This window comes from Conger conger, chromosome 7 (assembly GCF_963514075.1).
Source record: "Conger conger chromosome 7, fConCon1.1, whole genome shotgun sequence".
Taxonomy (NCBI): domain Eukaryota; kingdom Metazoa; phylum Chordata; class Actinopteri; order Anguilliformes; family Congridae; genus Conger; species Conger conger.
The window spans coordinates 2,601,179-2,889,536 of NC_083766.1; the positions used below are offsets into that span (position 1 = coordinate 2,601,179).

The 288,358-nt window shown below is 41.5% G+C and overlaps 4 protein-coding genes and 3 long non-coding RNA genes across 12 annotated transcripts in view; 4 read left to right on the forward strand and 3 right to left on the reverse strand.

Moving 5' to 3' along the window:
- The window catches only part of faxdc2 (fatty acid hydroxylase domain containing 2), a 13,935-nt gene extending 11,717 nt beyond the window's left edge, over positions 1 to 2,218 (reverse strand). For 2 of the 3 annotated variants that reach the window (XM_061249099.1, XM_061249098.1), the window contains exons 1-2: positions 2,085 to 2,218; positions 232 to 287 (exon numbers count right to left, since the gene is read on the reverse strand). In XM_061249099.1, coding sequence (XP_061105083.1) covers positions 232 to 285 — 54 coding nt within the window. In that variant the 5' untranslated portion in view covers positions 286 to 287; positions 2,085 to 2,218. The remainder of the gene's footprint in view (positions 1 to 231; positions 288 to 2,084) is intronic. The other variant, XM_061249100.1, reaches the window with a different exon arrangement.
- A 17,307-nt stretch (positions 2,219 to 19,525) lies between these two features.
- On the forward strand, positions 19,526 to 20,191 carry LOC133132182 (uncharacterized). Its single transcript, XR_009709086.1, has 2 exons — positions 19,526 to 19,562; positions 19,719 to 20,191. It is a non-coding gene; the product is annotated as an uncharacterized LOC133132182 (long non-coding RNA).
- Positions 20,192 to 31,318: 11,127 nt separating this feature from the next.
- LOC133134114 (uncharacterized) lies at positions 31,319 to 33,931 on the forward strand. The gene is made up of 3 exons (XR_009709249.1): positions 31,319 to 31,452; positions 32,227 to 32,331; positions 33,473 to 33,931. It is a non-coding gene; the product is annotated as an uncharacterized LOC133134114 (long non-coding RNA).
- Positions 33,932 to 57,039: 23,108 nt separating this feature from the next.
- LOC133134038 (uncharacterized) lies at positions 57,040 to 60,156 on the forward strand. The gene is made up of 4 exons (XM_061250404.1): positions 57,040 to 58,720; positions 59,009 to 59,074; positions 59,273 to 59,304; positions 59,444 to 60,156. The coding sequence occupies exons 1-2, from the start codon at positions 57,068 to 57,070 to the stop codon at positions 59,039 to 59,041; spliced, it is 1,686 nt and encodes a 561-aa protein (XP_061106388.1). The 5' UTR covers positions 57,040 to 57,067; the 3' UTR covers positions 59,042 to 59,074; positions 59,273 to 59,304; positions 59,444 to 60,156.
- Positions 60,157 to 81,534: 21,378 nt separating this feature from the next.
- On the reverse strand, positions 81,535 to 185,198 carry LOC133133853 (uncharacterized). Of its 2 annotated transcripts, none has more exons than XM_061250104.1 (2): positions 85,238 to 85,314; positions 81,535 to 83,540 (listed from the first exon to the last, which is right to left on the reverse strand). In XM_061250104.1, the coding sequence occupies exons 1-2, from the start codon at positions 85,263 to 85,265 to the stop codon at positions 82,078 to 82,080; spliced, it is 1,491 nt and encodes a 496-aa protein (XP_061106088.1). In that variant the 5' UTR covers positions 85,266 to 85,314; the 3' UTR covers positions 81,535 to 82,077. The 2 variants fall into 2 exon arrangements, with proteins under 2 accessions (XP_061106088.1, XP_061106089.1); XM_061250105.1 differs by lacking the exon at positions 85,238 to 85,314 and adding an exon at positions 185,125 to 185,198 and having other exon boundaries at positions 81,537 to 83,540.
- LOC133132145 (uncharacterized) lies at positions 114,672 to 115,203 on the forward strand. Its single transcript, XR_009709077.1, has 2 exons — positions 114,672 to 114,708; positions 114,851 to 115,203. It is a non-coding gene; the product is annotated as an uncharacterized LOC133132145 (long non-coding RNA).
- Positions 185,199 to 186,997: 1,799 nt separating the features above from the next.
- LOC133133849 (uncharacterized) lies at positions 186,998 to 191,853 on the reverse strand. 3 transcript variants are annotated; one of them, XM_061250099.1, is made up of 3 exons: positions 190,744 to 190,940; positions 189,313 to 189,412; positions 186,998 to 188,909 (listed from the first exon to the last, which is right to left on the reverse strand). In XM_061250099.1, the coding sequence occupies exons 1-3, from the start codon at positions 190,765 to 190,767 to the stop codon at positions 187,438 to 187,440; spliced, it is 1,596 nt and encodes a 531-aa protein (XP_061106083.1). In that variant the 5' UTR covers positions 190,768 to 190,940; the 3' UTR covers positions 186,998 to 187,437. The 3 variants fall into 3 exon arrangements, with proteins under 3 accessions (XP_061106083.1, XP_061106085.1, XP_061106084.1); XM_061250101.1 differs by lacking the exons at positions 189,313 to 189,412; positions 190,744 to 190,940 and adding an exon at positions 191,824 to 191,853; XM_061250100.1 differs by lacking the exon at positions 189,313 to 189,412.
- Between the last annotated feature and the right edge of the window lie 96,505 nt (positions 191,854 to 288,358).

A 288,358-nucleotide genomic window follows, 5' to 3' on the forward strand; every position in this document is an offset into this window, starting at 1 on the left:
GCAAGCAGTTGCAACGTAATGGCAACGTTCTGTCAACTTTGCAAGTCATTGCATTTAAATACATGACAGACTAACGAAACAGTGTTCTGTAGTAAACAAAATTATTTTATTTGAATGGTAAATTAAAATGACAATCCAAAGTAGTAATATGTACATTTGTGAAATATGTAAGCAGTGTACGAGCAATATGTAATGGTGCATTGAAACACTGACTGACATGAATAATCTTACCGGTTTCCTAAAGTGCGGGTCAGCTCCGGGTCTGGGTTTGACTTGTTGCTTCATGTCTTCAGACAAAAAGAAATAATACAGTTGTGTTCAAGAAAATAGCAGTACAACATCAGTAACCTGATGAACCACTGTTATTAGTAGCAGTGATATTTCTGCATGGCAAATACTTTAGATGTAGTAGTGTAACAGTAAAACAACAGAGCCAACTGTCATGACATGCACAGCAAAGAATAGTCAAATTGGCAAAGATTCAGCCATTCATCAGCCATTCATCGAAGCTAAGCTATCAGCAAGAAGCCCCCGTAAAGCACCATCGTTGAAAAAAGGGCACGTTAAAATTTGCCATCGAACACATCAATTGGCCCAAAGAGAAATGGAGTAACATTCTGTGGACTGATGAGAGTAAAATTGTTCTTTTCGGGTCTAGTGGTCGTCGACAGTACGTCAGACGACCCCCGGGTACTGAATTCAATCCACAGTACACTGTGAAGACAGTCAAGCATGGTGGTGCAAAAATCATGGTATGGGGATGTTTCAACAAGACAACAACCGCAAACGCATGAGTAAGCAAGCAACATCTTGGTTCCAGACAAAAAGGACTGAGGTAATGGAGTGGCCAGCTCAATCCCCCGACCTCAACCCCATTGAAAACTTGTGGTGACATAAAAAATGCAGTTTCTGAAGCAAAACCCAAAAATTCACAGGAACTGTGGCATGTAGTTTGTTCATCCTGGGGTGAAATACCTGTCTCTAGGTGCCAGAAGTTGGTAGACTCGATGCAATGCAGATGCGCAGCAGTTATCAAAAACAATGGTTTTGCAACTAAATATTAGTTCAGTAATTTAAAGTGTAGTTAAAGCTTGAAAAATGTCTTCAGTTTATACAGTTTGATGAGAGTTTGAAATATTGAAGTAAAAGCTATTTTAAAAAATTGCACTTTATTCACTTTTTTTTTTTTACGCACTATTTATTTGAACACAACTGTACGTATATTTGCGATGCGTTACTACTGCAGCACCACAACATGCACTACACTGTATATTAGTCAGAGAACATTAGGCTAAGGAAATGAAAAATGTAATTGTGTGTGTGTGTTTGTGTCTGAAAGAGTGATTTAAATCTGCCGTGAAGTACGTTGTGCTGTATGCTTGAAAAGTGCTATACAAATAAAGTTATGATTATTATTATTGTTATTATGATTACCGTATATTACATATACGCATGTATATATGTTTTGGTTGTTATTTAGCAGAAAAATTGTCAGTGTCTCAATACTTTTGTATTTAACTGGACAAATTTAAAAATACAAGATAAAAATACGGTAGCATTGCTGTAGTCTACATTGCGAAAGGAATGTGCAAGTAGACATTAATCTTTTGTTCAATCGCGTTTGCTTGTCTGTGCCAGGAAGAAAATCTATGCTACGTAACTCGCAAGAGAAATCGCACTCTTTACCGACTTTTGCAAGGGAACGTGACGCTAGTAATGGCCTCCAACAATCCAATCCGCACACCGATTATGTTTAGGCATATTATTCAATAGAGCAATGTACTCAATAACGAACTAATTTATCAAATGTAAGTACAAGTACGGATAATGTCAAACTTCACGAACGTTTCCCACAGAAATGCAAAATTATTTGGGACTGAAAGAACACATTTTTTACGCGGCCGTCATATCGCATTTTAGCTAGAATTTGTAACGTGCTGCAATTATCAATAAATGACAATGTTATAGACGACAGAGAACAATATGCTTCATGTAACGAAAACATAAAGAGGTACGTTCTTTAAAGCGAACGAAGTTAATCGCCACGCGAATATGTAGCCTATTACCATGCATGTATAACTTACCACTTCTCGCTGTTAACGAAGTTTCCCACCTCCAACTTTTCAAGATAGTTTTGATGTTACGGATCCGATCTCTCGCCTGTTAATCATAACATCATTACTATTGTCTGTAGAAGAAACGCCATATTCAGATTGTGATTGGTTGGGGAATGTCCAGTCGACCAATAGCAAAACGGCAACCCCTTGCTTCCCCATGGAACACGGTTTTTTTTTTTTTGGATAGTTTGAAACACTGTCAAAAGCATTACGCTCAAGAGGGATCATTTTACATTCATGATTGGTCACGTTTGGTGCTAGACATTAATTAACAAAACAATGATTAATAACATTTATATTAAAGTAAAGTATTAAGGAACCTGGTTGGATGTATATTGTGTACAACAGTCAATTTTGGTACTTGGTCAAAATCTCATTTGGTCAAAATATGGTCAAAATATTGCTAAACATCAACTTAATTTGTGGCGAAGCAGGGACATAAGTTTTTTTTTTAATTTATTTTTTTAGCAGGGACATAAGTCAAAACCTGAATGCGTGTTCTATGACGCTATATAACTGCGTCAGCAGAATGCTTTACAAATTATTGATATCATGTGTGCGAGGGCATCATCTACATTTACGATCATTTTGACATGCCATGGTTTCGGTTTTTTCATAATAGTGAAATGGTACGGAGCTGTATATGCCGACAACATTAGCTAACGTTACTGATGCACGTGACGTTATGAAATCGAGCGTTTGATTCAAGTAGGAATAGGAATCAACTGCTTAAATGTAATTAATGTTAATATTTCGATGCGTAACCTAACTGTATGGCTTTGCTTTTATGTCGTCAACGGACCGTTTACCCATCATTGAATCAAGGTTTGGGAGGCGGGGAGGAATTGCAGGGGTCCTGAACCCTCCGCCAGATCTCTCTCAAATAAACGGCAGCCTTGTTGCGCAATGTCTGTTTGGCAGTTGGCCTGTAGGTGAGAGGGCGGGGCAAAGTCCTGCCGCGCTTTTCTGACGTGGCTGCATTACATGACATTAATGACATTTGGCAGACGCTCTTATTCAGAGCGAGGTACAACAAGGTGCATACCCATAACCAGGGTTAAGTGCGCTGAAAGACCCTAGAGGGAAGTACAATTTCAACTGCTACCTGCACAACAAAGATAAGGACCAGAGCCTATTTTTTTTTTTTTTTTTTAAACAAACAAACAAACAAACAAGCAAACAAACAAACAAACAAACGCAAAAGTATGACCAAACCCCTTAACTAGCCAAACACTGCTTACCTAGCCAAACTAAAATACTGATACACAAAAAAGTAAACCACAGAAAGACAACAATTAAGGTTCACAGGGAGGTAGGGAGGGCCGGGGAGAGGTGCTGCTTCAGTTTGCGCTTGAAGGTGGGGAGAGATTCTACAGTTCTCACCTCAACGGGGAATGCATTCCACCACCGTGGAGCCAGAACAGACAGTAGTCGTGAGCGTGAGGTTCGGAAAGGGGGGAGGTGCCAAGCGGCCTGTGGAGGCTGAACGAAGAGGTCTGGCAGGGGTGTAGGGTCTGATGATTTTTTGAAGGTAAGCTGGGGAAGACCCCTTAACTGCTTGGAAGGCTAGCACCAATGTTTTGAATTTGATGCCAGCCATGACAGGCAGCCAGTGGAGGGAAGTAAGCAGGGGGGTGACATGCGAGTATTTGGGAAGGTTGAAGACCAGACGAGCTGCTGCATTCTGGCTGCTCAGTTCTTGGTCCTCTCCTCTTCTCGCTATACACCATGTCTCTTGGTTCTGTTATCTCTTCCCATGGCTTTTCTTATCACTCTTATGCCGATGACAACTCTTTATTTCCTTCCCCCCGATACCCAAGTCACCACACAAATCTCTGCCTGCTTGGCTGATATCTCCCACCACCTGGATGACTTCCCACCACCTGAAGCTCAACCTGGCCAAGCATCCGATTCAAGGCCCTAGTGTTGGCATTTCAGGCTGCTAAGGGGACTGCCCCACCTTACATACAATCCTTAATCACTCCCTACTCCCCAGCTAGACCACTCCGGTCTGCCAGCTCTGGTCGCCTTATGGTTCCCTCTCTACGAGAACCTGGCGGTCGAGCTGCACGTTCACGCCTGTTTTCCGTTCTGGTTCCTCAGTGGTGGAATGACTTGCCTACCACTGTCAGGACAGCAGAATCCCTCCCCCTATTTTGACGCAGATTAAAAACACACGTTTTCAAACTGTGCCTTAGTCCTCCCTCCTGATTTCCCCGCCCCCCCCTTTCTGATATCCCTATCCCTCTTGTCTATCCTCAAAAAAAAAAAAATGCACTTATGATGACTATATGTTTAGAACAACACTTCGTGTATTTTACTAGTTATGGATGTGATGCTTTAACTTGTGGAAGAACCAATGCACTTGAAAGTCGCTTTGGATTAAAAGCATCTGCCAAATGACTAAAATGGAAATGGAAATGTATTGTCTGTCAGCTGGGCTCTCGAGTGTAATATTGCTTTTTGACAACAGCTGTGGTAACCTATAAACTATTTGTCTATACGTTTTGATTGAGACAACGGATTATGATTTCATAATTTATTTGACTCCAACAAATAGTCACTTCAGGATTCTATTTTTACAAATATATATATAATTTATTATTTTTAATTATTATTATTATTATTATTATTATTATTATTATTATTATTATTTTGTTAGCAATTTATCAATTACAGTGTAAGAACAGTGGATGGATATGTTACAGTAAAAATGTTCCATTGATGTCGTACTGTACACTAACACCAGGGGGATGCATATATATATATTTTAATGCCTGTTAATTCCTTCCCGTTTAGGAAACCGGTGCGCATGCCCTGGTGCCAAATGTCAAAAATATTTATTTTATTTTTTATTATTATTTTTTCGCTAAACAGAAGCTGTCTCCTCTTATTCGTCTTGATGATCAGCACTCGTGGAATCCCTCTTGTCAAATCGCTCGACCGGATATAGATAATAATTTATCACCTTTACAGTCTCTCTTATACGTGCTTTATTCAGCGGATATTTTTTCCTACTTGGTTATGATTTTCTGTCCCCAATGGTCCACAGAATTTGCTGGTCCAAATTATGACAACTTAATATTTTTGTAAACACAATGTTTGTACATAACCAAGACACATATCTTAACAGATATGAAGCAAATATGGCGGGTGACCCACTTTACTTTGGAGGACCTCTTCATTGTCTTGCTGAAATGTTTAATAGCGATTTATTGATTTATTTATTGCGTTTCTGTAAATCAGTGGTTCTGAAACTGTGGGGCGAGGTAATGCTAGTGGGGCGCGGCATAACACACTGGAACAAGAGTCAACAGCATGTTGTACGGCTAGCAAGCCGGCACGATTTGTGGAGCAGAAAAAGGCCAGTGCAACGTAAGATCGATGGAAGATGGACACATTTTTGACAGGGAAAGCCAGTGAGGAGCGACGGCTCATTCAAACTCAAGTCTAGAAAGTATGACAAGGCATATCTAGCTCTCAGACTCAGTGTTAATGTGTTTTACTGTCTAAAAACTCTGGCAACGTACAGCATGAAACCCTGTAAATGAAAAAGACGCTTCGAAACATTGCATCACAATTATGTGAATAAGCCACTTCAGTTTTTTTTTTCAAGAAAACTTGACGAATATCGTGAGCAGCAAACTCGCTTTTTAAAAGCCACGTCGGTAGCTGCCAAATCGCAAATGGCCTCATACAAAGTTGTTTATCGTGTTGCGCTATGCAAAAAAACCACACACGAAAGCAGAAAGGTTGCTGCATTAGATATGGTGTGACCTGTGCTCGACGAGGCCAGTGCCGAGCTAAGGGGTATTTTTCACACTGTCAAAGCAAGAAATGTTATTTTCTAGTGTGGTTAACACCTCTTCACACCTCTGGACCATGATTCACTTGATTTCCTTTCATTGTTTACGCATAAATGTTTTTTTTTTTCCAGGAAGAGCTTAAGTTTTGTAATTGCTCTGACAGATTGTGTAAAACTTTGCAAGAGCTCGTCTTTGGTAAAAAGCAACTTTAGAAATGTGCAAAGTTGTTTTTCCAGTGTACAGAGAAATAATCTATTCTTCAGTTACACAAAGCGGGAAACCATGTAAGATGATTTAACATGTACTTGTAATTGTGAAATTATTTTTTTAATATCATAGTGTTTGTCTAATACATACAGCACACACCATAGTGTTTGTCTAATACATACAGCACACACCTTAGTGTTTGTCTGATACATACAGCACACACCATACTGTTTGTCTAATGCATACAGCACACACCATAGTATTTGTCAGAAAATAAGAAAATAGGTTTACACAACATTCATTTCTGCGTTCACACTTAAATATGTAATGGTGGAATGGCGTAATCTTTGGTAATTATACATGTACACTTCTAGCACTTGGAACTTGGAACCTCAAGAGTCTTTCAGCGCACTTGTCCCTGGTTATGAGTGTGTACTTTGCTGTACGTCGCTCTGGATAAGGCCGTATGCCAAATACCTGTAGTGCAACATGTGTTCCATTGTTTTATATACAGCCCTGTACAAGTGTTAAACACGCAATCATCCTGAATTTCTCATTATTAGCATGTCTAGTGAACAGTCTTTTTCCCAACTGCTAAGACCTGGTGCCGATTGCGTCTGTGCTTCATACAGAAAATAACTTTAACCTCACCTGAGTTTACTTGGCTGAATGTCCATTTGACATTGACCATACTCTTACAGATTACTCTTTTACACGGCTGAGAAATATTAATTCAATAACTATGGCAAATATTTTTTGTACTTTTGCTTTTGTTTCTGTGCCTTCTTCACTTCTGCGGTGGTTTTGCTTCTAATTTTAGTCTTAATCAGCCCATAGTCTGAAGTTTAAAATCAAGAATATGAATCAGCAACTGCAAACCTAAACAGAAATACAATTGCAAATACAAACTTATAAATTAAACTTTGCTGCTAAAAGTACATTTTGCTTTTGAAGTCAATGGATAACAAGCAGACTTTTTGTGACTGTATTTGAGTTTTTTTGTGTGGTTTGTCGGGTGATAAAAATAAGTGTTGCTACTGTGACGGATAAATATATAAATACATATCCCTGAGAGCGAGAAATGATTTTACTGCGCCCACCTCCTGCTGAGTGGTGTTCCGCTGCGTACTGCGCCTAACCCATAATCCGTCACACCAAGATAATTTTTTTCAGTTTGGACAATGATTCTTCGTTATACCATCGGCTGCTGGATTCTGTTGTTTTTTCCACCAGGATATTATCATGGTCTTGCCAAAGGTGAGTTATGATCCGAGAATCTTAAAGATTAACTGGATTCAGATGAGTGATCATCTCTTGTGAAAAGCTTTCAGGTTTTGAAATGCACAATATTTTCATCCGATTTCAAGAATTGGTTTGTGCGTGTGTTAAACATGTAATCGGCTGAATTATTTGCGAATGCATGACAACAATTTGAGTGTTTGTTCCACTAGTTGAAGTCGTCCGAGTAGCACGGGGATTGGACGCCACGTTACGCTGCACATCAAAGACGAATTTTAAACCAACGTGGGAATGGCATGTGAAACCGGGAAGGAACATCCAGACGTTGGTGTTGGAGAACACTGCGTATCTGCTGGTGGAAAATGTTCAGGAGATGAACGTGGGCCTGTACTACTGCGTCAATGAAACAGAGAAAAAAATCTCAGATGAAACTGGAAATACAGAAAGGTAAACACAATATGAGCTGAAAAGCGGTTAAATAACCGTAATAATTTTGAGGGAACAGCAGTAGCCTATAAAATAAGTCTAAAAATTAAGTGTAATAAATACCTGATAAAGTGCTCGCTGAGTATGTGTTACGTTTGAATGTCATTTTTGCTGTAATAATATTCAGTATTCAGACCCCATCACTTTTTGCACACAATTTGGAATGCCACAGCAATGGGTCTGAGTACTTATTTAAATGAGAAATATCAGTTTTATATTTTGAATGAATATGCAAAAGTATCCAATAAGTAAGTAAGTTTTCAATTGGCCATTTTGGGTTAATGCGTGTAGATTGATTGGCAAAAACGGCAATTTTATACATTTCAAATGAAACACAATAAAGTGTGCAAAATGTGAAGGATTCTAAATACTTTCTGAAGCCGCTGTATATTAACTGTACATATACACTGTATATGTATCAGGCTAAAGTGCGATTTTTTTCCAGGTGTAATCTATGGCACACCTGAATTGTTCAGACGCCCTAAGACAGGGCGGGAACAGACGGCTTCTGAAGGAGATTCCTGCAAACGGCGTGGCACGGATCTTGCGCTCATTGAAAATCGGTCTGAAGTAAAGAATTGGAAGGACAACAAATTTGAGCTGCGCATCTCCCCGCTGCTTTGGGAAGACCATGGACACTACCGATGCGTTCTGTGTAAAGACCGCGGAATTTACGGAACATGCAATTATGAAATAATTACAGTTGATGGTAATGTCAGGCATTGTACATTCTCCACAGTTACGCTTATTTAATAACTGCAGAAATGCATTTAAAATGTAGTAAGATGTAAAGATTAAAAAACATTCAATTTTATCTCCCAGTGAATCCCTTTTCTATTTCATGAGTGCTCGCAGGTAATGAACATGCTCATTAAGAACAAATGGCATTTAGTGGAATTTAAATGCTATTCCATGAAATGTCCAGTGTTTCATTTAGTTTTAACTTTAATTCTGTGATCCTTATTGGTCTCTGTTTATTCTCTGTAAGGGTCTATCTAAAACTAAGCAGTTTACTGTGTATTAACATGTTATACGGGTATATCTGAGTCTTTCCTTGGTGTTGTTTTTCAATAAAAAGTTCAAGACTACCTTGTTTTCCATTATTAAACATTAAGTGAAAACATTTGACAATATTATTGATTGGCATTCACAGAAAGTGGATTGGATTATGATGGGGGGATGTTCATTAAGCTTATTTTGTGGAACATGAACATTTGTTTCTAACTTGTTCTCTAAATTGTCTTTGTTCATACGTTGGGTGAGAGCAGGCTACAGTAGCCTGCACCCAGTTCTTCATGTTTGACTTATTGGCTTGATTTATTAATATCTGAAGTATGTATTCATGATCTTCGCCTGCAATTGACTCCAGCAGAATTGTTACCTTGAGCAATTTTTAGCTGTGCCTGTACGTATATTCACTGAGCTCCTCTGATGTCTTTAATTAACAAGGCGTTTCTGCCCGCAGAACTGCTGCTCACTGGATGTTTTTTGTTTTTAACACCATTGTCCGCATACTCTCGAGCAGTGTTTCTCAGCTCAAGGTTTTCTGGAACACACACAACTGATTTAACTAATCAAGTGTATTTTTGGTGGTGTGATTGGTGGTAAATGACTTTGGTCTCATTTCCCCCCCATTCTGTTGGTTGATGTGAACATTATCTGAAGCTCCTGACCTGTATCTGCATGGTTTTATGCATTGCACTGCTGCTACACAATTGGCTGATTAGATAATCACATGAATAAGTAGATGTACAGTAGTTCCTAATAAAGTGCTCACTGAGTGTCTATGTTGAATATGCTGCCCTGCTTTTGAACTAATGTTTTTAAAAAGCGGAAAGTGGGCTAAGGGGTATTTTTCACACTGTTGCAGCAGGAAATGTTATTTTCTAGTGTGGTTCACACCTCTTAAATCTATATGTGGACACTTGCAGCATGTGGTCTTGGACCATGATTCACTTGATTTCCTTTTATTGTTTACGCATAAATGTTTTTTTTTCCAGAAAGAGCTTCAGTTTTGTAATTGCTCTGACAGATTATTTAAAACTTTTGCAAGAGCTCGTCTTTGGTAAAAAGCAAGAAGTTACAATGTCCAATTGAAATGACTTGATTCTGTTTAATGTCACCTCTGTAGAAATGTGCAAAGTTGTATTTCCAGTGTACAGAGAAATAATCTATTCTTCAGTTACAGAAAGCGGGAAACCAGGTAAGATGATTTAACATGTACTTGTAATTGTGAAATAAACTTTTTAATATCATAGTGTTTGTCTAATACATAAAGCACACACTATATTGTTTGATACATAGAGCACACACCATAGTGTTTGATACAAACAGCACACACCATAGTGTTTGTCTAATACACACAGCACACACCATAGTGTCTAATACATACAGCACACACCATAGTGTCTAATACATACAGCACACACCATAGTGTTTGTCTAATACATACAGCACACACCATAGTGTTTGATACATACAGCACACACCATAGTGTCTAATACATACAGCACACACCATAGTGTTTGTCTAATATATACAGCACACACCATAGTGTTTGTCTAATACATACAGCACACGCCATAGTGTTTGATACATACAGCACACACCATAGTGTCTAATACATACAGCACACACTATAGTGTTTGTCTGATACATACAGCACACAACATAGTGTTTGATACAAACAGCACACACCATAGTTTTTGTCTAATACATACAGCACACACCATAGTGTTTGATACATACAGCACACACCATAGTGTTTGTCTAATACATACAGCACATACCATAGTGTCTAATACATACAGCACACACCATAGTGTGTAATACATACAGCACACACCATAGTGTTTGTCTAATACATACAGCACACACCATAGTGTTTGTCTAATACATACAGCACACACCATAGTGTTTGATACATACAGCACACACCATAGTGTCTAATACATACAGCACACACCATAGTGTTTGTCTAATATATACAGCACACACCATAGTGTTTGTCTAATACATACAGCACACACCATAGTGTTTGATACATACAGCACACACCATAGTGTCTAATACATACAGCACACACTATAGTGTTTGTCTAATACATACAGCACACAACATAGTGTTTGATACAAACAGCACACACCATAGTTTTTGTCTAATACATACAGCACACACCATAGTGTTTGATACATACAGCACACACCATAGTGTTTGTCTAATACATACAGCACACACCATAGTGTTTGTCTGATACAAACAGCACACACCATAGTTTTTGTCTAATACATACGGCACACACCATAGTGTTTGATACATACAGCACACACCATAGTGTTTGATACATACAGCACACACCATAGTGTTTGTCTGATACATACAGCACACACCATATGCTTGATGTAACAAGAATGTACCCCTGTCTGTCTCCCTTAGAAAATAAGTTTACATGACATTAATTTCTGGGTTCACACTTAAATATTTAACTGTGGAATGGTGTAATCTTTGGTAATTATAGATCTACACTTCTAGCACTTGGAACTTGGAACCTCAAGGGTCTTTCAGCACACTTGTCCCTGGTTCTGAGTGTGTACTTTGTTGTACGTCGCTCTGGATAAGGCCGTATGCCAAATGCCTGTAGTGTAACGTGTGTTCCATTGTTTTCTATACAGCCCTTTACAAGTGTTAAACACGCAATCATCCTGAATTTCTCATTATTATGTTAACAGTCTTTTTTCCCAACTGCTAGGTCCTGGTGCAGATTGTGCTTAATACAGAAAATAACTTTAACCTCACCTGAGTTTACTTGGGTGAATGTCCATTTGACATTGACCATACTCTTATAGATTACTCTTTTACACTGCTGAGAAATATTAATTCAATAACTAAGGCAAAAGTTTTTGTACTTCTGCTTTTGTTTCTATGCCTGGGTGGCCAATCACTTCCTCTGCAGTGGTGTTGCTTCTAATTTTAGTCTTAATCAGCCCATAGCCTGAAGTTAAAAATCAAGAATATGAATCAGCCACTGCAAACCTAAACAGAAATACAATTGCAAATACAAACTTATGAATTAAACTTTGCTGCTAAAAGTACATTTTGCTTTTGAAGTCAATGGATGACAAGCAGGCTGTTTGTGAATCTTTTTTTGTTTTATCAGGTGATGAAAGGAAGTGTTCTTACTGTGACGTATAAATACATATCCCTGAGCGCGAGAAATTATTTTACTGCGCCCACCTCCTGCTGAGTGGTGTTCCGCTGTATACTGCGCCTAACCCATAATCCATCACACCAAGAGAATTTCCTTCAGTTTTGGACAATGATTCCTCGTTATGCCATCGGCTGCTGGATTCTGTTGTTTTTTTCACCAGGATATTATCATGTTCGTCCCAAAGGTGAGTTATGACCCGAGAATCTTAAGGATTAACAGGATTCAGATTAGTGATCATCTCTTGTGAAAAGCCTTCAGGTTTTGAAATGCAATTTTTTCATCCGAATTCAAGAATTGGTTTGTGCGTGTATTGACCATGTAATTGGCTGAATTATTTGCGAATGCATGATAACAATTAGAATTTTTGTCCCCCCTAGTTCCACTCGTCCGAGTAGCACGGGGATTGGACGCCACGTTACGATGCACATCAAAGACGAGTTTTAAACCAACGTGGGAATGGAACGTGAAACGGGGAAGGAACATCCAGACGTTGGTGTTGGAGAACACTGCGTATCTGCTGGTGGAAAATGTTCAGAAGATGAACGAGGGGCTGTACTACTGTGTCAATGAAACAGATAAAAAATCTGAGGTGAAACTGGAAATACAGAATGGTAAATACAATATGAGCTGAAAAGCGGTCAAATAACCATTCAAGTAATTTTGAGGCTACAGCAGTAGCCTAACAAATAAGTCTAAAAATAAAGTGTAATAAATTCCTAATAAAGTGCTTATTTAAATTAGAAATATCACTTTTATATTTTGAATTAATTAGCAAAAGTATCTAAAAACATATTTTCAATTTGCCATTTTGGGTTCTTGCGTGTAGATTGATTTGCAAAAACGACAATTTTTATCCATTTAAAATGAAACAATATAGTGTGTAAAATGTGAAAGATTCTAAATTCTTTCTGAAGCCGCTGTATATTAACTGTACATATATACTGTATATGTAAGTGTTTGTGATTTTTTTCCAGGTGTAACAGATCTCACACATGAATTGTTCAGACGCCCTAAGACAGGCCCGTTGCAGCTCTTTTGTGAAGCTCTGTCCGGTGCGAAGCTTGAGGGGTTTTGGAGGCGGGAACAGACGGCTTCTGAAGGAGATTCCTGCAAACGGCGTGGCACGGATCTTGCGCTCATTGGAAATCGGTCTGAAGTAAAGAATTGGACTGACAACAAATCTGAGCTGCGCATCTCCCCGCTGCTTTGGCAAGACCATGGACACTACCGATGCGTTCTGTGTAAAGACCGCGGAATTGACAAAACATGCAATTATGAAATAATTACAGTTGATGGTAATGTCAGGCATTGTACATTCTCCACAGTTATGCTTATTTAAGAACTGCAGAAATGCATTTAAAATGTAGTAAGATGTAAAGATTTAAAAATGATGAAAATGAAAATTTAATTTGATCTCCCAGTAAATCCCTTTTCTATTTCATGAATGCTCGCAGGTAATGTACTTGCTCATTAAGAACAAATGCCATTTTGTGGAATTTAAATACTATTCCATGAAATGTCCAGTGTTTAATTTAGTTTTAACTTTAATTTTGTGATCCTTATTGGGCTCGATCTATTCTTTGTAAGGGTCTTTCTAAAACTAAGCAGTTTACTGTGTATTTACATGTTATACGGGTCTATCTAAGTCTAAACAGTTTACTGTGTATTGATATGTCACACGGGTCTGTCTACTTGATGAATGTAGCCAACATTACATACTTAAACTGTAAAGGAAGTTGTATTGTCCAGGTGCATCCTGCCTCTGCTACCTATGCTATGTGGCCATCTTCAATGAGATCGCTGTGCCTGTCTGCGTCCTCAGTGTACCAGGAACCTGCGGAGCTCATGGAGGGAGAAAATGGCTCCGTGGTTTGTAACGTTTCACACGCGAAAGAGGGCACCAAACTGTTGTGGATTGAGGTGGAAAGTCAGCAGAAGTTCGCCAGCGCTGACGGGTTCGGGATTGAGTTCTCGGTGAGAAACGTCACGCTGAAGCGGAGCGCTTGGGTGTGTGCCGTGTTTTACAAGGACCGTCTTCGAGCCCTGCTGCCGTTAAACCTGACGATAAAGAGACAACTCACACAAACCACGCAACCCACACAAACCACGCAACCCACACAACCCTACCAACCCACTGGGCTCTCTGCTGGAGGAAAGGGAAGGACTGTCACATACCAACCAGAAACTACAGGTGTGTGTGTACATATTGTTCAGCATGTTTGTATTTATGTACGTATGTACATTATGCATGCATGTATTGTTAATACATGTGTGTGCACCTATCCTATATTTGTGACTTATTAATCATTGTTTGTTATTTTCATAGGAATCAGTCCATTGTCTCTTTCCCTGGTCTGTCTCGCTGGTCTTCTCCTGTGCCTTGCAACTGTGCTCATAATCTATATAAAAATGAGACATCGGAGACATCAAGGTAAGGAACAGCACTACTTATTTTTAATATTTGTCATTCAATGCAAGCCTCATTAATTTTCTTTATGATGCTTTTATCTAATTTTGGCCAGCATATTTAATCAAATTTTATTAAATTTATTTATTTAGGATTTTTTCTCTTTTATTCTCCCAATTTGGTGGCCAATTGTACCCCGTCTAATTCAATTAGAGCTAGTATTAGATGCACCGCCCACACCCCGTCCCTCGGTGGCCCTACGAGAGAGACACGCCTTCAAGCCGTCTCGCCACATGCTGGTAACCATGATTCCGAGGCGCTCGAGGTGCTTTTTTGTGCGGCGATCCACTAACCCTGCCAAGTCCCTCCCTCTGGAGCAGCAAGCCAATTAGGCTGCTCCACATGAGCCGGCCAAACTTGGCTTTTGGCAGGACCGAGAATCGAACCCCGGTCCCCGGTGTGCAACTGCAGCGAACTGCAACCGCAAGTCTGCTGCGTCTTAGCCTGTTGCCCCACCGCGGCTCTTGATAGTTAATCAATTATGATCAATTATGTATTCTGTACCTGATGTATGTGCAAGGTGTATGTGTGTGTATGTATCACATCTGAGTGTGTGTCAGTGTGTGTTTGTGTATGTGTATCACATCTGTGTGTGTGTCACTGTGTGTATGTGTGTGTGTATCACATCTGTGTGTGTGTCACTGTGTGTTTGTGTATGTGTGTGTGTATCACATCTGTGTGTGTGTCAGTGTGTGTATGTGTGTATGTATCACATCTGAGTGTGTGTCACTGTGTGTATGTGTGTGTGTATCACATCTGTGTGTGTGTCAGTGTGTGTGTTTGTGTGTTTGTGTGTGTCAGTGTGTTTGTGTGTGTCAGTGTGTGTTTGTGTGTGTGTGTGTGTATGTATCACATCTGAGTGTGTCAGTGTGTGTTTGTGTGTGTCAGTGTGTTTGTGTGTGTCAGTGTCTTTGTGTGTGGCATATAAACAGGGGCCCGGGTTATGTTAAAATTATGCATTAGATTTTTTTAGTGAGGCAGTAAGTCTTTCCTGTAAAATATGATCCAATAATAGATAGTCAGCTGTGCAGTATTCACTTTGTGCCTGTGTAAAGTCAAATAAAAGAAAAAGTTTGTTAATAGGAATTTAGCCTTTTACTAGTTTATAGTATAGTGCTGTATTTACTTGACTGGGGTGGGTGGTTGGAGCCCCAGTGTAGCCGCATTAGGATCTTATTTGTTTCACACAGTGATGTGTCCAAAAGCGTTGTGGTTTCAGCCATAAAATGCATTCATTTGTGTTTCCTGTCTGTTCTTCTCTCTTCAAGGTGCTGAACAAACCCAAAACGATGATGCTGTCCACTATGCTTCCGATCGTTTTAAAAAGAACAAAGGTAGTATTTTCCCTGCACTGATAAACAGAATAGATACGATATCTGCATCACAGTAATGATAAGGATGATGGGTGTGTGGTTCTGAAGTCAATGTCCATAAAAACCAAGAAAACACTTGCACTCCAAAAAAGGAAAAATGCAAAAACCGAGATAAATCAAATAAAGTACTTCAATATTGGGTGAAAACAGAAAGGTGCCAAAACGAAAAGTGCAGTAAACATACAGTGCAGTCAGAAAACCATCTTCAGTGCTCATGTATAAAGGGCAAAATGTGCCCCGCAGAGGTAGGCTAGCCAGCAGCCAGAGACGGTTTATTTATTTATTTTATTTCTCCTTTATTTAACCAGGTGAGTCTCTTTTACAAGGGAGCCCTGGCCAAGGGAGGAGCAGGCAGAGAGTACAACATAATGTTCAGTACAATACAAAGGCACAACACAGTTACACATTAATACAATCTCAAGTAAAACAGGTTAATTCCTCAGTTAGCGGACGCACAGCACAGACACCTGAATACACGTGGAGACTGCATTTTCCCAGGAGACTTGAGCACAAATGCAGCATCCAGACAGGACCAGAACCAGCACAGTGCTGTACGCAGGAACCCACATGAGGATGTGTGTTTACACCACACGTGCAAAGGAGCAGAGGGGAGCATCTCACAGAAGGGATGTGTGAAAACCATGAGAAATAGTATTTTTACTCCGTTATGTGTTCACAAGTGTTAAAAATGCATTTATTTGTGTTTTGGAAATACAATTCAGCTCAAGCTGAGGAAAAAAGCCCTAATGAAGGAGTTGTGCTTCACGCTGCCTTGCATCTAAAAAAGAAAAACAGTAGTATTTATTCATAGTAATTAGTAGTAATCATCAGACCCTACACCCCTGCCAGACCTCTTCGTTCAGCCTCCACAGGCCGCTTGGCACCTCCCCCTCTCTGAACCTCCACCTCACGCTCACGACTACTGTCTGTTTTGGCTCCACGGTGGTGGAACAAACTCCCTGTGGAGGTCAGAACAGCAGAATCTCTTCCCACCTTCAAGCGCAAATTGAAGACGCACCTCTTCAAGCAGCACCTCTCCCCATCCCTCCCTACCTCCCTGTGAACCTTAATTGTTGTTTTTCTGTGATTTACTTTTTTGTGTATCGGTATTTTTAGTTTGGCTAGGTAAGCATTGTTTGGAAAGTTAAGTTTGGTCACTTTTGCTTTGTCGTTTGTTTATTTATTTGTAAAAAAAAAAAAATCTAATAGGCCCTGGTCCTTATCTTTGTTGTACAGGTAGCAGTTGAAATTGTACTTCCCTCTAGGGCAGGGGTCGGCAACCCTGGTCCTGGAGAGCCGCAGGGTGTGCTGGCTTTCGTCTCCACCTTAAAATAAGCAACCGATTCAGACCCAAGAAACCAGGTGAGGTGAGTTAACTGTGTAATTAACGGCTTTCATTGATCAATTAATGCCAAGTAACAACGAAAGCCAGCACACCCTGCGGCTCTCCAGGACCGGGGTTGCTGACCCCTGCTCTAGGGTCTTTCAGCGCACTTATCCCTGGTTATGGGTATGCACTTTGTTGTATATCGCTCTGGATAAGAGCGTCTGCCAAATGCCATTAATGTAATGTAATGTAAATTTCCCGCACAAATGAGCTACAGTACATATTTTTGCCGTCCAAGACAATTTTTTATGATATAAAAAAATTTTTTTTTTAATCATAATTTAGTATGAATCATATTCGTAATCATTTGTGAAAATATTTTTACACAGTTATTTGTGCACTGGCTTTAAAAATGCTTAAAAATGTATTTGTGTTTTCTGTCTATTTCAGGTGCTGAAGGAACCCCGAATGAAGATGCAGTGAACTACACAGCAGTGCATTTTAAAAAGAGAAAAGGTAGCATATCTGTCTGCCTGTCTGTCTGCATGTCTGTCTGCATGTCTTTCTGCATGTTCGTCTGCATGTCTGTCTGCATGTCTGTCTGCGTGTCTGTCTGCGTGTCTGTCTGCATGTCCGTCTGCGTGTCCGTCTGCATGTCCGTCTGCATGTCTGTCTGCATGTCTGTCTGCACGTCTGTCTGCACGTCCGTCTGCGTGTCCGTCTGCTTGTCCGTCTGCGTGTCCGTCTGCGTGTCTGTCTGCATGTCTGTCTGTCTGTCTGCATGTCAGTCTGCATGTCAGTCTGCATGTCAGTCTGCGTGTCTGCCTGCGTGTCCGTCTGCGTGTCCGTCTGCATGTCTGTCTGCATGTCTGTCTGTCTGTCTGCATGTCTGTCTGCATGTCTGTCTGTCTGTCTGCATGTCTGTCTGCATGTCCGTCTGCATGTCCGTCTGCGTGTCTGTCTGCATGTCTGTCTGCGTGTCCATCTGCGTGTCCGTCTGCGTGTCTGTCTGCATGTCTGTCTGCATGTCTGTCTGTCTGTCTGCATGTCTGTCTGCATGTCTGCCTGCATGTCCGTCTGCATGTCCGTCTGCATGTCCGTCTGCGTGTCCGTCTGCATGTCTGTCTGCATGTCCGTCTGCATGTCCGTCTGCGTGTCCGTCTGCGTGTCCGTCTGCATGTCTGTCTGCATGTCTGTCTGTCTGTCTGCATGTCTGTCTGCATGTCTGTCTGCATGTCTGTCTGCATGTCCGTCTGCATGTCTGTCTGCATGTGATGTCTGTGCTACACAGTTACACAGTTATTTGTGCACTGGCTTTAAAAATGCTAAAAAATGTATTTGTGTTTTCTGTCTATTTCAGGTGCTGAAGGAACCCCGAATGAAGATGCAGTGAACTACACAGCAGTGCATTTTAAAAAGAGAAAAGGTAGCATGTCTGTCTGCATGTCTGTCTGCATGTCTTTCTGCATGTCCGTCTGCATGTCTGTCTGCATGTCTGTCTGCGTGTCTGTCTGCGTGTCTGTCTGCATGTCCGTCTGCGTGTCCGTCTGCATGTCCGTCTGCATGTCTGTCTGCATGTCTGTCTGCACGTCTGTCTGCACGTCCGTCTGCGTGTCCGTCTGCTTGTCCGTCTGCGTGTCCGTCTGTCTGTCAGCATGTCTGTCTGCGTGTCTGTCTGCGTGTCTGTCTGCCTGTCTGTCTGCATGTCTGTCTGTCTGTCTGCATGTCAGTCTGCATGTCAGTCTGCATGTCTGCCTGCGTGTCCGTCTGCGTGTCTGTCTGCATGTCTGTCTGCATGTCTGTCTGTCTGTCTGCATGTCTGTCTGCATGTCTGTCTGCATGTCTGTCTGTCTGTCTGTCTGCATGTCTGTCTGCATGTCTGCCTGCATGTCCGTCTGCATGTCCGTCTGCGTGTCTGTCTGCATGTCTGTCTGCGTGTCCATCTGCGTGTCCGTCTGCGTGTCTGTCTGCATGTCTGTCTGCATGTCTGTCTGTCTGTCTGCATGTCTGTCTGCATGTCTGCCTGCATGTCCGTCTGCATGTCCGTCTGCGTGTCTGTCTGCATGTCTGTCTGCATGTCCGTCTGCATGTCCGTCTGCATGTCCGTCTGCGTGTCCGTCTGCATGTCCGTCTGCATGTCTGTCTGTCTGTCTGCATGTCTGTCTGCATGTCTGTCTGCATGTCTGTCTGTGCTACGCTGCCATCTGACCGCACTGGCCAGACTGCGGGGCGAAGAGGGAAATGTTGAAATGTATTTTTACACGGCATGTTCATCCACCGCTTTCTTCTATCTTTAAACAGAAACAGACGACTATAGAGCAGCCCTCTGTGCTGTAAGTACTATTCATTTCCCTCTTCATTCATTCATTCATTCATTCATTCATTCATTCATTCATTTAAAACAAAACCACAAGTTTTTTTTGCAAGTCTTGTAAATATGTAATGCCATATCTGTGGCTGCAAGCCTTTTAAAACATTCTTTCATTTAGGCTGAAGCCCTGCCTACTGAGGAAGACTCTGTGATTTATTCAGGGTTGGCCCTGACAACCAGAACTTGAAGAAAATGTATGAAGTTTCATTTTATTGCAGATGTCATTTGTTCAAATAATTACATGTTGTTTTTTAAGTTAAGGCTTTCGGGTAATTCTTCATGAAGAACTTATCTGTGGTTAATCTGCTGATGTAGAAAGGTGGCATTTTAATGAAATGGGGAAGTGGCCATTTGTCTCGATCACTTATGCAAAGGAATGACAAAGATAAACCTAAAATAATTTTGGCAGTGAAGAACCAGTCAACGTTTTTTTATTGAAGGATACAAACAGTGCCTTTCACCAGCTGAATGCAAGAAATGTATCAATGAAGCTCTTGCTTTTAATTTTTATAATGGATCATTTAATTGCTTAATTGACTTATCTTGTATGTCTGTTAAAGAGTTTTCTGTTAATAAATAAAACGAAATATACATGTTTTGTTTTCAGCTTCAAAACCTTTTTAAATAATTTCGTTTTTAATGTTATTCACAGAGTGTGATAAGTTCTTTCGAAAATATTATATGGTCTTTCGACAATGTTTTATATAATGTAGTTCTTTAGAAAATATACACTGGTCTCTTTTATAAGGTTCAAAATGGCCAAATACAGCTCTCTGGTCTTCATGTTGGTTCATGTTTTCTAGCACTAATGCAGTCTTCACTGGCAAAACTCAAGGCTAAAACCAAGAGTAGACATTCAGAAATATTTATTATTTAACCATTCAATCTAACAGGACTGGGCAACAAGAACCACCTACCCATGTTCCAGTACTTTTGCTCACCTGAAAATTGGGTGGTCTGATACAAAAGGTGATATGTTCTAAGTTGTTTCACAAATCTAGATAAAAAATACCAGAAAATAAAAGCTGAGATTCCAATCTGTTGTCTCAGGTACATCTTTTGACCTCAAACCCAACTGTCTTCAGTGTATAGTAAAAACAAAGGAATTGACCTCGCTGTTCCAATACTTTGGGAGGGGACAGTGCAAGTGGGCTAACAGCGCCGCCTAGTGTTCAATCACTCTCATGCCAACAAATGACTTCCCTGTACTGTATATACACTTAGTGAGGACACTATTAGGTATTTATTCAACTTATTTTTTAGACTTATTCAGTCTTCTGCCACTGTAGCCTATCCACTGAGAGGTTTGACTCATTGTGTGTTCAGAGATGCTCTTCTGCATACCACTGACGTTTTTTGCGTTACTGTCACCTTCCTGTCAGCTTTGACCAGTCTGGCCCTTCTCCTCTGACCTCTCTCATTAACAAGGCTTTTCTGCCCACAGAACTGCTGCTCACTGGATGTTTTTTGTTTTTTGCACAAATCTCTGCAAACTATAGAAACCTTTGTACATGAAAATACCAGGAGATCAGCAGTTTCTGAGATACTCAAACCACCCTGCCTGGCACCAACAATCATTCCTTGGTCAAAGTCACTTTTCTTACCCATTTTGACATTTGGTCTGAAAAACTGCTGAACCTCGTGATCACATCTTTTATGCATGCTTTTATGCCTTTAGTTGCTGCCACATGATTGGCTGATGAAATCTTTCCATTAACAGGATGGTGTACTGGTGTACCTAATAAAGTGCTCACTGAGTGTACAAATCCTGAATACTGAGAGAGGAAATATTTCGGAAGTAAAAAAGGAATGTACACAAGTAAACTTAATAAAATTAATAACAAATTAACCAAATGTAGAACTGATTGCACAGGGCATATCCTGTAAATGGTACATCTATTCATTTTAATGTGATAACTGACATTTTAACCTGAATTGTATTGTCTATTGTTTTCTTCAGATAGGGGTATCTATAGCTTTTATAGGTTAAAGTGCATTCCATTACTGAGTCGCTGAGACAGGACCTCTGTTTTGTTATCAGCCTGGTGATTTGCGAGCATTGTCATGTGGAGACCCAGAAACTGTGTGTGTGTGTGTGTGTGTGTGTGCATTATGTGTGTGTGTGTGTGTGTTGTATGTTTGTTGTGTGTGTGTGTGTGTGTGTGGTGTGTGTGTTGTGTGTATGGTGTGTGTGTATGTGTGTGTGTTGTGTGTGTGTGTGTGGTGTGTGTGTGCGTTGTGTGTGTGTATGGTGTGTGTGTGTTGTGTGTGTGTGTGTGTGTGGTGTGTGTGTATATGATGTGTGTGTGTTGTGTGTGTGTGTGTGTGTGTGTGTGTGTGTGGGTGTGTGTGTGTGTGTTGTGTGTGTGGTGTGTGGGTGTGTGTGTGTGGTAATTCAAAATGTGGTTGTAACTTATAAGTCTGACCTACACTACAAGGGACATTACATTACATTTAGATTAGAGACATTCAGCAGACACTCTTATCCAGAGCGACGTACAATGAAGTGAAAATTCAATCATTCAATAATAATACACATTTTCTAAAATGTAAAACTATATATATATATATTTGCTGTCCAAGACAAGTATACTATATATTAAAATACATAACATATGAAACAATTAAAAATATGTGTCATATTGACTATAATTAATATTTTTAAATACATAATATACTGTATGTACGTACAGTATGCATGCATGTATTGTTAATGTTGATCATTCCAATACCGAAAATAATCTGTTTTTGTCAAAACGACAAACTGAATGTTTGCAACAGAAGTGTGTACACTTTTACATTTACATTTACATTTTAGTCATTTGGCAGACACTTTTAGTCCAAAGCGACTTACAAGTGCATAGGTTCTACCAGGTTCTACCCTAAGTCAAAGCATCACATCCAGAAACTAGGGGGGGGGGGGGGGGGTTAGACAAGGATAGGGATATCAGAAAGGAGGGGCAGGGGAAATCAGGAGGGAGGACTAAGGTAGAGTTTGAAAAGGTGGGTTTTGAGTCTGCGTCCAAATAGGGGGAGGGATTCTGCTGTTCTGACAGTGGTAGGCAAGTCATTCCACCACTGAGGAACCAGAACGGAAAACAGGCGTGAACGTGCAGCTCGACCGCCAGGTGCATGTAGAGAGGGAACCGTAAGGCGACCAGAGCTGGCAGACCGGAGTGGTCTAGCTGGGGAGTAGGGAGTGATCAGGGATTGTGTGTAAGGTGGGGCAGTCCCCTTAGCAGCTTGAAATGCCAACACTAGGGCCTTGAAACGGATGCGTGCGGCAATAGGAAGCCAGTGGAGGCCAATGGGAAGCGGGGTGACATGAGCCGACCTGGGCTGACTGGTGATCAGGCGGGCTGCAGCATTCTGGACCAGCTGGAGGGGCTTGATGGCACACGCTGGGAGACCGGCTAGCAGGGAGTTGCAGTAATCCAGGCGGGAAATGACGAGCGCCTGGACTAGGAGCTGGGTGGCTTTCTCAGTCAGGAGATGACGGATACGGCGTATATTATACAGAAAGAACCTGCAGGTTCTGGCAGTGGAGGATACTTGCGGAGCCAGTGTGAGGCAGTTATCAAGAGTCACCCCAAGATTCTTTGCCGTACGGGAGGAGGAAACTACAAAGTCCTCAACAGTCAATGAGAGGTCGATTGACGGAGAGGACTTAGCAGGGATGTAGAGAAGCTCAGTTTTGGCAAGGTTGAGCTTCAGGTGATGGGAAGTCATCCACGCAGAGACATCAGCCAAGCAGGCAGAGATCCGTGTGGTGATTTGGGTGTCGGGGGGGGAAGGAAATGAAGAGTTGGGTGTCATCAGCGTAGGAATGATAAGAAAAGCCGTGGGAAGAGATAACAGAACCAAGAGACATGGTGTATAGCGAGAAGAGGAGAGGCCCAAGAACCGAGCCCTGCGGGAGTTCGTAGGGGTTGAGGGTCGGAGACTGAGCCCCTCCAAGTCACCTGGTAGGAGCGACCAGAGAGGTGGAAAGTTGAAAACAGTTTGCGGGGATTAGAGGCAGCCGCGTTAATTTTCGAGTGAAAGAAGGAAGATTTAGCTAGAGAGACAGAGGAATGGAAAGATAAGAGGGCATGGAAGGAAGCCATATCACTGGGGAGACAGGACCTTTTCCATTTTCTCTCTGCCGCCCGCAGTTCGGTTCGGACAGCTCGTAGAGCATCAGAAAGCCAAGGACTGGGGGGGGAGGCCCGAGCTAGTTTGGTGGTGAGGGGACACAGAGAGTCAAAGGAAGATGAGAGGGAGGACATGAGAGTTGTAGCCGCATTATCGGGAGACAGTCGAGAGAAAGACTCCGCGGATGGTAGGGAGGAGAGGATTGTAGATGAGAGGGTGGAGGAAGACAGGTGGTGTAGGTTCCGTCGACAGGTGACAGTGGATGGTGGGAGAGATGGATGGGTGTAAGAGGAGAGTGGAAGAGAGAAAGAGATGAAGGAGTGGTCAGATATATGGAGTGGTGTTACAGAGAGGTTGGTTGTTGTGCAGCTCCTTGTGAAGATGAGGTCAAGAAGGTTGCCTGCTTTGTGGGTGGGAGGGGAAAGAGTGAGGGTAAGGTCAAAAGAAGAGAGGAGGGAGAGAAAGGTAGACTGGGTGGACTCTGAGTTGAGGTTGAAGTCACCCAGGAGGATCAGGGGGGTGTCATTGACTGGTGAGGAGCTGATGTCCATCTCATCCAAAAAGTTCCCCAGAGGACCCGGGGGGCGATAAACAACAATAATAAACAGTTTGCACGGCAGAGTAACAGAAACCGCATGAAATTCAAAAGAGGAGAAGGAGAGGGATGAGGAGAAGACACTAGATCTCCATGAGGATGAGATTAGGAGACCTGTGCCACCTCCTCTGCCAGAGGATCTGGGTGTGTGGGAAAAAGAGAAGGCAGAGGAAAGGGCAGCCGGGGTGGCCGTGTTCTCTGGTGAGAGCCACGTTTCAGTTAAAGCAAGAAAGTCAAGGTTGAGGTGGGAGGCATAGGCAGATATGAAGTCTGCTTTCTGGACGGCAGACTGGCAGTTCCAGAGGCCACCAGCCACACAGAGATCAATACCAGGGGATCTGGGAGGGAAGATGAGGTTAGAGATATTCTGCCCATGTTGGCGGGAGGCGAACCTCCTACCTGACTGGGACCTGGGGAGCGGAGAGAGGACAGGGATGGGAAGGAAACACATGGAGGGAACTAGGGAGGACAAGGGGAATACTACACAGTGGAATGAGGGCAGGCAGCAAAAACAAAATCAAACATCAGGCTCTCGGACAGCCTCGATGGACACCCGTAGATAGACACCCTCGACTTTGTACACCTGCGACTTCGTATGCCGAGGCAAGTAGCTGAGGCTGCCGCACACAGCTGCCGCTGGTGCGCTACACAACTGCTTAAATAACACTGACGCTGAATACAGAAAATGCAACCAACCCACTGCAGAACACTAATGCACACAGTGTGTACTGTGTGCATGTGTGTCTGTGCACCTAGCCTATGTTTGTGACTTATTAATCCTTGTTTACTGGTTTATTTTTCATAGGAATCATTCCGTGTTATCTTTTCCCGGCCTGTTTCACTGGTCTTCTCCTGTGCCTTGCAACTGTGCTCATAATCTATACAAAAGTAAGACATCGGAGACATCAAGGTAAGGAACGGCACTATTTATTTTTAATATTTGTCATTCAATGCTAGCCTCATTTATTTAATTTATGATGCTTTTATCTAATTTTGGCCAGCATATTTGATCAATTATTATAAATTATGTATTCAGTACCTGATGTATTTGCAAGGTATGTGTGTGTTGTTGTGTTAGTGTGTCATTGTCTATGTGTGTGTGTGTATGTATCACATCTGAGTGTGTGCCAGTGTGTTTGTGTATGTGTGTGTGTGTGTGTGTGTGTGTATGCCCAGGTTAGGTTAAATTTATGCATTACATTTTTTTAGTGAGGCAGCAAGTCTTTCCTGTAAAATATGATCCAATAATAGATCAGTCATCTGTGCAGTATTCACTTTGTGCCCGGGTAATGTCAAATAAAAGATCAAGTTTGTTAATAGGAATTTTATGTTGTAATTTATAGTATTGTGCTGTATTTGCTTGACTGGGATGGGTGGTTGGAGTCCCAGTGTAGCCACATTAGGATCTTGTTTCACAGAGTGATGTGTACAAAAGCATTGTAGTTTCAGCCATAAAATGCATTAATTTCTGTTTTCTGTCTGTTCTTCTCTGCATGGGTTGGAGTGAAAATACATTAATTCTGTTGTGACCACAGTACTCTAGGATGCTATCAATGACAAAGAACACTGGCATTCAGCATGAATAAACATTTATGTAATAAACATTGGCTTAGACCACTGGATCATATGCATGTAAAATGTATGGAGTGAAGCAAACTGATACAAGAGCTTTTATTCTCTTTTTCTGTGTTTGTTGTTTAGCTTCAGGGCTTATCCAGTAGGTAGCAGTGTTGATCTCCAGTCCAACATCTCTCCTTCCATCACTCTGAAGGTGACAGTACCAAGACTCACTCTTAACCAAGATTCAGTTTTAACCAAGACTCACTCTTAACCAAGATTCAGATTTAACCAAGACTCACTCTTAACCAAGATTCAGTTTTAACAGATATGAAGCAGATATGGGGGGTGACCCACTTTACTTTGGAGGACCTCTTCATTGTCTTGCTGTAATGTTTCATTGTGATTTATTGATTTATTTATTGCGTTGCTGTTAATCAGTGGTTCTGAAACTGTGGGGCGAGGTAATGCTAGAGGGGCGCGGTATAATACACTGGAACAAGAGTCAACAGCATGTTGTACGGCTAGCAAGGCGGCACGATTTGTGGAGCAGAAAAAGGCCAGTGCAACGTCAGATCGATGGAAGATGGACAAGTTTTTGACAAGGAAGAGAAAAGCAGACGAGGTTTCAAAACAGACAAGCCAGTCAGGAGCGGCGGCTCATTCAAAACTGAAGTCTAGAAAATATGACGATGCATATCTAGTTATCGGACTCACTGTTAATGTGTTTTACTATCTAAACTCTGGCAACGTACAGCATGAAACCCTGTAAATTAAAAAGACACTTCGAAACATTGCATCACAATTATGTGAATAAGCCACTTGAGTTTTTTTTCAAGAAAACTTGACGAATATCGTGGGCGGCAAACTCGCTTTTTAAAAGCCACGTCGGTAGCTGCCAAATCGCAAATGGCCTCATACAAAGTTGTTTATCGTGTTGCGCTTTGCAAAAAACCACACTCGATAGCAGAAGAGTTGATACTTCCCGCTGCATTAGATATGGTGTGAACTGTGCTCGACGAGGCGAGTGCCGCAAAATTAAAGTTTTTGTCCGCACACTCTAGAGCAGTGTTTCTCAGCTCAGGGTTTTCTGGAACACACGCACCTGATTTAACTAATCAAGTGTATTTTTGGTGGTGTGATTGGTGGTAAATGACTTCGTTCTCATTTTCCCCCGATTCTGTTGGTTGATGTGAACATTACCTGAAGCTCCTGACCTGTATCTGCATGATTTTATGCATTGCACTGCTGCTACACAATTGGCTGATTAGATAATCACATGAATAAGTAGATAGTAGTTCCTAATAAAGTGCTCACTGAGTGTCTATGTTGAATATGCTGCCCTGCTTTTGAACTAATGTTTTTAAAAAGGGGGAAAGTGGGCTGAGGCGAATTTTTCACACTGTTGCAGCAGGAAACGTTATTTTCTCGTGTGGTTCACACCTCTTAAATCTATATGTGGACACTTGTAGCAAGTGGTCTTGGACCATGATTCATGTTTTTTTTCCAGGAAGAGCTTCAGTTTTGTAATTGCTCTGACAGATTGTTTAAAACTTTTGCAAGAGCTCGTCTTTGGTAAAAAGCAAGAAGTTACAATGTCCAATTGAAATGACTTGATTCCGTTTAATATCACCTCTGTAGAAATATACAAAGTTGTATTTCCAGTGTACAGAGAAATATTATATTCTTCAGTTACACAAAGCGGGAAACCATGTAAGATGATTTAACATGTACTTGTAATTGTGAAAGTTTGTCTAATACATACAGCACACAGCATAATCTTTATCTAATACATACAGCTCACAGCATAGTCTTTGTCTAATGCATACAGCACACACCACAGTGTTTGTCTCATACATACAGCACACACCTTAGTGTTTGTCTAATGCATACAGCACACACCACAGTGTTTGTCTCATACATACAGCACACACCATAGTGTTTGTCTAATACATACAGTACACACCATAGTGTTTGTCTCATACATACAGCACACACCATAGTGTTTGTCTAATACATACAGCACACACCATAGTGTTTGTCTCATACATACAGCACACACCATAGTGTTTGTCTGATACATACAGCTGTTACGGCAGGGAGGACAGAGGAACCAGAGGCAGACAGGGGTGTGGAAAGTTTACTCGCAGGTGATGGGGCAGACGGAGCATAGTCACAAAACAGGCCAAGGTAAAAAACCATGGGGTCAGTCCAACAATGCAAAGGTACAGAAATCCACAACAACTAAAGAATAGTCCAGGGAAGCAGACAGGGGTCAAAACCGGAAATCCAATCAACAGGGGCAAGGAAACTAAGCAAGTAATCAGTGATAGAGGTGGAGTTACAGAACAGAATTGAAACTGGAGATGCATTAGTAAGTTAGTTAAGAGATTTAAATTACAAATACCCAAAACTAGTGAATGTTAGTTGTTAGTTTGACAAACATATGAGTGTGTTAGTATAATTAGTACTGTACAAATTCTATGTTAGTTGGGATTAGTATATTAGTGCTATGTACAAACATGAAATGGAGAGAAAGCAGGAAGTAAGGAATGTAAGATTGGAAGGAAGATTGAACCCAGAACTACCGTAAACACCCGAATAGTGGGGCACGCAGACAGGGGAGTGACTGGGCTCGTAAACATTCAGACTCAGACATCACAGGGGAAGACGAGTGCAAAGGCGAATGAATATAAACAGAACACCAGACATGAATATGAAAAATAATAAATTACAAGAATAATGATAAAAAACAATGATAAACTAACACACAGAACACATTAACATAACAACAGTACACACTAGTGTTTGTCTGATACATAGTCTTAATCAGCCAATAGCCTGAAGTTAAAAATCAAGAATATGAATCAGCAACTGCAAACCTAAACAGAAATACAATTGCAAATACAAACTTATAAATTAAACTTGCTTGCTGCTAAACGTACATTTTGCTTTTGAAGTCAATGGATGACAAGCAGGCTTTTTGTGACTGTGCTCGAGTTTTTTTGTTTGGTTTTTCGGGTGATAAAAGGAAGTGTTGTTACTGTGACGTATAAATATATAAATACATATCCCTGAGCGCGAGAAATTATTTTACTGCGTCCACCTCTTGCTGAGTGGTGTTCCGCTGCATACTGCGCCTAACCCATAATCCGTCACACCAAGAGAATTTCCTTCAGTTTGGGACAATGATTCCTCGTTATACCATCGGCTGCTGGATTCTGTTGTTTTTTTCACCAGGATATTATCACGTTCTTGCCAAAGGTGAGTTATGATCCGAGAATCTAAAGGATTAACAGTATTCAGATTAGTGATAATCTCTTGTGAAAAGCTTTCAGGTTTTGAAATGCACAATATTTCCATCCGATTTCAAGAATTGGTTGGAGAGTGTATTGAACATGTAATTGAATTGAATTATTTGCGAATGCATGATAACAATTTGAATGTTTGTTCCACGAGTTGAAGTCGTCCAAGTAGCACGGGGATTGGACGCCACGTTACGATGCACATCAAAGGCGAGTTTTAAACCAACGTGGGAATGGGACGACAAACCGGGAAGTAACATCCAGACGTTGGTGTTGGAGAGCACTGCGTATCTGCTGGTGGAAAATTTTCAGAAGATGAACGAGGGCCTGTACTACTGTGTCAATGAAACAGATAAAAAATCTGGGGTGAAACTGGAAATACAGAAAGGTAAATACAATATGATCTGAAAAGCGGTCAAATAACCATTCAAGTAATTTTGAGGCTGCAGTAGCCTAAAAAATAAGTCTAAAAATTAAGTCTAATAAATACCTAATAAAGTGCTTGCTGAGTGTATGCGTTACGTTTGAATGCCATTTTTACGGTAATTATATTCAGTATTCAGACCCCATCACGTTTTGCACACAATTTGGAATGCAATATCAGTTTTCTATTTTGAATGAATTAGCAAAAATATCTAAAAACATGTTTTCTATTTGCCATTTTGGGTTATTGCGTCTAGATTGATTGGCAGAAACGGCAATTTTTTTATCCATTTAAAATGAAACGATAAAGTGTGCAAAATGTGAGGGATTCTAAATCCTTTCTGAAGCCGCTGTATATTAACTGTACATATATACTGTATATATGTGTTTGTGATTTTTTTCCAGGTGTAAAAAATCTCACACCTGAATTGTTCAGACGCCCTAAGACAGGCCCGTTGCAGCTCTTTTGTGAAGCTCTGTCCGGTGCGAAGCTTGAGGGGATTTGGATGCGGGAACAGACGGCTTCTAAAGGAGATTCCTGCAAACGGCGTGGCACGGATCTTGCGCTCTTTGAAAATCGGTCTGAAGTGAAGAATTGGACTGACAACAAATTTGAGCTGCGCATCTCCCCGCTGCTTTGGAAAGACCATGGACACTACCGATGCGTTCTGTGTAAAGACCGCGGAATTGACAAAACATGCAATTATGAAATAATTACAGTTGATGGTAATGTCAGGCATTGTACATTCTCCACAGTTATGCTTATTTAAGAACTGCAGAAATGCATTTAAAATGTAGTAAGATGTAAAGATTTTAAAATGATGAAAATGAAATCTCCCAGTGAATCTCTTTTCTATTTCATGAATTCTCGCAGGTAATGTACTTGCTCATTAAGAACAAATGCCATTTAGTGGAATTGAAATGCTATTCCATAAAATGTCCAGTGTTTAATTTAGTTTTTACTTTAATTATGTGATCCTTATTGGGCTCTATCTATTCTCTGTAAGGGTCTATCTAAGTCTAAACAGTTTACTGTGTATTGATATGTCATACGGGTCTGTCTACTTGATGAATGTAGCCAACATTACATCCTTAAACTGTAAAGGAAGTTGTATTGTCCAGATGCATCCTGCCTCTCCTATCTATGCTATGTGTCCAACTTCAGTGAGATCGCTGTGCCTGTCTGCGTCCTCAGTGCACCAGGAACCTGCGGACCTCATGGAGGGAGAAAATGGCTCCGTGGTTTGTAACGTTTCACAAGCGAAAGAGGGCACCAGACTGTTGTGGATAGAGGTGGAAAGTCAGCAGAAGTTCGCCAGCGCTGACGGGTTCGGGATTGAGTTTGCGCTCTCGGTGATAAACGTCACGCTGAAGCGGAGCGCTTGGGTGTGTGCCGTGTTTCACAAGGACTATCTTCGAGCCCTGCTGCCGTTAAACCTGACGATAAAGAGACAAGCCACACAAACCACGCAACCCACACAACCCTACCAACCCACTGGGCTCTCTGCTGGAGGTATGGGAAGGACTGTCACATACCAACCAGAAACTACAGGTGTGTGTGTGTGTGTACATATTGTTCAGCATGTATGTATGCATGTATGTATGTACAGTAAGCATGCATGTATTGTATAAAACCCCCTGTCGCTACGGTGACCAGAGACACTGATGTCATCAGCACGAGACGAGACAAGTTTAGTCAGTTCAGTTGAGACATCGTGTCAGTAACAGCTTCGTTCTGCTGGGGTTAAACTAATCATCCTAAACCAAGTCAGTTACTAGATACTTCGGTTCCCATTGTTCCTTATTTGTTGTGGATATATGTGTGTGTGCAAGAGCATGTAAGTGATGTTTTCCCTACAGTGTACTATACGAATATGTTCGACTAGGAATGTTAGCTAGCTAACTAATATGTAGCCTGGTGAATTGTTGTAGGAAACTGCGTGCCGTTTATTCCAGTATTACGTGCGTAGCGCTATTGTATAGTCTATTCTGCCATCTAGAGGGACTAGAGAGTAGTGTTATACTGTTAACTTGGTTACGTTGAATTTATGCTGTCGTGTAGGTCTACGCAGCCAACGTTATTCCAATGTTATTACTGCGATCAGTGATTCTTTATTCCTTTCTGTTATATTTCAGAGACCACACAAACACCCATGTTTATTCATGCTGTAATGTACCATAGACAAATTACAAGTGAACATCTCATCGAAACTGTGAATCAAGTTGTGGAAGTCAATCCTTTATTGTGATGTTCACCGCTTTCTGACCGAAGCAAGGAATATCAGGCTGTTAGCACGCCAGTCTATTCTCTGCACACCTGAGTCAGCTACATGTATTGTTAATGTTGATCATTCCAATACCAAAAATAATCTGTTTTTGTCAAAACGACAAACTGAATGTATGCAACAGAAGACTTTTCAAATGGGTTTCATGTTGTGTGTACACTTGTACTGTGTGCATGTGCGTGTGTGCGTGTGCGTGCGCATGTGCGTGTGCGTGTGCGCGTGCGCGTGTGTGTGTGTGTGCGTGTGCACGTGCACATGCGAGTGTGTGCTCTACCTATCCTTTGTTTGTGACTTATTAATCCTTGTTTACTGGTTTATTTTTCATAGGAATCATTCCGTGTTATCTTTTCCCGGCCTGTTTCACTGGTCTTCTCCTGTGCCTTGCAACCGTGCTCATAATCTATACAAAAGTAAAACATCGGAGACATCAAGGTAAGGAACAGCACTATTTATTTTTAAGATTTGTCATTCAATGCAAGCCTCATTTATTTACTTTATGATGCTTTTATCTAATTTTGGCAAGCATATTTGATCAATTATTATCAATTATGTATTCTGTACCTGATGGATTTGCAAGGTATATGTTTGTAGGTGTGTTAGTGTGTCGGTGTCTACGTGTGTGTGTGTATATATGTATCACATCTGAGTGTGCGCCAGTGTGTTTGTGTATGTGTGGTATGTATCAAGGGCGGCACGGATGGTGCAGTGGGTAGCACTGCCGCCTCACAGCAAGGAGGTCCTGGGTTTGAATCCCCGTCGGCCGGGGCCTCTCTGTGCGGAGTTTGCATGTTCTCCCCGTGTCTGCGTGGGTTTCCTCCGGGTACTCCGGTTTCCTCCCACAGTCCAAAGACATGCAGGTTAGGCTGATTGGAGAGTCTAAATTGCCCGTAGGTATGAGTGTGTGAGTGAATGGTGTCTGTGCCCTGCGATGGACTGGCGACCTGTCCAGGGTGTATTCCTGCCTTTCGCCCAATGTATGCTGGGATAGGCTCCACCCCCCCTGCGACCCTGATCAGGATAAGCGGGTTCAGATAATGGATGGATGGTATGTATCACATCTGTGTGTTTGCGTGTGTGTTTGTGTGTGTGTGTGTGTTGTGCATTTTTTAGTGAGGCAGTAAGTCTTTCCTGTAAAATATAATCCAATAATAGATCAGTCATCTGTGCAGTATTCACTTTGTGCCTGGGTGAAGTCAAATAAAAGATAACTTTTGTTAATAGGAATTTTGCTTTGTAGTTTACAGTATAGTGCTGTATTTGCTTGACTGGGATGGGTGGTTGGAGCCCCAGTGTAGCCGCATTAGGATCTTACTTGTTTCACACAGTGATGTGTACAAAAGCATTGTGGTTTCAACCATTAAATGCATTAGTTTCTGTTTTCTGTCTGTTCTTCTCTACATGGGTTCGAGTGAAAGTACATTAATGACAAAGAACACTGGCATTCAGCCTGAATAAACATTTATGTAATAAACTTTGGGTTAGACCACTGGATCATATGCATGTAAAATGTATGGAGTGAAGCAAACTGATACAAGTGCTTTTATTATCTTTTTCTGTGTTTGTTGTTGTTTAGTTTCAGGGCATATCCAGTAGGTGGCGCTGTTGATCTCCAGTCCGACATCTGTAAATGGTAAATGGTAAAAGGCAGGCATTTATATAGCGCCTTTATCCAAAGCGCTGTACAATTTATGCTTCTCCATTCACCCATTCATACACACACTCACACACCGACGGCGATTGGCTGCCATGCAAGGCCCCGACCAGCTCGTCAGGAGCATTTGGGGGTTAGGTGTCTTGCTCAGGGACACTTTGACACAGCCCGGGCGGGGGATCGAACCGGCAACCCTCCGACTGCCAGACGACTGCTCTTACTGCCTGAGCCATGTCACCCACCCTGTACTTCCATCACTGTGATGTTCTCCCCTACTGTGTCGCTCAGGATCAGTGAGTTTGTGAAATGGCTGCTGTCCTGTAATGTTCATTAAGTAACCTACTCCCTAATGTTGTAATAAATCTCTATTGTAGCAGACAAGAGTGGTCCTGACTGAACTGTGTGATTGTATGCATTGCACTGCTGCCACACGATTGGCTGATTAGATAATCGCATGAAAAAGTAGGCGCACATATAGCACACACCATAGTGTTTGTCTAATACATACAGCACACACCATAGTGTTTGTCTGATACATACAGCACACACCATAGTGTTTGTCTGATACATACAGCACACACCATAGTGTTTGTCTAATACATACAGCACACACCATAGTGTTTGTCTAATACATACAGCACACACCATAGTGTTTGTCTAATACAGACAGCACACACCATAGTGTTTGTCTAATACATACAGCACACACCATAGTGTTTGTCTAATACATACAGCACACACCATAGTGTTTGTCTAATACATACAGCACACACCATAGTGTTTGTCTAATACATACAGCACACACCATAGTGTTTGTCTAATACAAACAGCACACACCATAGTGTTTGTCTCATACATACAGCACACACCATAGTGTTTGTCTCATACATACAGCACACACCATAGTGTTTGTCTAATACATACAGCACACACCATAGTGTTTGTCTGATACATACAGCACACACCATAGTGTTTGATACATACAGCACACACCATAGTGTTTGTCTAATACATACAGCACACACCATAGTGTTTGATACATACAGCACACACCATAGTGTTTGTCTAATACATACAGCACACACCATAGTGTTTGTCTCATACATACAGCACACACCATAGTGTTTGTTTGATGTATACAGCACACACCATAGTGTTTGTCTGATCCATACAGCACACACCATAGTGTTTGTCTCATACATACAGCACACACCATAGTGTTTGTCTCATACATACAGCACACACCATAGTGTTTGTCTCATACATACAGCACACACCATAGTGTTTGTTTGATGTATACAGCACACACCATAGTGTTTGATACATACAGCACACACCATAGTGTTTTTCTAATACATACAGCACACACCATAGTGTTTGTCTCATACATACAGCACACACCATAGTGTTTGTCTCATACATACAGCACACACCATAGTGTTTGTTTGATGTATACAGCACACACCATAGTTTTTGTTTGATACATACAGCACACACCATAGTGTTTGTTTGATGTATACAGCACACACCATAGTGTTTGTCTCATACATACAGCACACACCATAGTGTTTGTTTGATACAGCACACACCATAGTTTTTGTTTGATGTATACAGCACACACCATAGTGTTTGTCTAATACATACAGCACACACCATAGTGTTTGTCTGATCCATACAGCACACAGCAGAGTGTTTGTTTGATACATACAGCACACACCATAGTGTTTGTTTGTTTGTTCCTTTGCCACCACTGTCACCGCCTCACTCCTCCCTCTCGAATCCTTCTCCAAACTCCCCACTGACTCTGCATCTGCCACCCTCCTTTCATCTCTCTCCTCCGCCTTTGACTCTCTCTGTCCCCCTGTCTCAAAGCCACCTCGCACATCCCCCCCAGTCCTTGGATATCTGACACCCTCTGTAACTCCAGGGCCAGCCTCTGCGCTGCGGAGAGGAAGTGGGGAAAATCCAGAGACCCTTCAGACCTCACAATTTACCAGTCTCTCCTGGCGGCATTCTCTTCCGCTGTCACTGCCGCCAAAGCAAAATACTATCAGACACAAATTCAGAACTCCGCTTCTAACCCCCGGAAACTGTTCTCCATTTTCTCCTCTCTCCTCAACGCACCGCCTCCTCCACCTCAGTCCTCTTTCACTGCTGATGACTTTGCAGACTTTTTCGATGAGAAGGTCACAGTCATCCGCAGATCCTTTACAACCACCGCCCCCCTTACTGTGCCCTTCCCCCCCCTCTAGGCCCATCCCTTCCTTTTCCACTTTCTCCCCCCTTACAGAGATGTTTCTCAACTCCTGCTCTCCCACCGCCCTACAACCTGTGCCCTTGACCTTATCCCCTCTTCTCTTCTCCAGACTATCACACCTGACATTCTCCCATTTGTCACCTCCCTTGTCAACTCCTCCCTATCTTCCGGCTGTTTTCCAGCATCCTCCAAGAGGGCCCACATCACTCCACTGCTAAGAAAGCCTACCCTGGATCCCTCCATCATCCAGAACTACTGCCCGGTATCTCTTCTTCCTTTTCTTTCTAAAACCATAGAACGAGCTGCTTCGACTCAACTTTCTTCTTTCTTTTCTAACAACAACCTGCTAGACCCCCATCAGTCTGGCTTCAGATCGGGCCACTCGACAGAGACCGCGCTCCTCTCCGTCAGTGAGTCGCTCCATGCCGCACAAGCAGCCTCCCTCTCCTCTGTCCTCATTCTTCTAGATCTCTCTGCTGCCTTCGACACTGTGGATCACTCCATCCTCCTGTCCGCCCTGTCAGCAACGGGCATCTGTGGCACAGCCCTGGACTCGATTGAGTCCTACCTCTCTGGTCGCTCCTTCCAGGTTGCCTGGGCAGGTACGGTATCGACACCTCAGCCCCTTGCCACAGGAGTTCCCCAGGGCTCAGTCCTAGGCCCGCTTCTTTTTTCTCTTTACACTCGTTCCCTTGGCCCTGTGATCACTGCACATGGGCTATCCTACCACTGCTATGCGGACGATACCCAACTCTTCATCTCATTCCCACCATCTGATACACAGGTTTCAGCTCGTATCTCTGCTTGCATGAGTGACATCCAGAGCTGGATGGACAACCACCATCTAAAGCTCAACCCAGGTAAGACTGAAATGATCTTCATCCCTGCTAATATCAGCCTGGTGGCTGGGCTGGATTTGCCAGAGTTGGGTGGGGCTCGGTGTGCACATGGATCCACGCATGTGGCGTGCCGGCTGACGGGTTTGGGGGCGACGCAGCTGTTTCCTGTTTGACTAATAAGTCAGGTTTAAAAGAAGCAGGTAAGGGGCAGACGCGAGAGAGACACCAGGGTTGAATGTTGGGTTCCGCAAACGGAATTTTAACTGAGTATATTTCAGTTCATTGTGTTTGGTTTTCTTTTTCTTTTTCTGTTTTCTGTTTTGGTTTCTTTTTTTTTGTTTAGGCTGTCTCCCGCATTGGCGGTGGTTAGCTGGCTTACAGCCCCGGGAAATTGTGGACGCTGGCCTCCCAGCGTCCGCCATCAGACCCCTCCAACTTATCCAGAATGCAGCAGCTCGTCTGGTTTTCAACCTTCCCAAATACTCACACATCACCCCCCTGCTTACTTCCCTCCACTGGCTGCCTGTCATGGCTCGCATCAAATTCAAAACATTGGTGCTAGCCTTCCAAGCAGTTAAGGGGTCTTCCCCAGCTTACCTACAAAAAATCTCCGAACCTCCACCTCACGCTCATGACTACTGTCTGTTCTGGCTCCACGGTGGTGGAATGAACTCCCCGTTGAGGTCAGAACTGTAGAATATCTCCCCACCTCTGCCTCCTGTCTGACAGGAAGTGCAAGTGAAGCTGGGAAAACATGTCTCTAACTCCCGGACCATCAGCACCGGTTCCCCCCAAGGCTGCGTTCTTTCCCCTCTGCTCTTCTCCCTGTACACCAACAGCTGCACTTCCAGTCACCAATCTGTCAAGCTCCTGAAGTTTGCGGATGACACCACCCTGATTGGACTCATCTCTGGAGATTGGAGACTCCCCTGTCAACATTGTGGAGTCCTGCCGCTTTCTGGGAACCATCATCTCCCGGACCTCAAGTGGGAGCTGAACATCTGCTCCCTCATCAAAAAAGCCCAGCAGAGGATGTTCTTCCTGCAGCAGTTGAAGAAGTTCAACCTGCCAAAGACAACAATGGTGCACTTCTACACCGCCATTATTGAGTCCATCCTCACCTCATCACCATCTGGTATGCTGCTGCCACTGCCAAGGACAAGGGTAGACTGCAGCGTATCATCTGCTCTGCAGAGAAGGTGATTGGCTGCAATCTGCCATCTCTTCAGGACCTGTACACCTCCAGAACCCTGAGGTGTGCAGGAAGGATTGTGGGCGACCCCTCTCACCCCGGACACAGACTATTGGAAACACTCCCCTCTGGCAGGAGGCTGCGGTCCATCAGGACCAAAACCTCTCGCCACAGAAACAGCTTCTTCCCATCGGCAGCTGGCCTCATCAACAAGGCCCAAGGGTCCCCATTGTCACAGACTTTTATCCCTCCCCCATAAACTTCATAAACTTCTATTTTATATTTTGCACTTTAACAATACTTCATATACCCCGCTTCAGCATTATGTTGTATTCTATATATTTACTTATTTTTACCTAGATCACATTCCACCTTATTATATATCTATGTTCCTATTTTTTTGGTATCATTCTTTATGTTGTTTGCATGCACCCACAAACCACAGCAAATTCCTTGTACGTAAAACTACTTGGCGAATAAAGAGATTCTGATTCTGATTCTGACCTTCAAGCGCAAACTGAAGACACACCTCTTCAAGCAGCACCTCTCCCCATCCCTCCCTACCTCCCTGTGAACCTTCATTGTTGTCTTTGTGATTTATGTTGTGTTTCGGTATTTTTAGCTGGCTAGGTAAGCTGTATTTGGAGAGTTAAGTTTGGTCACTTTTGCTTTGTTGTTTGTTTATTTGTTGTTTAAAAAGGCCCTGGTCCTCATCTTTGTTGTACGGGTAGCAATTGAAATTGTACTTCCCTCTAGGGTCTTTCAGCGCACTTATCCCTGGTTATGGGTTTGCACTTTATTGTACGTCACTCTGGATAAGAGCGTCTGCCAAATGCCAATAATGTAATGTAATGTAATGGAGAAGCATTTGGATAAAGCCTTTGGATAAAGGCGCTATATAAATGCCTGCCATTTTGTTTGATACATACAGCACACACTATAGTGTTTGTCTGATACATACAGCACACACCATAGTGTTTATTTAATACATACAGCACACACCATAGTGTCTGATACATACAATACACACCATAGTGTTTGTCTAATACATACGGCACACACCATATGTGAGACGGGTGCGTGGGGGGTTGGACCCAAAATGCACGACTCATACAAAAGGGTTGTAAAAAAGTCCCATCAGGGCCAAAACCAAAGTGCAGTACCGAGGGAGAAGGCAGTCTCATAATCCGTACCCCATGCAAAAAGTCCAGTAACCAGGAAAGCTGTCAGCGGGGCAGAAGTACAGACGGACGGTAGGCAGGCTTGGGGTCGATTGGCAGGGCAAATTTTGCAAAGACTTGATATGAAACTGAGCTTATATGCAGGTGTAGACAAGTGCAAACAATTAGCTTGAGAGCAACATGAGAATGGAAATCAGGTGTGGAGGATTGACAAGTTAACAAGATAATTAGTAATCGTTAGTAATAAACCGATCCTGCCCTAGCGTTAAATTAGTAAATGACATGCACAAGAAATGTAAGGTAAAAATGAACACGTGGTTAGAATGTTAGTATTATCCAATCCTGATCTAAAGATAGTAGATTAGTAAGAAGACAAGGGAAATTGAAACAATTAGGGAAGCGTGAGTGACAGAAAGGGAGAGAGAGAAAGCATGAATGCAACGTTTGCAGAATGACACAAAATCGTAACATAACAAGTTTGCGAATTGTGACATTAATAAACTACATAAGGTGGCAAGACAACTACTAACAATTAAATCATAACTAAACATGAAACGTAACATGACATGAAAGTGAAATGTAACAAGAAATAAAATATAAAAACGTGGTTAGACTAGACTAACATAATACGTGACATGACAATAACGTAACTAAGACAATAACTAAACATTTACATTTTACAATTACATTTTAATCATTTGGCAGACGCTTTTATTCCAAAGCGACTTACAAGTGCTTAGGTTCTACCATAAGTCAGAGCATCACATCCAGAAACTAGCAAAATACACAGGAAATGCTGTTGTCATCAGAATTCCTTTTTTTTTTTTTTTTGGGGGGGGGGGGGGGGGGGTTAGACAAGGATAGGGATATCAGAAAGGAGGGGCAGGGGAAATCAGGAGGGAGGACTAAGGTAGAGTTTGAAAAGGTGGGTTTTGAGTCTGCGTCGAAATAGGGGGAGGGATTCTGCTGTTCTGACAGTGGTAGGCAAGTCATTCCACCACTGAGGAACCAGAACGGAAAACAGGCGTGAACGTGCAGCTCGACCGCCAGGTACACGTAGAGAGGGAACCGTAAGGCGACCAGAGCTGGCAGACCGGAGTGGTCTAGCTGGGGAGTAGGGAGTGATCAGGGATTGTATGTAAGGTGGGGCAGTCCCCTTAGCAGCCTGAAATGCCAACACTAGGGCCTTGAAACGGATGCGTGCGGCAATAGGAAGCCAGTGGAGGCCAATGAGAAGCGGGGTGACATGAGCCGACCTGGGCTGACTGGTGATCAGGCGGGCTGCAGCATTCTGGACCAGCTGGAGGGGCTTGATGGCACATGCTGGGAGACCGGCTAGGAGGGAGTTGCAGTAATCCAGGCGGGAAATGACGAGCGCCTGGACTAGGAGCTGGGTGGCTTTCTCAGTCAGGAGATGACGGATACGGCGTATATTATACAGAAAGAACCTGCAGGTTCTGGCAGTGGAGGATACTTGTGGAGCCAGGGTGAGGCAGTTATCAAGAGTCACCCCAAGATTCTTTGCCGTACGGGAGGAGGAAACTACAAAGTCCTCAACAGTCAATGAGAGGTCGATTGACGGAGAGGACTTAGCAGGGATGTAGAGAAGCTCAGTTTTGGCAAGGTTGAGCTTCAGGTGATGGGAAGTCATCCACGCAGAGATATCAGCCAAGCAGGCAGATATCCGTGTGGTGATTTGGGTGTCGGGGGGGAAGGAAATGAAGAGTTGGGTGTCATCAGCGTAGGAATGATAAGAAAAGCCGTGGGAAGAGATAACAGAACCAAGAGACATGGTGTATAGCGAGAAGAGGAGAGGCCCAAGAACCGAGCCCTGCGGGACTCCAGTTCGTAGGGGGTGAGGGTCGGAGACTGCGCCCCTCCAAGTCACCTGGTAGGAGCGACCAGAGAGGTAGGAGGAAAACCAAGCGAGTGCAGAACCTGTGACACCCATCCCAGACAGCGATGAGAGCAGAATCTCATGGTTGACTGTATCGAAGGCGGCTGACAGGTCGAGGAAGTTGAGGACAGAGGAGAGGGATTTTGCTTTAGCAGAGTGGAGTCCCTCAGTGACCGCGAGCAGGGCGGTTTCAGTGGAGTGGCCACTCTTGAAGCCAGACTGGTTGGGGTCATGGAGATTGTTCTGGAGAAGATAAGTGGACAGTTGGGAGCAGACCGCCCGTTACAGAGTTTTAGCGAGAAAGGGAAGAAGAGAGACAGGCCGGTAGTTGTTCAGGGCAGAGGGGTCAAGAGTAGGTTTTTTGAGCAGGGGAGTGACTCTGGCCCTCTTCAGGGAAGAGGGCATGGTGCCGGAAGAGAGGGAGGTGTTGATTAGAGAGGAGAGAAAAGGGAGAATGTCATCATATATAGATTGTAGGAGGGGAGAGGGGAAGGGGTCAAGAGGACAGGTGGTTGGGCGGTGGGAAGTAAGGAGTTTCAGTGTGTCGGCGTCAGAGAGGGGAGAAAAGGAGGTTAGGAGTTGGGGAGGGTAGGAGGGTCAGCAGGGGTGGAGGGTTGGGAGAAGGAATTGCGAATAGCATCGACCTTCTTTTCAAAGAAGGAGACAAAGTCATCAGGTGTGAGTGATGAGGGGGGTGGGGGGGGAGGGGGGGCCAGAAGAGAGGAGAAAGTTGAAAACAGTTTGCGGGGATTAGAGGCGGCCGCGTTGATTTTCGAGTGAAAGAAGGAAGATTTAGCTAGAGAGACAGAGGAATGGAAAGATGATAAGAGGGCATGGAAGGAAGCCATATCACTGGGGAGACAGGACCTTTTCCATTTTCTCTCCGCCGCCCGCAGTTCGGTTCGGACAGCTCGTAGAGCATCAGAAAGCCAAGGACTGGGGGGGGAGGCCCGAGCTAGTTTGGTGGTGAGGGGACACAGAGAATCAAAGGAAGATGAGAGGGAGGACATGAGAGTTGTAGCCGCATCATCGGGAGACAGTCGAGAGAAAGACTCCGCAGATGGCAGGGAGGAGAGGATTGTAGATGAGAGGGTGGAGGAAGACAGGTGGCGTAGGTTCCGTCGACAGGTGACAGTGGATGGTGGGAGAGATGGATGGGTGTTAGAGGAGAGTGGAAGAGAGAAAGAGATGAAGGAGTGGTCAGATATATGGAGTGGTGTTACAGAGAGGTTGGTTGTTGTGCAGCTCCTTGTGAAGATGAGGTCAAGAAGGTTGCCTGCTTTGTGGGTGGGAGGGGAAAGAGTGAGGGTAAGGTCAAAAGAAGAGAGGAGGGAGAGAAAGGTAGACTGGGTGGACTCTGAGTTGAGGTTGAAGTCACCCAGGAGGATCAGGGGGGTGTCATTGACAGGTGAGGAGCTGAGGAGGATGTCCATCTCATCCAAAAAGTTCCCCAGAGGACCCGGGGGGCGATAAACAACAATAATAAACAGTTTGCACGGCAGAGTAACAGAAACTGCATGAAATTCAAAAGAGGAGAAGGAGAGGGATGAGGAGAAGACACTAGATCTCCATGAGGATGAGATTAGGAGACCTGTGCCACCTCCTCTGCCAGAGGATCTGGGTGTGTGGGAAAAAGAGAAGGCAGAGGAAAGGGCAGCCGGGGTGGCCGTGTTCTCTGGTGAGAGCCACGTTTCAGTTAAAGCAAGAAAGTCAAGGTTGAGGTGGGAGGCATAGGCAGATATGAAGTCTGCTTTCTGGACGGCAGACTGGCAGTTCCAGAGGCCACCAGCCACACAGAGATCAATACCAGGGGATCTGGGAGGAAAGACGAGGTTAGAGATATTCTGCCCATGTTGGCGGGAGGCGAACCTCCTACCTGACTGGGACCTGGGGAGCGGAGAGAGGACAGGGATGGGAAGGAAACACATGGAGGGAACTAGGGAGGACAAGGGGAATACTACACAGTGGAATGAGGGCAGGCAGCAAAAACAAAATCAAACATCAGGCTCTCGGACAGCCTGGATGGACACCCGTAGATAGACACCCTCGACTTTGTACACCTGCGACTTCGTACGCCGAGGCAAGTAGCCGAGGCTGCCGCACACAGCTGCCGCTGGTGCGCTACACAACTGCTTAAATAACACTGACGCTGAATACAGAAAATGCAACCAACCCACTGCAGAACAATAATGCACACTGAAGTGAGTTCAGGTGTGCCAGTAATAATAGCCTGAGCAGGGTGCAAAGTATTGGCTCCTCCTACAACAAAAGCTGTGGCCTGCCAGCCAGTAAAACAATAGCCTAACTTAATAGCCTAGCTTACCTGAGAGAAACAAACACCTAACCCAGTTTCACTGAATCTAAATAAACACCACTTGTAATAGCTAACAAACAAACAAGTACACAACAGAACACTATAATGACAACTAAACTGAATTTAGAATCAGCAAGCAAACAAATAATACTTAACTAATCCAGGAGAAAATGCAACCAACCCACTGCAGAACAATAATGCACACATTAACATAAACATGAAACATGACGTGACAAACATGAAACATGACAATATGCTTGGTGCAACAAGAATGTACCCCTGTCTGTCTCCCTCAGAGAATAAGTTTACACAACATTAATTTCTGTGTTCACACTTAAATATGTAACTGTGGAATGGCGTAATCTTTGCAAATTATACAAATTGTACACTTCTAGCACTTGGAATTTGGAACCTCAAGGGTCTTTCAGCGCACTTGTCCCTGGTTATGAGTGTGTGCTTTGTTGAACGTCGCTCTGGATAAGGCTGTATGCCAAATGCCTGTAGTGCAACGTGTGTTCTATTGTTTTCTATACAGCCCTTTCCAAGTGTTAAACACGCAATCATCCTGAATTTCTCATTATTAGCATGTCTAGTTTCCAGTCTTTTTTCCCAACTGCTAAGACCTGGTGCCGATTGCGTCTGTGCTTAATTGTTACCGGCTCAAAGTAACAAAGAAAACCGCAGGAGAGACTTTGCAACTGTTTCACGTTTAGGGTTTTAATTACGTGAAAACATATGTATTTCAAACTGATCTGACCTGAGTTTACTTGGGTGAATGTCCATTTGACATTGACCATACCCTATAGATTACTCTTTTACACCGCTGAGAAATATGAATTCAATAACTATGGCAAATATTTTTGTACTTCTGCTTTTGTTTCTGTGGCTGGGTGGCCAATCACTTCCTCTGCAGTGGTTTTGCTTCTAATTTTAGTCTTAATCAGTCCATAGCCTGAAGTTAAAAATCAAGAATATGAATCAGCAACTGCAAACGTAGACAGACATACAATTGAAAATACAACATGGAAAAACTTATAAATTAAAGTTACATTTTGCTTTTGAAGTCAATGGATGACAAGCAGGCTTTTTGAGACTGTATTTGAGTTTTTTTTGTTTGGTTTGTCGGGTGATAAAAGGAAGTGTTGTTACTGTGACGTATAAATATATAAATACATATCCCTGAGAGCGATAAATTATTTTACTGCGCCCACCACCTGCTGAGTGGGTTTCCGCTGCATACTGCGCCTAACCCATAATCCATCACACCAAGAGAATTTCCTTCAGTTTGGACAATGATTCTTCGTTATACCATCGGCTGCTGGATTCTGTTGTTTTTTTCACCAGGATATTATCACGTTCTTGCCAAAGGTGAGTTACTATCCGAGAATCTAAAGGATTAACAGGATTCAGATTATTGATCATCTCTTGTGAAAAGCTATCAGGTTTTGAAATGCACAATATTGTCATCCGATTTCAAGAATTGGTTTGTGCGTGTATTGAACATGTAATCGGCTGAATTATTTGCGAATGCATGAAAACAATTTAAATGTTTGTTCCACTAGTTGAAGTCGTCCGAGTAGCACGGGGATTGGACGCCACGTTACGCTGCACATCAAAGACGAGTTTTAAACCAACGTGGGAATGGCACGTGAAACGGGGAAGGAACATCCAGACGTTGGTGTTGGAGAGCACTGCGTATCTGCTGGTGGAAAAGTTTCAGAAGATGAACGTGGGCCAGTACTACTGTGTCAATGAAACAGATAAAAAATCTAAGATGAAACTGGAAATACAGAAAGGTAAATACAATATGAGCTGAAAAGCGGTTAAATAACCGTTCGAGTAATTTTGAGGCTACAGCCGTAGCCTAACAATTAAGTATAAAAATTAACTCTAATAAATACCAAATAAAGTGTTCGCTGAGTGTATGAGTTACGTTTGAATGTCATTTTTACTGTAATTATATTCAGTTTTCAGACCCCATCACTTCTTGCACACAATTTGGAATGCCACAGCAATGGGTCTGAGTACTTATTTCAATGAGAAATATCAGTTTTATATTTTGAATGAATTAGCAAAAATATCTAAAAACATGTTTTCTATTTGCCATTTTGGGTTATTGCGTGTAGATTGATTTGCAAAAACGGCAATTTTATCCATTTAAAATGTATATACTGTATTTGTATCATATTGTGATTTATTTTCCAGGTGTAAAAAATCACACACCTGAATTGTTCAGACGCCCTAAGACAGGCCCGTTGCAGCTCTTTTGTGAAGCTCTGTCCGGTGCGAAGCTTAAGAGGATTTGGAGGCGGGAACAGACGGCTTCTGAAGGAGATTCCTGCAAACGGCGTGGCACAGATCTTGCGCTCTTTGGAAATCGATCTGAAGTAAAGAATTGGCGTGACAATAAATTTGAGCTGCGCATCTCCCCGCTGCTTTGGGAAGACCATGGACACTACCGATGCGTTCTGTGTAAAGACCGCGGAATTTACGGAACATGCAATTATGAAATAATTACAGTTGATGGTAATGTCAGGCATTGTACATTCTCCACAGTTATGCTTATTTAAGGACTGCAGAAATGCATTTAAAATGTACTAAGATGTAAAGATTTAAAAAGATTTAAATTTTATCTCCCAGTAAATCCCTTTACTATTTCATGAGTGCTCGCAGGTGATGTACTTGCTTATTGAGAACAAATGCCATTTTGTGGAATTTAAATGCAATTCCGTAAAATGTCCAATGTTTAATTAAGTTTTAACTTTAATTATGTGATCCTTATTGGGCTCTATCTATTCTCTGTGAGGGTCTGTCTAAAACTAAGCAGTTTACTGTCATACGATATGTCATACGGGTCTATCTACTTGATGAATGTCGCCAACATTACATCCTTAAACTGTAAAGGAAGTTGTATTGTCCAGATGCATCCTGCCTCTGCTACCTATGCTATGTGGCCATCTTCAGTGAGATCGCTGTGCCTGTCTGCGTCCTCAGTGTACCAGGAACCTGCGGAGCTCATGGAGGGAGAAAATGGCTCCGTGGTTTGTGCCGTTTCACACGCGAGAGAGGGCACCAGACTGTTGTGGATAGAGGTGGAAAGTCAGCAGAAGTTCGCCAGCGCTGACGGGTTCGGGATTGAGTTTGCGCTCTCGGTGAGAAACGTCACGCTGAAGCGGAGCGCTTGGGTGTGTGCCGTGTTTTACAAGGACTATCTTCGAGCCCTGCTGCCGTTAAACCTGACGATAAAGAGACAACCCACACAACCCGACCAACCCAACCTATCCACTGAGCTCTCTGCTGGAGGTGAGGGAGGGACTGTCACATACCAACCAGAAACTACAGGTGTGTGTGTGTGTACATATTGTTCAGCATGTATGTATGCATGTATGTATGTACAGTATGCTTGCATGTATTGTTAATGTTGTTCATTCCAATACTGAAAATTATCTCTTCTTGTCAAAACAACACACTGAATGTATGCAACAGAAGACAGATAAATTGTCAAATGGGTTTCATGTTGTGTGTACACTTGTACTGTATGCATTTGTGTGTGTGCACCTAGCCTGTGTTTGTGACTTATTAATCATTGTTTTTTCTATATAGGAATCAGTCCAATTTATCTTTCCCTGGTCTGTCTCGCTGGTCTTCTCCTGTGCCTTGCAACTGTGCTCATAATCTATATAAAACTGAAACATCAGAGACATGAAGGTAAGGAACAGCACTATTTATTTTTAATATTAATCAAGCAATGCAAGCCTCATTTATTTACTTCACGATGCTTTTATCTAATTTTGACCAGCATATTTAATCAATTATGATCAATTATGTATTCTGTACCTGATGTATATGCAAGGTGTACGTGTGTGTTTGTATCACATCTGAGTGTGTGTTAGTGTGTGTGTGTGTGTATGTGTGTGTATGTATAACATCTGAGTGTGTGTCAGTGTATGTGTGTGTGTGTGTGTATCACATCTGAGTGTGTCTAAGTGTGTTTTTGTGTATGTGTGTGTATGCCTATGTCTCACATCTGAGTGTGTGTCAGTCTGTGTGTGTGTATGTGTGTATATGTATCTCAGCTTCTGCGTGTGTGTCAGTGTGTTTGTGTTTGGCATATAAACAGGGCCCCGGGTTATGTAAAAATGATGCATTAGATTTTTTTTTAGTGAGGCAGTAAGTCTTTCGTGTAAAATATGATCCAATAATAGATCAGTCATCTGTGCAGTATTCACTTTGTGCCTGGGTAAAGTCAAATAAAAGATAACGTTTGTTAATAGGAATTTAGCCTTGTAGTTTACAGTATAGTGCTGTATTTGCTTGACTGGGGTGGGTGGTTGGAGCCCCAGCGTAGCCGCATTAGGATCTTATTTGTTTCACACAGTGATGTGTACAAAAGCATTGTGGTTTCAGCTATCAACTAGGTCAACTAAACGAGCTTCCGTTCGTTTGAAAAAGAACAAAGATAGTATTTTCCCTGCACTGATAAACAGAATAGATGCGATATCTGCATCACAGTAATGCTAAGGATGATGGGTGTGTGGTTCTGAAGTCAATGTCCATAAAAACCAAGAAAACACTTGCACTCCAAAAAAGGAAAAATGCAAAAACTGAGAGAAATCAAATAAAGCACAGTTAACATACAGTGCAGTCAGAAAACCATCTTTAGTGCTCACGTATAAAGGGCAAAATGTACCCCGCAGAGGTAGGCTAGCCAGCAGCCAGAGACGGTTTATTTATTTATTTTATTTCTCCTTTATTTAACCAGGTGAGTCTCTTTTACAAGGGAGCCCTGGCCAAGGGAGGAGCAGGCAAAGAGTACAACATAATGTTCAGTACAATACAAAGGCACAACACAGTTACACATTAATACAATCTCAAGTAAAACAGGTTCATTCCTCAGTTAGTGGACGCACAGCACTGACACCTGAATACACGTGGAGACTGCATTTTACCAGGAGACATGAGCACAAATGCAGCATCTAGACGGGACCAGAACAAGCACAGTGCTGTACGCAGGAACCCACATGAGGATGTGTGTTTACACCACACGAGCAAAGGAGCAGAGGGGAGCATCTCACAGAAGGGATGTGTGAAAACCATGAGAAATAGTATTTTTACACAGTGATGTGTTCACAAGTGTTAAAAATGCATTTATTTGTGTTTTGGAAATACAATTCAGCTCAAGCTGAGGAACAAAGCCCTAATGAAGGAGTTGTGCTTCACGCTGCCTTGCATCTAAAAAAGAAAAACCGCAGTATTTCCCACACAAATGAGCTACAGTACATTTTTTTGCCATTGCAGCAAATTTTTTATGATATAAAAAATAAAAATATCAGCTACTATTGAAAATAATTAATAATTAAAATCATAATTTATAATGAATCATATTACTAATAATTTGTGAAATATTATGTATATTCTTTGGAGAGGGTGAAATTGTATTTTTACCATTCTAATTAATAAAATTCTAATAAAATTAAAACGAAATTGTATTTTTACACAGTTATTTGTGCACTGGCTTTAAAAATGCTTTAAAAATGTATTTGTCTATTTCAGGTGCTGAAGGAACCCCAAATGAAGATGCAGTGAACTATGCAGCACTGCATTTTAAAAAGAGAAAAGGTAGTATGTCTGTCTGCATGTCTGTCTGTCTGTCTGCATGTCTGTCTGCGTGTCTGTCTGCGTGTCCGTCTGCATGTCTGTCTGCTTGTCTGTCTGCGTGTCTGTCTGCATGTCTGTCTGCATGTCTGTCTGCGTGTCTGTCTGCATGTCTGTCAGCATGTCTGTCAGCATGTCTGTTTGCATGTCTGTCTGTCTGCATGTCTGTCTGTCTGTCTGTCTGCATGTCTGTCTGCATGTCCCTCTGTCTGCGTGTCCGTCTGTCTGCGTGTCCGTCTGTCTGCGTGTCTGTCTGCGTGTCCGTCTGCATGTCTGTCTGCATGTCTATCTGCGTGTCTGTCTGTCTGCGTGTCTGTCTGTATGTCTGTCAGCATGTCTGTCTGCGTGTCTGTCTGCATATCTGTCTGCATGTCCGTCTGCATGTCCGTCTGCGCTTTTGTACACAGTGTTGTGTACAAAAGCGTTCTGCTTTCAGCCATAAAATGCATTAATTTGTGTTTCCTGTCTTTCTTCTCTTTTCAAGGTGCTGAACAAACCCAAAACGATGATGCTGTCCAGTATGCTTCTGTTCGTTTTAAAAAGAACAAAGGTAGTATTTTCCCTACACTGATAAACAGAATAGATGCAATATCTGCATCACAGTAATGCTAAGGATGATGGGTGTGTGGTTCTGAAGTCAATGTCCATGAAAACCAAGAAAACACTTGCTCTCCAAAAATCGAAAAATGCAAAAACCGAGAGAAATCAAATAAAGTACTTCAATATTGGCTGAAAACAGAAAGGTGCCAAAATGAAAAGTGCAGTAAACATACAATGCAGTCAGAAAACCATCTTCAGTGCTCACCTATAAAGGGCAAAATGTGACCCGCAGAGGTAGGCCAGCCAGCAGCCAGAGACGGTTTATTTATTTATTTTATTTCTCCTTTATTTAACCAGGTGAGTCTCTTTTACAAGGGAGCCCTGGCCAAGGGAGGAGCAGGCAGAGAGTACAACATAATGTTCAGTACAATACAAAGGCACAACACAGTTACACATGAATACAATCTCAAGTAAAACAGGTTCATTCCTCAGTTAGCGGACGCACAGCACTGACACCTGAATACACGTGGAGACTGCATTTTACCAGGAGACATGAGCAGAAATGCAGCATCTAGACGGGACCAGAACAAGCACAGTGCTGTACGCAGGAACCCACATGAGGATGTGTGTTTACACCACACGTGCAAAGGAGCAGAGGGGAGCATCTCACAGAAGGGATGTGTGAAAACCATGAGAAATAGTATTTTTACACAGTGATGTGTTCACAAGTGTTAAAAATGCATTTATTTGTGTTTTGGAAATACAATTCAGCTCAAGCTGAGGAACAAAGCCCTAATGAAGGAGTTGTGCTTCACGCTGCCTTGCATCTAAAAAAGAAAAACAGCAGTATTTCCCACACAAATGAGCTACAGTACATTTTCTTGCCATTGAAGCCAATTTTTTATGATATAAAAAATAAAAATATCAGCTACTATTGAAAATAATTAATAATTAAAATCATAATTTATAATGAATCATATTACTAATAATTTGTGAAATATTATGTATATTCTTTGGAGAGGGTGAAATTGCATTTTTACCATTCTAATTATATTTCATTATAAAATTATAACGAAATTGTATTTTTACACAGTTATTTGTGCACTGGCTTTAAAAATGCTTAAAAAATGTATTTGTGTTTTCTGTCTATTTCAGGTGCTGAAGGAACCCCGAATGAAGATGCAGTGAACTATGCAGCACTGCATTTTAAAAAGAGAAAAGGTAGCATGTCTGTCTGCATGTCTGTCTGTCTGTCTGCATGTCTGTCTGCATGTCTGTCTGCACTGTCTGTCTGCATGTCTGTCTGCGTGTCCGTCTGTCTGCGTGTCTGTCTGTCTGCGTGTCTGTCTGTCTGCATGTCTGTCTGCGTGTCCGTCTGCATGTCTGTCTGCATGTCTGTCTGCGTGTCTGTCTGTCTGCATGTCTGTCTACGTGTCTGTCTCCATGTCCGTCTGCATGTCCGTCTGCGCTTTTGTACACAGTGATGTGTACAAAAGCGTTGTGGTTTCAGCCATAAAATGCATTCATTTGTGTTTCCTGTCTTTCTTCTCTTTTCAAGGTGCTGGACAAACCCAAAACGATGATGCTGTCCAGTATGCTTCTGTTCGTTTTAAAAAGAACAAAGGTAGTATTTTCCCTACACTGATAAACAGAATAGATGCAATATCTGCATCACAGTAATGCTAAGGATGATGGGTGTGTGGTTCTGAAGTCAATGTCCATGAAAACCAAAAAAACACTTGCTCTCCAAAAATCGAAAAATGCAAAAACCGAGAGAAATCAAATAAAGTACTTCAATATTGGGTGAAAACAGAAAGGTGCCAAAACGAAAAGTGCAGTAAACATACAGTGCAGTCAGAAAACCATATTCAGTGCTCACGTATAAAGGGCAAAATGTGACCGGCAGAGGTAGGCTAGCCAGCAGCCAGAGACGGTTTATTTATTTATTTTATTTCTCCTTTATTTAACCAGGTGAGTCTCTTTTACAAGGGAGCCCTGGCCAAGGGAGGAGCAGACAGAGAGTACAACATAATGTTCAGTACAATACAAAGGCACAACACAGTTACACATTAATACAATCTCAAGTAAAACAGGTTCATTCCTCAGTTAGCGGACGCACAGCACTGACACCTGAATACACGTGGAGACTGCATTTTACCAGGAGACATGAGCACAAATGCAGCATCTAGACGGGACCAGAACCAGCACAGTGCTGTACGCAGGAACCCACATGAGGATGTGTGTTTACACCACACGAGCAAAGGAGCAGAGGGGAGCATCTCACAGAAGGGATGTGTGAAAACCATGAGAAATAGTATTTTCACACAGTGTTGTGTTCACAAGTGTTAAAAATGCATTTATATGTGTTTTGGAAATACAATTCAGCTCAAGCTGAGGAACAAAGCCCTAATGAAGGAGTTGTGCTTCACGCTGCCTTGCATCTAAAAAAGAAAAACAGCAGTATTTCCCTCACAAATGAGCTACAGTACATTTTTTTGCCATTGAAGCCAATTGTTTATGATATAAAAAATAAAAATATCAGCTACTATTGAAAATAATTAATAATTAAAATCATAATTTTTAATGAATCATATTACTAATAATTTGTGAAATATTATGTATATTCTTTGGAGAGGGTGAAATTGTATTTTTACCATTGTAATGAATAAAATTCTAATAAAATTATAACGAAATTGTATTTTTACACAGTTATTTGTGCACTGGCTTTAAAAATGCTTTAAAAATGTATTTGTCTATTTCAGGTGCTGAAGGAACCCCAAATGAAAATGCAGTGAACTATGCAGCACTTCATTTTAAAAAGAGAAAAGGTAGCATGTCTGTCTGCATGTCTGTCTGCATGTCTGTCTGTCTGTCTGTCTGCATGTCTGTCTGCATGTCTGTCTGCATGTCCGTCTGTCTGCGTGTCCGTCTATCTGCGTGTCTGTCTGTCTGCGTGTCTGTCTGCGTGTCCGTCTGCATGTCCGTCTGCGTGTCTGTCTGCATGTCTGTCTGCGTGTCTGTCTGCATGTCTGTCAGCATGTCTGTCTCCGTGTCTGTCTGCATGTCTGTCTGCCTGTCCGTCTGCATGTCTCTCTGCATGTCTGTCTGCATGTCTGTCTGCATGTCCGTCTGCATGTCCGTCTGCGCTTTTGTACACAGTGATGTGTACAAATGCGTTGTGGTTTCAGCCATAAAATGCATTAATTTATGTTTCCTGTCTTTCTTCTCTCTTCTAGGTGCTGAACAAAAAAGAATTAAAAATATCAGCTACTATTGAAAATAATTAAAATCATAATTTTTTATGAATCATATTACTAATAATTTTTGAAATATTATGTATATTCTTTGGAGAGGGTGAAATTGTATTTTTACCATTCTAATTAATAAAATTCTAATAAAATTATAACGAAATTGTATTTTTACACAGTTATTTGTGCACTGGCTTTAAAAATGCTTAAAAAATGTATTTGTCTATTTCAGGTGCTGAAGGAACCCCGAATGAAGATGCAGTGAACTATGCAGCACTGCATTTTAAAAAGAGAAAAGGTAGCATGTCTGTCTGCATGTCTGTCTGTCTGTCTGTCTGCATGTCTGTCTGTCTGTCTGCATGTCTGTCTGTCTGTCTGCATGTCTGTCTGCATGTCCGTCTGTCTGCGTGTCCGTCTGTCTGCGTGTCCGTCTGTCTGCGTGTCTGTCTGCGTGTCCGTCTGCATGTCTGTCTGCATGTCTGTCTGCGTGTCTGTCTGTCTGCATGTCTGTCTGTCTGCATGTCTGTCTGCGTGTCTGTCTGCATGTCTGTCAGCATGTCTGTCTGCGTGTCTGTCTGCATGTCTGTCTGCATGTCCGTCTGCATGTCCGTCTGCGCTTTTGTACACAGTGATGTGTACAAAAGCGTTGTGGTTTCAGCTATAAAATGCATTCATTTGTGTTTCCTGTCTTTCTTCTCTTTTCAAGGTGCTGGACAAACCCAAAACGATGATGCTGTCCAGTATGCTTCTGTTCGTTTTAAAAAGAACAAAGGTAGTATTTTCCCTGCACTGATAAACAGAATAGATGCAATATCTGCATCACAGTAATGCTAAGGATGATGGGTGTGTGGTTCTGAAGTCAATGTCCATGAAAACCAAGAAAACATTTGCACTCCAAAAATCGAAAAATGCAAAAACCGAGATGAATCAAATAAAGTACTTCAATATTGGCTGAAAACAGAAAGGTGCCAAAACGAAAAGTGCAGTAAACATACAGTGCAGTCAGAAAACCATCTTCAGTGCTCACGTATAAAGGGCAAAATGTGACCGGCAGAGGTAGGCTAGCCAGCAGCCAGAGACGGTTTATTTATTTATTTTATTTCTCCTTTATTTAACCAGGTGAGTCTCTTTTACAAGGGAGCCCTGGCCAAGGGAGGAGCAGGCAGAGAGTACAACATAATGTTCAGTACAATACAAAGGCACAACACAGTTACACATTAATACAATCTCAAGTAAAACAGGTTCATTCCTCAGTTAGCGGACGCACAGCACTGACACCTGAATACACGTGGAGACTGCATTTTACCAGGAGACATGAGCAGAAATGCAGCATCTAGACGGGACCAGAACAAGCACAGTGCTGTACGCAGGAACCCACATGAGGATGTGTGTTTACACCACACGAGCAAAGGAGCAGAGGGGAGCATCTCACAGAAGGGATGTGTGAAAACCATGAGAAATAGTATTTTCACACAGTGTTGTGTTCACAAGTGTTAAAAATGCATTTATATGTGTTTTGGAAATACAATTCAGCTCAAGCTGAGGAACAAAGCCCTAATGAAGGAGTTGTGCTTCACGCTGCCTTGCATCTAAAAAAGAAAAACAGCAGTGTTTCCCGCACAAATGAGCTACAGTACATTTTCTTGCCATTGAAGCCATTTTTTTATGATATAAAAATAAAAATATCAGCTACTATTGAAAATAATTAATAATTAAAATCATAATTTTTAATGAATCATATTACTAATAATTTGTGAAATATTATGTATATTCTTTGGAGAGGGTGAAATTGTATTTTTACCATTCTACTTAATAAAATTCTAATAAAATTATAATGAAATTGTATTTTTACACAGTTATTTGTGCACTGGCTTTAAAAATGCTTTAAAAATGTATTTGTGTTTTCTGTCTATTTCAGGTGCTGAAGGAACCCCGAATGAAGATGCAGTGAACTATGCAGCACTGCATTTTAAAAAGAGAAAAGGTAGCATGTCTGTCTGCATGTCTGTCTGTCTGTCTGCATGTCTGTCTGTCTGTCTGTCTGTCTGCATGTCCGTCTGTCTGCGTGTCCGTCTGTCTGCGTGTCTGTCTGTCTGCGTGTCTGTCTGCGTGTCCGTCTGCATGTCGGTCTGCATGTCTGTCTGCGTGTCTGTATGTCTGCATGTCTGTCTGCATGTCTGTCTGCGTGTCTGTCTGCATGTCTGTCAGCATGTCTGTTTGCATGTCTGTCTGCATGTCTGTCTGCATGTCCGTCTGCATGTCCGTCTGCGCTTTTGTACACAGTGATGTGTACAAAAGCGTTGTGGTTTCAGCCATAAAATGCATTAATTTGTGTTTCCTGTCTTTCTTCTCTTTTCAAGGTGCTGGACAAACCCAAAACGATGATGCTGTCCAGTATGCTTCCGTTCGTTTTAAAAAGAACAAAGGTAGTATTTTCCCTGCACTGATAAACAGAATAGATGCAATATCTGCATCACAGTAATGATAAGGATGATGGGTGTGTGGTTCTGAAGTCAATGTCCATGAAAACCAAGAAAACACTTGCTCTCCAAAAATCGAAAAATGCAAAAACCGAGAGAAATCAAATAAAGTACTTCAATATTGGGTGAAAACAGAAAGGTGCCAAAACGAAAAGTGCAGTAAACATACAGTGCAGTCAGAAAACATCTTCAGTGCTCACGTATAAAGGGCAAAATGTGACCGGCAGAGGTAGGCTAGCCAGCAGCCAGAGACGGTTTATTTATTTATTTTATTTCTCCTTTATTTAACCAGGTGAGTCTCTTTTACAAGGGAGCCCTGGCCAAGGGAGGAGCAGGCAGAGAGTACAACATAATGTTCAGTACAATACAAAGGCACAACACAGTTACACATGAATACAATCTCAAGTAAAACAGGTTCATTCCTCAGTTAGCGGATGCATAGCACTGACACCTGAATACACGTGTAGACTGCATTTTACCAGGAGACATGAGCAGAAATGCAGCATCTAGACGGGACCAGAACCAGCACAGTGCTGTATGCAGGAACCCACATGAGGATGTGTGTTTACACCACACGTGCAAAGGAGCAGAGGGGAGCATCTCACAGAAGGGATGTGTGAAAACCATGAGAAATAGTATTTTCACACAGTGTTATGTTCACAAGTGTTAAAAATGCATTTATATGTGTTTTGGAAATACAATTCAGCTCAAGCTGAGGAACAAAGCCCTAATGAAGGAGTTGTGCTTCACGCTGCCTTGCATCTAAAAAAGAAAAACAGCAGTATTTCCCGCACAAATGAGCTACAGTACATTTTTTTGCCATTGAAGCCAATTTTTTATGATATAAAAAATAAAAATATCAGCTACTATTGAAAATAATTAATAATTAAAATCATAATTTTTAATGAATCATATTACTAATTGTAGGAGCCATTTTCCATTTAAATGAGTTCAATGCGTGCTACAGGAGCACAGAGAACTTGGTTTCAATTTAGGATCTTTTATTTTGAAAGAACTCTTATTTTTGTTATTATGAGAAGGCCTTGAGCTTTAAGATGGCCGACACTCACTTTTGATTTTTAGAACACTGAGAACAAAGGAATTAGGAAGACGTAAGAGCACACAGTTCTTTACGGCTATTGAAGACCTTTTGACCATTTTTGAATACTTAAATGTCACATTTTCATTATTTGAATCTACTGATTTAACCACTTTCTACTAACCATTTGTTTGAATCATTGGAATCTATTGGAGTTTCCTTTGTTTGCTCTCATCCACCTGCCAACTCACCTGCCTTGCCTGTCTGCCCTGCTTCCCTCTCTACCCCCAACCATCGCATCTTCATCCATAAAGGTACAATTCAATCATTGTAAAGCCAGTCAAAGAAGCTCCATATTACGTCTAAACTTGTGGCTATTTTATGGACAAATTTGAAAATATGCCCTTACATAAGGTAAAGAACTATGCCATCGCTTCTGCTGTTTGAGAACCGAATGCTTTGAATTGTTTGGAAAGCATGGAATCTTTGTTTGACTGCATCTGAAGTGTGAAGCTTTTGGATATTTTGGAATTGAAGATGTTTTTTGATCTTTTGAGCGTTGATTTTTGGAATGGATTCACTATTGGAGTGGCTTATTGTTTGAAACTGGATTTGGAGTGGCCTATAGTTTGAAACTGGATTTGGAGTGGCCTATAGTTTGAAACTGAATTTGAAGTGGCCTATTGTTTGATTCTGGATTTGAAGTTGACCATCATATTTTGGACACTGCTATTGGAGCGGATTTTGATTTTTTTGTTCATGTTTATGAAGAGAATGAATGTGAAGACACAAATTTTGCTTTAAACATGGCTGATGAGAGTGTTAAAGAGCTTTGTGCAACACGCAGAGGAAAACTTGGCGTGTGTACACGTAAAATGAATGAATTAAAGGAAATTGTTGAAGATATTGAAGCAAGCATTGAACAATTTCATCAGGCATTAAATGAATTCAAAGAATGTCATCAGTCTGTGCAAGAGCTGCTTGAGGGAGAAGAAAAAACAGCTGATAATGAGGACTGGTACCAACCAAGAATGCAAACCTTTGAAACATTTTATGTTACTGACGTAGGAGCATGGAGAGCCAATCAATTCATGCAAGCACAAGCTGCACAAGCTGCAGTGTCTCATCTTGACGGCATATCTAATTCTGGTAAAGCAGAGCAATCACAGACTGTTGTAAGCCGTGTCTCCAGATCATCATCAGTGTCTTCGGCACGGCTAAAGGCTGAAGCTGAGAAGGCAGCCCTACTGCAACGTACAGCTGCTCTGCAGAAAAAGCATGCTTTGGAAAGGGAAAGAATTGAGGTGCAAAATGCAATAGAAAGAGTCGAACTTGAAACAGAGCTGGCTGCAGCTCAGGCCAAAGTGCAAGTGTTTGAGTGCATTGATGTTGAGGCCACTAATTCTAAATTCACCTCAACAGAACTTTCAGAACTACCAGGCGATGGTATGAATGCTTATCTGGAGAGTCATTATGCAAGAATTCATCCAGAACTCTCACCAGTGCAATATGCCAAGATCTCTGTAGTTCCCAAAACACCGCTGCAAAGAGTTCTGACACAAGATGCAAGGCCAAAGAGGCCTCTACAGCCTGCTCACTCAATCCCATTGAATCCGGCCAATCATAATGCTGCAGGCTCTTCCAGACCACCCATGCCTTCAAGCTCCATTAATAACAACCTGGGTGCGATCGCTGATCTCATTGTGCAGCAACAAAAGTTGACTTCTCTTCCTACTAGAAATGTGACTGTGTTCAACGGTGAACCGCTTAATTTCAAGCCATTCATGCTGGCATTTCAACACTGCATAGAAAATAATACTAACAGTAGCCAAGATCGGCTATATTATCTCGAACAGTACACGTCCGGGCAGCCTAAGGAGCTGGTCAGAAGTTGCCTTCATATGGATGCAGACAGAGGGTATGCAGAGGCAAAAAGGCTACTGGAACATCATTTTGGGGATGAATTTAAAATCACTAATGCGTACTTGGATAAAGCGTTGAATTGGAGCAACATTCCAACAGACAATGGAGAAGCTTTGCAAAGCTATACTCTTTTCCTGCGTGGATGTTGCAATGTAATGCGTACCTTGTGGTACATGGATGAACTTAACCTTCCATCAAATTTGAGGCTTCCTATCTCTAAGGTGCCATACAAGCTAAGAGAAAAATGGAGAGCATGTGCTTTTGACATTAGGGAACGAACTGGAGCCAGGGACACATTTGATAATCTTGTCCACTTCCTGGAAAGGCAGGCCAGGATTCTACAAGACCCCATCTTTGGCAATCTCCAAGATGCCACCGCAACCAAACGACCACCCAAAGCAACCATCAGCGTCACCAAGCCCATTCTAAGTCCTAAACAGAAGACCAGAGGGAGCAGTTTTGCAACGACAGTGGCAGCAGTGCCACACGACAATGCAGCGCGTTCTACTGCAGAGAGCACAGTGCAAGTGTCAAGGGTGTCCATCATGCCAAAACTCTGTCCTGTCTGTAATGGTGAACATGATATTGCAGACTGCCAAGAGCTGGTGAGCAAGCCTCATAATGCAATAGTTGATCTTTTTAAGACTAAAGGTATCTGCTTTGGCTGTCTGGTTAAAGGGCACATGAGTCGAAATTGCAAAAACAGACAAACCTGTTCAGTGTGCACAAAATATTATATGAAATATTATGTATATTCTTTGGAGAGGGTGAAATTGTATTTTTACCATTCTAATTAATAAAATTCTAATAAAATTATAACGAAATTGTATTTTTACACAGTTATTTGTGCACATGCTTTAAAAATGCTTAAAAAATGTATTTGTCTATTTCAGGTGCTGAAGGAACCCCAAATGACGATGCAGTGAACTATGCAGCACTGCATTTTAAAAAGAGAAAAGGTAGCATGTCTGTCTGCATGTCTGTCTGCATGTCTGTCTGTCTGCATGTCTGTCTGCATGTGATGTCGGTCTGCATGTCTGTCTGCGTGTGATGTCTGTGCTACGCTGCCATCTGACCGCACTGGCCAGACTGCAGGGCGAAGAGGGAAATGTTGAAATGTATTTTTTCATCCACCGCTTTCTTCTATCTTTCAACAGAAACTGATGACTGTAGAGCAGCCCTCTGTGCTGTAAGTACTATTCATTTCCCTCTTCATTCATTCATTAATTCATTCATTTAAAACAAAACCACATTTTTTTTTGCACGTCTTGTAAGTATGTAATGCCATATCTGTGGCTGCAAGCCTTTTAAAACGTTCTTTCATTTAGACTGAAGCCCTGCCTACTGAGGAAGACTCTGTGATTTATTCAGGGTTGGCCCTGACAACCAGAACTTGAAGAAAATGTATGAATTTCCATTTTATTACAGATGTCATTTGTTCAAGTAATTCCATGTTCAGTTAAGCCTTTCGGGTAACTCTTCATGAAGAACTTATCTGTGGTTAATCTGCATGTATGTAATGTAGAAATGTGGTATTTTAATAAGATAAGATAAGATAAGATAACATATACTTTATTGAACTGTGTGGGTTAATTTGTCCTCTGCATTTGACCCATCCTAGTTACCTAGGAGCAGTGGGCAGCCATAGTGCAGCGCCCGGGGAGCAATGTGGGGTTAAGGGCCTTGCTCAAGGGCCCAACGACTGTGCGGATCATTTTATTGTGGCTCGACCGGGATTCGAACCACTGACGTTGTGGCTCCCAGTCATGTACTGAAATGGGGAAGTGGCCACTTATGCATAATAATGACATAAAGATAAACCTCAAATAATTTTTGCAGTGAAGGACCTGTGATCGTTTTTTTATTGAGGGATACAATCAGTGCTTTTCACCAGCTGCATGCAAGAAATGTATCAATAAAGCTCTTGCTTTTAGATTTCATAACGGACCATTTAATTGCTTAATTGATTCATCTTTTATGAGTTTTTTTCTAAAATGTCTGTTAAAGAGTTTTCTGTTAATAAATAAAACGAAATAAACATGTTTTGTTTTCAGCTTCAAGACCTTTTTAACTAATTTAGTTTTTAAAGTTAATTTTGAATGTTATTCACAGAGTGTGATAAGTTCTTTAGAAAATATTATATGGTCTTTCGACAATGTTTTATATAATGTAGTTCTTTAGAAAATATACAATGGTCTCTATTATAAGGTTCAAAATGGCCAAATACAGCTCTCTGGTCTTCATGTTGGTTCATGTTTTCTAGCACTAAAGCAGTCTTCACAGGCAAAACCCAAGGCTAAAACCAAGAGTAGACATTCAGAACTATTTATTATTTAACCCATCCATCTAACAGGACACATCTGGGCAACAAGAAACACCTGCCCATGTTCCAGTACTTTTGCTCACCTGAAAATTGGGTGGTCTGACACAAAAGGTGATATGTTCTGAGTTGTTTAACAAATCTAGATAGAAATACCAGAAAATAAAAGCTGAGATTCTAATCTGTTGTCTCAGGTACATCTTTTAATCTCAAACCCAATTGTCTTCAGTGTGTAGTAAAAACAAAGGATTTGACCTCGCTGTTCCAATACTTTTGGAGGGGACAGTGGGTCCACAGGAGCAAGTGGGCTAACAGCGCCGCCTAGTGTTCAATCACTCTCATGACAACATGACTTCCATGTCCTGTGTATACACTTAGTGAGCACATTATTAGGTATTTATTCAACTTGTTTTTTAGACTTATTAAGTCTTCTGCCGCTGTTGCCTATCCACTTAGAGGTTTGACTCATTGTGTGTTCAGAGATGCTCTTCTGCATACCACTGATGTAATGTGTGGTTATTTGCGTTACTGTCACCTTCCTGTCAGCTTTGACCAGTCTGGCCCGTCTCCTCTGATCTCATTAACAAGGCGTTTCTGTCTGCAGAACTGCTGCTCACTGGATGTTTTTTTTTTTTTTTTTCACAATTCTCTGCAAACTCTAGAAACTATTGTACATGAAAATCCCAGGAGATCAGCAGTTTCTGAGATACTCAAACCACCCTGCCTGGCACCAACAATCATTCCTTGGTCAAAGTCACTTTTCTTACCCATTCTGACATTTGGTCTGAAAAACTGCAGAACCTCTTGATCACATCTGCATGCTTTTATGTCTTTAGTTGCTGCCACATGATTGGCTGATGAAATATTTCCATTAACAGGATGGTGTACAGGTGTACCTAATAAAGTGCTCACTGAGTGTACAAATCTGGAATACTGAGAGGAAATAGAAAAAAGGGAACATACACAAGTAAACTGCACCCAGGATTAATAAAATTAATAAATTAACCAAATCCACATTCCTCATTCAGAACTGATTGCACAGGGCATATCCTGTAAATGGTACATCTATGCATTTTAATGTGATAACTGACATTTTAACCTGAATTGTATTGTCTATTGTTTTCTTCAGATAGGGGTATCTATAGCTTTTATAGGTTAAAGTGCATCTAGAACATTCCATTACTGAGGAGCTGAGACAGGACCTCTGTTTTGTTATCAGCCTGGTTATTGGCTAGCATTGTCATGTGGAGACCCAGAAGCGGAGAAACTGTTTGTGTGTGTGTGTGTGTGGTGTGCGCGTTGTATCTTTGTTGTGTGTGCATTGTGTGTGTGTTCGCGTTGTATGTTTGTTGTGTGTGTTTGTGTTGTGTGTGTGTGTGTGTGCGCTGTATGTGTAATGTGTGTGTGTGTGGTGTGTGTGTGCGTTGTGTGTGTGTGTTGTGTGTATGGTGTGTGTGTGTGTGTGTTTGTGGTGTGTGTGTATATGATGTGTGTGTGTTGTGTGTGTGTGTGTGGTGTGTGTGTATATGATGTGTGTGTGCATTGTGTGTGTGTGTGTGTGGGTGTGTGGTGTTTGTGTTGTGTGTGTGTGTGTTGTGTGTGTGTGTGTGTGTATGATGTGTGTGTGTGTGTTGTGTGTGTGTGCATTATGTGTGTGTGTTGTGTGTGTGGTGTGTGGGTGTGTGTTTGTGGTGTGTGGTAATTCATAATGTGGTTGTAACTAATAAGTCTGACCCACACTCCAAGGGACATTACATTACATTTAGATTACAGACATTCAGCAGACACTCTTATCCAGAGCGACGTACAATGAAGTGCAAATTCAATCATTCAAAAATAATACACATTTTCTAAAATTAAAAAATATATATATATATATTTGCTGTCCAAGACAAGTATACTATATATTAAAATACATAACATACGAAACAATTAAAAATATCTGTCATATGAACGATAATTCATATTTTTAAATACGTAATATACTGCATGTATGTACAGTATGCATGCATGTATTGTTAATGTTGATCATTCCAATAATCTGTTTTTGTCAAAACGACAAACTGAATGTATGCAACAGAAGACAGATAAATTGTCAAATGAGTTTCATGTTGTATTGTACTGTACGCATGTGTGTGTGTGCACCTAGCCTATGTTTGTGACTTATTAATCCTTGTTTACTGGTTTATTTTTCATAGGAATCATTCTGTGTTATCTTTTTTCTGCCTGATTCAGTGGTCTTCTCCTGTGCCTTGCAACTGTGCTCATAATCTATACAAAAGTAAGACATCGGAGACATCAAGGTAAGGAACAGTACTATTTATTTTTAATATTTGTCATTCAAGTTCAAGTTACTTTATTTGTACCCGTTGGTAAATTCTTTTGCAGAGAGAGTCACACAATACTTAAAAACACATGAAATACAACAAGCGTATAAAGTGCAGGGTGCAAAAAGTGCTCAGGGGTTCCAATCCTCCAGTGAATCGGTAAATACAACGCAGAATAGACGCATCAGACAGCGGACAGCTTATCAGCGCTCTGACTTGTTCCACTCAATAATGGCTGCTGGAACAAAGCTATTTCTATAGCGCTTAGTTCTGCACTTTGGGACGGCAAGTCTACACCCAGAAGGGAGAAGCCGGAATTCACTGTGCAGAGGGTGGAACTCATCGTTTATGATTGAGCTGGATATTCGCTGTAGCTGCCTGATGTATAGAAACTCAGGATTAAGCTGTTGCTCCCCCCCAATCAATTTACTAGACCATTTCACAATCTGGTTCAAAGAGTTTCTGTTCTTCAAAGAAAGATTACCAAACCATGACACCAAAGAAAAAGACATGACGGACTCAATAAAAGCACGATAAAATAGGGTCGTCATGGTTCTGTCAATATGAAACCGGGACAGGTCCATGGCTCTTGTTTATTCTTACAGAGAGGAAGGCCTGTTGTACATCATCATTAGGTCTATGGCAAAGTGTTGGTTCTCCTCCAGTTTGTGACTCAGTTCTTGAATTTCCCTGCTAAAATCAAAAGTATCAAAACGATTATAAAAACAGTTAAGAGCATTAGCAAATTCAATATCAGAATTGAAACCGTCTAGTGTGGCCTGACGGCCGCTCTTTGAATCTCCAAGGCCTGCTTTTCATGCTTGACCAAGCTGAACCAAGGTTATTTGCGGCCATCTTATTTTCTAGTTCAGATTTATAATTTTGTTTCGCTCTTAAAATGTCCAATTTCTGTTCCTTGGTCACTATGTGCAGGTCAGCGGCTACTCCCTGTTTAAAAGCAAGTCTCTTTTTCTGTAAATTGGACTTAACAGATTTGGTCACCCAAGGTTTGTTATTGGGGTAAATCTTGACTCGTTTACAGGGAATAATCATTTCCCTACAGAAGGCAGCATATGAGCATGTTACATCCACAAATTCATCTAAGTCATCACATGACTCCTTAAACAAGTCCTCGTCAGTGCACTCATAGCATTCCTGCAGGCGGAGGACAGCTTCATCAGTCCAAACCTTTATCTCCTTTGTTTGCACTTTCTCCCTTTTTAAAACAGTTGTATATGTGGGCAGTAGATGCACGCAGTTGTAATCAGACGATCCCAGTTGAGGAAGTGGGAATGATTTGTAGGCATCTTTTACTGACCCATAACAGAGATCTAATGTCTTATCCCGCCTGGTTGAACAGGAGACATATTGGTAAAAGTTCCTTAGTGTCTTTTTAAGGGAGACATGATTAAAATCACCCATTATGAAGTTTGGTGCCTCGGGTGAAATTGACTGCAACTTTTGCACTATGTCAAAGATAGTGCTAGAGGCAGAGGTGACATTTGCTTTAGGATGGATGTACACAATTGTGATGAAAAGCTGTGGAAACTCACGGGGCAGATAGAAAGGACGCAATGATAGTGATAAAAGTTCGACGTCTGGCGTAAAGATACGCTCTCTGACAGTCACAGAACAAGCGTTACAGTATCGTTTGTTGATATATATACATACTCCGCCTCCTTGAGTCTTCCTCCTCACCTCTGCCTGTCGGTCCAGACGAAACGGCGCTCCAAAACCGTCAATGGACAAGTTAGCGTCCAGGTCGAGCTCAGTGAGCCATGTCTCACTGAATGCCATGATGCAGCAGTTTTTATAGTCCTTCTGGAAACGGACATTTCCCTGGAGTTCGTCCACTTTGTTCCTCAGGGACTGGACATTTCCCAGGATCACCGATGGCAGGGGAATCCGGGCGAGCCTCTGTTTCCTCAGGCGTAGTCTGACGCCTCCTCGCTTTCCCCGCTTCCTCCTCTTTGTTGCTCCAAGACCAGTACCATACCTTGCGGGTTTTCTCAAAATAAAGTCCGGTAGCCGCAGCGTGTTGTCTGTCACGCGAGCTAAACTCGCACAGTTCAATTGGAGCAACATATCCCTGGTGTATTGTGTCCTCTCACCGCTGTACACAGCTGCGTTAACATCGCAGGCGAACCGTAGCAAGTGGAACAAAAACCACAAAGCGGCTGAATAAAACAAATCCATTTTCGGCTTAGAACTATGAGCACTTCACACGGTCACTTATAAAGTTTTTAAACACATAAAACAAGTGTAAAACACCACACGGAAAACGCCAGACTCTCTCTGCTGGTCGCAGCGCCATAGCGTGCTAGCCTCATTTATTTACTTTATGATGCTTTTATCTCATTTTGGCCAGCATATTTGATCAATTGTTATAAATTGTTTGTGTATGTGTGGTATGTATCACATCTGTACGTTTGCGTGTGTGTTTGTGTGTGTGTGTGTGTGTGTGTGTGTGTGTGCGTGTTTGTTTGTGTGTGTGTGTGTGTGTGTGTGTGTATGTGTATGCCCGGGTTATGTTAAATTTATGCATTACATTTTTTTAGTGAGGCAGTAAGTCTTTCCTGTAAAATATGATCCAATAATAGATCAGTCATCTGTGCAGTATTCACTTTGTGCCCGGGTAAAGTCAAATAAAAGATAAAGTTTGTTAATAGGAATTTTACGTTGTAATTTATTGTATAGTGCTGTATTTGCTTGACTGGGATGGGTGGTTGGAGTCCCAGTGTAACCACATTAGGATCTTGTTTCACACAGTGATGTGTACAATAGCATTGTAGTTTCAGCCATGAAATGCATTCATTCATGCATTCTGTTTTTTGTCTGTTCTTCTCTACATGGGTTGGAGTGAAAATACATTAATTCTGTTGTGACCACAGTACTCTAGGATGCTATCAATGACAAAGAACACTGGCATTCAGCATGAATAAACATTTATGTAATAAACATTGGGTTAGACCACTGGATCATATGCATGTAAAATGTATGGAGTGAAGCAAACTGATACAAGAGCTTTTATTCTCTTTTTCTGTGTTTGTTGTTGTTTAGTTTCAGGGCGTATCTAGTAGGTGGCAGTGTTGATCTCCAGTCCTACATCTGTACTTCCATCACTGTGATGTTCTCCCCTACTGAGTCGTTCAGGATCAGTGAGTTTGTGAAATGGCTGCTGTCATGTAATGGAATGTTCATGAAGCTGTAGAATCTGTAGAATTTCTCCCCACCTTCAAGCGCAAGCTGAAGACGCACCTCTTCAAGCAGCACCTCTCCCCATCCCTCCCTACCTCCCTGTGAACCTTAATTGTTGTCTCTGTGACTTGCTTTGTGTATCGGTATTTTTAGCTAGGTAAGCAGTGTTTGGATAGTTAACTTTGGTCACTTTTGCTCTGTTTGTTTCTTTGTTCTCAAAAAAAAGAAAAAAAAAAAAAGGCCCTCGTCCTTATCTTTGTTGTACAGGTAGCAGTTGAAATTGTACTTCCCTCTAGGGTCTTTTCAGCGAACTTATCCCTGGTTATGGGTATGCACTTTGTTGTACGTCGCTCTGGATAAGAGCGTCTGCCAAATGCCAATAATGTAATGTAATGAAGCTTATTTTTTAGAACATGAACATTTCTTTCTAACTTTCTGTAAAATATCTTTGTTCATCCATGGGTGAGAGTTGGCTACAGTTGCCTGCACCCACTTCCTCTTACACCTAATTTGCTCCCATGTTATTGCTGTAAAAACTGTCATGTCTGCTGCTGGCCTTTTCGGGGGGGGGGGGGGGGGGGGTTTAAAGATTGCCGTTTGATATACTAATATTACCAGTCGAGACATAGCCCCCCGAACTAAGCCATTCCGTCAAAGATAATTGTTAAGTAACCTACTCCTTAATGTTGTAATAAATCTCTATTGTAGCAGACAAGAGTGGTCCTGACTGAACTGCATGATTGTATGCATTGCACTGCTGCCACACGATTGGCTGATTAGATAATCGCATGAAAAATTAAATGAGACGGGTGCATGGGGGTTGGACCCAAAATGCACGACTCAGAAACAATGGTTAAATAAAGTCCCGTTAGGGCTTTATTCGGGACGAATCCCAGGAGCGTAGTCAAAACAAGCAAAGGCCATACACGAAGATCCAGCCAAACAAATAACAAACAAACAAAAAGCACGGTGCCAAGGGAAGAGGCAAGCTCGTAGTCGGTAGACGTGCAGGAAGGTCCGGTAGCAGGAGAGCTGTCAGCGGGGCAGATGAACAGGCGGACGGCAGGCAGAGGCGTAATCGTGGGCGAAGCGGGAGTCGAAACCATGAAACAATCAGCGAAGCAAAAGTACAAAACGGTAGGCGAGGACGTGGTCAAAAACAAACAGTGGTCAACAAAACAGAAATCAACGGACAATGGTCGGTAACAGGCTTGGATCGTAACGTGTAATCAAACAGTAAATAATGCTCAAAAGTTGCGTGGTAAACAGAGGCAGACAATTTCACAGTGAACAGTTGCGCGACTGGGATATAAATGCGGGTGTAGACAGGTGTAGACAATTAGTTAGAGCATAGCAAGGAAATGGAAAACAGGTGCGATGGATGACAAGTTAAACAAGGTGATTAGTAATCGTTAGTAATAAACCTATCCTGCCCTAGCATTAGTAAATTAGTAAATGACATGCACGAGAAACGTAAGGTAACATGAACACGATTAGTTTGTTAGTTTCTACCCAATCCTGATCTAGCGTTAGTAGTTTTAGTAAATAGACAAATAGAAACAATTAGGGAGTGAATGACAGAAAGAGAGAGAGAGAAAAGGCGGAATGCAAGGTTTGCGGAAAGACATATGTATGTTGAAACAGTACCAGTTAACGTAACAATAAACATAAATCAAAACATAACACAAAGCGAAACTACGACGATAACCACGCAACATAACCAGGTAATATAATCGTACGAAACATAACTAGACATGACAAGAAAATAAATCGTAACGAAACATAACTAAAGAACATGACGAACCTAGACTAACATAATACATGATAAGACACTACGTGACTAAGACAACATGAATAAACATAAAACATGGCAAGACAGACCTGAAACGTGACATTAAACGTACATATAGCACACACCATCGTGTTTGTCTCATACATACAGCAAGCAGCATAGTGTTTGTCTGATACATACAGCACAGACCATAGTGTTTGATACATACGGCACACACCCTAGTGTTTGTCTGATACATACGGCACACACCATAGTGTTTGTCTGATACATACAGCACACATCATAGTGTTTGTCTGATAAATACGGCACACACCATAGTGTTTGATACAAACAGCACACAACATATTGTTTGATACACACAGCACACACCATAGTGTCTGATACATACAGTACACACCATAGTGTTTGATACAAACAGCACACACCACAGTGTTTGTCGAATACATACAGCACACACCGTAGTGTTTGTCTAATACATACAGCACACACCATAGTGTTTGTCTGATACATACAGCACACAACATAGTGTTTGATACATACAGCACACACCACAGTGTTTGATACATACATCACACACCACAGTGTCTGATACAAACAGCACACACCATATTTGAGACGGGTGCGTGGGGGGTTGGACCGAAAATGCACGACTCAGACAAAAGGGATCTAATAAAGTCCCGTCAGGGCCAAAACCAAAGTACAGTACTGAGGGAGAAGGCAGTCTCATAATCTGTACACCATGCAAAAAGTCCAGTAACCAGGAAAGCTGTCAGCGGGGCAGACGTACAGGCAGACGGTAGGCAGGCTCGGGGTCAATAGGCAGGGCAACAATTTTGCAAAGACTTGATATGAAACTGAGCTTATGTGCAGGTGTAGACAGGTGCAGACAATTAGCTTGAGAGCAGCATGAGAATGGAAATCAGGTGTGGAGGATTGACAAGTTAATGAGATAATTAGTAATCTTTAGTAATAAAGCTATCCTCCCCTAGCGTTAGTAAATTAGTAAATGACATGCACAAGAAACTTAAGGTAAAAATGAACACGTGGTTAGAATGTTAGTATTACCCAATCCTGATCCAAAGTTAGTAGATTAGTAAGAAGACAAGGGAAATTGAAACAATTAGGGAAGCGTGAGTGACAGAAAGGGAGAGAGATAGAGAGAGAGAAAGCATGAATGCAAGTTTTGCGGAAAGACACAAAAAAGTGTATGCTAAACAATGAATGGAACATAAAATGAAACAACATAAATCGTGACATAAGTTTGCGAAATGTGACATGAATAAACTATATTACGTGGCAAGACAAGACTAACAATTAAGTCATAACAACTAAACAACAAGAAATAACAAGAAATAAAACATAAAAACGTGGTTAGACTAGACCAGGGGTGGGCAATTCCGGTCCTGGAGGGCCGGTGTGTATGTAGGTTTTTGTTTCCCCCAATTACCCTGGCTAAATGAGCTAATTGGCTGCATGCAACAACACTGGTTCACTCAAAGATTAGAGCACAGTAAAACCGGGGGACACAAGAGCAGTCTTCGGCTGTCATTCATCAAGAAATGTACTGTAGCTAAAATGTCAGATGGCATAAAAGGCTAATTATGTAATTAAGGCCAGAAGTTGGTATGAAATCCAGAAATGGATACGGCCCTCTTTGCCCACCTCTGGACTAGACTAACATAATACGTGACATGACAATAACGTAACTAAGACAATGACTAAACATAAAACATGACGTGACAAACATGAAACATGACAATATGCTTGGTGCAACAAGAATGTACCCCTGTCTGTCTCCCTCAGAAAATAAGTTTACATGACTTTAATTTATGTGTTCACACTTAAATATTTAACTGTGGAATGGCGTAATCTTTGGTAATTATACATGTACACTTCTAGCACTTGGAACGTGGAACCTCAAGGGTCTTTCAGCGCACTTGTCCCTGGTTATGAGTGTGTACTTTGTTGTACGTCGCTCTGGATAAGGCCGTATGCCAAATGCCTGTAGTGCAACGTGTGTTCCATTGTTTTATATACAGCCCTGTACAAGTGTTAAACACGCAATCATCCTGAATTTCTCATTATTAACATGTCTAGTTAACAGTCTTTTTCCCCAACTGCTAAGACCTGGTGCCAATTGCATCTGTGCTTAATTGTTACCGGCTCAAAGTAACAAAGAAAACCGCAGGAGAGACTTTGCAACTGTTTCACGTTTAGGGTTTTAATTACGTGAAAACATATGTATTTCAAACTGATCTCACCTGAGTTTACTTGGGTGAATGTCCATTTGACATTGACCATACCCTATAGATTACTCTTTTACACCGCTGAGAAATATTAATTCAATAACTATGGCAAATATTTTTGTACTTCTGCTTTTGTTTCTGTGGCTGGGTGGCCAATCACTTCCTCTGCAGTGGTTTTGCTTCTAATTTTAGTCTTAATCAGTCCATAGCCTGAAGTTAAAAATCAAGAATATGAATCAGCAACTGCAAACCTAGACAGACATATAATTGCAAATACAACATGGAAAAACTTATAAATTAAACTTACATTTTGCTTTTGAAGTCAATGGATGACTGTGACTGTATTTGAGTTTTTTTGTTTGGTTTGTCGGGTGATAAAAGGAAGTGTTGTTACTGTGACGTATAAATATATAAATACATATCCCTGAGAGCGAGAAATTATTTTACTGCGCCCACCACCTGCTGAGTGGTTTTCCGCTGCATACTGCGCCTAACCCATAATCCATCACACCAAGAGAATTTCCTTCAGTTTGGACAATGATTCTTCGTTATACCATCGGCTGCTGGATTCTGTTGTTTTTTTCACCAGGATATTATCACGTTCTTGCCAAAGGTGAGTTACTACCCGATAATCTAAAGGATTAACAGTATTCAGATTATTGATCATCTCTTGTGAAAAGCTATCAGGTTTTGAAATGCACAATATTTTCATCCGATTTCAAGATTTGGTTTGTGCGTGTATTGAACATGTAATCGGCGGAATTATTTGCGAATGCATGATAACAGTTTGAATGTTTGTTCCACGAGTTGAAGTCGTCCAGGTAGCACGGGGATTGGACGCCACGTTACGATGCACATCAAAGACGAGTTTTAAACCAACGTGGGAATGGAACGTGAAACTGGGAAGGAACATCCAGACGTTGGTGTTGAAGAGCACTGCGTATCTGCTGGTGGAAAGGTTTCAGAAGATGAACGAGGGGCTATACTACTGTGTCAATGAAACACATAAAAAATCTAAGATGAAACTGGAAATACAGAAAGGTAAATACAATATGAGCTGAAAAGCGGTTAAATAACCGTTCGAGTAATTTTGAGGCTACAGCAGTAGCCTAACAATTAAGTATAAAAATTAACTCTAATAAATACCTAATAAAGTGCTCGCTGAGTGTATGCGTTACGTTTGAATGTCATTTTTACTATAATAATATTCAGTATTCAGACCCCATCACCTTTTGCACACAATTTGGAATGCCACAGCAATGGGTCTGAGTTCTTATTTAAATGAGAAATATCAGTTTTATATTTTGAATTAATTAGCAAAAATATCTAAAAACATGTTTTCTATTTGCCATTTTGGGTTATTGCGTGTAGATTGATTTGCAAAAACGGCAATTTTATCCATTTAAAATGTATAAACTGTATTTATATGATATTGTGATTCATTTTCCAGGTGTAAAAAATCTCACACCTGAATTGTTCAGACGCCCTAAGACGGGCCCGTTGCAGCTCTTTTGTGAAGCTCTGTCCGGTGCGAAGCTTGAGGGGTTTTGGAGGCGGGAACAGACGGCTTCTGAAGGAGATTCCTGCAAACGGAGTGGCACGGATCTTGCGCTCATTGAAAATCGGTCTGAAATAAAGAATCGGACTGACAACAAATTTGAGCTGCGCATCTCCCCGCTGCTTTGGGAAGACCATGGACACTACCGATGCGTTCTGTGTAAAGACCGCGGAATTTACGGAACATGCAATTATGAAATAATTACAGTTGATGGTAATGTCAGGCATTGTACATTCTCCACAGTTATGCTTATTTAAGAACTGCAGAAATGCATTTAAAATGTAGTAAGATGTAAAGATTTAAAAATGAACATTCAAATTTTATCTCCCAGTAAATCCTTTTCTATTTCATGAATGCTCGCAGGTAATGTACTTGCTCATTAAGAACTAATGCCGTTTTGTGGAATTTAAATGCTATTCCGTAAAATGTCCAATGTTTAATTAAGTTTTAACTTTAATTATGTGATCCTTATTGGGCTCTATCTATTCTCTGTGAGGGTCTGTCTAAAACTAAGCAGTTTACTGTCATACGATATGTCACACGGGTCTGTCTACTTGATGAATGTCGCCAACATTACATCCTTAAACTGTAAAGGAAGTTGTATTGTCCAGATGCATCCTGCCTCTGCTATCTATGTTATGTGGCCATCTTCAGTGAGATCGCTGTGCCTGTCTGCGTCCTCAGTGTACCAGGAACCTGCGGAGCTCATGGAGGGAGAAAATGGCTCCGTGGTTTGTGCCGTTTCACAAGCGAAAGAGGGCACCAGACTGTTGGGGATAGAGGTGGAAAGTTAGCAGAAGTTCGCCAGCGCTGACGGGTTCGGGATTCAGTTTGCGCTCTCGGTGAGAAACGTCACGCTGAAGCGGAGCGCTTGGGTGTGTGCCGTGTTTTACAAGGACCGTCTTCGAGCCCTGCTGCCGTTAAACCTGACGATAAAGAGACAACCCACACAACCCGACCAACCCAACCTATCCACTGAGCTCTCTGCTGGAGGTGAGGGAGGGACTGTCACATACCAACCAGAAACTACACGTGTGTGTGTGTACATATTGTTCAGCATGTATGTATGCATGTATGTATGTACAGTATGCATGCATGTATTGTTAATGTTGTTCATTCCAAAACTGAAAATTATCTGTTCTTGTCAAAACAACACACTGAATGTATGCAACAGAAGACAGATAAATTGTCAAATGGGTTTCATGTTGTGTGTACACTTGTACTGTATGCATTTGTGTGTGTGCACCTAGCCTATGTTTGTGACTTATTAATCATAGTTTTTTCTATATAGGAATCAGTCCAATTTATCTTTCCCTGGTCTGTCTCGCTGGTCTTCTCCTGTGCCTTGCAACTGTGCTCATAATCTATATAAAACTGAAACATCGGAGACATGAAGGTAAGGAACAGCACTATTTATTTTCAATATTTATCATGCATTGCAAGCCTCATTTATTTACTTCACGATGCTTTTATCTAATTTTGGCCAGCATATTTAATCAATTATGATCATTTATGTATTCTGTACCTGATGTATATGCAAGGTGTATGTGTGTGTTTGTATCACATCTGAGTGTGTGTCAGTGTGTGTGTGTGTGTGTGTGTATCACATCTGAGTGTGTCTAAGTGTGTTTTTGTGTATGTGTGTGTATGCCTATGTCTCACATCTGTGTGTGTGTCAGTCTGTGTATGTGTATGTGTGTATATGTATCTCAGCTTCTGCGTGTGTGTCAGTGTGTTTGTGTTTGGACCAGAACCAGCACAGTGCTGTACGCAGGAACCCACATGAGGATGTGTGTTTACACCACACGAGCAAAGGAGCAGAGGGGAGCATCTCACAGAAGGGATGTGTGAAAACCATGAGAAATAGTATTTTTACACAGTGATGTGTTCACAAGTGTTAAAAATGCATTTATTTGTGTTTTGGAAATACAATTCAGCTCAAGCTGAGGAACAAAGCCCTAATGAAGGAGTTGTGCTTCATGCTGCCTTGCATCTAAAAAAGAAAAACAGGAGTATTTCCCGCACAAATGAGCTACAGTACATTTTTTTGCCATCCAAGACAATTTTTTATGATATAAAAAATCAAAAAATACATCAGCTACTATGCAAAATAATTAAGAATGAATCATATTTGTAATAATTTGTGAAATATTAGGTATACTCTTTGGTGAGGGTGAAATTGTATTTTTACCATTCTAATTATATTTAAGTATAAAATTATAACAAAATTGCATTTTTACAGAGTTATTTGTGCACTGGCTTTAAAAATGCTTAAAAAATGTATTTGTGTTTTCTGTCTATTTCAGGTGCTGAAGGAACCCCGGATGAAGATGCAGTGAACTACGCAGCACTGCATTTTAAAAAGAGAAAAGGTAGCATGTCTGTCTGCATGTCTGTCTGCATGTCTGTCTGCGTGTCCGTCTGCGTGTCTGTCTGCATGTCTTTCTGCATGTCTGTCTGCATGTCTGTCTGCATGTCTGTCCGTCTGCGTGTCTGTCTGTCTGCGTGTCTGTCTGTCTGCATGTCTGTCTGCGTGTCCGTCTGCATGTCTGTCTGCGTGTCTGTCTGCGTGTCTGTCTGTCTGCATGTCTGTCTGCGTGTCTGTCTGTCTGCATGTCCGTCTGCGTGTCTGTCTGCATGTCTGTCTGCATGTCCGTCTGCATGTCCGTCTGCACTTTTGTACACAGTGATGTGTACAAAAGCGTTGTGGTTTCAGCCATAAAATGCATTCATTTGTGTTTCCTGTCTGTTCTTCTCTCTTCAAGGTGCTGAACAAACCCAAAACGATGATGCTGTCCACTATGCTTCCGTTCGTTTTAAAAAGAACAAAGGTCGTATTTTCCCTGCACTAATAAACAGAATAGATACGATATCTGCATCACAGTAATGATAAGGATGATGGGTGTGTGGTTCTGAAGTCAATGTCCATAAAAACCAAAAAAATACTTGCACTCCAAAAGAGGAAAAATGCAAAAACTGAGATAAATCAAATAAAGTACTTTAATGTTGGGTGAAAACAGAAAGGTGCCAAAACGAAAAGTGCAGTAAACATACAGTACAGTCAGAAAACCATCTTCAGTGCTCATGTATAAAGGGCAAAATGTGACCCGCAGAGGTAGGTTAGCCAGCAGCCAGAGACGGTTTATTTATTTATTTTATTTCTCCTTTATTTAACCAGGTGAGTCTCTTTTACAAGGGAGCCCTGGCCAAGGGAGGAGCAGGCAGAGAGTACAACATAATGTTCAGTACAATACAAAGGCACAACACAGTTACACATTAATACAATCTCAAGTAAAACAGGTTCATTCCTCGGTTAGCGGACGCACAGCACAGACACCTGAATACACGTGGAGACTGCATTTTACCCTGAGACATGAGCAGAAATGCAGCATCTAGACGGGACCAGAACCAGCACAGTGCTGTACGCAGGAACCCACATGAGGATGTGTGTTTACACCACACGAGCAAAGGAGCAGAGGGGAGCATCTCACAGAAGGGATGTGTGAAAACCATGAGAAATAGTATTTTTACTCCGTTATGTGTTCACAAGTGTTAAAAATGCATTTATTTGTGTTTTGGAAATACAATTCAGCTCAAGCTGAGGAACAAAGCCCTAATGAAGGAGTTGTGCTTCACGCTGCCTTGCATCTAAAAAATAAAAACAGTAGTATTTCCCGTACAAATGAGCTACAGTATATTTTTTGGCCATCGAAGACAATTTTTTATGATATAAAAAATAAAAATATCAGCTACTATGCAAAATAATTAAAAATTAAAATCATAATTTATAATAAATCATATTAGTAATAATTTGTGAAATATTACGTATACTCTTTGGAGAGGGTGAAATTGTATTTTTACCGTTCTAATTATATTTAATTTTAAAAATTATAACAAAATAGTATTTTTACAGAATTATTTGTGCACTGGCTTTAAAAATGCTTAAAAAATGTATTTGTGTTTTCTGTCTATTTCAGGTGCTGAAGGAACCCCGAATGAAGATGCAGTGAACTACGCAGCACTGCATTTTAAAAAGAGAAAAGGTAGCATGTCTGTCTGCATGTCTGTCTGCATGTCTGCATGTCTGTCTGTCTGTCTGTCTGCATGTCTGTCTGCATGTCTGTCTGTCTGTCTGCATGTCTGTCTGCGTGTCCGTCTGCGTGTCTTTCTGCATGTCCATCTGCGTGTCTGTCTGCATGTCTGCCTGCATGTCTGTCTGCATGTCTGTCTGCGTGTCTGTCTGCGTGTCCGTCTGCGTGTCCGTCTGCATGTCTGTCTGCGTGTCTGTCTGCGCTACGCTGCCATCTGATCGCACTGGCCAGACTGCGGGGCTAAGAGGGAAATGTTGAAATGTATTTTTACACGGCATGTTCTTCCACTGCTTTCTTCTATCTTTCAACAGAAACTGACGACTGTAGAGCAGCCCTCTGTGCTGTAAGTACTATTCATTTTCCTCTTCATTCATTCATTCATTCATTCATTCATTCATTTAAAACAAAACCACATTTTTTTTGCACGTCTTGTAAGTATGTAATGCCATATCTGTGGCTGCAAGCCTTTTAAAATGTTCTTTCATTTAGACTGAAGCCCTGCCTACTGAGGAAGACTCTGTGATTTATTCAGGGTTGGCCCTGACAACCAGAACTTGAAGAAAATGTATGAATTTTCATTTTATTGCAGATGTCATTTGTTCAAGTAATTACATGTTGTTTTTTAAGTTAAGCCTTTCGGGTAACTCTTCATGAGGAACTTATCTGTGGTTAATCTGCTGATGTAGAAATGTGGTATTTTAATGAAATGGGGAAGTGGCCACTTATGCAAAGGAATGACATAAAGATAAACCTAAAATAATTTCGCCAGTGAAGGAGCAGTGATTGTTTTTTTATTGAGGGACACAAACAGTGCCTTTCACCAGCTGAATGCAAGGAATGTATCAATAAAGCTCTTGCCTTTAGATTTCATAAATAATTGCTTAATTGACTTATCTTTTATGAGTTTTTTTCTATTATGTCTGTTAAAGAGTTTTCTGTTCATAAATAAAACGAAATATACATATAATATTTTCAGCTTCAAAACCTTTTAAAATATTTTAGTTTTTAAAGTTAATTTTGAATGTTATTCAGAGAGTGCGATAAGTTCTTCAGAAAATATTATATGGTCTTTTGACAATGTTTTGTATAATGTAGTTCTTTAGAAAATATACAATGGTCTCTTTCATAAGGTTCAAAATGGCCAAATACAGCTCTCTGGTCTTCATGTTGGTTCATGTTTTCTAGCACTATTGCACTCTTCACAGGCAAAACCCAAGGCTAAAACCAAGAGTAGACATTCAGAACTATTTATTATTTAACCCATCAATCGAACAGGACACATCTGGGCAACAAGAACCATCTGCCCATGTTCCAGTACTTTTGCTCACCTGAAAATTTGGTGGTCTGATACAAAAGGTGATATGTTCTAAGTTGTTTCACAAATCTAGATTAAAAATACCAGAAAATAAAGGGTGGATTCCAATCTGTTGTCTCTGACTTCCATGTCCTGTATATACACTTAGTGAGCACATTATTAGGTATTTATTCGACTTATTTTTTAGACTTATTAAGTCTTCTGCCACTGTAGCCTATCCACTTAGAGGTTTGACGCATTGTGTGTTCAGAGATGCTCTTCTGCATACCACTGATGTAATGTGTGGTTATTTGCGTTACTGTCACCTTCCTGTCAGCTTTGACCAGTCTGGCCCTTCTCCTCTGACGTCTCTCATTAACAAGGCGTTTCTGTCTGCAGAACTGCTGCTCACTGGATGTTCTTTGTTTTTTGCACAATTCTCTGCAAACTCTAGAAACTGCTGTACATGAAAATCCCAGGAGATCAGCAGTTTCTGAGATACTCAAACCACCCTGCCTGGCACCAACAATCATTCCTTGGTCAAAGTCACTTTTCTTACCCATTCTGACATTTGGTCTGAAAAACTGCTGAACTGCTGATGCCTTTATTTGCTGCCAAATGATTGGCTAATGAAATATTCCCCTGAACAGGATGGTGTACTGGTGTACCTAATAAAGTGCTCACTGAGTGTACAAATCTGGAATACTGAGAGGAAATATTTCGGAAGAAAAAAGGGAACATACACAAGTAAACTGCACCCAAGATTAATAAAATTAATAACAAATTAACCAAATGTAATCCACATTCCTCATTCAGAGCTGATTCCACAGGGCATATCCTGTAAATGGTACATCTATGCATTTTAATGTGATAACTGACATTTTAACCTGAATTGTATTGTCTATTGTTTTCTTCAGATAGGGGTAGCTATAGCTTTTATAGGTTAAAGTGCATCTAGAACATTCCATTACTGAGGAGCTGAGACAGGACCTCTGTTTTGTTATCAGTCTGGTGATTGGCTAGCATTGTCATGTGGAGACCCAGAAGCGGAGAAACTGTGTGTGTGTGTGTGTGTGTGTGTGTGTGTGTGTGTGTGTGTGTGTGTGTGTGTGTGTGTGTGTGTGTGTGTGTGTGTGTGTGTGTGTGTGTGTGTGTGTGTGTGTGTGTGTGTGTGGTGTGTGTATGTGTTGTGTGTGTGTGTGTGTGTGTGTGTGTGTGTTGTATGTGTGGTGTGTGGTGGTAACTTATAAGTCTGACCTACACTACAAGGGACATTACATTACATTTAGATTACAGACATTCAGCAGACACTCTTATCCAGAGCGACGTACAATGAAGTGCAAATTCAATCATTCAAAAATAATACAAATTTTCTAAAATGTAAAAAATATATTTATATTTGTTGTCCAAGACAAGTATACTATATATAAAAATACATAACATACGAAACAATTAATAATATGTGTCATATTAAATATAATTCATATATTTAAATACTTAATATACTGACCTAAGTCAAAACCTGAATGCGTGTTCTATGACGCTATATAACTGCGTCAGCAGAATGCTTTACAAATTATTGATATCATGTGCGTGAGGGCATCATCTATATTTACGATCATTTTGACATGCCATGGTTTCGGTTTTTTCATAATCGTGAAATGGTACGGAGCTGTATATGCCGACAACATTAGCTAACGTTACTGATGCACGTGACGTTATGAAATCGAGCGTTTGATTCAACTACGGTCGTCTAGTAGAATAGGAATCAACTGCTTAAGTGTAATTAATGTAAATATTTACATTGCAAATAAAGCATGTTTATATTTCGATGCGTGATGCGTGCTTTTATGTCGTCAACTGACCGTTTACCCACCATTGAATCAAGGTTTGGGAGGCGGGGAGGAGTAGCAGGTGTCCTGAACCTTTCCATATGAACCCTCCGCCAGACCTCTCAAATAAACGGCAGCCTTGTTCCGCAATGTTTGTTTGTCAGTTGGCCTGTAGATAGGTGTATAGATTATATAGATAGATAGATAGATAGATAGATAGATAGATAGATAGATAGATAGTGCTTCATTCATCCCAAGGGAAATTTTAGAGAGTAGGTGAGAGGGTGGGCAAAGTCCTGCCGCGCTTTTTTGACGTGGCTGCATTATATTAATGACATATGGCAGACGCTCTTATCCAGAGCGACGTACAACAAAGTGCATACCCATAACCAGTATCACTCCCCTCCAGGAAAAACGCAAGGCCAAAGTTCTTATATTACTGATTGATTTATTTTCTTTCTTTAATTCATCTTTAATCTCGCAGTAATATAAGAACTTTGGCCTTGCGTGTTTCCTGGAGGGGAGTGATAGTCGAACTCGCTGGCTGCATACCAACTGAGAGGGAAATGAGTCCAGGATATATAAGGACCTTTTAAGAGTAATGATCACAAATATAAAACTTCGGACTCAGCGGTGTACCGGCAGAACCACAAGTCTCAAGTGTCTCCCTCAGGTGACGTGTGCAACAATAAATGTGTCCGTGTGAAACCTGACCCACATGACGTCACTTCCAATTATCCAATCAGCACTTATAAGACTTATAAGACATAGAATGCAATTCATATGCAGCAAATGTAAAATAAACAAATATGTATCAGCAAGAGAAAATAAACAAAACAAAAAAAAACATGGAATTTAAACAACAGCTAAACTCCCACCAAATCATACACTGATTTCACTCAAGAATACATTAATGCTTCTGACCACATTGTGACCTTAAAATTGTACATGTGCAAAGTACAGCATTATTGAGCGTCAAGCAGCAGTACAATCTTTTGAACAGGTCTGTCGAGATACACAGGCTTGGAAGTGCGCCTTCCTAAATGGTCCAAGGTTGAATCACTCATCAATAGCTTAACCTTTCGAACCCTTCCATCAGAGCTGGGATAAACTTCAGCCACCCTTGCCAATCTCCATTGATTTCGAGGTGAATCATCTTCTTGGAGGATGACTATGTCATTGACTCTTGTATTCCGCTTATCCTTTTGCCACCTTCGTCTTTGTTGAAGATTGAGAAGATATTCCCTTTTCCATCTAGCCCAAAATTAATTTGCCAAAAACTGTACCTTTCACCATCTCTTGCGCAGGTACAGATCCTGACTCACAAACTGGCCAGGGGGAGGCGACACAATGCTAGATTTCATCATCAAGATGTGATTTGGCGTGAGTGGTTCAAAGGTTGTTGGATCATTTAAGTGCTCAGTTGTCAACGGTCTGCTATTTATAATAATGAAAACGTCTAGCATCATTATTTATATATCCAAGGACTACTCTTGAGTCCGTCCAGAAATATTCTTGCAGGCCATCTAGTTCAAGTTCATTCCTGAGCATAACACTTGTCCTAGCTGCCACTACAGCTGCAGTTAGCTCAAGGCGGGGTATTGTTGTGACCTTGGTAGGGGCGACACGTGCCTTCCCCATAACAAACGAGCAATGGACATCTCCACTGGTGTTCGGCAAGTGGAAGTTGTTCCCGGGATTGAAGCAAGTTTCTCGGATTAAAGCTACGTTTTTGCTGAAGAAGCAAGCGATTTGGACTCGTTGTCGAGGGTGACTTCGTGCATGGACTGAATTTGGATCTATGAACGATGAAGTTGGGCGGCACGGATGATGCAGTAGCACTGCCGCTTCACAGCAAGGAGGTCCTGGGTTCGAATCCCCATCGGCCGGGGCCTCTCTGTGCGGAGTTTGCATGTTCTCCCCGTGTCTGCGTGGGTTTCCTCCGGGTACTCCGGTTTCCTCCCACAGTCCAAAGACATGCACGTTAGGCTGATTGGAGAGTCTAAATTGCCTGTAGGTATGAGTGTATGAGTGAATGGTGTGTGTGCCCTGCGATGGACTGGCGACCTGTCCAGGGTGTATTCCTGCCTTTCGCCCAATGTATGCTGGGATAGGCTCCAGCCCCCCTGCGACCCTGATCAGGATAAGCGGGTTCAGATAATGGATGGATGGATGGAAGTCCCTGGTTATGGGTATGCACTTTGTTGTACGTCGCTCTGGATAAGAGCGTCTGCCAAATGCCATTAATGTAAGAGTCCTTTCATGAAGAAGACCTGCAGGAAGGCTGTACTCTAACTTCTGCTGTCTCTACTCTCTGCTTTTCTAGTTCACCCTGTCCTTCTGGCCTTTGTGTTCACAACATTGCTTCCTTCATTACATTCATCTTTCAACTTCCCATGGGCACTGCTTCATTGCGTTTTTTAGGCCGCACCCCACATCCTGCCAGCGGAGTGCAATAGTGACTAATAAAAGTGTCTTGGCCAGCTTCTATCCAACAAACAAACATTTTCTTTTTGTGTGGGAGGGTAAAACTAAAAGGTTATTTAGTTATGAGAAACAGTTCTTGTTTTGATCCAGATGTCAGGGTAGATATTGAAAGACATTAGAAATGACACCTCTTGTGCTTTGCCTGTTGTCTTCGCAGATGTCTCAAAAACACAGACTTTCCAGTATTAGGTTTCCAATATCATAAATCATAGTTATAAGAGTTAACCTTTGTATTTCATCATTTTAATGTATTATTTTTTGGGTTTATAGCTTCAAAAATATCAAACGCAATACAGAACAGCATAGAGCAATGTGATATCGACACATAGTTTAAAAAAAGTAAATAATGGAAAGGTCACATATTTAAAAATTAATTGCAGGGCATATAATTGAAGAAGGTAGTTTGACATTCTCAAAATTAGTTAACATTCTGTCGTAACATGAGATATGAATGCTTTCATCAGCCACAAGATAGGAATTCTTTCTGCATAAAAGTGTGGGCTGATGGACAATCGATACATTCGTGCAAGTGGAACACTCAAAAGAATAAGCACATCGATAAATTCAGAATGGACTGCTCCACAAAAACATATCAATCAGCAGAAGAATGTGCTAAAATCATTAATCTCCCAATTTTTGTGTAAATAGAAGTGGAAACACTCAGAGTCCACTCCAGACAAATAAATAAATATGAGTTCATGTTTCATTCCTTCCCCTTCACCCAAATGCTACAGGAACCATCTTGGCACTCGCTTGGCACTCACTCATTAAAAGCGCAGAGAACTCAAACTTCACAGAAACTTTACAGAAAAGAAAACTATAAGATCCCACATTTCTTCAATACATTATCAACATTTGGCAGGAGGGCCTTTTCAAATTCCCAAAGCTTTTTGTCCACAAACAGTTGTTCCTTGGTGAGGCTCCCTTGTAGGGGTCCTCTGACGTGCACAATTCTGCACACATCTGGTGGTACCCTGTAAGTACCTCCAGAAGTCTTTAGGACTGAGTGCACAGACGTCTGCACCACCTGCCTGGGATTGGCAAGTATCTTGGTAGGATTGAAAACGTGCTTCCTGTCTGGCTCTCTGTAAACATGTTCCAGGATGTTGATCCCTGGCACCTTCTTCCACTCTGTGCGGTTGAACCGGCCACTCTCATCAAACTGGCTTTTCGGGAAGATGTGGTTCTCAATGAGAAAAACGGCCACATTTGGTTGTTGGTGTTGGAGATCCTCCAGGAGCAGATGTAGGTTTGCGTGTTGGTAAGGCATAATGATCTCATCAATGTCATTCAGCAGCACATACCGGGACCTGTACATGTTTCTGTAGATGCACTCATTAAGAGTAGTCAGTTGACCATAGTATTGCATGTCCCCCCCATGCTCTTTGAAGTTCCAGCCTTTGGAGGGATTGAGGAATTGGTCTATTGGCCATTGTACAATTTCCAGCATGCCCTCCTCACTGTAGTAATGCAGCACCTTCTCAAGGTCTGGACCACAGCTGGTGTTGTAGATAACCACTCTCTGAATACCCAGGAGTCTGTACACTTCCATAGTCTGTACAAACTGAAGGACATTGTTATAGCTTGCAAACAGGTTGGAGATGCAAATTGTAAATTCATATGGGAAGGCTTCCTCTTGCCATTTCTGGTTCTGTATTGGTAGGAAGTCTATGTGGCTGTCCACCTTGTCTGGCAGGAGAGAGACTGTGACATGTGTGGCATTGCAGTTTGGTTTATTTTTACACAGCACATCAGTGGTCACATATGAAAATCCAAAATGGTCACTGTGCACATCTATTTCTGCAGGAGTGGAATAATTGTTTCCACAACAGAAAATACAAAACAGTGGCCGCAGGTGGTCTCTGTTTAAGATGCTGATGATCCGAGTTGCTCCATTTACCCTGTGGTCTTTGAAGGCAGAAACCATTAAATGTTTTGAGTTCTTAATTGGGGTTATAGTTTTCTGTTTTGAGTTCTTAACTGGGGTTACAGTTGTCTGTTTTGCATTCTTAATTGGCGTTACAGTTGTCTGTTTTGAGTTATTAATTGGGGTTATAGTTGTCTGGTTTGAGTTATTAATTGGGGTTATAGTTGTCTGGTTTGAGTGTATTGGACTGTCATCATTATGGATAATTGTGTCATCATGTACGTAAAGGCTTGAGCTGAAATTCTTACGATTCATCCACATGGCAGTCGTTAATACAAAGATGACTGTAATGCATAATGTCCATTTCAGTAACGTTTTTTTCTCCATGTAGAACCAGCTGATGTCTTTCAAACCTGCAGCAGGAACGAAAAAAGTAATATAACATAAAACAAAGTTCTGTTATGTCAGGCATCCAATATTCCAGTCACTGATAATTTTTGAGTGGAATTTGGGGACCGATTTCATGAGATTGCACTTTTCAACCTCCAACATTTTAATCCAAGTCAAATTTGCGTGTTATTAAATAGAAATTTGTTCATTTAAATTTGCCATAATATGAGCAGCACCTACATGTATCTTGAATTTAAGTTGTACAATGTTGTAAGCAAAAGGCATTAATGTTACTTGTGATTTACCATTACATCATTTACATAACATATACTGCAGATATATTGTATGAAATAGTACATAAAAATGAATCTGTTTTAAATGTGTGTTTCATAGAATGAACCTCCTCTGTGCAATATTTGAAATATAAGTAAGCCTACAAATTACCTCAATTTACCTAGGACCCCTGAATGGGTAGGCATTGTTGAATAACGAGGCGATTCCCAGCATTAACTACTCGACAATTATATTCCGATTTACGATAATAACAATCTAATTATATTCATGTTTAAATATAAACGACCTATCATACAGCCTACTATCTAATCACAATTGATTGTTAAAGTCTTTTTATAAGCCTATAGGCGGTACAATTCCAGACCAAGGCCGCGTTTCCTGATAACGGAGTCTCTGAGCGTTTTACGAAGACTCGAAAGGTATACCTTACTAAAGTTGCTTACTATTCTAAGAGTATTCCCCGAACTATCACTTTGGGATAACTTCTACGTGCGACGTTACCAGGCCCATCGACTCGCTCTAAGATTATGCGCCACATGCAGCGACTGTTTGACCGAGTTATGAGATAAAGTAGTGTTATTTATGAATAAAACACTGCAGGAATACTTCGAAATATTGCATTTATCACGAGTGCAGGGGACGTATTAATAGAATTAAAACTTACAAACGAAATTATCCGACCGTAGATATAATTTTCGCCAAATTATATATACGGTTAGTGATACGGTTTGTGGCTACGCCATCTAGCAATAGCAATTCTTTGGCATGTCATATTTTATTTACATTATTTTAATATCTTTGTCATGGTGCCTTAAATGCCTTTGCAATCAGGGTTGATTTGCCAGAAGCACCATCACATTACTGGTGTAATTCTGTGATTAGATGACGTTTTCAATAAAAGCGCACCAACAAGCAAAGCGCACCAACACGAAAACAAATTAAAACAAAATGAGATATGGCGGGGAAAAACGGAAATAAGCGGTCCCACAGCTTCACACCAAACGAAATGGAGATGTTGTTACACGTGGCGCTCCATAAAGAAACATTATTTTCCTTGGCTACTTCCGAGAAAATTAAAATGTCAAATTGCCACGTACTAAAACAGATTCAGAAGAACAATGGGAAAATAGAATCCAATTAAAGAACAAGTAATCTTCAGGACCGTGGCTTTGTTTCTCACGGTTTGTCCAAATGCCCATGCCCGACGAAAAAGCATTTTTAAAAGTTCAAACGTAGGCTGTGACTAAACCCCACGATATGAATTAGATTAGCCTATTTCGCGTTGTTCAAATTGTAATTGATGGTTTCCTACAGCGTTTTGAACAACGCTGTTTTCATATTATTAGTCTTTTATTATTAGATGAATTTCAATACGGCAAAACACGAGTATAATGCCATTCTGCATCGACAAGCAAGTGCCACCAACCTCGTGAAGCCTGAGTATTTCCATCCATACGTAAGTCTTCTGAAGAAACCCAGAAATGTTTCACTTTTAAATGTTCAAAAAATATATATGAGGAATGAGGAAGAGGTCAGATGATCAAATCAGAAGCAGCGAAGGCTACTCGTATTTCTTTGGTGGTGACTCGGAGGCTCATTCTGTAGCTACGCAGATCATTTAGCTGTAAAGATGACTGAGATCTGAGGTGTGGCCCAATAGTGCCTTTTGTGATCTCACACACAAATCTCACACATACAACGCCCCCTATTGATTGATTGATCTGCGTCCAAACGGTAATAAATGAAGACAACTACCTGATCACAATACTAGCCTACTGGAGGTGGCAAAACAGCTAATTCGACGAAGGGGTGCAATATAACTTTTATTCTTCATGTTTTACGCATGTAACCTAGACCACACTAAAAGAGATCACTAAGGGTCTGAGTAACTAGGTCCGGGAGTAACCCGGTATTCCCCACTATCAGGTATTCAAATGAATGAATGCACGAGGAGACGGTGTACAAAAATAATGCACTTTAATTTCTGGTGTATTTTGGTTGACGTAGAATATATATCAATAAAGACTTTGTTCAAGGTGGAAAAAGTTGTATAAATAGTATCTATAAATATTACACATACTATTCCAATAGTACAATAATACAGCCACAGCCAGTAAAGTTACTGCATCACACACTTAGTAAAAGGCCCCACCAAAGACAACACTGCCTATGACCACAGCACACTAGCTGGACTGGCATGTATATTACCACCCCTCTGCATGCCCCCAGCCCCGGCTGGCAAAGGAAAGAAAAGAACAGGCCTCGCCAAACAAACAAAAAGATAATAAACAAACAAACAAACAAACTTGGAGGTGGTTTTACACACTAGTAAGGCACACAGAGTAACTTCCTACAACCTAGCTTTGACTCACTAGTTTGACATTTTTTCTGAAGTAGGGAAAAACAGTGGCTACAATTCGCTCCTTCATAAAATCCTCGATCAACATTCATACCGCTAGCCATCCTTCGTTATGTTGGGATGTGACGTGAACGAGGGAGCTGAGAGTATTGACGCACCATGCACGTACTACAGGCAAAGATGACAACCAGACGACTGATACACCGCTTCGTATTAGATCACCGCCGGCAGAATCCCTATGCAAACAGTGCTCTTACCACTGCGTTTGTCGCACCAACTACTTTCAAACAAAGAGCGGCTGCCCGGCATACTATTTTACCTGCATTACTTCTGGTCACACGAGGAGAAAGCATCAGGTGACTCATTAAACCTGATCATGTGAAATGAAATCAGGTGTATCTCTGGCTTATCCCCCTCCCACCCGTCACACGCAGACACATTATAAAGTGAAAGCAAGCCAGACAAGGTCTGGTATCGAATAAAGTGTCAGTGAATTGATAACCCTGGCGTAGAATCCAGCTATTTCAGTTACCAGCTGTTTCAAAACATAGCTTCAGATGGTCAAACTATGTTGAGTATGGAGCTGGTTCAAACTGGCTGTTTTAAAACCTTGCCAAGCTGTTTTTTTGTTGTTGTTGTTGTTTTTTTTTTGTTTTTTTTGATGTTTCATATTAGTCTTTTATTATTAGATGAATTTCAATACGGCAAAACACGAGTATAATGCCATTCTGCATCGACAAGCAAGTGCCACCAACCTCGTGAAGCCTGAGTGAGGACCTGAGTATTTCCATCCATACGTACATACGTAAATCTCACATATACAACGCCCCCTATTGATTGATTGATCTGCGTCCAAACGGTAATGAATGAAGACAACTACGTGATCACAATACTAGCCTACTGGAGGTGGCAAAACAGCTAATTCGACGAAGGGGTGCAATGTAACTTTTATTCTTCATGTTTTACGCAGACACATTATAAAGTGAAAGCAAGCCAGACAAGGTCTGGTATCGAATAAAGTGTCAGTGAATTGATAACCCTGGCGTAGAATCCAGCTATTTCAGTTACCAGCTGTCATATGCGGAGGCATTAACCGTGAAAACCGTGTAGGTTACACTCATAGAACTGCCGGTTTATTTCTCAAGCACGTAAATATGACATCACAGGTAGGGCACTACGGTGGCTCATACATTCACTTATCACTACAAAATGTAGTAAGATGTAAAGATTTAAAAATGATGAAAATGAAAATTTAATTTTATCTCCCAGTAAATCCCTTTTCTATTTCATGAATGCTCGCAGGTAATGTACGTGCTCATTAAGAACAAATGCCATTTTGTGGAATTTAAATGCTATTCCATAAAATGTCCAGTGTTTAATTTAGTTTTAACTTTAATTCTGTGATCCTTATTGGGCTCTATCTATTCCCTGTAAGGGTATATCTAAAATTAAGCAGTTTACTGTGTATTTACATGTTGTACGGGTCTATCTAAGTCTAAACAGTTTACTGTGTATTGATATGTCATACGGGTCTGTCTACTTGATGAATGTAGCCAACATTACATCCTTAAACTGTAAAGGAAGTTGTATTGTCCAGATGCATCCTGCCTCTGCTATCTATGCTATGTGGCCATCTTCAGTGAGATCGCTGTGCCTGTCTGCGTCCTCAGTGTACCAGGAACCTGCAGAGCTCATGGAGGGAGGAAATGGCTCCGTGGTTTGTGCCGTTTCACACGTGAAAGAGGGCACCAGACTGTTGTGGATAGAGGTGGAAAGTCAGCAGAAGTTCACCAGCGCTGACGGGATTGAGTTTGCGCTCTCGGTGAGAAACGCCACGCTGAAGCGGATCGCTTGGGTGTGTGCCGTGTTTTACAAGGACCGTCTTCGAGCCCTGCTGCCGTTAAACCTGACGATAAAGAGACAACCCACACAAACCACGCAACCCACACAACCCAGCCAACCCAACCTATCCACTGAGCTCTCTGCTGGAGGTGAGGGAGGGACTGTCACTTACCGACCAGAAACTACAGGTGTGTGTGTGTGTGTACATATTGTTCAGCATGTATGTACGCATGTATGTATGTACAGTATGCCTGCATGTATTGTTAATGTTGATCATTCCAATCCCAAAAATAATCTCTTTGTCAAAACAACAAACTGAATGTATGCGACAGAAGACAGATAAATTGTCAAATGAGTTTCATGTTGCGTGTACACTTGTACTGTATGCATGTGTGTGTGTGTGTGTGTGTGTGTGTGTGTGTGTGTGTGCGTGTGCACATGCGAGTGTGTGCACTACCTATCCTTTGTTTGTGACTTATTAATCCTTGTTTACTGGTTTATTTTTCATAGGAATCATTCCGTGTTATCTTTTCCCTGCCTGTTTCACTGGTCTTCTCCTGTGTCTTGCAACTGTGCTCATAATCTATACAAAAGTGAGACACCAGAGACATCAAGGTAAGGAACTTGTATCTGAATAAAACCAGACAATGGATTGTGGAAAAAGAACAAGTGGAAGCCAGTGAATCACAATCTCCAGTGACAGCCCTAAAGGAGGGGTTGGCAAACGAAACAGATACATCCAGTTATCCCATAGAATTAGGAGGGTATCGTAATCATATAGTGAATACTTTGTTTGCCTTGGGAGATAAGAAGAGGTTATTTAACACTTGCAACCTCGAATACCCCCCACTAGAGTCCTGTCTAAACTGTGAGATAACCGTGAGGTCTAGGCAGGGGGCCAGGGGCCTGTACGGTTGTCTCTAGGCAGGGGGCCAGGGGCCTGTACGGTTGTCTCTAGGCAGGGGGCCAGGGGCCTGTATGGTTGTCTCTAGGCAGGGGGCCAGGGGCCTGTATGGTTGTCTCTAGGCAGGGGGCCAGGGGCCTGTACGGTTGTCTCTGCAGCCTGTGCTTTGTCTTGAACAAGACTGAATGCGTCAATATCATCGACCTAGAAAATCACAGAGAAAATTTTGAAATCTTAGAGCATACAATAACTGTATATCCAGACATTCTAAATGACCCATTGCCAGAAGGACTAGTCACACCTCTGCCATGTATCGGCACAGTTAGGTTCTATCCTTATGATAAACAAAGAGGAAATGTTGTAAAAATGCACAGGAATGTATTTCCTTATATCTACGAAGACCTTGATGACAGATGGGAGCCCAGTTAGTACTTGGTACTCCCTACCGTTTGATCCCTGGATGTTAAAGCTGTATGGGTTAATTGAGAGGCACTTACGGGCTAAGATTGGCTTAGTGCGAGGGGTATAAGGGGGTGGCGATACGTTACCCTGGGGCTGTGGAGTTGGCACACCGCGCACTGCCGGCAGTAGTCCTCCACGGCTCTCTTGATTCCCAGCCAGTAGAATCGGGAGAGGACCCGTTCCAGCGTTTTCTCCCGTCCCAGATGTGCCCCCAACAGGTGGGTGTGGCCCAGATACAGCACCTTGGAGCTGTGGGTCTGGGGTACAAGAAGCTGCTCTACTTCTTCATCACTCAGTTTACAGACCCGATAGAGGAAGCCATTTTGCACTTTGAAATAAGGAAATGCCGGCCTACTCACCCCTCCTTGTGGGACGCCCTCAATATAGGTCGCACTTTTCCAGGCCTGGGCGAGGAGGGGATCTTGCAGCTGGACAGATCCAAAATCAGCTGGAACTCCGAAAATTCCCCGGGGGTACCGCTCTCAGCCACCAGGGGCCGCGGTGAGTTCGACCCCTCCGTGGCTGTATCCGTGGTCCCCGTGGGAGGTCTTCTCCCTGCTTAGGGTGGGGGCTCCTCTCTGTCACTCTCCCCGGAAGGGGCGACCCAAACCGGGTGTGGCTCCCGGGGGTGCTGACGGCGGGGTCAGGGGGTGACAGCGGACCTCTCCGGGGACAGTCCCGTCCCAACAGCACCGCCAGCGGGAGATCTTCCACCACGCCCACCTTCCCGGTGAACTGCCCCCGAGGGGTGGTGATGGTTACCTCAGCGGTGGGGTAGTGTCGCACAGCACCATGGACGCACGCGACGGCGATTGCTGCACCGCGTCTCTCTCCGGCCAGGGCAGGTCTCACCAGGGTGATGGCGCTCCCGGAGTCCAGTAGGGCCTCAGCGTCGTGGCCCCCGATCCGGATGGGCAGTCTTGGGGCCGCCGGGCCCTTGTGGGCCGGTCTCTGGTGCTGTGGCCATGGACTCCTCCCGGCCGGGACAGTCCCGGCTCAGATGGCCCTCCCGGCCGCAGGCAAAGCACCGTCTTGTCTCCCACCCTTGTCTCCGCAGCCCCGCTCTTTGAAGGGCGCAGCTCCCTCAGCTGTGCCTGAACCGAGGGGCGACATGGCTCAGGCAGTAAGAACAGTCGTCTCATTGGCTCAGGCAGTAAGAGCAGTCGTCTCATTGGCTCAGGCAGTAAGAACAGTCGTCTCATTGGCTCAGGCAGTAAGAGCAGTCGTCTCATTGGCTCAGGCAGTAAGAACAGTCGTCTCATTGGCTCAGGCAGTAAGAACAGTCGTCTCATTGGCTCAGGCAGTAAGAGCAGTCGTCTCATTGGCTCAGGCAGTAAGAGCAGTTGTCTGCCAGTCGGAGGGTTGCCGGTTCGATCCCCTACCCGGGCTGTGTCAAAGTGTCCCTGAGCAAGACACCTAACCCCCAAATGCTCCTGACGAGCTGGTTGGTTGGGGCCTTGCATGGCAGCTAATCGCCGTTGGTGTGTGAGTGTGTGTATGAATGGGTGAATGGAGAAGCATCAATTATACAGCGCTTTGGATAAAGGCGCTATATAAATGCCCACCATTAATTACACATTATTAGTTCTGACATTCCGCACGCGCCTCGCCCCGGTGGTGCTGGCCTTGGTGCTGACTCTCCCCGCGGCCCTCTCCAAGGTGCGGCTCTACCCAAACATGACCTAGGGAAATATTCGCCATTGATCACTTTCCCGAGTCCTGGCGCCAGCGCACTGGCGCTTGTGTGTGTGTGTGTGTGTGTGTGTATGTGTGTGTGTGTGTGTGTGTGTGTGAGTATGCCCCGGTTATGTTAAAATTATGCATTCCATTTTTTGCAGTAAGTCTTTCCTGTAAAATATGATCCAATATTAGATCAGTCATCTGTGCAGTATTCACTTTGTGCCTGGGTATTAAGTCAAATTAAATATAAGTTTGTTAATAGGAATTTTGCGTTGTAATTTATAGTATAGTGCTGTATTTGCTTGACTGGGATGGGTGGTTGGAGCCCCAGTGTAGCCGCATTAGGATCTTACTTGTTTCACACAGTGATGTGTACAAAAGCTTTGTGGTTTCAGCCATTAAATGCATTCATTTCTGTTTTCTGTCTGTTCTTCTCTTCATGGGTTATAGTGAAAATACATTAATTCTGTTGTGACCACAGTACTCTAGGATGCTATCAATGACAAAGAACACTGGCATTCAGCATGGATAAACATTTATGTAATAAACATTGGGTTAGACCACTGGATCATAGGCATGTAAAATGTTTGGAGTGAAGCAAACTGATACAAGTGCTTTTATTCTCTTTTTCTGTTTTTGTTGTTTAGTTTCAGGGCTTATCCAGTAGGTGGCAGTGTCCTACATCTGTCCTTCCATCACTCTGAAGGTGACAGTACCAAGATTCACCCTTAACCAAGACTCACTCTTAACCAAGATTCAGTTTTAACCAAGACTCGCTCTTAACCAAGATTCAAGGACCTCTTCATTGTCTTGCTGTAATGTTTAATAGTGATTTATTGATTCATTTATTGCGTTGCTGTAAATCAGTGGTTCTGAAACTGTGGGGCGAGGTAATGCTAGAGGGGCGCGGCATAATACACTGGAACAAGAGTCAACAGCATGTTGTACGGCTAGCAAGGCGGCACGATTTGTGGAGCAGAAAAAGGCCAGTGCAACGTCAGATCGATGGAAGATGGACAAGTTTTTAATAGGGAAGAGAAAAGCAGACGAGGTTTCAAAACAGACAAGCCAGTGAGGAGCGGCGGCTCATTCAAAACTCAAGTCTAAAAAATATAGCGAGGCATATCTAGCTCACTGTAATGTGTTCCACTGTCTAAAAACTCTGGCAACGTACAGCATGAAACCCTGTAAATTAGAAAGACGCTTCGAAACATTGCATCACAATTATGTGAATAAGCCACTTGTTTGTTTTTAAAGAAAACTTGACGAATATCGTGGGCAGCAAACTCGCTTTTTAAAAGCCACGTCAGTGACTGCCAAATCGCAAATGGCCTCATACAAAGTTGTTTATCGTGTTGCGCTTTGCAAAAAACCACACTCGATAGCAGAAGAGTTGATACTTCCCGCTGCATTGGATATGGTGTAAACTGTGCTCGACGAGGCGAGTGCCGCAAAATGAAAGGCTATCCCCCTGTCCAACGACACGATGTCCAGACGTATACATGGCAAATCAAATGACTTGGAAGAACAGCTCACTGACAACATAAAAGAGAAACGCTTCGCCCTGCAAGTGGATGAGGCCGCTGACAGCAACGAGGACAGCTTGTTAATTGCGTATGTGCGCTATATCAGTCACTGTGGTTTTTCATAATAAAAAGTTTAACTTCTGTTTTTTTTTCGCTATTCAACTGAAACAAAGATATAAAGCTGAAAGAAAAAAATAAATTAATGTTTTCCTTGGTGTTGTCACAGTGATGTTCTCCCCTACTGAGTCGCTCAGGATCAGTGTGTTTGTGAAATGGCTGCTGTCATGTAATGTAATGTTCATTAAGCTTATTTTGTAAAACATGAACATTTGTTTCTAACTTGTTCTATAAATTGTCTTTGTTCATCCGTTGGGTGAGAGCAGGCTTCAGTAGCCTGCACCCAGTTCTTCATGTTTGACTTATTGGCTTGATTTATTAATATCTGAAGTATGTATTCATGATCTTCGCCTGCAATTGACTCCAGCAGAATTGTTTTTTTGCTGTGCCTGTTCGTATACTCACTGAGCTCCTCTGATGTCTTTAATTAACAAGGCGTTTCTGCCCGCAGAACTGCTGCTCACTGGACGTTTTTTGTTTTTCACACCATTGTCCGCATACTCTAGAGCAGTGTTTCTCAGCTCAAGGTTTTCTGGAACACACACAACTGATTTAACTAATCAAGTGTATTTTTGGTGGTGTGATTGGTGGTAAATGACTTCGTTCTCATTTCCCCCCGATTCTGTTGGTTGATGTGAACATTACCTGAAGCTCCTGACCTGTATCTGCATGATTTTATGCATTGCACTGCTGCTACACAATTGGCTGATTAGATGATCACATGAATAAGTAGATAGTAGTTCCTAATAAAGTGCTCACTGAGTGTCTATGTTGAATACGCTGCCCTGCTTTTGAACTAATGTTTTTAAAAAGGGGGAAAGTGGGCTGAGGCGAATTTTTCACACTGTTGCAGCAGGAAATGTTATTTTCTAGTGTGGTTCACACCTCTTAAATCTATATGTGGGCACTTGTAGCATGTGGTCTTGGACCATGATTCACTTGATTTCCTTTTATTGTTTATGTATAAATGTTTTTTTTCCAGGAAGAGCTTCAGTATTGTAATTGCTCTGACAGATTGTTTAAAACTTTTGCAAGAGCTCGTCTTTGGTAAAAAGCAAGAAGTTACAATGTCCAATTGAAATGACTTGATTCTGTTTAATGTCACCTCTGTAGAAATGTGCAAAGTTTTATTTCCAGTGTACAGAGAAATAATCTATTCTTCAGTTACACAAAGCGGGAAACCATGTAATATTATTTAACATGTAATTGTGAAATTAACTTTTTAATATCATAGTGTCTAATACGTACAGCACACACCATAGTGTTTGTCCAATACATACAGCACACACCATAGTGTCTGATACATACAGCACACACCATAGTGTTTGATACAAACAGCACACACCATAGTGTTTGTCTGATACATACAGCACACACTTAAATATGTAACAATGGAATGGCGTAATCTTTGGTAATTATACATGTACACATCTAGCACTTGGAACTTGGAACCTCAAGGGTCTTTCAGCGCACTTGTCCCTGGTTATGAGTGTGTACTTTGTTGTACGTCGCTCTGGATAAGGCCGTATGCCAAATGCCTGTAGTGTAACGTGTCTTCCATTGTTTTATATACAGCCCTTTACACATGTTAAACACGCAATCATCCTGAATTTCTCATTATTAGCATATCTAGTTAACAGTCTTTTTTCCCAACTGCTAAGTCCTGGTGCAGATTGTGCTTAATACAGAAAATAACTTTAAACTCACCTGAGTTTATTTGGGTGAATGTCCATTTGACATTGACCATACTCTTATAGATTACTCTTTTACACCGCTGAGAAATATTAATTCAATGACTATGGCAAATGTTTTTGAACTTCTGCTTTTGTTTCTGTGCCTGGGTGGCCAATCACTTCCTCTGCAGTGGTTTTGCTTCTAATTTTAGTCTTAATCAGCCCATAGCCTGAAGTTAAAAATCAAGAATATGAATCAGCAACTGCAAACCTAAACAGAAATACAATTGCAAATACAAACTTATAAATTAAACTTTGCTGCTAAAAGTACATTTTGCTTTTGAAGTCAATGGATAACAAGCAGGCTTTTTGTGACTGTATTTGAGTTTTATTGTTTGGTTTGTCGGGTGATGAAAGGAAGTGTTGTTACTGTGACGTATAAATATATAAATACATATCCCTGAGCGCGAGAAATTATCTGACTGCGCCCACCTCCTGCTGAGTGGTGTTCCGCTGCATACTGCGCCTAACCCATAATCCATCACACCAAGAGAATTTCCTTCAGTTTTGGACAATGATTCCTCGTTATACCATCGGCTGCTGGATTCTGTTGTTTTTTCCACCAGGATATTATCATGTTCGTCCCAAAGGTGAGTTATGACACGAGAATCTTAAGGATTAACAGGATTCAGATTAGTGATCATCTCTTGTGAAAAGCCTTCAGGTTTTGAAATGCACAATTTTTTCATCCGAATTCAAGAACTGGTTTGTGCCTGTATTGAACATGTAATCGGCTGAATTATTTGCGAATGCATGATAACAATTAGAATGTTTGTCCCCCCTAGTTCCACTCGTCCGAGTAGCACGGGGATTGGACGCCACGTTACGCTGCACATCAAAGGCGAGTTTTAAACCAACGTGGGAATGGAACGTGAAACGGGGAAGGAACATCCAGACGTTGGTGTTGGAGAGCACTGCGTATCTGCTGGTGGAAAATGTTCAGAAGATGAACGTGGGCCTGTACTACTGTGTCAATGAAACAGATAAAAAATCTGAGGTGAAACTGGAAATACAGAAAGGTAAATACAATATGAGCTGAAAAGCGGTTAAATAACCGTTCGAGTAATTTTGAAGCTACAGCAGAAGCCTAACAAATAAGTCCAAAAATGAAGTGTAATAAATACCTAATAAAGTGCTCGCTGAATGTATGTGTTACTTTTGAATGTCATTTTTACTGTAATAATATTCAGTATTCAGACCCCATCACTTCTTACACAAAATTTGGAATGCCACAGCAATGGGTCTGAGTTCTTATTTCAATGAGAAATATCAGTTTTATATTTTGAATGAATATCTAAAAACATGTTTTCAATTTGCCATTTTGGGCTATTGCGTCTAGATTGATTGACAAAAACGGCAATTTTATCCATTTAAAATGAAACACAATAAAGTGTGCAAAATGTGAAGGTTTCTAAATACTTTCTGAAGCCGCTGTATATTAACTGCACATATATACTGTATATGTATCAGGCTAAAGTGTTTGTGATTTTTTTCCAGGTGTAAACTATGGCACACCTGAATTGTTCAGACGCCCTAAGACAGGCCCGTTGCAGCTCTTTTGTGAAGCTCTGATCGGTGCGATGCTTGAGGGGTTTTGGAGGCGGGAACAGACGGCTTCTGAAGGAGATTCCTGCAAACGGCAGGGCACGGATCTTCCGCTCATTGAAAATCGGTCTGAAGTAAAGAATTGGCCTGACAACAAATTGGAGCTGCGCATCTCCCCGCTGCTTTGGGAAGACCATGGACACTACCGATGCGTTCTGTGTAAAGACCGCGGAATTTACGGAACATGCACTTATGAATTAATTACAGTTGATGGTAATGTCAGGCATTATTCATTCTCCACACTTATGCTTATTTAAGAACTGCAGAAATGCATTTAAAATGTAGTAAGATGTAAAGATTTAAAAATATTCAATTTTATCTCCCAGTGAATCCCTTTTCTATTTCATGAGTGCTCGCAGGTAATGGACTTGCTCATTAAGAACAAATGCCATTTAGTGGAATTTAATTTCTATTCCATGAAATGTCCAGCGTTTAATTTAGTTTTAACTTTAATTTTGTGATCCTTATTGGTCTCTATCTATTCTCTGTAAAGGTCTTTCTAAAACTAAGCAGTTTACTGTGTATTAACATGTTATACGGGTCTATCTACGTCTAAACAGTTTACTGTGTATTAACATGTTATACGGGTCTATCTACGTCTAAACAGTTTACTGTGTATTAACATGTTAGACGGGCCTGTCTACTTGATGAATGTAGCCAACATTACATCCTTAAACTTTAAAGGAAGTTGTATTGTCCAGATGCATCCTGCCTCTGCTATCTATGCTATGTGGCCATCTTCAGTGAGATCGCTCTGCCTGTCTGCGTCCTCAGTGTACCAGGAACCTGCGGAGCTCATGGAGGGAGGAAATGGCTCCGTGGTTTGTAACGTTTCACACGCGGAAGAGGGCACCAGACTGTTGTGGATAGAGGTGGAAAGTCAGCAGAAGTTCGCCAGCGCTGACGGGTTCGGGATTAAGTTTGCGCTCTCGGTGAGAAACGTCACGCTGAAGCGGAGCGCTTGGGTGTGTGCCGTGTTTTACAAGGACTATCTTCGAGCCCTGCTGCCGTTAAACCTGGCGATAAAGAGACAACCCACACAAACCACGCAACCCACACAACCCAACCTATCCACTGAGCTCTCTGCTGGAGGTGAGAGAGGGACTGTCACATACCAACCAGAAACTACAGGTGTGTGTGTACATATTGTTCAGCATGTATGTATGCATGCACGTATGTACATTATGCATGCATGCATGTTTTGTTAATGTTGATCATTCCAATACCAAAAATAATCTGTTTTTGTCTAAACAACAAACTGAATGTATGCAACAGAAGACCAATAAATTGTCAAAGGGGTTTCATGATGTGTGTACACTTATACTCTATGCATGTGTGTGTGCACCTATCCTATATTTGTCACTTATTAATCATTGTTTGTTTTTTTCATAGGAATCGGTCCATTTTATGTTTCCCTGGCCTGTCTCGCTGGTCTTCTCCTGTGCCTTGCAACTGTGCTCATAATCTATATAAAAATGAGACATCACGGTAAGGAACAGCACTATTTATTTTTAATATTTGTCATGCAATGCATGTTTATAGTATTATAGTACTATAGTTTATAGTATAGTGCTGTATTTGCTTGACTGGGGTGGGTGGTTGGAGCCCCAGTGTAGCCACATTAGGATCTTATTTGTTTCACACAGTGATGTGTACAAAAGCGTTGTGGTTTCAGCCATAAAATGCATTCATTTGTGTTTCCTGTCTGTTCTTCTCTCTTCAAGGTGCTGAACAAACCCAAAACGATGATGCTGTCCACTTTGCTTCTGTTCGTTTTAAAAAGAACAAAGGTAGTATTTTCCCTGCGCTGATAAACAGAATAGATACGATATCTGCATCACAGTAATGCTAAGGATGATGGATGTGTGGTTCTGAAGTCAATGTCCATGAAAACCAAGAAAACACTTGCACTCCAAAAAAGGAAAAATGCAAAAACTGAGATAAATCAAATAAAGTACTTCAATATTGGGTGAAAACAGAAAGGTGCCAAAACGAAAAGTGCAGTAAACATACAGTGCAGTCAGAAAACCATATTCAGTGCTCACGTATAAAGGGCAAAATGTGACCCACAGAGGTAGGCTAGCCAGCAGCCAGAGACGGTTTATTTATTCATTTTATTTCTCCTTTATTTAACCAGGTGAGTCTCTTTTACAAGGGAGCCCTGGCCAAGGGAGGAGCAGTCAGAGAGTACAACATAATGTTCAGTACAATACAAAGGCACAACACAGTTACACATTAATACAATCTCAAGTAAAACAGGTTCATTCCTCAGTTAGCGGACGCACAGCACAGACACCTGAATACACGTGGAGACTGCATTTTACCAGGAGACATGAGCACAAATGCAGCATCTAGACGGGACCAGAACCAGCACAGTGCTGTATGCAGGAACCCACATGAGGATGTGTGTTTACACCACACGAGCAAAGGAGCAGAGGGGAGCATCTCACAGAAGGGATGTGTGAAAACCATGAGAAATAGTATTTTCACACAGTGTTGTATTCACAAGTGTTAAAAATGCATTCATTTGTGTTTTGGAAATACAATTCAGCTCAAGCTGAGGAACAAAGCCCTAATGAAGGAGTTGTGCTTCACGCTGCCTTGCATCTAAAAAAGAAAAACAGTAGTATTTATTCGTAGTAATTAGTAGTCATCATCAGACCCTACACCCCTGCTAGACCTCTTCGTTCAGCCTCCACAGGCCGCTTGGCACCTCCCCCTCTCTGAACCTCCACCTCACGCTCACGACTACTGTCTGTTTTGGCTCCACGGTGGTGGAACAAACTCCCTGTGGAGGTCAGAACAGCAGAATCTCTTCCCACCTTCAAGCGCAAATTGAAGATGCACCTCTTCAAGCAGCACCTCTCCCCATCCCTCCCTACCTCCCTGTGAACCGTAATTGTTGTTTTTCTGTGATTTACTTTTTTGTGTATCGGTATTTTTAGTTTGGCTAGGTAAGCAGTGTTTGGAAAGTTAAGTTTGGTCACTTTTGCTTTGTTGTTTGTTTATTTATTTGTAAAAAAAAAAAAAAAATCTAATAGGCCCTGGTCCTTATCTTTGTTGTACAGGTAGCAGTTGAAATTGTACTTCCCTCTAGGGCAGGGGTCGGCAACCCTGGTCCTGGAGAGCCGCAGGGTGTGCTGGCTTTCGTCTCCACCTTAAAATAAGCAACCGATTCAGACCCAAGAAACCAGGTGAGGTGAGTTAACTGTGTAATTAACGGCTTTCATTGATCAATTAATGCCAAGTAACAACGAAAGCCAGCACACCCTGCGGCTCTCCAGGACCAGGGTTGCCGACCCCTGCTATAGGGTCTTTCAGCGCACTTATACCTGGTTATGGGTATGCACTTTGTTGTATATCGCTCTGGATAAGAGCGTCTGCCATTAATGTAATGTAATGTAAATTTCCCGCACAAATGAGCTACAGTACATATTTTTGCCGTCCAAGACAATTTTTTATGATATGTCTGTTTTTTTTTAATCATAATTTAGAATTAATCATATTCGTAATCATTTGTGAAAATATTTTTACACAGTTATTTGTGCACTGGCTTTAAAAATGCTTAAAAATGTATTTGTGTTTTCTGTCTATTTCAGGTGCTGAAGGAACCCCGAATGAAGATGCAGTGAACTACACAGCAGTGCATTTTAAAAAGAGAAAAGGTAGCATGTCTGTCTGCACGTCCGTCTGCGTGTCCGTCTACGTGTCCGTCTGCGTGTCCGTCTGCGTGTCCGTCTGTCTGTCAGCATGTCTGTCTGCGTGTCTGTCTGCGTGTCTGTCTGCCTGTCTGTCTGCATGTCTGTCTGCCTGTCTGTCTGCATGTCTGTCTGCATGTCTGTCTGCGTGTCCGTCTGCATGTCCATCTGCACTGTCTGTCTGCCTGTCTGTCTGCATGTCCATCTGCACTGTCCGTCTGCATGTCTGTCTGCATGTCTGTCTGCGTGTCTGTCTGTGCTACGCTGCCATCTGACTGCACTGGCCAGACTGTGGGGCTAAGAGGGAAATGTTGAAATGTATTTTTACACGGCATGTTCATCCACCGCTTTCTTCTATCTTTCAACAGAAACTGAGGACTGTAGAGCAGCCGTCTGTGCTGTAAGTACTATTCATTTACCTCTTCATTCATTCATTCATTCATTCATTCATTCATTCATTCATTTAAAACAAAACCACAAGTTTTTTTTGCAAGTCTTGTAAATATGTAATGCCATATCTGTGGCTGCAAGCCTTTTAAAACGTTCTTTCATTCAGACTGAAGCCCTGCCTACTGAGGAAGACTCTGTGATTTATTCAGGGTTGGCCCTGACAACCAGAACTTGAAGAAAATGTATGAATTTCCATTTTATTGCAGATGTCATTTGTTCAAGTAATTACATGTTTTTTTTCAAGTTAAGGCTTTCGGGTAACTCTTCATGAGGAACTTATCTGTGGTTAATCTGCTGATGTAGAAAGGTGGCATTTTAATGAAATGGGGAAGTGGCCATTTGTCTTGATCACTTATGCAAAGGAATGACAAAGATAAACCTAAAATAATTTCGGCAGTGAAGAACCAGTCAACGTTTTTTTATTGAAAGATACAAACAGTGCCTTTCACCAGCTGAATGCAAGAAATGTATCAATGAAGCTCTTGCTTTTAATTTTATAATGGACCATTGAATTGCTTAATTGACTTATCTTGTATGTCTGTTAAAGAGTTTTCTGTTAATAAATAAAACGAAATATACATGTTTTGTTTTCAGCTTCAAAACCTTTTTAAATAATTTCGTTTTTAATGTTATTCAGTGAGTGTGATAAGTTCTTTCGAAAATATTATATGGTCTTTCGACAATGTTTTATGTAATGTAGTTCTTTAGAAAATATACACTGGTCTCTTTTATAAGGTTCAAAATGGCCAAATACAGCTCTCTGGTCTTCATGTTGGTTCATGTTTTCTAGCACTAATGCAGTCTTCACAGGCAAAACCCAAGGCTAAAACCAAGAGTAGACATTCAGAACTATTTATTATTTAACCATTCAATCTAACAGGACTGGGCAACAAGAAACACCTACCCATGTTCCAGTACTTTTGCTCACCTGAAAATTGGGTGGTCTGATACAAAAGGTGATATGTTCTAAGTTGTTGAACAAATCTAGATAAAAAATACCAGAAAATAAAAGCTGAGATTCCAATCTGTTGTCTCAGGTACAGCTTTTGACCTCAAACCCAACTGTCTTCAGTGTAAAGTAAAAACAAAGGAATTGACCTCGCTGTTCCAATACTTTTGGAGGGGACAGTGCAAGTGGGCTAACAGCGCCGCCTAGTGTTCAATCACTCTCATGCCAACAAATCACTTCCCTGTACTGTATATACACTTAGTGAGGACATTATTAGGTATTTATTCAACTTATTTTTTAGACTTATTCAGTCTTCTGCCACTGTAGCCTATCCACTGAGAGGTTTGACTCATTGTGTGTTCAGAGATGCTCTTCTGCATACCACTGATGTAATGTGTGGTTATTTGTGTTACTGTCACCTTCCTGTCAGCTTTGACCAGTCTGGCCCTTCTCCTCTGACCTCTCTCATTAACAAGGCGTTTCTGTCTGCAGAACTGCTGCTCACTGGATGTTTTTTGTTTTTTGCACAAATCTCTGCAAACTATAGAAACTGTTGTACATGAAAATACCAGGAGATCAGCAGTTTCTGAGATACTCAAACCACCCTGCCTGGCACCAACAATCATTCCTCGGTCAAAGTCACTTTTCTTACCCATTTTGACATTTGGTCTGAAAAACTGCTGAACCTCTTGATCACATCTGCATGCTTTTATGCCTTTAGTTGCTGCCACATGATTGGCTGATGAAATCTTTCCATTAACAGGATGGTGTACTGGTGTACCTAATAAAGTGCTCACTGAGTGTACAAATCCTGAATACTGAGAGACGAAATATTTCGGAAGTAAAAAAGGAATGTACACAAGTAAACTTAATAAAATTAATAACAAATTAACCAAATGTAATCCACATTCCTCATTCAGAGCTGATTGCACAGGGCATATCCTGTAAACGGTACATCTATTCATTTTAATGTGATAACTGACATTTTAACCTGAATTGTATTGTCTTGTTTTCTTCAGATAGGGGTATCTATAGCTTTTATAGGTTAAAGTGCATCTAGAACATTCCATTACTGAGTAGCTGAGACAGGACCTCTGTTTTGTTATCAGCCTGGTGATTTGCGAGCATTGTCATGTGGAGACCCAGAAACTGTGTGTGTGTGTGTGTGTGTGTGTGTGTGTGTGTGTGTGCATTATGTGTGTGTGTGTGTGTTGTATGTTTGTTGTGTGTGGTGTGTGTGTTGTGTTTGGTGTGTGTGTATGTGTGTGTGTTGTGTGTGTGTGTGGTGTGTGTGTGCGTTGTGTGTGTGTATGGTGTGTGTGTGTTGTGTGTGTGTGTGTGTGTGGTGTGTGTGTATATGATGTGTGTGTGTGTTGTGTGTGTGTGTGTGTGTGTTGTGTGGGTGTGTGTGCGTGGTAATTCAAAATGTGGTTGTCACTTATAAGTCTGACCTACACTACAAGGGACATTACATTACATTTAGATTAGAGACATTCAGCAGACACTCTTATCCAGAGCGACGTACAATGAAGTGAAAATTCAATCATTCAATAATAATACACATTTTCTAAAATGTAAAACTATATATATATATATTTGCTGTCCAAGACAAGTATACTATATATTAAAATACATAACATATGAAACAATTAAAAATATGTGTCATATTAACTATAATTAATATTTTTAAATACATAATATACTGTATGTACGGACAGTATGCATGCATGTATTGTTAATGTTGATCATTCCAATACCGAAAATAATCTGTTTTTGTCAAAACGACAAACTGAATGTTTGCAACAGAAGACAGATAAATTATCAAATGAGTTTCATGTTGTGTGTACACTTTTACATTTACATTTACATTTTAGTCATTTGGCAGACGCTTTTAATCCAAAGCGACTTACAAGTGCATAGGTTCTACCATAAGTCAAAGCATCACATCCAGAAACTAGCAAAATACACATGAAATGCTGTTCTAAACATAGTTGTCATCAGAAGTGCATTTTTTTTTTTTTTTTTTTGGGGGGGGGTTAGACAAGGATAGGGATATCAGAAAGGAGGGGCAGGGGAAATCAGGAGGGAGGACTAAGGTAGAGTTTGAAAAGGTGGGTTTTGAGTCTGCGTCCAAATAGGGGGAGGGATTCTGCTGTTCTGACAGTGGTAGGCAAGTCATTCCACCACTGAGGAACCAGAACGGAAAACAGGCGTGAACGTGCAGCTCGACCGCCAGGTGCATGTAGAGAGGGAACCGTAAGGCGACCAGAGCTGGCAGACCGGAGTGGTCTAGCTGGGGAGTAGGGAGTGATCAGGGATTGTGTGTAAGGTGGGGCAGTCCCCTTAGCAGCCTGAAATGCCAACACTAGGGCCTTGAAACGGATGCGTGCGGCAATAGGAAGCCAGTGGAGGCCAATGAGAAGCGGGGTGACATGAGCCGACCTGGGCTGACTGGTGATCAGGCGGGCTGCAGCATTCTGGACCAGCTGGAGGGGCTTGATGGCACACGCTGGGAGACCGGCTAGCAGGGAGTTGCAGTAATCCAGGCGGGAAATGACGAGCGCCTGGACTAGGAGCTGGGTGGCTTTCTCAGTCAGGAGATGATGGATACGGCGTATATTATACAGAAAGAACCTGCAGGTTCTGGCAGTGGAGGATACTTGCGGAGCCAGTGTGAGGCAGTTATCAAGAGTCACCCCAAGATTCTTTGCCGTACGGGAGGAGGAAACTACAAAGTCCTCAACAGTCAATGAGAGGTCGATTGACGGAGAGGACTTAGCAGGGATGTAGAGAACCTCAGTTTTGGCAAGGTTGAGCTTCAGGTGATGGGAAGTCATCCACGCAGAGATATCAGCCAAGCAGGCAGAGATCCGTGTGGTGATTTGGGTGTCGGGGGGGGAAGGAAATGAAGAGTTGGGTGTCATCAGCGTAGGAATGATAAGAAAAGCCGTGGGAAGAGATAACAGAACCAAGAGACTTGGTGTATAGCGAGAAGAGGAGAGGCCCAAGAACCGAGCCCTGCGGGAGTTCGTAGGGGTTGAGGGTCGGAGACTGAGCCCCTCCAAGTCACCTGGTAGGAGCGACCAGAGAGGTGGAAAGTTGAAAACAGTTTGCGGGGATTAGAGGCAGCCGCGTTAATTTTCGAGTGAAAGAAGGAAGATTTAGCTAGAGAGACAGAGGAATGGAAAGATAAGAGGGCATGGAAGGAAGCCATATCACTGGGGAGACAGGACCTTTTCCATTTTCTCTCCGCCGCCCGCAGTTCGGTTCGGACAGCTCGTAGAGCATCAGAAAGCCAAGGACTGGGGGGGGAGGCCCGAGCTAGTTTGGTGGTGAGGGGACACAGAGAGTCAAAGGAAGATGAGAGGGAGGACATGAGAGTTGTAGCCGCATCATCGGGAGACAGTCGAGAGAAAGACTCCGCGGATGGTAGGGAGGAGAGGATTGTAGATGAGAGGGTGGAGGAAGACAGGTGGTGTAGGTTCCGTCGACAGGTGACAGTGGATGGTGGGAGAGATGGATGGGTGTAAGAGGAGAGTGGAAGAGAGAAAGAGATGAAGGAGTGGTCAGATATATGGAGTGGTGTTACAGAGAGGTTGGTTGTTGTGCAGCTCCTTGTGAAGATGAGGTCAAGAAGGTTGCCTGCTTTGTGGGTGGGAGGGGAAAGAGTGAGGGTAAGGTCAAAAGAAGAGAGGAGGGAGAGAAAGGTAGACTGGGTGGACTCTGAGTTGAGGTTGAAGTCACCCAGGAGGATCAGGGGGGTGTCATTGACTGGTGAGGAGCTGAGGAGGATGTCCATCTCATCCAAAAAGTTCCCCAGAGGACCCGGGGGGCGATAAACAACAATAATAAACAGTTTGCACGGCAGAGTAACAGAAACCGCATGAAATTCAAAAGAGGAGAAGGAGAGGGATGAGGAGAAGACACTAGATCTCCATGAGGATGAGATTAGGAGACCTGTGCCACCTCCTCTGCCAGAGGATCTGGGTGTGTGGGAAAAAGAGAAGGCAGAGGAAAGGGCAGCCGGGGTGGCCGTGTTCTCTGGTGAGAGCCACGTTTCAGTTAAAGCAAGAAAGTCAAGGTTGAGGTGGGAGGCATAGGCAGATATGAAGTCTGCTTTCTGGAAGGCAGACTGGCAGTTCCAGAGGCCACCAGCCACACAGAGATCAATACCAGGGGATCTGGGAGGGAAGATGAGGTTAGAGATATTCTGCCCATGTTGGCGGGAGGCGAACCTCCTACCTGACTGGGACCTGGGGAGAGGAGAGAGGACAGGGATGGGAAGGAAACACATGGAGGGAACTAGGGAGGACAAGGGGAATACTACACAGTGGAATGAGGGCAGGCAGCAAAAACAAAATCAAACATCAGGCTCTCGGACAGCCTCGATGGACACCCGTAGATAGACACCCTCGATTTTGTACACCTGCGACTTCGTATGCCGAGGCAAGTAGCCGAGGCTGCCGCACACAGCTGCCGCTGGTGCGCTACACAACAGTGTGTACTGTGTGCATGTGTGTCTGTGCACCTAGCCTATGTTTGTGACTTATTAATCCTTGTTTACTGGTTTATTTGTCATAGGAATCATTCCGTGTTATCTTTTCCCGGCCTGTTTCACTGGTCTTCTCCTGTGCCTTGCAACTGTGCTCATAATCTATACAAAAGTAAGACATCGGAGACATCAAGGTAAGGAACGGCACTATTTATTTTTAATATTTGTCATTCAATGCTAGCCTCATTTATTTAATTTATGATGCTTTTATCTAATTTTGGCCAGCATATTTGATCAATTATTATAAATGATGTATTCAGTACCTGATGTATTTGCAAGGTATGTGTGTGTTGTTGTGTTAGTGTGTCATTGTCTATGTGTGTGTGTGTATGTATCACATCTGAGTGTGTGCCAGTGTGTTTGTGTATGTGTGGTATGTATCACATCTGTGTGTTTGTGTGTGTGTGTGTGTGTGTGTGTGTGTGTGTATGCCCAGGTTAGGTTAAATTTATGCATTACATTTTTTTAGTGAGGCAGCAAGTTTCCTGTAAAATATGATCCAATAATAGATCAGTCATCTGTGCAGTATTCACTTTGTGCCCGGGTAAAGTCAAATAAAAGATCAAGTTTGTTAATAGGAATTTTAAGTTGTAATTTATAGTATTGTGCTGTATTTGCTTGACTGGGATGGGAGGTTGGAGTCCCAGTGTAGCCACATTAGGATCTTGTTTCACTGAGTGATGTGTACAAAAGCATTGTAGTTTCAGCCATTAAATGCATTCATTTCTGTTTTCTGTCTGTTCTTCTCTGCATGGGTTTGAGTAAAAATACATTAATTCTGTTGTGACCACAGTACTCTAGGATGCTATCAATGACAAAGAACACTGGCATTCAGCATGAATAAACATTTATGTAATAAACATTGGCTTAGACCACTGGATCATATGTATGTAAAATGTATGGAGTGAAGCAAACAGATACAAGTGCTTTTATTCTCTTTTTCTGTTTTTGTTGTTTAGCTTCAGGGTTTATCCAGTAGGTGGCAGTGTTGATCTCCAGTCCAACATCTCTCCTTCCATCACTCTGAAGGTGACAGTACCAAGACTCACTCTTAACCAAGATTCAGTTTTAACCAAGACTCACTCTTAACCAAGATTCAAGGACCTCTTCATTGTCTTGCTGAAATGTTTAATAGTGATTTATTGATTTATTTATTGCGTTGCTGTTAATCAGTGGTTCTGAAACTGTGGGGCGAGGTAATGCTAGAGGGGCGCGGCATAACACACTGGAACAAGAGTCAACAGCATGTTGTACGGCTAGCAAGGCGGCACGATTTGTGGAGCAGAAAAAGGCCAGTGCAACGTCAGATCGATGGAAGATGGACAAGTTTTTAATAGGGAAGAGAAAAGCAGACGAGGTTTCAAAACAGACAAGCCAGTGAGGAGCGGCGGCTCATTCAAAACTGAAGTCTAGAAAATATGACGATGCATATCTAGTTCTCGGACTCACTGTTAATGTGTTTTACTATCTAAACTCTGGCAACGTACAGCAAGACACTTAAAAGACACTTCGAAACATTGCATCACAATTATGTGAATAAGCCACTTGAGTTTTTTTTCAAGAAAACTTGACGAATATCGTGGGCAGCAAACTCGCTTTTTAAAAGCCACGTCGGTAGCTGCCAAATCGCAAATGGCCTCATACAAAGTTGTTTATCGTGTTGCGCTTTGCAAAAAACCACACTCGATAGCAGAAGAGTTGATACTTCCCGCTGCATTAGATATGGTGTGAACTGTGCTCGACGAGGCGAGTGTCGCAAAATTAAAGTTTTTCACACCATTGTCCGCACACTCTAGAGCAGTGTTTCTCAGCTCAGGGTTTTCTGGAACACACGCACCTGATTTAACTAATCAAGTGTATTTTTGGTGGTGTGATTGGTGGTAAATCACTTCGTTCTCATTTTCCCCCGATTCTGTTGGTTGATGTGAACATTACCTGAAGCTCCTGACCTGTATCTGCATGATTTTATGCATTGCACTGCTGCTACACAATTGGCTGATTAGATAATCACATGAATAAGTAGATAGTAGTTCCTAATAAAGTGCTCACTGAGTGTCTATGTTGAATATGCTGCCCTGCTTTTGAACTAATGTTTTTAAAAAGGGGGAAAGTGGGCTGAGGCGAATTTTTTACACTGTTGCAGCAGGAAATGTTATTTTCTAGTGTGGTTCACACCTCTTAAATCTATATGTGGACACTTGTAGCATGTGGTCTTGGACCATGATTCACTTGATTTCCTTTTATTGTTTACGTATAAATGTTTTTTTTCCAGAAAGAGCTTCAGTTTTGTAATTGCTCTGACAGATTGTTTAAAACTTTTGCAAGAGCTCGTCTTTGGTAAAAAGCAAGAAGTTACAATGTCCAATTGAAATGACTTGATTCCGTTTAATGTCACCTCTGTAGAAATATACAAAGTTGTATTTCCAGTGTACAGAGAAATATTATATTCTTCAGTTACACAAAGCGGGAAACCATGTAAGTTGATTTAACATGTACTTGTAATTGTGAAAGTTTGTCTAATACATACAGCACACAGCATAGTGTTTGTCTGATACATACAGCACACACCATAGTGTTTGTCTGATACATACAGCACACACCATAGTGTTTGTCTGATACATACAGCACACACCATAGTGTTTGTCTGATACATACAGCACACACCATAGTGTTTGTCTGATACATACAGCACACACCATAGTGTTTGTCTGATACATACAGCACACATCATAGTGTTTGTCTAATACATACAGCACACACCATAGTGTTTGTCTGATACATACAGCACACACCATAGTGTTTGTCTGATACACACAGCACACACCATATGTGAGACGGGTGCGTGGGGGGTTGGACCCAAAATGCACGACTCAGACAAAAGGGATGTGATGAAGTCCCGTCAGGGCCAAAACCAAAGTACAGTACTGAGGGAGAAGGCGGTCTCGTAATCTGTACCCCATGCAAAAAGTCCAGTAACCAGGAAAGCTGTCAGCGGGGCAGAAGTACAGGCGGCCGGTAGGCAGACTCGGGGTGTGTGTGTCACACCAAGAGAATTTCCTTCAGTTTGGACAATGATTCCTCGTTATACCATCGGAACATGAAACAACATAAGTTTGCGAAATGTGACATGAAGAAACTTCATAACGTGGCAAGACAAGACTAACAATCAAGTCATAATAACTAAACATGAAATGTAACATGACATGAAAATGAAATGTAACAAGAAATAGAACACAAAAACGTGGTTAGACTAGACTAAAATAAGACGTGATGTGACAATAACGTAACTCAGACAATAACTAAACATAAAACATGTTGTGACAAACATGAAACGTGACAATATGCTTGGTGCAACAAGAATGTATCCCTGTCTGTCTCCCTCAGAAAATAAGTTTACACAACATTAATTTCTGTCTTGACACTTAAATATTTAACTGTGGAATGGCGTAATCTTTGGTAATTATGCATGTACACTTCTAGCACTTGGAACTTGGAACCTCAAGAGTCTTTCAGCGCACTTGTCCCTGGTTATGAGTGTGTACTTTGTTGTACGTCGCTCTGGATAAGGCCGTATGCCAAATGCTTGAAGTGCAACGTGTGTTCCATTGTTTTATATACAGCCCTTTACACGTGTTAAACACGCAATCATCCTGAATTTCTCATTATTATGTCTAGTTCACAGTCTTTTTTCCCAACTGCTAAGACCTGGTGCCGATTGCGTCTGTGCTTCATACAGAAAATAACTTCAACCTCACCTGAGTTTACTTGGGTGAATGTCCATTTGACTGGGTGGCCAATCACTTCCTCTGCAGTGGTTTTGCTTCTAATTTTAGTCTTAATCAGCCCATTGCCTGAAGTTAAAAATCAAGAATATGAATCAGCCACTGCAAAACTAAACAGAAATACAATTGCAAATACAACATGGAAAAACTTATAAATTAAACTTTGCTGCTAAAAGTACATTTTGCTTTTGAAGTCAATGGATAACAAGCAGGATGTTTGTGACTGTATTTGAGTTTTTTTTTGTTTGGTTTGTCGGGCTATAAAAGGAAGTGTTGTTACTGTGACGTATAAATATATAAATACATATCCCTGAGAGCGAGAAATTATTTTACTGCGCCCACCTCCTGCTGAGTGGTGTTCCGCTGCATACTGCGCCTATCCTATAATCCATCACACCAAGAGAATTTCCTTCAGTTTGGACAATGATTCTTCGTTATACCATCGGCTGCTGGATTCTGTTGTTTTTTTCACCAGGATATTATCACGTTCTTGCCAAAGGTGAGTTATGATCCGAGAATCTAAAGGATTAACAGTATTCAGATTATTGATCATCTCTTGTGAAAAGCTTTCAGGTTTTGAAATGCACAATATTTTCATCCGATTTCAATAATTGGTTGGAGCGTGTATTGAACATGTAATCGGCTGAATTATTTGCGAATGCATGATAACAATTTAAATGTTTGTTCCACGAGTTGAAGTCGTCCGAGTAGCACGGGGATTGGACGCCACGTTACGCTGCACATCAAAGACGAGTTTTAAACCAACGTGGGAATGGAACGTGACACTGGGAACTAACATCCAGACGTTGGTGTTGAAGAGCACTGCGTATCTGCTGGTGGAAAATTTTCAGAAGATGAACGTGGGCCTGTACTACTGTGTCAATGAAACCGATAAAAAATCTGAGGTGAAACTGGTAATACAGAAAGGTAAACACAATATGAGCTGAAAAGCGTTCAAATAACCATTCAAGTAATTTTGAGGCTACAGCCGTAGCCTAAAAAGTCAGTCTAAAAATTAAGTCTAATGAATACCTAATAAAGTGCTCGCTGAGTGTATGCGTTACGTTTGAATGTCATTTTTACTGTAATGATATTCAGTATTCAGACCCCATAACTTTTTGCAAAATGTGATTGTGATTACTTTTTTGTCCAGGTGTAAAAAATCTCACACATGAAGTGTTCAGACGCCCTAAGACAGGCCCGTTGCAGCTCTTTTGTGAAGCTCAGTCCGGTGCGAAGCTTGAGGGGTTTTGGAGGCGGGAACAGACGGCTTCTGAAGGAGATTCCTGCAAACGGCGTGGCACGGATCTTGCGCTCATTGAAAATCGGTCTGAAGTAAAGAATTGGCGTGACAACAGATTTGAGCTGCGCATCTCCCCGCTGCTTTGGGAAGACCATGGACACTACCGATTCGTTCGGTGTAAAAACCGCAAATATTCCAAAGAATGCACTTTTGAAATAATTACAGTTGATGGTAATGTCTGGCATTGTACATTCTCCACAGTTATGGCTATTTAAGAACTGCAGAAATGCATTTAAAATGTAGTAAGATGTAAAGATTAAAAAATGATGAAAATGAAAATGAAATTTTATCTCCCAGTAAATCCCTTTTTTCTTTCATGAATGCTCGCAGGTAATGTACTTGCTCATTAAGAACAAATGCCATTTTGTGGAATTTAAATGCTATTCCATAAAATGTCCAGTGTTTAATTTAGTTTTAACTTTAATTCTTTGATCCTTATTAGGCTCTATCTATTCTCTGTAAGGGTCTATCTAAAACTAAACAGTTTACTGTGTATTAACATGTTATACGGGTCTATCTACTTGATGAATGTAGCCAACATTACATCCTTAAACTGTAAAGGAAGTTGTATTGTCCAGATGCATCCTGCCTCTGCTATCTATGCTATGTGTCCATCTTCAGTGAGATCGCTCTGCCTGTCTGCGTCCTCAGTGTACCAGGAACCTGCGGAGCTCATGGAGGGAGAAAATGGCTCCGTGGTTTGTAACGTTTCACACGCGGAAGAGGGCACCAGACTGTTGTGGATAGAGGTGGAAAGTCAGCAGAAGTTCGCCAGCGCTGACGGGTTCGGGATTCAGTTTGCGCTCTCGGTGAGAAACGTCACGCTGGAGCGGAGCGCTTGGGTGTGTGCCGTGTTTTACAAGGACCGTCTTCGAGCCCTGCTGCCGTTACACCTGACGATAAAGAGACAACCCACACAAACCACGCAACCCACACAACCCTACCAACCCACTGGGCTCTCTGCTGGAGGTATGGGAAGGACTGTCACATACCAACCAGAAACTACAGGTGTGTGTGTGTGTGTACATATTGTTCAGCATGTATGTTTGCATGAATGTATGCCCAGTATGCATGCATGTATTGTTAATGTTGATCATTCCAATACCGAAAATTATCTGTTTTTGTCAAAACAACAAACTGAATGTATGCAACAGAAGACAGATCAATTGTCAAATGAGTTTCATGTTGTGTGTACACTTGTACTGTATGCATGTGTGTGTGTGCACCTAGCCTATGTTTATGACTTATTAATTATTGTTGTTTTTATTCATAGAAATCAGTCCATTTTATGTTTCCCTGGCCTGTCTCGCTGGTCTTCTCCTGTGCCTTGCACCTGTGCTCATAATCTATATAAAAATGAGACATCGGAGACATCAAGGTAAGGAACAGCACTATTTATTTTTAATATTTGTCATGCAATGCAAGCCTCATTTATTTACTTCATGCTTTTATCTAATTTTGGCCAGCATATTTAATCAATTATGTATTCTGTACCTGATGTATTTGCAAAGTATATGGGTGTTGTGTGTGTGTGTGTGTGTGTGTGTGTGTGTGTGTGTGTATGTGTGTGTATGTATCACATCTGAGTGTGTGTATGTGTATGTGTGTTTGTGTATGTGTGTATATGTATCTCAGCATCTGCGTGTGTGTCAGTGTGTTTGTGTGTGTGTGTGTGTATGTGTATGTATCACATCTGAGTGTGTGTCAGTGTGAGTCAGTGTGTGTTTGTGTATGTGTGTATGTATCTCAGCATCTGCGTGTGTATCAGTGTGTTTGTGTTTGGCATATAAACAGGGGCCCGGGTTATGTTAAAATTAGGCATTAGATTTTTTTAGTGAGGCAGTAAGTCTTTCCTGTAAAATATGATCCAATCATAGATAGTTAGCTGTGCAGTATTCACTTTGTGCCTGGGTAAAATCAAATAAAAGATAAAGTTTGTTAATAGGAATTTTGCCTTGTAGTTTATAGTATAGTGCTGCATTTGCTTGACTGGGCTGGGTGGTTGGAGCCCCAGTGTAGCCGCATTAGGATCTTATTTGTTTCACACAGTGATGTGTCCAAAAGCATTGTGGTTTCAGCCATAAAATGCATTAATTTGTGTTTCCTGTCTTTTCTTCTCTCTTCAAGGTGCTGAACAAACCCAAAACGATGATGCTGTCCACTATGCTTCTGTTCGTTTTAAAAAGAACAAAGGTAGTATTTTCCCTGCACTGATAAACAGAATAGATACGATATCTGCATCACAGTAATGCTAAGGATGATGGGCGTGTGGTTCTGAAGTCAATGTCCATAAAAAAAACCAAGAAAGGCACTCCAAAAAAGGAAAAATGCAAAAACCAAGATAAATCAAATAAAGTACTTCAATATTGGGTGAAAACAGAACGGTGCCAAAACGAAAAGTGCAGTAAACATACAGTGCAGTCAGAAAACCATCTTCAGTGCTCACGTATAAAGGGCAAAATGTGCCCCGCAGAGGTAGGCTAGCCAGCAGCCAGAGACGGTTTATTTATTTTATTTCTCCTTCATCTAACCAGGTGAGTCTCTTTTACAAGGGAGCCCTGGCCAAGGGAGGAGCAGGCAGAGAGTACAACATAATGTTCAGTACAATACAAAGGCACAACACAGTTACACATTAATACAATCTCAAGTAAAACAGGTTAATTCCTCAGTTAGCGGACGCACAGCACTGACACCTGAATACACGTGGAGACTGCATTTTACCAGGAGACATGAGCAGAAATGCAGCATCTAGACGGGACCAGAACCAGCACAGTGCTGTACGCAGGAACCCACATGAGGATGTGTGTTTACACCACTCGAGCAAAGGAGCAGAGGGGAGCATCTCACAGAAGGGATGTGTGAAAACCATGAGAAATAGTATTTTCACACAGTGATGTGTTCACAAGTGTTAAAAATGCATTTATTTGTGTTTTGGAAATACAATTCAGCTCAAGCTGAGGAACAAAGCCCTAATGAAGGAGTTGTGCTTCATGCTGCCTTGCATCTAAAAAAGAAAAACAGCAGTATTTCCCGCACAAATGAGCTACAGCACATTTTTTTCCCATCGAAGACAATGTTTTATGATATAAAAAATAAAAATATCAGCTACTATGCAAAATAATTCATCATTAAAATCATAATTTATAATGAATCGTATTAGTAATAATTTGTGAAATATTACATATACTCTTTGGAGAGGGTAAAATTGTATTTTTACCATTCTAATTATATTTAATTTAAAAATTATAACGAAATTGTATTTTTACAGTTATTCGTGCACTGGCTTTAAAAATGCGTAAAAAATGTATTTGTGTTTTCTGTCTATTTCAGGTGCTGAAGGAACCCCGAATGAAGATGCAGTGAACTACGCAGCAGTGCATTTTAAAAAGAGAAAAGGTAGCATGTCTGTCTGCGTGTCTGTCTGTCTGTCTGTCTGCATGTCTGTCTGCATGTCTGTCTGCGTGTCTGTCTGCATGTCCGTCTGCATGTCCGTCTGCATGTCTGTCTGTCTGTCTGCATGTCTGTCTGCATGTCTGTCTGCGTGTCTGCCTGCGTGTCCGTCTGCCTGCGTGTCCGTCTGCCTGCGTGTCCGTCTGCCTGCGTGTCCGTCTGCCTGCGTGTCCGTCTGTCAGCGTGTCCGTCTGCCTGCGTGTCCGTCTGCCTGCGTGTCCGTCTGCCTGCGTGTCCGTCTGCCTGCATGTCCGTCTGCCTTCGTGTCCGTCTGTCTGCGTGTCCGTCTGCATGTCCGTCTGCCTGCATGTCCGTCTGCATGTCTGTCTGCATGTCCGTCTGCGCTACACTGCCATCTGACCGCACTGGCCAGACTGCGGGGCTAAGAGGGAAATGTTGAAATGTATTTTTACACGGCATGTTCATCCACCGCTTTCTTCTATCTTTCAACAGAAACTGACAACTGTAGAGCAGCCGTCTGTGCTGTAAGTACTATTCATTTACCTCTTCATTCATTCATTCATTCATTCATTCATTTAAAACAAAACCACATTTCTTTCGCAAGTCTTGTAAGTATGTAATGCCATATCTGTGGCTGCAAGCCTTTTAAAACGTTCTTTCATTTAGACTGAAGCCCTGCCTACTGAGGAAGACTCTGTGATTTATTCAGGGTTGGCCCTGACAACCAGAACTTGAAGAAAATGTATGAATTTCCATTTTATTGCAAATGTTATTTGTTCAAGTAATTACATGTTGTTTTTTAAGAACCTGTTAAGCCCTAGCCATATTTTCAGAAAAAACGCCTAAAAAGACATACCCAAAGTAAATGAAGAATTTCTCCACAGTAGTAAGTTTCATATGCATGTTCTTGGTGTCTATGGACATCTAGGGACCTCAGAGATGTATTCCCAATGTGTGAAAAGATTGTGACTGTTACTATGCCTGAGTAAATTGGAATAAACCAAAGGAGAAATGTGAAATTTCTATCCTCGCCTGTTTTTCCCCCCTATCTGACAGAGGATAACACCATGCCAACAATGATTCCATGTAGACTGATGCCATTGTTCACCTTCAGCAAGTCCTTGACTACAAATGTACCACATTTAGATAGAATTTGAGCAAAGGGCAAAGCCTCCACAAAGGTTTTAGTAAGGATACTACCAGGCGGACACTCAATTTGGCACAATTTGGCACAATTTGGCACCAAAGTGTGCCAACTGGGTTATTTTCCACTTCCAATGGAAACTGGCTGGAAAATACAACTTATGTCCATACAGGAGTCTATTGCCATCTACTGGAGCTTTTGGATATGGCACAGCCTTGTGCACAGTATAATATCAATAAAAAAAAACAAGAAAATGTATCATTTTGTCTCCAAATGGAGTAGTTTTATTATACCAACTAAATATGATATACAATAATATAATATCCAAATATAAAGTAAAAACGAATGCCAATGTGCAATATAAAATGTCCACTCCAATAATAGAATAACCAAATATAAAGTGATCAATGTCAATGTGCAATTAGAAAACAAAAATATCACAATTAGTGTAAACAATGTACTCTTGAAAACAACTATTGCACATTCAAATAACATAAACAGGAACAGTCTTTGCGTTTGCCCACTGCACTCTGTGGCTCCCCTCCCCCTCCCCTTCCCTCCCCCTAGCTGGGCTTTCTGGGACAGCGTAGTGCTGCCCCAGGGGTCCTCCTCGTCTGAGGCGATTTCATTCGTAGTTGCCGAGTCTGACCGACTCATAATCTCCGCTAAAATCTCGGCCATGTCCTTGTCGGCGTTATACACTTTCACAGCGTCAAATAAAACTCTCTAAATCACCAAAAACTTGCGAAACGGCCGTGCGCTCCGACTTCTTCCTTTAGCTTGTTTTTTACGCACATGGAGTAGTGTCTTTACGCCTGGATGTGAGGTCAGCTGGGTATTGTAGTCTATAGAATGTTTTATCTCATTCGATTCAGTAGCTTCTCCCCTTTCAAAGGACAACAAACATGGCCGCACCGCAGCTGGCTGTTCGACGGTAAAACCATTTCTTTCTACTTGTCCGACATTTGTAAATATCGTGTATTTGCGGTTTTAAGGTTAAAAATCATTTCTAAATGCACTAAAATGCACTTTCGATCGTGTTTTGTGACGAACATTTGAACATTAGGGTCTAAACTTTGAGCAACAGTTGAAAATAAACACCATTGCCCTGTTTTATTATGTTTTCTAGTGGATGGATCAAGCCGGTATTTGAACGGGCTAAACAGGTTGGCTTTCGGTAACTCTTCATGAGGAACTTATCTGTGGTTCATCTGCGGATGTAGAAAGGTGGTATTTTAATGAAATGGGGAAGTGGCCATTTGTCTTGATCACTTCTGCAAAGGAATGACAAAGATAAACCTAAAATAATTTTGGCAGTGAAGGACCAGTAATCGTTTTTTTATTGAGGGATACAAACATTGCCTTTCACCAGCTGAATGCAAGAAATGTATCAATAAAGCTCTTGCTTTTAGATTTCATAACGGACCATTTAATTGCTTAATTGACTTATCTTTTATGAGTTTTTTTCTATAATGTCTGTTAAAGACTTTTCTGTTAATAATTAAAACAAAATATACATGTTTTGTTTTCAGCTTCAAAACCTTCTTAAATAATTTAGTTTTTAAGTTAATATTGAATGTTATTCAGAGTGTGATAAGTTCTTTAGAAAATATTATATGGTCTTTTGGCAATGTTTTATATAATGTACTTCTTTAGAAAATATACAATGGTCTCTTTTATAAGGTTCAAAATGGCCAAATACAGCTCTCTGGTCTCCTTGTTGGTTCATGTTTTCTAGCACTAATGCAGTCTTCACAGGCAAAACCCAAGGCTAAAACCAAGAGTAGACATTCAGAACTATTTATTATTTAACTGATCAATCGAACAGGACACATCTGGGCAACAAGAAACACCTGCCCATGTTCCAGTACTTTTGCTCACCTGAAAATTGGGTGGTCTGATACAAAAGGTGATATGTTCTAAGTTGTTTAACAAATCTGGATAAAAATACCAGATAAAATAAAAGCTGAGATTCCAATCTGTTGTCTCAGGTATATCTTTTGACCTCAAACCCAATTGTCTTCAGTGTATAGTAAAAACAAAGGAATTGACCTCACTGTTCCAATACTTTTGGAGGGGACAGTGGGTCCACTGGAGCAAGTGGGCTAACAGTGCCGCCTAGTGTTCAATCACTCTCATGACAACATGACTTCCATGTACTGTATATACACTTAGTGAGCACATTATTAGGTATTTATTCAACTTGTTTTTTAGACTTACTAAGTCTTCTGCCACTGTAGCCTATCCACTTAGAGGTTTGACGCATTGTGTGTTCAGAGATGCTCTTCTGCATACCACTGATGTAATGTGTGGTTATTTGCGTTACTGTCACCTTCCTGTCAGCTTTGACCAGTCTGGCCCTTCTCCTCATTAACAAGGCGTTTCTGTCTGCAGAACTGCTGCTCACTGGATGTTCTTTGTTTTTTGCAGTTGTATTTCCAGTGTACAGAGAAATAATCTATTCTTCAGTTACACAAAGTGGGAAACCATGTAAGATGATTTAACATGTAATTGTAATTGTGAAATTTAATTTTTAATATCATAGTGTTTGTCTATTAAACACAGCACACACCATAATGTTTGTCTAATGTTTGTCTAGGGGCGGCCTGTAGCGTAGTGGTTAGGGTAAATGACTGGGACACGTAAGGTAGGTGGTTCTAATCTCAGTGTAGCCCCAATAAGATCCGCACAGCCGTTGGGCCCTTGAGCAAGGCCCTTAACCCTGCATTGCTCCAGGGGAGGATTGTCTCCTGCTTAGTCTAATCAACTGTAGGTCACACTGGATAAGAGCATCTGCTAAATGCCATTAATATAATATAATGTAATACATACAGTGTTTGATACATACAGCACACTCCATAGTGTTTGTTTAATACATACAGCACACTCCATAGTATTTGATACAAACAGCACACAATATAGTGTTTGATACAAACAGGTAATGTCAGGCATTGTACATTCTCCACAGTTATGCTTATTTAAGAACTGCAGAAATGCATTTAAAATTTCTATTTCATGAATGCTCGCAGGTAATGTACTTGCTCATTAAGAACAAATGCCATTTTGTGGAATTGAAATGCTATTCCATAAAATGTCCAAGTGTTTAATTTAGTTTTAACTTTAATTCTGTGATCCGTATTTGGCTCTATCTATTCTCTGTAAGGGTCTATCTAAAACTAAGCAGTTTACTGTGTATTAACATGTTATACGGGTTTATCTACGTCTAAGCAGTTTACTGTGTATTGATATGTCATACGGGTCTGTCTACTTGATGAATGTCGCCAACATTACATCCTTAAACTGTAAAGGAAGCTGTATTGTCCAGATGCATCCTGCCTCACTGGTCTTCTCCTGTGCCTTGCAACTGTGCTCATAATCTGTACAAAAGAAAGACATCGGAGACATCAAGGTAAGGAACAGCACTATTTATTTTTAATATTTGTCATTCAATGCTACCCTCGTTTATTAACTTTATGATGCTTTAATCTAATTTAGGCCACCATATTTGATCAAATAATTATCAATTATGTATTCTGTACCTGATGTATTCGCAAGGTTTATGTGTGGTTTTGTATTAGTGTGTCGGTGTCTACGTGTGTGTGTGCATGTATCACATCTGTGTGTTTGTGTGTTTGCGTGTGTGTGCGCGTGTGTGTGTGCGTGTGCATGGCCGGGTTATGTTAAAATTATGCATTACATTTTTTTAGTGAGGCAGTAAGTCTTTCCTGTAAAATATGATCCAATAATAGATCAGTCAGCTGTGCAGTATTCAGTCCTGACTGAACTGTGTGATTGTATGCATTGCACTGCTGCCACACGATTGGCTGATTAGATAATCGCATGCAAAAGTCTAATACATACAGCACACACCATAGTGTTTGTCTAATACATACAGCACACACCATAGTGTTTGTCTAATACAAACAGCACACACCATAGTGTTTATTTGATACATACAGCACACACCATAGTGTTAGATACAAACTGCGCACAACATAGTGTCTGATACAAACCGCACACACCATAGTGTTTGATACAAACAGCACACACCATAGTGTCTGATACAAACCGCACACACCATAGTGTCTAATACATACAGCACACACCATTTGTGAGACGGGTCGGGGGTTGGACCCAAAATGCACGACTCAGACAAAAGGGATGTAATAAAATCCCATCAGGGCCAAAACCAAAGTACAGTACCATAACATAAGTAACATAAATCGTGACATAGGCTTGCGAAATGTGACATGAATAAACTACATAACGTGGCAAGACAAGACTAACAATAAAGTCATAACAACTAAACATGAAATGTAACATGACATGAAAATGAAATATAACAAGAAATAAAACCTAAAAACGTGGTTAGACTAGACCAGGGGTCGGCAACCCTGGTCCTGGAGAGCCGCAGGGTGTGCTGGCTTTCGTCTCCACCTTAAAATAAGCAACCGATTCAGACCCAAGAAACCAGGTGAGGTGAGTTAACTGTGTAATCAACGGCTTTCATTGATCAATTAATACCAAGTAACAACGAAAGCCAGCACACCCTGCGGCTCTCCAGGACCAGGGTTGCCGACCCCTGGACTAGACTAACATAATACGTGACATGACAATAACGTAACTAAGACAATGACTAAACATAAAACATGACATGACAACCATGAAACATGATAATATGCTTGATGCAACAAGAATGTACCCCTGTCTGTCTCCCTCAGAAAATAAGTTTACATAACATTAATTTCTGTGTTCACACTTAAATATGTAACTGTGGAATGATGTAATCTTTGGTAATTATACATGTACACTTCTAGCACTTGGAACTTGGAACCTCAAGGGTCTTTCAGCACACTTGTCCCTGGTTATGAGTGTGTACTTTGTTGTACGTCACTCCGTAAGTGTTAAACTCGCAATCATCCTGAATTTCTCATTATTAGCATGTCTAGTTAACAGTCTTTTTTCCCAACTGCTAACACCTGGTGCCGATTGCATCTGTGCTTAATACAGAAAATACCTTTAACCTCACCTGAGTTTACTTGGGTGAATGTCCATTTGACATTGACCATACTCTTATAGATTACTCTTTTACACCGCTGATAAATATGAATTCAATAACTATGGCAAATATTTTTGTACTTCTGCTTTTGTTTCTGTGCCTGGGTGGCCAATCACTTCCTCTGCAGTGGTTTTGCTTCTAATTTTAGTGTTAATCAGCCCATAGCCTGAATTTAAAAATCAAGAATATGAATCAGCAACTGCAAACCTAAACAGAAATACAATTGCAAATACAACTTGGAAAAACTTATAAATTAAACTTTGCTGCTAAAAGTACATTTTGATTTTGAAGTCAATGGATGACAAGCAGGCTTTTTGAGACTGTATTTGAGTTTTTTTGTTTGGTTTGTCGGGTGATAAAAGGAAGTGTTGTTACTGTGACGTATAAATATATAAATACATATCCCTGAGCGCGAGAAATTATTTTACTGCGTCCACCTCCTGCTGAGTGGTGTTCCGCTGCATACTGCGCCTAACCCATAATCCGTCACACCAAGAGAATTTCCTTCAGTTTTGGACAATGATTCTTCGTTATACCATCGGCTGCTGGATTCTGTTGTTTTTTTCACCAGGATATTATCGCGCTCTTGCAAAAGGTGAGTTATGATCGGAGAATCTAAAGGATTAACAGGATTCAGATTAGTGATCATCTCTTGAGAAAAGCTTTCAGGTTTTGAAATGCACAATATTTCCATCCGATTTCAAGAATTGGTTGGAGCGTGTATTGAACATGTAATCGGCTGAATTATTTGCGAATGCATGATAACAATTTGAATGTTTGTTCCACGAGTTGAAGTCGTCCGAGTAGCACGGGGATTGGACGCCACGTTTCGATGCACATCAAAGACGAGTTTTAAACCAACGTGGGAATGGAACGTGACACTGGGAAGTAACATCCAGACGTTGGTGTTGGAGAGCACTGCGTATCTGCTGGTGGAAAGGTTTCAGAAGATGAACGAGGGGCTGTACGACTGTGTCAATGAAACAGATAAAAAATCTCAGGTGAAACTGGAAATACAGAAAGGTAAATACAATATTAACTAAAAAGCGGTCGAATAACCGTTCAAGTAATTTTGAGGCAACAGCAGCAGCCTAACAAATAAGTCTAAAAATCAAGTGTAATAAGTACCTAATAAAGTGCTCGCTGAGTGTATGCGTTACGTTTGAATATCATTTTTACTGTAATAATATTCAGTATTCAGACCCCATCACTTTTTGCATACAATTCGGAATGCCACAGCAATGGGTCTGAGTACTTATTTAAATGAGAAATATTTTTTTGAATGAATTCGCAAAAATATCAAAAAACACGTGTAGATTGATTGGCAAAAACGGCCATTTTTATCAATTTAAAATGAAACAATAAAGTGTGCAAAATGTGAAGGATTCTAAATTCTTTATGAAGCCGCTGTATATTAACTGTACATATATACTGTATATAAAAGTGTTTATGATTTTTTTCCAGGTTTAAAAAATCTCACACCTGAAGTGTTCAGACGCCCTAAGACAGGCCCGTTGCAGCTCTTTTGTGAAGCTCTGTCCGGTGCGAAGCTTGAGGGGATTTGGAGCGGGAACAGACGGCTTCTGAAGGAGATTCCTGCAAACGGCATGGCACGGATCTTGCGCTCTTTGAAAATCGATCTGAAGTAAAGAATTGGACTGACAACAGATTTGAGCTGCGCATCTCCCCGCTGCTTTGGGAAGACCATGGACACTACCGATGCGTTCTGTGTAAAGACCGCGGAATTTACAAAACATGCACTTATGAAATAATTACAGTTGATGGTAATGTAAGGCCGACTGACTGTGCAAACCGCACCTGGGTTTCAAAACCTAGGATTCAACTCATCACTCTACTCTCCAGAACGCAGGACGGGTAATCAAGGCATTCCAAAGCAACCCCCTCTGTTATCTGATTGTTTATTCAGGCCTCGGCTGTTAAACTCATTGCGACAGTAAATGACAGAGCAACTTTGTTTACGGCACCGAGAGGTTGGGAGGGAATCCTGCCTGCCAGGCCCGACCTTCTCCTGAACCCTTTATTACTCTCCCTCTTGACTCAGACACTGAATGGGGTGTACAGCACTGGATGTTTCATGGCAAGGCCAATTATGATAAAATTCATGTTTGGTATCATTTTCCTTGGTTTAGTGTGATTGGTACAATGGTCTCATTTTCGTAGGAATGTACTAAGGATATCATAGCCATCCAGGAACCTAGGAAAAGCTATGGAAATCTGACCTAAGAAAAGTCATCTGGTTCCACCCCCCTGTCTAGATACCCATTAGTGACAATGTACAAATGATTAATCATGGACCCACTTTTTGGTCAAACATCAAAGGCCTGGTTTGCTACTTAAGGAGAAGAGACAAGGGGTCTGGGAGATCTGTTGCCAGACTCCCGCACCTGCCGTGTGTGTAGAAACCCTTGCCAGGTATGACAATGCTTTTACTTTGTACTCTGTGGAAAAATTGTATTATGTACTATGATTTGTAACTTTGTGTTTTGGTTTTAATTTGAAGACGTAACCTACCTGGCAAAATAAATTGTTAAACTTGATCTGTTTGGTTTTCCTTACTGACACTTAATGTTACACAGGGAATGCGTGGCTTACCCCCTCGAACTGGTCTAGGGAGGATGATTATTTCCACTTACTGTATCACGGCGTATAGCACCCGTAGACCTATGTTGGTAAATCCCTCGCCTCCGCATGGTAGTTCATTCATGTCGAGCACAGCCGTAGCTATGTTGGTCTGCTTGGGTCCCTAGGCTGGAAACAGATATACCCGAGAGTAGCTATTCCTGCGACCTCTGTAATGACTACAGATAGCTAGTCAGTTCGTGAGACGTGCACATAACGCGCGATGTGTCATGCGGTGGTACCAGCAGAGGATTGTTCAGCGAGTTTTTCTCAGTATAGGATTCCTGTAACAATCAAGTCCAAATTTAGATAGTGATAATATTATAAATTGGGGTTAATTATAAGAAACAGAGTCAAAGTGTATAGGAACTGTAAGATGCACCATTCCCGGAGTTCTGGGTCAGTCCATATCAGTTAAAAACGGAAGGCAGAGTGATACTGCTGTCTTTGTCCCTTGGTATTTCTCTGACTGATCTAGTTTCTCTACGGAATGGGTTCAATTAGGTAATAACATCAACCTCTTCCCAAACAGCACCTGAAGGACACACGCAGATACCTTCGCCCTACACAGCTAACTTCGTCTTTGGGTTAGTGGGGGGCTTACAGTAATGTCAGGCATTGTACATTCTCCACAGTTATGCTTATTTAAGAACTGCAGAAATGCATTTAAAATGTAGTAAGATGTAAAGATTTAAAAATGATGAAAATGAAAATGTAATTCTATCTCCCAGTAAATCCCTTTTCTATTTCATGAATGCTCGCAGGTAATGTACTTGCTCATTAAGAACAAATGCCATTTTGTGGAATTTAAATGCTATTCCATAAAATGTCCAGTGTTTAATTCAGTTTTAACTTTAATTCTGTGATCCTTTTTGGGCTCTATCTATTCTCTGTAAGGGTTTGTCTAAAATTAAGCAGTTTACTGTGTATTAACATGTTATACGGGTCTGTCTCAGTCTAAACAGTTTACTGTGTATTGATATGTCATACGGGTCTGTCTACTTGATGAATGTAGCCAACATTACATCCTTAAACTGTAAAGGAAGTTATATTGTCCAGATGCATCCTGCCTCTGCTATCTATGCTATGTGGCCATCTTCAGTGAGATCGCTGTGCCTGTCTGCGTCCTCAGTGTACCAGGATCCTGCGGAGCTCTTGGAGGGAGAAAGTGGCTCCGTGGTTTGTGCGGTTTCAAAAGCGAAAGAGGGCACCAGACTGTTGTGGATAGAGGTGGAAAGTCAGCAGAAGTTCGCCAGCGCTGACGGGTTCGGGATTAAGTTTGCGCTCTCGGTGAGAAACGTCACGCTGAAGCGGAGCGCTTGGGTGTGTGCCGTGTTTTACAAGGACCGTCTTCGAGCCCTGCTGCCGTTAAACCTGACGATAAAGAGACAAGCCACACAAACCACGCAACCCACACAAACCACGCAACCCACACAACCCGACCAACCCACACAACCCAACCAACCCAACCAAACCAACCAACCCACTGAGATCTCTCCTGAAGGTGAGGGAGGGACTGTCACAAACCAACCAGAAATTAAAGGTGTCTGTGTGTGTATATATTGTTCAGCATGTACGTATGCATGAATGTATGGACAGTATGCATGCATGTATTGTTAATGTTGATCATTCCAATACCAAAAATAATCTGTTTTTGTCTAAACAACAAACTGAATGTATGCAACAGAAGACAGATAAATTGTCAAATGGTTTTCATGATGTGTGTACACTTGTACTGTATGCATGTGTGTGTGTGCACCGAGCCTATGTTTGTGACTTATTAATCTTTTCTTTTAAATATAGGAATCAGTCTATTTTATTTTTCTCTGGTCTGTCTCACTGGTCTTCTCCTGTGCCTTGCAACTGTGCTCATAATCTATATAAAAATGAGACATCGGAGACATCAAGGTAAGGAACAGCACAATTTATTTTTAATATTTGTCATGCAATGCAAGCCTCATTTATTTACTTTATGATGCTTTTATCTCATTTTGGCCAGCATATTTAATCAATTATGATCAATTATGTATGCTGTATCTGATGTATGTGCAAGGTGTATGTGTGTGTTTGTATCACATCTGAGTGTGTGTCAGTCTGTGTATGTGTATGTGTGTATATGTATCTCAGCATCTGCGTGTGTGTCAGTGTGTTTGTGTGTGGCATATAAACAGGGGCCCGGATTTTGTAAAAATTATGCATTTGATTTTTTTAGTGAGTCTTTCCTGTAAAATATGATCCAATAATAGATCAGTCATCTGTGCAGTATTCACTTTGTGCCTGGGTAAAGTCAAATAAAAGATAGAATTTGTTCATTGGAATTTTGCTTAGTAGTTTATAGTATAGTGCTGTATTTCCTTGACTGGGCTGGGTGGTTGGAGCCCCAGTGTAGCCGCATTAGGATCTTATTTGTTTCCACAGTGATGTGTACAAAAGCGTTGTGGTTTCAGCCATAAAATGCATTAATTTGTGTTTCCTGTCTGTTCTTCTCTCTTCAAGGTGCTGAACAAACCCAAAACGATGATGCTGTCCACTATGTTCCGTTCGTTTGAAAAAGAACAAAGGTCGTATTTTCCCTGCACTGATAAACAGAATAGATACGATATCTGCATCACAGTAATGCTAAGGATGATGGGTGTGTGGTTCTGAAGTCAATGTCCATGAAAACCAAGAAAACACTTGCACTCCAAAAAAGGAAAAATTTAAAAACCGAGATAAATCAAATGAAGTACAGTTATTTGTGCACTGGCTTTAAAAATGCTTAAAAAATGTATTTCTATTTTCTGTCTTTTTCAGGTGCTGAAGGAACCCCGAATGAAGATGCAGTGAACTACCCAGCACTGCATTTTAAAAATAGAAACGGTACAATGTCTGTCTGCATGTCTGTCTGCATGTCTGTCTGCCTGCATGTCTGTCTGCCCTGTCTGTCTGCGTGTCTGTCTGCATGCATGTCTGCATGTCTGTCTGCATGTCTGTCTGCCTGTCTGCCTGCATGTCTGTCTGCCCTGTCTGTCTGCGTGTCTGTCTGCATGCATGTCTGCATGTCTGTCTGTCTGCATGTCTGCATGTCTGTCTGCATGTCCGTCTGCATGTCTGTCTGTCTGCATGTCTGCATGTCTGTCTGTTTGCAAGTCTATCTGCATGCATGTCTGCATGTCTGTCTGCATGTCTGTCTGCATGTCCGTGCGTCTGCATGTCTGTCTGCATGTCTGTCTGTCTGCATGTCTGCACTTTTGTACACAGTGATGTGTTCAAAAGCATTGTGGTTTCAGCCAAAAAAAAAAAAGCATTCATTTGTGTTTCCTGTCTGTTCTTCTCTCTTCAAGGTGCTGAACAAACCCAAAACGATGATGCTGTCCACTATGCTTCCGTTCGTTTTAGGTAGTATTTAGGTAGTATTTTCTCTGCACTGATAAACAGAATAGATACGATATCTGCATCACAGTAATGCTAAGGATGATGGGTGTGTGGTTCTGAAGTCAATGTCCATAAAAACCAAGAAAATACTTGCACTCCAAAAGAGGAAAAATGCAAAAACCGAGATAAATCAAATAAAGTACTTTAATATTGGGTGAAAACAGAAAGGTGCCAAAACGAAAAGTGCAGTAAACATACAGTGCAGTCAGAAAACCATCTTCAGCGCTCACGTATAAAGGGCAAAATGTGCCCCGCAGAGGTAGGCTAGCCAGCAGCCAGAGACGGTTTATTTATTTTATTTCTCCTTTATTTAACCAGGTGAGTCTCTTTTACAAGGGAGCCCTGGCCAAGGGAGGAGCAGGCAGAGAGTACAACATAATGTTCAGTACAATACAAAGGCACAACACAGTTACACATTAATACAATCTCAAGTAAAACAGGTTCATTCCTCAGTTAGCGGACGCACAGCACAGACACCTGAATACACGTGGAGACTGCATTTTACCAGGAGACATGAGCACAAATGCAGCATCTAGATGGGACCAGAACCAGCACAGTGCTGTACGCAGGAACCCACATGAGGATGTGTGTTTACACCACACGGGCAAAGGAGCAGAGGGGAGCATCTCACAGAAGGGATGTGTGAAAACCATGAGAAATAGTATTTTTACACAGTGATGTGTTCACAAGTGTTAAAAATGGTGGCCTGTAGGGTAGTGGGTAAGGTAAATGACTGGGACACGCAAGGTCCGTGGTTCTAATCCCAGGGTAGCCACAATAAGATCCGCACAGCCGTTGGGCCCTTGAGCAAGGCCCTTAACCCAGCATTGCTCCAGGGGAGGATTGTCTCCTGCTTAGTCTAATCAACTGTACGTCGCTCTGGATAAGAGCGTCTGCCAAATGCCAATAATGTAATGGAATGTAAAAATGCATTTATTTGTGTTTTGGAAATACAATTCAGCTGAAGCTGAGGAACAAAGCCCTAATGAAGTTGTGCTTTACGCTGCCCTGCATCTAAAAAATAAAAACAGTAATATTTCCCACACAAATGAGCTACAGTACATTTTTTTACCATCGAAGACAATTTTTTACGATAAATAAAAATATCAGCTACTATGCAAAATAATTAATAATTAAAATCATAATTTATCATGAATCATATTAGTAATAATTTGTGAAATATTACGTATACTCTTTGGAGAGGGTGAAATTGTATTTTTACCGTTCTAATTATATTTAATTATAAAATTATAACAAAATTGTATTTTTACACAGTTATTTGTGCACTGGCTTTAAAAATGCTTAAAAAATGTATTTGTGTTTTCTGTCTATTTCAGGTGCTGAAGGAACCCCGAATGAAGATGCAGTGAACTACGCAGCACTGCATTTTAAAAAGAGAAAAGGTAGCATGTCTGTCTGCATGTCCGTCTGCATGTCTGTCTGCATGTCCGTCTGCGTGTCTGTCTGCATGTCTGTCTGCATGTCTGTCTGCCTGTCTGTCTGCATGTCTGTCTGCATGTCCGTCTGCATGTCTGTCTGCATGTCTGTCTGCATGTCCGTCTGCGTGTCCGTCTGCGTGTCCGTCTGCATGTCCGTCTGCATGTCCGTCTGCATGTCCGTCTGCATGTCTGTCTGCATGTCTGTCTGCCTGTCTCTCTGCATGTCTGTCTGCAGGTCTGTCTGCATGTCTGTCTGCGCTACGCTGCCATCTGACTGCACTGGCCAGACTGCGGGGCTAAGAGGGAAATGTTGAAATGTATTTTTACACGGCATGTTCATCCACCACTTCCTGTCTATCTTTCAACAGAAACTGACGACTGTAGAGCAGCCCTCTGTGCTGTAAGTACTATTCATTTCCCTCTTCATTCATTCATTCATTCATTCATTCATTCATTTAAAACAGAACCACATGTTATTTTTGCACGTCTTATCAGTATGTAATGCCATATCTGTGGCTGAAAGCCTTTTAAAACATTCTTTCATTTAGACTGAAGCCCTGCCTACTGAGGAAGACTCTGTGATTTATTCAGGGTTGGCCCTGACAACCAGAACTTGAAGAAAATGTATGAATTCTTATTTTATTGCAGATGTCATTTGTTCAAGTAATTACAAGTTGTTTTTTAAGTTAAGGCTTTTGGGTAACTCTTCATGAGGAACTTATCTGTGGTTAATCTGCTGATGTAGAAAGGTGGTATTTTAATGAAATGGGGAAGTGGCCATTTGTCTTGATCACTTCTGCAACGGAATGACAAAGATAAAACGAAAATAATTTTGGCAGTGAAGGACCAGTGATCTTTTTTTATTGAGGGATACAAACAGTGCCTTTCACCAGCTGAATGCAAGAAATGTATCAATAAAGCTCTTGCTTTTAGATTTCATAACGGACCATTTAATTGCTTAATTGACTTATCTTTTATGAGTTTTTTTCTATCATGTCTATTAAAGAGTTTTCTGTTAATAAATAAAACAAAATATATGTGTTTTGTTTTCAGCTTCAACACCTTTTAAAATAATTTAGTTTTTAAAGTAAATTTTGAATGTTATTCACAGAGTATGATAAGTTCTTTAGAAAATATTATATGGTCTTTCGACAATGTTTTATATAATGTAGTTCTTTAGAAAGTATACAATGGTCTCTTTTCTAAGGTTCAAAATGGCCTAATTCAGCTCTCTGGTCTTCATGTTGGTTCATGTTTTCTTGCACTAATGCAGTCTTCACAGGCAAAACCCAAGGCTAAAACCAAGAGTAGACATTCAGAACTATTTATAATTTAACCCGTCATTCTCACCCATCGCAGTGTGGGTAATCGAGATGGCGACCGCAGCGTCCACTGCTCAAGCGAGTCAAACTTTTAAACGTTTTAAACGTTTTAACCGCCCTACTTTTAAACGTTTCAATTGCGGATTGCCTCCTATTTTAACTTTTCCACAAAGATGCGTGATTGTCATTGTTTTAATCTTTTGCCTGATCGCTTGCTCGTCACGCTGTCACTTCTTGTCTGACGATGGGGAGGGAAGCTACTTCCCGACTGCAGGTAGCCAACATCTGCTGTTCTCTGGGATCCTGGATATTGGCCGTGCCAGAGCCCCATCATCAGCTAGTAAGGATGGGGTCCCTACGTCGAGCTCTTCTGTTGGATTCATCTGGCTGACGCTGATACTCCTCTTGGCCGGTGACGTTGAGCTAAACCTTCCTTGCTTCGAGTCCAGCAACTGAGTTGCGGAGCAACAGCTGGCTTCCTGAATGGTCCGGTAAGGATACCGCGGCTTTGTGTGTCATCCCCACTATCAGCCCCCTCCCAGTACGTCTTCCTCGTCGTGCTTCCAGGCCAAGCAGAGCTGTGCAGGGAAACCTGGTGGTTGTTTCTACTGGTATTGCCTTGCCCGGCTCTGCTCCTTCTGCTACTCTGGGATCTAATGATTTGGGGTCATTGCAGGACCTGCGGGCCATAAATGATTTGAAGCTTCTGCACCTAAATCCGAGGAGTTTGCTGCCCAAGATGGATTTCATTAACTGTATGATTGTCGATGCCGCCCCCGACATACTTGTTATTACCGAGTCTTGGTTGTCTGGGAAAATTTCCAACTCGGATGTTTCTATTGCCGGTTTTAATTTGTTTAGCTCTGATAGGAGAGCTAAAGGAGGTGGAGTGGCTATATTTGTCAGGGAACACCTAGCCGTACGGGTCCTTGTGTCCTCCACCGTCCCAAAATGTTTTGAGTGTTTAGATTTAGATGTTTTTTTGGTTGGTGGCGTCCATATTGTGGTTGCTAGTGTTTATCACCCACCCACTGCGCCAACTTCAGCTTCAGAGTTGGGGAAGGTGTTATCTATGTATGCCTCTTCCGAATTGGTGGTGCTGGGCGATTTAAACCTGGACTGGCTCTCTGATAGCTCTACTAGTCTTAAACAGCTCTGCTTAGATTTAGATCTATCTCAACTAATTTTACACCCCACAAGACCAAATGCCAAATCTCCATCTAGATCCACCCTAATTGATATTATATTAACTAATAGGCCATTTAAATATCCTCAGTGCGGGGTGTTTGCACCAGGCATTAGCGACCACTGCCCTATAGCTTGTGTCAGATTAGTCAAAGCTAATAAATCCAATGGTCACCTCATCACAAAGCGTAATTTTAAAGATTTTATAGAACAAGGCTTCCTACATGATTTATCCCACTCTGATTTAGCTAGATTATGCTTAATCCCTGATTCCAAGTTAGCTTCTGACCACTTCTCCTATATTTTTAATTCCATCACTAATAAGCATGCTCCTCAGAGTAAAAAATCGCTCTAGTCCCTGGATCTCTGAGGAAGTCATCGAAACCCTTCAACTCAGAGACTCCGCCTGGACTACTGCCAGATCTACTGGTAATCCGACAGACTGGTTACATTTCAGGAAAATGCGGAATAAAAGTACTAGTTTAGTCAGGAAAGCCAAATCTGATTTCTATTTATCTTCATTTGCAAATGCCCAAGGAAACTCAGCTAGTTTTTGGAAAATTGTAAAATCATTTAAATCTGGATCCACCTCTACTCTCCCACCTCAAATTAGCTATGAGAATAATGTTATTTCAGACAAATCAAAAATGTGCGACGCATTTAACCAACATTTTGTAGCTTCTGGCCTTCTATTTGATAGGCTATCAGCCAATACGGTCTCGCCGGGACACGTCCATGACCCGTCATTGGCCGAAAACCTTTCGATCCCCTCCCCTCTTGCTAATAGATTCTCTTTTAGACCGGTTAGTGACTATGAAGTTTTCATGGCACTCTCCCATCTGAATATTAAAAAGTCTAAGGGTGAGGATGACATAGCCCCTTATCTTTTGCGTCTCAGTGCTCACCTGGTCGCCTCCCCGCTTGCTCACATTTTTAACCTAACTTTTATCTCCGGTGAAATCCCAACGGAGATCAGCAGTTTCCGAGATACTCAAACCACCCTGCCTGGCACCAACAATCATTCCTCGGTCAAAGTCACTTTGATCTGAAAAACTGCTGAACCTCTTGATCACATCTGCATGCTTTTATGCCTTTAGTTGCTGCCACATGATTGGCTGATGAAATATTTCCATTAACAGGATGATGTACTGGTGTACCTAATAAAGTGCTCACTGAGTGTACAAATCTGGAATACTGAGAGGAAATAGAAAAAAGGAACATACACAAGTAAACTGCACCCAGGATTAATAAAATTAATAAATTAACCAAATCCACATTCCTCATTCAGAACTGATTGCACAGGGCATATACTGTAAACGGTACATCTATGCATTTTAATGTGATAACTGACATTTTAACTTGAATTGTATTGTCTATTATTTTCTTCACTATCTATAGCTTTTATAGGTTAAAGTGCATCTAGAACATTCCATTACCGAGGAGCTGAGACAGGACCTCTGTTTTGTTATCAGTCTGGTGATTGGCTAGCATTGTCATGTGGAGACCCAGAAGCGGAGAAACTGTGTGTGTGTGTGTGTGGTGTGTGTGTGTGTGTGTGTGTGTGTGTGTGTGTGTGTGTGTGTGTGTGTGTGTGTGAATATGTGTGTGTGTGTGTGTGTGAATGTGTGTGTGTGAATATGTGTGTGAATATGTGTGTGTGTGTGTGTGTGTGTGTGTGTGTGTGTGTGTGTGAATATGTGTGTGTGTGTGTGTGTGTGTGAATGTGTGTGTGTGTGTGAATGTGTGTGTGTGTGTGTGTGTGTGTGTGTGAATGTGTGTGTGTGTGTGTGTGTGTGTGTGTGTGAATATGTGTGTGTGTGTGTGTGTGTGTGTGTGTTGTGTGTGTGTGTGTGTGTGTGTGTGTGTGTGTGTGTGAATATGTGTGTGTGTGTGTGTGTGTGTGTGTGTGTGTGTGTGTGAATGTGTGTGTGTGTTGTGTGTGTGTGTGTGTGTGTGTGAATATGTGTGTGTGTGTGTGTGTGTGTGTGTGTGGTGTTTAGTGTGTAACTTATGTGTGTAAGTCTGACCTACACTACAAGGAACATTACATTACATTTAGATTACAAACATTCAGCAGACACTCTTATCCAGAGTGACGTACAGTGCATCCGGAAAGTATTAACAGGGCTTCACTTTTCCCACATTTTGTTATGTACAGCCTTATTCCAAAATTGAATAAATTCATTTTTCCCCTCAAAATTCTACACACAACACACACCATCTGAACTTTTTACAAATTTATTAAAAATAAAAAACTAAGAAATCACATGTACATAAGTATTCACAGCCTTTGCTCAATACTTGATGCACCTTTGGCAGCAATTACAGCCTCAAGTCTTTTTGAATATGATGCCACAAGCTTGGCACACCTATCTTTGGGCAGTTTCGCCTATTCCTCTTTGCAGCACCTCTCAAGCTCCATCAGATTGGATGGGGAGTGTCGGTGCACAGCCATTTTCAGATCTCTCCAGAGATGTTCAATAGTTCCTCCAAACATGACACCTGGCATTCACGCCAAAGAGTTCAATCTTTGTCTCATCAGACCAGATTGGTGGATTGCTGCAGAGATGGTTGTCCTTCTGGAAGGTTCTCCTCTCTCCACAGAGGAATGCAGGAGCTCTGACAGAGTGACTTATTGTGGTTATTGTGTGTAGAATTTGGAGGAAAAAATGAATTTAATCAATTTTGGAATAAGGCTGTAACATAACAAAATGTGGAAAAAGTGAAGCGCTGTGAATACTTTCCGGATGCACTGTACAATGAAGTGCAAATCCAATAATTCAAAAATAATAAAAAATTTCAAAAATGTAAAAACAAATATCTATATTTGCTGTCCAAGACAAGTATACTATATATTAAAATACAGAACATACGAATCAATTAATAATATGTGTCATATTAACTATAATAAATATATTTAAATACTTAATATACTGTAGGCTTTGGTTTTAAGTATTTAGGGTGTAGGCGTATTGTGGAAATTCTCCATGTTGGCAGAAAAAGAACCAAAGAAATTATGTCATTCTCCAAATTCAGTACGCACGCATCTATGACAGCCTGTGGATAATATTACTTCTTCGTAAAAGTTGTTCTATTTAGAAATGACCATATCTCTGAGCAGAAGGCTGGAGCGCAGATACTGTACCCTGCCCGCTCAATAATTTGCCTCGCTATGGATTGTGGGAGTTACAGACAGGCTCTGCCCAGACTTGTTCCCGGGGGCTGACGGAACAGTAGACATATTGCTGCGCTCTATTCAGTTGTTACTGTAACGTATAAACATATAAATACATTTAAAACTTTTGCAAGAGCTCATCTTTGGTAAAAGCCAAGAAGTTACAATGTCCAATTGAAATGACTTGATTCCGTTTAATGTCACCTCTGTAGAAATGTACAAAGTTGTATTTCCAGTGTACAGAGAAATATAGTGTTTGTCTAATACACACAGCACACACCATCGTGTTTGTCTCATACATACAGCACACACCATAGTGTTTGTCTCATACATACAGCACACACCATAGTCTTTGTCTAATGCATACAGCACACACCATAGTGTTTGTCTCATACATACAGCACACACCATAGTGTTTGTCTGATACATACAGGACACAACATATTGTTTGTCTGATACATACAGCACACACCATAGTGTCTGATCCATACAGCACACACAATAGTGTTTGTCTAATACATACAGCACACACCATCGTGTTTGTCTCATACATACAGCTGTTACGGCAGGGAGGACAGAGGAACCAGAAGCAGACAGGGGTGTGGAAAGTTTACTCGCAGGTGATGGGGCAGATGGAGCATAGTCACAAAACAGGCCAAGGTAAAAAACCATGGGGTCAGTCCAACAATGCAAAGGTAGAGAAATCCACAACAACTAAAGAATAGTCCAGGGAAGCAGGCAGGGGTCAAAACCGGAAATCCAATCAACAGGGGCAAGGAAACTAAGCAAGTAATCAGTGATAGAGGCAGAGTTACAGAACAGAATTGAAACTGGAGATGCATTAGCAAGTTAGTTAAGAGATTTAAATTACAAATACCCAAAACAAGTGAATGTTAGTTTGTTAGTTTGACAACCATATTAGTGTGTTAGTATCATTAGTACTGTACAAATTCTATGTTAGTTGGGATTAGTATATTTGTGCTATGTACAAACATGAAATGGAGAGAAAGCAGGAAGTAAGGAATGTAAGATTGGAAGGAAGATTGAACCCCGGAACTACCGTAAACACCCGAATAGTGGGGCACGCAGACAAGGGAGTGACTGGGCTAGTAAACATTCAGACTCAGACATCACAGGGGAAGACGAGTGCAAAGGCGAATGAATATAAACAGAACACTAGACATGAATATGAAAAATAATAAATAACAAGAATAATGATAAAAAACAATGATAAACTAACACACAGAACACATTAACATAACAACAGTACACACTAGTGTTTGTCTGATACATAGTCTTAATCAGCCAATAGCCTGAAGTTAAAAATCAAGAATATGAATCAGCAACTGCAAACCTAAACAGAAATACAATTGCAAATACAAACTTATAAATTAAACTTGCCTGCTGCTAAACGTACATTTTGCTTTTGAAGTCAATGGATGACAAGCAGGCTTTTTGTGACTGTGCTCGAGTTTTTTTGTTTGGTTTTTCGGGTGATAAAAGGAAGTGTTGTTACTGTGATGTATAAATATATAAATACAGATCCCTGAGCGCGAGAAATTATTTTACTGCGTCCACCTTCTGCTGAGTGGTGTTCCGCTGCATACTGCGCCTAACCCATAATCCGTCACACCAAGGGAATTTCCTTCAGTTTTGGACAATGATTCCTCGTTATACCATCGGCTGCTGGATTCTGTTGTTTTTTTCACCAGGATATTATCACGTTCTTGCCAAAGGTGAGTTATGATCCGAGAATCTAAAGGATTAACAGTATTCAGATTAGTGATAATCTCTTGTGAAAAGCTTTCAGGTTTTGAAATGCACAATATTTCCATCCGATTTCAAGAATTGGTTGGAGAGTGTATTGAACAGGTAATTGAATTGAATTATTTGCGAATGCATGATAACAATTTGAATGTTTGTTCCACGAGTTGAAGTCGTCCAAGTAGCACGGGGATTGGACGCCACGTTACGATGCACATCAAAAACGAGTTTTAAACCAACGTGGGAATGGGACGACAAACCGGGAAGTAACATCCAGACGTTGGTGTTGGAGAGCACTGCGTATCTGCTGGTGGAAAATTTTCAGAAGATGAACGAGGGCCTGTACTACTGTGTCAATGAAACAGATAAAAAATTTGGGGTGAAACTGGAAATACAGAAAGGTAAATACAATATGACCTGAAAAGCGGTCAAATAACCATTCAAGTAATTTTGAGGCAGCAGTAGCCTAAAAAATAAGTCTGAAAATTAAGTCTAATAAATACCTAATAAAGTGCTTGCTGAGTGTATGCGTTACGTTTGAATGCCATTTTTACGGTAATTATATTCAGTATTCAGACCCCATCACGTTTTGCACACAATTTGGAATGCAATATCAGTTTTCTATTTTGAATGAATTAGCAAAAATATCTAAAAACAAGTTTTCTATTTGCCATTTTGGGTTATTGCGTGTAGATTGATTGGCAGAAACGGCAATTTTTTTATCCATTTAAAATGAAACGATAAAGTGTGCAAAATGTGAGGGATTCTAAATACTTTCTTAAGCCGCTGTATATTAACTGTATATATGTATATGTATATGTATATGTATATGTATATGTATATGTATGTGTTTGTGATTTTTTTCCAGGTGTAAAAAATCTCACACCTGAATTGTTCAGACGCCCTAAGACAGGCCCGTTGCAGCTCTTTTGTGAAGCTCTGTCCAGTGCGAAGCTTGAGGGGATTTGGAGGCGGGAACAGACGGCTTCTGAAGGAGATTCCTGCAAACGGCATGGCACGGATCTTGCGCTCTTTGAAAATCGGTCTGAAGTGAAGAATTGGACTGACAACAGATTTGAGCTGCGCATCTCCCCGCTGCTTTGGGAAGACCATGGACACTACCGATGCGTTCTGTGTAAAGACCGCGGAATTGACAAAACATGCAATTATGAAATAATTACAGTTGATGGTAATGTCAGGCATTGTACATTCTCCACAGTTATGCTTATTTAAGAACTGCAGAAATGCATTTAAAATGTAGTAAGATGTAAAGATTTTAAAATGATGAAAATGAAATCTCCCAGTGAATCTCTTTTCTATTTCATGAATGCTCGCTGGTAATGTACTTGCTCATTACGAACAAATGCCATTTAGTGGAATTTAAATGCTATTCCATAAAATGTCCAGTGTTTAATTTAGTTTTAACTTTAATTCTGTGATCCTTATTGGGCTCTATCTATTCTCTGTAAGGGTCTATCTAAGTCTAAACAGTTTACTGTGTATTGATATGTCATACGGGTCTGTCTACTTGATGAATGTAGCCAACATTACATCCTTAAACTGTAAAGGAAGTTGTATTGTCCAGATGCATCCTGCCTCTGCTATCTATGCTATGTGTCCATCTTCAGTGAGATCGCTCTGCCTGTCTGCGTCCTCAGTGTACCAGGAACCTGCGGAACTCCTGGAGGGAGAAAATGGCTCCGTCGTTTGTAACGTTTCACAAGCGAAAGAGGGCACCAGACTGTTGTGGATAGAGGTGGAAAGTCAGCAGAAGTTCGCCAGCGCTGACGGGTTCGGGATTGAGTTTGAGCTCTCGGTGATAAACGTCACCCTGAAGCGGAGCGCTTGGGTGTGTGCCGTGTTTCTCAAGGACTATCTTCGAGCCCTGCTGCCGTTACACCTGACGATAAAGAGACAAGCCACACAAACCACGCAACCCACACAACCCTACCAACCCACTGGGCTCTCTGCTGGAGGTATGGGAAGGACTGTCACATACCAACCAGAAACTACAGGTGTGTGTGTGTGTGTGTGTGTGTGTGTACATATTGTTCAGCATGTATGTATGCATGTATGTATGTACAGTAAGCATGCATGTATTGTATAAAACCCCCTGTCGCTACGGTGACCAGAGACACTGATGTCATCAGCACGAGACGAGACAAGTTTAGTCAGTTCAGTTGAGACATCGTGTCAGTAACAGCTTCGTTCTGCTGGGGTTAAACTAATCATCCTAAACCAAGTCAGTTACTAGATACTTCGGTTCCCATTGTTCCTTATTTGTTGTGGATATATGTGTGTGTGCAAGAGCATGTAAGTGATGTTTTCCCTACAGTGTACTATACGAATATGTTCGACTAGGAATGTTAGCTAGCTAACTAATATGTAGCCTGGTGAATTGTTGTATGAAACTGCGTGCCGTTTATTCCAGTATTACGTGCGTAGCGCTATTGTATAGTCTATTCTGCCATCTAGAGGGACTAGAGAGTAGTGTTATACTGTTAACTTGGTTACGTTGAATTTATGCTGTCGTGTAGGTCTACGCAGCCAACGTTATTCCAATGTTATTACTGCGATCAGTGATTCTTTATTCCTTTCTGTTATATTTCAGAGACCACACCCATGTTTATTCATGCTGTAATGTACCATAGACAAATTACAAGTAAACATCTCATCGAAACTGTGAATCAAGTTGTGGAAGTCAATCCTTTATTGTGATGTTCACCGCTTTCTGACCGAAGCAAGGAATATCAGGCTGTTAGCACGCCAGTCTATGCTCTGCACACCTGTGTCAGCTACATGTATTGTTAATGTTGATCATTCCAATACCAAAAATAATCTGTTTTTGTCAAAACGACAAACTGAATGTATGCAACAGAAGACTTTTCAAATGGGTTTCATGTTGTGTGTACACTTGTACTGTGTGCATGTGTGTGCGTGTGTGTGTGTGTGTGTGTGCGTGTGCGTGCGCGTGTGCGTGTGCGCGTGCGCGTGTGTGTGCGTGTGCACGTGCACATGCGAGTGTGTGCTCTACCTATCCTTTGTTTGTGACTTATTAATCCTTGTTTACTGGTTTATTTTTCATAGGAATCATTCCGTGTTATCTTTTCCCGGCCTGTTTCACTGGTCTTCTCCTGTGCCTTGCAACCGTGCTCATAATCTATACAAAAGTAAAACATCGGAGACATCAAGGTAAGGAACAGCACTATTAATTTTTAAGATTTGTCATTCAATGCAAGCCTCATTTATTTACTTTATGATGCTTTTATCTAATTTTGGCAAGCATATTTGATCAATTATTATCAATTATGTATTCTGTACCTGATGGATTTGCAAGGTATATGTTTGTAGGTGTGTTAGTGTGTCGGTGTCTACGTGTGTGTGTGTATATATGTATCACATCTGAGTGTGTGCCAGTGTGTTTGTGTATGTGTGGTATGTATCAAGGGCGGCACGGATGGTGCAGCGGGTAGCACTGCCGCCTCACAGCAAGGAGGTCCTGGGTTCGAATCCCTGTCGGCCGGGTCCTCTCTGTGCGGAGTTTGCATGTTCTCCCCGTGTCTGCGTGGGTTTCCTCCGGGTACTCCGGTTTCCTCCCACAGTCCAAAGACATGCAGGTTAGGCCGATTGGAGAGTCTAAATTGCCCGTAGGTATGAGTGTGTGAGTGAATGGTGTCTGTGCCCTGCGATGGACTGGCGACCTGTCCAGGGTGTATTCCTGCCTTTCGCCCAATGTATGCTGGGATAGGCTCCAGCCCCCCTGCGACCCTGATCAGGATAAGCGGGTTCAGATAATGGATGGATGGTATGTATCACATCTGTGTGTTTGCGTGTGTGTTTGTGTGTGTGTGTGTGTGTGTGTGTGTGTGTGTGTTGTGCATTTTTTAGTGAGGCAGTAAGTCTTTCCTGTAAAATATAATCCAATAATAGATCAGTCATCTGTGCAGTATTCACTTTGTGCCTGGGTGAAGTCAAATAAAAGATAACTTTTGTTAATAGGAATTTTGCTTTGTAGTTTACAGTATAGTGCTGTATTTGCTTGACTGGGATGGGTGGTTGGAGCCCCAGTGTAGCCACATTAGGATCTTACTTGTTTCACACAGTGATGTGTACAAAAGCATTGTGGTTTCAACCATTAAATGCATTAGTTTCTGTTTTCTGTCTGTTCTTCTCTACATGGGTTCGAGTGAAAGTACATTAATGACAAAGAACACTGGCATTCAGCCTGAATAAACATTTATGTAATAAACTTTGGGTTAGACCACTGGATCATATGCATGTAAAATGTATGGAGTGAAGCAAACTGATACAAGTGCTTTTATTCTCTTTTTCTGTGTTTGTTGTTGTTTAGTTTCAGGGCATATCCAGTAGGTGGCGCTGTTGATCTCCAGTCCGACATCTGTAAATGGTAAATGGTAAAAGGCAGGCATTTATATAGCGCCTTTATCCAAAGCGCTGTACAATTTATGCTTCTCCATTCACCCATTCATACACACACTCACACACCGACGGCGATTGGCTGCCATGCAAGGCCCGGACCAGCTCGTCAGGAGCATTTGGGGGTTAGGTGTCTTGCTCAGGGACATTCGACACAGCCCGGGCGGGGGATCGAACCGGCAACCCTCCGACTGCCAGACGACTGCTCTTACTGCCTGAGCCATGTCACCCACCCTGTACTTCCATCACTGTGATGTTCTCCCCTACTGTGTCGCTCAGGATCAGTGAGTTTGTGAAATGGCTGCTGTCCTGTAATGTTCATTAAGTAACCTACTCCCTAATGTTGTAATAAATCTCTATTGTAGCAGACAAGAGTGGTCCTGACTGAACTGTGTGATTGTATGCATTGCACTGCTGCCACACGATTGGCTGATTAGATAATCGCATGAAAAAGTAGGCGCACATATAGCACACACCATAGTGTTTGTCTAATACATACAGCACACACCATAGTGTTTGTCTAATACATACAGCACATACCATAGTGTTTGTCTAATACATATAGCACACACCATAGTGTTTGTCTAATACAGACAGCACACACCATAGTGTTTGTCTAATACATACAGCACACACCATAGTGTTTGTCTAATACAAACAGCACACACCATAGTGTTTGTCTCATACATACAGCACACACCATAGTGTTTGTCTCATACATACAGCACACACCATAGTGTTTGACTGATACATACAGCACACACCATTGTGTTTTTCTCATACATACAGCACACACCATAGTGTTTGTCTAATACATACAGCACACACCATAGTGTTTGTCTGATACATACAGCACACACCATAGTGTTTGATACATACAGCACACACCATAGTGTTTGTCTAATACATACAGCACACACCATAGTGTTTGATACATACAGCACACACCATAGTGTTTGTCTAATACATACAGCACACACCATAGTGTTTGTCTCATACATACAGCACACACCATAGTGTTTGTTTGATGTATACAGCACACACCATAGTGTTTGTCTCATACATACAGCACACACCATAGTGTTTGTCTCATACATACAGCACACACCATAGTGTTTGTCTCATACATACAGCACACACCATAGTGTTTGTTTGATGTATACAGCACACACCATAGTGTTTGATACATACAGCACACACCATAGTGTTTGTCTAATACATACAGCACACACCATAGTGTTTGTCTCATACATACAGCACACACCATAGTGTTTGTCTCATACATACAGCACACACCATAGTGTTTGTTTGATGTATACAGCACACACCATAGTGTTTGTTTGATACATACAGCACACACCATAGTGTTTGTTTGATGTATACAGCACACACCATAGTGTTTGTCTCATACATACAGCACACACCATAGTGTTTGTTTGATACATACAGCACACACCATAGTGTTTGTTTGATGTATACAGCACACACCATAGTGTTTGTCTAATACATACAGCACACACCATAGTGTTTGTCTGATCCATACAGCACACAGCAGAGTGTTTGTTTGATACATACAGCACACACCATAGTGTTTGTTTGTTTGTTCCTTTGCCACCACTGTCACCGCCTCACTCCTCCCTCTCGAATCCTTCTCCAAACTCCCCACTGACTCTGCATCTGCCACCCTCCTTTCATCTCTCTCCTCCGCCTTTGACTATCTCTGTCCCCCCTGTCTCAAAGCCACCTCGCACATCCCCCCCAGTCCTTGGATATCTGAAACCCTCTGTAACTCCAGGGCCAGCCTCTGCGCTGCGGAGAGGAAGTGGGGAAAATCCAGAGACCCTTCAGACCTCACGACTTACCAGTCTCTCCTGGCGGCATTCTCTTCCGCTGTCACTGCCGCCAAAGCAAAATACTATCAGACACAAATTCAGAACTCCGCTTCTAACCCCCGGAAACTGTTCTCCATTTTCTCCTCTCTCCTCAACGCACCGCCTCCTCCACCTCAGTCCTCTTTCACTGCTGATGACTTTGCAGACTTTTTCGATGAGAAGGTCACAGTCATCCGCAGATCCTTTACAACCACCGCCCCCCTTACTGTGCCCTTCCCCCCCCCTCTAGGCCCATCCCTTCCTTTTCTACTTTCTCCCCCCTTACAGAGATGTTTCTCAACTCCTGCTCTCCCACCGCCCTACAACCTGTGCCCTTGACCTTATCCCCTCTTCTCTTCTCCAGACTATCACACCTGACATTCTCCCATTTGTCACCTCCCTTGTCAACTCCTCCCTATCTTCCGGCTGTTTTCCAGCATCCTCCAAGAGGGCCCACATCACTCCACTGCTAAGAAAGCCTACCCTGGATCCCTCCATCATCCAGAACTACTGCCCGGTATCTCTTCTTCCTTTTCTTTCTAAAACCATAGAACGAGCTGCTTCGACTCAACTTTCTTCTTTCTTTTCTAACAACAACCTGCTAGATCCCCATCAGTCTGGCTTCAGATCGGGCCACTCGACAGAGACCGCGCTCCTCTCCGTCAGTGAGTCACTCCATGCCGCACAAGCAGCCTCCCTCTCCTCTGTCCTCATTCTTCTAGATCTCTCTGCTGCCTTCGACACTGTGGATCACTCCATCCTCCTGTCCGCCCTGTCAGCAACGGGCATCTGTGGCACAGCCCTGGACTCGATTGAGTCCTACCTCTCTGGTCGCTCCTTCCAGGTTGCCTGGGCAGGTACGGTATCGACACCTCAGCCCCTTGCCACAGGAGTTCCCCAGGGCTCAGTCCTAGGCCCGCTTCTTTTTTCTCTTTACACTCGTTCCCTTGGCCCTGTGATCACTGCACATGGGCTATCCTACCACTGCTATGCGGACGATACCCAACTCTTCATCTCATTCCCACCATCTGATACACAGGTTTCAACTCGTATCTCTGCTTGCATGAGTGACATCCAGAGCTGGATGGACAACCACCATCTAAAGCTCAACCCAGGTAAGACTGAAATGATCTTCATCCCTGCTAATGTCAGCCTGGTGGCTGGGCTGGATTTGCCAGAGTTGGGTGGGGCTCGGTGTGCACATGTGACGTGCCGGCTGACGGGTTTGGGGGCGACGCAGCTGTTTTCTGTTTGACTAATAAGTCAGGTTTAAAAGAAGCAGGTAAGGGGCAGACGCGAGAGAGACACCAGGGTTGAATGTTGGGTTCCGCAAACGGAATTTTAACTGAGTATATTTCAGTTCATTGTGTTTGGTTTTCTTTTTCTTTTTCTGTTTTCTGTTTTGGTTTCTTTTTTTTTGTTTAGGCTGTCTCCTGCATTGGCGGTGGTTAGCTGGCTTACAGCCCCGGGAAATTGTGGACGCTGGCCTCCCAGCGTCCGCCATCAGACCCCTCCAACTTATCCAGAATGCAGCAGCTCGTCTGGTTTTCAACCTTCCCAAATACTCACACATCACCCCCCTGCTTACTTCCCTCCACTGGCTGCCTGTCATGGCTCGCATCAAATTCAAAACATTGGTGCTAGCCTTCCAAGCAGTTAAGGGGTCTTCCCCAGCTTACCTACAAAAAATCTCCGAACCTCCACCTCACGCTCATGACTACTGTCTGTTCTGGCTCCACGGTGGTGGAATGAACTCCCCGTTGAGGTCAGAACTGTAGAATATCTCCCCACCTCTAGCAAGTGAAGCTGGGAAAACATGTCTCTAACTCCCGGACCATCAGCACCGGTTCCCCCCAAGGCTGCGTTCTTTCCCCTCTGCTCTTCTCCCTGTACACCAACAGCTGCACTTCCAGTCACCAATCTGTCAAGCTCCTGAAGTTTGCGGATGACACCACCCTGATTGGACTCATCTCTGGAGATTGGAGACTCCCCTGTCAACATTGTGGAGTCCTGCCGCTTTCTGGGAACCATCATCTCCCGGACCTCAAGTGGGAGCTGAACATCTGCTCCCTCATCAAAAAAGCCCAGCAGAGGATGTTCTTCCTGCAGCAGTTGAAAAAGTTCAACCTGCCAAAGACAACGATGGTGCACTTCTACACCGCCATTATTGAGTCCATCCTACCTCCATCACCATCTGGTATGCTGCTGCCACTGCCAAGGACAAGGGTAGACTGCAGCGTATCATCTGCTCTGCAGAGAAGGTGATTGGCTGCAATCTGCCATCTCTTCAGGACCTGTACACCTCCAGAACCCTGAGGTGTGCAGGAAGGATTGTGGGCGACCCCTCTCACCCCGGACACAGACTATTGGAAACACTCCCCTCTGGCAGGAGGCTGCGGTCCATCAGGACCAAAACCTCTCGCCACAGAAACAGCTTCTTCCCATCGGCAGCTGGCCTCATCAACAAGGCCCAAGGGTCCCTATTGTCACAGACTTTTATCCCTCCCCCATAAACTTCATAAACTTTATATTTTGCACTTTAACAATACTTCATATACCCCGCTTCAGCATTATGTTGTATTCTATATATTTACTTATTTTTACCAAGATCACATTCCACCTTATTATATATCTATGTTCCTATTTTTTTGGTATCATTCTTTATGTTGTTTGCATGCACCCACAAACCACAGCAAATTCCTTGTACGTAAAACTACTTGGCGAATAAAGAGATTCTGATTCTGATTCTGACCTTCAAGCGCAAACTGAAGACACACCTCTTCAAGCAGCACCTCTCCCCATCCCTCCCTACCTCCCTGTGAACCTTCATTGTTGTCTTTGTGATTTACGTTGTGTTTCGGTATTTTTAGCTGGCTAGGTAAGCTGTATTTGGAGAGTTAAGTTTGGTCACTTTTGCTTTGTTGTTTGTTTATTTGTTGTTTAAAAAGGCCCTGGTCCTCATCTTTGTTGTACGGGTAGCAATTGAAATTGTACTTCCCTCTAGGGTCTTTCAGCGCACTTATCCCTGGTTATGGGTATGCACTTTGTTGTACGTCACTCTGGATAAGAGCGTCTGCCAAATGCCAATAATGTAATGTAATGTAATGGAGAAGCATTTGGATAAAGGCGCTATATAAATGCCTGCCATTTTGTTTGATACATACAGCACACACTATAGTGTTTGTCTGATACATACAGCACACACCATAGTGTTTATTTAATACATACAGCACACACCATAGTGTCTGATACATACAATACACACCATAGTGTTTGTCTAATACATACAGCACACACCATATGTGAGACGGGTGCATCAGGGGTTGGACCCAAAATGCACGACTCAGACAAAAGGGATGTAATAAAGTCCCGTCAGGGCCAAAACCAAAGTACAGTACCGAGGGAGAAGGCAGTCTCGTAATCTGTACACCATGCAAAAAGTCCAGTAACCAGGAAAGCTGTCAGCGGGGCCGAAGTACAGACGGACGGTAGGCAGGCTTGGGGTCGATTGGCAGGGCAAATTTTGCAAAGACTTGATATGAAACTGAGCTTATATGCAGGTGTAGACAAGTGCAAACAATTAGCTTGAGAGCAACATGAGAATGGAAATCAGGTGTGGAGGATTGACAAGTTAACAAGATAATTAGTAATCGTTAGTAATAAACCGATCCTGCCCTAGCGTTAAATTAGTAAATGACATGCACAAGAAATGTAAGGTAAAAATGAACACGTGGTTAGAATGTTAGTATTATCCAATCCTGATCTAAAGATAGTAGATTAGTAAGAAGACAAGGGAAATTGAAACAATTAGGGAAGCGTGAGTGACAGAAAGGGAGAGAGAGAAAGCATGAATGCAACGTTTGCAGAATGACACAAAATCGTAACATAACAAGTTTGCGAATTGTGACATTAATAAACTACATAAGGTGGCAACTACTAACAATTAAATCATAACTTAACATGAAACGTAACATGACATGAAAGTGAAATGTAACAAGAAATAAAATATAAAAACGTGGTTAGACTAGACTAACATAATACGTGACATGACAATAACGTAACTAAGACAATAACATGAAACATGAGGTGACAAACATGAAACATGACAATATGCTTGGTGCAACAAGAATGTACCCCTGTCTGTCTCCCTCAGAGAATAAGTTTACATGACATTAATTTATGTGTTCACACTTAAATATGTAACTGTGGAATGGCATAATCTTTGCAAATTATACAAATTGTACACTTCTAGCACTTGGAACTTGGAACCTCAAGGGTCTTTCAGCGCACTTGTCCCTGGTTATGAGTGTGTACTTTGTTGTACGTCGCTCTGGATAAGGCCGTATGCCAAATGCCTGTAGTGCAACGTGTGTTCTATTGTTTTCTATACAGCCCTTTACAAGTGTTAAACACGCAATCATCCTGAATTTCTCATTATTAGCATGTCTAGTTTCCAGTCTTTTTTCCCAACTGCTAAGACCTGGTGCCGATTGCGTCTCTGCTTAATTGTTACCGGCTCAAAGTAACAAAGAAAACCGCAGGAGAGACTTTGCAACTGTTTCACGTTTAGGGTTTTAATTACGTGAAAACATATGTATTTCAAACTGATCTCACCTGAGTTTACTTGGGTGAATGTCCATTTGACATTGACCATACCCTATAGATTACTCTTTTACACCGCTGAGAAATATTAATTCAATAACTATGGCAAATATTTTTGTACTTCTGCTTTTGTTTCTGTGGCTGGGTGGCCAATCACTTCCTCTGCAGTGGTTTTGCTTCTAATTTTAGTCTTAATCAGTCCATAGCCTGAAGTTTAAAATCAAGAATATGAATCAGCAACTGCAAACCTAGACAGACATTCAATTGCAAATACAACAGGAAAAAATTATAAATTAAACTTACATTTTGCTTTTGAAGTCAATGGATGACAAGCAGGCTTTTTGTGACTGTATTTGAGTTTTTTTGTTCGGTTTGTCGGGTGATTAAAGGAAGTGTTGTTACTGTGACGTATAAATATATAAATACATATCCCTGAGAGCGAGAAATGATTTTACTGTGCCCACCTCCTGCTGAGTGCTGTTCCGCTGCATACTGCGCCTAACCCCTAATCCATCACACCAAGAGAATTTCCTTCAGGTTGGGACAATGATTCCTCGTTATACCATCGGCTGCTGGATTCTGTTGTTTTTTTCACCAGGATATTATCATGTTCGTCCCAAAGGTGAGTTATGACCCGAGAATCTTAAGGATTAACAGGATTCAGATTAGTGATCATCTCTTGTGAAAAGCTTTCAGGTTTTGAAATGCACAATTTTTTCATCCGAATTCAAGAATTGGTTTGTGCGTGTATTGAACATGTAATTGACTGAATTATTTGCGAATGCATGATAACAATTAGAATTTTTGTCCCCCCTAGTTCCACTCGTCCGAGTAGCACGGGGATTGGACGCCACGTTACGATGCACATCAAAGACGAGTTTTAAACCAACTTGGGAATGGCACGTGAAACGGGGAAGGAACATCCAGACGTTGGTGTTGGAGAGCACTGCGTATCTGCTGGTGGCAAATTTTCAGAAGATGAACGAGGGCCTGTACTACTGTGTCAATGAAACAGATAAAAAATTTGGGGTGAAACTGGAAATACAGAAAGGTAAATACAATATGAGCTGAAAAGCGGTTAAATAACCGTTCGAGTAATTTTGAGGCAGCAGTAGCCTAAAAAATAAGTCTAAAAATTAAGTCTAATAAATACCTAATAAAGTGCTCGCTGAGTGTAAGCGTTACGTTTGAATGCCATTTTTACTGTAATTATATTCAGTATTCAGACCCCATGACTTCTTGCACACAATTTGGAATGCCACAGCAATGGGTCTGAGTACTTATTTAAATGAGAAATATCAGTTTTATATTTTGAATGAATTAGGAAAAATATCTAAAAACATGTTTTCTATTTGCCATTTTGGGTTATTGCGTGTAGATTGATTTGCAAAAACGGCAATTATATCCATTTAAAATGTATATACTGTATTTGTATCATATTGTGATTTATTTTCCAGGTGTAAAAAATCTCACACCTGAATTGTTCAGACGCCCTAAGACAGGCCCGTTGCAGCTCTTTTGTGAAGCTCTGTCCGGTGCGAAGCTTAAGGGGATTTGGAGGCGGGAACAGACGGATTCTGAAGGAGATTCCTGCAAACGGCGTGGCACGGATCTTGCGCTCTTTGAAAATCGGTCTGAAGTAAAGAATCGGCGTGACAATAAATTTGAGCTGCGCATCTCCCCGCTGCTTTGGGAAGACCATGGACACTACCGATGCGTTCTGTGTAAAGACCGCGGATATTACAAAACATGCACTTATGAAATAATTACAGTTGATGGTAATGTCAGGCATTGTACATTCTCCACAGTTATGCTTATTTAAGAACTGCAGAAATGCATTTAAAATGTACTAAGATGTAAAGATTTAAAAATGATGAAAATGAAAATTAAATTTTATCTCCCAGTAAATCCCTTTACTATTTCATGAGTGCTCGCAGGTGATGTACTTGCTTATTGAGAACAAATGCCATTTTGTGGAATTTAAATGCTATTCCGTAAAATTTCCAATGTTTAATTAAGTTTTAACTTTAATTATGTGATCCTTATTGGGCTCTATCTATTCTCTGTGAGGGTCTGTCTAAAACTAAGCAGTTTACTGTCATACGATATGTCATACGGGTCTGTCTACTTGATGAATGTCGCCAACATTACATCCTTAAACTGTAAAGGAAGTTGTATTGTCCAGATGCATCCTGCCTCTGCTATCTATGCTATGTGGCCATCTTCAGTGAGATCGCTGTGCCTGTCTGCGTCCTCAGTGTACCAGGAACCTGCGGAGCTCATGGAGGGAGAAAATGGCTCCGTGGTTTGTAACGTTTCAAAAGCGAAAGAGGGCACCAGACTGTTGTGGATAGAGGTGGAAAGTCAGCAGAAGTTCGCCAGCGCTGACGGGTTCGGGATTGAGTTTGCGCTCTCGGTGATAAACGTCACGCTGAAGCGGAGCGCTTGGGTGTGTGCCGTGTTTTACAAGGACCGTCTTCGAGCCCTGCTGCCGTTAAACCTGACGATAAAGAGACAACCCACACAACCCGACCAACCCAACCTATCCACTGAGCTCTCTGCTGGAGGTGAGAGAGGGACTGTCACATACCAACCAGAAACTACAGGTGTGTGTGTGTGTACATATTGTTCAGCATGTATGTATGCATGTATGTATGTACAGCATGCATGCATGTATTGTTAATGTTGTTCATTCCAATACTGAAAATTATCTGTTCTTGTCAAAACAACACACTGAATGTATGCAACAGAAGACAGATAAATTGTCAAATGGGTTTCATGTTGTGTGTACACTTGTACTGTATGCATTTGTGTGTGTGCACCTAGCCTGTGTTTGTGACTTATTAATCATTGTTTTTTCTATATAGGAATCAGTCCAATTTATCTTTCCCTGGTCTGTCTGGCTGGTCTTCTCCTGTGCCTTGCAACTGTGCTCATAATCTATATAAAACTGAAACATCGGAGACATGAAGGTAAGGAACAGCACTATTTATTTTTAATATTTATCATGCAATGCAAGCCTCATTTATTTACTTCACGATGCTTTTATCTAATTTTGACCAGCATATTTAATCAATTATGATCAATTATGTATTCTGTACCTGATGTATATGCAAGGTGTATGTGTGTGTTTGTATCACATCTGAGTGTGTGTCAGTGTGTGTGTGTGTGTATGTGTGTGTATGTATCACATCTGAGTGTGTGTCAGTGTGTGTGTGTGTGTGTGTGTATCACATCTGAGTGTGTCTAAGTGTGTTTTTGTGTATGTGTGTGTATGCCTATGTCTCACATCTGAGTGTGTGTCAGTCTGTGTATGTGTATGTGTGTATATGTATCTCAGCTTCTGCGTGTGTGTCAGTGTGTTTGTGTTTGGCATATAAACAGGGCCCCGGGTTATGTTAAAATTATGCATTTGATTTTTTTTAGTGAGGCAGTAAGTCTTTCCTGTAAAATATGATCTAATAGATCAGTCAGCTGTGCAGTATTCACTTTGTGCCTGGGTAAAGTCAAATAAAAGATAAAGTTTGTTAATAGGAATTTAGCCTTGTAGTTTATAGTATAGTGCTGCATTTCCTTGACTGGGGTGGGTGGTTGGAGGCCCAGTGTAGCCGCATTAGGATCTTATTTGTTTCACACCGTGATGTGTACAAAAGCATTGTGGTTTCAGCTATCAACTAGGTCAACTAAACGAGCTTCCGTTCGTTTGAAAAAGAACAAAGGTAGTATTTTCCCTGCACTGATAAACAGAATAGATACGATATCTGCATCACAGTAATGCTAAGGATGATGGATGTGTGGTTCTGAAGTCAATGTCCATAAAAACCAAGAAAACACTTGCACTCCAAAAGAGGAAAAATGCAAAAACCGAGAGAAATCAAATAAAGTACTTCAATATTGGGTGAAAACAGAAAGGTGCCAAAACGAAAAGTGTAGTAAACATACAGTACAGTCAGAAAACCATCTTCAGTGCTCACGTATAAAGGGCAAAATGTGACCAGCAGAGGTAGGCTAGCCAGCAGCCAGAGACGGTTTATTTCTTTATTTTATTTCTCCTTTATTTAACCAGGTGAGTCTCTTTTACAAGGGAGCCCTGGCCAAGGGAGGAGCAGGCAGACAGTACAACATAATGTTCAGTACAATACAAAGGCACAACACAGTTACACATGAATACAATCTCAAGTAAAACAGGTTCATTCCTCAGTTAGCAGACGCACAGCACTGACACCTGAATACACGTGGAGACTGCATTTTACCAGGAGACATGAGCACAAATGCAGCATCTAGACGGGACCAGAACAAGCACAGTGCTGTACGCAGGAACCCACATGAGGATGTGTGTTTACACCACACGAGCAAAGGAGCAGAGGGGAGCATCTCACAGAAGGGATGTGTGAAAACCATGAGAAATAGTATTTTTACACAGTGAGGTGTTCACTAGTGTTAAAAATGCATTTATATGTGTTTTGGAAATACAATTCAGCTCAAGCTGAGGAACAAAGCCCTAATGAAGGAGTTGTGCTTCACGCTGCCTTGCATCTAAAAAAGAAAAACAGCAGTATTTCCCACACAAATGAGCTACAGTACATTTTTTTGCCATTGAAGCCAATTTTTTATGATATAAAAAATAAAAATATCAGCTACTATTGAAAATAATTAATAATTAAAATCATAATTTATAATGAATCATATTACTAATAATTTGTGAAATATTATGTATATTCTTTGGAGAGGGTGAAATTGTATTTTTACCGTTCTAATTAATAAAATTCTAATAAAATTATAACGAAATTGTATTTTTACACAGTTATTTGTGCACTGGCTTTAAAAATGCTTAAAAAATGTATTTGTCTATTTCAGGTGCTGAAGGAACCCCGAATGAAGATGCAGTGAACTATGCAGCACTGCATTTTAAAAAGAGAAACGGTAGCATGTCTGTCTGCATGTCTGTCTGCCTGCATGTCTGTCTGCCCTGTCTGTCTGCGTGTCTGTCTGCATGTCCGTCTGTCTGCGTGTCCGTCTGTCTGCATGTCCGTCTGTCTGCGTGTCTGTCTGCGTGTCCGTCTGCATGTCTGTCTGCATGTCTGTCTGCGTGTCTGTCTGCATGTCTGTCAGCGTGTCTGTCTGCGTGTCTGTCTGCATGTCTGTCTACATGTCTGTCTGCACTGTCTGTCTGCATGTCTGTCTGCGTGTCCGTCTATCTGCGTGTCTGTCTGTCTGCGTGTCTGTCTGCGTGTCCGTCTGCATGTCTGTCTGCGTGTCTGTCTGCAAGTCTGTCTGCGTGTCTGTCTGCATGTCTGTCAGCATGTCTGTCTCCGTGTCTGTCTGCATGTCTGTCTGCATGTCCGTCTGCATGTCTCTCTGCATGTCTGTCTGAGTGTCTGTCTGCATGTCCGTCTGCGCTTTTGTACACAGTGATGTGTACAAATGCGTTGTGGTTTCAGCCATGAAATGCATTAATTTGTGTTTCCTGTCTTTCTTCTCTCTTCAAGGTGCTGAACAAAAAAAATAAAAATATCAGCTACTATTGAAAATAATTAATAATTAAAATCATAATTTTTCATGAATCATATTACTAATAATTTGTGAAATATTATGTATATTCTTTGGAGAGGGTGAAATTGTATTTTTACCGTTCTAATTAATAAAATTCGAATAAAATTATAACTAAATTGTATTTTTACACAGTTATTTGTGCACTGGCTTTAAAAATGCTTAAAAAATGTATTTGTCTATTTCAGGTGCTGAAGGAACCCCGAATGAAGATGCAGTGAACTACGCAGCACTGCATTTTAAAAAGAGAAAAGGTAGCATGTCTGTCTGCATGTCTGTCTGCATGTCTGTCTGTCTGTCTGTCTGCATGTCTGTCTGCATGTCCGTCTGTCTGCGTGTCCGTCTGTCTGCGTGTCCGTCTGTCTGCGTGTCTGTCTGCGTGTCCGTCTGCATGTCTGTCTGCATGTCTGTCTGCGTGTCTGTCTGCATGTCTGTCAGCATGTCTGTCTCCGTGTCTGTCTGCATGTCCATCTGCATGTCTCTCTACATGTCTGTCTGAGTGTCCGTCTGCATGTCCGTCTGCATGTCCGTCTGCATGTCCGTCTGCGCTTTTGTACACAGTGATGTGTACAAATGCGTTGTGGTTTCAGCCATAAAATGCATTAATTTGTGTTTCCTGTCTTTCTTCTCTCTTCTAGGTGCTGAAAGGTAGCATGTCTGTCTGCATGTCTGTCTGTCTGTCTGCATGTCTGTCTGTCTGTCTGTCTGCATGTCTGTCTGCATGTCTGTTTGTCTGCGTGTCCGTCTGTCTGCGTGTCCGTCTGTCTGCGTGTCTGTCTGCATGTCCGTCTGCATGTCTGTCTGCATGTCTGTCTGCGTGTCTGTCTGCATGTCTGTCAGCATGTCTGTCTGCGTGTCTGTCTGCATGTCTGTCTGTCTGCATGTCTGTCTTCGTGTCTGTCTGCATGTCTGTCAGCATGTCTGTCTGCGTGTCTGTCTGCATGTCTGTCTGCATGTCCGTCTGCGCTTTTGTACACAGTGATGTGTACAAAAGCGTTGTGGTTTCAGCCATAAAATGCATTAATTTGTGTTTCCTGTCTTTCTTCTCTTTTCAAGGTGCTGAACAAACCCAAAACGATGATGCTGTCCAGTATGCTTCTGTTCGTTTTAAAAAGAACAAAGGTAGTATTTTCCCTACACTGATAAACAGAATAGATACGATATCTGCATCACAGTAATGCTAAGGATGATGGGTGTGTGGTTCTGAAGTCAATGTCCATGAAAACCAAGAAAACACTTGCTCTCCAAAAATCGAAAAATGCAAAAACCGAGAGAAATCAAATAAAGTACTTCAATATTGGCTGAAAACAGAAAGGTGCCAAAACGAAAAGTGCAGTAAACATACAATGCAGTCAGAAAACCATCTTCAGTGCTCACGTATAAAGGGCAAAATGTGACCGGCAGAGGTAGGCTAGCCAGCAGCCAGAGACGGTTTATTTATTTCTTTTATTTCTCCTTTATTTAACCAGGTGAGTCTCTTTTACAAGGGAGCCCTGGCCAAGGGAGGAGCAGGCAGAGAGTACAACATAATGTTCAGTACAATACAAAGGCACAACACAGTTACACATCAATACAATCTCAAGTAAAACAGGTTCATTCCTCAGTTAACGGACGCACAGCACTGACACCTGAATACATGTGGAGACTGCATTTTACCAGGAGACATGAGCAGAAATGCAGCATCTAGACGGGACCAGAACAAGCACAGTGCTGTCTGCAGGAACCCACATGAGGATGTGTGTTTACACCACACGTGCAAAGGAGCAGAGGGGAGCATCTCACACAAGGGATGTGTGCAAACCATGAGAAATAGTATTTTTACACAGTGTTGTGTTCACAAGTGTTAAAAATGCATTTATTCGTGTTTTGGAAATGCAATTCAGCTCAAGCTGAGGAACAAAGCCCTAATGAAGGAGTTGTGCTTCACGCTGCCTTGCATCTAAAAAAGAAAAACAGCAGTATTTCTCGCACAAATGAGCTACAGTACATTTTTTTGCTATTGAAGCCAATTTTTTATGATATAAAAAATAAAAATATCAGCTACTATTGAAAATAATTAATAATTAAAATCATAATTTTTAATGAATCATATTACTAATAATTTGTGAAATATTATGTATATTCTTTGGAGAGGGTGAAATTGTATTTTTACCATTCTAATTAATAAAATTCTAATAAAATTATAACGAAATTGTATTTTTACACAGTTATTTGTGCACTGGCTTTAAAAATGCTTAAAAAATGTATTTGTCTATTTCAGGTGCTGAAGGAACCCCAAATGAAGATGCAGTGAACTATGCAGCACTGCATTTTAAAAAGAGAAAAGGTAGCATGTCTGTCTGCATGTCTGTCTGCACTGTCTGTCTGCATGTCCGTCTGTCTGCGTGTCCGTCTATCTGCGTGTCTGTCTGTCTGCGTGTCTTTCTGCGTGTCCGTCTGCATGTCTGTCTGCGTGTCTGTCTGCATGTCTGTCTGCGTGTCTGTCAGCATGTCTGTCTCCGTGTCTGTCTGCTTGTCTGTCTGCATGTCCGTCTGCATGTCTCTCTGCATGTCTGTCTGAGTGTCTGTCTGCATGTCCGTCTGCATGTCCGTCTGCGCTTTTGTACACAGTGATGTGTACAAATGCGTTGTGGTTTCAGCCATAAAATGCATTAATTTGTGTTTCCTGTCTTTCTTCTCTCTTCTAGGTGCTGAACAAAAAAAATGAAAATATCAGCTACTATTGAAAATAATTAATAATTAAAATCATAATTTTTAATGAATCATATTACTAATAATTTGTGAAATATTATGTATATTCTTTGGAGGGGGTGAAATTGTATTTTTACCATTCTAATTAATAAAATTCGAATAAAATTATAACGAAATTGTATTTTTACACAGTTATTTGTGCACTGGCTTTAAAAATGCTTTAAAAATGTATTTGTCTATTTCAGGTGCTGAAGGAACCCCGAATGAAGATGCAGTGAACTATGCAGCACTGCATTTTAAAAAGAGAAAAGGTAGCATGTCTGTCTGCATGTCTGTCTGCATGTCTGTCTGTCTGCATGTCTGTCTGTCTGTCTGTCTGCATGTCTGTCTGCATGTCCGTTTGTCTGCGTGTCCGTCTGTCTGCGTGTCCGTCTGTCTGCGTGTCTGTCTGCATGTCCGTCTGCATGTCTGTCTGCATGTCTGTCTGCGTGTCTGTCTGCATGTCTGTCAGCATGTCTGTCTGCGTGTCTGTCTGCATGTCTGTCTTCGTGTCTGTCTGCATGTCTGTCAGCATGTCTGTCTGCGTGTCTGTCTGCATGTTTGTCTGCATGTCCGTCTGCATGTCCGTCTGCGCTTTTGTACACAGTGATGTGTACAAAAGCGTTGTGGTTTCAGCCATAAAATGCATTAATTTGTGTTTCCTGTCTTTCTTCTCTTTTCAAGGTGCTGAACAAACCCAAAACGATGATGCTGTCCAATATGCTTCTGTTCGTTTTAAAAAGAACAAAGGTAGTATTTTCCCTACACTGATAAACAGAATAGATGCAATATCTGCATCACAGTAATGCTAAGGATGATGGGTGTGTGGTTCTGAAGTCAATGTCCATGAAAACCAAGAAAACACTTGCTCTCCAAAAATCGAAAAATGCAAAAACCGAGAGAAATCAAATAAAGTACTTCAATATTGGCTGAAAACAGAAAGGTGCCAAAACGAAAAGTGCAGTAAACATACAATGCAGTCAGAAAACCATCTTCAGTGCTCACGTATAAAGGGCAAAATGTGACCGGCAGAGGTAGGCTAGCCAGCAGCCAGAGACGGTTTATTTCTTTATTTTATTTCTCCTTTATTTAACCAGGTGAGTCTCTTTTACAAGGGAGCCCTGGCCAAGGGAGGAGCAGGCAGAGAGTACAACATAATGTTCAGTACAATACAAAGGCACAACACAGTTAGAAATGAATACAATCTCAAGTAAAACAGGTTCATTCCTCAGTTAGCGGACGCACAGCACTGACACCTGAATACACGTGGAGACTGCATTTTACCAGGAGACATGAGCAGAAATGCAGCATCTAGACGGGACCAGAACCAGCACAGTGCTGTCTGCAGGAACCCACATGAGGATGTGTGTTTACACCACACGAGCAAAGGAGCAGAGGGGAGCATCTCACACAAGGGATGTGTGCAAACCATGAGAAATAGTATTTTTACACAGTGTTGTGTTCACAAGTGTTAAAAATGCATTTATTTGTGTTTTGGAAATACAATTCAGCTCAAGCTGAGGAACAAAGCCCTAATGAAGGAGTTGTGCTTCACGCTGCCTTGCATCTAAAAAAGAAAAACAGCAGTATTTCTCGCACAAATGAGCTACAGTACATTTTTTTGCCATTGAAGCCAATTTTTTATGATATAAAAAATAAAAATATCAGCTACTATTGAAAATAATTAATAATTAAAATCATAATTTATAATGAATCATATTACTAATAATTTGTGAAATATTATGTATATTCTTAACAGAGGGTGAAATTGTATTTTTACCATTCTAATTAATAAAATTCTAATAAAATTATAACGAAATTGTCTTTTTACACAGTTATTTGTGCACTGGCTTTAAAAATGCTTAAAAAATGTATTTGTGTTTTCTGTCTATTTCAGGTGCTGAAGGAACCCCGAATGAAGATGCAGTGAACTACGCAGCACTGCATTTTAAAAAGAGAAAAGGTAGCATGTCTGTCTGCATGTCCGTCTGCATGTCTGTCTGTGCTGTCCGTCTGCGTTTCTGTCTGTGTGTCCGTCTGTATGCTTGTCCGTCTGTCTGCGTGTCTGTCTTTCTGCGTGTCTGTCTGTCAGCATGTCTGTCTGCGTGTCCGTCTGCATGTCTGTCTGTCTGCATGTCTGTCTGCGTGTGATGTCTGTCTGTCTGTCTGCATGTCTGTCTGCACTGTCTGTCTGCATGTCTGTCTGCACTGTCTGTCTGCATGTCTGTCTGTGTGTCCGTCTGTATGCTTGTCCGTCTGTCTGCGTGTCTGTCTTTCTGCGTGTCTGTCTGTCAGCATGTCTGTCTGCGTGTCCGTCTGCATGTCTTTCTGGATGTCTGTCTGCGTTTCTGTCCGCATGTCCGTCTGCGCTTTTGTACACAGTGATGTGTACAAAAGCATTGTGGTTTCAGCCATAAAATGCATTAATTTGTGTTTCCTGTCTGTTCTTCTCTTTTCAAGGTGCTGAACAAACCCAAAACGATGATGCTGTCCAGTATGCTTCCGTTCGTTTTAAAAAGAACAAAGGTAGTATTTTCCCTACACTGATAAACAGAATAGATGCAATATCTGCATCACAGTAATGCTAAGGATGATGGGTGTGTGGTTCTGAAGTCAATGTCCATGAAAACCAAGAAAACACTTGCACTCCAAAAATCGAAAAATGCAAAAACCGAGAGAAATCAAATAAAGTACTTTAATATTGGGTGAACAGACAGAACAGAAAGGTGCCAAAACGAAAAGTGCAGTAAACATACAGTGCAGTCAGAAAACCATCTTCAGTGCTCACGTATAAAGGGCAAAATGTGACCGGCAGAGGTAGGCTAGCCAGCAGCCAGAGACGGTTTATTTCTTTATTTTATTTCTCCTTTATTTAACCAGGTGAGTCTCTTTTACAAGGGAGCCCTGGCCAAGGGAGGAGCAGGCAGAGAGTACAACATAATGTTCAGTACAATACAAAGGCACAACACAGTTACACATCAATACAATCTCAAGTAAAACAGGTTCATTCCTCAGTTAACGGACGCACAGCACTGACACCTGAATACATGTGGAGACTGCATTTTACCAGGAGACATGAGCAGAAATGCAGCATCTAGACGGGACCAGAACAAGCACAGTGCTGTACGCAGGAACCCACATGAGGATGTGTGTTTACACCACACGAGCAAAGGAGCAGAGGGGAGCATCTCACAGAAGGGATGTGTGAAAACCATGAGAAATAGTATTTTTACACAGTGAGGTGTTCACTAGTGTTAAAAATGCATTTATATGTGTTTTGGAAATACAATTCAGCTCAAGCTGAGGAACAAAGCCCTAATGAAGGAGTTGTGCTTCACGCTGCCTTGCATCTAAAAAAGAAAAACAGCAGTATTTCCCACACAAATGAGCTACAGTACATTTTTTTGCCATTGAAGCCAATTTTTTATGATATAAAAAATAAAAATATCAGCTACTATGTAAAATAATTCATAATTAAAATCATAATTTATAATTAATCATGCTAGTAATAATTTGTGAAATATTACGTATACTCTTTGGAGAGGGTGAAATTGTATTTTTACCATTCTAATTATATTTAATTATAAAGTTATCACGAAATTGTATTTTTACAGTTATTTTTGCACTCGCTTTAAAATGCTTAAAAAATGTATTTGTGTTTTCTGTCTATTTCAGGTGCTAAAGGAACCCGGAATGAAGATGCAGTGAATTATGCAGCACTGCATTTTAAAAAGAGAAAAGGTAGCATGTCTGTCTGCATGTCCTTCTGCATGTCTGTCTGCATGTCTGTCTGCATGTCCGTCTGCGTGTCTGTCTGCATGTCTGCATGTCTGTCTGCATGTCTGTCTGCATGTCCGTCTGCATGTCCGTCTGCATGTCTGTCTGCATGTCTGTCTGCATGTCCGTCTGCATGTCTACATGTCTGTCTGCATGTGCTGTCTGTGCTACGCTGCCATCTGACCGCACTGGCCAGACTGTGGGGCTAAGAGGGAAATGTTGAAATGTATTTTTACGCAGCATGTTCATCCACCACTTCCTGTCTATCTTTCAACAGAAACTGACGACTGTAGAGCAGCCCTCTGTGCTGTAAGTACTATTCATTTACCTCTTCATTCATTCATTTATTCATTCATTTAAAACAAAACCACATTTTTTTTTGCACGTCTTGTAAGTATGTAATGCCTTATCTGTGGCTGCAAGCCTTTTAAAACATTCTTTCATTTAGACTGAAGCCCTGCCTACTGAGGAAGACTCTGTGATTTATTCAGGGTTGGCCCTGACAACCAGAACTTGAAGAAAATGTATGAACTTTCATTTTATTGCAGATGTCATTTGTTCAAGTAATTCCATGTTCAGTTAAGCCTTTCGGGTAACTCTTCAACTTATCTGTGGTTAATCTGCATGTATGTAATGTAGAAATGTGGTATTTTAATAAGATAAGATAAGATAACATATACTTTATTGAACTGTGTCGGTTAATTTGTCCTCTGCATTTGACCCATCCTAGTTACCTAGGAGCAGTGGGCAGCCATAGTGCAGCGCCCGGGGAGCAATGTGGGGTTAAGGGCCTTGCTCAAGGGCCCAACGACTGTGCGGATCATTTTATTGTGGCTCGACCGGGATTCGAACCACTGACGTTGTGGCTCCCAGTCATGTACTGAAATGGGGAAGTGGCCACTTATGCATAATAATGACATAAAGATAAACCTCAAATAATTTTTGCAGTGAAGGACCTGTGATCGTTTTTTTATTGAGGGATACAATCAGTGCTTTTCACCAGCTGCATGCAAGAAATGTATCAATAAACCTCTTGCTTTTAGATTTCATAACGGACCATTTAATTGCTTAATTGATTCATCTTTTATGAGTTTTTTTCTAAAATGTCTGTTAAAGAGTTTTCTGTTAATAAATAAAACGAAATAAACATGTTTTCTTTTCAGCTTCAAAACCTTTTTAAATAATTTAGTTTTTAAAGTTAATTTTGAATGTTATTCACAGAGTGTGATAAGTTCTTTTGAAAATATTATATGGTCTTTCGACAATGTTTTATATAATGTAGTTCTTTAGAAAATATACAATGGTCTCTATTGTAAGGTTCAAAATGGCCAAATACAGCTCTCTGGTCTTCATGTTGGTTCATGTTTTCTAGCACTAATGCAGTCTTCACAGGCAAAAACCAAGGCTAAAACCAAGAGTAGACATTCAGAACTATTTATTATTTAACCCATCAATCTAACAGGACACATCTGGGCAACAAGAAACACCTGCCCATGTTCCAGTACTTTTGCTCACCTGAAAATTGGGTGGTCTGACACAAAAGGTGATATGTTCTGAGTTGTTTAACAAATCTAGATAGAAATACCAGAAAATAAAAGCTGAGATTCTAATCTGTTGTCTCAGGTACATCTTTTGACCTCAAACCCAACTGTCTTCAGTGTATAGTAAAAACAAAGGATTTGACCTCGCTGTTCCAATACTTTTGGAGGGGACAGTGGGTCCACTGGAGCAAGTGGGCTAACAGCACCGCCTAGTGTTCAATCACTCTCATGACAACATGACTTCCATGTACTGTGTATACACTTAGTGAGCACATTATTAGGTATTTATTCAACTTGTTTTTTAGACTTACTAAGTCTTCTGCCACTGTAGCCTATCCACTTAGAGGTTTGACTCATTGTGTGTTCAGAGATGCTCTTCTGCATACCACTGATGTAATGTGTGGTTATTTGCGTTACTGTCACCTTCCTGTCAGCTTTGACCAGTCTGGCCATTCTCCTCTGACGTCTCTCATTAACAAGGCGTTTCTGTCTGCAGAACTGCTGCTCACTGGATGTTTTTTTTTTTTTTTTTCACAATTCTCTGCTAACTCTAGAAACTGCTGTACATGAAAATCCCAGGAGATCAGCAGTTTCTGAGATACTCAAACCACCCTGCCTGGCACCAACAATCATTCCTTGGTCAAAGTCACTTTTCTTACCCATTCTGACATTTGGTCTGAAAAACTGCAGAACCCACATCTGATCACATCTGCATGCTTTTATGTCTTTAGTTGCTGCCACATGATTGGCTGATGAAATATTTCCATTAACAGGATGGTGTACTGGTGTACCTAATAAATCTGGAATACTGAAAGAGGAAATATTTCAAAAGAATTAAAGGAACATACACAAGTAAACTGCACCCAAGATTAATAAAATTAATCACAAATTAACCGAATGTAATCCACATTCCTCATTCAGAGCTGATTGCACAGGGCATATCCTGTAAACGGTACATCTATGCATTTTAATGTGATAACTGACATTTTAACCTGAATTGTATTGTCGATTGTTTTCTTCAGATAGGGGTAGCTATAGCTTGTATAGGTTAAAGTGCATCTAGAACATTCCATTACTGAGGAGCTGAGACAGGACCTCTGTTTTGTTATCAGTCTGGTTATTGGCTAGCATTGTCATGTGGAGACCCAGAAGCGGAGAAACTGTGTGTGTGTGTGTGTGTGTGTGTGTGGTGTGCGCGTTGTATCTTTGTTGTGTGTGTGTGTGTGCGCGTTGTATGTTTGTTGTGTGTGTTTGTGTTGTGTGTGTGTGTGTGCGCTGTATGTGTAATGTGTGTGTGTGCGTTGTGTGTGTGTGTTGTGTGTATGGTGTGTGTGTGTGTGTTTGTGGTGTGTGTGTATATGATGTGTGTGTGTTGTGTGTGTGTGTGTGGTGTGTGTGTATATGATGTGTGTGTGCATTGTGTGTGTGTGTGTGTGGGTGTGTGGTGTTTGTGTTGTGTGTGTGTGTGTTGTGTGTGTATGATGTGTGTGTGTGTGTGTTGTGTGTGTGTGCATTGTGTGTGTGTGTTGTGTGTGTGGTGTGTGGGTGTGTGTTTGTGGTGTGTGGTAATTCATAATGTGGTTGTAACTAATAAGTCTGACCCACACTCCAAGGGACATTACATTACATTTAGATTACAGACATTCAGCAGACACTCTTATCCAGAGCGACGTACAATGAAGTGCAAATTCAATCATTCAATAATAATACACATTTTCTAAAATTTAAAAATATATATATATATTTGCTGTCCACGACAAGTATACTATATATTAAAATACATAACATACGAAACAATTAAAAATATCTGTCATATGAACGATAATTCATATTTTTAAATACGTAATATACTGTATGTATGTACAGTATGCATGCATGTATTGTTAATGTTGATCATTCCAATAATCTGTTTTTGTCAAAACGACAAACTGAATGTTTGCAACAGAAGACAGATAAATTGTCAAATGAGTTTCATGTTGTATTGTACTGTACGCATGTGTGTGTGTGCACCTAGCCTATGTTTGTGACTTATTAATCCTTGTTTACTGGTTTATTTTTCATAGGAATCATTCTGTGTTATCTTTTTTCTGCCTGTTTCAGTGGTCTTCTCCTGTGCCTTGCAACTGTGCTCATAATCTATACAAAAGTAATACATCGGAGACATCAAGGTAAGGAACAGTACTATTTATTTTTAATATTTGTCATTCAAGTTCAAGTTCAAGTTCAAGTTACTTTATTTGTACCCGTTGGTAAAAATTTTTGCAGAGAGAGTCACACAATACTTAAAAACACATGAAATACAACAAGCGTATAAAGTGCAGGGTGCAAAAAGTGCTCAGGGGTTCCAATCCTCCAGTGAATCGGTAAATACAACGCAGAATAGACGCATCAGACAGTGGAAAGCTTATCAGCGCTCTGACTTGTTCCACTCAATAATGGCTGCTGGAACAAAGCTATTTCTATAGCGCTTAGTTCTGCACTTTGGGACGGCAAGTCTACACCCAGAAGGGAGAAGCCGGAATTCACTGTGCAGAGGGTGGAATTCATCATTTATGATTGAGCTGGATATTCGCTGTAGCTGCCTGATGTATAGAAACTTAGGATTAAGCTGTTGCTCCCCCCCCCGATCAATTTACTAGACCATTTCACAATCTGCTTCAAAGAGTTTCTGTTCTTCAAAGAAAGATTACCAAACCATGACACCAAAGAAAAAGACATGACGGACTCAATAAAAGCACGATAAAATAGGGTCGTCATGGTTCTGTCAATATGGAACCGGGACAGTTTCCTCAAACAATATAAACGCTGGTGCCCCTTTTTGCACACAGCTTCACAATTCATTTCAAACTTCAATTGTGAGCAATAATTGTCCCAAGATATTTGTACGATTGTACACACTCGACAGTTTGGCTCTTAATGGATGCAACTTCATGTGTGTGGGCCTTTTTTCTAAAATCAATTTGCATATCTTTAGTCTTAGATATGTTTAAATGAAGATAAGATTCCTCACACCATTTGGCGAAGTCATCGATGACTGGACCGTGGCCAATTTCAGAATCATGTAGCAGGCTGACTTGGTCTGATAGGGTTTCATTTACCCTCACTCTCTGTGTCCTGTTAGTTAAAAAAATCAAGGATCCAGCCCACCAGATTGTTGCTTAAGTTGAACTGTTCTAAAAGTCTACTGATTAAAATGTGAGGTTGAATGGTATTAAAAGCACTAGAAAAATCCACAAATAAAATTCTAGCATGAGACCCATTCCCTTCCAAGTGTTTAACCAGCAAGTTAAGCAAGGTCACTGTGGCATCCTCTACTCCTCTGTGTGGCCTATATGCAAACTGCATGGAGTCAAGTGCGTGCTCAGTTTCCTTTAAAACTTCTGACTTGACCAGTTTTTCAAAGACTTTCATTACGATGGATGTGAGGGCGACTGGTCTAAAATCATTAAGAATTTTGGGGCTACAAGTTTTGGGAACAGGGACTACCACCGCATCCTTCCAAATCTTAGGGACATGCTGCTCCTGTAATGACCTGTTAAAAATATAATGGAATACAGGGCTCAGTTGTCTCGCACAAGATTTAACTAGACGACCACAGATATTGTCAGGTCCATGGCTCTTGTTTATTCTTACAGAGAGGAAGGCCTGTTGTACATCATTTAGGTCTATGGCAAAGTGCTGGTTCTCCTCCAGTTTGTGACTCAGTTCTTGAATTTCCCTGCTAAAATCAAAAGTATCAAAACGATTATAAAAACAGTTAAGAGCATTAGCAAATTCAATATCAGAATTGAAACCGTCTAGTGTGGCCTGACGGCCGCTCTTTGAATCTCCAAGGCCTGCTTTTCATGCTTGACCAAGCTGAACCAAGGTTATTTGCGGCCATCTTATTTTCTAGTTCAGATTTATAATTTTGTTTCGCTCTTAAAATGTCCAATTTCAGTTCCTTGGTAGCTATGTGCAGGTCAGCGGCTACTCCCTGTTTAAAAGCAAGTCTCTTTTTCTGTAAATTGGACTTAACAGATTTGGTCACCCAAGGTTTGTTTTTGGGGTAAATCTTGACTTGTTTACAGGGAATAATCATATCCCTACAGAAGGCAGCATATGAGCATGCTACATCCACAAATTCATCTAAGTCATCACATGACTCCTTAAACAAGTCCTCGTCAGTGCACTCATAGCATTCCTGCAGGAGGAGGACAGCTTCATCAGTCCAAACCTTTATCTCCTTTGTTTGCACTTTCTCCCTTTTTAAAACAGTTGTATATGTGGGCAGTAGATGCACGCAGTTGTGGTCAGACGATCCCAGTTGAGGAAGTGGGAATGATTTGTAGGCATCTTTTACTGACCCATAACAGAGATCTAATGTCTTATCCCGCCTGGTTGAACAGGAGACATATTGATAAAAGTTCCTTAGTGTCTTTTTAAGGGAGACATGATTAAAATCACCCATTATGAAGTTTGGTGCCTCGGGTGAAATTGACTGCAACTTTTGCACTATGTCAAAGATAGTGCTAGAGGCAGAGGTGACATTTGCTTTAGGATGGATGTACACAATTGTCATGAAAAGCTGTGGAAACTCACGGGGCAGATAGAAAGGACGCAATGATAGTGATAAAAGTTCGACGTCTGGCGTACAGATACGCTCTCTGACAGTCACAGAACAAGCGTTACAGTATCGTTTGTTGATATATATACATACTCCGCCTCCTTGAGTCTTCCTCCTCACCTCTGCCTGTCGGTCCAGACGAAACGGCGCTCCAAAACCGTCAATGGACAAGTTAGCGTCCAGGTCGAGCTCAGTGAGCCATGTCTCACTGAATGCCATGATGCAGCAGTTTTTATAGTCCTTCTGGAAACGGACATTTCCCTGTAGTTCGTCCACTTTGTTCCTCAGGGACTGGACATTTCCCAGGATCACCGAGGGCAGGGGAATCCGGGCGAGCCTCTGTTTCCTCAGGCGTAGTCTGAGGCCTCCTCGCTTTCCCCGCTTCCTCCTCTTTGTTGCTCCAAGACCAGTACCATACCTTGCGGGTTTTCTCAAAATAAAGTCCGGTAGCTGCAGCGTGTTGTCTGTCACGCGAGCTAAACTCGCACAGTTCAATTGGAGCAACATATCCCTGGTGTATTGTGTCCTCTCACCGCTGTACACAGCTGCGTTAACATCGCAGGCGTAGCAAGTGGAACAAAAACCACAAAGCGGCTGAATAAAACAAATACATTTTCGGCTTAGAACTATGAGCACTTCACACGGTCACTTATAAAGTTTTTAAACACATAAAAGTGTAAAACACCACACGGAAAACGCCAAACTCTCTCTGCTGGTCGCAGCGTCATAGCGTGCTAGCCTCATTTATTTACTTTATGATGCTTTTATCTAATTTTGGCCAGCATATTTGATCAATTATTATAAATTATGTATTCAGTACCTGATGTATTTGCAAGGTATATGTTTGTTGGTGTGTTAGTGTGTCGGTGTCATTGTGTGTGTGTATGTATCACATCTGAGTGTGTGACAGTGTGTTTGTGTATGTGTGGTATGTATCACATCTGTATGTTTGCGTGTGTGTTTGTGTGTGTGTGTGTGTGTGTGTGCGTGTGTGTTTGTTTGTGTGTGTGTGTGTATGCCCGGGTTATGTTAAATTTATGCATTACATTTTTTTAGTGAGGCAGTAAGTCTTTCCTGTAAAATATGATCCAGTAATAGATCAGTCATCTGTGCAGTATTCACTTTGTGCCTGGGTAAAGTCAAATAAAAGATAAAGTTTGTTAATAGGAATTTTACGTTGTAATTTATTGTATAGTGCTGTATTTGCTTGACTGGGATGGGTGGTTGGAGTCCCAGTGTAACCACATTAGGATCTTGTTTCACACAGTGATGTGTACAATAGCATTGTAGTTTCAGCCATGAAATGCATTCATTCATGCATTCTGTTTTTTGTCTGTTCTTCTCTACATGGGTTGGAGTGAAAATACATTAATTCTGTTGTGACCACAGTACTCTAGGATGCTATCAATGACAAAGAACACTGGCATTCAGCATGAATAAACATTTATGTAATAAACATTGGGTTAGACCACTGGATCATATGCATGTAAAATGTATGGAGTGAAGCAAACTGATACAAGAGCTTTTATCCTCTTTTTCTGTGTTTGTTGTTGTTTAGTTTCAGGGCGTGTCTAGTAGGTGGCAGTGTTGATCTCCAGTCCTACATCTGTACTTCCATCACTGTGATGTTCTCCCCTTCTGTATCGCTCAGGATCAGTGAGTTTGTGAAATGGCTGCTTTCATGTAATGGAATGTTCATGAAGCTGTAGAATCTGTAGAATTTCTCCCCACCTTCAAGCGCAAGCTGAAGACGCACCTCTTCAAGCAGCACCTCTCCCCATCCCTCCCTACCTCCCTGTGAACCTTAATTGTTGTCTCTGTGACTTGCTTTGTGTATCGGTATTTTTAGTTGGCTAGGTAAGCAGTGTTTGGATAGTTAACTTTGATCACTTTTGCTCTGTTTGTTTCTTTGTTCTCAAAAAAAAAAAAAAAAAAAAAAAAAAGGCCCTCGGCCCTTATCTTTGTTGTACAGGTAGCAGTTGAAATTGTACTTCCCTCTAGGGTCTTTTCAGCGAACTTATCCCTGGTTATGGGTATGCACTTTGTTGTACGTCGCTCTGGATAAGAGCATCTGCCAAATGCCAATAATGTAATGTACTGAAGCTTATTTTTTAGAACATGAACATTTCTTTCTAACTTTCTGTAAAATGTCTTTGTTCATCCATGGGTGAGATTTGGCTACAGTTGCCTGCACCCACTTCCTCTTACACCTAATTTGCTCCCATGTTATTGCTGTAAAAACTGTCATGTCTGCTGCTGGCCTTTTCGGGGGGGGGTTTAAAGATTGCCGTTTGATATACTAATATTACCAGTCGAGACCTAGCCCCCCGAACTAAGCCATTCCGTCAAAGATAATTGTTAAGTAACCTACTCAATGTTGTAATAAATCTCTATTGTAGCAGACAAGAGTGGTCCTGACTGAACTGCATGATTGTATGCATTGCACTGCTGCCACACGATTGGCTGATTAGATAATCGCATGAAAAATTAAATGAGACGGGTGCGTGGGGGTTGGACCCAAAATGCACGACTCCGAAACAATGGTTAAATAAAGTCCCGTTAGGGCTTTATTCGGGACGAATCCCAGGAGCGTAGTCAAAACAAGCAAAGTCCATACACGAAGATCCAGCCAAACAAATAACAAACAAACAAAAAGCACGGTGCCAAGGGAAGAGGCAAACTCGTAGTCGGTAGACGTGCAGGAAGGTCCGGTAGCAGGAGAGCTGTCAGCAGGGCAGATGAACAGGCGGACGGCAGGCAGAGGCATAATCGTGGGCGAAGCGGGAGTCGAAACCATGAAACAATCAGCGAAGCAAAAGTACAAAACGGTAGGCGAGGACGTGGTCAAAAACAAACAGTGGTCAACAAAACAGAAATCAACGGACAATGGTCGGTAACAGGCTTGGATCGTAACGTGTAATCAAACAGTAACTAATGCTCAAAAGTTGCGTGGTAAACAGAGGCAGACAATTTCACAGTGAACAGTTGCGCGACTGGGATATAAATGCGGGTGTAGACAGGTGTAGACAATTAGTTAGAGCGTAGCAAGGAAATGGAAAACAGGTGCGATGGATGTCAAGTTAAACAAGGTGATTAGTAATCGTTAGTAATAAACCTATCCTGCCCTAGCGTTAGTAAATTAGTAAATGACATGCACGAGAAACGTAAGGTAACATGAACACGATTAGTTTGTTAGTTTCTACCCAATCCTGATCGAGCGTTAGTAGTTTTAGTAAATAGACAAATAGAAACAATTAGGGAGTGAATGACAGAAAGAGAGAGAGAGAAAAGGCGGAATGCAAGGTTTGCGGAAAGACACGTAAAAGTGTATGTTGAAACAGTACCAGTAAACGTAACAATAAACATAAATCAAAACATAACACAAAGCGAAACTAAGACGATAACCACGCAACATAACCAGGTAATATAATCGTACGAAACATAACTAGACATGACAAGAAAATAAATCGTAACGAAACATAACTAAAGAACATGACGAACCTAGACTAACATAATACATAAGACACTACGTGACTAAGACAACATGAATAAACATAAAACATGGCAAGACAGACCTGAAACGTGACATTAAACGTACATATAGCATACACCATCGTGTTTGTCTCATACATACAGGAGGCAGGATTGTGTTTGTCTGATACATACAGCACACACCATAGTGTTTGTCTGATACATACGGCACACACCATAGTGTTTGATACAAACAGCACACAACATATTGTTTGATACACACAGCACACACCATACTGTCGGATACATACAGTACACACCATAGTGTTTGATACAAACAGCACACACCACAGTGTTTGTCGAATACATACAGCACACACTGTAGTGTTTGTCTAATACATACAGCACACACCATCGTGTTTGATACATACAGCACACACCACAGTGTTTGTCTGATACAAACAGCACACACCATAGTGTTTGATACATACAGCACACACCATAGTGTTTGATACAAACAGCACACACCATAGTGTCTAATACATACAGCACACACCATATGTGAGACGGCTGCGTGGGGGGTTGGACCCAAAATGCACGACTCAGACAAAAGGGATGTAATAAAGTCCCGTCAGGGCCAAAACCAAAGTACAGTACCGAGGGAGAAGGCAGTCTCATAATCTGTACACCATGCAAAAAGTCCAGTAACCAGGAAAGCTGTCAGTGGGGCAGAAGTACAGGCGGCCGGTAGGCAGACTCAGGGTCAATAGGCAGGGCAACAATTTTGCAAAGACTTGATATGAAACTGAGCTTATGTGCAGGTGTAGACAGGTGCAGACAATTAGCTTGAGAGCAGCATGAGAATGGAAATCAGGTGTGGAGGATTGACAAGTTACCAGGATAATTAGTAATGGTTAGTAATAAACCTATCCTCCCCTAGCGTTAGTAAATTAGTAAATGACATGCACAAGAAATGTAAGGTAAAAATGAACACGTGGTTAGAATGTTAGTATTACCCAATCCTGATCCAAAGTTAGTAGATTAGTAAGAAGACAAGGGAAATTGAAACAATTAGGGAAGCGTGAGTGACAGAAAGGGAGAGAGAGAGAGAGAGAGAAAGCATGAATGCAAGGTTTGCGGAAAGACACAAAAAAGTGTATGCTAAACAATGAATGGAACATAAAATGAAACAACATAAATCGTGACATAAGTTTGCGAAATGTGACATGAATAAACTATATTACGTGGCAAGACAAGACTAACAATTAAGTCATAACAACTAAACAACAAGAAATAACAAGAAATAAAACATAAAAACGTGGTTAGACTAGACCAGGGGTGGGCAATTCCGGTCCTGGAGGGCCGGTGTGTATGTAGGTTTTTGTTTCCCCCAATTACCCTGGCTAAATGAGCTAATTGGCTGCATGCAACAACACTGGTTCACTCAAAGATTAGAGCACAGTAAAACCGGGGGACACAAGAGCAGTCTTCGGCTGTCATTCATCAAGAAATGTACTGTAGCTAAAATGTCAGATGGCATAAAAGGCTAATTATGTAATTAAGGCCAGAAGTTGGTATGAAATCCAGAAATGGATACGGCCCTCTTTGCCCACCTCTGGACTAGACTAACATAATACGTGACATGACAATAACGTAACTAAGACAATGACTAAACATAACACATGACATGACAAACATGAAACATGACAATATGCTTGGTGCAACAAGAATGTACCCCTGTCTGTCTCCCTCAGAAAATAAGTTTACATGACTTTAATTTCTGTGTTCACACTTAAATATGTAACTGTGGAATGGCGTAATCTTTGGTAATTATACACGTACACTTCTAGCACTTGGAACTTGGAACCTCAAGGGTCTTTCAGCACACTTGTCTCTGGTTATGAGTGTGTACTTTGTTGTACGTCGCTCTGGATAAGGCCGTATGCCAAATGCTTGAAGTGCAACGTGTGTTCCATTGTTTTATATACAGCCCTGTACAAGTGTTAAACACGCAATCATCCTGAATTTCTCATTATTAACATGTCTAGTTCACAGTCTTTTTTCCCAACTGCTAAGACCTGGTGCCAATTGCATCTGTGCTTAATTGTTACCGGCTCAAAGTAACAAAGAAAACCGCAGGAGAGACTTTGCAACTGTTTCACGTTTAGGGTTTTAATTACGTGAAAACATATGTATTTCAAACTGATCTCACCTGAGTTTACTTGGGTGAATGTCCATTTGACATTGACCATACCCTATAGATTACTCTTTTACACCGCTGAGAAATATTAATTCAATAACTATGGCAAATATTTTTGTACTTCTGCTTTTGTTTCTGTGGCTGGGTGGCCAATCACTTCCTCTGCAGTGGTTTTGATTCTAATTTTAGTCTTAATCAGTCCATAGCCTGAAGTTAAAAATCAAGAATATGAATCAGCAACTGCAAACCTAGACAGACATACAATTGCAAATACAACATGGAAAAACTTATAAATTAAACTTACATTTTGCTTTTGAAGTCAATGGATGACAAGCAGGCTTTTTGTGACTGTATTTGAGTTTTTTTGTTTGGTTTGTCGGGTGATAAAAGGAAGTGTTGTTACTGTGACGTATAAATATATAAATACATATCCCTGAGAGCGAGAAATGATTTTACTGCGCCCACCACCTGCTGAGTGGTTTTCCGCTGCATACTGCGCCTAACCCATAATCCATCACACCAAGAGAATTTCCTTCAGTTTGGACAATGATTCTTCGTTATACCATCGGCTGCTGGATTCTGTTGTTTTTTTCACCAGGATATTATCACGTTCTTGACAAAGGTGAGTTACTACCCGATAATCTAAAGGATTAACAGTATTCAGATTATTGATCATCTCTTGTGAAAAGATATCAGGTTTTGAAATGCACAATATTTTCATCCGATTTCAAGATTTGGTTTGTGCGTGTATTGAACATGTAATCGGCGGAATTATTTGCGAATGCATGATAACAGTTTGAATGTTTGTTCCACGAGTTGAAGTCCTCAAAGTAGCACGGGGATTGGACGCCACGTTACGATGCACATCAAAGACGAGTTTTAAACCAATGTGGGAATGGAACGTCAACCTGGGAAGGAACATCCAGACGTTGGTGTTGAAGAGCACTGCGTATCTGCTGGTGGAAAGGTTTCAGAAGATGAACGAGGGGCTATACTACTGTGTCAATGAAACGGATAAAAAATCTCAGATGAAACTGGAAATACAGAAAGGTAAATACAATATGAGCTGAAAAGCGGTTAAATAACCGTTCGAGTAATTTTGAGGCTACAGCAGTAGCCTAACAATTAAGTATAAAAATGAAGTGTAATAAATACCTAATAAAGTGCTCGCTGAGTGTATGCGTTACGTTTGAATGTCATTTTTACTGTAATAATATTCAGTATTCAGACCCCATCACTTTTTGCACACAATTTGGAATGCCACAGCAATGGGTCTGAGTACTTATTTAAATGAGAAATATCAGTTTTATATTTTGAATGAATTAGCAAAAATATCTAAAAACATGTTTTCTATTTGCCATTTTGGGTTATTGCGTTAAAACGGCAATTTTATCCATTTAAAATGTATGAACTGTATTTGTATCATATTGTGATTTATTTTCCAGGTGTAAAAAATCTCACACCTGAATTGTTCAGACGCCCTAAGACAGGCCCGTTGCAGCTCTTTTGTGAAGCTCTGTCCGGTGCGAAGCTTGAGGGGTTTTGGAGGCGGGAACAGACGGCTTCTGAAGGAGATTCCTGCAAACGGCATGGCACGGATCTTGCGCTCTTTGAAAATCGGTCTGAAGTAAAGAATTGGACTGACAACAAATTTGAGCTGCGCATCTCCCCGCTGCTATGGGAAGACCATGGACACTACCGATGCGTTCTGTGTAAAGACCGCGGAATTTACGGAACATGCAATTATGAAATAATTACAGTTGATGGTAATGTCAGGCATTGTACATTCTCCACAGTTATGCTTATTTAAGAACTGCAGAAATGCATTTAAAATGTAGTAAGATGTAAAGATTTAAAAATGAACATTCAAATTTTATCTCCCAGTAAATCCTTTTCTATTTCATGAATGCTCGCAGGTAATGTACTTGCTCATTAAGAACTAATGCCGTTTTGTGGAATTGAAATGCTATTCCGTAAAATGTCCAATGTTTAATTAAGTTTTAACTTTAATTATGTGATCCTTATTGGGCTCTATCTATTCTCTGTGAGGGTCTGTCTAAAACTAAGCAGTTTACTGTCATACGATATGTCATACGGGTCTGTCTACTTGATGAATGTAGCCAACATTACATCCTTAAACTGTAAAGGAAGTTGTATTGTCCAGATGCATCCTGCCTCTGCTATCTATGTTATGTGGCCATCTTCAGTGAGATCGCTGTGCCTGTCTGCGTCCTCAGTGTACCAGGAACCGGCGGAGCTCATGGAGGGAGAAAATGGCTCCGTGGTTTGTGCCGTTTCACAAGCGAAAGAGGGCACCAGACTGTTGTGGATAGAGGTGGAAAGTCAGCAGAAGTTCGCCAGCGCTGACGGGTTCGGGATTGAGTTTGCGCTCTCGGTGATAAACGTCACGCTGAAGCGGAGCGCTTGGGTGTGTGCCGTGTTTTACAAGGACCGTCTTCGAGCCCTGCTGCCGTTAAACCTGACGATAAAGAGACAACCCACACAACCCGACCAACCCAACCTATCCACTGAGCTCTCTGCTGGAGGTGAGGGAGGGACTGTCACATACCAACCAGAAACTACACGTGTGTGTGTACATATTGTTCAGCATGTATGTATGCATGTATGTATGTACAGTATGCATGCATGTATTGTTAATGTTGTTCATTCCAATACTGAAAATTATCTGTTCTTGTCAAAACAACACACTGAATGTATGCAACAGAAGACAGATAAATTGTGTACACTTGTACTGTATGCATTTGTGTGTGTGCACCTAGCCTATGTTTGTGACTTATTAATCATAGTTTTTTCTATATAGGAATCAGTCCAATTCATCTTTCCCTGGTCTGTCTTGCTGGTCTTCTCCTGTGCCTTGCAACTGTGCTCATAATCTATATAAAACTGAAACATCGGAGACATGAAGGTAAGGAACAACACTATTTATTTTTAATATTTGTCATGCAATGCAAGCCTCATTTATTTACTTCACGATGCTTTTATCTAATTTTAGCCAGCATATTTAATCAATTATGATCAATCATGTATTCTGTACCTGATGTATATGCAAGGTGTATGTGTGTGTTTGTATCACATCTGAGTGTGTGTCAGTGTGTGTGTGTGTGTGTATCACATCTGAGTGTGTCTAAGTGTGTTTTTGTGTATGTGTGTGTATGCCTATGTCTCACATCTGAGTGTGTGTCAGTCTGTGTATGTGTATGTGTGTATATGTATCTCAGCTTCTGCGTGTGTGTCAGTGTGTTTGTGTTTGGCATATAAACAGGGCCCCGTGTTATGTTAAAATTATGCATTTGATTTTTTTTAGTGAGGCAGTAAGTCTTTCCTGTAAAATATGATCCAATAATAGATCAGTCAGCTGTGCAGTATTCACTTTATGCCTGGGTAAAGTCAAATAAAAGATAAAGTTTGGTTTGTAGTTTATAGTATAGTGCTGTATTTGCTTGACTGGGGTGGGTGGTTGGAGCCCCAGTGTAGCCGCATTAGGATCTTATTTGTTTCACACAGTGATGTGTACAAAAGCATTGTGGTTTCAGCTATCAACTAGGTCAACTAAACGAGCTTCCATTCGTTTTAAAAAGAACAAAGGTAGTATTTTCCCTGCACTGATAAACAGAATAGATACGATATCTACGATATAATAGTATTTTTACACAGTGATGTGTTCACAAGTGTTAAAAATGCATTTATTTGTGTTTTGGAAATACAATTCAGCTCAAGCTGAGGAACAAAGCCCTAATGAAGGAGTTGTGCTTCACGCTGCCTTGCATCTAAAAAAGAAAAACAGGAGTATTTCCGGCACAAATTAGCTACAGTACATTTTTTTGCCATCCAAGACAATTTTTTATGATATAAAAAATCAAAAAATACATCAGCTACTATGCAAAATAATTAAGAATGAATCATATTTGTAATAATTTGTGAAATATTAGGTATACTCTTTGGTGAGGGTGAAATTGTATTTTTACCATTCTAATTATATTTAAGTATAAAATTATAACAAAATCGCATTTTTACAGAGTTATTTGTGCACTGGCTTTAAAAATGCTTAAAAATGTATTTGTGTTTTCTGTCTATTTCAGGTGCTGAAGGAACCCCGAATGAAGATGCAGTGAACTATGCAGCACTGCATTTTAAAAAGAGAAAAGGTAGCATGTCTGTCTGCATGTCTGTCTGTGCTGTCCGTCTGCATGTCTGTCTGCATGTCTGTCTGCATGTCTTTCTGCATGTCTGTCTGCATGTCTGTCCGTCTGCGTGTCTGCGTGTCTGCGTGTCTGTCTGTCTGCATGTCTGTCTGCGTGTCCGTCTGCATGTCTGTCTGCGTGTCTGTCTGTCTGCATGTCTGTCTGCGTGTCTGTCTGCATGTCTGTCTGCATGTCCGTCTGCATGTCCGTCTGCGCTTTTGTACACAGTGATGTGTACAAAAGCGTTGTGGTTTCAGCCATAAAATGCATTAATTTGTGTTTCCTGTCTGTTCTTCTCTCTTCAAGGTGCTGAACAAACCCAAAACGATGATGCTGTCCACTATGCTTCCGTTCGTTTTAAAAAGAACAAAGGTCGTATTTTCCCTGCACTGATAAACAGAATAGATACGATATCTGCATCACAGTAATGATAAGGATGATGGGTGTGTGGTTCTGAAGTCAATGTCCATGAAAACCAAGAAAACTCTTGCACTCCAAAAAAGGAAAAATGCAAAAACTGAGAGAAATCAAATAAAGCACTTTAATATTGGGTGAAAACAGAACGGTGCCAAAACGAAAAGTGCAGTAAACATACAGTGCAGTCAGAAAACCATCTTCAGTGCTCACGTATAAAGGGCAAAATGTGCCCCGCAGAGGTAGGCTAGCCAGCAGCCAGAGACGGTTTATTTATTTATTTTATTTCTCCTTTATTTAAGCAGGTGAGTCTCTTTTACAAGGGAGCCCTGGCCAAGGGAGGAGCAGGCAGAGAGTACAACATAATGTTCAGTACAATACAAAGGCACAACACAGTTACACATTAATACAATCTCAAGTAAAACAGGTTCATTCCTCAGTTAGCGGACGCAAAGCACTAACTCCTGAATACACGTGGAGACTGCATTTTACCAGGAGACATGAGCAGAAATGCAGCATCTAGACGGGACCAGAACAAGCACAGTGCTGTACGCAGGAACCCACATGAGGATGTGTGTTTACACCACATGAGCAAAGGAGCAGAGGGGAGCATCTCACAGAAGGGATGTGTGAAAACCATGAGAAATAGTATTTTTACACAGTGATGTGTTCACAAGTGTTAAAAATGCATTTATTTGTGTTTTGGAAATACAATTCAGCTCAAGCTGAGGAACAAAGCCCTAATGAAGGAGTTGTGCTTCACGCTGCCTTGCATCTAAAAAAGAAAAACAGGAGTATTTCCGGCACAAATTAGCTACAGTACATTTTTTTGCCATCCAAGACAATTTTTTATGATATAAAAAATCAAAAAATACATCAGCTACTATGCAAAATAATTAAGAATGAATCATATTTGTAATAATTTGTGAAATATTAGGTATACTCTTTGGTGAGGGTGAAATTGTATTTTTACCATTCTAATTATATTTAAGTATAAAATTATAACAAAATCGCATTTTTACAGAGTTATTTGTGCACTGGCTTTAAAAATGCTTAAAAATGTATTTGTGTTTTCTGTCTATTTCAGGTGCTGAAGGAACCCCGAATGAAGATGCAGTGAACTATGCAGCACTGCATTTTAAAAAGAGAAAAGGTAGCATGTCTGTCTGCATGTCTGTCTGTGCTGTCCGTCTGCATGTCTGTCTGCATGTCTGTCTGCATGTCTTTCTGCATGTCTGTCTGCATGTCTGTCTGCATGTCTGTCCGTCTGCGTGTCTGTCTGTCTGCGTGTCCGTCTGCATGTCTGTCTGCGTGTCTGTCTGTCTGCATTTCTGTCTGCGTGTCTGTCTGCATGTCTGTCTGCATGTCCGTCTGCATGTCCGTCTGCGCTTTTGTACACAGTGATGTGTACAAAAGCGTTGTGGTTTCAGCCATAAAATGCATTAATTTGTGTTTCCTGTCTGTTCTTCTCTCTTCAAGGTGCTGAACAAACCCAAAACGATGATGCTGTCCACTATGCTTCCGTTCGTTTTAAAAAGAACAAAGGTCGTATTTTCCCTGCACTGATAAACAGAATAGATACGATATCTGCATCACAGTAATGCTAAGGATGATGGGCGTGTGGTTCTGAAGTCAATGTCCATGAAAACCAAGAAGACACTCTCACTCCAAAAGAGGAAAAATGCAAAAACCGAGAGAAATCAAATAAAGTACTTTAATGTTGGGTGAAAACAGAACGGTGCCAAAACGAAAAGTGCAGTAAACATACAGTACAGTCAGAAAACCATCTTCAGTGCTCACGTATAAAGGGCAAAATGTGCCCCGCAGAGGTAGGCTAGCCAGCAGCCAGAGACGGTTTATTTATTTATTTTATTTCTCCTTTATTTAAGCAGGTGAGTCTCTTTTACAAGGGAGCCCTGGCCAAGGGAGGAGCAGGCAGAGAGTACAACATAATGTTCAGTACGATACAAAGGCACAACACAGTTACACATTAATACAATCTCAAGTAAAACAGGTTCATTCCTCAGTTAGGGGACGCACAGCACTGACACCTGAATACACGTGGAGACTGCATTTTACCAGGAGACATGAGCACAAATGCAGCATCTAGACGGGACCAGAACCAGCACAGTGCTGTACGCAGGAACCCACATGAGGATGTGTGTTTACACCACACGAGCAAAGGAGCAGAGGGGAGCATCTCACAGAAGGGATGTGTGAAAACCATGAGAAATAGTATTTTTACACAGTGATGTGTTCACAAGTGTTAAAAATGCATTTATTTGTGTTTTGGAAATACAATTCAGCTCAAGCTGAGGAACAAAGCCCTAATGAAGGAGTTGTGCTTCACGCTGCCCTGCATCTAAAAAATAAAAACAGTAGTATTTCCAGTACAAATGAGCTACAGTATATTTTTTGGCCATCGAAGACAATTTTTTACGATATAAATAATAAAAATATCAGCTACTATGCAAAATAATTAAAAATTAAAATCATAATTTTTAATGAATCATATTAGTAATAATTTGTGAAATATTACGTATACTCTTTGGAGAGGGTGAAATTGTATTTTTACCGTTCTAATTATATTTAATTTTAAAATTATAACGAAATTGTATTTTTACAGAATTATTTGTGCACTGGCTTTAAAAATGCTTAAAAAATGTATTTGTGTTTTCTCTCTATTTCAGGTGCTGAAGGAACCCTGAATGAAGATGCAGTGAACTATGCAGCACTGCATTTAAAAAAAAGAAAAGGTAGTATGTCTGTCTGCATGTCTGTCTGCATGTCTGTCTGCATGTCTTTCTGCATGTCTGTCTGCATGTCTGTCTGCGTGTCCGTCTGCATGTCCGTCTGCGTGTCTGTCTGCATGTCCATCTGCGTGTCTGTCTGCATGTCTGTCTGGATGTCTGTCTGCGTGTGATGTCTGCATGTCTGCATGTCTGTCTGTCTGCATGTCCATCTGTCTGCGTGTCTGTCTGCATGTCCGTCTGCGCTACGCTGCCATCTGACTGCACTGGCCAGACTGCGGGGCTAAGAGGGAAATGTTGAAATTTATTTTTACGCAGCATGTTCTTCCACCGCTTTCTTCTATCTTTCAACAGAAACTGACGACTGTAGAGCAGCCCTCTGTGCTGTAAGTACTATTCATTTTCCTCTTCATTCATTCATTCATTCATTCATTTAAAACAAAAACACGTCTTTTTTGCACGTCTTGTAAGTATGTAATGCCATATCTGTGGCTGCAAGCCTTTTAAAACGTTCTTTCATTTAGACTGAAGCCCTGCCTACTGAGGAAGACTCTGTGATTTATTCAGGGTTGGCCCTGACAACCAGAACTTGAAGAAAATGTATTAATTCTTATTTTATTGCAGATGTCATTTGTTCAAGTAATTACAAGTTGTTTTTTAAGTTAAGCCTTTCGGGTAACTCTTCATGAGGAACTTATCTGTGGTTAATCTGCTGATGTAGAAATGTGGTATTTTAATGAAATGGGGAAGTGGCCACTTATGCAAAGGAATGACATAAAGATAAACCTAAAATAATTTCGGCAGTGAAGGAGCAGTGATTGTTTTTTTATTGAGGGACACAAACAGTGCCTTTCACCAGCTGAATGCAAGGAATGTATCAATAAAGCTCTTGCCTTTAGATTTCATAAATAATTGCTTACTTGACTTATCTTTTATTAGTTTTTTTCTATTATGTCTGTTAAAGAGTTTTCTGTTCATAAATAAAACGAAATATACATATAATATTTTCAGCTTCAAAACCTTTTAAAATATTTTAGTTTTTAAAGTTAATTTTGAATGTTATTCAGAGAGTGCGATAAGTTCTTCAGAAAATATTATATGGTCTTTTGACAATGTTTTGTATAATGTAGTTCTTTAGAAAATATACAATGGTCTCTTTCATAAGGTTCAAAATGGCCAAATACAGCTCTCTGGTCTTCATGTTGGTTCATGTTTTCTAGCACTATTGCACTCTTCACAGGCAAAACCCAAGGCTAAAACCAAGAGTAGACATTCAGAACTATTTATTATTTAACCCATCAATCGAACAGGACACATCTGGGCAACAAGAACCATCTGCCCATGTTCCAGTACTTTTGCTCACCTGAAAATTTGGTGGTCTGATACAAAAGGTGATATGTTCTAAGTTGTTTCACAAATCTAGATTAAAAATACCAGAAAATAAAGGGTGGATTCCAATCTGTTGTCTCTGACTTCCATGTCCTGTATATACACTTAGTGAGCACATTATTAGGTATTTATTCAACTTATTTTTTAGACTTAAGTCTTCTGCCGCTGTTGCCTATCCACTTAGAGGTTTGACGCATTGTGTGTTCAGAGATGCTCTTCTGCATACCACTGATGTAATGTGTGGTTCTTTGTGTTACTGTCACCTTCCTGTCAGCTTTGACCAGTCTGGCCCTTCTCCTCTGATCTCATTAACAAGGCGTTTCTGTCTGCAGAACTGCTGCTCACTGGATGTTCTTTGTTTTTTGCACAATTCTCTGCAACTCTAGAAACTGCTGTACATGAAAATCCCAGGAGATCAGCAGTTTCTGAGATACTCAAACCACCCTGCCTGGCACCAACAATCATTCCTTGGTCAAAGTCACTTTTCTTACCCATTCTGACATTTGGTCTGAAAAACTGCTGAACTGCTGATGCCTTTATTTGCTGCCAAATGATTGGCTAATGAAATATTCCCCTGAACAGGATGGTGTACTGGTGTACCTAATAAAGTGCTCACTGAGTGTACAAATCTGGAATACTGAGAGGAAATATTTCGGAAGAAAAAAGGGAACGTACACAAGTAAACTGCACCCAAGATTAATACAATTAATAACAAATTAACCAAATGTAATCCACATTCCTCATTCAGAGCTGATTGCACAGGGCATATCCTGCAAACGGTACATCTATGCATTTTAATGTGATAACTGACATTTTAACCTGAATTGTATTGTCTTGTTTTCTTCAGATAGGGGTATCTATAGCTTTTATAGATTAAAGTGCATCTAGAACATTCCATTACTGAGGAGCTGAGACAGGACCTCTGTTTTGTTATGAGCCTGGTTATTGGCTAGCATTGTCATGTGGAGACCCAGAAGCGGAGAAACTGTGTGTGTGTGTGGTGTGTGGTGTGTGGTGGTAACTTATAAGTCTGACCCACACTACAAGGGACATTACATTACATTTAGATTACAGACATTCAGCAGACACTCTTATCCAGAGCGACGTACAATGAAGTGCAAATTCATTCAATCATTCAAAAATAATACAAATTTTCTCAAATGTAAAAAATATATTTATATTTGTTGTCCAAGACAAGTATACTATATATTAAAATACATAACATACGAAACAATTAATAATATGTGTCATATTAAATATAATTCATATATTTAAATACTTAATATACTGACATAAGTCAAAACCTGAATGCGTGTTCTATGACGCTATATAACTGCGTCAGCAGAATGCTTTACAAATTATTGATATCATGTGCACGAGGGCATCATCTATATTTACGATCATTTTGACATGCCATGGTTTCGGTTTTTTCATAATCGTGAAATGGTACGGAGCTGTATATGCCGACAACATTAGCTAACGTTACTGATGCATGTGACGTTATGAAATCGAGCGTTTGATTCAACTACGGTCGTCTAGTAGAATAGGAATCAACTGCTTTTATGTCGTCAACTGACCGTTTACCCACCATTGAATCAAGGTTTGGGAGGCGGGGAGGAGTAGCAGGTGTCCTGAACCTTTCCATATGAGCCCTCCGCCAGACCTCTCAAATAAACGGCAGCCTTGTTCCGCAATGTTTGTTTGTCAGTTGGCCTGTAGATAGATAGATAGATAGATAGATACTTCATTCATCCCAAGGGAAATTTTAGAGAATAGGTGAGAGGGTGGGCAAAGTCCTGCCGCGCTTTTTTGACGTGGCTGCATTACATTACATGAATGACATTTGGCAGACGCTCTTATCCAGAGCGACGTACAACAAAGTGCATACCCATAACCAGTATCACTCCCCTCCAGGAAAAACGCAAGGCCAAAGTTCTTTTATTACTGATTGATTTATTTTCTTTCTTTAATTCATCTTTAATCTAGCAGTAATATAAGAACTTTGGCCTTGCGTGTTTCCTGGAGGGGAGTGATAGTCGAACTCGCTGGCTGCATACCAACTGAGAGGGAAATGAGTCCAGGATATATAAGGACCTTTTAAGAGTAATGATCACAAATATAAAACTTCGGACTCAGCGGTGTACCGGCAGAACCACAAGTCTCAAGTGTCTCCCTCAGGTGACGTGTGCAACAATAAATGTGTCCGTGTGAAACCTGACCCACATGACGTCACTTCCAATTATCCAATCAGCACTTATAAGACTTATAAGACATATAATGCAATTCATATGCAGCAAATGTAAAATAAACAAATATGTATCAGCAAGAGAAAATAAACAAAACAAAAAAAAACATGGAATTTAAACAACAGCTAAACTCCCACCAAATCATACACTGATTTCACTCAAGAATACATTAATGCTTCTGACCACATTGTGACCTTAAAATTGTACATGTGCAAAGTACAGCATTATTGAGCGTCAAGCAGCAGTACAATCTTTTGAACAGGTCTGTCGAGATACACAGGCTTGGAAGTGTGCCTTCCTAAATGGTCCAAGGTTGAATCACTCATCAATAGCTTAACCTTTCGAACCCTTCCATCAGAGCTGGGATAAACTTCAGCCACCCTTGCCAATCTCCATTGATTTCGAGGTGAATCATCTTCTTGGAGGATGACTATGTCATTGACGCTTGTATTCCGCTTATCCTTTTGCCACCTTCGTCTTTGTTGAAGATAGAGAAGATATTCCCTTTTCCATCTAGCCCAAAATTAATTTGCCAAAAACTGTACCTTTCGCCATCTCTTGCGCAGGTACAGATCCTGACTCACAAACCGGCCAGGGGGAGGCGACACAATGCTAGATTTCATCATCAAGATGTGATTTGCCGTGAGTGGTTCAAAGGTTGTTGGATCATTTAAGTGCTCAGTTGTCAACGGTCTGCTATTTATAATAATGAAAACGTCTAGCATCATTATTTATATGTCCAAGGACTACTCTTGAGTCCGTCCAGAAATATTCTTGCAGGCCATCTAGTTCAAGTTCATTCCTGAGCATAACACTTGTCCTAGCTGCCACTACAGCTGCAGTTAGCTCAAGGCGGGGTATTGTTGTGACCTTGGTAGGGGCGACACGTGCCTTCCCCATAACAAACGAGCAATGGACATCTCCACTGGTGTTCGGCAAGTGGAAGTTGTTCCCGGGATTGAAGCAAGTTTCTCGGATTAAAGCTATAGTTTTTGCTGAAGAAGCAAGCGATTTGGACTCGTTGTCGAGGGTGACTTTGTGCATGGACTGAATTCGGATCTATGAACGATAAAGTTGGACGTGCTTTGCAGTGATTGAAGAGGCGTCGACGAACGGCATGAAACAGATAAGCAACATTTAGCGTTAATGATTTCCTTCAGACTGTCTTTGAAATAAGGCTTTGATCGGTCACTGAACACTGACAATTATGGTTTATCTTGATTAGCCTACTGGTCATATTTAACAATATTTATTTTACTGTTGTTGATATGCCGACTATTTTCAAATAGGCCTAGTGTGTAGCTGAAGCCGTTATCATATTGCTTCATGGACCTTTTCAAGTTTAGTTAGGCATACTAATCGTTTGAAAGACGGTGACTTAGTCAAACAGTTAAACTGAGCCCGTTCCAGTCAATTTAAACAACAGCTAAAACCAGGGATAAGTGCGCTGAAAGAACCTAGATGGAAGTACAATTTCAACTGCTATCTGCACAACAAATATTTTTTTTCTTCTTTTTTTTTAAACAAACAAACGCAAAAGTATGACCAAACCCCTTAACTAGCCAAACACTGCTTACCTAGCCAAACTAAAAATACTGACACACAAAAAAGTAAATCACAGAAAGACAACAATTAAGGTTCACAGGGAGGTAGGGAGGGGAGAGGTTCTGCTTGAAGAGGTGCGTCTTCAGTTTGCATTACATTACATTACATTACATTATTGGCATTTGGCAGACGCTCTTATCCAGAGCGACGTACAACAAAGTGCATACCCATATCCAGGGATAAGTTCGCTGAAAGACCCTAGAGGTAAGTACAATTTCAACTGCTACCTGTACAAGAAAGATAAGGACAAGGGCCATTTTTTTTTTTTTTTTTTTTTTTTGAACAAACAAACAAACAGAGCAAAAGTCACCAAAGTTAACTATCCAAACACTGCTTACCTAGCCAACTAAAATACTGATACACAAGTCACAGAGACAACAATTAAGGTTCACAGGGAGGTAGGGAGGGATGGGGAGAGGTGCTGTTTGAAGAGGTGTGTCTTCAGCTTGCGCTTGAAGGTGGGGAGGGATTCTATAGTTCTGACCTCAACGGGGAGTTCGTTCCACCACCATGGAGCCAGAACAGACAGTAGTCGTGAGCGTGAGGTGGAGGTTCTGAGAGGGGGAGGTGCCAAGCGGCCTGTGGAGGCTGAACGAAGAGGTCTGGCAGGGGTGTAGGGTCTGATGATTTTTTGCAGATAAGCTGGGGAAGACCCTTTAACTGCTTGGAAGGCTAGCACCAATGTTTTGAATTTGATGCGAGCCATGACAGGCAGCCAGTGGAGGGAAGTAAGCAGGGGGGTGACGTGTGAGTATTTGGGAAGGTTGAAGACCAGACAAGCTGCTGCATTCTGGATGAGTTGGAGGGGTCTGATGGCAGACGCTGGGAGGCCAGCCAAGAGGGAATTGCAGTAGTCCAGGCGGGACAGAACCATCGCTTGGACCAGGAGCTGGGTCGAGTAGGGGGTGAGAAAGGGGCGGATTCTCCGTATGTTGTATAGGAAGAACCTGCAAGACCGGGTCACCGCCGCGATGTTCTCGGAAAGGGACAGTCTGCTGTCCATCACCACGCCGAGGTTCCTTGCACTGGGTGACGGCGTGAGTGTGGTATCCCCGAGGGAAATGGAGAGATCCAGATGGGGAGAGGTATTAGCAGGGATGAATATCATTTCAGTTTTACCTGGGTTGAGCTTTAGATGGTGGTTGTCCATCCAGCTCTGGATGTCCCTCAGGCAAGCAGAGATACGGGCTGAAACCTGCGTATCAGACGGCGGGAACGAGACGAAGAGTTGGGTATCGTCCGCATAGCAGGACGATACCCATGCGCTTGAAGGTAGGACGAGATTCTACAGTTCTCACCTCAACGGGGAGTGCATTCCACCACCGTGGAGCCAGAACAGACAGTAGTCGTGAGCGTGAGGTGGAGGTTCGGAGAGGGGGAGGTGCCAAGCGGCCTGTGGAGGCTGAACGAAGAGGTCTGGCAGGGGTGTAGGGTCTGATGATTTTTTGGTGGTGAGCTGGGGAAGACCCCTTAACTGCTTGGAAGGCTAGCACCAGTGTTTTGAATTTGATGCGAGCCATGACAGGCAGCCAGTGGAGGGAAGTAAGCAGGGGGGGTTACGTGTGAGTCTTTGGGAAGGTTGAAGACCAGACGAGCTGCTGCATTCTGGATAAGCTGGAGGGGTCTGATGGCGGACACTGGGAGGCCAGCCAAGAGGGAATTGATATCGACACATAGTTCAAAAAAGTTAATGATGAAAAGGTCACATATTTAAAAATTAATTTCAAAGTAAATATAAATATAAATATTTTTATAAAAGATTCAAGACTAGTAATACCAAACTCACCCAACCAACAAATAGGTCCATTGTAAGAATGTAGTTTGACATTCTTAAAATTAGTTAACATTCTGTCGTAACATGAGGTATGAATGCTTTCATCAGTCACAAGATAGGAATTCAGCCCAAGAGAGAGTTTTATTTGCATACAATTTCAAGTTTGTTATTTAACCGGTCCCACAGCTTCACACCAAACGAAATGGAGATATTGTTAGACGTGGTGCTGAATAAAGAAACATTATTTTCCTTGGCTACTTCCGAGAAAATTAAAATGTCAAATTGCCACGTACTAAAACAGATTCATAAGAACAATAGGAAAATAGAATCCAATTAAAGAACAAGTAATCTTCAGGACCGTGGCTTTGTTTCTCACGGTTTGTCCAAATGTTCATGCCCGACGAAAAAGCATTTTAAAAAGTTCAAACGTAGGCTGTCACTAAACCCCACGATATGAATTAGATTAGCCTATTTCGCGTTGTTCAAATTGTAATTGATGCAGTTTCCTACAGCGTTTTGAACAACGCTGTTTTCATATTATTAGTCTTTTATTATTAGATTAATTTCAATACGGCAAACCACGAGTTAATGCCATTCTGCATCGACAAGCAAGTGCCACCAACCTCGTGAAGCCTGAGTGAGGGCCTGAGTATTTCCATCCATACGTAAGCCTTCTGAAGAAACCCAGAAATGTTTAACTTTTAAATGCTGATTAAATATATTTGAGGAATGAGGAAGAGGTCAGATGATCAAATCAGAAGCAGCGAAGGCTACTCGTATTTCTTTGGTGGTGACTCGGAGGCTTATTCTGTAGCTACGCAGATCATTTAGCTGTAAAGATGACTGAGATCTGAGGTGTGGCCCAATAGTGCCTTTTGTGATCTTCTGCAAATTTCACGTATACAACGCCCCTATTGATTGATTGTTAATCTGCGTCCAAACGGTAATGAATGAAGACAACTACGTGATCACAATACTAGCCTACTGGAGGTGGCAAAACAGCTAATTCGACGAAGGGGTGCAATGTAACTTTTATTCTTCATGTTTTACGCAGACACATTATAAAGTGAAAGCAAGCCAGACAAGGTCTGGTATTGAATAAAGTGTCAGTGAATTGATAACCCTGGCGTAGAATCCAGCTATTTCAGTTACCAGCTGTTTCAAAACATAGCTTCAGATGGTCAAACTATGTTGAGTATGGAGCTGGTTCAAACTGGCTGTTTCAAAACCTTGCCTAAGCTGTTTTTTTGTTGTTTTTTTGCTGGGTTTTTTTCTTTTCTTTTTTCAGCAGGGAAGTGTCATATCTAGGCTAATTTTAAAACCACTGACCTTGCCTGTCCCAGTCATTTACCTTAACCACTACACTACAGGCCACCCTTGGGGGTTTGTAATCAGCCTACCCGGAGTACCCGGAGGAAAAATAAGCATATTAAAGTTTAATAAGTTTCCTCTTGACGCAGAAGGGGTTGCAAGTAAGTATGTATGAAGTTTGAGGTTTTGTTTTCTCAAGTCCCTGGTTATCGCCTCACAGCAAGGAGGTCCTGGGTTCGAATCCCCATCGGCCGGGGCCTCTCTGTGCGGAGTTTGCATGTTCTCCCCGTGTCTGCGTGGGTTTCCTCCGGGTACTCCGGTTTCCTCCCACAGTCCAAAGACATGCACGTTAGGCTGATTGGAGAGTCTAAATTGCCTGTAGGTATGAGTGTATGAGTGAATGGTGTGTGTGCCCTGCGATGGACTGGCGACCTGTCCAGGGTGTATTCCTGCCTTTCGCCCAATGTATGCTGGGATAGGCTCCAGCCCCCCTGCGACCCTGATCAGGATAAGCGGGTTCAGATAATGGATGGATGGATGGAAGTCCCTGGTTATGGGTATGCACTTTGTTGAGCGTCTGCCAAATGCCATTAATGTAAGAGTCCTTTCATGAAGAAGACCTGCAGGAAGGCTGTACTCTAACTTCTGCTGTCTCTACTCTCTGCTTTTCTAGTTCACCCTGTCCTTCTGGCCTTTGTGTTCACAACATTGCTTCCTTCATTACATTCACTTTCAACTTCCCATGGGCACTGCTTCATTGCGTTTTTTAGGCTGCACCCCACATCCTGCCAGCGGAGTGCAATAGTGACTAATAAAAGTGTCTTGGCCAGCTTCTATCCAACAAACAAACATTTTCTTTTTGTGTGGGAGGGTAAAACTAAAAGGTTATTTAGTTATGAGAAACAGTTCTTGTTTTGATCCAGATGTCAGGGTAGATATTGAAAGACATTAGAAATGACACCTCTTCTGCTTTGCCTGTTGTCTTCGCAGATGTCTCAAAAACACAGACTTTCCAGTATTAGGTTTCCAATATCATAAATCATAGTTATAAGAGTTAACCTTTGTATTTCATCATTTTAATGTATTATTTTTTGGGTTTATAGCTTCAAAAATATCAAACGCAATACAGAACAGCATAGAGCAATGTGATATCGACACATAGTTTAAAAAAAGTAAATAATGGAAAGGTCACATATTTAAAAATTAATTGCAGGGCATATAATTGAAGAAGGTAGTTTGACATTCTCAAAATGAGTTAACATTCTGTCGTAACATGAGATATGAATGCTTTCATCAGCCACAAGATAGGAATTCTTTCTGCATAAAAGTGTGGGCTGATGGACAATCGATACATTCGTGCAAGTGGAACACTCAAAAGAATAAGCACATCGATAAATTCAGAATGGATTGCTCCACAAAAACATATCAATCAGCAGAAGAATGTGCTAAAATCATTAATCTCCCAATTTTTGTGTAAATAGAAGTGGAAACACTCAGAGTCCACTCCAGACAAATAAATACATATGAGTTCATGTTTCATTCCTTCCCCTTCACCCAAATGCTACAGGAACAATCTTGGCACGCGCTTGGCACTCACTCATTAAAAGCGCAGAGAACTCAAACTTCACAGAAACTTTACAGAAAATAAAAGATCCCACATTTCTTCAATACATTATCAACATTTGGCAGGAGGGCCTTTTCAAATTCCCAAAGCTTTTTGTCCACAAACAGTTGTTCCTTGGTGAGGCTCCCTTGTAGGGGTCCTCTGACGTGCACAATTCTGCACACATCTGGTGGTACCCTGTAAGTACCTCCAGCATTCTTTAGGACTGAGTGCACAGACGTCTGCACCACCTGCCTGGGATTGGCAAGTATCTTGGTAGGATTGAAAACGTGCTTCCTGTCTGGCTCTCTGTAAACATGTTCCAGGATGTTGATCCCTGGCACCTTCTTCCACTCTGTGCGGTTGAACCGGCCACTCTCATCAAACTGGCTTTTCGGGAAGATGTGGTTCTCAATGAGAAAAACGGCCACATTTGGTTGTTGGTGTTGGAGATCCTCCAGGAGCAGATGTAGGTTTGCGTGTTGGTAAGGCATAATGATCTCATCAATGTCATTCAGCAGCACATACCGGGACCTGTACATGTTTCTGTAGATGCACTCATTAAGAGTAGTCAGTTGACCATAGTATTGCATGTCCCCCCCATGCTCTTTGAAGTTCCAGCCTTTGGAGGGATTGAGGAATTGGTCTATTGGCCATTGTACAATTTCCAGCATGCCCTCCTCACTGTAGTAATGCAGCACCTTCTCAAGGTCTGGACCACAGCTGGTGTTGTAGATAACCACTCTCTGAATACCCAGGAGCCTGTACACTTCCATAGTCTGTACAAACTGAAGGACATTGTTATAGCTTGCAAACAGGTTGGAGATGCAAATTGTAAATTCATATGGGAAGGCTTCCTCTTGCCATTTCTGGTTCTGTATTGGTAGGAAGTCTATGTGGCTGTCCACCTTGTCTGGCAGGAGAGAGACTGTGACATGTGTGGCATTGCAGTTTGGTTTATTTTTACACAGCACATCAGTGGTCACATATGAAAATCCAAAATGGTCACTGTGCACATCTATTTCTGCAGGAGTGGAATAATTGTTTCCACAACAGAAAATACAAAACAGTGGCTGCAGGTGGTCTCTGTTTAAGATGCTGATGATCCGAGTTGCTCCATTTACCCTGTGGTCTTTGAAGGCAGAAACCATTAAATGTTTTGAGTTCTTAATTGGGGTTATAGTTTTCTGTTTTGAGTTCTTAACTGGGGTTACAGTTGTCTGTTTTGCATTCTTAATTGGCGTTACAGTTGTCTGTTTTGAGTTATTAATTGGGGTTATAGTTGTCTGGTTTGAGTTATTAATTGGGGTTATAGTTGTCTGGTTTGAGTGTATTGGACTGTCATCATTATGGATAATTGTGTCATCGTGTACGTAAAGGCTTGAGCTGAAATTCTTACGATTCATCCACATGGCAGTCGTTAATACAAAGATGACTGTAATGCATAATGTCCATTTCAGTAACGTTTTTTTCTCCATGTAGAACCAGCTGATGTCTTTCAAACCTGCAGCAGGAACGAAAAAAGTAATATAACATAAAACAAAGTTCTGTTATGTCAGGCATCCAATATTCCAGTCACTGATAATTTGTGAGTGGAATTTGGGGACCGATTTCATGAGATTGCACTTTTCAACCTCCAACATTTTAATCCAAGTCAAATTTGCGTGTCACTAAATGGAAATTTGTTCATTTAAATTTGCCATAATATGAGCAGCACCTACATGTATCTTGAATTTAAGTTGTACAATGTTGTAAGCAAAAGGCATTAATGTTACTTGTGATTTACCATTACATCATTTACATAACATATACTGCAGATATATTGTATGAAATAGTACATAAAAATGAATCTGTTTTAAATGTGTGTTTCATAGAATGAACCTCCTCTGTGCAATATTCAAAATTACCTGTTTGTTTGTTTGTTTTGATAACGCCAAGCGAATCCGTAAGTATTGCACGTCTCCGCTTTGAAAAGTGTAGAACTTGCACACACTTTAAACGTCTCAGCTGGAGAGAATGAAATATTTGAAATATACGTAAGCCTACAAATGACCTCAATTTACCTAGGACCCCTGAATGGGTAGGCATTGTTGAATAACGAGGCGATTCCCAGCATTAACTACTCGACAATTATATTCCGATTTACGATAATAACAATCTAATTATATTCATGTTTAAATATAAACGACCTAGCATACAGCCTACTATCTAATCACAATTGATTGTTAAAGTCTTTTTATAAGCCTATAGGCTGTACATTTCCAGACCAAGGCCGCGTTTCCTGATAACGGAGTCTCTGAGCGTTTTACGAAGACTCGAAAGGTATACCTTACTAAAGTTGCTTACTATTCTAAGAGTATTCCCCGAACTATCACTTTGGGATAACTTCTACGTGCGACGTTACTAGGCCCATCGACTCGCTCTAAGATTATGCACCACATGCAGCGACTGTTTGACCGAGTTATGAGATAAAGTAGTGTTATTTATGAATAAAACACTGCAGGAATACTTCGAAATGTTGCATTTATCACGAGTGCAGGGAACGTATTAATAGAATTAAAACTTACAAACGAAATTATCCGACCGTATATATAATTTTCGCCAAATTATATATACGGTTAGTGATACGGTTTGTGGCTACGCCATCTAGCAATAGCAATTCTTTGGCAAGTCATATTTTATTTACATTATTTTAATATCTTTGTCCTGGTGCCTTAAATGACTTTGCAATCAGGGTTGATTTGCCAGAAGCACCATCACATTACTGGTGTAATTCTGTATTTTCTCTGATTAGATGACGTTTTCAATAAAAGCGCACCAACAAGCAAAGCGCACCAACACGAAAACAAATTAAAACAAAATGAGATATGGCGGGGAAAAACGGAAATAAGCGGTCCTACAGCTTCACACCAAACGAAATGGAGATGTTGTTACACGTGGCGCTCCATAAAGAAACATTATTTTCCTTGGCTACTTCCGAGAAAATTAAAATGTCAAATTGCCACGTACTAAAACAGATTCAGAAGAACAATGGGAAAATAGAATCCAATTAAAGAACAAGTAATCTTCAGGACCGTGGCTTTGTTTCTCACGGTTTGTCCAAATGCCCATGCCCGACGAAAAAGCATTTTTAAAAGTTCAAACGTAGGCTGTGACTAAACCCCACGATATGAATTAGATTAGCCTATTTCGCGTTGTTCAAATTGTAATTGATAGTTTCCTACAGCGTTTTGAACAACGCTGTTTTCATATTATTAGTCTTTTATTATTAGATGAATTTCAATACGGCAAAACACGAGTATAATGCCATTCTGCATCGACAAGCAAGTGCCACCAACCTCGTGAAGCCTGAGTATTTCCATCCATACGTAAGTCTTCTGAAGAAACCCAGAAATGTTTCACTTTTAAATGTTGAAAAAATATATATGAGGAATGAGGAAGAGGTCAGATGATCAAATCAGAAGCAGCGAAGGCTACTCGTATTTCTTTGGTGGTGACTCGGAGGCTCATTCTGTAGCTACGCAGATCATTTAGCTGTAAAGATGACTGAGATCTGAGGTGTGGCCCAATAGTGCCTTTTGTGATCTCACACACAAATCTCACACATACAACGCCCCCTATTGATTGATTGATCTGCGTCCAAACGGTAATAAATGAAGACAACTACCTGATCACAATACTAGCCTACTGGAGGTGGCAAAACAGCTAATTCGACGAAGGGGTGCAATATAACTTTTATTCTTCATGTTTTACGCATGTAACCTAGACCACACTAAAAGAGATCACTAAGGGTCTGAGTAACTAGGTCCGGGAGTAACCCGGTATTCCCCACTATCAGGTATTCAAATGAATGAATGCACGAGGAGACGGTGTACAAAAATAATGCACTTTAATTTCTGGTGTATTTTGGTTGACGTAGAATATATATCAATAAAGACTTTGTTCAAGGTGGAAAAAGTTGTATAAATAGTATCTATAAATATTACACATACTATTCCAATAGTACAATAATACAGCCACAGCCAGTAAAGTTACTGCATCACACACTTAGTAAAAGGCCCCACCAAAGACAACACTGCCTATGACCACAGCACACTAGCTGGACTGGCATGTATATTACCACCCCTCTGCATGCCCCCAGCCCCGGCTGGCAAAGGAAAGAAAAGAACAGGCCTCGCCAAACAAACAAAAAGATAATAAACAAACAAACAAACAAACTTGGAGGTGGTTTTACACACTAGTAAGGCACACAGAGTAACTTCCTACAACCTAGCTTTGACTCACTAGTTTGAAATTTTTTCTGAAGTAGGGAAACAATTCGCTCCTTCATAAAATCCTCGATCAACATTCATACCGCTAGCCATCCTTCGTTATGTTGGGATGTGACGTGAACGAGGGAGCTGAGAGTATTGACGCACCATGCACGTACTACAGGCAAAGATGACAACCAGGCACCAGACAACTGATACACCGCTTCGTATTAGATCACCGCCGGCAGAATCCCTATGCAAACAGTGCTCTTACCACTGCGTTTGTCGCACCAACTACTTTCAAACAAAGAGCGGCTGCCCGGCATACTATTTTACCTGCATTACTTTTGGTCACACGAGGAGAAAGCATCAGGTGACTCATTAAACCTGATCATGTGAAATGAAATCAGGTGTATCTCTGGCTTATCCCCCTCCCACCCGTCACACGCAGACACATTATAAAGTGAAAGCAAGCCAGACAAGGTCTGGTATCGAATAAAGTGTCAGTGAATTGATAACCCTGGCGTAGAATCCAGCTATTTCAGTTACCAGCTGTTTCAAAACATAGCTTCAGATGGTCAAACTATGTTGAGTATGGAGCTGGTTCAAACTGGCTGTTTTAAAACCTTGCCAAGCTGTTTTTTTGTTGTTGTTGTTGTTGTTTTTTTTTTGTTTTTTTTGATGTTTCATATTAGTCTTTTATTATTAGATGAATTTCAATACGGCAAAACACGAGTATAATGCCATTCTGCATCGACAAGCAAGTGCCACCAACCTCGTGAAGCCTGAGTGAGGACCTGAGTATTTCCATCCATACGTACATACGTAAATCTCACATATACAACGCCCCCTATTGATTGATTGATCTGCGTCCAAACGGTAATGAATGAAGACAACTACGTGATCACAATACTAGCCTACTGGAGGTGGCAAAACAGCTAATTCGACGAAGGGGTGCAATGTAACTTTTATTCTTCATGTTTTACGCAGACACATTATAAAGTGAAAGCAAGCCAGACAAGGTCTGGTATCGAATAAAGTGTCAGTGAATTGATAACCCTGGCGTAGAATCCAGCTATTTCAGTTACCAGCTGTCATATGCGGAGGCATTAACCGTGAAAACCGTGTAGGTTACACTCATAGAACTGCCGGTTTATTTCTCAAGCACGTAAATATGACATCACAGGTAGGGCACTACGGTGGCTCATACATTCACTTATCACTACAAAATGTAGTAAGATGTAAAGATTTAAAAATGATGAAAATGAAAATTTAATTTTATCTCCCAGTAAATCCCTTTTCTATTTCATGAATGCTCGCAGGTAATGTACGTGCTCATTAAGAACAAATGCCATTTTGTGGAATTTAAATGCTATTCCATAAAATGTCCAGTGTTTAATTTAGTTTTAACTTTAATTCTGTGATCCTTATTGGGCTCTATCTATTCACTGTAAGGGTATATCTAAAATTAAGCAGTTTACTGTGTATTTACATGTTGTACGGGTCTATCTAAGTCTAAACAGTTTACTGTGTATTGATATGTCATACGGGTCTGTCTACTTGATGAATGTAGCCAACATTACATCCTTAAACTGTAAAGGAAGTTGTATTGTCCAGATGCATCCTGCCTCTGCTATCTATGCTATGTGGCCATCTTCAGTGAGATCGCTGTGCCTGTCTGCGTCCTCAGTGTACCAGGAACCTGCAGAGCTCATGGAGGGAGGAAATGGCTCCGTGGTTTGTGCCGTTTCACACGTGAAAGAGGGCACCAGACTGTTGTGGATAGAGGTGGAAAGTCAGCAGAAGTTCACCAGCGCTGACGGGATTGAGTTTGCGCTCTCGGTGAGAAACGCCACGCTGAAAGCGGATCGCTTGGGTGTGTGCCGTGTTTTACAAGGACTATCTTCGAGCCCTGCTGCCGTTAAACCTGACGATAAAGAGACAACCCACACAAACCACGCAACCCACACAACCCAGCCAACCCAACCTATCCACTGAGCTCTCTGCTGGAGGTGAGGGAGGGACTGTCACATACCAACCAGAAACTACAGGTGTGTGTGTGTGTGTACATATTGTTCAGCATGTATGTACGCATGTATGTATGTACAGTATGCCTGCATGTATTGTTAATGTTGATCATTCCAATCCCAAAAATAATCTCTTTGTCAAAACAACAAACTGAATGTATGCGACAGAAGACAGATAAATTGTCAAATGAGTTTCATGTTGCGTGTACACTTGTACTGTATGCATGTGTGTGTGTGTGTGTGTGTGTGTGTGTGTGTGTGTGCGTGTGCACATGCGAGTGTGTGCACTACCTATCCTTTGTTTGTGACTTATTAATCCTTGTTTACTGGTTTATTTTTCATAGGAATCATTCCGTGTTATCTTTTCCCTGCCTGTTTCACTGGTCTTCTCCTGTGTCTTGCAACTGTGCTCATAATCTATACAAAAGTGAGACACCAGAGACATCAAGGTAAGGAACTTGTATCTGAATAAAACCAGACAATGGATTGTGGAAAAAGAACAAGTGGAAGCCAGTGAATCACAATCTCCAGTGACAGCCCTAAAGGAGGGGTTGGCAAACGAAACAGATACACCCAGTTATCCCATAGAATTAGGAGGGTATCGTAATCATATAGTGAATACTTTGTTTGCCTTGGGAGATAAGAAGAGGTTATTTAACACTTGCAACCTCGAATACCCCCCACTAGAGTCCTGTCTAAACTGTGAGATAACCGTGAAGTCTAGGCAGGGGGCCAGGGGCCTGTACGGTTGTCTCTAGGCAGGGGGCCAGGGGCCTGTACGGTTGTCTCTAGGCAGGGGGCCAGGGGCCTGTACGGTTGTCTCTAGGCAGGGGGCCAGGGGCCTGTACGGTTGTCTCTAGGCAGGGGGCCAGGGGCCTGTATGGTTGTCTCTAGGCAGGGGGCCAGGGGCCTGTACGGTTGTCTCTGCAGCCTGTGCTTTGTCTTGAACAAGACTGAATGCGTCAATATCATCGACCTAGAAAATCACAGAGAAAATTTGGAAATCTTAGAGCATACAATAACTGTATATCCAGACATTCTAAATGACCCATTGCCAGAAGGACTAGTCACACCTCTGCCATGTATCGGCACAGTTAGGTTCTATCCTTATGATAAACAAAGAGGAAATGTTGTAAAAATGCACAGGAATGTATTTCCTTATATCTACGAAGACCTTGATGACAGATGGGAGCCCAGTTAGTACTTGGTACTCCCTACCGTTTGATCCCTGGATGTTAGAGCTGTATGGGTTAATTGAGAGGCACTTACGGGCTAAGATTGGCTTAGTGCGAGGGGTATAAGGGGGTGGCGATACGTTACCCTGGGGCTGTGGAGTTGGCACACCGCGCACTGCCGGCAGTAGTCCTCCACGGCTCTCTTGATTCCCAGCCAGTAGAATCGGGAGAGGACCCGTTCCAGCGTTTTCTCCCGTCCCAGATGTGCCCCCAACAGGTGGGTGTGGCCCAGATACAGCACCTTGGAGCTGTGGGTCTGGGGTACAAGAAGCTGCTCTACTTCTTCATCATTCAGTTTACAGACCCGATAGAGGAAGCCATTTTGCACTTTGAAATAAGGAAATGCCGGCCTACTCACCCCTCCTTGTGGGACGCCCTCAATATAGGTCGCACTTTTCCAGGCCTGGGCGAGGAGGGGATCTTGCAGTGGACGGATCCAAAATCAGTTGGGGCCCTTTCTGCTGTTGTGTGGAACTTCGAAAATTCCCCGGGGGTACCCCGCTCGGCCACCAGGGGCCGCGGTGAGTTCGACCCCTCCGTGGCTGTATCCGTGGTCCCCGTGGGAGGTCTTCTCCCTGCTTAGGGTGGGGGCTCCTCTCTGTCACTCTCCCCGGAAGGGGCGACCCAAACCGGGTGTGGCTCCCGGGGGGGGCTGACGGCGGGGTCAGGGGGTGGCAGCTGACCTCTCCGGGGACAGTCCCGTCCCAACAGCACCGCCAGCGGGAGATCTTCCACCACGCCCACCTTCCCGGTGAACTGCCCCCGAGGGGTGGTGATGGTTACCTCAGCGGTGGGGTAGTGTCGCACAGCACCATGGACGCACGCGACGGCGATTGCTGCACCGCGTCTCTCTCCGGCCAGGGCAGGTCTCACCAGGGTGATGGCGCTCCCGGAGTCCAGTAGGGCCTCAGCGTCGTGGCCCCCGATCCGGATGGGCAGTCTTGGGGCTGCCGGGCCCTTGTGGGCCGGTCTCTGGTGCTGTGGCCATGGACTCCTCCCAGCCGGGACAGTCCCGGCTCAGATGGCCCTCCCGGGCGCAGGCAAAGCACCGTCTTGTCTCCCACCCTTGTCTCCGCAGCCCCGCTCTTTGAAGGGCGCAGCTCCCTCAGCTGTGCCTGAACCGAGGGGCGACATGGCTCAGGCAGTAAGAACAGTCGTCTCATTGGCTCAGGCAGTAAGAACAGTCGTCTCATTGGCTCAGGCAGTAAGAACAGTCGTCTCATTGGCTCAGGCAGTAAGAACAGTCATTTCATTGGCTCAGGCAGTAAGAACAGTCATCTCATTGGCTCAGGCAGTAAGAGCAGTCGTCTCATTGGCTCGGGCAGTAAGAGCAGTCGTCTCATTGGCTCAGGCAGTAAGAGCAGTCGTCTCATTGGCTCAGGCAGTAAGAACAGTCGTCTCATTGGCTCAGGCAGTAAGAACAGTCGTCTCATTGGCTCAGGCAGTAAGAACAGTCGTCTCATTGGCTCAGGCAGTAAGAACAGTCGTCTCATTGGCTCAGGCAGTAAGAACAGTCGTCTGGCAGTCGGAGGGTTGCCGGTTCGATCCCCCGCCTGGGCTGTGTCAAAGTGTCCCTGAGCAAGACACCTAACCCCCAAATGCTCCTGACGAGCTGGTTGGTCGGGGCCTTGCATGGCAGCTAATCGCCGTTGGTGTGTGAGTGCGTGTATGAATGGGTGAATGAGAAACATCAATTGTACAGCGCTTTGGATAAAGGCGCTATATAAATGCCAACCATTAATTACACATTATTAGTTCTGACATGGCGGCACGGATGGTGCAGTGGGTAGCACTGCCGCCTCACAGCAAGGAGGTCCTGGGTTCGAATCCCCGTTGGCCGGGGCCTCTCTGTGTGGAGTTTGCATGTTCTCCCCGTGTCTGCGTGGGTTTCCTCCGGGTACTCCGGTTTCCTCCCACAGTCTAAAGACATGCATGTTAGGCTGATTGGAGAGTCTAAATTGCCCGTAGGTATGAGTGTGTGAGTGAATGGTGTGTGTGCCCTGCGATGGACTGGCGACCTGTCCAGGGTGTATTCCTGCCTTTCGCCCAATGTATGCTGGGATAGGCTCCAGCCCCCCTGTTCAGGATAAGCGGGTTCAGATAATGGATGGATGGATGGATAGTTCTGACATTCCGCACGCGCCTCGCCCCGGTGGTGCTGGCCTTGGTGCTGACTCTCCCCGCGGCCCTCTCCAAGGTGCGGCTCTACCCAAACATGACCTAGGGAAATATTCGCCATTGATCACTTTCCCGAGTCCTGGCGCCAGCGCACTGGCGCTTGTGTGTGTGTGTGTGTGTGTGAGTGTGTGTGTGTGTGTGTATGTGTGAGTGTGTGTTGTGTGTGTGTGAGTATGCCCCGGTTATGTTAAAATTATGCATTCCATTTTTTTAGTGAGGCAGTAAGTCTTTCCTGTAAAATATGATACAATATTAGATCAGTCATCTGTGCAGTATTCACTTTGTGCCTGGGTATTAAGTCAAATTAAATATAAGTTTGTTAATAGGAATTTTGCGTTGTAATTTATAGTATAGTGCTGTATTTACTTGACTGGGATGGGTGGTTGGAGCCCCAGTGTAGCCACATTAGGATCGTACTTGTTTCACACAGTGATGTGTACAAAAGCGTTGTGGTTTCAGCCATTAAATGCATTCATTTCTGTTTTCTGTCTGTTCTTCTCTACATGGGTTGGAGTGAAAATACATTAATTCTGTTGTGACCACAGTACTCTAGGATGCTATCAATGACAAAGAACACTGGCATTCAGCATGGATAAACATTTATGTAATAAACATTGGGTTAGACCACTGGATCATAGGCATGTAAAATGTTTGGAGTGAAGCAAACTGATACAAGTGCTTTTATTCTCTTTTTCTGTTTTTGTTGTTTAGTTTCAGGGCTTATCCAGTAGGTGGCAGTGTCCTACATCTGTCCTTCCATCACTCTGAAGGTGACAGTACCAAGATTCACCCTTAACCAAGACTCACTCTTAACCAAGATTCAGTTTTAACCAAGACTCACTCTTAACCAAGATTCAAGGACCTCTTCATTGTCTTGCTGTAATGTTTAATAGTGATTTATTGATTCATTTATTGCGTTGCTGTAAATCAGTGGTTCTGAAACTGTGGGGCGAGGTAATGCTAGAGGGGCGCGGCATAATACACTGGAACAAGAGTCAACAGCATGTTGTACGGCTAGCAAGGCGGCACGATTTGTGGAGCAGAAAAAGGCCAGTGCAACGTCAGATCGATGGAAGATGGACAAGTTTTTAATAGGGAAGAGAAAAGCAGACGAGGTTTCAAAACAGACAAGCCAGTGAGGAGCGGCGGCTCATTCAAAACTCAAGTCTAAAAAATATAGCGAGGCATATCTAGCTCACTGTAATGTGTTCCACTGTCTAAAAACTCTGGCAACGTACAGCATGAAACCCTGTAAATTAGAAAGACGCTTCGAAACATTGCATCACAATTATGTGAATAAGCCACTTGTTTGTTTTTAAAGAAAACTTGACGAATATCGTGGGCAGCAAACTCGCTTTTTAAAAGCCACGTCAGTGACTGCCAAATCGCAAATGGCCTCATACAAAGTTGTTTATCGTGTTGCGCTTTGCAAAAAACCACACTCGATAGCAGAAGAGTTGATACTTCCCGCTGCATTGGATATGGTGTAAACTGTGCTCGACGAGGCGAGTGCCGCAAAATGAAAGGCTATCCCCCTGTCCAACGACACGATGTCCAGACGTATACATGGCAAATCAAATGACTTGGAAGAACAGCTCACTGACAACATAAAAGAGAAACGCTTCGCCCTGCAAGTGGATGAGGCCGCTGACAGCAACGAGGACAGCTTGTTAATTGCGTATGTGCGCTATATCAGTCACTGTGGTTTTTCATAATAAAAAGTTTAACTTCTGTTTTTTTTTCGCTATTCAACTGAAACAAAGATATAAAGCTGAAAGAAAAAAAATAATTAATGTTTTCCTTGGTGTTGTCACAGTGATGTTCTCCCCTACTGAGTCGCTCAGGATCAGTGTGTTTGTGAAATGGCTGCTGTCATGTAATGTAATGTTCATTAAGCTTATTTTGTAAAACATGAACATTTGTTTCTAACTTGTTCTATAAATTGTCTTTGTTCATCCGTTGGGTGAGAGCAGGCTTCAGTAGCCTGCACCCAGTTCTTCATGTTTGACTTATTGGCTTGATTTATTAATATCTGAAGTATGTATTCATGATCTTCGCCTGCAATTGACTCCAGCAGAATTGTTTTTTTGCTGTGCCTGTACGTATACTCACTGAGCTCCTCTGATGTCTTTAATTAACAAGGCGTTTCTGCCCGCAGAACTGCTGCTCACTGGACATTTTTTGTTTTTCACACCATTGTCCGCATACTCTCGAGCAGTGTTTCTCAGCTCAAGGTTTTCTGGAACACACACAACTGATTTAACTAATCAAGTTTATTTTTGGTGGTGTGATTGGTGGTAAATGACTTTGATCTCATTTCCCCCCCATTCTGTCGGTTGATGTGAACATTACCTGAAGCTCCTGACCTGTATCTGCATGATTTTATGCATTGCACTGCTGCTACACAATTGGCTGATTAGATGATCACATGAATAAGTAGATAGTAGTTCCTAATAAAGTGCTCACTGAGTGTCTATGTTGAATACGCTGCCCTGCTTTTGAACTAATGTTTTTAAAAAGGGGGAAAGTGGGCTGAGGCGAATTTTTCACACTGTTGCAGCAGGAAATGTTATTTTCTAGTGTGGTTCACACCTCTTAAATCTATATGTGGGCACTTGTAGCATGTGGTCTTGGACCATGATTAACTTGATTTCCTTTTATTGTTTATGTATAAATGTTTTTTTTCCAGGAAGAGCTTCAGTATTGTAATTGCTCTGACAGATTGTTTAAAACTTTTGCAAGAGCTCGTCTTTGGTAAAAAGCAAGAAGTTACAATGTCCAATTGAAATGACTTGATTCTGTTTAATGTCACCTCTGTAGAAATGTGCAAAGTTTTATTTCCAGTGTACAGAGAAATAATCTATTCTTCAGTTACACAAAGCGGGAAACCATGTAATATTATTTAACATGTAATTGTGAAATTAACTTTTTAATATCATAGTGTCTAATACGTACAGCACACACCATAGTGTTTGTCCAATACATACAGCACACACCATAGTGTCTGATACATACAGCACACACCATAGTGTTTGATACAAACAGCACACACCATAGTGTTTGTCTGATACATACAGCACACACTTAAATATGTAACAATGGAATGGCGTAATCTTTGGTAATTATACATGTACACATCTAGCACTTGGAACTTGGAACCTCAAGGGTCTTTCAGCGCACTTGTCCCTGGTTATGAGTGTGTACTTTGTTGTACGTCGCTCTGGATAAGGCCGTATGCCAAATGCCTGTAGTGTAACGTGTCTTCCATTGTTTTATATACAGCCCTTTACACATGTTAAACACGCAATCATCCTGAATTTCTCATTATTAGCATATCTAGTTAACAGTCTTTTTTCCCAACTGCTAAGTCCTGGTGCAGATTGTGCTTAATACAGAAAATAACTTTAAACTCACCTGAGTTTATTTGGGTGAATGTCCATTTGACATTGACCATACTCTTGTAGATTACTCTTTTACACCGCTGAGAAATATTAATTCAATGACTATGGCAAATGTTTTTGAACTTCTGCTTTTGTTTCTGTGCCTGGGTGGCCAATCACTTCCTCTGCAGTGGTTTTGCTTCTAATTTTAGTCTTAATCAGCCCATAGCCTGAAGTTAAAAATCAAGAATATGAATCAGCAACTGCAAACCTAAACAGAAATACAATTGCAAATACAAACTTATAAATTAAACTTTGCTGCTAAAAGTACATTTTGCTTTTGAAGTCAATGGATAACAAGCAGGCTTTTTGTGACTGTATTTGAGTTTTATTGTTTGGTTTGTCGGGTGATGAAAGGAAGTGTTGTTACTGTGACGTATAAATATATAAATACATATCCCTGAGCGCGAGAAATTATCTGACTGCGCCCACCTCCTGCTGAGTGGTGTTCCGCTGCATACTGCGCCTAACCCATAATCCATCACACCAAGAGAATTTCCTTCAGTTTTGGACAATGATTCCTCGTTATACCATCGGCTGCTGGATTCTGTTGTTTTTTCCACCAGGATATTATCATGTTCGTCCCAAAGGTGAGTTATGACACGAGAATCTTAAGGATTAACAGGATTCAGATTAGTGATCATCTCTTGTGAAAAGCCTTCAGGTTTTGAAATGCACAATTTTTTCATCCGAATTCAAGAACTGGTTTGTGCGTGTATTGAACATGTAATCGGCTGAATTATTTGCGAATGCATGATAACAATTAGAATGTTTGTCCCCCCTAGTTCCACTCGTCCGAGTAGCACGGGGATTGGACGCCACGTTACGCTGCACATCAAAGGCGAGTTTTAAACCAACGTGGGAATGGAACGTGAAACGGGGAAGGAACATCCAGACGTTGGTGTTGGAGAGCACTGCGTATCTGCTGGTGGAAAATGTTCAGAAGATGAACGTGGGCCTGTACTACTGTGTCAATGAAACAGATAAAAAATCTGAGGTGAAACTGGAAATACAGAAAGGTAAATACAATATGAGCTGAAAAGCGGTTAAATAACCGTTCGAGTAATTTTGAAGCTACAGCAGAAGCCTAACAAATAAGTCCAAAAATGAAGTGTAATAAATACCTAATAAAGTGCTCGCTGAATGTATGTGTTACTTTTGAATGTCATTTTTACTGTAATAATATTCAGTATTCAGACCCCATCACTTCTTACACACAATTTGGAATGCCACAGCAATGGGTCTGAGTTCTTATTTCAATGAGAAATATCAGTTTTATATTTTGAATGAATATCTAAAAACATGTTTTCAATTTGCCATTTTGGGCTATTGCGTCTAGATTGATTGACAAAAACGGCAATTTTATCCATTTAAAATGAAACACAATAAAGTGTGCAAAATGTGAAGGTTTCTAAATACTTTCTGAAGCCGCTGTATATTAACTGCACATATATACTGTATATGTATCAGGCTAAAGTGTTTGTGATTTTTTTCCAGGTGTAAACTATGGCACACCTGTGTTCAGACGCCCTAAGACGGGCCCGTTGCAGCTCTTTTGTGAAGCTCTGATCGGTGCGATGCTTGAGGGGTTTTGGAGGCGGGAACAGACGGCTTCTGAAGGAGATTCCTGCAAACGGCATGGCACGGATCTTCCGCTCATTGAAAATCGGTCTGAAGTAAAGAATTGGCCTGACAACAAATTGGAGCTGCGCATCTCCCCGCTGCTTTGGGAAGACCATGGACACTACCGATGCGTTCTGTGTAAAGACCGCGGAATTTACGGAACATGCACTTATGAATTAATTACAGTTGATGGTAATGTCAGGCATTATTCATTCTCCACACTTATGCTTATTTAAGAACTGCAGAAATGCATTTAAAATGTAGTAAGATGTAAAGATTTAAAAACATTCAATTTTATCTCCCAGTGAATCCCTTTTCTATTTCATGAGTGCTCGCAGGTAATGGACTTGCTCATTAAGAACAAATGCCATTTAGTGGAATTTAATTTCTATTCCATGAAATGTCCAGCGTTTAATTTAGTTTTAACTTTAATTTTGTGATCCTTATTGGTCTCTATCTATTCTCTGTAAAGGTCTTTCTAAAACTAAGCAGTTTACTGTGTATTAACATGTTATACGGGTCTATCTACGTCTAAACAGTTTACTGTGTATTAACATGTTATACGGGTCTATCTACGTCTAAACAGTTTACTGTGTATTAACATGTTAGACGGGCCTGTCTACTTGATGAATGTAGCCAACATTACATCCTTAAACTTTAAAGGAAGTTGTATTGTCCAGATGCATCCTGCCTCTGCTATCTATGCTATGTGGCCATCTTCAGTGAGATCGCTCTGCCTGTCTGCGTCCTCAGTGTACCAGGAACCTGCGGAGCTCATGGAGGGAGGAAATGGCTCCGTGGTTTGTAACGTTTCACACGCGGAAGAGGGCACCAGACTGTTGTGGATAGAGGTGGAAAGTCAGCAGAAGTTCGCCAGCGCTGACGGGTTCGGGATTAAGTTTGCGCTCTCGGTGAGAAACGTCACGCTGAAGCGGAGCGCTTGGGTGTGTGCCGTGTTTTACAAGGACTATCTTCGAGCCCTGCTGCCGTTAAACCTGGCGATAAAGAGACAACCCACACAAACCACGCAACCCACACAACCCAACCTATCCACTGAGCTCTCTGCTGGAGGTGAGAGAGGGACTGTCACATACCAACCAGAAACTACAGGTGTGTGTGTACATATTGTTCAGCATGTATGTATGCATGCACGTATGTACATTATGCATGCATGCATGTATTGTTAATGTTGATCATTCCAATACCAAAAATAATCTGTTTTTGTCTAAACAACAAACTGAATGTATGCAACAGAAGACCAATAAATTGTCAAAGGGGTTTCATGATGTGTGTACACTTATACTCTATGCATGTGTGTGTGCACCTATCCTATATTTGTCACTTATTAATCATTGTTTGTTTTTTTCATAGGAATCGGTCCATTTTATGTTTTCCTGGCCTGTCTCGCTGGTCTTCTCCTGTGCCTTGCAACTGTGCTCATAATCTATATAAAAATGAGACATCACGGTAAGGAACAGCACTATTTATTTTTAATATTTGTCATGCAATGCATGTTTATAGTATTATAGTACTATAGTTTATAGTATAGTGCTGTATTTGCTTGACTGGGGTGGGTGGTTGGAGCCCCAGTGTAGCCACATTAGGATCTTATTTGTTTCACACAGTGATGTGTACAAAAGCGTTGTGGTTTCAGCCATAAAATGCATTCATTTGTGTTTCCTGTCTGTTCTTCTCTCTTCAAGGTGCTGAACAAACCCAAAACGATGATGCTGTCCACTTTGCTTCTGTTCGTTTTAAAAAGAACAAAGGTAGTATTTTCCCTGCGCTGATAAACAGAATAGATACGATATCTGCATCACAGTAATGCTAAGGATGATGGGTGTGTAGTTCTGAAGTCAATGTCCATGAAAACCAAGAAAACACTTGCACTCCAAAAAAGGAAAAATGCAAAAACTGAGATAAATCAAATAAAGTACTTCAATATTGGGTGAAAACAGAAAGGTGCCAAAACGAAAAGTGCAGTAAACATACAGTGCAGTCAGAAAACCATATTCAGTGCTCACGTATAAAGGACAAAATGTGACCCACAGAGGTAGGCTAGCCAGCAGCCAGAGACGGTTTATTTATTCATTTTATTTCTCCTTTATTTAACCAGGTGAGTCTCTTTTACAAGGGAGCCCTGGCCAAGGGAGGAGCAGGCAGAGAGTACAACATAATGTTCAGTACAATACAAAGGCACAACACAGTTACACATGAATACAATCTCAAGTAAAACAGGTTCATTCCTCAGTTAGCGGACGCACAGCGCTGACACCTGAATACACGTGGAGACTGCATTTTACCAGGAGACATGAGCACAAATGCAGCATCTAGACGGGACCAGAACCAGCACAGTGCTGTATGCAGGAACCCACATGAGGATGTGTGTTTACACCACACGAGCAAAGGAGCAGAGGGGAGCATCTCACAGAAGGGATGTGTGAAAACCATGAGAAATAGTATTTTCACACAGTGTTGTATTCACAAGTGTTAAAAATGCATTCATTTGTGTTTTGGAAATACAATTCAGCTCAAGCTGAGGAACAAAGCCCTAATGAAGGAGTTGTGCTTCACGCTGCCTTGCATCTAAAAAAGAAAAACAGTAGTATTTATTCGTAGTAATTAGTAGTCATCATCAGACCCTACACCCCTGCTAGACCTCTTCGTTCAGCCTCCACAGGCCGCTTGGCACCTCCCCCTCTCTGAACCTCCACCTCACGCTCACGACTACTGTCTGTTTTGGCTCCACGGTGGTGGAACAAACTCCCTGTGGAGGTCAGAACAGCAGAATCTCTTCCCACCTTCAAGCGCAAATTGAAGATGCACCTCTTCAAGCAGCACCTCTCCCCATCCCTCCCTACCTCCCTGTGAACCGTAATTGTTGTTTTTCTGTGATTTACTTTTTTGTGTATCGGTATTTTTAGTTTGGCTAGGTAAGCAGTGTTTGGAAAGTTAAGTTTGGTCACTTTTGCTTTGTTGTTTGTTTATTTATTTGTAAAAAAAAAAAAAAAATCTAATAGGCCCTGGTCCTTATCTTTGTTGTACAGGTAGCAGTTGAAATTGTACTTCCCTCTAGGGCAGGGGTCGGCAACCCTGGTCCTGGAGAGCCGCAGGGTGTGCTGGCTTTCGTCTCCACCTTAAAATAAGCAACCGATTCAGACCCAAGAAACCAGGTGAGGTGAGTTAACTGTGTAATTAACGGCTTTCATTGATCAATTAATGCCAAGTAACAACGAAAGCCAGCACACCCTGCGGCTCTCCAGGACCAGGGTTGCCGACCCCTGCTATAGGGTCTTTCAGCGCACTTATACCTGGTTATGGGTATGCACTTTGTTGTATATCGCTCTGGATAAGAGCGTCTGCCATTAATGTAATGTAATGTAAATTTCCCGCACAAATGAGCTACAGTACATATTTTTGCCGTCCAAGACAATTTTTTATGATATGTCTGTTTTTTTTTAATCATAATTTAGAATTAATCATATTCGTAATCATTTGTGAAAATATTTTTACACAGTTATTTGTGCACTGGCTTTAAAAATGCTTAAAAATGTATTTGTGTTTTCTGTCTATTTCAGGTGCTGAAGGAACCCCGAATGAAGATGCAGTGAACTACACAGCAGTGCATTTTAAAAAGAGAAAAGGTAGCATGTCTGTCTGCACGTCCGTCTGCGTGTCCGTCTACGTGTCCGTCTGCGTGTCCGTCTGCGTGTCCGTCTGTCTGTCAGCATGTCTGTCTGCGTGTCTGTCTGCGTGTCTGTCTGCCTGTCTGTCTGCATGTCTGTCTGCCTGTCTGTCTGCATGTCTGTCTGCATGTCTGTCTGCGTGTCCGTCTGCATGTCCATCTGCACTGTCTGTCTGCCTGTCTGTCTGCATGTCCATCTGCACTGTCCGTCTGCATGTCTGTCTGCATGTCTGTCTGCGTGTCTGTCTGTGCTACGCTGCCATCTGACTGCACTGGCCAGACTGTGGGGCTAAGAGGGAAATGTTGAAATGTATTTTTACACGGCATGTTCATCCACCGCTTTCTTCTATCTTTCAACAGAAACTGAGGACTGTAGAGCAGCCGTCTGTGCTGTAAGTACTATTCATTTACCTCTTCATTCATTCATTCATTTAAAACAAAACCACAAGTTTTTTTTGCAAGTCTTGTAAATATGTAATGCCATATCTGTGGCTGCAAGCCTTTTAAAACGTTCTTTCATTCAGACTGAAGCCCTGCCTACTGAGGAAGACTCTGTGATTTATTCAGGGTTGGCCCTGACAACCAGAACTTGAAGAAAATGTATGAATTTCCATTTTATTGCAGATGTCATTTGTTCAAGTAATTACATGTTTTTTTTCAAGTTAAGGCTTTCGGGTAACTCTTCATGAGGAACTTATCTGTGGTTAATCTGCTGATGTAGAAAGGTGGCATTTTAATGAAATGGGGAAGTGGCCATTTGTCTTGATCACTTATGCAAAGGAATGACAAAGATAAACCTAAAATAATTTCGGCAGTGAAGAACCAGTCAACGTTTTTTTATTGAAAGATACAAACAGTGCCTTTCACCAGCTGAATGCAAGAAATGTATCAATGAAGCTCTTGCTTTTAATTTTATAATGGACCATTTAATTGCTTAATTGACTTATCTTGTATGTCTGTTAAAGAGTTTTCTGTTAATAAATAAAACGAAATATACATGTTTTGTTTTCAGCTTCAAAACCTTTTTAAATAATTTCGTTTTTAATGTTATTCAGTGAGTGTGATAAGTTCTTTCGAAAATATTATATGGTCTTTCGACAATGTTTTATGTAATGTAGTTCTTTAGAAAATATACACTGGTCTCTTTTATAAGGTTCAAAATGGCCAAATACAGCTCTCTGGTCTTCATGTTGGTTCATGTTTTCTAGCACTAATGCAGTCTTCACAGGCAAAACCCAAGGCTAAAACCAAGAGTAGACATTCAGAACTATTTATTATTTAACCATTCAATCTAACAGGACTGGGCAACAAGAAACACCTACCCATGTTCCAGTACTTTTGCTCACCTGAAAATTGGGTGGTCTGATACAAAAGGTGATATGTTCTAAGTTGTTGAACAAATCTAGATAAAAAATACCAGAAAATAAAAGCTGAGATTCCAATCTGTTGTCTCAGGTACAGCTTTTGACCTCAAACCCAACTGTCTTCAGTGTAAAGTAAAAACAAAGGAATTGACCTTGCTGTTCCAATACTTTTGGAGGGGACAGTGCAAGTGGGCTAACAGCGCCGCCTAGTGTTCAATCACTCTCATGCCAACAAATCACTTCCCTGTACTGTATATACACTTAGTGAGGACATTATTAGGTATTTATTCAACTTATTTTTTAGACTTATTCAGTCTTCTGCCACTGTAGCCTATCCACTGAGAGGTTTGACTCATTGTGTGTTCAGAGATGCTCTTCTGCATACCACTGATGTAATGTGTGGTTATTTGTGTTACTGTCACCTTCCTGTCAGCTTTGACCAGTCTGGCCCTTCTCCTCTGACCTCTCTCATTAACAAGGCGTTTCTGTCTGCAGAACTGCTGCTCACTGGATGTTTTTTGTTTTTTGCACAAATCTCTGCAAACTATAGAAACTGTTGTACATGAAAATACCAGGAGATCAGCAGTTTCTGAGATACTCAAACCACCCTGCCTGGCACCAACAATCATTCCTCGGTCAAAGTCACTTTTCTTACCCATTTTGACATTTGGTCTGAAAAACTGCTGAACCTCTTGATCACATCTGCATGCTTTTATGCCTTTAGTTGCTGCCACATGATTGGCTGATGAAATCTTTCCATTAACAGGATGGTGTACTGGTGTACCTAATAAAGTGCTCACTGAGTGTACAAATCCTGAATACTGAGAGACGAAATATTTCGGAAGTAAAAAAGGAATGTACACAAGTAAACTTAATAAAATTAATAACAAATTAACCAAATGTAATCCACATTCCTCATTCAGAGCTGATTGCACAGGGCATATCCTGTAAACGGTACATCTATTCATTTTAATGTGATAACTGACATTTTAACCTGAATTGTATTGTCTTGTTTTCTTCAGATAGGGGTATCTATAGCTTTTATAGGTTAAAGTGCATCTAGAACATTCCATTACTGAGTAGCTGAGACAGGACCTCTGTTTTGTTATCAGCCTGGTGATTTGCGAGCATTGTCATGTGGAGACCCAGAAACTGTGTGTGTGTGTGTGTGTGTGTGTGTGTGTGTGTGTGTGTGCATTATGTGTGTGTGTGTGTGTTGTATGTTTGTTGTGTGTGGTGTGTGTGTTGTGTTTGGTGTGTGTGTATGTGTGTGTGTTGTGTGTGTGTGTGGTGTGTGTGTGCGTTGTGTGTGTGTATGGTGTGTGTGTGTTGTGTGTGTGTGTGTGTGTGGTGTGTGTGTATATGATGTGTGTGTGTGTTGTGTGTGTGTGTGTGTGTGTTGTGTGGGTGTGTGTGCGTGGTAATTCAAAATGTGGTTGTCACTTATAAGTCTGACCTACACTACAAGGGACATTACATTACATTTAGATTAGAGACATTCAGCAGACACTCTTATCCAGAGCGACGTACAATGAAGTGAAAATTCAATCATTCAATAATAATACACATTTTCTAAAATGTAAAACTATATATATATATATTTGCTGTCCAAGACAAGTATACTATATATTAAAATACATAACATATGAAACAATTAAAAATATGTGTCATATTAACTATAATTAATATTTTTAAATACATAATATACTGTATGTACGGACAGTATGCATGCATGTATTGTTAATGTTGATCATTCCAATACCGAAAATAATCTGTTTTTGTCAAAACGACAAACTGAATGTTTGCAACAGAAGACAGATAAATTATCAAATGAGTTTCATGTTGTGTGTACACTTTTACATTTACATTTACATTTTAGTCATTTGGCAGACGCTTTTAATCCAAAGCGACTTACAAGTGCATAGGTTCTACCATAAGTCAAAGCATCACATCCAGAAACTAGCAAAATACACATGAAATGCTGTTCTAAACATAGTTGTCATCAGAAGTGCATTTTTTTTTTTTTTTTTTTGGGGGGGGGTTAGACAAGGATAGGGATATCAGAAAGGAGGGGCAGGGGAAATCAGGAGGGAGGACTAAGGTAGAGTTTGAAAAGGTGGGTTTTGAGTCTGCGTCCAAATAGGGGGAGGGATTCTGCTGTTCTGACAGTGGTAGGCAAGTCATTCCACCACTGAGGAACCAGAACGGAAAACAGGCGTGAACGTGCAGCTCGACCGCCAGGTGCATGTAGAGAGGGAACCGTAAGGCGACCAGAGCTGGCAGACCGGAGTGGTCTAGCTGGGGAGTAGGGAGTGATCAGGGATTGTGTGTAAGGTGGGGCAGTCCCCTTAGCAGCCTGAAATGCCAACACTAGGGCCTTGAAACGGATGCGTGCGGCAATAGGAAGCCAGTGGAGGCCAATGAGAAGCGGGGTGACATGAGCCGACCTGGGCTGACTGGTGATCAGGCGGGCTGCAGCATTCTGGACCAGCTGGAGGGGCTTGATGGCACACGCTGGGAGACCGGCTAGCAGGGAGTTGCAGTAATCCAGGCGGGAAATGACGAGCGCCTGGACTAGGAGCTGGGTGGCTTTCTCAGTCAGGAGATGATGGATACGGCGTATATTATACAGAAAGAACCTGCAGGTTCTGGCAGTGGAGGATACTTGCGGAGCCAGTGTGAGGCAGTTATCAAGAGTCACCCCAAGATTCTTTGCCGTACGGGAGGAGGAAACTACAAAGTCCTCAACAGTCAATGAGAGGTCGATTGACGGAGAGGACTTAGCAGGGATGTAGAGAACCTCAGTTTTGGCAAGGTTGAGCTTCAGGTGATGGGAAGTCATCCACGCAGAGATATCAGCCAAGCAGGCAGAGATCCGTGTGGTGATTTGGGTGTCGGGGGGGAAGGAAATGAAGAGTTGGGTGTCATCAGCGTAGGAATGATAAGAAAAGCCGTGGGAAGAGATAACAGAACCAAGAGACTTGGTGTATAGCGAGAAGAGGAGAGGCCCAAGAACCGAGCCCTGCGGGAGTTCGTAGGGGTTGAGGGTCGGAGACTGAGCCCCTCCAAGTCACCTGGTAGGAGCGACCAGAGAGGTGGAAAGTTGAAAACAGTTTGCGGGGATTAGAGGCAGCCGCGTTAATTTTCGAGTGAAAGAAGGAAGATTTAGCTAGAGAGACAGAGGAATGGAAAGATAAGAGGGCATGGAAGGAAGCCATATCACTGGGGAGACAGGACCTTTTCCATTTTCTCTCCGCCGCCCGCAGTTCGGTTCGGACAGCTCGTAGAGCATCAGAAAGCCAAGGACTGGGGGGGGAGGCCCGAGCTAGTTTGGTGGTGAGGGGACACAGAGAGTCAAAGGAAGATGAGAGGGAGGACATGAGAGTTGTAGCCGCATCATCGGGAGACAGTCGAGAGAAAGACTCCGCGGATGGTAGGGAGGAGAGGATTGTAGATGAGAGGGTGGAGGAAGACAGGTGGTGTAGGTTCCGTCGACAGGTGACAGTGGATGGTGGGAGAGAAGGATGGGTGTAAGAGGAGAGTGGAAGAGAGAAAGAGATGAAGGAGTGGTCAGATATATGGAGTGGTGTTACAGAGAGGTTGGTTGTTGTGCAGCTCCTTGTGAAGATGAGGTCAAGAAGGTTGCCTGCTTTGTGGGTGGGAGGGGAAAGAGTGAGGGTAAGGTCAAAAGAAGAGAGGAGGGAGAGAAAGGTAGACTGGGTGGACTCTGAGTTGAGGTTGAAGTCACCCAGGAGGATCAGGGGGGTGTCATTGACTGGTGAGGAGCTGAGGAGGATGTCCATCTCATCCAAAAAGTTCCCCAGAGGACCCGGGGGGCGATAAACAACAATAATAAACAGTTTGCACGGCAGAGTAACAGAAACCGCATGAAATTCAAAAGAGGAGAAGGAGAGGGATGAGGAGAAGACACTAGATCTCCATGAGGATGAGATTAGGAGACCTGTGCCACCTCCTCTGCCAGAGGATCTGGGTGTGTGGGAAAAAGAGAAGGCAGAGGAAAGGGCAGCCGGGGTGGCCGTGTTCTCTGGTGAGAGCCACGTTTCAGTTAAAGCAAGAAAGTCAAGGTTGAGGTGGGAGGCATAGGCAGATATGAAGTCTGCTTTCTGGAAGGCAGACTGGCAGTTCCAGAGGCCACCAGCCACACAGAGATCAATACCAGGGGATCTGGGAGGGAAGATGAGGTTAGAGATATTCTGCCCATGTTGGCGGGAGGCGAACCTCCTACCTGACTGGGACCTGGGGAGAGGAGAGAGGACAGGGATGGGAAGGAAACACATGGAGGGAACTAGGGAGGACAAGGGGAATACTACACAGTGGAATGAGGGCAGGCAGCAAAAACAAAATCAAACATCAGGCTCTCGGACAGCCTCGATGGACACCCGTAGATAGACACCCTCGACTTTGTACACCTGCGACTTCGTATGCCGAGGCAAGTAGCCGAGGCTGCCGCACACAGCTGCCGCTGGTGCGCTACACAACAGTGTGTACTGTGTGCATGTGTGTCTGTGCACCTAGCCTATGTTTGTGACTTATTAATCCTTGTTTACTGGTTTATTTGTCATAGGAATCATTCCGTGTTATCTTTTCCCGGCCTGTTTCACTGGTCTTCTCCTGTGCCTTGCAACTGTGCTCATAATCTATACAAAAGTAAGACATCGGAGACATCAAGGTAAGGAACGGCACTATTTATTTTTAATATTTGTCATTCAATGCTAGCCTCATTTATTTAATTTATGATGCTTTTATCTAATTTTGGCCAGCATATTTGATCAATTATTATAAATGATGTATTCAGTACCTGATGTATTTGCAAGGTATGTGTGTGTTGTTGTGTTAGTGTGTCATTGTCTATGTGTGTGTGTGTATGTATCACATCTGAGTGTGTGCCAGTGTGTTTGTGTATGTGTGGTATGTATCACATCTGTGTGTTTGTGTGTGTGTGTGTGTGTGTGTGTGTGTGTGTGTGTGTGTGTGTGTGTATGCCCAGGTTAGGTTAAATTTATGCATTACATTTTTTTAGTGAGGCAGCAAGTTTCCTGTAAAATATGATCCAATAATAGATCAGTCATCTGTGCAGTATTCACTTTGTGCCCGGGTAAAGTCAAATAAAAGATCAAGTTTGTTAATAGGAATTTTAAGTTGTAATTTATAGTATTGTGCTGTATTTGCTTGACTGGGATGGGAGGTTGGAGTCCCAGTGTAGCCACATTAGGATCTTGTTTCACTGAGTGATGTGTACAAAAGCATTGTAGTTTCAGCCATTAAATGCATTCATTTCTGTTTTCTGTCTGTTCTTCTCTGCATGGGTTTGAGTAAAAATACATTAATTCTGTTGTGACCACAGTACTCTAGGATGCTATCAATGACAAAGAACACTGGCATTCAGCATGAATAAACATTTATGTAATAAACATTGGCTTAGACCACTGGATCATATGTATGTAAAATGTATGGAGTGAAGCAAACAGATACAAGTGCTTTTATTCTCTTTTTCTGTTTTTGTTGTTTAGCTTCAGGGTTTATCCAGTAGGTGGCAGTGTTGATCTCCAGTCCAACATCTCTCCTTCCATCACTCTGAAGGTGACAGTACCAAGACTCACTCTTAACCAAGATTCAGTTTTAACCAAGACTCACTCTTAACCAAGATTCAAGGACCTCTTCATTGTCTTGCTGAAATGTTTAATAGTGATTTATTGATTTATTTATTGCGTTGCTGTTAATCAGTGGTTCTGAAACTGTGGGGCGAGGTAATGCTAGAGGGGCGCGGCATAACACACTGGAACAAGAGTCAACAGCATGTTGTACGGCTAGCAAGGCGGCACGATTTGTGGAGCAGAAAAAGGCCAGTGCAACGTCAGATCGATGGAAGATGGACAAGTTTTTAATAGGGAAGAGAAAAGCAGACGAGGTTTCAAAACAGACAAGCCAGTGAGGAGCGGCGGCTCATTCAAAACTGAAGTCTAGAAAATATGACGATGCATATCTAGTTCTCGGACTCACTGTTAATGTGTTTTACTATCTAAACTCTGGCAACGTACAGCAAGACACTTAAAAGACACTTCGAAACATTGCATCACAATTATGTGAATAAGCCACTTGAGTTTTTTTTCAAGAAAACTTGACGAATATCGTGGGCAGCAAACTCGCTTTTTAAAAGCCACGTCGGTAGCTGCCAAATCGCAAATGGCCTCATACAAAGTTGTTTATCGTGTTGCGCTTTGCAAAAAACCACACTCGATAGCAGAAGAGTTGATACTTCCCGCTGCATTAGATATGGTGTGAACTGTGCTCGACGAGGCGAGTGTCGCAAAATTAAAGTTTTTCACACCATTGTCCGCACACTCTAGAGCAGTGTTTCTCAGCTCAGGGTTTTCTGGAACACACGCACCTGATTTAACTAATCAAGTGTATTTTTGGTGGTGTGATTGGTGGTAAATCACTTCGTTCTCATTTTCCCCCGATTCTGTTGGTTGATGTGAACATTACCTGAAGCTCCTGACCTGTATCTGCATGATTTTATGCATTGCACTGCTGCTACACAATTGGCTGATTAGATAATCACATGAATAAGTAGATAGTAGTTCCTAATAAAGTGCTCACTGAGTGTCTATGTTGAATATGCTGCCCTGCTTTTGAACTAATGTTTTTAAAAAGGGGGAAAGTGGGCTGAGGCGAATTTTTTACACTGTTGCAGCAGGAAATGTTATTTTCTAGTGTGGTTCACACCTCTTAAATCTATATGTGGACACTTGTAGCATGTGGTCTTGGACCATGATTCACTTGATTTCCTTTTATTGTTTACGTATAAATGTTTTTTTTCCAGAAAGAGCTTCAGTTTTGTAATTGCTCTGACAGATTGTTTAAAACTTTTGCAAGAGCTCGTCTTTGGTAAAAAGCAAGAAGTTACAATGTCCAATTGAAATGACTTGATTCCGTTTAATGTCACCTCTGTAGAAATATACAAAGTTGTATTTCCAGTGTACAGAGAAATATTATATTCTTCAGTTACACAAAGCGGGAAACCATGTAAGTTGATTTAACATGTACTTGTAATTGTGAAAGTTTGTCTAATACATACAGCACACAGCATAGTGTTTGTCTGATACATACAGCACACACCATAGTGTTTGTCTGATACATACAGCACACACCATAGTGTTTGTCTGATACATACAGCACACACCATAGTGTTTGTCTGATACATACAGCACACACCATAGTGTTTGTCTGATACATACAGCACACACCATAGTGTTTGTCTGATACATACAGCACACATCATAGTGTTTGTCTAATACATACAGCACACACCATAGTGTTTGTCTGATACATACAGCACACACCATAGTGTTTGTCTGATACACACAGCACACACCATATGTGAGACGGGTGCGTGGGGGGTTGGACCCAAAATGCACGACTCAGACAAAAGGGATGTGATGAAGTCCCGTCAGGGCCAAAACCAAAGTACAGTACTGAGGGAGAAGGCGGTCTCGTAATCTGTACCCCATGCAAAAAGTCCAGTAACCAGGAAAGCTGTCAGCGGGGCAGAAGTACAGGCGGCCGGTAGGCAGACTCGGGGTGTGTGTGTCACACCAAGAGAATTTCCTTCAGTTTGGACAATGATTCCTCGTTATACCATCGGAACATGAAACAACATAAGTTTGCGAAATGTGACATGAAGAAACTTCATAACGTGGCAAGACAAGACTAACAATCAAGTCATAATAACTAAACATGAAATGTAACATGACATGAAAATGAAATGTAACAAGAAATAGAACACAAAAACGTGGTTAGACTAGACTAAAATAAGACGATGTGACAATAACGTAACTCAGACAATAACTAAACATAAAACATGTTGTGACAAACATGAAACGTGACAATATGCTTGGTGCAACAAGAATGTATCCCTGTCTGTCTCCCTCAGAAAAAAAGTTTACACAACATTAATTTCTGTCTTGACACTTAAATATTTAACTGTGGAATGGCGTAATCTTTGGTAATTATGCATGTACACTTCTAGCACTTGGAACTTGGAACCTCAAGAGTCTTTCAGCGCACTTGTCCCTGGTTATGAGTGTGTACTTTGTTGTACGTCGCTCTGGATAAGGCCGTATGCCAAATGCTTGAAGTGCAACGTGTGTTCCATTGTTTTATATACAGCCCTTTACACGTGTTAAACACGCAATCATCCTGAATTTCTCATTATTATGTCTAGTTCACAGTCTTTTTTCCCAACTGCTAAGACCTGGTGCCGATTGCGTCTGTGCTTCATACAGAAAATAACTTCAACCTCACCTGAGTTTACTTGGGTGAATGTCCATTTGACTGGGTGGCCAATCACTTCCTCTGCAGTGGTTTTGCTTCTAATTTTAGTCTTAATCAGCCCATTGCCTGAAGTTAAAAATCAAGAATATGAATCAGCCACTGCAAAACTAAACAGAAATACAATTGCAAATACAACATGGAAAAACTTATAAATTAAACTTTGCTGCTAAAAGTACATTTTGCTTTTGAAGTCAATGGATAACAAGCAGGATGTTTGTGACTGTATTTGAGTTTTTTTTTGTTTGGTTTGTCGGGCTATAAAAGGAAGTGTTGTTACTGTGACGTATAAATATATAAATACATATCCCTGAGAGCGAGAAATTATTTTACTGCGCCCACCTCCTGCTGAGTGGTGTTCCGCTGCATACTGCGCCTATCCTATAATCCATCACACCAAGAGAATTTCCTTCAGTTTGGACAATGATTCTTCGTTATACCATCGGCTGCTGGATTCTGTTGTTTTTTTCACCAGGATATTATCACGTTCTTGCCAAAGGTGAGTTATGATCCGAGAATCTAAAGGATTAACAGTATTCAGATTATTGATCATCTCTTGTGAAAAGCTTTCAGGTTTTGAAATGCACAATATTTTCATCCGATTTCAATAATTGGTTGGAGCGTGTATTGAACATGTAATCGGCTGAATTATTTGCGAATGCATGATAACAATTTAAATGTTTGTTCCACGAGTTGAAGTCGTCCGAGTAGCACGGGGATTGGACGCCACGTTACGCTGCACATCAAAGACGAGTTTTAAACCAACGTGGGAATGGAACGTGACACTGGGAACTAACATCCAGACGTTGGTGTTGAAGAGCACTGCGTATCTGCTGGTGGAAAATTTTCAGAAGATGAACGTGGGCCTGTACTACTGTGTCAATGAAACCGATAAAAAATCTGAGGTGAAACTGGTAATACAGAAAGGTAAACACAATATGAGCTGAAAAGCGTTCAAATAACCATTCAAGTAATTTTGAGGCTACAGCCGTAGCCTAAAAAGTCAGTCTAAAAATTAAGTCTAATGAATACCTAATAAAGTGCTCGCTGAGTGTATGCGTTACGTTTGAATGTCATTTTTACTGTAATGATATTCAGTATTCAGACCCCATAACTTTTTGCAAAATGTGATTGTGATTACTTTTTTGTCCAGGTGTAAAAAATCTCACACATGAAGTGTTCAGACGCCCTAAGACAGGCCCGTTGCAGCTCTTTTGTGAAGCTCAGTCCGGTGCGAAGCTTGAGGGGTTTTGGAGGCGGGAACAGACGGCTTCTGAAGGAGATTCCTGCAAACGGCGTGGCACGGATCTTGCGCTCATTGAAAATCGGTCTGAAGTAAAGAATCGGACTGTCAACAGATTTGAGCTGCGCATCTCCCCGCTGCTTTGGGAAGACCATGGACACTACCGATTCGTTCGGTGTAAAAACCGCAAATATTCCAAAGAATGCACTTTTGAAATAATTACAGTTGATGGTAATGTCTGGCATTGTACATTCTCCACAGTTATGGCTATTTAAGAACTGCAGAAATGCATTTAAAATGTAGTAAGATGTAAAGATTAAAAAATGATGAAAATGAAAATGAAATTTTATCTCCCAGTAAATCCCTTTTTTCTTTCATGAATGCTCGCAGGTACTGTACTTGCTCATTAAGAACAAATGCCATTTTGTGGAATTTAAATGCTATTCCATAAAATGTCCAGTGTTTAATTTAGTTTTAACTTTAATTCTTTGATCCTTATTAGGCTCTATCTATTCTCTGTAAGGGTCTATCTAAAACTAAACAGTTTACTGTGTATTAACATGTTATACGGGTCTATCTACTTGATGAATGTAGCCAACATTACATCCTTAAACTGTAAAGGAAGTTGTATTGTCCAGATGCATCCTGCCTCTGCTATCTATGCTATGTGTCCATCTTCAGTGAGATCGCTCTGCCTGTCTGCGTCCTCAGTGTACCAGGAACCTGCGGAGCTCATGGAGGGAGAAAATGGCTCCGTGGTTTGTAACGTTTCACACGCGGAAGAGGGCACCAGACTGTTGTGGATAGAGGTGGAAAGTCAGCAGAAGTTCGCCAGCGCTGACGGGTTCGGGATTCAGTTTGCGCTCTCGGTGAGAAACGTCACGCTGGAGCGGAGCGCTTGGGTGTGTGCCGTGTTTTACAAGGACCGTCTTCGAGCCCTGCTGCCGTTACACCTGACGATAAAGAGACAACCCACACAAACCACGCAACGCACACAACCCTACCAACCCACTGGGCTCTCTGCTGGAGGTATGGGAAGGACTGTCACATACCAACCAGAAACTACAGGTGTGTGTGTGTGTACATATTGTTCATCATGTATGTATGCATGTATGTATGTACAGTATGTATGCATGTATTGTTAATGTTGATCATTCCAATACCGAAAATTATCTGTTTTTTGTCAAAACAACAAACTGAATGTATGCAACAGAAGACAGATCAATTGTCAAATGAGTTTCATGTTGTGTGTACACTTGTACTGTATGCATGTGTGTGTGTGCACCTAGCCTATGTTTATGACTTATTAATTATTGTTGTTTTTATTCATAGAAATCAGTCCATTTTATGTTTCCCTGGCCTGTCTCGCTGGTCTTCTCCTGTGCCTTGCACCTGTGCTCATAATCTATATAAAAATGAGACATCGGAGACATCAAGGTAAGGAACAGCACTATTTATTTTTAATATTTGTCATGCAATGCAAGCCTCATTTATTTACTTCATGCTTTTATCTAATTTTGGCCAGCATATTTAATCAATTATGTATTCTGTACCTGATGTATTTGCAAAGTATATGGGTGTTGTGTGTGTGTGTGTGTGTGTGTGTGTGTGTGTGTGTATGTGTGTGTATGTATCACATCTGAGTGTGTGTATGTGTATGTGTGTTTGTGTATGTGTGTATATGTATCTCAGCATCTGCGTGTGTGTCAGTGTGTTTGTGTGTGTGTGTGTGTGTATGTGTATGTATCAAATCTGAGTGTGTGTCAGTGTGAGTCAGTGTGTGTTTGTGTATGTGTGTATGTATCTCAGCATCTGCGTGTGTGTCAGTGTGTTTGTGTGTGGCATATAAACAGGGGCCCGGGTTATGTTAAAATTAGGAATTAGATTTTTTTAGTGAGGCAGTAAGTCTTTCCTGTAAAATATGATCCAATAATAGATCAGTCAGCTGTGCAGTATTCACTTTGTGCCTGGGTAAAATCAAATAAAAGATAAAGTTTGTTAATAGGAATTTTGCCTTGTAGTTTACAGTATAGTGCTGTATTTGCTTGACTGGGGTGGGTGGTTGGAGCCCCAGTGTAGCCGCATTAGGATCTTATTTGTTTCACACAGTGATGTGTTCAAAAGTGTTGTGGTTTCAGCCATTAAATGCATTCATTTGTGTTTCCTGTCTGTTCTTCTCTCTTCAAGGTGCTGAACAAACCCAAAACGATGATGCTGTCCACTATGCTTCTGTTCGTTTTAAAAAGAACAAAGGTAGTATTTTCCCTGCACTGATAAACAGAATAGATACGATATCTGCATCACAGTAATGCTAAGGATGATGGGCGTGTGGTTCTGAAGTCAATGTCCATAAAAAAAACCAAGAAAGGCACTCCAAAAAAGGAAAAATGCAAAAACCAAGATAAATCAAATAAAGTACTTCAATATTGGGTGAAAACAGAACGGTGCCAAAACGAAAAGTGCAGTAAACATACAGTACAGTCAGAAAGCCATCTTCATTGCTCACGTATAAAGGGCAAAATGTGACCCCCAGAGGTAGGCTAGCCAGCAGCCAGAGACGGTTTATTTATTTATTTTATTTCTCCTTTATTTAACCAGATGAGTCTCTTTTACAAGGGAGCCCTGGCCAAGGGAGGAGCAGGCAGAGAGTACAACATAATGTTCAGTACAATACAAAGGCACAACACAGTTACACATTAATACAATCTCAAGTAAAACAGGTTCATTCCTCAGTTAGCGGACGCACAGCACTGACACCTGAATACACGTGGAGACTGCATTTTACCAGGAGACATGAGCAGAAATGCAGCATCTAGACGGGACCAGAACCAGCACAGTGCTGTATGCAGGAACCCACATGAGGATGTGTGTTTACACCACACGAGCAAAGGAGCAGAGGGGAGCATCTCACAGAAGGGATGTGTGAAAACCATGAGAAATAGTATTTTTACACAGTGCTGTGCTTAACGCTGTTGTGCTTAACGCTGCCTTGAATCTAAAAAAGAAAAACAACAGTATTTCCCGCACAAATGAGCTACAGCACATTTTTTTGCCATCAAAGAAAATGTTTTATGATATAAAAAATAAAAATATCAGCTACTATGCAAAATAATTCATCATTAAAATCATAATTTATAATGAATCGTATTAGTAATAATTTGTGAAATATTACGTATACTCTTTGGAGAGAGTAAAATTGTATTTTTACCATTCTAATTATATTTAATTATAAAATTATAACGAAATTGTATTTTTACGGTTATTCGTGCACTGGCTTTAAAAATGCTTAAAAAATGTATTTGTGTTTTCTGTCTATTTCAGGTGCTGAAGGAACCCCGAATGAAGATGCAGTGAACTACACAGCAGTGCATTTTAAAAAGAGAAAAGGTAGCATGTCTGTCTGCATGTCTGTCTGCGTGTCTGTCTGCATGTCCGTCTGCATGTCCGTCTGTCTGCATTTCCGTCTGCATTTCCGTCTGCATTTCCGTCTGCATGTCCATCTGCATGTCTGTCCGTCTGCATGTCCGTCTGCATGTCCGTCTGCATGTCCGTCTGCAGGTCCGTCTGCAGGTCTGTCTGCAAGTCTGTATGTCTGTCTGCATGTCTGTATGTCTGTCTGCATGTCTCTCTGCATGTGATGTCTGCATGTCTGTCTGTCTGCATGTCTGTCTGCATGTCTGTCTGCATGTCCGTCTGCCTGTCTGTCTGCATGTGATGTCTGCGCTACGCTGCCATCTGATCGCACTGGCCAGACTGCGGGGCTAAGAGGGAAATGTTGAAATGTATTTTTACACGGCATGTTCATCCACTGCTTTCTTCTATCTTTCAACAGAAACTGACGACTGTAGAGCAGCCGTCTGTGCTGTAAGTACTATTCATTTACCTCTTCATTCATTCATTCATTCATTCATTCATTTAAAACAAAACCACATTTCTTTTGCACGTCTTGTAAGTATGTAATGCCATATCTGTGGCTGCAAGCCTTTTAAAACGTTCTTTCATTTAGGCTGAAGCCCTGCCTACTGAGGAAGACTCTGTGATTTATTCAGGGTTGGCCCTGACAACCAGAACTTGAAGAAAATGTATGAATTTCCATTTTATTGCAAATGTTATTTGTTCAAGTAATTACATGTTGTTTTTTAAGTTAAGGCTTTCGGTAACTCTTCATGAGGAACTTATCTGTGGTTCATCTGCTGATGTAGAAAGGTAGTATTTTAATGAAATGGGGAAGTGGCCATTTGTCTTGATCACTTCTGCAAAGGAATGACAAAGATAAAACAAAAATAATTTTGGCAGTGAAGGACCAGTCAACGTTTTTTTATTGAGGGATACAAACATTGCCTTTCACCAGCTGAATGCAAGAAATGTATCAATAAAGCTCTGGCTTTTAGATTTCATAACGGACCATTTAATTGCTTAATTGACTTATCTTTTATTAGTTTTTTTCTATCATGTCTGTTAAAGAGTTTTCTGTTAATAAATAAAACGAAATATACATGTTTTGTTCTCAGCTTCAAAACCTTTTAAAATAATTTCGTTTTTAAAGTAAATTTTGAATGTGATAAGTTCTTTAGAAAATATTATATGGTCTTTCGACAATGTTTTATATAATGTAGTTCTTCAGAAAATATACAATGGTCTCTTTTATTTGGTTCAAAATGGCCAAATACAGCTCTCTAGTCTTCATGTTGGTTCATGTTTTCCAGCACTAATGCAGTCTTCACAGGCAAAACCCAAGGCTAAAACCAAGAGTAGACATTCAGAACTATTTATTATTTAACCGATCAATCTAACAGGACACATCTGGGCAACAAGAAACACCTGCCCATGTTCCAGTACATTTGCTCACCTGAAAATCGGGTGGTCTGATACAAAAGGTGATATGTTCTAAAAATACCAGAAAATAAAAGCTGAGATTCCAATCTGTTGTCTCAGGTATATCTTTTGACCTCAAACCCAATTGTCTTCAGTGTATAGTAAAAACAAAGGAATTGACCTCGCCGTTCCAATACTTTTGGAGGGGACAGTGGGTCCACTGGAGCAAGTGGGCTAACAGCGCCGCCTAGTGTTCAATCACTCTCATGACAACATCATTATTAACATCGGAGAAGTTCAGGCAGAAACTACCAGCAGAAGAGCACGGACACACAATTTTATTTTCCACCAACCTTCTTGCTCCAAAAAAGGCCTTCGGTACTCCAGTCCGAGGCTCGGGCGGCCTACCCCGCGGCGAGAGACGTATTACCGTATTACAGAATAATAAAATGTCAATCCTGACCTCTTTACACTGCGAAAGTTGTAAAAGTTTAAATGAGAGGATTGCAGTTCTGGAAGGACGGATCTCCGTCTTGCACTCCATTAAAGAGGACGAGCTGTTCCTCGATTCATTTATGGAACCCCGTGGAACTGATGCTGCTGTTTCGCTGCTTCGCCCCGAGGCCGAGCTCCCCGTGGCGGGGGCGGCTTCGAAGGATTGGTCACAGCTAGGGGCTGAGCCAAAGAACTGCAGCACTCCAGCTTCCACAGCGAATGCTGCTTGGGTTACTGTCCCGACGGGCAGCCGACAAGGAAGGCGCACCTCCTTACCCCCAGTCCCAGAAGAGTTGGACGGACTCACTCAGCCCTGGGAAGACCCCCAAGAAAACAATACTTCGGACCGACATGTTGCTCGCGGTTTGAGCGAGCCTGGCTCCGCTCGAGTGACACTCCCCTCCACTCAGAAACCAGACCGGCGGTCTTCACACCGGGCAGCGACCTCTGCTTCCCGACGAAGGATCCTCAGGGAGGCGGTGATCAGCCGCTCTGGTGGTTCTCCTGACCCTGGTCCAATGCGGAGTCCTCCCAGGTCTGATGTTGCGGCCCTGCCGCAGCCTCTGCCTGCCCGGACACGCTCCCCGGGGTCGCCGACGCGATCGCGTAGATCCCTCGCCCCTTCATCTCGTCAGTGCCCCTCTCCCGGGGAGATGATCTCTACTTCCCATTGTAGGCCTATGAAGGAGCCTGTCCCTTCTCAACCTCGTCCCCTTTTCTCTCCAACAACCCTTATAGTGGGTGATTCGATTACCCGGAAACTTCGGTTTGCGAATGCAGCTACACACTGCTTTCCTGGAGCAACGGTCCCCATCATCCTGGGTAAGCTACCGGGCCTGATGCTATCGCTCCCGTCATCTATTAGCCGGATTATTGTACACGTTGGGACAAATGACACCGCTCGCCAACAGTCAGAGCTAACGAAAAAAGATTTCAAGGACCTTTTTAAGTTTTTAAATGACTGTGGAAAGTCCGTCTTTATATCTGGTCCTTTGCCTATGCTGGGGGGGAGAGCAGAACGTTTCAGCCGAATCCTCGGTCTTAATACCTGGCTCTAGTCCGCTTGCAGAACAAATAACAGGTTTTATCGACAATTTTAACCTATTAACCCTATGATCTGATAATAACTACAGACTCTGGTGAGCCTGCTATCCTGGTGCTCTTAGACTTGACAGCGGCATTTGACACCGTGAATCATGAGATTCTTTTATCTCGCCTTGAACACTGTGTGGGTATTAAGGGGGCTGCCTTGGAGTGGTTTCGGTCGTACCTATTGGACAGGAGTTTCTCTGTCCATGTGGGAGATTACTCCTCAGATACAGCCCCACACACTTGTGGAGTCCCCCAGGGCTCTATTCTAGGTCCTATATTATTTTCTTTATATATGCTGCCCCTGGGGTCAATTTTCAGGAAGCATAACCTTTCTTTCCATTGCTATGCTGATGATGTACAGATTTACTTACCTGTAAAATCTCAATGCAAGAAATCACTGCAGCCTTTACTTGCCTATGTCTTAAAGACTTAAAAAACTGGATGGATGTTAACTTCCTGCATTTAAATGAAAATAAGACAGAGGTCATTATGTTTGGACATCCAGCTCAATTGGAGGACATTGTTGGTGCTTTGGGCCCCCTGGCCCCCAGAAATGTTCCTGTTGCGAAAAGCCTTGGTTTCACCTTTGACAGTGCCTTTAAACTTGAGAAGCAAATTAGTGCTGTTGTCAAAGCTGCCTTTTTTCAGTTAAGACAAATATCCAAGGTCAAGGCCTATCTTTCTCAAAAAGATTTGGAAAGAGTGGTCCATGCTTTTATAACATCTCGGCTGGACTACTGCAATTCTCTGTGTATAGGCTTAGACCAGTCCTCTCTCTGCCGTCTGCAGCTAGTGCAGAATGCTGCTGCCCGCCTTCTGACTGGCAAAAAGAAACGGGAACATATTACACCAGCACTGTCATCCCTACATTGGCTTCCTGTCCGTTACAGAATACATTTTAAAATTTTATTATTTGTTTTTAAGGCAATGAATGGTCTAGCACCTACTTACTTGTCTGAACTCGTCAATATGTATACCCCAGCTAGATCACTTAGATCATGCAATCAGCAACTTTTAGATGTCCCTATGTCGAGGAGAGCTAGGAGGGGTGACTGGGCCTTTGAGGTAGCTGGCCCCAATTTGTGGAACAGCCTACCGCCACATATTAAATCTGCCCAAAACATAGATGTTTTTAAATCCTTGTTAAAAACCCACCTTTTTAGTGAGGCCTTTATGTCAGACATAAATGGGGAATCCAGATAATGTACATGTATTTTATTTTATTTCATTTCAGTTCATTTCATTTCATTTCATTTCATTTCATTTCATTTCTTTTTATCTCATTTTATTTCATTTTATCTTTAATTTTATTGCCTGGTTTTGTACAGCACTTTGGTCAACCATGGTTGTTTTAAATGTGCTTTATAAATAAAGTTTATTATTATTATATTATTATGACTTCCATGTACTGTATATACACTTAGTGAGCACATTATTAGGTATTTATTCTACTTCCTTTTTAGACTTACTAAGCCTTCTGCCACTGTAGCCTATCCACTTAGAGGTTTGATGCATTGTGTCTGAACATTTGGTCTGAAAAACTGCTGAACCTCTTGATCACATCTGCATGGTTTTATGCCTTTAGTTGCTGCCACATGATTGGCTGATGAAATATTTCCATTAACAGGATGGTGTACTGGTTTACCTAATAAAGTGCTCACTGAGTGTACAAATGTGGAATACTGAGAGAGAAAATATTTCGGAAGAAAATAAGGAATGTACAGAAGTAAACTGCACCCAAGATTAATACAATGAATAAGAAATTAACCAAATGTAATCCACATTCCTCATTCAGAACTGATTGCACAGGGCATATCCTGTACCTGGTACATCTATGCATTTTAATGTGATAACTGACATTTTAACTTGAATTGTATTGTCTATTGTTTTCTTCAGATAGGGGTATCTATAGCTTTTATAGGTTAAAGTGCATCTAGAACATTCCATTACTGAGGAGCTGAGACAGGACCTCTGTTTTGTTATCAGCCTGGTGATTGGCTAGCATTGTCATGTGGAGACCCAGAAGCGGAGAAACTGTGTGTGTGTGTGTGTGTGTGTGTGTTGTGTGTGTTGTGTGTGTTGTGTGTGTGTGTGTGTGTGTGTGTGTGTGTGTGTGGTGTGTGTGGTGTGTGTGGTGTGTGTGGTGTGTGTGTTGTGTGTGTTGTGTGTGTTGTGTGTGTTGTGTGTCCATTGTGTGTCCATTGTGTGTGTGTTGTGTGTCCATTGTGTGTGTGTGTGTGCTGTGTGTTTGTGTGTGTGTGTGTGTGGTGTGTGCGTTGTGTGTGTGCGTTGTGTGTGTGCGTGTGTGTGCGTTGTGTGTGTGCGTGTGTGTGCGTTGTGTGTGTGCGTGTGTGTGCTGTGTGGTGTGTAGTAACTTATAAGTTTGACCCACACTACAAGGGACATTACATTACATTTAGATTACAGACATTCAGCAGACACTCTTATCCAGAGCGACATACAAAGAAGTGAAAATTCAATCATTCAAAAATAATAAACATTTTCAAAAATGTAAAAAATAAAATATATATTTGCTGTCCAAGACAAGTTATACTATATATTAAAATACATAACATACGAAAAAATTAATAATATGTGTCATATTAACTATAATAAATATATTTAAATACTGAATATACTGTAGGCTTTGGTTTTAAGTATTTAGGGTGTAGGCGTATTGTGGAAATTCTCCATGTTGGCAGAAAAGAAAATTGTGTCATTCTCTGAATTCAGTACGCACGCATCTATGAAAGCCTGTGGATAATATTACGTTAAGTTTTTCCATTTAGAAATGACCATATCTCTGAGCAGAAGGCTGGAGCGCAGATACTGTACCCTGCCCGCTCAATAATTTGCCTCGCTATGGATTGTGGGAGTTACAGACAGGCTCTGCCCAGACTTGTTCCCGGGGGCTGACGGAACAGTAGACATATTTCTGCGTTCTATTCAGTTGTTACTGTGACGTATAAACATATAAATACATAATATGTGAGCCGTGGTGGTGCAACAGGCTAAGACGCAGCAGACTTGCGGTTGCAGTTTGCTGCAGTTGCACACCGGGGTTCGATTCTCGGTCCTGCCAAAAGCCAAGTTAGGCCGGCTCACGTGGAGCAGCAATAATTGGCTCGCTGCTCCAGAGGGAGGGACTTGGCAGGGTTAGTAGATCGCCGCACAAAACAAGCACCTCGGGCGCCTTGGAATCACGGTTACAGCTTGGGAGGCGAGACGGCTTGAAGAAGGCGTGTCACTCTCCTGCCGGCCGCCGAGGGACGGGGTGTGGGCGGTGTAAAATACATAAATACACTGTTAAATACATTTAAAACGTTTGCAAGAGCTCGTCTTTGGTAAAAAGCAAGAAGTTAAAATGTACAATTGAAATGACTTGATTCTGTTTAATGTCACCTCTGTAGAAATGTGCAAAGTTTTATTTCCAGTGTACAGAGAAATAAGATATTCTTCCGTTACACAAAGCGGGAAACCATGGAAGATGATTTAACATGTACTTGTAATTGTGAAATTGACTTTTTAATATCATAGTGTTTGTCTAATACATACAGCACACACCATAGTGTCTGATACATACAGCACACACCATAGTGTTTGTCTAATACATACAGCACACACCATAGTGTTTGTCTGATACATAAAGCACACACCATAGTGTTTGTCTAATACATACAGCACACACCATAGTGTTTGTCTGATACATACAGCACACACCATAGTGTTTGTCTAATACATACAGCACACACCATAGTGTTTGCCTAATACATACAGCACACACCATAGTGTCTGATACATACAGCACACACCATAGTGTTTGTCTAATACATACAGCACACACCATAGTGTTTGTCTAATACATACAGCACACACCATAGTGTTTGTCTAATACATACAGCACACACCATAGTGTGCTGTATGTATTAGGCACACACCATAGTGTTTGTCTAATACATACAGCACACACCATAGTGTTTGTCTGATACATAAAGCACACACCATAGTGTTTGTCTAATACATACAGCACACACCATAGTGTTTGTCTGATACATACAGCACACACCATAGTGTCTGATACATACAGCACACACCATATGTGAGACGGGTGCGTGGGGGGTTGGACCCAAAATGCACGACTCAGACAAAAGGGATGTAATAAAGTCCTGTCGGGGCCAAAACCAAAGTACAGTACTGAGGGAGAAGGCAGTCTCATAATCTGTACCCCATGCAAAAAGTCCAGTAACCAGGAAAGCTGTCAGCAGGGCAGAAGTACAGGCGGACGGTACGCAGACTCGGGGTCGATAGGCAGGGATACAATTTTGCAAAGACTTGATATGAAAATGAGCTTATATGCAGGTGTGGACATGTGCAGACAATTAGCTTGAGAGCAGCATGAGGATGGAAATCAGGTGTGGAGGATTGACAGGTTAACAAGATAATTAGTAATCGTTAGTAGTAAACCTATCCTGCCCTAGCGTTAGTAAATTAGTAAATGACATGCACAAGAAACGTAAGGTAAAAATGAACACGTGGTTAGAATGTTAGTATTACCCAATCCTGATCTAAAGTTAGTAGATTAGTAAGAAGACAAGGGAAATTGAAACAATTAGGGAAGCGTGAGTGACAGAAAGGGAGAGAGAGAGAAAGCATGAATGCAACGTTTGCAGAATGACACAAAAAAGTGTATGCTAAACAATGAATGGAACATAAAATGAAACAACATAAATCGTGACATAAGTTTGCAAAATGTGACAAGAATAAACTACATTACGTGGCAAGACAAGACAAACAATTAAGTCAAAACAACTAAACATGAAACGTAGCATGACATGAAAATGAAATGTAGCAAGAAATAAAACATAAAAACGTGGTTAGACTAGACTAACTGTAACGTAACTCAGACAATAACTAAACATGAAACATGTTGTGACAAACATGAAATGTGACAATATGCTTGGTGCAACAAGAATGTAGCCCTGTCTGTCTCCCTCAGAAAATAAGTTTACACAACATTAATTTCTGTGTTCACACTTAAATATTTAACTGTGGAATGGCGTAATCTTTGGTAATTATACATGTACACTTCTATCACTTGGAACTTGGAACCTCAAGGGTCTTTCAGCGCACTTGTCCCTGGTTCTGAGTGTGTACTTTGTTGTACGTCGCTCTGGATAAGGCCGTATGCCAAATGCCTGTAATGCAACGTGTATTCCATTGTTTTACATACAGCCCTGTACGAGTTTAAAACACGCAATCATCCTGAATTTCTCATTATTAGCATGTCTTTTTTCCCAACTGCTAAATCCTGGTGCAGATTGTGCTTAATACAGAAAATAACTTTAAACTCACCTGAGTTTACTTGGGTGAATGTCCATTTGACATTGACCATACTCTTATAGATTACTCTTTTACATCGCTGAGAAATATGAATTCAATAACTATGGCAAATGTTTTTGTACTTCTGCTTTTGTTTCTGTGCCTGGGTGGCCAATCACTTCCTCTGCAGTGGTTTTGCTTCTAATTTTTGTCTTAATCAGCCCATAGCCTGAAGTTAAAAATCAAGAATATGAATCAGCCACTGCAATCCTAAACAGAGATACAATTGCAAATTCAAACTTATAAATTAAACTTTGCTGTTAAAAGTATATTTTGCTGGATGACAAGCAGGCTTTTTGTGACTGTATTTGAGTTTTTTTGTTTGGTGTGTCGGGTGATGAAAGGAAGTGTTGTTACTGTGACGTATAAATATATAAATACATATCCCTGAGAGTGAGAAATTATTTTACTGCGCCCACCTCCTGCTGAATGGTGTTCCGCTGCATACAGCGCCTAACCCATAATCCGTCACACCAAGAGAATTTCTTTCAGTTTGGGACAATGATTCTTCGTTATACCATTGGCTGCTGGATTCTGTTGTTTTTTTCACCAGGATATTATCGCGCTCTTGCAAAAGGGGAGTTATGATCAGAGAATCTAAAGGATTAACAGGATTCAGATTAGTGATCATCTCTTGTGAAAAGCTTTCAGGTTTTGAAATGCACAATATTTTCATCCGATTTCAAGAATTGGTTGGAGCGTGTATTGAACATGTAATCGGCTGAATTATTTGCGAATGCATGATAACAATTTGAATGTTTGATAACAATTTGAATGTTTGTTCCACTAGTTGAAGTCGTCCGAGTAGCACGGGGATTGGACGCCACGTTACACTGCACATCAAAGACGAGTTTTAAACCAACGTGGGAATGGAACGTGACACTGGGAAGTAACATCCAGACCAGTGGAGGCTCCTCCATAGAGGTGGAGGAGGCCTGGCCTCCCCAATAATTTGAGAGAAGAGAGAGATTTAAAAAAAACAATAAATATATTTATTTTATTTATTTATTTTAACAAAAAACATATTTTTTATTTTTTATATTCATATTATTTTAGTTTTGTTCATAAATCTAAATTTTCCCATGGCTAAAACCCAATATTGCAATTGTAAAGCAACAGGCCAGATTTCCCTTTCAGTTTGTATTAAGGGAGGCCAGGCCTCCCCTAGGAAATTAGCTTCTCATAGAAGTCAATGTAATGCATTTTTTTTCATGCCAATATGTGATTGGCCAGATCACTGAAAATGGGTGGGCAACGGAGGCCTGGCCTCACCATGCATTGTGTCCAGGGCTGAAAGATTGACATTTTGTTCGTCCAATCACATGCTACTGGTTCATTTGGAATCAACTATCCTTTCCTTTCCTATTCAACACAGAAGCCATTTTGAGAATTCGCCAGTCACTTCAGTCAAACAAACACTCGCCATAGTGGCTAACCAACTTGTGCTTTTCAGGAAATTTAGAGAACACCCCTGGCTATCATCCCTGAAGTTTATAGCTCATTTGAGATCTTGGGCTGGAGATATGCAGATTCCAGATACTAGGGAGTGAGAATGACATTCAATAGGTCATGTTAGACACCATTTGGGATTTATTGAACAGTTTTATTTTTAATGTAGTCCATTTCGTTTTATTACAAGTCAATTTAATAATCTTCCATATCAAATTACTGAATTGTTGCTCTGTGAGGAAATTCACTCTAAATACGAATAGAGTGCTGCCCTCTAGTGGATAACGTTAACGTTAAACCCTTCACTCTAGGCATTTCTCCTTGAGTTGACAACATCTCTGAGACAGATTTCGAAAGCAAAAGCTGCTGCTGCTAATCGCTCGTTGACATTTATCTCTGAATATCTGTAGTTTGGACATTTTTACAGTTGAAGTTTAGCTCATTGTTTTCCATCCAGTTAGCTGTGTGTGTTCGAGTAAGCCTAGATTAGCCAGGCAAAATGGATGTGAGAGGAAAATGTACATGGAACAGGTGCTTGTGGTGGTGGCATGGGTCCATGTCTCTACCAGTGTTACACCACTAGTTCTCAGTAGTAATAACACTCCATTTTGTCTGTGTTTCTCAGCAGATGAAGCCAACTGGAACCATATTTTTACATATTTTATATTAAATATATTGAATAAAACGACATATGATAAAGAAAGTGTAATCTTATCTTTTTCATATGCTAAACTTGATTAAATTGGTGATTACATGTTGAAGCTGTAGAAGAATGAAAAATGTAAGCTAAACAAAATTGTATTTAACTACATAATTAAAATTCCTGCCTTTTACACATGTTCACTTGGCATTTATATTACATCCAAATGTCATTTCCCAGCTTAATTATCAGGCAGGCTCATAGACTTACAGCAATGTCATTTCTTCAGGAAGGCACAAGGCTAAGCTCTGCACAATGAATTTCATCAGCCAGAACTTTCTGACTGTAGCTTACACTCCAAATAGTATGCCTTTGGCCAGCACAAAGACAGATAAGAGAACAGGGAACATTCCATCGCGAGTGAAGTGAGCAAGCGGAAAAAAATGGCCTCCTCAATTCTGGAAGTCACCAGCCTCCACTGATCCAGACGTTGGTGTTGGAGAGCACTGCGTATCTGCTGGTGGAAAATTTTCAGCAGATGAACGAGGGGCTGTACTACTGTGTCAATGAAACAGATAAAAAATCTCAGGTGAAACTGGAAATACAGAAAGGTAAATACAATATGAGCTGAAAAGCGGTTAAATAACCATTCAAGTAATTTTGAGGCTACAGCAGTAGCCTAACAAATAAGTCTAAAAATCAAGTGTAATAAGTACCTAATAAAGTGCTCGCTGAGTGTATGCGTTACGTTTGAATATCATTTTTACTGTAATAATATTCAGTATTCAGACCCCATCACTTTTTGCACACAATTCGGAATGCCACAGCAATGGTTCTGAGTACTTATTTAAATGAGAAATATTTTTTTGAATGAATTCGCAAAAATATCAAAAAACACGTGTAGATTGATTGGAAAAAACGGCCATTTTTATCCATTTAAAATGAAACAATAAAGTGTGCAAAATGTGAGGGATTCTAAATTCTTTCTGAAGCTGCTGAATATTAACTGTACATATATACTGTATATAAAAGTGTTTATGATTTTTTTCCAGGTTTAAAAAATCTCACACCTGAATTGTTCAGACGCCCAAAGACAGGCCCGTTGCAGCTCTTTTGTGAAGCTCAGTCCGGTGCGAAGCTTGAGGGGTTTTGGAGGCGGGAACAGACGACTTCTGAAGGAGATTCCTGCAAACGGCATGGCACGGATCTTCAGCTCTTTGGAAATCGGTCTGAAGTAAAGAATTGGAATGACAACAAATTTGAGCTGCGCATCTCCCCGCTGCTTTGGGAAGACCATGGACACTACCGATGCGTTCTGTGTAAAGACCGCGGAATTTACGGAACATGCACTTATGAAATAATTACAGTTGATGGTAATGTCAGGCATTGTACATTCTCCACAGTTATGCTTATTTAAGAACTGCAGAAATGCATTTAAAATGTAGTAAGATGTAAAGATTTAAAAATGATGAAAATGAACATTCAATTTTATCTCCCAGTAAATGCCGTTTCTATTTCATGAATGCTCGCAGGTAATGTACTTGCTCATGAAGAACAAATGCCATTTTGTGGAATTTAAATGCTATTCCATAAAATGTCCAGTGTTTAATTCAGTTTTAACTTTAATTCTGTGATCCTTTTTGGGCTCTATCTATTCTCTGTAAGGGTCTATCTAAAACTAAGCAGTTTACTGTGTATTAACATGTTATGCAGGCCTGTCTACTTGATGAATGTAGCCAACATTACATCCTTAAACTGTAAAGGAAGTTGTATTGTCCAGATGCATCCTGCTTCTGCCATCTATGCTATGTGGCCATCTTCAGTGAGATCGCTGTGCCTGTCTGCGTCCTCAGTGCACCAGGAACCTGCGGAGCTCATGGAGGGAGAAAATGGCTCCGTGGTTTGTAACGTTTCACAAGCGAAAGAGGGCACCAAACTGTTGTGGATAGAGGTGGAAAGTCAGCAGAAGTTCGCCAGCGCTGACGGGTTCGGGATTGAGTTTGCGCTCTCGGTGAGAAACGTCACGCTGAAGCGGAGCGCTTGGGTGTGTGCCGTGTTTTACAAGGACCGTCTTCGAGCCCTGCTGCCGTTAAACCTGACGATAAAGAGACAACCCACACAACCCGACCAACCCACTGAGCTCTCTGCTGGAGGTGAGGGAGGGACTGTCACATACCAACCAGAAACTACACGTGTGTGTGTACATATTGTTCAGCATGTATGTATCCATGTATGTACAGAATGTATGTATGTATGTATTGTTAATGTTGATCATTCCAATACCAAAAATAATCTGTTTTTGTCAAAACCACAAAATGAATGTATGTAACAGAAGACAGATAAATTGTCATGTTCAGGTTTCATGTAGTGCGTACTGTATGCATGTGTGTGTGTGTGTGTGTGTGTGTGTGTGTGTGTGCACGTGCACATGCGAGTGTGTGCACTACCTATCCTTTGTTTGTGACTTATTAATCCTTGTTTACTGGTTTATTTTTCAAAGGAATCATTCCGTGTTATCTTTTCCCGGCCTGTTTCACTGGTCTTGTCCTGTGTCTTGCCACTGTGCTCATAATCTATACAAAAGTAAGACATCGGAGACATCAAGGTAAGGAACGGCACTATTTATTTTTAATATTTGTCATTCAATGCAAGCCTCATTTATTTGCTTCATGATGCTTTTATCTAATTTTGGCCAGCATATTTGATCAATTATCATCAATGATGTATTCTGTACCTGATGTATATGCAAGGTATATGTGTGTTGTTGTGTTAGTGTGTCAGTGTCTACGTGTGTGTGTATCACATCTGAGTGTTTGCGCATGTGTGTGTTTGTATGTGTGTGTGTGTGTGTGTGTGTGTGTGTGGGTGTGTGTGTGTGTGTGTGTGTGTGTGTGTGTGTGTGTGCCCGTGCCCGTGCCCGCCCGGGTTATGTTAAAATTATGCATTACATTTTTTTAGTGAGGCAGTAATTCTTTCCTGTAAAATATGATCCAATAATAGATAGTTAGCTGTGCAGTATTCACTTTGTGCCTGGGTAAAATCACATAAAATATTATTTTCTTCAAAGGAATTTTGCGTTGTAATTTATAGTATAGTGCTGTCTTGGGATGGGTGGTTGGAGCCCCAGTGTAGCCACATTAGGATCTTACCTGTTTCACACAGTGATGTGTACAAAAGCGTTGTGGTTTCAGCCATTAAATGCATTCATTTCGGTTTTCTGTCTCTTCTTCTCTACATGGGTTATAGTGAAAATACATTAATGACAAAGAACCCTGGCATTTAGCATGAATAAACATTTATGGAATAAACATTGGGTTAGACCACTGGATCATTACCATGTAAAATGTATGGAGTCAAGCAAACTGATACAAGTGCTTTTATTCTCTTTTTCTGTTTTTTGTTTAGTTTCAGGGCGTATCCAGTAGGTGGCAGTGAGGTGTTGATCTCCAGTCCTACATCTGTACTTCCATCACTGTGATGTTCTCCCCTTCTGTGTCGCTCAGGATCAGTGCGTTTGTGATATGGCTGCTGTCCTGTAATGTTCATTAAGCTTATTTCCTGTAAAATGTCTTTGTTCATCCATGGGTGAGAGTTGGCTACAGTTGCCTTCACCCACTTCCTCTTACACTGAATTTGCTCCCATGTTATTGCTGTAAAAACTGTCATGTCTGCTGCTGGCCTTTTCGGGGGGGTTTAAAAATTGCTGTTTGATAAACTCATACTACCAGTCGAGATATAGCCCCCCGAACTAAGCCATTCCGTCAAAGATTATTGTTAAGTAACCTACTCCCTAAAGTTGTAATAAATCTCTATTGTAGCAGACAAGAGTGGTCCTGACTGAACTGCATGATTGTATGCATTGCACTGCTGCCACACGACACACCATAGTGTTTGTCTAATACTTACAGCACACACCATAGTGTTTGTCTGATACATACAGCACACACCATAGTGTCTAATACAAACAGCACACACCATAGTGTTTGATACATACAGCACACACCATAGTGTCTGATACATACAGCACACACCATAGTGTTTGTCTAATACATACGACACACACCATATGTGAGATGGGTGCGTGGGGGATTGGACCCAAAGTGCACAATTCAGACAAAAGGGATGTAATAAAGTCCCATCAGGGCCAAAACCAAAGTACAGTACCGAGGGAGAAGGCAGTCTCGTAATCTGTACACCATGAAAAAAGTCCAGTAACCAGGAAAGCCGTCAGCGGGGCAGAAGTACAGGCGGACGGTAGGCAGGCTCGGGGTTGATAGGCAGGGCAACAATTGTGCAAAGACTTGATATGAAACTGAGCTTATATGCAGGTGTAGACAGGTGCAGACAATTAGCTTGAGAGCAGCATGAGAATGGAAATCAGGTGTGGAGGATTGACAAGTTACCAGGATAATTAGTAATGGTTAGTAATAAACTCATCCTCCCCTAGCGTTAGTAAATTAGTCAATGACATGCACAAGAAACTTAAGGTAAAAATGAACACATGGTCAGAATGTTAGTATGACGAAATCCTGATATAAAGTTAGTAGATTAGTAAGAAGACAAGGGAAATTGAAACAATTAGGGAAGCGTGAGTGACAGAAAGGGAGAGAGAGAAAGCATGAATGCAGAAAGACACAAAAAAGTGTATGCTAAACAATGAATGGAACATAAAATGAAACAACATAAATCGTGACATAGGTTTGCGAAATGTGACACGAATAAACTACATTACGTGGCAAGACAAGACTAACAATTAAGTCATAACAACTAAACATGAAACGTAACATGACATGAAAATGAAATGTAACAAGAAATAAAACATAAAAACGTGGTGAGACTAGACTAACATAATACGTGACATGACAATAACGTAACTAAGACAATGACTAAACATAAAACATGTTGTGACAAACATGAAATGTGACAATATGCTTGGTGCAACAAGAATGTAGCCCTGTCTGTCTCCCTCAGAAAATAAGTTTACACAACATTAATTTCTGTGTTCACACTTAAATATGTAACTGTGGAATGGTGTAATCTTTGGTAATTATACATGTACACTTCTAGCACTTGGAACCTCAAGGGTCTGTCAGCGCACTTGTCCCTGGTTATGAGTGTGTACTTTGTTGTACGTCACTCTGGAAAAGGGCGTATGCCAAATGCCTGTAACGTGTGTTCCATTGTTTTATATTCAGCCCTGTACAAGTGTAAAACACGCAATCATCCTGAATTTCTCATTATTATGTTAACAGTCTTTTTTCCCAACTCCTAAGTCCTGGTGCAGATTGTGCTTAATACAGAAAATAACTTTAACCTCACCTGAGTTTACTTGGGTGAATGTCCATTTGACATTGAGCATACTCTTATAGATTACTCTTTTACATCGCTGAGAAATATGAATTCAATAACTATGGCAAATATTTATGTACTTCTGCTTTTGTTTCTGTGCCTGGGTGGCCAATCACTTCCTCTGCAGTGGTTTTGCTTCTAATTTTAGTCTTAATCAGCCCATAGCCTGAAGTTAAAAATCAAGAATATGAATCAGCCACTGCAAACCTAAACAGAAATACAATTTCAAATTCAAACTTATAAATTAAACTTTGCTGCCAAAAGTACATTTTGCTTTTGAAGTCAATGGATGACAAGCAGGCTTTTTGTGACTGTATTTGAGTTTTTTTGTTTGGTTTGTCGGGTGATAAGAGGAAGTGTTGTTACTGTGACGTATAAATATATAAATACATATCCCTGAGAGCCAGAAATTATCTGACTGCGCCCACCTCCTGCTGAGTGGTGTTCCACTGCATACTGCGCCAACCCATAATCCATCACACCAAGAGAATTTCCTTCAGTTTTGGACAATGATTCCTCGTTATACCATCGGCTGCTGGATTCTGTTGTTTTTTTCACCAGGATATTATCACGTTCTTGCCAAAGGTGAGTTATGATCCGAGAATCTAAAGGATTAACAGGATTCAGTTTCAGATTTTCTTGTGAAAAGCTAGTGCCAGGACCCTGGTAGCTGGGCTGGATTTGCCAGTTCAGTGGGTCTCGGCGTGCACGTTGATCAACGCGCGTGTGACGTGCTGGCTGCCGGGTTTTGGGGGCGTGATGCAGCTATTTCCTGTTTGCCTAATGAAACGGGGTTTAAAAGAAGCAGGTAAGGGCCTGACGCGAGAGAGACGCCGGGGGGTTGAATGTTGGGTTCCGCGAATCGAATTTTAGCGTGTTGATTATTTTTTCAGTTCGTTTGGGTTTCTTTTTCTTTCTTGGTTTTTTTTGTTGTAGGAGTAGTGGGGAAGTCGAAGGGAGGTGGGGTTGGTGCGAGTCTGTGGCGTGCTCTGTGTTATTGTTAGAATAAATAAAATAAAGCTTTTGCCCTTTACCTGCTTCGTTCTGAGCTCCTTGTGGTGGGTGGGTTCTGCATAAGAATAATAGGAACCCGTTGAGGGGGCGCGAGTCCGCTGGTGCCTTTCCCGAACCCCACACTTTCAGGTTTTTAAATGCACAATATTTTCTTCTGATTTCAAGAATTGGTTGGAGCGTGTATTGACCATGTAATTGGCTGAATTATTAGTGAAAGCATGACAACAATTGAAATATTTGTTCCACTAGTTGAAGTCGTCCGAGTAGCACGGGGATTGGACGCCATGTTACGCTGCACATCAAAGACGAGTTTTAAACCAACGTGGGAATGGAACGTCAACCTGGGAAGTAACATCCAGACGTTGGTGTTGGAGAGCACTGCGTATCTGCTGGTGGAAAATTTTCAGAAGATGAACGAGGGGCTGTACTATTGTGTCAATGAAACGGATAAAAAATCTGGGTTGAAACTGGAAATACAGAAAGGTAAATACAATATGAGCTGAAAAGCCATTCACGTAATTTTGAGGCTACAGCAGTAGCCTAACAAATAAGTCTAAAAATTAAGTGTAATAAATTCCTAATAAAGTGCTCGCTGAGTGTATGTGTTACATTACATTACATTATTGGCATTTGGCAGAGCCAAATGCCAATAACTTATTTGTTAGGCTACTGCTGTCATTTTTACTGTAATAATATTAAGTATTCAGACCCCATCACTTTTTGCACACAATTTGGAATGCCACAGCAATGGGTCTGAGTTCTTATTTCAATGAGAAATATATGTTTTATATTTTGAATTAATTAGCAAAAATATCTAAACATGTTTTCTATTTGCCATTTTGGGTTATTGCGTGTAGATTGATTGTCAAAAACGGCAATTTTATCCATTTAAAATGAAACAATAAAGTGTGCAAAATGTGAAGGATTCTAAATACTTTCTTAAGCCGCTGTATATTAACTGTACGTGTATAATGTATATGTATGTGTATGTATATGTATATATATGTGTATATATATATATATATATGATTTTTTTCCAGGTGTAAAAGATCTCACACCTGAATTGTTCAGACACCCTAAGACAGGCCCGTTGCAGCTCTTTTGTGAAGCTCTGTCCGGTGCGAAGCTTGAGGGGTTTTGGAGGCGGGAACAGACGGCTTCTGAAGGAGATTCCTGCAAACGGCATGGCACGGATCTTGCGCTCTTTGAAAATCGGTCTGAAGTAAATAATTGGAAGGACAACAAATTTGAGCTGCGCATCTCCCCGCTGCTTTGGGAAGACCATGGACACTACCGATGCGTTCTGTGTAAAGACCGCGGATATTTCGGAACATGTACTTATGAAATAATTACAGTTGATGGTAATGTCAGGCATTGTACATTCTCCACAGTTATGCTTATTTCAGAACTGCAGAAATGCATTTAAAATGTAGTAAGATGTAAAGATTTAAAAATGATGAAAATGAACATTCAATTTTATTTCCCAGTAAATCCCTTTTCTATTTCATGTCTGCTCGCAGGTACTTGCTCATTAAGAACTAATGCCATTTTGTGGAATTTAAATGCTATTCCATAAAATGTCCAGTGTTTAATTTAGTTTTAACTTTAATTCTGTGATCCTTATTGGGCTCTATCTATTCTCTGTGAGGGTCTATCTCAGTCTAAACTGTTTACTGTGTATTAACATGTTATACGGGTCTGTCTCAGTCTAAACAGTTTACTGTGTATTGATATGTCACACGGGTCTGTCTACTTGATGAATGTAGCCAACATTACATCCTTAAACTGTAAAGGAAGTTGTATTGTCCAGATGCATCCTGCCTCTGCTATCTATGCTATGTGGCCATCTTCAGTGAGATCGCTGTGCCTGTCTGCGTCCTCAGTGTACCAGGAACCTGCGGAGCTCATGGAGGGAGAAAATGGCTCCGTGGTTTGTAAAGTTTCACACGTGAAAGAGGGCACCAGACTGTTGTGGATAGAGGTGGGAAGTCAGCAGAAGTTCGCCAGCGCTGACGGGTTCGGGATTGAGTTTGCGCTCTCGGTGAGAAACGTCACGCTGAAGCGGAGCGCTTGGGTGTGTGCCGTGTTTTACAAGGACCGTCTTCGAGCCCTGCTGCCGTTAAACCTGACGATAAAGAGACAACTCACACAAACCACGCAACCCACACAAACCAGGCAACCCACACAACCCGACCAACCCAACCTATCCACTGAGCTCTCTGCTGGAGGTGAGGGAGGGACTGTCACATACCAACCAGAAACTACAGGTGTGTGTGTGTGTGTGTACATATTGTTCAGCATGTATGTATGCATGTATGTACAGTATGTATGTATGTATTGTTAATATTGATAATTCCAGTCCAGAAAATAATCTGTTTTGTCAAAACAACAAACTGAATGTATGCAACAGAAGACTGACAAATTGTCAAATGGGTTTCATGATGTCTGTACACTTGGACTGTGTGTGTGTGTGTGTGTGTGTGTGTGTGTGTGTGTGTGTGTGTGTGTGTGTGTGTGTGTGTGTGTGTTCGTGTGTTCGTGCACATGCGAGTGTGTGCACTACCTATCCTTTGTTTGTGACTTATTAATCCTTGTTTACTGGTTTATTTTTCATAGGAATCATTCCGTGTTATCTTTTCCCGGCCTGTTTCACTGGTTTTCTCCTGTGTCTTGCAACTGTGCTCATAATCTATACAAAAGTAAGACATCGGAGACATCAAGGTAAGGAACAACACTATTTATTTTTAATATTTATTTACTTTATGATGCTTTTATCTAATTTTGGTCAGCATATTTGATCAATTATTATCAATGATGTATTCTGTACCTGATGTATTTGCAAGGTATATGTGTGTTATTGTGTTCGTGTGTCGGTGTCTACGTGTGTGTGAGTGTGTGTGGGTGTGTGAGTGTGTGTGCCCACGTTATGTTAAAACTATGCATTACATTTTTTTAGTGAGGCAGTAAGTCTTTCCTGTAAAATATGATCCAATAATAGATAGTCAGCTGTGCAGTATTCACATTGTGCCTGGGTAAAGTCAAATAAAATATAAGTTTTTTAATAGGAATTTTGTGTTGCAATTTGTAGTATATTGCTGGATTTTCTTGACTGGGATGGGTGGTTGGAGCCCCAGTGTAGCCACATTAGGATCTTACTTGTTTCACACAGTGATGTGTACAAAAGCGTTGTGGTTTCAGTTAAATGCATTAATTTCTCTTTTCTGTCTGTTCTTCTCTACATGGGTTAGAGTGAAAATACATAAATTTTGTTGTGACCACAGTACTCTAGGATGCTATCAATGACAAAGAACACTGGCATTCACCATGAATAAACATTTATGTAATAAACATTGGGTAAGACCACTGGATCATATGCATGTATGGAGTGAAGCAAACTGATACAAGAGCTTTCATTCTGTTTTTCTGTTTAATGTTGTTTAGTTTCAGGGCGTATCCAGTAGGTGGCAGTGTTGATCTCCAGTCCGACATCTGTACTTCCATCACTGTGATGTTCTCCCCTTCTGTGTCGCTCAGGATCAGTACGTTTGTGAAATGGCTGCTGTCATGTAATGTAATGTTCATTAAGCTTATCTTGTAGAACATGAACATTTGTTTCTAACTTTCTGTAAAATGTCTTTGCTCATCCATGGGTGAGATTTGGCTACAGTTGCCTGCACCCACTTCCTCTTACACCTAATTTGCTCCCATGTTATTGCTGTAAAAACTGTCATGTCTGCTGCTGGCCTTTTCGGGGGGGGGGGGGTTTAAAAATTGCTGTTTGATAAACTCATACTACCAGTCGAGACATAGCCCCCGAACTAAGCCATTCCATCAAAGATAATTGTTAAGTAACCTGCTCCTCAATGTTGTAATAAATCTCAATTGTAGCAGACAAGAGTGCTGACTGAACTGCATGATTGTATGCATTGCACTGCTGCCACACGATAGGCTGATTAGATAATCGCATGGAAAATTAAATGTACATATTGCACACACCATGTTGGGATGCACACACAGTCATCTGTTTGATACATAAAGCACACACCCTAGTGTTTGTCTAATACATACAGCACACACCATAGTGTTTGATACATACAGCACACAACATAGTGTTTGATACAAACAGCACACACGATATTGTTTGATACAAACAGCACACACCATAGTGTTTGATACATACAGCATACACCATGTTGTTTAATACATACAGCACACACCATAGTGTTTGTCTGATACAAGCAGCACAGACCATAGTGTTTGTCTGATACAAACAGCACACACCATTGTGTCTGATGCATACAGCACACACCATATGTGAAACGGGTACTTGGGGGGTTGGACCCAAAATGCACGACTCAGACAAAAGGGATCTAATAAAGTCCCGTCAGGGCCAAAACCAAAGTACAGTACCGAGGGAGAAGGTAGGCTCATTAATCTGTACACCATGCAAAAAGTCCAGTAACCAGGAGTGCTGGGCCGAAGTGCTGGGCAGAAGTGCTGGGCAGAAGTGCTGGGCAGAAGTGCTGGGCAGAAGTGCTGGGCAGAAGTGCTGGGCAGAAGTGCTGGGCAGAAGTGCTGGGCGTCAATAGGCAGGGCAACAATTTTGCAAAGACTTGATATGAAACTGAGCTTATATGCAGGTGTAGACAGGTGCAGACAATTAGCTTGAGAGCAGCATGAGAATGGAAATCAGGTGTGGAGGATTGACAAGTTAATAAGATAATTAGTAATCGTTAGTAATAAACCTATCCTGCCCTAGCGTTAGTGAATTAGTAAATGACATGCACAAGAAACATAAGGTAAAAATGAACACGTGCTTAGAATGTTAGTATTACCCAATCCTGATCTGAAGTTAGTAGATTAGTAAGAAGACAAGGGAAATTGAAACAATTAGGGAAGTGTGAGTGACAGAAAGGGAGAGAGAGAGAAAGCATTGTAAAACCCCACGCTAACCCAACGACGGAATTTAGCGAGGGCTGAAGGTATCAGCGTGCTCGTCCTTCTGGTGTTGCTGAAAGAATACTAATAGGGTTAAAAATGAGTGGCCCCTTTGCGGAGATCCTAGATCAGACAATAAATAAACCACGATACAAAGACAGGAGTACCACTCTGCCTTCCGCTCTTTACTGGTCCGGGCTGACCAAGAATTTCCACAATAGGGCCAATATATTCACCTTTGTTTCTCTGACTCCATTTTAGAATAATAATTTAGATTAGTTGTCCACATTTAGTGGATGTCTTATTTATAATTTTGACTTGATCGCTATAGGAATCCTGTACTGAGAAGAACTCGCTGAACAATCCTCTGCTGGTACCACCGCATGTCACATTGCGCGTTATGTGCCCGTCTCACGAACTGACTAGCTATCTGTAGTCATTACAGAGGTCGCAGGAATAGCTACTCTCAGGTATATCTGTTTACAGCCTAGGGACCCAAGCAGACCAACATAGCTACGGCTGTGCTCGACATGAATGAACTACCATGCGGAGGCGAGGGATTTACCAACATAGGTATACGGGTGCTATACGCCGTGATACAGTAAGTGGAAATAATCATCCTCCCTAGACCAGTTTGAGGGGGTAAACAAGCATTCCCTGTATAACATTAAGTGTCAGTAAGGAAAACCAAACAGATCAAGTTTTAACAATTTTATTTTACCAGGCAGGTTACATACACATCATTACATACTAGTTCCAGATCAAAAAACATTACAACGGAAACCAAATTACGGAGTCTGAAAAGTCATACCTGGTAATAAAAGCTACATACGGGAGTCTGGCTACAGACACCCTGTACGTAGAAAATAACGTGCACTGTGTGCACGGGAGGCTGATTGCATTCTCCCAGATTGCTTAGTTTACTGTCCTTAAATCCAAAATCTGGCCTTTGATGTTAACCCTAAAAATGGGTCACCCATCTGTAATTTGGAGCCACGCCTCCCCAGGAAACGCAGGGGGGTTGAGGCACATGGCTTTCACTGGGGCAGAGCTCCACACAGTTTCTCCCTGGTTGGTTATGATGTCCAGGGTTTGCTGTTGCAGAAATAAAACCAGAATAATACCAAACATGAATATTATCTAAACTGACTTTGTCATGAAACATCCAATGCTTTATGCATACTTTCAGGGAAACTGAGAAATGGGAGAGATCTGAGAGGGAGGGAGTAAGAAAGGGGGGTCGAAGGGAATAATGGGCCCAACAGGCCGTGCCCTCTGAAACCTTCCCGTGCCGTAAAGGATGTTGCCCCGTCGTAACGAGTTTCACGGCTGGAGCTCCTGCCCGTATGGGTGCGGAGATAGTGGGGGTTAATGGTGCATGCTCCTGAGTTAAATTACTTTACAGCCACATTTTGCCACAATACCAGAGGAAGCCAGCAAGCTGACCAGCCCTGAGTGATAATGCCAGATATAATAATAATATATAATAATATAATAATTTCCGTCTTACAGCATGAATGCAAGGTTTGCAGAAAGACACAAAAAAGTGTATGCTAAACAATGAATGGAACATTAAATGAAACAACATAAATCGTGACATAAGTTTGCGAAATGTGACATGAATAAACTACATTACGTGGCAAGACAAGACTAACAATTAAATCATAACAACTAAACCTGAAAATGTAACAAGAAATAAAACTTAAAAACGTGGTTAGACCCAAAATGCACTACTCAGACAATAGGGATGTATTAAAGTCCCATAGGGCCCAAAACCAAAGTACAGTACTGAGGGAGAAGGTAGGCCCATTAATCTGTACACCATGCAAAAAGTCCAGTAACCAGGAAAGCTGTCAGCCGGGCAGAAGTGCCGGGCAGACGGTAGGCAGGCTCGGGGTCAATAGGCAGGGCAACAATTTTGCAAAGACTTGATCTGAAACTGAGCTTATATGCAGGTGTAGACAGGTGCAGACAATTAGCTTGAGAGCAGCATGAGGATGGAAATCAGGTGTGGAGGATTGACAACTTAACAAGATAATTAGTTACTATCACAAGATACAAGTTACAAGATAATTATTACTCAGAAGACAAGGGAAATTGAAACAATTAGGGAAGCGTGAGTGACAGAAAGAGAGAGAGAAAGCATGAATGCAAGGTTTGCAGAAAGCCACAAAAACGTGTATGCTAAACAATGAATGGAACATAACATGAAACAACATAAATCGTGACATAAGTTTGCGAAATGTGAGAAGAATAAACTATATTACGTGGCAAGACAAGACTAACAATTAAGTCATATCAACTAAACATGAAACGTAACATGACATGAAAATGAAATGTAACAAGAAATAAAACATAAAAACGTGGTTAGACTAGACTAACATAATACGTGACATGACAATAATGTAACTAAGACAATAACTAAACATAAAACATGACATGACAAACAAGAAATGTGACAATATCCTTGGTGCAACAAGAATGTACCCCTGTCTGTCTCCCTCAGAAAATAAGTTTACATGACATTAATTTCTGTGTTCACACTTAAATATGTAACTGTGGAATGGCGTAATCTTTGGTAATTATACATGTACACTTCTAGCACTTGGAACTTGGAACCTCAAGGGTCTTTCAGCGCACTTGTCCCTGGTTATGAGTGTGTACTTTGTTGTACGTCACTCTGGATAAGGCCGTATGCCAAATGCCTGAAGTGTAAAGTGTGTTCCATTGTTTTATATACAGCCCTTTACACATGTTAAACACTTTTTTCCCAAATGCTAAATCCTGGTGCAGATTGTGCTAAATACAGAAAATAACTTTAAACTCACCTGAATTTACTTGGGTGAATGTCCATTTGACATTGACCATACTACCATACATACCATTATAGATGACTCTTTTACATCGCTGAGAAATATGAATTCAATAAGTATGGCAAATATTTTTGTACTTCTGCTTTTGTTTCTGTGCCTGGGTGGCCAATCACTTCCTCTGCAGTGGTTTTGCTTCTAATTTTAGTCTTAATCAGCCCATAGCCTGAAGTTTAAAATCAAGAATATGAATCAGCCACTGAAAACCTAAACAGAAATACAATTGCAAATACAAACTTATAAATTAAACTTTGCTGCTAAAAGTACATTTTGCTTTTGAAGTCAATGGATGACAAGCAGGCTTTTTGTGACTGTATTTGAGTTTTTTTGTTTGGTTTGTCGGGTGATAAAAGGTTGTGTTGTGTGTTGTGACTGTGACGTATAAATATATAAATACATATCCCTGAGAGCGAGAAATTATTTTACTGCGCCCACCTCCTGCTGAGTGGTGTTCCGCTGCATACTGCGCCTAACCCATAATCCATCACACCAAGAGAATTTCCTTCAGTTTGGACAATGATTCCTCGTTATACCATCGGCTGCTGGATTCTGTTGTTTTTTTCACCAGGATATTATCATGTTCTTGCCAAAGGTGAGTTATGATCCGAGAATCTAAAGGATTAACAGGATTCAGATTAGTGATCATCTCTTGTGAAAAGCTTTCAGGTTTTGAAATGCACAATATGTTCATCCGATTTCAAGAATTGGTTTGTGTCTGTATTGAACATGTAATCGGCTGAATTATTAGTGAATGCATGATAACAATTTAAATGTTTGTTCCACTAGTTGAAGTCATCCGAGTAGCACGGGGATTGGACGCCACGTTTCGATGCACATCAAAGACGAGTTTTAAACCAACGTGGGAATGGGACGTCAAACTGGGAAGTAACATTCAGACGTTGGTGTTGGAGAGCACTGCGTATCTGCTGGTGGAAAATTTTCAGGAGATGAACGTGGGCCTGTACTGCTGTGTCACTGAAACAGATAAAAAATCTCAGGTGAAACTGGAAATACAGAAAGGTGAGAAATACAGAAAGACAGGCCCGTTGCAGTTCTTTTGTGAAGCTCTGTCCAGTGCGAAGCTTGAGGGGATCTGGAGGCGGGAACAGACGGCTTCTGAAGGAGATTCCTGCAAACGGCATGGCACGGATCTTGCGCTCTTTGAAAATCGGTCTGAAGTAAAGAATTGGGCTGACAACTAATTTGAGCTGCGCCTCTCCCCGCTGCTTTGGGAAGACCATGGACACTACCGATGCGTTCTGTGTAAAGTCCGCGGAATTTACAGAACATGCAATTATGAAATAATTACAGTTGATGGTAATGTCAGGCATTGTACATTCTCCAGAGTTATGCTTATTTAAGAACTGCAGAAATGCATTTAAAATGTAGTAAGATGTAAAGATTTAAAAATGATGAAAATGAAAATTTAATTTTTTTAATCCTTTAATTTAATTCTGTGATCCTTGTTGTACTCTATCTATTCTCTGCAAGGGTCTATCTAAAACTAAGCAGTTTACTGTGTATTAACATGTTATACGGGTCTATCTACGTCTAAACAGTTTACTGTGTGTTGATATGTCATACGGGTCTGTCTACTTGATGAATGTAGCCAACATTACATCCTTAAACTGTAAAGGAAGCTGTATCCTGCCTCTGCTATCTATGCTATGTGGCCATCTTCAGTGAGATCGCTGTGCCTGTCTGCGTCCTCAGTGTACCAGGAACCTGCGGAGCTCATGGAGGGAGGAAATGGCTCCGTGGTTTGTGCCGTTTCACACGCGAAAGAGGGAACCAGACTGTTGTGGATAGAGGTGGAAAGTCAGCAGAAGTTCACCAATGCTGACGGGTTCGGGATTGAGTTTGCGCTCTCGGTGATAAACGTCACGCTGAAGCGGAGCGCTTGGGTGTGTGCCGTGTTTTACAAGGACCGTCTTCGAGCCCTGCTGCCGTTAAACCTGACGATAAAGAGACAACCCACACAAACCACGCAACCCACACAACCCAACCATCCCATTGAGCTCTCTGCTCGAGGTGAGGGAGGGACTGTCACATACCAACCAGACACTACAGGTGTGTGTGTGTGTGTACATATTGTTCAGCATGTATGTATGCATGTACGGACAGTATGCATGCATGTATTGTTAATGTTGATCATTCCAATACCGAAAATTATCTGTTTTTGTCAAAACAACAAACTGAATGTATGCAACAGAAGACAGATAAATTGTCAAATGGGTTTAATGATGTGTGTACACTTGTACTGTGTACATGTGTGTGTGTGTGTGTGTGCTTGTGCACGTTCGAGTGTGTGTGTGTGTGTGCATGTGTGTGTGTGTGTGTGTGCGTGCGTGTGCACATGTGAGTGTGTGCACTACCTATCCTTTGTTTGTGACTTATTAATCCTTGTTTACTGGTTTATTTTTCATAGGAATCATTCCGTGTTATCTTTTCCCGGCCTGTTTCACTGGTCTTCTCCTGTGCCTTGCAACTGTGCTCTTAATCTATACAAAAGTAAGACATCGGAGACATCAAGGTAAGGAACAGCACTATTTATTTTTTATATTTGTCATTCAATGCTAGCCTCATTTATCATTATCAAATTTGCCAGCATATTTGATCAATCATTATCAATGATGTATTCTGTACCTGATATATTTGCAAGGTATATGTGTGTTATTGTCTTAGTGTGTCGGTGTCTACGTGTGTGTGTGTATGTATCACATCTGTGTGTTTGTGTGTGCGTTTGTGTGTGCGTACGTGCGTGCGTGTGTATATGCCCGGGTTATGTTAAAATTATGCATTTGATTTTTTGAGTGAGGCAGTCAGTCTTTCCTGTAAAATATGATCCACGATGATTCACGTTGTGCCTGGGTAAAGTCAAATTAAATATAAGTTTGTGAATAGGAATTTTGCGTTGTAATTTATAGTGTAGTGCTTAATTTCTGTTTTCTGTCTTTTCTTCTCTACATGGGTTGGAGTGAAAATACATTAATTTTGTTGTGACCACAATACTCTAGGATGCTATCAATGACAAAGAACACTGGCATTCAGCATGAATAAACATTTATTTAATAAACATTGGGTTAGACCACTGGATCATATGCATGTAAAATGTATGGAGTCAAGCAAACTGATACAAGAGCTTTCATTCTCTTTTTCTGTGTTTGTTGTTGTTTAGTTTCAGGGCGTATCCAGTAGGTGGCGCTGTTGATCTCCAGTCCTACATCTGTACTTCCATCACTGTGATGTTCTCCCCTTCTGTGTCGCTCAGGATCAGTGCGTTTGTGAAATGGCTGCTGTCCTGTAATGTTCATGAAGCTTATTTCCTGTAAAATGTCTTTGTTCATCCATGGGTGAGATTTGGCTACAGTTGCCTGCACCCACTTTCTCTTACACCCAATTTGCTCCCATGTTATTGCTGTAAAAACTGTCATGTCTGCTGCTGGCCTTTTTTAATTGCAAACAGCAATTAAAAATTGCTGTTTGATATATTCATTCTACCAGTCGAGACATAGCCCCCCGAACCTAGCCATTCTGTCAAAGATTATTGTTAAGTAACCTACTCCCTAATGTTGTAATAAATCTCTATTGTAGCAGACAAGAGTGGTCCTGACTGAACTGCATGATTGTATGCATTGCACTGCTGCCACACGATTGGCTGATTAGATAATTGCATGAAAAATTAAACGTACATATAGCACACAGCACGGTGTTTGCCTGGTACATACGGCACACAGCACGGTGTTTGCCTGATACTTACGGCCCACACCATAGTTTGTCTAGTAAATACGGCACACACCACGGTGTTTGCCTGGTACATACGGCACACACCACGGTGTTTGCCTGGTACATACGGCACACACCATAGTGTTTGTCTAATACATACAGCACACACCATAGTGTTTGTCTAATACATACAGCACACACCATTGTGTTTGTCTGATACATACAGCACACACCATAGTGTTTGTCTAATACATACAGCACACACCATAGTGTTTGTCTGATACATACAGCACACACCATGTGTGAGACAGGTGCGTGGGGGGTTGGACCCAAAATGCACTACTCAGACAATAGGGATGTAATAAAGTCCCATCAGGGCCAAACCAAAGTACAGTACCGAGGGAGAAGGTAGGCTCATTAATCTGTACACCATGCAAAAAGTCCAGTAACCAGGAAAGCTGTCTGCTGGGCAGAAGTGCTGGGCAGAAGTGCTGGGCAGAAGTGCTGGGCAGAAGTGCTGGGCAGAAGTGCTGGGCAGAAGTGCTGGGCGTCAATAGGCGGGGCAACAATTGTGCAAAGACTTGATATGAAACTGAGCTTATATGCAGGTGTAGACAGGTGCAGACAATTAGCTTGAGAGCAGCATGAGGATGGAAATCAGGTGTGGAGGATTGACAAGTTAACAAGATAATTAGTAATCGTTAGTAATAAACTGATCCTGCCCTAGCGTTAATAAATTAGGAAATGACATGCACAAGAAACTTAAGGTAAAAATGAACACGTGGTTAGAATGTTAGTATTACCCAATCCTGATCTGAAGTTAGTAGACTTGTAAGAAGACAAGGGAAATTGAAACAATTAGAGAAGCGTGAGTGACAGAAAGAGAGAGAGAAAGCATGAATGCAAGGTTTGCAGAAAGCCACAAAAACGTGTATGCTAAACAATGAATGGAACATAACATGAAACAACATAAATCGTGACATAAGTTTGCGAAATGTGAGAAGAATAAACTATATTACGTGGCAAGACAAGACTAACAATTAAGTCATATCAACTAAACATGAAACGTAACATGACATGAAAATGAAATGTAACAAGAAATAAAACATTAAAACGTGGTTAGACTAGACTAACATAATACGTGACATGACAATAACGTAACTAAGACAATAACTAAACATAAAACATGACATGACAAACATGAAACATGACAATATCCTTGGTGCAACAAGAATGTACCCCTGTCTGTCTCCCTCAGAAAATAAGTTTACATGACATTAATTTCTGTGTTCACACTGAAATATTTAACTGTAGAATGGCATAATCTTTCGCAATTATACATCTACACTTCTAGCACTTGGAACTTGGAACCTCAAGGGTCTTTCAGCGCACTTGTCCCTGGTTATGAGTGTGTACTTTGTTGTACGTCGCCCTGGATAAGGCCGTATGCCAAATGCCTGTAGTGTAACGTGTGTTCCATTGTTTTATATACAGCCCTGTACAAGTGTTAAACACGCAATCATCCTGAATTTCTCATTATTAGCATGTCTAGTTAACAGTCTTTTTTCCCAACTGCTAAGACCTGGTGCCGATTGCGTCTTTGCTAAATACAGAAAATAACTTTAACCTCACCTGAGATTACTTGGGTGAATGTCCATTTGACATTGACCATAATCTTATAGATTACTCTTTTACATCGCTGAGAAATATGAATTCAAAAACTATGGCAAATATTTTTGTACTTCTGCTTTTGTTTCTGTGCCTGGGTGGCCAATCACTTCCTCTGCAGTTTTTAGCGTCTTGTCTTGAAGCTTATTGTTTTGTGAAAGGGGCTGTGGCTCTATTCTATAAATACATTTTGTGATCGCAGCTATTAAAATGTTAATTTGCAGGATGGATGGGTTTGGTTTGTGGGGTGATAAAAGGAAGTGTTGTTACTGTGACGTATAAATATATAAATACATATCCCTGAGAGCGAGAAATTATTTTACTGCGCCCACCTCCTGCTGAGTGGTGTTCCGCTGCATACCACGCCTAACCCATAATCCATCACACCAAGAGAATTTCCTTCAGTTTTGGACAATGATTCCTCGTTATACCATCGGCTGCTGGATTCTGTTGTTTTTTTCACCAGGATATTGTCATGTTCTTGCCAAACGTGAGTTATTATCCGAGAATCTAAAGGATTAACAGGATTCAGATTAGTGATCATCTCTTGTGAAAAGCTTTCAGGTTTTGAAATGCACAATATGTTCATCCGATTTCAAGAATTGGTTTGTGTCTGTATTGAACATGTAATCGGCTGAATTATTAGTGAATGCATGATAACAATTTGAATGTTTGTTCCACTAGTTGAAGTCGTCTGAGTAGCACGGGGATTGGACGCCACGTTTCGATGCACATCAAAGACGAGTTTTAAACCAACGTGGGAATGGAACGTCAACCTGGGAAGTAACATCCAGACGTTGGTGTTGAAGAGCACTGCGTATCTGCTGGTGGAAAATTTTCAGAAGATGAACGAGGGGCTGTACTACTGTGTCAATGAAACAGATAAAAAATCTCAGATGAAACTGGAAATACAGACAGGTAAACACAATATGAGCTGAAAAGCGGTTAAATAACCATCCATCCATCCATCCATTATCTGAACCCGCTTATCCCGATCAGGGTCGCAGGGGGGCTGGAGCCTATCCCAGCATACATTGGGCGAAAGGCAGGAATACACCCTGGACAGGTCGCCAGTCCATCGCAGGGCACACGCACCATTCACTCACACACTCATGCCTACGGGCAATTTAGACTCTCCAATCGGCCTAACCTGCATGTCTTTGGACTGTGGGAGGAAACCGGAGTACCCGGAGGAAACCCACGCAGACACGGGGAGAACATGCAAACTCCGCACAGAGAGGCCCCGGCCGACGGGGATTCGAACCCAGGACCTCCTTGCTGTGAGGCGGCAGTGCTACCCACTGCACCATCCGTGCCGCCCCCGGTTAAATAACCATTCAAGTAATTTTGAGGCAGCAGTAGCCTAACAGATAAGTCTAAAAATTAAGTGGAATAAATACCTCGCTGAGTGCTGGCTGAGTGTATGCGTTACGATTGAATTTCATTTTTACTGTAATAATATTCAGTTTTCAGACCCCATCACTTTTTGCACACAATTTGGAATGCCACAGCAATGGGTCTGAGTACTTATTTAAATGAGAAATATCAGTTTTATATTTTGAATGAATTAGCAAAAATATCGAAAAACATGTTTTCTATTTGCCATTTTGCGTTATTGCGTGTAGATTGATTGGCAAAAAAGGCAATTTTATCCATTTAAAATGAAAATATAAAGTGTGCAAAATGTGAAGGATTCTAAATTCTTTCTGAAGCCGCTGTATATTAACTGTACATATATACTGTATGTAAAAGTGTTTATGATTTTTTTCCAGGTGTAACAAATCTCACACCTGAATTGTTCAGACGCCCTAAGGCAGGCCCGTTGCACCTCTTTTGTGAAGCTCAGTCCGGTGCGAAGCTTGAGGGGATTTGGAGGCGGGAACAGACGGCTTCTGAAGGAGGTTCCTGCAAACGGCATGGCACGGATGTTGCACTCATTGAAAATCGGTCTGAAGTAAAGAATTGGACTGACAACAGATTTGAGCTGCGCATCTCCCCGCTGCTTTGGCAAGACCATGGACACTACCGATGCGTTCTGTGTAAAGACCGCGGATATTACAAAACATGCACTTATGAAATAATTACAGTTGATGGTAATGTCAGGCATTGTACATTCTCCACAGTTATGCTTATTTAAGAACTGCCGAAATGCATTTAAAATGTAGTAAGATGTAAAGATTTAAAAATGATGAAAATGAACATTCAATTTTATCTCCCAGTAAATACCGTTTCTATTTCATGAATGCTCGCCGGTAATGTACTTGCTCATTAAGAACAAATGCCATTTTGTGGAATTTAAATGCTATTCCATAAAATGTCCAGGGTTTAATTCAGTTTTAACTTTAATTCTGTGATCCTTTTTGGGCTCTATCTATTCTCTGTAAGGGTCTATCTAAAACTGAACAGTTTACTGTGTATTAACATGTTATACGGGTCTGTCTCAGTCTAAACAGTTTACTGTGTATTGATATGTCATACGGGTCTGTCTACTTGATGAATGTAGCCAACATTACATCCTTAAACTGTAAAGGAAGTTATATTGTCCAGATGCATCCTGCCTCTGCTATCTATGCTATGTGGCCATCTTCAGTGAGATCGCTGTGCCTGTCTGCGTCCTCAGTGTACCAGGAACCTGCGGAGCTCATGGAGGGAGAAAATGGCTCCGTGGTTTGTAACGTTTCAAAAGCGAAAGAGGGCACCAGACTGTTGTGGATAGAGGTGGAAAGTCAGCAGAAGTTCGCCAGCGCTGACGGGTTCGGGATTGAGTTTGCGCTCTCGGTGAGAAACGTCACGCTGAAGCGGAGCGCTTGGGTGTGTGCCGTGTTTTACAAGGACTATCTTCGAGCCCTGCTGCCGTTAAACCTGACGATAAAGAGACAACTCACACAAACCACGCAACCCACACAAACCACGCAACCCACGCAACCCGACCAACCCAACCTATCCACTGAGCTCTCTGCTGGAGGTGAGGGAGGGACTGTCACATACCAACCAGAAACTACAGGTGTGTGTGTGTGTGTACATATTGTTCAGCATGTATGTATGCATGTATGTACAGTATGTATGTATGTATTGTTAATATTGATAATTCCAGTCCAGAAAATAATCTGTTTTGTCAAAACAACAAACTGAATGTATGCAACAGAAGACAGATAAATTGTCAAATGGTTTTCATGATGTGTGTACACTTGTACTGTATGCATGTGTGTGTGTGCACCTAGCCTATGTTTGTGACTTATTAATCTTTTTTTTAAATATAGGAATCAGTCTATTTTATCTTTCTCTGGTCTGTCTCGCTGGTCTTCTCCTGTGCCTTGCAACTGTGCTCATAATCTATATAAAAATGAGACATCGGAGACATCAAGGTAAGGAACAGCACTATTTATTTTTAATATTTTTCATGCAATGCAAGCCTCATTTATTTACTTTATGATGCTTTTATCTCATTTTGGCCAGCATATTTAATCAATTATGATCAATTATGTATTCTGTACCTGATGTATGTGCAAGGTGTATGTGTGTGTTTGTATCACATCTGAGTGTGTGTCAGTGTGTGTTTGTGTGTGTGTGTGTGTATGTATCACATCTGAGTGTGTGTCAGTGTGTGTGTGTGTGTGTGTGTGTGTGTATCACATCTGAGTGTGTGTCAGTGTGTGTTTGTGTGTGTGTGTGTATGTATCACATCTGAGTGTGTGTCAGTGTGTGTTTGTGTGTGTGTGTGTATGTATCACATCTGAGTGTGTGTCAGTGTGTGTGTGTGTGTGTATGTATCACATCTGAGTGTGTGTCAGTGTGTGTCAGTGTGTGTATGTGTATGTGTGTGTATGTATCTCAGCATCTGCGTGTGTGTCAGTGTGTTTGTGTGTGGCATATAAACAGGGGCCCGGATTATGTTAAAATTATGCATTTGATTTTTTTAGTGAGGCAGTAAGTCTTTCCTGTAAAATATGATCCAATAATAGATCAGTCATCTGTGCAGTATTCACTTTGTGCCCGGGTAAAGTCAAATAAAAGATAGAATTTGTTCATTGGAATTTTGCCTTCAGTTCAGAGTATAGTGCTGTATTTGCTTGACTGGGGTGGGTGGTTGGAGCCCCAGTGTAGCCACATTAGGATCTTATTTGTTTCACACAGTGATGTGTACAAAAGCGTTGTGGTTTCAGCCATAAAATGCATTCATTTGTGTTTCCTGTCTGTTCTTCTCTCTTCAAGGTGCTGAACAAACCCAAAACGATGATGCTGTCCACTATGCTTCCGTTCGTTTTAAAAAGAACAAAGGTAGTATTTTCCCTGCACTAATAAACAGAATAGATACGATATCTGCATCACAGTAATGCTAAGGATGATGGGTGTGTGGTTCTGAAGTCAATGTCCCTAAAAACCAAGAAAACACTTGCACTCCAAAAAAGGAAAAATTTAAAAACCGAGATAAATTAAATGAAGTACACAGTTATTTGTGCACTGGCTTTAAAAATGCTTAAAAAATGTATTTCTATTTTCTGTCTTTTTCAGGTGCTGAAGGAACCCCGAATGAAGATGCAGTGAACTACGCAGCACTGCATTTTAAAAATAGAAACGGTACCATGTCTGTCTGCATGTCTGTCTGCCCTGTCTGTCTGCGTGTCTGTCTGCATGCATGTCTGCATGTCTGTCTGCATGTCTGTCTGCCTGTCTGCCTGCATGTATGTCTGCCCTGTCTGTCTGCGTGTCTGTCTGCATGCATGTCTGCATGTCTGTCTGTCTGCATGTCTGCATGTCTGTCTGTCTGTCTGTCTGCATGTCTGTCTGCATGTCCGTCTGCATATCTGTCTGTCTGTATGTCTGCATGTCTGCATGTCTGCATGTCTGTCTGCATGTCCGTCTGCATGTCTGTTTCAGCCCAAAAAAAAATGCATTAATTTGTGTTTCCTGTCTGTTCTTCTCCCTTCAAGGTGCTGAACAAACCCAAAACGATGACGCGGTCAACTATGCTTCCGTTCGTTTTAAAAAGAACAAAGGTAGTATTTTCTCTGCACTGATAAACAGAATAGATACGATATCTGCATCACAGTAATGCTAAGGATGATGGGTGTGTGGTTCTGAAGTCAATGTCCATGAAAACCAAGAAAATACTTGCACTCCAAAAGAGGAAAAATGCAAAAACCGAGAGAAATCAAATAAAGTACTTCAATATTGGGTGAAAACAGAAAGGAGCCAAAACGAAAAGTGCAGTAAACATACAGTGCAGTCAGAAAACCATCTTCAGTGCCCACGTATGAAGGGCAAAATGTGACCGGCAGAGGTAGGCTAGCCAGCAGTCTGAGACGGTTTATTTATTTATTTTATTTCTCCTTTATTTAACCAGGTGAGTCTCTTTTACAAGGGAGCCCTGGCCAAGGGAGGACCAGGCAGAGAGTACAACATAATGTTCAGTACAATACAAAAGCACAACACAGTTACACATGAATACAATCTCAAGTAAAACAGGTTCATTCCTCAGTTAGTGGACGCACAGCACTGACACCTATTTTCTGTCTTTTTCAGGTGCTGAAGGAACCCCGAATGAACATGCAGTGAACTACGCAGCACTGCATTTTAAAAAGAGAAAAGGTAGCATGTCTGTCTGCATGTCTGTCTGCGTGTCTGTCTGCATGTCTGCATGTCTGTCTGCATGTCCGTCTGCATGTCTGTCTGTGCTGTCCGTCTGCATGTCTGTCTGCATGTCTGTCCGTCCGCATGTCTGTCTGCGTGTCCATCTGCGTGTCCGTCTGCATGTCCGTCTGCATGTCTGTCTGCATGTCTGTCTGCCTGTTTGTCTGCCTGTCTGTCTGCATGTCCGTCTGCATGTCCGTCTGCATGTCTGTCTGCCTGTCTATCTGCCTGTCGGTCTGCATGTCTGTCTGCATGTCTGTCTGCATGTCCGTCTGCATGTCTGTCTGTCTGTCTGCATGTCTGTCTGCGTGTCCGTCTGCATGTCCGTCTGCACTGTCCGTCTGCATGTCCGTCTGCATGTCTGTCTGCATGTCTGTCTGCGTGTCTGTCTGCATGTCCGTCTGCACTGTCTGTCTGCATGTCCGTCTGCATGTCTGTCTGCATGTCTGTCTGTGCTACGCTGCCATCTGACCGCACTGGCCAGACTGCGGGGCTAAGAGGGAAATGTTGAAATGTATTTTCTTCCACCGCTTTCTTCTATCTTTCAACAGAAACTGATGACTGTAGAGCAGCCCTCTGTGCTGTAAGTACTATTCATTTACCTCTTCATTCATTCATTCATTCATTCATTTAAAACAGAACCACATGTTATTTTTGCACGTCTTATCAGTATGTAATGCCATATCTATGGCTGCAAGCCTTTTATAACGTTCTTTCATTTAGACTGAAGCCCTGCCTACTGAGGAAGACTCTTGACTGAAGCCCTGACAACCAGAACTTGAAGAACATGTATAAATTCTTATTTTATTGCAGATGTCATTTGTTCAAGTAATTACAAGTTGTTTTTTAAGTTAAGGCTTTCGGGTAACTCTTCATGAGGAACTTATCTGTGGTTCATCTTCTGATGTAGAAATATGGTATTTTAATGAAATGGGGAAGTGGCCATTTGTCTTGATCACTTCTGCAACGGAATGACAAAGATAAAACAAAAATAATTTCGGCAGTGAAGAACCAGTCAACGTTTTTTTATTGAGGGATACAAACAGTGCCTTTCACCAAGAAATGTATCAAAAAAGCTCTTGCTTTTAGATTTTATAACGGACCATTTAATTGCTTAATTGACTTATCTTTTATGAGTTTTTTCTATAATGTCTGTTAAAGAGTTTTCTGTTAATAAATAAAACAAAATATACATGTTTTGATTTCAGCTTCAAAACCTTTTTAAATAATTTAGTTTTTAAAGTTCATTTTGAATGTTATTCACAGAGTGTGATAAGTTCTTTAGAAAATATTACATGGTCTTTCAACAATGTTTTATATAATGTAGTTCCTTAGAAAGTATACAATGGTCTCTTTTAGGTTCAAAATGGCCAAATACAGCTCTCTGGTCTTCATGTTGGTTCATGTTTTCTAGCACTAATGCAGTCTTCACAGGCAAAACCCAAGGCTAAAACCAAGAGTAGACATTCAGAACTATTTATTATTTAACCGATCAATCTAACAGGACACATCTGGGCAACAAGAAACACCTGCCCATGTTCCAGTACTTTTGCTCACCTGAAAATTGGGTGGTCTGATACAAAAGGTAAAATGTTCTAAGTTGTTTAACAAATATAGATAAAAATACCATAAAATAAAAGCTGAGATTCCAATCTGTTGTCTCAGGTACATCTTTTGACCTCAAACTCAATTGTCTTCAGTGTCTTCATAGTAAAAGTGTATACCTTTTCAAACTGTACCTTAGTCCTCCCTCCTGATTTCCCCCGCCCCCCTTTCTGATATCCCTATCCTCCTTGTCTATCCCCCAAAAAAAAAAAAAAAACACTTTTGCACTTATGATGACAACTATGTTTAGAACAGCATTTCATGTGTATTTTCCTCATTATTGATGTGATGCTTTGACTTGTGGAAGAACCTATGCACTTGTAAGTCTCTTTGGAGTAAAAGCGTCTGCCAAATGACTAAAATGTAAAAATGTAAAATGTAAAAACAAAGGAATTGACCTCGCTGTTCCAATACTTTTGGAGGGGACAGTGCAAGTGGGCTAACAGCGCCGCCTAGTGTTCAATCACTCACATGACAACAAATGACTTCCCTGTACTGTATATACACTTAGTGAGCACATTATTTATTCAACTTATTTTTTAGACTTATTAAGTCTTCTGCCTCTGTAGCCTATCCACTTAGAGGTTTGACGCATTGTGTGTTCAGAGATGCTCTTCTGCATACCACTGATGTAATGTGTGGTTATTTGCATTACTGTCACCTTCCTGTCAGCTTCGACCAGTCTGGCCCTTCTCCTCTAACCTCTCTCATTAACAAGGCTTTTCTGTCTGCAGAACTGCTGCTCACTGGATGTTTTTTCGTTTTTTGCTTTGATGCCTTTGGCTGCTGCCACATGATTGGCTGATGAAATATTTCCATTAACAGGATGGTGTACTGATGTACCTAATAAAGTGCTCACTGAGTGTACAAATCTGGAATACTGAGAGAGGAAATATTTTTGAAGAAAAAAAAGAACGTAGACAAGTAAACTGCACCCAAGATTAATACAATTAATAACAAATTAACCAAATGTAATCCACATTCCTCATTCAGAACTGATTGCACAGGGCATTCTGTGTGTGTGTGTGTGTGTGTGTTTTGTGTGTGTGTGTGTGTTGTGCGTGTGTGTGTTGTGTGTGTGTGGTGTGTTGTGTGTGTGTGTTGCGTGTCTTTGTGTGTGCGTTGTGTGTGTGTGTGGTGTGTGTGTCTGTGTGGTGTGTGTGTGGGGGGGTGTGTGTGCATGTGGTGTGCGTGTGTGTGTGTGTGTGGTAATTCATTATGAGGTTGTAACTAATAAGTCTGACCTACACTCCAAGGGACATTACATAACATTTAGATTACAGACACTCTTATCCAGAGCGACGTACAATGAAGTGAAAATTCAATCATTCAAAAATAATAAACATTTTCAAAAATGTAAAAATTAAAATATATATTTGTTGTCCAAGACAAGTATACTATATATTAAAATACATAACATACGAAACAATTAATAATATGTGTCATATTAACTTTAATTAATATATTTAAATACTTAATATACTGTAGGCTTTGGTTTTAAGTATTTAGGGTGCAGGCGTATTGTGGAAATTCTCCATGTTGGCAAAAAAAGAACCAAATAAATTGTGTCATTCTCGGAATTCAGTACGCACGCATCTATGAAAGCCTGTGGATAATATTACGTTAAGTTTTTCTATTTAGAAATGACCATATCTCTGAGCAGAAGGCTGGAGCGCAGATACTGTACCCTGCCCGCTCAATAATTTGCCTCGCTATAGATTGTGGGAGTTACAGACAGTCTCTGCCCAGACTTGTTCCCGGGGGCTGACGGAACAGTAGACATATTGCTGCGCTCTATTCGGTTGTTACTTTGACGTATAAATATATATGTCACGTTTCATGTTTAGTTATTGTCTTAGTTACGTTATTGTCATGTCACGTATTATGTTAGTCTAGTCTCGCCATGTTTTTATGTTTTATTTCTTGTTACATTTCATGTTTAGTTCTTGTTACCATTTATTTCTTAGTCTTGCCATGTCATGTTATATAGATTATTGTCATAATTTCACAAACTTGTTATGTCATGATTTATGTTTGTTTCATGTTATGTGGTTCTGTTAATTGTTTAGCATACACTTTTTCATGTCTTTCTGCAAACTTTGCATTCTTGCTTTCTCTCTCTCCCTTTCTGTCACTCACACCCTAATTGTTTCAATTTCTCTTGTCTTCTTACTAATCTACTAACTTTAGATCAGGATTGGGTAATACTAACATTCTAACCATGTGTTCATGTTACCTTATCTTGTGCATGTCATTTACTAATTTACTAACGTTAGAGCAGGATAGGTTTATTACTAACGATTACTAATTACCTCATTAACTTGTCAATCCTCCACACCTGATTTCCTTCTCATGCTGCTCTCAAGCTAATTGTCTACACCTGTCTACACCTGCATATAAGCTCAGTTTCATATCAAGTCTTTGCAAAATTGTTGCCCCCCTGTCCGTCAGTGCACTTTTGAGCGGTTTTGTGAAGCCATTGTCTACCCGTTATGATCCAAGCCTGTTTATTGACCAAAGATTATTGACTTCTGCTTTGTTGACCATTGCCTGCCTGTACCAACGACTTTGCCTGTTGTTTTTGTGCTTTTGCCCTGCGGAGCAGACTTCGGTATTGACTCTTGCGCCGTCATCGACCCTGAGCCTGCCTGCCGTCCTCCTGTACTTCTGCCCCGCTGACGGCTTTCCTGGTTACTGGACTTTTTGCATGGTGTACCGATTACGAGACTGCCTTCTCCCTCGGTACTGTACTTTGGTTTTGGCTGGATTTTACGTGTTTGAACTTTTCCTGTTTTTTGACTACGTTCACTGGACATTCCCCGAATAAAGCCCTGACGGGACTTTATTACACCCCTGTTTCTGAGTCGTGCATTTTGGGTCCAACCCCCCACGCACCCATCTCAATATAAATACATATCCCTGAGAGCGAGAAATGATTTTACTGTGCCCACATCCTGCTGAGTGGTGTTCTGCTGCATACTGCGCCTAACCCATAATCCGTCACACCAAGAGAATTTCCTTCAGTTTGGACAATGATTCCTCGTTATACCATCGGCTGCTGGATTCTGTTGTTTTTTTCACCAGGATATTATGTTCTTTCCAAAGAATCTAAAGGATTAACAGGATTCAGATTAGTGATCATCTCTTGTGAAAAGCTTTCAGGTTTTGAAATGCACATAGGTTTGTGCCTGTATTGAACATGTAATCAGCTGAACCAAGAAAATACTTGCACTCCAAAGAAGGAAAAATGCAAAAACCGAGATGAATCAAAAGAAGTACTTTAATATTGGGTGAAAACAGTAGACACATTAAATGTCAAATTAGTAAACTGTCAAATTAGTTTCATGTTGTGTGTACACTTGTACTGTGTGCGTGTGTGTGTGTGTGTGTGTGTGTGTGTGTGTGCACCTAGCCTATGTTTGTGACTTATTACAGTTTTTTACAATCGTTTTCACACTTGTCTCAATACTATGTCCACTTTTTCAAAACACTTAACACATTCACCATATCAATGGACTATGTGAACTAAACTGTGGATATTTTTGCATTGCTTTCATACTAAAGGCATTCAATCACCACTTCTTCCAAAATTCATGAATACCTCTCTGTCAGTGTTCACTACCAGCAAATGTTTGTACAAATACAGCAAATTTTGCAGACATTTAGATACTCTGTTCAAAACAGTTAACTTTCAGTTCAAAACCCAATAAAATTCTGATAATTGTGGAAGGAAATATGCTGCATTTTGGCAGAAAAATGAAACTATATGCTTGAAATACGTAAGACAGATCATTCTGATTTGAGCAGAAAGTTTATTCAGTTTATCCATATTTTTTTTGTTTGCAGCTTTGTTACCATCTATACAAAAGTGATCATACTTGCATTGAAATGTGCATATATATAGGGTAAATATAGATGTAGTTGTCACTGAAGAGATTTTTCCACTATTACTGCTGTATATGTACTGTTGAAACACCTGGCTGTCATTTCAGTGAACAACCTACCCAGGTGTTTGTTCTTTGTGCCCCGTTACCACATATACAAAAGGGGCCACCTTTGGATTGGCATTTGCATTCTTTAGCCTTGGTGGGGAAAATGGATGCAGCCAGAGGTAGAGGAAGAAGATGAAGATGAAGATGTCGTGGAAGAGCAAGAACAGTTGCGTCTGATGAAATCAGAGCCACAGTCATTGATCATGTGGTAAATCATGGTCTGTCCCTGAGGGAAGCAGGTTGAGGGTTCAACCAAACTTGCCTAGATCCACAGTGGCTTCAATAGTGAGGATTTTCAGGCAAACCAACAGGTACTATACAGTATTTACAGCATTCTGACTGAAGGAGTTCAATTGATGTGTATATTACAGCAGTACTGTGATTTGAGAAGTCTCCAGAAAAAGCAGATGTATCAGTGCACATTTGTCTTTGACTCACTACGGGACCAGTCACACAGGGGGAAGGGGAAAAATGTTTACACCTCAACAGGAGGATACAATAGTTGGGATGGTCATTGTCAACAACAGCATCAGGCTAAGAGAAATATGCAACAACATAATCGCAGGCAACAACATATTTCCAAACATTGACAGTGTAAGCACTACAACCATTTCAAGAGTGCTACAGAAACATCAGATCAGGATGAAACAGTTGTACACTGTCCCCTTTGACAGGAACTCTGAGGGTGTCAAGGAACTCAGGTACCAATATGAAGTTTATGAAGGTATATGTGAAGGTTTAGGACCACCACCCACATGAACAGATGTCACTTCTAGATGGAATGGCTGCTGGGTGTATGGACATAACAGTGGAACACATCCAGGGCTGGATAAGGCACGCAAAAAGATGTTTTCCTCGGTGTATAGCAAGAGATAACATTCGGAGTGATGTTGATGAAAATCTATGGCCAAATGCAGAGGGCAGGATGGATGGGCCAGGCCAACAGTAGACTTCTGATACTGATAGGCAGACAATATATGTGCAAATTACTGTATATAGTGAAAATATTGCTTTTTTGTATGTATTTGTTATTGATTGTAATGTATTTTGAGTAATTGATTGTATTGTATTTTTCTAATTGCAGTATATTGCACTGTGAGAACAAACGTCAAAATACTGTAAACCCTCTGAAGAATACTTTTGCTTTTGTGATTCGTTTCTTTGTCATATATTGTTTTGCATTACTGTTACGGCCCCTTACGGTTGCTTATTTCTGTTCTGGTGTCTTGTAGGCCTGGTCCTGTGTGTTCCTGGATGGGATGTGCCAGCGCGCGGGGCGTGTCCCAGCCGAGGACATAAAGTGGGCCTGGCCTTCCAGAGAAGCGGCGGGAGCTTTGCTTTGTCTTTTGCGTTTGAGATCAGTTTGAAATACATATGTTTTCACGTAATTAAACCCTAAATGTGAAACAGTTGCGAAGTCTCTCCTGCCGTTTTCTTTGTTACCTTGAGCCGGTAACAAATGGGGGTTCGTCCATTCGTGCACCGAAACGTCGGACAATAAGGTTTGGTAAGTTCAGCGATATATTTGCTTGGCCTTTTACCTTTCCTTTTAGACTTACTTAATTGCGTATTTTTTGGGACGTGTGGTTTATTATTTTTGAACAGTTCCTGTGGCTAGAGCAATTGTCTCGGGTGCACTCCGAGGCATTGGTGGAATCGCCAGTTTTCTGGTTGTTTTGCCATACCTGCGGGCTTGGTGCTCAATTCATCCCACCACCGGCCTGTTCGAAGCTTCGCGTGTAGTTAATTGCATGGGTTTGTTTTGTTTTGCCTCGGGGGAATGGTCATTGGTCTTGGCTTTTATTATCGCTGGGCTTCCCGGTTTAGTTTTGTTTTCTGACTTTGGTGTAATTAGTCTCTTATATTGTTTCGTTCAGTTGGTGTTATACGCGCAGTTACTTGAATAATGACATCACTTATTGAAAAGTTCGTGGAAGAACCTTCCAAGGTTGTCTTTGATGCATTAACCAAGGACCAGTTGATACAATTGGCTGGTCATTACAAAATTGAAGTCCCATCCGTGCGTCTTAAAGGGGATGTTAAAAAGACTGTGAAGTCGGCTTTATGTGATATGCTTTTGATTAATGAATCCGATTTCCGTTTCCGATGAGAAATCCTCCGTCTCCTAAAACTAAGGAAACGTTGAGTTTTGAGGAGCAGAAAGAATTGCTTCGCATCCAGTTGGAGAATAGCAAACTTCTGCATCAAATGCAACTAGATAGGATTCGGTTTAATGAAGACAATGAACGCGCTCGCCGAGCATTGGAGCAGCAAAAGCTCGATCTTGAAGCTCAGCGTTTGGACCTTATTAGACAGGGAAAAATGCCTACACCTACTGGAGTAGATGCTAACAAGGATCTTGTCACTAGTCTACGGTTGATTCCTCCTTTTAATGAAAAAGACGTGGATACTTTTTTTCTCCTGTTCGAGAGAGTGGCTGACGCGCAAGGTTGGCCGAGTTCACGCCATGCGATTATGCTTCAGTGCGTTCTTACGGGGAAAGCACAGCGGGCTTTCTCAGTTCTGAGTTTGGAAGACTCTCGTGATTATGCAACTGTGAAAGCTTCGGTCTTGCGAGCATACGAGTTGATTCCAGAGGCTTATCGCCAACGTTTTAGGAACATGAGAAAACATTCGGATCAAACCAATGTTGAGTTTGCCAGAGATTTGCGCTTACAATGCCAACGATGGTGCGTTGCCTCTAATGTTAAAACCTATGACAATTTAATGAATTGAATTGTCCTTGAGCAATTTAAGAACACATTGCCCGAGCGTGTTGCGACATATGTTGCCGAGAAACAGGCTAAGAACGAGGCCGATGCTGCCGTTTTGGTAGATGAGTACGAGTTAACTCACAAAGCTCACGTGCGCTCATCGGATGAGCAAAGAGAAGTTGGTTCTTTTCGCAGAGATAAAAGTTTTAACGTTAATACACCACGAGTTTCTGGAACAGATCATTCAGTCGTTAAATCTGATTCAGAACAAATTTGCTATTACTGCCATGCGAAGGGTCATTGGAAAGGGAACTGTCCAGTGCTGAAATCAAACTCCAAAAGCCGCTTTTCTTATGTAAAGCCTGATATGTTGGCTGCATCCCCTTTTAAGATGGATGTACATTCACGTTCTACTGAACCGAATTCCAATTATTCTCCATTCATTTCAGATGGACATGTTTCCTTGATTGGCAGTGACGAAAGAATTCCTGTAAAAATCCTGCGTGACACAGGAGCGTCAGAGTCCTTCATTTTGGAGTCTGTTCTGCCATTTTCGTCCTCTTCAAGTTCTGGCAGATCTCTTTTGGTTCGTGGAATTGATCTCACTACCTTTGCAGTCCCTTTACATAAGATCATGCTGTACTCCGAGTTAGTTGAGGGGGAGGTCGAGTTGGGAGTACGCCCTGCTCTCCCTGTGGACTCTGTCTCGGTGATACTGTCTCGGTGAAATAATTATGCAGGTGGACGCGTTTGGCAGTGTAACCCTGTGCCAGTAGTGTTGTCTTCTCCTCAGCTGAGAAATGAAACTGATGATTGTTCGAAGCAGTTCCCTGAGGTGTTTGCAGCTTGTGCTGTGACCCGCTCGGCTGCTCGTGCAGGGGCGGAAGCCAAGCGGGTCAAGGTGGCTGCAGAGAAAACTAGGTTTGCCTTACCCGATTTTCCATTGAATCTGTCCTATGAGGACCTAGTTGTGTGTGTGTGCGCCCGTGTGTGTGTGTGCGCCCGTGTGTGTGTGCGCGCCCGTGTGTGTGTGCGCGCCCGTGTGTGTGTGCGCGCCCGTGTGTGTGTGCGCGCCCGTGTGTGTGTGCGCGCGCCCGTGTGTGTGTGCGCGCGCCCGTGTGTGTGTGCGCGCGCCCGTGTGTGTGTGCGCGCGCCCGTGTGTGTGTGCGCGCGCCCGTGTGTGTGTGCGCGCGCCCGTGTGTGTGGGTTAGACCACTGGATCATTAGCATGTAAAATGTATGGAGTCAAGCAAACTGAAACAAGTGCTTTCATTCTCTTTTTCTGTGTTTGTTTAGTTTCAGGGCGTATCCAGTAGGTGGCAGTGTTGATCTCCAGTCCGACTTCTGTACTTCCATCACTGTGATGTTCACTGTTATTTCCTGTAAAATGTCTTTGTTCATCCATGGGTGAGATTTGGCTACAGTTGCCTGCACCCACTTCCTCTTACACCTAATTTGCTCCCATGTTATTGCTGTAAAAACTGTCATGTCTGCTGCTGGCCATTTCGGGGGGGGTTTAAAAATTGCTGTTTGATAAACTAATATTACCAGTCGAGACGTAGCCCCCCGAACTAAGCCATTCCGTCAAAGATAATTGTTAAGTAACCTGCTCCTTAATGTTGTAATAAATCTCTATTGTAGCAGACCAGATCCTGACTGAACTGCATGATTGTATGCATTGCACTGCTGCCACACGATTGGCTGATTAGATAATCACACGAAAAAGTAGGAGTACATATAGCACACACCATAGTGTTTGTCTAATACATACAGCACACACCATAGTGTTTGTTTGATACATACAGCACACACCATAGTGTTTGTCTAATACATACAGCACACACCGTGGTGTTTGTCTGATAAATACAGCACACACCATAGTGTTTGTCTCATACATACAGCACACACCATCGTGTTTGTTTGATAAATACAGCACACACCATAGTGTTTGTCTGATACATACAGCACACACCATAGTGTTTGTCTAATACATACAGCACACACCGTGGTGTTTGTCTGATACATACAGCACACACCATAGTGTTTGTCTAATACATACAGCACACACCGTGGTGTTTGTCTGATAAATACAGCACACACCATAGTGTTTGTGTACAAAAGGCTCAGGACTTCTATTCTGTTTATTTCTCCATTTCATGCTTATGAACTTTTAATTTGATATTCCCAGCACCTACGTTAAGACGCGAGACCTATTGTTTACTTTTAGGCTGGCGCGCTGTTGAAGTAGCAACTTCATTGCTCTCCGTGTTGTCTGAGCAAAGTATACCCGGTAGTTTAAAGTTTGCGCCTATGAACAAAGTAAGTTTTCTAAAAATGAAGTTAAGGCTGTATGTTAAGCTATGAAATGTGTTGGGAGAAGTGAATTGCCTGTTGCTAGTTTAAGCGAGGGAGAAAAATGTTCGCACTTATAGCATTTACTACCGTGTTGGCTGACGTTATTATTAGCTGCTAAATTACGCGTATTGTGCCAGCACACAGACCTTTATCCGGCGCATATATCCCAAATGTGTTATTTGGTTTATCTGTATGCTTAGTTTGCTTAGTACTGTGTAAGGACATAGTTTACTGGTATTATCTAGCTGGTCATTTCCCTGCTTGTTCCTCGGTGATGCTGCAAGCTGACTAGCTCGTTAACTATGACACATGCATGCGTGCTACGTTGTAGCCCTATGCTTATTATTATTTCTCTTTATTTTCAGAACCACACTAGCCATCTACTCAATGTAGAGAAAGAACTGGAACACAAACACCGGAATATACACACACCTTGTTGCACTGTGATATCTTGTGGATAATACAAGTGATTGCATCCAATCCCGTCTCCTCATTCTGTGTCCTCTCTCACGTGCGCCCTTCCTGCCCTGAACATTCTGGCCTCGAAGTAGTGTTCTGGCCGACACTCCAGATTGTGTGCGGTGTTAAAATACGAACAGCCCTATACAGTCCTACCCATCCATAGAGTCTAACCCATCTACTAACCCTCACCCACAGTTTGTCTGATACATACAGCACACACCATAGTGTTTGTCTGATACATACAGCACACACCATAGTGTTTGTCTAATACATACAGCACACACCATAGTGTTTGTCTAATACATACAGCACACACACCATAGTGTTTGTCTAATACATACAGCACACACCATAGTGTTTGATATAAACAGCACACACCATAGTGTTTGATATAAACAGCACACACCATAGTGTTTGATATAAACAGCACACACCATAGTGTTTGATATAAACAGCACACACCATAGTGTTTGATAGAAACAGCACACACCATAGTGTTTGATAGAAACAGCACACACCATAGTGTTTGATAGAAACAGCACACACCATAGTGTTTGATAGAAACAGCACACACCATAGTGTTTGATAGAAACAGCACACACCAGAGTGTTTGATAGAAACAGCACACACCATAGTGTTTGATAGAAACAGCACACAACATAGTGTTTGATACAAACAGCACACACCATAGTGTTTGTCTGATACATACAGCACACACCATATGTGAGACGGGTGCGTGGGGGGTTGGACCCAAAATGCACGACTCAGACAAAAGGGATGTAATAAAGTCCTGTCGGGGCCAAAACCAAAGTACAGTATCGAGGGAGAACGCAGTCTCGTAATCGGTACCCCATGCAAAAAGTCCAGGAGCCAGGAAAACTGTCAGCGGGGCAGAAGTACAGGCGGACGGTAGGCAGTCTCGGGGTCGATAGGCAGGGCAACAATTTAGCAAAGACTTGATATGAAACTGAGCTTATATGCAGGTGTAGACAGGTGCAGACAGTTAGCTTGAGAGCAGTATGAGAATGGAAATCAGGTGTGGAGGATTGACACGTTAACAAGCTAATTAGTAATCTTTAGTAGTAAACCTATCCTGCCCTAGCGTTAGTAAATTAGTAAATGACATGCGCAAGAAACGTAAGGTAAAAATGAACACGTGGTTAGAATGTTAGTATTACCCAATCCTGATCTGAAGTTAGTAGATTAGTAAGAAGACAAGGGAAATTGAAACAATTAGGGAAGCGTGAGTGACAGAAAGGGAGAGAGAGAAAGCATGAATGCAACGTTTGCAGAACGACACAAAAAAGGGTATGCTAAACAATGAATGGAACATAAAATGAAACAACATCAATCGTGACATAAGTTTGCAAAATGTGACAAGAATAAACTACATTACGTGGCAAGACAAGACTAACAATTAAGTCATAACAACTAAACATGAAACGTAACATGACATGAAAATGAAATGTAACAAGAAATAAAGCATAAAAACGTGGTGAGACTAGACTAACATAATACGTGACATGACAATAACGTAACTAAGACAATGACTAAACATCAAACATGACATGACAAACATGAAACGTGACAATATGCTTGGTGCAACAAGAATGTAGCCCTGTCTGTCTCCCTCAGAAAATAAGTTTGCACAACATTAATTTCTGTGTTCACACTTAAATATGTAACTGTGGAATGGTGTAATCTTTGGTAATTATATTATCGCCCTGGATAAGGCCGTATGCCAAATGCCTGTAGTGTAACGTGTGTTCCATTGTTTTATATACAGCCCTGTACAAGTGTTAAACACGCAATCATCCTGAATTTCTCATTATTAGCATATCTAGTTAACAGTCTTTTTTCCCAACTGCTAAGTCTTGGTGCAGATTGTGCTTAAAACAGAAAATAACTTTAACCTCACCTGAGTTTACTTGGGTGAATGTCCATTTGACATTGACCATACTCTTATAGATTACTCTTTTACATCGCTGAGAAATATGAATTCAATAACTGTGGCTAATATTTTTGTACTTTTGCTTTTGTTTCTGTGGCTGGGTGGCCAATCACTTCCTCAGCCCATAGCCTGAAGTTAAAAATCAAGAATATGAATCAGCCACTGCAAACCTAATCAGAAATACAATTGCAAATGCAAACTTATAAATTAAACTTTGCTGCTAAAAGTACATTTTGCTTTTGAAGTCAATGGATGACAAGCAGGCTTTTTGTGACTGTATTTGAGTTTTTTTGTTTGGTTTGTCGGGCTATAAAAGGAAGTGTTGTTACTGTGACGTATAAATATATAAATACATATCCCTGAGAGCGAGAAATGATTTTACTGCGCCCACCTCCTGCTGAGTGGTGTTCCGCTGCATACTGCGCCTATCCTATAATCCATCACACTAAGAGAATTTCATTCAGTTTGGGCAATGATTCCTCGTTATACCATCGGCTGCTGGATTCTGTTGTTTTTTTCACCAGGATATTATCATGTTCTTGCCAAAGGTGAGTTATAATCCGAGAATCTAAAGTATTACCTGGATTCAGATTATTGATCATCTCTTGTGAAAAGCTTTCAGATTTTTAAATGCACATTATTTTCATCCGATTTCAAGAATTGGTTGGAGAGTGTATTGAACATGTAATCGGCTGAATTATTAGTGAATGCATGATAACAATTTGAATGTTTGTTCCACTAGCTGAAGTCGTCCGAGTAGCACGGGGATTGGACGCCACGTTACGCTGCACATCAAAGACGAGTTTTAAACCAACGTGGGAATGGAACGTCTACCTGGGAACTAACATCCAGACGTTGGTGTTGGAGAGCACTGCGTATCTGCTGGTGGAACATTTTCAGAAGATGAACGAGGGGCTGTACTACTGTGTCAATGAAGCAGATAAAAAATCTGGGGTGAAACTGGAAATACAGAATGGTAAATACAATATGAGCTGAAAAGCGGTTAAATAACCATTCAAGTAATTTTGAGGCTACAGCAGTAGCCTAAAAAATAAGTCTAAAGATTTACTCTTAATAAATACCTAATAAAGTGCTCGCTGAGTGTATGCGTTACGTTTGAATATCATTTTTACTGTAATTATATTCAGTATTCAGACCCCATCACTTTTTGCACACAATTTGGAATGCCACAGCAATGGGTCTGAGTTCTTATTTAAATGAGAAATATTTATTTGAATGAATTCGCAAAAATATCAAAAAACATGTTTTCTATTTGCGTGTAGACTGATTGGCAAAAACGGCAATTTTATCCATTTAAAATGAAAAATAAAGTGTGCAAAATGTGAGGGATTCTAAATTCTTTCTGAAGCCTCTGTATATTAATTGTCCATATATACTGTATATGTAAGTGTTTGTGATTTTTTTCCAGGTGTAACAAATCTCACACCTGAATTGTTCAGACGCCCTAAGACAGGCCCGTTGCAGCTCTTTTGTGAAGTTCAGTCCGGTGCGAAGCTTGAGGGGTTTTGGAGGCGGGAACAGACGGCTTCTAAAGGAGATTCCTGCAAACGGCGTGGCACGGATCTTGCGCTCTTTGAAAATCGATCTGAAGTGAAGGATTGGAATGACAACAAATTTGAGCTGCGCATCTCCCCGCTGCTTTGGGAAGACCATGGACACTACCGATGCGTTCTGTGTAAAGACCGCGGAATTTACGGAACATGCACTTATGAAATAATTACAGTTGATGGTAATGTCAGGCATTGTACATTCTCCACAGTTATGCTTATTTAAGAACTGCAGAAATGCATTTACCATGCAGTAAGATTTAAAGATTTAAAAATGATGAAAATGAACATTCAATTTCATCTCCCAGTGAATCCGTTTACTATGCCATGAGTGCTCGCAGGTAATGTACTTGCTCATAAAGAACAAATGCCATTTTGTGGAATTTAAATGTTATTCCATAAAATGTCCAGTGTTTAATTTAACTTTAATTCTGTGATCCTTATTGGGCTCTATCTATTCTCTGTAAGGGTATATCTAAAATTAAGCAGTTTACTGTGTATTAGCATGTTATACGGGTCTATCTACGTCTAAACAGTTTACTGTGTATTGATATGTCATACGGGTCTGTCTACTTGATGAATGTAGCCAACATTACATCCTTAAACTGTAAAGGAAGTTGTATTGTCCAGATGCATCCTGCCTCTGCTATCTATGCTATGTGGCCATCTTCAGTGAGATCGCTGTGCCTGTCTGCGTCCTCAGTGCACCAGGAACCTGCGGAGTTCATGGAGGGAGAAAATGGCTCCGTGGTTTGTGCCGTTTCACAAGCGAAAGAGGGCACCAAACTGTTGTGGATAGAGGTGGAAAGTCAGCAGAAGTTCGCCAGTGCTGACGGGTTCGGAATTGAGTTTGCGCTCTCGGTGAGAAACGTCACGCTGAAGCGGAGCGCTTGGGTGTGTGCCGTGTTTTACAAGGACCGTCTTCGAGCCCTGCTGCCGTTAAACCTGACGATAAAGAGACAACCCAACCAACCCAACCACCCCACTGGGCTCTCTGCTAGAGGTGAGGGAGGGACTGTCACATAGCAACCAGAAACTACAGGTGTGTGTGTGTGTGTGTGTGTGTGTGTGTGTGTGTGTGTGTACATATTGTTCAGCATGTATGTGTATGTATGCATAGGCAGGGGCGTGTCTAGAACATTTTGAATGGGGGGGGGCCAGGCTGGGGCACAGACCCAGAGGAGGGGGGCCAGCCATCAAGGCTTACCATATATATTGTTTGCTGCGTACAATGGCCTATCATATTCCGGTTCTGGTAGGGGGGGCACCAGGGGTGGCCAATCAGATTCCAGGGGCCCCCTGGCCCCGCCCCTGTGTATTGATAATGTTGATCATTCCGGTACCAAAAATAATCTGTTTTTGTCAAAACAACAAACTGAATGTATGCAACAGAAGACAGATAAATTGTCAAATGGGTTTCATGATGTGTGTACACTTGTACTGTGTGTGTGTGTGTGTGTGTGTGTGTGTGTGTGTGTGTGTGTGTGTGTGTGTGTGTGCACCTAGCCTATGTTTGTGAATTAATGAATTAATTGGTTTTTTTATTTTTATTCATAGGAATTGGTCCATTATATCTTTCCTTGGTCTGTCTCGCTGGTCTTGTCCTGTGCCTTGCAACTGTGCTCATAATCTATATAAAAGTGAGACATCGGAGACATCAAGGTAAGGAACAGCACGATTTATTTTCAATATTTGTCATGCGATGCAAGCCTCATTTATTTACTTTATGATGCTTTCATCTAATTTTGGCCAGCATATTTAATCAATTATGTATTCTGATGTAGCCTATGTGCAAGGTGAATCTGTGTGTTTGTATCACATCTGAGTGTGTGTCTGTGTGTGTTTGTATCACATCTGAGTGTGCGTCAGTGTGTGTATGTGTATGTGTGTGTATGTATCACATCCGAGTGTGTGTCTGTGTGTGTTTGTGTGTGTGTGTATTGTGGTGGCCCGACCTGCGATCGGTACACCACTGGGGTAGAACGGCCCGTGCGCCGGCGCCGAGAGCTCGGGAAACGAATTAACGCCGAATATTTTCCATTGGCATATTTAAGAGCGACACCTTTGGGAGAGGCCGGGAAAAAATATCAGTGGGACGAGAGAAATCCGTTCGTCCGTCTTTAGTCCGTTGGATCTGTTCAATTCCTGCGGCGTCCCGGCCGCCTAGTCGTCCGCCTGGGATGCTCCGTTCTAGGTACAGAGAGGGAGAGATTAGCTGGGTTAGGGGGATGGTGATTTTCTCACGTGACTCCGTGATTTTGGAGGTTTCGTCCGCGGGGTTTCGTTTCGTGAAACGGGGCTCTCTCGTAGTCCGTCCAGGATAGTTCAGCTTCTTTTGCGGCGTGCTTAGCTCGGGGGTTCAGTCGTAGGGTTCACTCACTCGGGCTCCAGGTAACCCTCCTCCGTCATGAGCCCCGCTTGGCGTTTGTGTTCTGCCTTTTAAATGACGCCGCTCCCTTCCCCGAACTCGGCTCAGTTGTGCCTGTTCAATCCGAAAAGGTTAGTATTTTCCAGTCACCTTCCTCACGTGTCTCGCCTCGGGGGTGCTGGCCTTGGTGCTGATACTCCTCCCGGCCTCTGCCCAAGGTGCCGCTCTTAAATATGCCAGTGGAAAATATTCGGCGTTAATTCGTTTCCCGAGCTCTCGGCGCCGGCGCACGGGCCGTTCGACCCCAGTGGTGTACCGATCGCAGGTCGGGCCACCACAGTGTGTGTGTATGCGTATGTATGTATCACATCTCAGTGTGTGTTTGTGTATGTATCTCTGCATCTGGGAGGTGTCAGTGTGTTTGTGTGTGGCATATAAACAGGGGCCCGGGTTATGTTAAAATTAGGCATTTAGTGAGGCAGTAAGTCTTTCCTGTAAAATATGATCCAATAATAGATCAGTCATCTGTGCAGTATTCACGTTGTACCTGGGTAAAGTCAAATAAAAGATATAGTTTGTTAATAGGAATTTTGCTTTGTAGTTTACAGTATAGTGCTGTATTTGCTTGACTGGGGTGGGTGGTTGGAGCCCCAGTGTAGCCACATTAGGATCTTATTTGTTTCACACAGTGATGTGTACAAAAGCATTGTGGTTTCAGCCATAAAATGCATTCCTTTGTGTTTCCTGTCTGTTCTTCTCTCTTCAAGGTGCTGAACAAACCCAAAATGATGATGCTGTCCACTTTGCTTCCGTTTGTTTTAAAAAGAACAAAGGTAGTATTTTCCCTGCACTGATAAACAGAATAGATACGATATCTGCATCACAGTAATGCTAAGGATGATGGGTGTGTGGTTGTGAAGTCAATGTCCCTAAAAACCAAGAAAACACTTGCACTCCAAAAGGAAAAATTTAAAAACCGAGATCAATCAAATAAAGTACTTTAATATTGGGTGAAAACAGAAAGGTGCCAAAACGAGAAGTGCAGTAAACATACAGTGCAGTCAGAAAACCATCTTCAGTGCTCACGTATAAATGGCAAAATGTGCCCCGCAGAGGTAGGCTAGCCAGCAGCCAGAGACGGTTTATTTATTTATTTTATTTCTCCTTTATTTAACCAGGTGAGTCTCTTTTACAAGGGAGCCCTGGCCAAGGGAGGAGCAGGCAGAGAGTACAACATAATGTTCAGTACAATACAAAGGCACAACACAGTTACACATTAATACAATCTCAAGTAAAACAGGTTCATTCCTCAGTTAGCGGACGCACAGCACTGACACCTGAATACACGTGGAGACTGCATTTTACCAGGAGACATGAGCACAAATGCAGCATCTAGACGGGACCAGAACCAGCACAGTGCTGTACGCAGGAACCCACATGAGGATGTGTGTTTACACCACACGAGCAAAGGAGCAGAGGGGAGCATCTCACAGAAGGGATGTGTGAAAACCATGAGAAATAGTATTTTTACACAGTGATGTGTTCACAAGTGTTAAAAATGCATTTATTTGTGTTTTGGAAATACAATTCAGCTCAAGCTGAGGAACAAAGCCCTAATGAAGGAGTTGTGCTTCATGCTGCCTTGCATCTAAAAAAGAAAAACAGCAGTATTTCCCGCACAAATGAGCTACAGTACATTTTTTTGCCATCCAAGACAATTTAGTTTCATCGAAAAAAATATATATATATCAGCTACTATGCAAAATAATTAATCATTAAAATCATAATTTATAATGAATCATATGAGTAATAATTTGTGAAATTTTACGTATACTCTTTGGAGACAGTGAAATTGTATTTTTTCCATTCAAATTATATTTAATTATAAAATTATAACGAAATTGTATTTTTACACAGTTATTTGTGCACTGGCTTTAAAAATGCTTAAAAAAAATGTATTTGTGTTTTCTGTCTATTTCAGGTGCTGAAGGAACCCCGAATGAAGATGCAGTGAACTACGCAGCACTGCATTTTAAAAAGAGAAAAGGTAGCATGTCTGTCCGTCTGTCTGCGTGTCCGTCTGCGTGTCTGTCTGCATGTCTGTCTGCGCTGTTTGTCTGCATGTGTGTCTGTCTGCATGTCTGTCTGCATGTCTGTCTGTCTGCCTGTATGTCTGTCTGCCTGTATGTCTGTCTGCCTGTATGTCTGTCTGCCTGTATGTCTGTCTGCCTGTATGTCTGTCTGCCTGTATGTCTGTCTGCCTGTATGTCTGTCTGCCTGTATGTCTGTCTGCCTGTATGTCTGTCTGCCTGTATGTCTGTCTGCCTGTATGTCTGTCTGCCTGTATGTCTGTCTGCCTGTATGTCTGTCTGCCTGTATGTCTGTCTGCCTGTATGTCTGTCTGCCTGTATGTCTGTCTGCCTGTATGTCTGTCTGCCTGTATGTCTGTCTGCCTGTATGTCTGTCTGCATGTCTGTCTGTCTGCATGTCTGTCTGTCCGCATGTCTGTCTGTCCGCATGTCTGTCCGCATGTCTGTCCGCATGTCTGTCCGCATGTCTGTCCGCATGTCTGTCCGCATGTCTGTCCGCATGTCTGTCCGCATGTCTGTCTGCGTGTCTGTCTGCATGTCTGTCTGTGCTACGCTGCCATCTGATCGCACTGGCCAGACTGCGGGGCTAAGAGGGAAATGTTGAAATGTATTTTTACACGGCAGGTTCATCCATCACTTTCTTCTATCTTTCAACAGAAACTGACGACTGTAGAGCAGCCGTCTGTGCTGTAAGTACTATTCATTTACCTCTTCATTCAATAAAAACGTTCATTCATTCATTTAAAACAAAACCACATGTTTTCAACGTTCTTTCATTTAGACTGAAGCCCTGCCTACTGAGGAAGACTCTGTGATTTATTCAGGGTTGGCCCTGACAACCAGAACTTGAAGAAAATGTATGAATTTTCATTTTATTGCAGATGTCATTTGTTCAAGTAATTACATGTTGTTTTTTAAGTTAAGGCTTTTGGGTAACTCTTCATGAGGAACTTATCTGTGGTTCATCTGCTGATGTAGAAATGTGGTATTTTAATGAAATGGGGAAGAGGCCATTAGTCTTGGCCGCTTCTGCAAAGGAATGACAAAGATAAATCTAAAATAATTTTGGCAGTGATAAACCACATGTTTTTTTTGCAAGTCTTGTAAGTATGTAATGCCATATCTGTGGCTGAAAGCCTTTTAAAACGTTCTTTCATTTAGACTGAAGCCCTGCCTACTGAGGAAGACTGTGATTTATTCAGGGTTGGCCCTGACAACCAGAACTTGAAGAAAATGTATGAATTTTCATTTTATTGCAGATGTCATTTGTTCAAGTAATTACTTGTTGTTTTTTAAGTTAAGGCTTTTGGGTAACTCTTCATGAGGAACTTATCTGTGGTTCATCTGCTGATGTAGAAAGGTGGTATTTTAATGAAATGGGGAAGAGGCCATTAGTCCTGGCCACTTCTGCAAAGGAATGACAAAGATAAACCTAAAATAATTTTGGCAGTGAAGGACCAGTGATCGTTTTTTTATTGAGGGATACAAACAGTGCCTTTCACCAGCTGAATGCAAGAAATGTATCAAAAAAGCTCTTGCTTTTAGATTTTATAACGGACCATTTAATTGCTTTATTGACTTATCTTTTATGAGTTTTTTTCTATCATGTCTGTTAAAGAGTTTTCTGTTAATAAATAAAACGAAATATACATGTTTTGTTTTCAGCTTCAAAACCTTTTAAAATAATTTCGTATTTAAAGTAAATTTTGAATGTGATAAGTTCTTTAGAAAATATTATATGGTCTTTCGACAATGTTTTATATAATGTAGTTCTTCAGAAAATATACAATGGTCTCTTTTATTAGGTTCAAAATGGCCAAATACAGCTCTCTAGTCTTCATGTTGGTTCATGTTTTCCAGCACTAATGCAGTCTTCACAGGCAAAACCCAAGGCTAAAACCAAGAGTAGACATTCAGAACTATTTATTATTTAACCGATCAATCTAACAGGACACATCTGGGCAACAAGAAACACCTGCCCATGTTCCAGTACTTTTGCTCACCTGAAAATTGGGTGGTCTGATACAAAAGGTGATATGTTCTAAGTTTTTTAACAAATCTAGATTAAAAATACCAGAAAATAAAAGCTGAGATTCCAATCTGTTGTCTCAGGTATATCTTTTGACCTCAAACCCAATTGTCTTCAGTGTATAGTAAAAACAAAGGAATTGACCTCGCTGTTCCAATACTTTTGGAGGGGACAGTGGGTCCACTGGAGCAAGTGGGCTAACAGCGCCGCCTAGTGTTCAATCACTCTCATGACAACATCATTATTAACATCGGAGAAGTTCCGGCAGAAACTACCAGCAGAAGAGCACGGACACACAAGTTTATTTTCCACCAACCTTCTTGCTCCAAAAAAGGCCTTCGGTACTCCAGTCCGAGGCTCGGGCGGCCTACCCCGCGGCTAGAGACGTATTACCGTATTACAGAATAATAAAATGTCAATCCTGACCTCTTTACACTGCGAAAGTTGTAAAAGTTTAAATGAGAGGATTGCAGTTCTGGAAGGACGGATCTCCGTCTTGCACTCCATTAAAGAGGACGAGCTGTTCCTCGATTCATTTATGGAACCCCGTGGAACTGATGCTGCTGTTTCGCTGCTTCGCCCCGAGGCCGAGCTCCCCGTGGCGGGGGCGGCTTCGAAGGATTGGTCACAGCTAGGGGCTGAGCCAAAGAACTGCAGCACTCCAGCTTCCACAGCTAATGCTGCTTGGGTTACTGTCCCGACGGGCAGCCGACAAGGAAGACGCACCTCCTTACCCCCAGTCCCAGAAGAGTTGCGGCTGACGAACACCTTCCAAGTGTTGGGCGGACTCACTCAGCCCTGGGAAGACCCCCAAGAAAACAATACTTCGGACCTACATGTTGCTCGCGGTTTGAGCGAGCCTGGCTCCGCTCGAGTGACACTCCCCTCCACTCAGAAACCAGACCGGCGGTCTTCACACCAGGCAGCGACCTCTGCTTCCCGACGAAGGATCCTCAGGGAGGCGGTGATCAGCCGCTCTGGTGGTTCTCCTGACCCTGGTCCAATGCGGAGTCCTCCCAGGTGTGATGTTGCGGCCCTGCCGCAGCCTCTGCCTGCCCGGACACGCTCCCCGGGGTCGCCGACGCGATCACGTAGATCCTTCGCCCCTTCATCTCCTCAGTGCCCCTCTCCCGGGGAGATGATCTCTACTTCCCATTGCAGGCCTATGAAGGAGCCTGTCCCTTCTCAACCTCGTCCCCTTTTCTCTCCAACAACCCTTATAGTGGGTGATTCGATTACCCGGAAACTTCGGTTTGCGAATGCAGCTACACACTGCTTTCCTGGAGCAACGGTCCCCATCATCCTGGGTAAGCTACCGGGCCTGATGCTATCGCTCCCGTCATCTATTAGCCGGATTATTGTACACGTTGGGACAAATGACACCGCTCGCCAACAGTCAGAGCTAACGAAAAAAGATTTCAAGGACCTTTTTAAGTTTTTAAATGACTGTGGAAAGTCCGTCTTTATATCTGGTCCTTTGCCTATGCTGGGGGGGAGAGCAGAACGTTTCAGCCGAATCCTCGGTCTTAATACCTGGCTCCAGTCCGCTTGCAGAACAAATAACATAGGTTTTATCGACAATTTTAACCTATTAACCCTATGATCTGATCATAACTACAGACTCTGGTGAGCCTGCTATCCTGGTGCTCTTAGACTTGACAGCGGCATTTGACACCGTGAATCATGAGATTCTTTTATCTCGCCTTGAACACTGTGTGGGTATTAAGGGGGCTGCCTTGGAGTGGTTTCGGTCGTACCTATTGGACAGGAGTTTCTCTGTCCATGTGGGAGATTACTCCTCAGATACAGCCCCACTCACTTGTGGAGTCCCCCAGGGCTCTATTCTAGGTCCTATATTATTTTCTTTATATATGCTGCCCCTGGGGTCAATTTTCAGGAAGCATAACCTTTCTTTCCATTGCTATGCTGATGTACAGATTTACTTACCTGTAAAATCTCAATGCAAGAAATCACTGTAGCCTTTACTTGCATGTCTTAAAGACTTAAAAAACTGGATGGATGTTAACTTCCTGCATTTAAATGAAAATAAGACAGAGGTCATTATGTTTGGACATCCAGCTCAATTGGAGGACATTGTTGGTGCTTTGGGCCCCCTGGCCCCCAAAAATGTTCCTGCTGCGAAAAGCCTTGGTTTCACCTTTGACAGTGCCTTTAAACTTGAGAAGCAAATTAGTGCTGTTGTCAAAGCTGCCTTTTTTCAGTTAAGACAAATATCCAAGGTCAAGGCCTATCTTTCTCAAAAAGATTTGGAAAGAGTGGTCCATGCTTTTATAACATCTCGGCTGGACTACTGCAATTCTCTGTATATAGGCTTAGACCAGTCCTTTCTCTGCCGTCTGCAGCTAGTGCAGAACGCTGCTGCCCGCCTTCTGACTGGCAAAAAGAAACGGGAACATATTACACCAGCACTGTCATCCCTACATTGGCTTCCTGTCCGTTACAGAATAAATTTTAAAATTTAATTATTTGTTTTTAAGGCAATGAATGGTCTAGCACCTACGTACTTGTCTGAACTCGTCAATATGTATACCCCAGCTAGATCACTTGGATCATGCAATCAGCAACTTTTAGATGTCCCTATGTCGAGGAGAGCTAGGAGGGGTGACCGGGCCTTTGAGGTAGCTGGCCCCAAGTTGTGGAACAGCCTACCGCTACATATTAAATCTGCCCAAAACATAGATGTTTTTAAATCCACCTTTTTAGTGAGGCCTTTATGTCAGACATAAATGGGGAATCCAGATAATGTACATGTATTTCATTTCATTTCATTTCATTTCATTTCATTTCATTTCATTTCATTTCATTTCATTTCATTTCATTTCATTTCATTTCATTTCATTTCATTTCATTTCATTTCATTTCATTTCATTTCGCCTGGTTTTGTACAGCACTTTGGTCAACCATGGTTGTTTTAAATGTGCTTATAAATAAAGTTTATTATTATTATATTATTATAACTTCCATGTACTGTATATACACTTAGTGAGCACATTATTAGGTATTTATTCTACTTCCTTTTTAGACTTACTAAGCCTTCTGCCACTGTAGCCTATCCACTTAGAGGTTTGATGCATTGTGTGTTCAGAGATGCTCTTCTGCATACCACTGATGTAATGTGTGGTTATTTGCGTTACTGTCACCTTCCTGTCAGCTTTGACCAGTCTGGCCCTTCTCCTCTGACCTCTCTCCTCAGCAACGTGTTTCTGTCTGCAGAACTGCTGCTCACTGGATGTTTTTTTGTTTTTTACACAATTCTCTGCAAACTCTAGAAACTGCTGTACATGAAAATCCGAGGAGATCGGCAGTTTTTGAGATACTCACACCACCCTGCCTGGCACCAACAATCATTCCTTGGTAAAAGTCAAATTTCTTACCCATTCTGACATTTGGTCTGAAAAACTGCTGAACCTCTTGATCACATCTGCATGCTTTTATGCCTTTAGTTGCTGCCACATGATTGGCTGATTAAATATTTCCATTAACAGGATGGTGTACTGGTGTACCTAATAAAGTGCTCACTGAGTGTACAAATGTGGAATACTGAGAGAGAAAATATTTCGGAAGAAAATAAGGAATGTACAGAAGTAAACTGCACCCAAGATTAATACAATGAATAAGAAATTAACCAAATGTAATCCACATTCCTCATTCAGAGCTGATTGCACAGGGCATATCCTGTACCTGGTACATCTATGCATTTTAATGTGATAACTGACATTTTAACCTGAATTGTATTGTCTATTGTTTTCTTCAGATAGGGGTATCTATAGCTTTTATAGGTTAAAGTGCATCTAGAACATTCCATTACTGAGGAGCTGAGACAGGACCTCTGTTTTGTTATCAGCCTGGTGATTGGCTAGCATTGTCATGTGGAGACCCAGAGGCGGAGAAACTGTGTGTGTGTGCGTGTGTGCGTGTGTGCGTGTGCGTGTGCGTGTGCGTGTGCGTGTGTGTGTGTGTGTGTGTGTGTGTGTGTGTGTGTTGTGTGTGTGTGTGTGTTGTGTGTGTGTGTGTGTGTGTGTGTGTGTTGTGTGTGTGTGTGTGTGTGTGTGTGTGTGTGTTGTGTGTGCGTTGTGTGTGTGTGTGTGTGTGTTGTGTGTGCGTTGTGTGTGCGTTGTGTGTGCGTTGTGTGTGTGTTGTGTGTATGGTGTGTGTGTTTGTTGTGTGTGGTGTGAGTGGTGTGTGTGTGTGTGTTGTGTCCATTGTGTGTGTGTGTGTGCTGTGTGTTTGTGTTTGTGTGTTGTGTGTTGTGTGTTGTGTGTTGTGTGTTTGTGTGTGTGTGTGTGTGTGTGTGTGTGTGTGTGTGTGTGTGTGTGTGTGTGTGTGTGTGTGTGTGTGTGTGTGTGTGTGTGTGTGTGTGTGTGTGTGTGTGTGTTGTGTGTGTGTGTTGTGTGTGTGTTGTGTGTGTGTTGTGTGTGTGTTGTGTGTGTGCGTTGTGTGTGCGTTGTGTGTGCGTTGTGTGTGCGTTGTGTGTGCGGTGTGTGTGTTTGTTGTGTGTGGTGTGAGTGGTGTGTGTGTGTGTGTTGTGTCCATTGTGTGTGTGTGTGTGTGTGTTGTGTGTTTGTGTGTGTGTGTGTGTGTGGTGTGTGCGTTGTGTGTGTGCGTGTGTGTGCATTGTGTGTGGTGTGTGTGCGTTGTGTGTATATGTGTGTGTGTGTGTGTGTGCTGTGTGGTGTGTAGTAATTTATAAGTTTGACACACACTACAAGGGACATTACATTACATTTAGATTACAGACATTCAGCAGACACTCTTATCCAGAGCGACATACAATGAAGTGAAAATTCAATCATTCAATAATAATAAACATTTTCAAAAATGTAAAAAATAAAATATATATTTGCTGTCCAAGACAAGTTATACTATATATTAAAATACATAACATACGAAACAATTAATAATATGTGTCATATTAACTATAAAAAATATATTTAAATACTGAATATACTGTAGGCTTTGGTTTTAAGTATTTAGGGTGTAGGCGTATTGTGGAAATTCTCCATGTTGGCAGAAAAGAAAATTGTGTCATTCTCTGAATTCAGTACGCACGCATCTATGAAAGCCTGTGGATAATATTACGTTAAGTTTTTCTATTTAGAGATGACCATATCTCTGAGCAGAAGGCTGGAGCGCAGATACTGTACCCTGCCCGCTCAATAATTAGCCTCGCTATGGATTGTGGGAGTTACAGACAGGCTCTGCCCAGACTTGTTCGCGGGGGCTGACGGAACAGTAGACATATTTCTGCGTTCTATTCAGTTGTTACTGTGACGTTTAAACATATAAATACATAATATGAGAGCCGCGGTGGTGCAGCAGGCTAAGACGCAGCAGACTTGCGGTTGCAGTTCGCTACAGTTGCACACCGGGGTTCGATTCTCGGTCCTGCCAAAAGCCAAGTTAGGCCGGATCACGTGGAGCAGCAATAATTGGCTCGCTGCTCCAGAGGGAGGGACTTGGCAGGGTTAGTAGATCGCCGCACAAAACAAGCACCTCGGGCGCCTTGGAATCACGGTTACAGCTTGGGAGGCGAGACGGCTTGAAGAAGGCGTGTCACTCTCCTGCCGGCCGCCGAGGGACGGGGTGTGGGCGGTGTAAAATACATAAATACACTGTTAAATACATTTAAAACGTTTGCAAGAGCTCGTCTTTGGTAAAAAGCAAGAAGTTACAATGTACAATTGAAATGACTTGATTCTGTTTAATGTCACCTCTGTAGAAATGTGCAAAGTTTTATTTTCAGTGTACAGAGAAATAATCTATTCTTCAGTTACAGAAAGCGGGAAACCAGGTAAGATGATTTAACATGTACTTGTAATTGTGAAATTGACTTTTTAATATCATAGTGTTTGTCTAATACACACAGCACACACCATAGTGTGTTCTATCACTTGGAACTTGGAACCTCAAGGGTCTTTCAGCGCACTTGTCCCTGGTTCTGAGTGTGTACGTCGCTCTGGATAAGGCCCTATGCCAAATGCCTGTGTTCCATTGTTTTATATACAGCCGTGTACAAGTGTAAAACACGCAATCATCCTGAATTTCTCATTATTAGCATGTCTAGTGAACAGTCTTTTTTCCCAACTGCTAAATCCTGGTGCAGATTGTGCTTAATACAGAAAATAACTTTAACCTCACCTGAGTTTACTTGGGTGAATGTCCATTTGACATTGACCATACTCTTATAGATTGCTCTTTTACATCGCTGAGAAATATGAATTCAATAACTATGGCAAATGTTTTTGTACTTCTGCTTTTGTTTCTGTGCCTGGGTGGCCAATCACTTCCTCTGCAGTGGTTTTGCTTCTAATTTTAGTCTTAATCAGCCCATAGCCTGAAGTTAAAAATCAAGAATATGAATCAGCCACTGCAATCCTAAACAGAGATACAATTGCAAATTCAAACTTATAAATTAAACTTTGCTGCCAAAAGTACATTTTGCTTTTGAAGTCAATGGATAACAAGCAGGCTTTTTGTGACTGTATTTGAGTTTTTTTGTTTGGTTTGTCGGGGGATAAAAGGAAGTGTTGTTACTGTGACGTATAAATATATAAATACATATCCCTGAGAGCGAGAAATTATTTTACTGCCTCCACCTCCTGCTGAGTGGTGTTCCGCTGCATACTGCGCCTAACCCATAATCCGTCACACCAAGAGAATTTCCTTCAGTTTTGGACAATGATTCTTCGTTATACCATCGGCTGCTGGATTCTGTTGTTTTTTTCACCAGGATATTATCGCGCTCTTGCAAAAGGGGAGTTATGATCCGAGAATCTAAAGGATTAACAGGATTCAGATTAGTGATCATCTCTTGTGAAAAGCTTTCAGGTTTTGAAATGCACAATATTTCCATCCGATTTCAAGAATTGGTTGGAGCGTGTATTGAACATGTAATCGGCTGAATTATTTGCGAATGCATGATAACAATTTGTTCCACGAGTTGAAGTCGTCCGAGTAGCTCGGGGATTGGACGCCACGTTTCGATGCACATCAAAGACGAGTTTTAAACCAACGTGGGAATGGAACGTGAAACTGGGAAGGAACATCCAGACGTTGGTGTTGGAGAGCACTGCGTATCTGCTGGTGGAAAAGTTTCAGAAGATGAACGAGGGGCTGTACTACTGTGTCAATGAAACAGATAAAAAATCTCAGATGAAACTGGAAATACAGAAAGGTAAATACAATATGAGCTGAAAAGCGGTTAAATAACCGTTCGAGTAATTTTGAGGCTACAGCAGTAGCCTAACAATTAAGTATAAAAATTAAGTGTAATAAATACCTAATGAAGTGCTCGCTGAGTGTATGCGTTACGTTTGAATGTCATTTTTACTGTAATTATATTCAGTATTCAGACCCCATAACTTTTTGCACACAATTTGGAATGCCACAGCAATGGGTCTGAGTTCTTATTTAAATGAGAAATATCAGTTTTATATTTAGAATTAATTAGCAAAAATATCTAAAAACATGTTTTCTATTTGCCATTGTGGGTTATTGCGTGTAGATTGATTTGCAAAAACGGCAATTTTATCCATTTAAAATGTATATACTGTATTTGTAACATATTGTGATTTATTTTCCAGGTGTAAAAAATCTCACACCTGAATTGTTCATACGTGAAGCTCTTTTGTGAAGTTCTGTCCGGTGCGAAGCTTGAGGGGTTTTGGAGGCGGGAACAGACGGCTTCTGAAGGAGATTCCTGCAAACGGCATGGCACGGATCTTGCGCTCTTTGAAAATCGGTCTGAAGTAAAGAATCGGACTGACAACAGATTTGAGCTGCGCATCTCCCCGCTGCTTTGGGAAGACCATGGACACTACCGATGCGTTCTGTGTAAAGACCGCGGATATTACAAAACATGCACTTATGAAATAATTACAGTTGATGGTAATGTCAGGCATTGCACATTCTCCACAGTTATGCTTATTTAAGAACTGCAGAAATGCATTTAAAATGTAGTAAGATGTAAAGATTTAAAAATGATGAAAATGAACATTCAATTTTATCTCCCAGTAAATCCCTTTTCTATTTCATGAATGCTCGCAGGTAATGTACTTGCTCATTAAGAACAAATGCCATTTTGTGGAATTTAAATGCTATTCCATAAAATGTCCAGTGTTTCATTTAGTTTTAACTTTAATTCTGTGATCCTTATTGGGCTCAATCTATTCTCTGTAAGGGTATATCTAAAACTAAGCAGTTTACTGTGTATTTACATGTTATACGGGTCTATCTAAGTCTAAACAGTTTACTGTGTATTGATATGTTATACGGGTCTGTCTACTTGATGAATGTAGCCAACATTACATCCTTAAACTGTAAAGGAAGTTGTATTGTCCAGATGCATCCTGCCTCTGCTATCTATGCTATGTGGCCATCTTCAGTGAGATCGCTGTGCCTGTCTGCGTCCTCAGTGTACCAGGAACCTGCGGAGCTCATGGAGGGAGGAAATGGCTCCGTGGTTTGTGCCGTTTCACACGTGAAAGAGGGCACCAGACTGTTGTGGATAGAGGTGGAAAGTCAGCAGAAGTTCGCCAGCACTGACGGGTTCGGGATTCAGTTTGCGCTCTCGGTGAGAAACGTCACGCTGAAGCGGAGCGCTTGGGTGTGTGCCGTGTTTTACAAGGACCGTCTTCGAGCCCTGCTGCCGTTAAACCTGACGATAAAGAGACAACCCACACAACCCGACCAGCTCAACCTATCCACTGAGCTCTCTGCTGGAGGTGAGGGAGGGACTGTCACATACCAACCAGAAACTACACGTGTATGTGTGTACATATTGTTCAGCATGTATGTATGCATGTATGCATGTACAGTATGCATGCATGTATTGTTAATGTTGTTCATTCCAATACTGAAAATTATCTGTTCTTGTCAAAACAACAAACTGAATGTATGCAACAGAAGACAGATAAATTGTCAAATGGGTTTCATGTTGTGTGTACACTTGTACTGTATGCATTTGTGTGTGTGCACCTAGCCTATGTTTGTGACTTATTAATCATTGTTTTTTCTATATTGGAATCAGTCCAATTTATCTTTCCCTGGTCTGTCTCGCTGGTCTTCTCCTGTGCCTTGCAACTGTGCTCATAATCTATATAAAACTGAAACATCGGAGACATGAAGGTAAGGAACAGCACTATTTATTTTTTATATTTGTCATGCGATGCAAGCCTCATTTATTTACTTCACGATGCTTTTATCTAATTTTGACCAGCATATTTAATCAATTATGATCAATTATGTATTCTGTACCTGATGTATATGCAAGGTGTATGTGTGTGTTTGTATCACATCTGAGTGTGTGTCAGTGTGTGTGTGTGTGTGTGTGTGTGTGTATGTATCACATCTGAGTGTGTCTAAGTGTGTTTTTGTGTATGTGTGTGTATGCCTATGTCTCACATCTGAGTGTATGTCAGTCTGTGTATGTGTATGTGTGTATATGTATCTCAGTTTCTGCGTGTGTGTCAGTGTGTTTGTGTTTGGCATATAAACAGGGCCCCGGGTTATGTTAAAATCATGCATTAGATTTTTTTTAGTGAGGCAGTAAGTCTTTCCTGTAAAATATGATCCAATAATAGATCAGTCATCTGTGCAGTATTCACTTTGTGCCTGGGTAAAGTCAAATAAAAGATAAAATTTGGTTTGTAGTTTATAGTATAGTGCTGTATTTGCTTGACTGGGGTGGGTGGTTGGAGCCCCAGTGTAGCCGCATTAGGATCTTATTTATTTCACACGGTGATGTGTACAAAAGCATTGTGGTTTCAGCTATCAACTAGGTCAACTAAACGAGCTTCTTTTCGTTTGAAAAAGAACAAAGGTAGTATTTTCCCTACACTGATAAACAGAATAGATATGATATCTGCATCACAGTAATGCTAAGGATGATGGGTGTGTGGTTCTGAAGTCAATGTTCATGAAAACCAAGAAAACCTTTGCACTCCAAAAAAGGAAAAATGCAAAAACTGAGAGAAATCAAATAAAGCACTTTAATGTTGGGTGAAAACAGAACGGTGCCAAAACAAAAAGTGCAGTAAACATACAGTGCAGTCAGAAAACCATCTTCAGTGCTCACGTATAAAGGGCAAAATGTGACCGGCAGAGGTAGGCTAGCCAGCAGCCAGAGACGGTTTATTTATTTATTTTATTTCTCCTTTATTTAACCAGGTGAGTCTCTTTTACAAGGGAGCCCTGGCCAAGGGAGGAGCAGGCAGAGAGTACAACATAATGTTCAGTACAATACAAAGGCACAACACAGTTACACATTAATACAATCTCAAGTAAAACAGGTTAATTCCTCAGTTAGCGGACGCACAGCACTGACACCTGAATACACGTGGAGACTGCATTTTACCAGGAGACATGAGCACAAATGCAGCATCTAGACGGGACCAGAACAAGCACAGTGCTGTACGCAGGAACCCACATGAGGATGTGTGTTTACACCACACGAGCAAAGGAGCAGAGGGGAGCATCTCACAGAAGGCATGTGTGAAAACCATGAGAAATAGTATTTTTACACAGTGATGTGTTCACAAGTGTTAAAAATGCATTTATTTGTGTTTTGGAAATACAATTCAGCTCAAGCTATGGAACAAAGCCCTTATCAGGGTGGGGTTTGAGCGGAGGACCAAGTGCGACTAAATAAAACCCCTCCTCGATCCCAGGGGCGGAGTACAGGGATAAGTGGGACAAAAAATGAGAATAACTCCCATAACAGGGGGGAGAAACAAAAACAAACCCGAAGGCGATTCTTAATGGGGAAAACAGAAAAGGAGCCCAAAATGGCTGAAGAAAATAAAACGACCCTTTGCGAACAGGGAGAGTGTACCGACCAGTAACTGTGCCGAATAACGAGCACAGAGAGTGCCCAATCAGGGGCAATGAAATAAAAATACAACCTAGCCAAAAACAGCGTGAGGCGCAGCTCAGGAATAAACACAAACCAAAATACATTTACCGGGGACAACGTCCCTCTACCGCCGGCTCACACGAGCCCAAAATAAAAGAAGAAAATAAACCCTTAGGGAAGGCGTCGGTAAAACCACACCAAACGCCTTCCTACCTTTTAGAATAATTTGTTAGGAAGTTTTGATCAGTGAACACACACCTGCACAGTACCTGACTCAAACCTCGAGTCTACCGTGTGCATTTACCGGCTTGGTGTTAGAGCGAACAGTAACACAAAAGCACTGAGGCGCATACAAGCTGGCCTTAAATACACAGCTGGGAGGCCATTCCCCTAATGCAAATGAGGAACAGGTGATAACAATGATCCCAGGCCCTCTAGCGGTCACCACGGGAATAACCTCCCACCATGACAGCCCTAATGAAG

Bases quoted from the DNA above. Each gene is read 5' to 3' on its own strand.
- LOC133134038 (XM_061250404.1), top strand. From the start codon at position 57,068: ATGAATGAATTAAAGGAAATTGTTGAAGATATTGAAGCAAGCATTGAA. The intron at 58,721-59,008 runs GTGAGCAAGCCT...TGTCTATTTCAG, and splicing joins TTGCAGACTGCCAAGAGCTG to GTGCTGAAGGAACCCCAAAT.
- LOC133133853 (XM_061250104.1), bottom strand. From the start codon at position 85,265: ATGGATGGAAATACTCAGGCTTCACGAG. The intron at 83,541-85,237 runs GTTGGTGGCACT...TTCCTGCTGCAG, and splicing joins AAATACTCAGGCTTCACGAG to GTTTGAAAGACATCAGCTGG.
- LOC133133849 (XM_061250099.1), bottom strand. From the start codon at position 190,767: ATGGAAATACTCAGGCTTCACGAG. The intron at 189,413-190,743 runs GTTGGTGGCACT...CATTCTCTCCAG, and splicing joins AAATACTCAGGCTTCACGAG to CTGAGACGTTTAAAGTGTGT. The intron at 188,910-189,312 runs GTAATTTTGAAT...TTCCTGCTGCAG, and splicing joins CAAAACAAACAAACAAACAG to GTTTGAAAGACATCAGCTGG.